The 287,641-nt window shown below is 48.1% G+C and overlaps 11 protein-coding genes across 20 annotated transcripts in view; 4 read left to right on the forward strand and 7 right to left on the reverse strand.

Moving 5' to 3' along the window:
• LOC129700594 (uncharacterized) overlaps positions 1 to 3,912 on the reverse strand; it is a 107,831-nt gene extending 103,919 nt beyond the window's left edge. The window contains exons 1-2 of the mRNA XM_055641212.1: positions 3,526 to 3,912; positions 747 to 842 (exon numbers count right to left, since the gene is read on the reverse strand). Coding sequence (XP_055497187.1) covers positions 747 to 842; positions 3,526 to 3,912 — 483 coding nt within the window. The remainder of the gene's footprint in view (positions 1 to 746; positions 843 to 3,525) is intronic.
• A 21,662-nt stretch (positions 3,913 to 25,574) lies between these two features.
• glrx5 (glutaredoxin 5 homolog (S. cerevisiae)) lies at positions 25,575 to 34,158 on the reverse strand. Its single transcript, XM_055640281.1, has 2 exons — positions 33,800 to 34,158; positions 25,575 to 26,940 (listed from the first exon to the last, which is right to left on the reverse strand). Exons 1-2 carry the CDS (start codon positions 34,152 to 34,154, stop codon positions 26,765 to 26,767), a joined length of 531 nt encoding a protein of 176 aa, XP_055496256.1. The 5' UTR covers positions 34,155 to 34,158; the 3' UTR covers positions 25,575 to 26,764.
• Positions 34,159 to 34,289: 131 nt separating this feature from the next.
• gstz1 (glutathione S-transferase zeta 1) lies at positions 34,290 to 44,486 on the forward strand. 3 transcript variants are annotated; one of them, XM_055640278.1, is made up of 10 exons: positions 34,290 to 34,441; positions 36,842 to 36,955; positions 37,343 to 37,394; positions 37,720 to 37,787; positions 38,653 to 38,733; positions 41,151 to 41,276; positions 41,994 to 42,072; positions 42,530 to 42,582; positions 43,610 to 43,659; positions 44,275 to 44,486. In XM_055640278.1, exons 2-10 carry the CDS (start codon positions 36,929 to 36,931, stop codon positions 44,393 to 44,395), a joined length of 657 nt encoding a protein of 218 aa, XP_055496253.1. In that variant the 5' UTR covers positions 34,290 to 34,441; positions 36,842 to 36,928; the 3' UTR covers positions 44,396 to 44,486. The 3 variants fall into 3 exon arrangements, with proteins under 3 accessions (XP_055496253.1, XP_055496254.1, XP_055496255.1); XM_055640279.1 differs by lacking the exon at positions 34,290 to 34,441 and adding an exon at positions 34,538 to 34,619; XM_055640280.1 differs by lacking the exons at positions 34,290 to 34,441; positions 36,842 to 36,955 and adding an exon at positions 37,161 to 37,225.
• A 5,045-nt stretch (positions 44,487 to 49,531) lies between these two features.
• Positions 49,532 to 75,752, reverse strand: zgc:163014 (uncharacterized protein LOC100038766 homolog). 6 transcript variants are annotated; one of them, XM_055640269.1, is made up of 13 exons: positions 75,641 to 75,752; positions 73,867 to 74,043; positions 73,101 to 73,194; positions 70,826 to 70,951; positions 67,751 to 67,904; positions 66,680 to 66,709; positions 63,534 to 63,656; positions 62,209 to 62,408; positions 60,079 to 60,275; positions 58,884 to 58,975; positions 58,240 to 58,291; positions 57,691 to 57,788; positions 49,532 to 49,830 (listed from the first exon to the last, which is right to left on the reverse strand). In XM_055640269.1, exons 1-13 carry the CDS (start codon positions 75,643 to 75,645, stop codon positions 49,613 to 49,615), a joined length of 1,566 nt encoding a protein of 521 aa, XP_055496244.1. In that variant the 5' UTR covers positions 75,646 to 75,752; the 3' UTR covers positions 49,532 to 49,612. The 6 variants fall into 6 exon arrangements, with proteins under 6 accessions (XP_055496244.1, XP_055496247.1, XP_055496248.1 ...); XM_055640272.1 differs by lacking the exon at positions 63,534 to 63,656; XM_055640273.1 differs by lacking the exons at positions 63,534 to 63,656; positions 66,680 to 66,709.
• Positions 75,753 to 79,552: 3,800 nt separating this feature from the next.
• tmed8 (transmembrane p24 trafficking protein 8) lies at positions 79,553 to 105,984 on the reverse strand. The gene is made up of 7 exons (XM_055641213.1): positions 105,912 to 105,984; positions 105,442 to 105,777; positions 97,345 to 97,444; positions 91,177 to 91,285; positions 86,736 to 86,886; positions 84,834 to 85,121; positions 79,553 to 80,387 (listed from the first exon to the last, which is right to left on the reverse strand). The coding sequence occupies exons 1-7, from the start codon at positions 105,982 to 105,984 to the stop codon at positions 80,170 to 80,172; spliced, it is 1,275 nt and encodes a 424-aa protein (XP_055497188.1). The 3' UTR covers positions 79,553 to 80,169.
• Positions 105,985 to 105,996: 12 nt separating this feature from the next.
• LOC129700088 (sterile alpha motif domain-containing protein 15-like) lies at positions 105,997 to 121,079 on the forward strand. 2 transcript variants are annotated; one of them, XM_055640283.1, is made up of 4 exons: positions 105,997 to 106,277; positions 108,630 to 108,728; positions 110,182 to 110,406; positions 119,067 to 121,079. In XM_055640283.1, exons 1-3 carry the CDS (start codon positions 106,143 to 106,145, stop codon positions 110,386 to 110,388), a joined length of 441 nt encoding a protein of 146 aa, XP_055496258.1. In that variant the 5' UTR covers positions 105,997 to 106,142; the 3' UTR covers positions 110,389 to 110,406; positions 119,067 to 121,079. The 2 variants fall into 2 exon arrangements, with proteins under 2 accessions (XP_055496258.1, XP_055496257.1); XM_055640282.1 differs by lacking the exon at positions 119,067 to 121,079 and having other exon boundaries at positions 110,182 to 111,545.
• Positions 113,311 to 145,803, reverse strand: noxred1 (NADP-dependent oxidoreductase domain containing 1). Its single transcript, XM_055640276.1, has 6 exons — positions 145,373 to 145,803; positions 140,293 to 140,492; positions 137,143 to 137,323; positions 121,102 to 121,256; positions 115,842 to 116,058; positions 113,311 to 113,589 (listed from the first exon to the last, which is right to left on the reverse strand). Exons 1-6 carry the CDS (start codon positions 145,546 to 145,548, stop codon positions 113,424 to 113,426), a joined length of 1,095 nt encoding a protein of 364 aa, XP_055496251.1. The 5' UTR covers positions 145,549 to 145,803; the 3' UTR covers positions 113,311 to 113,423.
• A 4,834-nt stretch (positions 145,804 to 150,637) lies between these two features.
• Positions 150,638 to 233,342, reverse strand: LOC129700083 (autophagy-related protein 2 homolog B-like). 2 transcript variants are annotated; one of them, XM_055640268.1, is made up of 42 exons: positions 232,361 to 233,342; positions 229,959 to 230,121; positions 226,544 to 226,696; positions 225,370 to 225,472; positions 223,381 to 223,540; positions 222,084 to 222,263; positions 219,906 to 220,002; positions 217,575 to 217,757; positions 216,131 to 216,282; positions 213,892 to 214,009; positions 212,478 to 212,739; positions 209,810 to 209,960; positions 209,308 to 209,400; positions 207,919 to 208,107; positions 205,408 to 205,681; positions 204,015 to 204,123; positions 203,692 to 203,884; positions 200,488 to 200,630; positions 195,222 to 195,382; positions 193,472 to 193,644; positions 191,381 to 191,531; positions 189,770 to 189,975; positions 187,296 to 187,376; positions 181,692 to 181,798; positions 179,629 to 179,721; positions 179,467 to 179,537; positions 178,288 to 178,364; positions 178,034 to 178,204; positions 176,045 to 176,195; positions 174,844 to 175,052; positions 172,791 to 173,020; positions 171,739 to 171,871; positions 169,647 to 169,841; positions 167,908 to 168,009; positions 165,446 to 165,530; positions 164,205 to 164,403; positions 162,128 to 162,197; positions 159,509 to 159,591; positions 158,451 to 158,572; positions 156,592 to 156,746; positions 155,856 to 156,005; positions 150,638 to 153,855 (listed from the first exon to the last, which is right to left on the reverse strand). In XM_055640268.1, the coding sequence occupies exons 1-42, from the start codon at positions 232,520 to 232,522 to the stop codon at positions 153,625 to 153,627; spliced, it is 6,291 nt and encodes a 2,096-aa protein (XP_055496243.1). In that variant the 5' UTR covers positions 232,523 to 233,342; the 3' UTR covers positions 150,638 to 153,624. The 2 variants fall into 2 exon arrangements, with proteins under 2 accessions (XP_055496243.1, XP_055496242.1); XM_055640267.1 differs by having other exon boundaries at positions 216,131 to 216,285.
• gskip (gsk3b interacting protein) lies at positions 233,185 to 238,098 on the forward strand. Its single transcript, XM_055641214.1, has 4 exons — positions 233,185 to 233,335; positions 233,463 to 233,598; positions 236,132 to 236,423; positions 237,371 to 238,098. The coding sequence occupies exons 1-4, from the start codon at positions 233,185 to 233,187 to the stop codon at positions 237,527 to 237,529; spliced, it is 738 nt and encodes a 245-aa protein (XP_055497189.1). The 3' UTR covers positions 237,530 to 238,098.
• A 16,623-nt stretch (positions 238,099 to 254,721) lies between these two features.
• Positions 254,722 to 278,284, reverse strand: vash1 (vasohibin 1). The gene is made up of 7 exons (XM_055640285.1): positions 277,704 to 278,284; positions 272,486 to 272,574; positions 269,869 to 269,925; positions 262,622 to 262,696; positions 260,683 to 261,064; positions 259,632 to 259,747; positions 254,722 to 255,319 (listed from the first exon to the last, which is right to left on the reverse strand). Exons 1-7 carry the CDS (start codon positions 278,016 to 278,018, stop codon positions 255,250 to 255,252), a joined length of 1,104 nt encoding a protein of 367 aa, XP_055496260.1. The 5' UTR covers positions 278,019 to 278,284; the 3' UTR covers positions 254,722 to 255,249.
• Positions 278,285 to 281,991: 3,707 nt separating this feature from the next.
• ttll5 (tubulin tyrosine ligase-like family, member 5) overlaps positions 281,992 to 287,641 on the forward strand; it is a 156,790-nt gene continuing 151,140 nt past the window's right edge. Inside the window, 2 exon segments of the mRNA XM_055640286.1 lie at positions 281,992 to 282,909; positions 287,393 to 287,597. Coding sequence (XP_055496261.1) covers positions 287,536 to 287,597 — 62 coding nt within the window. The 5' untranslated portion in view covers positions 281,992 to 282,909; positions 287,393 to 287,535.

Raw genomic sequence — 287,641 nt, forward strand, 5'->3', positions numbered from 1 at the left:
GGTCACCACACAACACCCTGGGGTCACCACACACAGCACCCTGGGGTCACCACACACAGCACCCTGGGGTCACCACACACACACCCTGGGGTCACCACACACAGCACCCTGGGGTCACCACACACATAGCACCCTGGGGTCACCACACACACAGCACCCTGGGGTCACCACACACAGCACCCTGGGGTCACCACACAACACCCTGGGGTCACACACACAGCACCCTGGGGTCACCACACACAACACCCTGGGGTCATCACACACAGCACCCTGGGGTCACCACACACACCCTGGGGTCACCCTGGGGTCACCATACACAACACCCTGGGGTCACCACACACAACACCCTGGGGTCACCATACAACACCCTGGGGTCACCATACAGCACCCTGGGGTCACCACACACAACACCCTCGGGTCACCATACAGCACCCTGGGGTCACCATACAGCACCCTGGGGTCACCACACAGCACCCTGGGGTCACCACACAGCACCCTGGGGTCACCAAACGCACACTACAGCTCACCCCCACATCCTTTCTATCCCTTCCCCTCACCCCTACATCCATTACCAGATAACACCCTGTCCCCCACCCCCACCCCACAGCCCACCACACGAGAGCAACACATTATATTCAATGTGGACACAAGGAACTGCAGATGCCGGTTTACACAAAGGTAACTCGGGGTCAGGCAGCATCTGTGGAGGACACAGTTTGGTGATGACTAGCTCAGTGTTTGCTCACCAGCTGGTGTCCGGAGAGCACCTCCAGTAAATCCAGGAGCTGGTGTCCATCGCAGAGATCCTGGAACAGGTCGTGGACCACGGACGGAGTGGGGTGCTGGAGTGGACAAAGGCAACACTGTTACTCACAGCCCTGTGGCCAAAGTCGGCCCTCACTCGTCGACAGGTTGTATAGGGCTCTGATGAGCACATCTGGAGTATTGTGTACAGTTTTGGTCTAATTTGAGGAAGGACATCCTTGTGATTGAGGCAGTGCAGCATAGGTTCACAAGATTGATCCCTGGGATGGCGGGACTGTCATATGAGGAAAGATTGAAAAGACTAGGCTTGTATTCACTGGAGTTTAGAAGGATGAGGGGGTATCTTATAGAAACATAAAATTATAAAAGGACTGGACAAGCTAGATGCAGGAAAAATGTTCCCAATGTTGGGCGAGTTCAGAACCAGGGGCCACAGTCTTAGAATAAAGGGGAGGTCATTTAAGACAGGTGAAAAAAAAATGTTTTCACCCAGAGAGTTGTGAATTTATGGAATTCCCTGCCACAGAGGGCAGTGGAGGCCAAGTCACTGAATGGGTTTAAGAGTTAGATAGAGCTCTAGGGGCTAGTGGAGTCAAGGGATATGGGGAGAAGGCAGGCACGGGTTATTGATAGGGGGCGATCAGCCATGATCACAATGAATGACGGTGCTGGCTCAAATGGCCTCCTCCTGCACCTAATTTCTATATTTCTATGACAGCACCGTATCACGGACATTGATGAGACATCGGATAGGCTGGGAATGAATAGGGTGGTGAATCTGTGGAATTCATTGCCACAGACGGCTGTGGAGGCCAAGTCAATGGATATATTTAAGGCAGAGACAGATAGGTTCTTGATTAATGCGGGTGTCAGGGGTTATGGGGAGAAGACAGGAGAATGGGGATAGGAGGGAGAGATAGATCAACCATAATTGAATGGCGGAGTAGACTTGATGGGCCGAATGGCCTAATTCTGCTCCTGTCACTAATGAACTTGTTTCTTTGGAGCGAAAGAGGCTGCACAACGACCTTATTATAGGGACACCCAGCACGCAAACAAACCCTTCAGCCCAACTCGTCCGTGCTGCCCCATCTACACTAGCCCCACCTGCCCGAGTTTGGCCCACACCCCTCTAAACCTTTCCTGTCCATGTACCTGTGGAGGAACGGCTTCCTCTGGCTGCTTGCTCCATGTGCCCACCACCTGACTGAGATGAACAAGACCACGAGGGGTACAAGTCGTTGGTGAGACCACGCTTGGAGCACTGTGTGCAGTTCTGGTCACCCAGCCACAGGAAGGATGTCAGTAAGTTGGAAAAGGGTGCAGAGGAGATTCACCAGGATGTCACCTGGGCTTGCAGGCTTCAGTTATCGGCAGAGGTTGGACAGGCCTGGGACTTTCTGCCCTGGATCGCAGGCGTCTGAGGGGGTGACCTTACAGAGATTTATAAGTTCACTAGACTGTCACACGGGAAGCCTCGTCCCCCAACACAATATTCCACCACTCACCACTCACCCATAGCCCCCACGGGAGGCATGGTTCCCCAACTGAACCCGTTCCTGAATATAAGATTCCAGCACTCCCCTGCCTGCCGCAGCAGTTCCAATTGCAATACCAATTGGCCCTCCCCCTCCTGTTGAAGCACGTGCTGCGATATCCCATTGAGGTGAAAAGTTCAGAGTGTTCCTGTCTTGCAACTTTGTATTGAAGTGTGTTGGAAGCTGGCAGGGAGGATTTTAACAGTAAAAATTGTTAAATTTGGCTTTTTTTAAAGCTTTAATCATCAATAACGTGAAACATAGCATGAAATCAGAAGGGAACCTGGTTACGGCGTGGAGGGGAAAATGTGAGTTAGAATATGTTAAAAAATTAAGCGCCAACGCGTAGCGTTTTGAGGAAGATACAAAACATACATACACGTACACACACACATACAAGATGAGACTTTTAGTAGACACATAGATAGACCGACAGACAGATAGATATATAGATAGATAGATAAGTGACAGGAGCAGAGTTAGGCCATTTAGCCAATCAAGTCTACTCTGCCATTCAATCATTCAAAAACTGTTTATGAAACAATGAGCAGCATAGGTTAGGTGTATGCTTACAATCTTTATCCCAAGGTAGAGGAGTTTAGATCTAGAGGGTATAGGTGCGTGGGGAAGATTTAAAATAGAGCGCTGGGGACATTTTCTTCACTCGGGGAGGTGGGTATGTGTAAGGAGCGGCCAGAGGAAGCTGTACAGCTGGGTACAACAGTGACATTAAAAAGACACAGACGGGAACGTGGATAGGAAAGGTTTACACGGATATGGGCCAAACGCGGGCAGGGGCGGCTAGCTCAGTTATAGTACTTGGTTAGTGAGCATGAGTTGGGCCGAAGGGCCTGGTTCTGTGCTGTGTGGCCGTGTCTCATTGTCAAGGGTGTGAGATCTGAGATGTATGGTCTGCTACTTTATAAGTCACAAGTACCGAGGTACAGATAAATTAATTGTTATATACAGTTCAGTACGTATCACTCTACAGAAGCACTGATACATCTCAGATGAGCATCTCAGAAACAGTACAAGTGTAGAGCACTAGTACACACAGTACACAGAGCCGCCAGTCTGGCACCGTAAAGGGTGTGACGTGGTTTTAAACCTGGTGCAGCCACAAAGAGGCTTGTGCCAGTAATGCCAGGCTTTGCCCGTACATTGGCTCTGGCGTTTGGGCAGATGGCGGGTTCCTGAAGCAGTGCCAGGACTCGCCATGTACCTGGGTGCCGTGTGCCAAAGTGGCTGTGTACCAGAGGGCCGTGTACCAGAGTGCCGTGTACCAGAGTGCCGTGTACCAGAGTGCCGTGTACCAGAGTGCCGTGTACCAGAGTGCCGTGTACCAGAGTGCCGTGTACCAGAGTGCCGTGTACCAGAGTGCCGTGTACCAGAGTGCCGTGTACCAGAGTGCCGTGTACCAGAGTGCCGTGTACCAGAGTGCCGTGTACCAGAGTGCCATGTACCTGAGTGCCGTGTACCAGAATGCCGTGTACCAGAGTGCCATGTACCAGAGTGCCGTGTGCCAGAGTGCCGTGTGCCCGAGTGCCGTGTGCCAGAGTGCCGTGTACCAGAGTGCCGTGTACCAGAGTGCCGTGTGCCAGAGTGTCATGTACCAGAGTGCAGTGTACCAGAGTGCCGTGTACAGAGTGCCGTGTACCAGAGTGCCGTGTAGAGTGCCACCAGAGTGCCGTGTACCAGAGTGCCATGCCAGTGTGCCAGAGTGCCATGTACCAGAGTGCCGTGTACCAGAGTGCCGTGTGCCAGAGTGCCGTGTACTCAGATGTCTCAGCCCTACCTTTGCCAGCTGGGCGTTGATCCAGTTCGTGAAAATCCGTTTCTGCACCTGATCCTGATCAACTGCAACACAAGATCAGCACAGTCAGAAGGGAGTGAGGGGAGGGGGAGTGAAGGGAGGGGAGGGGGAGGGGGGGAGGGGAGGGGGAGTGAGAGTGAGGGGGAGGGGGAGTGGGGAGGGGAGGAGGGAGTGAAGTGCGGAGGGGGGAGTGAGGGGAGGGGAGGAGGGGGAAGGGGAGGAGGTGAGGGGGAGAGAGAGGGGGAGGGGAGTGAGGTGAGGGGGGAGAGAGGGGAAGGGGAGTGGGATGAGGGGAGGTGATGGGGGAGGGAGGTGAGGGGAGGGGGAGCAGAACTGCTGGCCATGCTCCATTACAACCGCCTCCATAGAAGTTGTAATTGTATCCGCATCTAAAGCTTCCTCTGGCAGCTCGTTCCAGATACGGGCTGCTCTCTGAGTGAAAAGATTGCTGCTGAGGTCCCTCTTAAATCTCTCCCCTCTCACATTAAGCACACCCCTTTAAAACCCCCCGACTGTAAGACTGAGCGCTGAGTACAAGAGTCGGGAAGTCACGATGCAACTCTATAGGATGTTGGTGAGGCCACACGTGGGGTGTTGCGTGCAGTTCTGGTCATGCTCATTCCAGGAAGGATGTGTAGGCTTTGGAGAGGGTGTGGAGGAGGTTCATGATGCCTGGATTAGATGGAATTACCTAGAGGCTGGACAGACTGGGATTGGTTTGGATTGATGCTCTTGGCATCATGTTCGGCATGGACATTGTGGGCCGAAGGGCCTGTTCTTGTGCTGTCCATGCCCCTCATGGTCTTGTACACCTTGGGCAGCACGGCAGCGCAGCAGTAGAGTTGCTGCCTCAGCGCCAGAGACCCGGGATCGACCCTGACTACTGTCTGTACGGAGTTTGTATGTTCTTCCTGTGACCTGCGTGGGTTTTCTTCAGGTGCTCCGGTTTCCTCCCACACACCAAAGACGTACAGGTTTGTAGGTTAATTCAATTGGTGTAAATGTCAAAGCTGTTCCTAGTGTGGGATAGTGTTAGTGGACGGGGCGATTGCTGGTCGGCGCGGACTCGGCGGGCCTGTTTCTGCACTGTATCTCTAATCCAATCTAAACTAAATGTCGATAGGGTCTGGTCTCAGCCTTCCCTTTCAAGACAGAGCTAGATAGGGCTCTTAAAAATAGCGGAGTCAGGGGATATGGCGAGAAGGCAGGAACGGGGTACTGATTGGGGAAGATCAGCCATGATCACATTGAATGGCAATGCTGGCTCGAAGGGCCGAATGGCCTACTCCTGCACCTATTGTCTATTATCTATTCCCACGCTGCTGAGGAAGGTCCCAGCCTATCCCTGGGTGTGAGGAATGGGCTTCACCAGGACGGGGGGGGGGGGGGGGGGCGGGGGGTTGTAGTAACCACGGTGAGTCCCTGCGTCTAATACCAGGCTGTAAACAAGGCGTGTAATCATCAACAAGACAAGGATGGGGAACTAGGTCAGAGCACAAAGCCTCCACTGTTTATCAGTTCACAACAAGCCCTGTCACAACTCCCCTGGCCACGCACTCCACTACAGTGGGGCTGCCCCAGCACTGAGCAGTCTCCGCACACCAGGGAGACCTGCCTCAGCTTCCACTCGCTGGGGTTTAGAAGGGGCAGCCCTCATTGAAACGTGCCGAATACTCAAAGGCCTGGATAGAGTGGATGTGGAGAGGATGTTTCCACTAGTGGGGGAGTCTAGGACCAGAGGTCATAGCCTCAGAATAAAAGGACATTCCTTTAGAAAGATGAGGAGGAATTTCTTTAGTCAGAGGGTGGTGAATCTGAGGAATTCATTGCCACAGAAGGCTGTGGAGGCCAAGTCAATGGTGGAGATTGACAGATTCTTGATTAGTACAAGTGTCAGAGGTTATGGGGAAAAGGGATTAGGAGAATGGGGTTAGGAGGGAGAGATAGATCAGTCATGATTGAATGGTGGAATAGAATTGATGGGCCGAGTGGCATAAATTCTGCTTCTAGAACTTATGAACTCAGCACTGGGCAGCCTCCGTACACCATGGAGACCTCCTGCCTCGCCTACACTCCAGCTCCCACTCCCTCCGCTTATAGCATGGAACCAACTTGCCCACTCTGGACAAGATGTCCCATCCACACTAGTCCAACCTGCCTGTGTTTGGTCCATATCCATCTAAACCTGCCCTATTCATTAACCTGTGTAAATGTTATTCCTTCTTCTCCCCACTCCCGTCCGGCAGAAGGTGCAGAAGCTTGAAAGCGCGCACCACCAGACTCAGGAACAGCTTCTTCCCCTCTGTTATCAGGCTTCTGAACGGTCCTTCTATAAGCTATGGTACTGTCCGATTCACCTCTACCCCATTGCGGACATTTTATATTCTGCACTCTGTATCTTCCCCTTTGCTCTACCTGTTGAACTGGAGTTTAACTTGATTGTATTTATGTGTAGTATTGTCTGATTTGTTTCAAAGTATAATATTGTCTGATTTGTTACAAAGCTTTTCACTGCACCTCGGTACAGGTGGTAGTAATAAACCTTTGACGGCCAGCATGGATGTGATGGGCCAAAGGGCCTGGTTGTGTGCATTGATTGTACCGAGGGGGGCCGTGGTTGGGCTGGAACTGCCCCAGAGAGCTGCGAGCTCTTAAAGTTTGCGGAGTCAGGGGATATATGGGGAGAAGGCAGAAACGGGGTACTGATTGTGAAAGATCAGCCATGATCACATTGAATGGCGGTGCTGGCTCAAAGGGCCGAATGGCCTACTCCTGCACCTATAGTCTATTGTCTATTGAGCTGCTCCCAACCCAGTGACTAACACGATCGGCATCTTCTCAGACTCAAACGTGAGACGCGCCCACACACACAGAACCTCAAACCACTCTCTGTCCAAGGCACCGTGAGCAGGGAGGGAAGGCTTTCCACTGCAGCTTTCATCCAGGTTGTATGGCAGACTGCAGAGAAACAGGATTTACCTGTATCGTTGCCTGCTCTGCACTGAACCACCCATCATTATTGCAGAGGCTGGGACTGGGGCTCACTGAAGATCACAATATTTAACTCCTTTATCCCAAGGCTCTTGGAATAGAAGACTCGCCAATTCGCTGGGTGAATTTAAAAGAGAGTTAAGGGCCTGTCCCACTTGGGTGTCATTTACGTGACAGGCCGGTAATGACTGATGCACGACTGTCGTGCACAAATTGTCCAGCAGTACGACAGTCGCGCGCCAAGTGGTCTTGAGGGCCCTGATTCTTTTGGGAGCCATTTGCGATGTCGCTCGTACTTAGTCCGATCTCCGTGACAAGGATTTACCCAGTGAAAAATTTTCAAAACTACGGGTGCTTTATACCCGGGTGGTCACGTGGTGCGGCACTAGAATGGCCGCCGACGGCGTACGGGCGGCGCTTGGTTACGCACGGTGACGCATAATAAATTAGCATTGGCAATGGTCGTGCGTCACCGTGCGTAACCATACGTCACCACGAGCTACACGTACACTGTCAGTATGTCAGCGTGCGCCATCAGTACGTCAGCGTGCGCAAGGGATACGTCACGCAGGTGGCACGCGAGGATTTTGAGCCTCACACAATCCTGGGGCGCTGCGTGTTACCGCATGTCACTATATACGCCACCACATCTCACCACGCGCCGTGCGTGCATCACGACGCGCCAATTTTTAGGATGTCACGTAAATGATGCGCAAAGGACAGGCCCTTTAGATAGAGCTTAGCGGCTAGCGGAATCAAGGGATATGGAGAGAAAGGCACGGTCTCCTGATTGTGGATGATTAGCCATGATCACAATGAATGGTGGTGCTGGCTCGAAGGGCCTCCTCCTGCACCTATTGTCTATGTTTCTATTCTATATTCCAAAACACTTTTCCCTTTGACCCCCATTAAAACTCCCTCCTCTCACCTTGAACCTGTGCCCTTGTTCCACGATTCCCCCCTCTCCAAGGACAAAAGGTCTTGACTATCTGCCCTCCGAATTCCTTCTTTATATTCTTTCCTTCTCCCATCATATTCCATTTGATTTTAGTTTCCTAAAAAAGTTTCAATATGTTTGCTTCTCTTTGACTGAAGTTACAACATTGTTTCCCATCCAAGGTCCCCTAACCTTGTTGTTCTTATCTTTCAACTTCACAAGAACATGCTGGTCCTGAACTCCAATCACTGCCTTTAAACAACCTCAACACAACAAGTGTGGATTTACAGCTAGGCTGACTCTGCCAAGCCTCCAGCGTCACTCTGTGTCTGACCCCAGGAGTGTGTGTTGGGACTGTGCGGAGGGAGGGGGTTTCCCTGTGTCTGAGCCTGGTGGTGTAGTGGACACCTGCCCCAAGCACACACAAAGGAGAGAAATGCGGAGAGCTACAGAGCAGCTAATAAACTGGGAAGCTGTGAGTCATTGCAGAGCTAGGGGCTAAGTAATCAGCGTTGCCTGCCTGAGATATTTTGTCCTAACTAGCCAAGTCTGTGTGGCTGCTGCCTGTTTACTTACGTTGCCAATGGCAACAAAACGTTCAGAGGGGTGCACTGTGTTTTACTTCCTTGTCTCTGCAGGGTACTCGGGGGGAACTATGTGTTATCGCACGAAATCTGTCACTTTCATACTCGGACTTTACTCCTTTGAGCGCAGGAGGCTGAGGGGTGATCTTATAAAGGTGTATAACATCATGAGGGGGATGGGATAGGGTGAATGAACAGAATCTTTTACCTAGAGTAGGAGAATTCAGAGCCAGGTTTCAGGTGAGAGGGAGAGAGAATCAATAGGAACCTGAGGGGTAGCTTTTCAATGCAGAGATTGTTATGTATATGGAACAAGCTGCTGGAGGAGGTAGTTGAGGCAGGTACGATCGGATCATGACATTTACAAAACACTTGGACAGGTACGTGAATAGGACAGGTTTAGATGGGCCAAATGCAGGTATCTACAAGTGTAGGAAGAAACTGCGGATGCTGGTTTAAACCAAAGATGTCTATAGACATTTACATGGAGTTTTACTCCAGCTTTTTCTGTCCATCTACAAGTGTAGAAGGGGCATGTTGGCCGGCGTGGGCAAGTCGGGCAGGTGGGCCTGTTTCCACACTGTATGACTCTGGGACTATATTTGAATCCTGAATCCCATGCACATCTTTCAAAATCAAAATATAACGAAGGAACTGTAGATGTTGGTTTACAAAAAAAGACACAAAGAGCTGGAGTAACACGGTGGGTCAGGCAGCATCTGCGGAGAACGTGGATGGATGATATTCCTGTTCTTTCAGGTGATATTCCCGACTTCAGTCTGAGTTACCCCAGCACTTTGTGCCTTTGTTTTTTAAATGTTTCCCAAATTCAGAACCTGTTGCCACAACTGCATTCACAACCCTCTGCACTCGCCTGTATGTTTTGTTACTTTAGTTTAGTTTAGAGATAAAGCTCTTTGGTCCACTGAGTCCACGCTGGCCAGCGATCACCCGTTCACACTAGTTCTATGTTATTCCACTTTTTCATCCACTCCCTGCACCAGGGACAATTTACAGAAGCCAATTAACCTACAAACCCGCATGTCTCTGGGATGTGAGAGGAATCCGGAACACCCGGAGACAACCCACGCGGTCACACGGTGAACTTGCAAACCCAACACACAGACAGCAGTCAGGATCATACCTGGGTCTCTGGCGTAGTGTGGCAGCAGCTCTACCAGCTGAGCCTCTGTGCCACCCTCTGTGAGTTTAGTCCTGCGCTTTAGAGTTATAGAGTGACACAGTGTGAAAACAGGCCCTTCAGCCCAACTGGTCCACACCGGCCAACATCTCCCATCTACACTAGTCCCACCTGCCTGCATTTGGACCATATATCTGTCCTATCCATATACCAGTCTAACTGTTTCTTAAACATTGGGATCGTCCCAGCCTCAAATACCTCCACTGCAGCTCGTTCCATACACCCACCACCCTATGTGTGAAAAGGTTACCCCTCAGATTCCTATTAAATATTTTTCCCTTCACCTTAAATTCTGGAGCTAACTGCATCTGGAACAAGCTACCAGAGAAAGCTGAAGTAAGCGGAAAAAATTGCAACTTTCAAAGGTCATGTTGACATATATATATGTGGGACAGGTTTAGAGGGCCAACGGCAAAATGCAGGCAAATGTGACTAGCTCAGAATGTCACCGCCTTAGAAGGGCCACGTGGGCAGCATGGCCAAGATGGACTGAAGGGCCTGTTTCTGTGCTGTTCACCTCTATAGTCATAGTCACACAGCATGGAAACAGGCCTATCGGCCCATGCTCTTGGTTCTTGGTCCTACAAAATATTCCAAATGGAATTTAAACTGGAACTGGCGGAGGGTGGACTTAAGCAAAAAAGGATTCTTGGAGAAGAATAGCTACCTTAAATTTATTTGTGTCTGGTTGGGTAACTATGGTAGGGTGAAGACTATTCCATGCTTTAATTGTGGGGGGGGAGAATTAATTGCTGTACACATCTGTCTTGGTAGGTGATATCCCAAATTGACCAAGATGCCCCATCTACACTCGTTCCACCTGCCCACATTTGGCCCATGGGACAACGGTGACCCTCGGACTATCTTTGATCAGACTTTGCTGGCTTTATCGAGCACTAAATGTCATTTCCTTATCATGTATCTGTCCACTGTGAATGGCTCGATTGTAATCATGTATTGTCTTTCCACTGACTGGTTAGCACGCAACAGAAGCTTTTCACTGTACCTCGGTACACATGACAATAAACTACACTAAGCCAAGGTAAATATCTCTCTAAACCTTTCCTACTCATGTGCCTGTCACAATGTCTTGTGAGTGTTGTTGTCGTACTTGCCTCTAGGATTCTTTTTCAGTTTTGCTTTGTAAACTACAACATGCACAAACCAGTTCAATGAAAGTGCTCAGCAAATGGCCAGATGAAGCAGGTAATTTGAAGCCTTGTCCCTCCCTCCCTCCCGCTTACCCACACATAACCTCTAACACACCTTGAGCCAGAGCTCTCCCCCACCCCCTGCTAAGTCTCCCCACAGCCTGTCACTGAGAAATGAAAGGTGCGGCCCGCCGCTGTGCTATTTGGGAACTTCCCAAGGAGGGGTGAGGTTTATCCAGCCTTTATCAGAGTGAGCGAGGCACGCCTAACTAACACAACAAACTGTGTGTGTGTTAACTCCCTCCCCTACCCTCCCCTCCCCTCCCCTCCCTCGCCGTGAATCAGTCTGCTACAATTAACTAGAAAACACCAAGTGCTGGAGTGCCTCAGCAAGTCGAGCAGCATCTGTGGCCAAACTGTTCCATGGAAGCATAGAAAAATAGGTGAAGGAGTAGGCCATTCCGCCCTTCGAGGCAGCACCGCAATTGAATGAATATGTTTATTGGCCAAGTATTCACATACAAGGAATTTGCCTTGGTGCTCCGCCCGCAAGTGACAACATGACGTACAGTGACAGGAATGACACATAAAACATTATCCATTAATAATAAAACATTCTTGATTAAACATGTGGATTCAATAAAATACCAGAGCAAAAGGAGGCTACAGATTTTTGGTTATTGAGTAGAGCTACCACTCGTGGAAAAAAGCTGTATTAAATATGATAGATTCATGGCTGATCATCTAAAATCTGTACCCCGTTCCAGCTTTTTCCCCATATCCCTTTTCCTTTAGCCCTAAGAGCTAAATCTAACTCTCTTGAAAACATCCAGTGAATTGGCCTCCGCTGCCTTCTGTGGCAGAGAATTCCACAGATTCACAACTCTCTGGGTGGAAAAGCGATTCACACACCACCCTCTTTGTGAAAACGTTGCCTTTCAGGTTCTTGATTCCTCTTTACCTGGGTAAAATATTCATTCACCCTATCTATTCCCCTCATGGTTTTATAACTCCATAATCAATAAATTAATGAGAAATAAAAAACAGTCGCGATGGAGGAACTGCAGATGCTGGAATGCTGAGCAAAGTACAAAGTGCTGGGGGAACTCAGCGGGTCGTGGAGGGAATGGACAGGGAACGTTTCGGGTCGAGACCCTTCTTCAAATCCTCCACAAATGCTGCCCGGTCCGTTAAGGTTATGAGTCCGCGCTGACCATCTATCGCCCATTCACACCGGTTCCATGCTATCCCACTTTCCCATGCACCTCCCACACCTTTTACAGAGGGCCAATTAACCGACACACCCTCGCGTCTTTGGGGTGTGGGAGGAAACCGGGGCACCCGGAGGAAGCCCACGCGGTCACAAGGAGAAGGTGCAAACTCCACACAGGCAGCAGCCGAAGTCAGGCTCGAACCCGCGTCTCTGCCGCTCTTGTTTCGCTGCTGCACAGCCCCATGGCTGTATAAAGAGCTCCAACCCCAACCCTAAATCATCTCCACCCCCCTCCTCATCCTGGCGACATTGTTTGTTAGCGCTAAGTTACTCCAGCATGGTGTGTCCACTCTCGGTGCAAACCAGCGTCTGCAGTTGCTTCATACACCTACTCGTTAGAGTTGGATCTAGAGGTCTAAGACTCTTAAACAATAGACACAGAGTGCTGGAGTAACCCAGCGGGTCGGGCAGCATCACCTATCCATGTTCTCCACAGATGCTGCCCGACCCGCTGATTTACTCCAGCACTCTGTGTGTGTCTGGCTATGAGTGAGTGCGTTGACGGAATGAGGGGCAGGGAGCGGCGGGGTGGGCCGATCGGCCTCGGGGACAGCCCCCTGTCCTACCTTGGTGTCCGGCGGTCGCGGCCATTCCGGGTCCGGGGTCTGTGGACACCTGTACAGGGCGAGCAGAGACAGATCAGTCCCTCCCTCCCTCCCTGTGTCCGTCTACTCGCTATAGGATCTTTGGTCTACACTGCGCCTGGTCCCAGCCTACAACACGTATTTACATAAACCTCAGTTAAACAAACTCTCTCAGCGTCCGCGCTCTCATTCCCATCTCAGGACCAACACAAACATCCCACAGAGAGAACCGCTCCTCCCCCTCTCTCCTCTCCCGCCCCCAGCCATCTCCCGCACCCTTCCGACTCTTTGTTCAAAGCCCATTTCACAAACTACCTTTATTTGTTATTTAAAATAGATTCAAAACCGATATATAGATTACAGAACGCAGAAAGAATGAGCAACACGGAACAGCAAGAAGAATAGTTTTGGCCCGAAACGTTACCTATTTCCTTCGCTCCAATAGATGCTGCTACACCCGCTGAGTTTCTCCAGCATTTTTGTGTACCTACGGAACTGCAAGTGTTGGTTTACAGAAGAAGATACAAAGTGCTGGAGTAACTCAGTGATTCAGGTCAGGCAGCATCTCTGGAGAATATGGGATAGGCTGCGTTTCTGGTCAAGACCCTTCAATGCAGGAACAGGCTCTTCAGCCCACAGTGGAGTCATGTTAATACCTGTCACAAAGGTGCCAGACTGTGAAAAGAACATAGAACAGTACAGCAGAGGAACAGGCCCTTCGGTCCACAACGTCCATGCTGAACTGTGGATTTAGCTCGCAGGGCTAAAAGAATCAATGGATATGGGGAAAAAGCAGGAACGGGGTACTGATTTTAGATGATCAGCCATGATCATATTGAATGGTGGTGCTGGCTCGAGGGGCCGAATGGCCAACTCCTGCACCTATTTTTCTATGTTTCCAAGTTAAACTAATCCCTGCCTGCACGTGATCCATATCCCTCCATATCCATGTGCCTATTTAAAAACCTCTTAAACATCACTATCGTATCTACCTCCACCACCACCACTGGCAGCACGTTCCAAGAACCCTCCACCCTCTGTGTAAAAAAACTTTACCACACATCTCCTTTAAACTTTGCCCCCTTAAAGTTGTGCCCTCTAGTTTTTGACATTCGTGAAACGTGCAAGGCTCTTCATCCATCCCCAGTGTCGGTACATTCCACGTCACTAGACTTATACCCAGTAGTGTTGGCACCAACCTTTTCCTTACAACACCATTGACCCCAAGGTGACATCCCTTCCCTTGTCAAGATTCAAGAGTCTTTTATTGTTATACTAGACCAAGTGGGACCTGTTGGGTCCCGTCCCTTCAACGCGTGGCTGCGAAGGGGGGGGGGGGGGGGGGGGGGGGGCGGTGGCGTCACACACACAAGCTTATTTAAGGATGTAGTGATTAATGGCTGTAGGGAAGAAGCGGTTCCTGAACCTGAACGTTACAGTTTTCAGAATCCTGTACCTTCTTCTCGATGGCAGAGGTGAAATGAGAGTGTGGCCAGGATGGTGTGGGTCTCTGATGATGTGTTTGAGGCAGTGACTCTGGTTAATCCCTTCAATGGTGGGGAGGTCAGAACCCTTGATGGATTGGGCAGTGTTCACAACTTTTTGTAGTCTTCTTTGCTCCTGGGCGCAGGAGTTGCTGAACCAGGCCATGATGCAACCAGTCAATTTGCTCTCTACTGTACACCTGTAGACGGTCAAGCAAATCCTCTCTGACATACTGAATCTCTGCAATCTTTTCAGGAAGTAGAGGCACTGATGTGCTTTCTTTATAGATCAGTGTGTTGGGTCCAGGAAAGATCTTCAGAAATAGCACGCCCAGGAATTTGAAGCTTCTGACTCTCTCCCCTATTGTGCCGTCGATAGAGACAGATTTATTGGTCCTCATCCATTGTTTGAGGGGCGTCTCCACTGGACTCTGCCTCCCCATGTCCAGCAGCAGAAGGACCCTAGACTGTGGTCCTCCCCCACCAAGCCTTGGCGTTGGCTGCACCGAGCTTCAGTGCGTCTCTCAGCTCGTACTCCTGCAGTCTGCAGCGGGCCAGGCGGCAACATTCCCCGACGGACATCTCGCTCTGTTGGGAGGTCAACAGGTTTCAGTGAGAAACTTGAACTGATGCTCTCCTTCCATCAAAACTCATTCCTCTGGTTTCACAATTCAAGCCTCTTCTCTCCTTATCTCATTAAAAAAAAATCTTTTCATCTCTGGCCTTTGTCCAATCATCTGCCTATCAAAAAACCCTGATCTACAGTATATCCACCTGTCATTTGTCACCATTTGTTTCACTCCACCTCTCTTCCAGCTTGCACCCCCCCCCCACGTCAGGCTGAAGAAGGGCCCATCTCAAAACATCATCTATCCATATTATCCACAGTGGCTGGGTGCTTGCGATGAGCCGCCCTATCTATTTATCCCATCATTTGATAAACTTCTCTCGGGTCCCCTGACTGACTCAGAAAAGCAGCCGACATAATCAAACACACCCTACCCTGGTTATTCCTTCTTCTCCCTGCTCCCGTCCGGCAGAAGGTACAGAAGCTTGAAAGCGCGCACTACCAGACTCAGGAACAGCTTCTTCCCCTCTGCTGAGAACTATATTCTGCTCTATTGCACTTGAGTTTGAACTGATTGTATCTATGTATAGTGTTATCTGATCTGTTTCAAGTCATCACTTTTATTTCTATAGCACATTTAAAAAACAACTCTCGTTGACCAAAGTGCTTTACATTGGTGGAGGTACTAACATTATACAACATATAAATTAAGTACATACATAAATACATACATATAGCCTTCCCTCAGAGGACGTCAAGAAAGGATTGAGAGTAAAGATGAGTTTTAAGTCTCGACTTAAAAGAGTCGATGGGGGGAACTTAAGAAAGAACTGCAGATGCTGGAAAAATCGAAGGTAGACAAAAATGCTGGAGAAACTCAGCGGGTGAGGCCGCATCTATGGAACGAAGGAATAGGTGACGTATAGGGTTGAGACCATTCTTGGACAGCTTGCAAAGCAAAGCATTTCACTCTACCTCGGTACATGTGACAATAATAAACCTAACCCCTCAGCCTCTGGTGTTCCAGAAAAAAAACATTCCAACCTTTGTCCAACCTCGCCTTGTGGTTAATACCCTCTAATCCAGGCATCATTCTGGCAAACCTTCTCTGAAAAATCTCAACCTGGTCCTTTGACGCATCTACTTACTAAGTTTGTTGTCAGTCGTTGGCCTTCAGGAGTAATCTGCTGCTTTTGCAACATACTCTCAATATTTCCTGACACAGGCTGGCTGTTGGTGGATTATTGAGAGAGTGCTGCTCCAACAAAGGTCAGTGACTCACCGCTGCATTGTAGACGGGTTGGTTAGTAAGTTTGCAGATGACACCAAGATTGTTGGGGTCGCAGACTGCAAGGAAGGCTGTCAAACTATATATCAGGATATAGATAGATCAGCTGCAGAAATGGGTGGAGATATGGCAGATGGAGTTGAAACCAAGCAGGTGTAAGATGTTGTCCTTTGGGCAGGTTGAATGCAAGGATAAGGTCCACAGTTAATGGAAAGATTCTCAACAGCATTGTTTGAGGTACAGAAATCGTGGGGTCCAAGTCCATAACTCTCTGAAATAACTCAGCGAGTTAGTATCTGTGCAGAGAATCGACAGACAATTGACAGACAACGTTTTGGATCCCAACCATTCTCCACAGATGCTGCCTGACCCGCTGAGTTCTTCCGGCAGTTTGGTCTTTGTTCAAGATTCCATCATCTGCAGTTCCATGTGTCACCGCCTTATCCTTATAACACCAGTCCTGGCCACATCCTCATGAACCTTACAGCAACCAAAGAATAGTGCCTTTCAGATGAAAGAATGAATGAATGAATGAATAAGTTTATTCGCCAATTATGTTCACATACAAGGAATTTGCCTTGGTGCTCCGCCCGCAAGTAACAACACGACATACAGTAAACTATTATACAATTATACAATTTATTTATTATCATTTGAACCTCAAATGACGTTCAAACGAAATTTGGTTTCTGCAGTCATACAATCAGAAAAGAACCAAGACACACAATTAACACAGACATCCATCACAGTAAATCTCCTCCTCACTGTGATTGAAGGCAACTTGTCTCTCCCCTGTGTTCCATTCTTCTCCTGATGTTAAAGCCCCCGGCGGGCGATGGCAAGTCCCGCGGCCGTTAAAGCCGCTTCGGGCAATGTAAAGCCCTGCTCCGGGTCTTAATGTTGGAGCCCCAGGCGGGCGATAGCAAGTCCCACGGCCGTTAAAGCCATGCCGGTGAATGTAAGGCCCCGCTCCGGGTCGTTTTCAACCCCACAACTCGGGCGGGAGAAGTTGCCGTTGCGGGAGCTCCGAAAAGCGGTCTCCCACCAGGGACCTGCGAGCTCTCGATGTCACCGTCCACTGGACCTGCGGTTGGAGCCTCCAAAGCTCCGGAGTCGGGCTGCAGCAGCACGCCACCACAGCTCCCCACGCTCCACGCTACGAGGCCGGCCAGCCCCACGATGGTGAGTCCGCATGCTCCGCGACTGGAGCCCCCAGGTCGTTCCGGTTGGAGGCCACTCCACGGTGCTAGGCCCCAACGACAATGGAGACCCGACAAAGAAAAGGTCGGGTGCCCCCGTACAGGGAAGATATTTTAAAAGTTTGCCCCACCCCCTGCATATACACAGCTAAAAACAATATAAAAACCACAACAAATTATACATTCAACGGGACAAAAATAAAAAAAAGTCAGACGGACTGCAGGGGCCGCTGCAATGTCGGTCCCACCGCCCAGATATTATGAATGACACATAAAACATAAAAACATTAAGAATAAAACATTATAGTTTAAACATGTGAATGAAATAAAATACCAGAACGAAAGGAGGCTACAGACTTTTAGTTATTGAGTAGAGCTACTATTTGTGGGAAAAAACGTTTTTTATGTCTGGCTGTGGTAGCTTTGACAGTCCGGAGTCGCTTTCCAGAGGGAAGTGATTCAAAGAGTTTGTGGCCAGGGTGAGAGGGGTCAGAGATGATCTTGCCCGCTCGCTTCCTGGCCCTTGCCGTGTACAGTTCATCAATGGAGGGAAGGTTGCAGCCAATAACCTTCTCTGCTGATCGCATGATTCGCTGCAGCCTCCAGGTGTCGTGCTTGGTGGCTGAGCCAAACCAGACCATGATGGAGAAGGTGAGGACGGACTTTACGATGACTGTATAGAATTGGACCGTCATTGCCCGTGGCAGATTATGCTTCCTCAGCTGCCGCAGGAAGTACATCCTCTGTTGGACCTTTTTGACTGTGGAGTTGATGGTAGCCCCCCACTTAAGGTCCTTGGAGATGATGGTTCCAAGGAACATAAAGGACTCCACAGATGTGACTGTGGTGTTGTTGATGGTGAGTGGGGTGAGGGGAGGGGGAGCTCTCCTAAAGTCTACAATCAATTCCACCGCCTTAACATCATTGAGCTCCAGGTTGTTGCGATGGCACCAGGACACCAGCTGTGACACTTCCTGTCTGTAGGCAGATTCCTCCCCATCCTGGATCAGTCCAATCAGGGTTGTGTTGTCTGCAAACTTGAGAAGCTTGACAGAGGAGTCAGTGGAAATGCAGTTTTTGGTGTAGAGAGAGTAAAGGAGAGGAGAGAGTACACAGCCTTGCGGTGCTCCTATGCTGAGGGTCTGCGGGTCCGAGATGTGCTTTCCTAGACTCACATGCCAACCCCTATCAGTGAGGGGCTCAGTACTTCCCAATGCCCTGGCCTCAAACACTCTACAATGACACTACTGACCTTCCTGCCCTGGGCCTCCTCCATTGCTAGAGTGAGGCCACACACAAACTGGAGGAACAGCACTACATATTCCGTTTGGGTAGTTTACAACCCAACTGTATGAACATTGACTTCTCCAATTTTAGGTAACTACCAAAACAAATGCCCATTACCGTGCTGTATCACTCCATACAATAAATAGAACAATCAATAATTCAATACATTAATTAATAACCATAAAACCAGGTAACCATAAGTCAAAAAGCAAATTCCTTAATTCAATCAAAAACACAGTCCATAGAAGAGGTTACATAGAAACATAGAAAATAAGTGCAGGAGTAGGCCATTCGGCCCTTCGAGCCTGCACCACCATTCAATATGATCATGGCTGATCATCCAACTCAGTATCCTGTACCTGCCTTCTCTCCATACCCCCTGATCCCTCTTAAATATAGCCAAACTGGCCTCAACTAGTTTGTGTTGTTAGTTGGTGTAGTTAGTGTTGTGCAGTGTTCAAGAACCTGGTTGCTGGGAAGAAGCTGTTCTTGATCCTGGAGGTTAGTTTTTAAATCAAGTCAAGAGAGTTTATTGTCATGTGTCCCAGATAGGACAATGAAATTCTTGCTTGCTGCAGCACAGAGTATTGTAAGCATAAATACACAGATCAGTGTGTCCATATACCATAGAATATATATATATATACGCATAAATAAACAGATAAAGTGCAATAGGCTGTTATAGTTCAGAGTTTGTTTGATGTTGTGTTTAATAAGCCTGATGGCTGTGGGGAAGTAGCTGTTCCTGAACCTGGATGTTCCAGATTTCAAGCTCCTGTACCTTCTTCCCAATGGCAACGGAGAGATGATTGTGTGGCCAGGATGGTGTGGGTCTTTGATGATGTTGGCAGCCTTTTTGAGACAGCGACTGCGATAGATCCCTTCGATGGTGGGGAGGTTGGAGCCGGTGATGGACTGGGCAGTGGTCACAACTTTCTGCAGTCTTTTCCACTCCTGGACATTCAAGTTGCCAAACCAAGCCATGATGCAACCGGTCAGCATGCTCTCTACTGTGCACATGTAGATGTTCGAGAGAGTCCTCTTTGACATGCCAACTCTCCATAATCTTCTCAGGAAGTAGAGGCGCTGATGTGCCTTCTTTATAATTGCATCGATGTGCTGGGACCAGGAAAGATCTTCGGAAATATCCATGCCCAGGAATTTGAAGTTCTTGACCCTTTCCACCATCGTCCCGTTGATATAAACGGGATTGTGGGTCCCAATCCTACCCCATCCAGTCCACAATCAGTTCCTTGGTTTTGCTAGTGTTGAGAGTCAATCGGTCGATCTCACTTCCATACTCTGACTCGTCACCATCAGTGACTCATCCCACAACAGTGGTGTCGCCGGCGAACTTGATGTTGGAGTTCGCACCATGTCCGGCTACGCAGTCATGAGTATAGAGTGAGTACAGCAGGGGGCTGAGCGGGAGCCTTGAGGTGCTCCCGTGCTGATTGTTATTGAGGATGACACATTTCCACCAATACGGACTGTGGTCTGTGGATGAGGAAGTCAAGAATCCAATTGCAGAGGGATGCGCAGTGACCCAGATCTGAGAGCGTGGCCATTTTCCAGGCCATTGTGGGCTGAAGGGTCTGTACTGTTCATGTTCTATGTAAGTAGATGCACTAAAGGCAACAAAGAGTCTATCAAGAACACAGACTTTGTGTAGTGTAAATGTACAGAACAGCAGTTCATCCCAGTTTACCAGAATCAATTCAATGCTTAAGCTTTGCTTAAATTCAAGGTTTAAATGTATAGGAAAGAACTGCAGATGCTGGTCATCAAAGGTGGACACAAAATGCTGGAGTAACTCAGCAGGACAGGCAGCAGCTACGGAGAGAAGGAATGGGTAACGTTTTGGGTCGAGATTCTTCTTCAGACTGATCAGTCCCAGAAATGCTGCCTGTTCCGTTTGTTCAGGTTTAAACTGGTCTTGGGCTTGCCCGTAATAGCTGGGCTCCTCACAACAGATCAAGTGAAAACTTGCACCGGTGCTCAACGATGCTGGAGGCAGGAGACAAACTGAGAATAAAGCAGTGATCCTGAGCATAGCATCACCACAGCCAACTACAGATCATGGTCACAGATAGGGCTGTCTTTGTGACGGTATTTACCAACACCTCCAAAACATTAAATACTAGGTTTTTAAATTGTTTAGAATTTCTAATACACAATTCTCACCTCTTATATCCTTATCCAGATCCAGGGACATTTCTTCCCAGTTGTTATCAGGCAACTAAACCACCCTTTCACCAGCTAGAGAGCGGTCCTGAGCTACCATCAACCTCATTGGAGACCCTCAGACTTGACTTTATCTTGTACTAAACGTTAATCCCTTTATCCTGTATCTGTACACTGTGGACGGCTCAATTGTTACAAAAGCTTTTCACTGTACCTCGGCACACGTAACAATAAACCAAACTAAACCATCCCACACCTTTTGTTTGTTCATCTCTGGCCTTTGTCCAAGTAACTGTTTAGTTTATGGTCATGTGGTACAATTAAAAGGTTTTGTTCCAGTCAAAGACAATATTTCCATCAAGACTTCCAGATAAAGGTTAACAGCGACAACATTTGGTGCAAGATAAAGTCTGAATAAAGGCAGCTCAAAGGGCTCCAATGAGGTAGATGGGAGGCCAGGATCACACTCTAACTGGTGAGGGGACCATTCAGTTGCCTGACAACAGTTGGAAATAAACTGTCCCTAAATCTGGAGTTGTATGTTTTCAAACTTCTGTACGCTTGCCTGAGGTGAGGGGAGAAGAGGGATAATGCTGATGACTTGCCAAGGCAGCATGGTGTCGATGGAGTCATTGGAAGAGAGGTTGGTTTTCACGTAGGGCTGGGCAACATCCACAACTCTGCAAATTCTTGCAGTCTTCGATGGAACCGTCCACAAACCATGCTGTGATGCAATCTGATAAAACGCTTTACGGCACATCTGTATAAGTTGGCAAGGGCTGTTAGGAACATCCTAAGCCATATAACCATATAACAATTACAGCACGGAAACAAGCCATCTCGGCCCTACAAGTTCGTGCCGAACAACTGTTTTTCCCCTTAGTCCCACCTGCCTGCACTCATACCATAACCCTCCATTCCCTTCTCATCCATATGCCTATCCAATTTATTTTTAAATGATACCAATGAACCTGCCTCCACCACTTCCACTGGAAGCTCATTCCACACCGCTACCACTCTCTGAGTAAAGAAGTTCCCCCTCATATTACCCCTAAACTTCTGTCCCTTAATTCTGAAGTCATGTCCTCTTGTTTGAACTTTGAAAGAAGTAGAGGCGTTGGTGTGCGTTTTTGACAATCTCTACTTATGTGCCATCAATGTATATCGGGGGTGTATGTACTGCTTTGCTTCTTGAAATCAATCACAATCACTTTTGTTTTACTAACATCATAGAAACATAGACAATAGGTGCAGGAGGCCATTCGGCCCTTCGAGCCTGCACCGCCATTCATTGTGATCATGGCTGATCATCCACAATCAGTAACCCGTGCCTGCCTTCTCCCCCTATCCCTTGACTCCACTAGCCCCTAGAGCTCTACCTAACTATCTTTTAAATTAATCCAGTGAATTGGCCTCCACTGCCTTCTGTGGCAGAGAATTCCACAAATTCACAACTCTTAGTGTGAAAAGGTTTTTTCTCATCTCAGTTTTAAATGGCCTCCACTTTATTCTTAGTCCGTGACCCCTGGTTCTGGACTCCCCCAACATTGGGACCATTTTTTCTGCACCTAACATGTCCAGTTCGTTTATAATTTTATATGTTTCGCTTGGATCTCCTCTCATCCTTCAAGATTCAAGATTCAAGAGAGTTTATTGTCATGTGTCCCAGATAGGACAATGAAATTCTTGCTTTTCTTCAGCACAACAGAATATAGAAGGCATGAATACAGAACAGATCAGTGTGTCCATATACCATTATATAAATATATACACACATTAATAAATAAAACAGATAAAGTGCAAATAAACAGATAATGGGCTATTAATGTTCAGAGTTTTGTTTGAGTTGAGTTTAATAGCCTGATAGCTGTGGGGAAGTAGCTGTTTCTGAGCCTGGACGTTGCAGTCTTCAGGCTCCTGTACCTCCTGCCATCCTGGCAAATAGATTATATATTGAACTTATAGTAAAAGGATTTGAGACAAGAGCAATGACTTCGAGGAAGAGGTTGTCATGGAACCAGGTTCACAATCTCCCTCTACTCCGTCAAACCCTCGCCTGTATCCACCTATCACTCGTTATGCTCTGTCCCTCCCTCGCCTATTGTCTATTGCCTCTCTTGCACGTTCTACAACCTCCTCACCCCCCCACCCCCCCTCCCCACATACATATAACCCAATGGTTTGAACATTGAATTTTACAATTTTAGATAATTATCAGAACCATCCCCTTCCCCTTCTGGACTTGCACCTATTCCTCCCCTCCCCCTCCTTACCATCTACATTCCTTCCTCTAGCTTCACAATTTACAACTGTTCAATCCTTTTAATAATAATAATAATAATAATCTTTTATTGTCATTGCACATAAGCGCAACGAGATTTGGTATGCAGCTTCCAAACGATGTCATAACATAAATAACTAATAATATTTGGATTTAGATATCCCGAGAACATGGATTGTAAAAAGAACAGTAAAACAATGTCTCACACCTTGTCTTTTCATCTGTCCTCAGATTTATTTTTCCTTCTCCAGCCCTCTCATCCGTAACCTTTGACACCCTTACTAATCAAGAACCTATCAATTGCCACTTTAAAAATACCCAATGACTTGGCCTCCACTGGTATCTGTGGCAATGAATTCCACAGATTCACTGGCCTCTGGCTAAAGAAATTCCTCATTATCTCCATCCTAAACTTAGAAATATATAACAGCTGTCTCGCCGGCATTGGGACAGGGTTCAACTCTCTCGGAAACAGCATTGTGGCTTTACCCACACCACAAGGTTCAAGAAGGCAGCTTACCACCACCTTCTGAAGGGATGGCCCGCTGACTTACTCCAGTATGTGTCTTGTTCAAGATGCCAGCATCTGTGGTTCCTTGGGTCACCTTAGGCAATTAACTGCTGGCTCATCCTTTGAATAAAATGAAACAAAAGGGAGGAGATGCAGTGTTTGATAAAGCCATTCTAAAATATACAAAAACTAGTTTGTCCAGACAAGCAAAATTAGGAAAGAAAATATTTGAGAATAAACTTCACCACATGAATACACCCAGCTGTAGAGAAGGGCCAGCACAGCGGCACATCTGCTGCCTCAGTGCTCGAGGCCCGGGTTCGCTCCTGAACCTGGATTACCACCAGGGGCGCCGCATGATTGGCAGCCCCGCCAACAGTCTGTTTTTTCGTCTTTTTTTCTTTTTCTTTTGTGTGAATGTTCTCTGGTTTGTTTTATGTGGGGGTCAGCGGAAACTTTTTTTCAGTTTCTTACCCCGCTGGAGATGCAATTATTTTCCAGATCCCATCTCCGGTCACTCTACGGCCTACCGTCGATGGAGCTGGAGGCCTCCTCGGACTGAACTTGAGCCCCATTGCGGGGCGTGGACTTAACATCGGAGTCAATCCCTTGCCTGGGATCGCTCCAACCGCGGCCTTTACCATCGAGAGCTCGCAGTCTCGGGAGATGCCGAGTCGGGATGGTCCAATGACACAGAGGCTCGACCAGCCCCGACGCAGGGTCCAATCGCCCCGATGCAGAGGGCCCAAATGCCGCCGTCTACGGGAGTCAAAATCGTCACGTCAACGGAGGGCTCGAGCCCCCCGACCACGGGTGAGCAAAGAAGGGAAGAGATTTTAACTTTTTTTCGCCTTCCATCAGTGAGGAATGTGGAGGAGTCACTGTGGTGGATGTTCATGTTAAAATGTGTTTTGTGTGTTCCGTTGCTTTTTATTTGTATGACTGACTCAACAAATTAAATTCCTTGTATTTTGTAAAACGTACTTGGCTAATAAAGTAATATTGTGATTATGATGCTACCCGGGAGGAATTTGCACGTTCCCTGTGACTGCGTCGGTTTCCTCCTACTTTCCTAAAGATGTGCAGGTTTGTAGGTTAATTGGCCCTCTGTAAATTGCCCCTTACATGTAGACCAAAACCTGGCATTTCCCCCATTGCAGGCACAGTGGACTATTTCTGTACACTTTGCTAATCGGAGATTGTGCTTAGGTGTGGCAAAACTGCACCATTGTAGCATCAGTGCATATGACCAATGAACACCCTTGGCAGTGAGTTTTCAGATTGACTTCAGGCGAGGATGATTAGCTCCAGCAACTCAACGCCCAGGAACGTAAGAGATTAGAGAGTGGTGGACACTGCCTGGCCCATCACCGGTACTGGCCTCCCCAACCACCAGAGGAATCACGAGGTGCTGCTCAAATAGGTGGCCAATATCAAAGACCTACACCACCTTGGCCACGCTCTCATCTCACTGCTACCATCGGTTAGATGGTACAAGAGACTGAAAATCATGACCTCCACGTTCAAGAACAGCTTCTTCCCAACAACCACCAAGCTCCTGAACAAAACTGCACAACACTAACCACCACCTCAGGAGCTATCATCCATAGACTGCTTTGGGTTGCACCACAGACTGCAGTTTTTGCATGATTATGGTCATCTAGTATTACTCATTATTCATTTCTTCAGCATTATTTATTGATTATTGCATATTTGCCTAGATTTTATTACGTCAATGGGCCTGTTAATCTGCAGTAAGAGAATGTAACTGTTGTTGCTGTTATATATGATAATTAAATACTCTTGACTTGTGGTTAACTGTATGAATAAGAGCATAGCTGATGGAATGTAGAAAAATGATGTTAAATAATATAATACATAATGCAGAAAATAAAAGATTAGCCACTTTGGCAGAAAATAAACAGAAAAGCAGAGTATTGTTTAAATGGTAAGTGTTTATAGTGGAACAAACATCGAAAAACTCCCATCCCAGTGATTCCTCCATCTCTCCACTCCAATCGGGTAGAAGCTTGAAAGCGCGCACCACCATATTCAGGAACAGCATCTTCCCCTCCGTTATCAGGCTTCTGAACGGTCCTTCCATAAGCTAGGGTACTGTCCGATTCACCTCTACCCCATTGCAGACATTGGACTTTGTCTGTGGAACTGATGCGCTACAATGCTGAGAACTATATTCTGCACTCTGTATCTTCCCCTTTGCTCCACCTGTTGTACTGGAGTTTGACCTGATGGTATTTATGTTTAGTATTATCTGATTTGATTGGATAGCATACAAAACAAAGCTCTACACTCTGGCAATTAGGAAATTATATATTAAACTTATAGTTAAAGGATTTGAGACAAGAGCAATGACATGTGGCTGAGGTTAAATGAGGAACTGCAAGATATACTGCTAAAATAACTCAGCGTGTCAGGTAGCACCTTCTGAAACACATTGAACAAATCCCACCTCATCCAAGCCCTTAGCTGGATGGCCAGTCCTTTTCCCAGTGCAGGGTAGTCTAAAACTAGAAGGCTACGGTTTATGGTGAGAGGGGAAAGATTTCATAGGACAACGTACCTAAAGTCCAACTTTTTCCACACAGAGAGTGGTGTGTTTATGGAAAAAGCTGCCAGAGAAGGTAGTTGAGGAAGGTACAATAACATTTAAAAGACAATGTGCAGGTACATGGATAGGAAAGGTTGAGAGGAATATGGGCCAAGTGCAAGCAAAAGGAACTATTTCAGGAAGGCATTTGGGTTAGCATGAAGGACTTGGGACAAAGGGCCTGTTTCTATGCAAGTCTGTGATGTCTACAGTAGCCACACTATCTGCTTGCTTGAAGCACCCGAGAAATACATTTTTATTAGCAAAAGCACAGAATATTTTATTGATTCCTGTCAACCCAGGGTAATAAAAACCACAATTGTGCATCTGTTGTTGAACCCGTTTCATATTGTCCAACAGGTTGAAGCTGCCATCATCAGATCAACATCAGGCTGTCCATGGAGTTCCCACCTTCACCAAGGTCCAATAACATAAAAATACCTAAAATAAAACCAACATGCCAGCCCCACGACTTGAGTGAGGGCAGGGGTCCTGGTGACGGGAGACGCTGGCAGCTCTACTTGGCGTCCTCCTTCTCTGTGTCCAGGAGCGCGGAGCGAATGCCCATTTTCTTCAGCTCCTCCACTAGGTCCCCGTTCTGGTGCATCTGTAGCAGGATATCACATCCACCCACAAACTCACCGTCAAAGTAGATCTGAGGGATGGTGGGCCAATTGGAGTAATTTTTAATACCTGTTTCAAAGAAAAGTGCCAGACTGAATGAAGAATGTAGAACAGTGGAGCACCAGAACAGGCCCTTCGGCCCACAATGTCTGTCCTAATAAGTTGCTGAGACTAAACGATCTCTGCCAGCACATGATCCATAACCCTCCATCCCTTGCATATCCATGTATCTATCTAAAAGCCTCTTAAACGCTACAATGATATCTGCCTCCACCACTCCTGGCAGAATGTTTATGACACCCACCATTCTCTGTGGAAAATAAATTGCCCAGCACATCACCTTTAAACTTTGTCTCCTAATCCTTGATATTTCCACCCTTGGAAAAAGCTTCTATCTTCCTTATCGAATTCACACTATTTTAGATATTTCCATCAGGTCTTCCCTAAACTTCCAACCAAATATCCTGTAGCGGAGCAAGATAGACCATTCCTTCTAAATGCAATGGGCTGATGTGTAGTACGCAATGGAATGTTTTGTGGGCCTTTTTTTTCGCATCCATTTCCGTAACCCGACCTGACTCGCAGTGTAATCAACATTGTGTTAATAAGTTTTAATTCTGAAAATGAGAAGATTTTTACCGAATAACTTTTATTTTTACGAGGATGTTTCCGTAACTGGCTTCCGTCTCCGCACTAGTATCCTATGGGATCTTTGGTGCGGAGACGTAAGCCGGTTACGGAAATGGGGCCGAAAATTACCCATGAATCTGCCCGTGACCGTACTACGTCTTTTTCGTCGAGTGATCTATCTTGCTCGCTATAGGATTTTTGCTTCCAACAATTCAGAGAAAACAACTTGTTTGTCCAATGTCTCCTTTTGTCTGATACCCTGTAATCCAGGAAGTATCTGGTAAACCTCTTCTGCACCCACTCCAAAGCCTCGACAATTCTTCCCATAATAGGGTGTCTGGGCTGCACACAATACACCAAATGCAGCCTAATCAGTTTTAGAAAGCTGCAACATGAGTTCCTGACACTTACACTCAATGGTCCGACCGATGAAGGCAAGCACACTGCACACATCCTTTACAACTCAACCTACTTCTGTAGCGACTTCCAGTGAGCTTTACCCCAAGATCCCACTGAACATCAATGCTGTTAAAGCTTTGCTGTTAACTGTATACAATCCCATTGTATTCAAACTGTGGAAGTGCTAAACTTGCTCTGCTATTTCACCCCCCATTTCTGTAGCTGATCATAAGGTCACGAGTTAAGAGTAAATTGGGCCATTCGGCCCATCAAGTCTACTCCGCCATTCAATCATGGCTGATCTATCTCTCCCTCCTAACCCCATTCTCCTGCCTTCTCCCCATAACCTCAGACACCCGTACTAATCAAGAATCTATCTATCTCGGCTTTAAAAATATCCACTGACTTGGCCTCCATAGCCTTCTGTGGGAATGAATTCCATAGATTCATCACCCTCTGACTAAAGCAATTTCTCCTCATCTCCTTCCTAAAAGAACATCCTTTAAATCTGAGACTATGACCTCCAGTCCTACTCTCCCACTAGTGGAAACATCCTCTCACACCCACTCTATCCAAGCCTTTCACTATTCTGTATGTTCAATTAGGTCCCCCCTCATTCTTCTAAACTCCAGTGAGTACAGGCCCAGTGCCGACAAACGCTCATCATAGGTTAACCTACTCATTGCCTGGATCATTCTTGTAAACCTATCTCATGGTATACTTTCACATTCTTCCTCAGTGTCCACAACCACACTAATTTTATTGTCTCAAGCAAACTTACTAACCAACCCATCTACATTTACATCCATGTCTTGTACGCCAGAGGTCCCATCACAGATCCCAGTGGAACTCCACTGGTCACAGAACTCCAGCCAGAGTAACACCCTCTTCCACTACAACCCTGTCTACTGCGTAATCTCATTCTGAATCCAAATGACCAGTTCATTGTGGATTGCAAGGGTGTTAATCTTCTGTTTAAGAAGGAACTGCAGATGCGGGAAAATGGAAGGTAGACAAAAGTGCTGGAGAAACTCAGTGGGTGCAACAGCATCTATGGAGCGAAGGAAATAGGCAACGTTTCGGGCCGAAACCCTTCTTCAGACTGATTCTTTTGTTAATCTTCTGGGTCAGCCTACTTCGAGGGACTGTATCAAACGCCTTACTTGATTTTCTATCCTGTTTCCCCACTAGAGAAAACTTCTGCTCATGAGTATCTTCTGCTCATCAATCCCAGCTCTTTGCTCAGATACACCCAGCCCTTTACTTTATTCCAAAATCCACCCCCATTCATCCTTCCGTCCCTAGGAATCGTTTTTAAATGCGTTGCTATTCATTTGTATACACCGCATAAGGCTACTACCAGCTGTAATTTCAGACAAAAGGATTGATGAGTGGACTGGAGAAACTCAGGTCAGGCAGCACGAGCAGTGAGAAGCAGCAGTCTCTCACCTGAGACAGGACAGAGAGGAACAAGTACTGAGGGCAAATACCGGGGTGTGATCGTGAGCCAGGGTCTGAGGGAAGGAGGGATGTGTTGGCGACAGGATTTCACTTCACTGATTTGACAGAGTAACTCCCTCTCTGGATAGAGCCCAAACACATTGTCACCAACGTTAACGGGTTCTTATTTCAGCTTTCCTGCATTGACCTTTGTGGCAAGAGCAGCCCGTTTCAAAGTACAGGCTCATGAAATTTCAAACTTACAAAGTAACAAATCTAAAAATGAACAGAACAATTGTCTGGCTCACAACAGTCATCAACCGATACTTCCCACAACCAAACTGAAAGGAAGCCCAGTCAGTGGCTCAGTTGGTAGAGCCTCTGCCCCAAAGCACCAGAGACCCGGGTTCAATTTTGATCTTGGGTGCTGATTGTTTCCTCTGGGTGCTCCGGTTTTCTCCCACACCCCAAAGACGGACAAGTTTGTAGGTTAATTGACCCCTGTATATTGCCCCTTGTGTGTAGGGAGTGAGAAAGTGGGATAACATAGAACTAGTGTGAACGGGTGATCGATGGTTGGCGTGGACTCGGTGGGCTGAAGGGCCTGTTTCCATGCTGCATCTCTAAGCTAAACTACATCTAGGCTAGGTGCTAGGAATGCCAGGCTCAGTCCAGTGGCAAGAGAATAGCTTCATTAAACCATAGGCAAAGTGACACTGTCTTGGTTGCATTAGGCACTTTGGGCTTTTGTTTTGTACTAAGATTGGGTATTTTACTTATTGAAACATAGAAAATAGGTACAGGAGGGGGCCATTCGGCCCTTCGAGCCAGCACCGCCATTCATTGTGATCATGGCTGATCGTCCCCAATCAATAACCCGTGCCTACCTTCTCCCATATCCCTTGATTACACTAGCTCCGAAAACTCTATCTAACTCTTAAATCCATCCAGTGATTTGGCCTCCACTGCCCTCTGTGGCAGGGAATTCCACAAATTCACAACTCTCTGGGTGAAAAAGTGTTTTCTCACTTCAGTCTTAAATGGCCTCCCCTTTATTCTAAGACTGTGGCCCCTGGTTCTGGACTCGTCCAACATTGGGAACATTTTTCCTGCATCTAGCTTGTCCAGTCCTTTTATAATTTTATGTTTCTATAAGTTCACCCCTCATCCTTCTAAAGAACTTTTTTGTTTGTTTATAATATTATCTATTGAGTGGGGTCTTTACAGACCTATTATGCTACTTCAAGTAAGAATTTCAATGTTCCGTTTCAGTACAAAAGCAACTAAATACTCTTGACTCTTGAAATAGGAGCCTACAAAACTATCGCCAGTCAGCAGACATTTTGTGACTCAGCAGTTTACTACCCAATAATGTAAACTCCAGCTCTTTGGATTTTATTCCATCACTGTGTTATTTGTTAAACACACAAAGAAATATGTTCAACGGCATGGTTAGTTATTCATTAAATGACCACTGCCAACAATAATCCTATTCTTTCACTGGGTATTTTGTTCCTTTTAGAAAACTTCACTGGCTTCTGAAACAGGCAGAAAATATAGCTGGCTCGCCCTCAAGTGGGGCTCTGATGTCAGGGCGCTAAGTGGTGCAAGTAGGCTTCAGTAACTGCTCACTCTCACGGCAGAGATGATGTCTACTCATTGAATAAGATAATAAACGGCTCACCCATTAACCCAACTCTGCCAATCAACAACACAACCTCTGACCTGCACACCGTTCCTGCTGTTTCTCACAGATTATTAGTCCATAGTCCAAGGCTGACCAGACATTCAGCAGTTAGGTGAAGGGACCCAGGTCCGTCTTACCCCAGACTACAACAACAATTTTGGGGTACCTGATCAGGGTGCCAGGCTGTCAGACGTTAAACAGGTCTTTAAAATCTTGGAAAGAAAAGTGGGGGAGTTAATGCTGACATCTTGGGACCAATATTTAAACTTCATTCAGCAATAACAGCAGAGAATGTTTGGTCATTATCAGTGGACGTTTGATATTCACCAGTTAGCAGCGGTGATTCTGATGGACAAGGTGGGGATCAGTGCCTGGGCATCTAGCTGGGCTTGTACACATCAGCAATTGTACTTGTCTATTTGGGAGAGGTTTCTGTACTGCCATCTTTACCCCTGTCCTCTCCCCACCTCCACCCGCCCGATCTTCTCCTCACCCCTGGCCCCTCTCATAAGTTCACGAGTCACAGGAACAAAATTAGGTCATTCAACCTTTCATCTACTCTACTATTCAATCATGGCTGATCCATCTTTCCCCCTCAATCCAATTTTCCTGCCTTCTCCCCATAACCTGTGACACACGTACTAATCAAGTACCCAGCCATCTGTGACAATTAATTCCATCCGATCACCACCCTCTGGCTAAAGAAATTCCTCCTAAACTTTCTAAAGGTACGTCCTTTTATTCTGAGGCTGCGCCTTTGTTCCTAGACTCTCCCATTAGAAGTAACATGCTCTCCACATCCACTCTATCCAGACATTTCATTATAAGTTTCTATGAGATCCCTTCTCTCATCATCTCCCCCACCCTTTCCCTCACCATGCCTGAACACTCACCCCCCCCCCCCCCATCTAATCCTATCCACACTCACTTCTCCCTATAATTCTCCAATTGGTTACACACACCATCTCCTTGCCCCACACCCCTCCACACTCACCACCTGAAAACACATAGCTACAGATGCAGGAAGTGTCTTCATAGCTGTTATCAGACAGCTGAACGACCCTCTCATCAGCTAGTGTGCGACGCGGATGGGGAAGATGCTGGAGTCGATTATTAATGATGTAATAGCCGCGCACTTGGATAGCCTCATCAGGATCGGTCCGAATCAGCATGGATTTACGAAGGGAAAATCATGCCTGACAAATCTTCTGGAATTTTTTGAGGCTGTAACTAGGAAAAGGGAAAAAAGCCAGTGGATGTAGTGTATCTGGACTTTCAGAAAGCCTTTGATAATGTCCCACATAGGAGATTAGTGGGCAAAATTAGAGCACATGGTATTGGGGGTAGGGTGCTGACGGATAGAAAATTAGTTGGCAGACAGGAAGCAAAGAGTAGGGATTAACGGGTCCCTTTCAGAATGGCAGGCAGTGACTAGTGTGGTACCACAAGGCTCGGTGCTGGAACCGCAGCTATTTATAATAATCCTATGATTTAGATGAAGGGATTCAAAGTAACATTAGCAAATTTGCTGATGACACAAAACTGGGTGGCAGTGTGAACTGTGAGGAGGATGCTATGAGAATGCAGGGCGACTTGGACAGGTTGGGGGAGTGGGCAGATGCATGGCAGATGAAGTTTAATGCGGATAAATGTGAGGTTATGCACTTTGGTAGCAAAAACAGGAAGGCAGATTACTATCTAAATGGCGTGAAATTGGAAAAAGGGGGAAGTACAACAGGATCTGGGGGTCCTTGTTCACCAGTCTATGAAAGTAAGCATGCAGGTACAGCAGGCAGTGAAGAAAGCGAATGGCATGTTGGCCTTTATAACAAGAAGAATCGAATATAGGAGCAAAGAGGTCCTTCTGCAGTTGTACAGAGCCCTAGTGAGACCACACCTGGAGTATTGTGTGCAGTTTTGGTCCCCTAATTTGAGGAAGGACATTCTTGCTATTGAGGGAGTGCAGTGTAGGTTTACAAGGTTAATTCCCGGGATGGCGGGACTGTCATGTGCTGAGAGAATGGAGCAGCTGGGCTTGTACACTCTGGAAATTGAAACATATGATTGTTACGGGTTTGGACACGCAAGAGGCAGGAAACATGTTCTCGATGTTGGGGGAGTCCAGAACCAGGGGCCACAGTTTAAGAATAAGGGGTAGGCCATTTAGAACTGAGATGAGGAAAAACTTTTTCACAGAGAGCTGTGAATTTGTGCAATTCTCTGCCTCAGGTGGCAGTAGAGGTCGATTCACTGGATGCAATCAGAAGAGAGTTAGATATAGCTCTTAGGACTAGCGGAAAAAAGGGATATGGGGAGAAGGCAGGAACGTGGTAGTGATTGTGGATGATCAGCCATGATCACATTGAATGACGGTGCTGGCTCAAAGGGCCGAATGGCCTACTCCTGCACCTATTGTCTATTGTCCTTCACCCCTCACCATCATCTCCCCACTCCCTCACTACCTCCTCCTTCATCTTCTTCCCTCCTACTGCCTCCTCCACGACCACCATCCCTTCTCCCCAGCACTTCCTTCCCCCACCTTCAACCCTCCTCCCCCCCATCCTCAACCCTCATCTCCCATCCCCAACCCTCCTCCCCCATCTTCAACCATCCTCTCCCATCCTCAACCCTCCCCCCCCCCTCAACCCTTCCCCCCCATCCTCCCCTCCCCTATCCTCAACCTTCGTCCCCCATCCCCAACCCTCCTCATCATCAACACCCCACCCTCACGCTGAACTCTCCACCACCCCCCCGCCCACCAACCTCCCCCACCTTGTCGGATCTCCTGGTCCTCCAGCACGTTGTAGGCTCCGTACGGCTGGACGCCGTGCATCCGCAGGATCTGCACCACGGCGTTGCTGAAGCCGCACATGGGCTGGGCCGGGGTGCCCTTGATGAACACCACCACCTTGTGCTTCCTCACCAGCCCGTCCAGCCGGCGGCGCAGCTCCTCGTCCCCGGGACCCCCGGGACCGCCGTGGCCGCCGCCTCCCCCCGCCGCCACGGGGCCAGGGCCCTGGGCCAGCCAGCGGCACGATGCCGGTTGTGGGTTGGAGCTGGAGCCTGATCCGGGGCCGAGCGGCCGCCGCGCCGCCGAGCGCAACGCGGCGCGGAGCAGCGAGTACATGTCTGCCCGCCCCGCCCCCCGCCCACGCCCATTGGCCGCCGGTCACACGGCCCCCGCCCCCTCCGCCGCACCCCACTGGTCAATGCCCACGTCAATCTCCCAATCCGCGCTGCTATTGGACAGCACCCCTGTCTGTCACACGCAGGCGCTGACTCACTAAACGCAGTCCTCGCCCTTTTCCAGGCGGGTTTTACCTCAGGTTGTGACTGAAACTGTCAGCGTAGACTCGAGGCCGTCAGCGCAGAAACTACTCACGGTCAAAACACCAGCTTTTGTGCGGCTACACGGTAAATTGTCAACTTGAAGGGAAGTTCCGCCCACCGAGGATGACTGTGATTGGCGGACGGAGCTGTCAATCAGTCGAGGGGCGGGAGACCTTGGCTGGGGTTTGTATTTCCGGCGTCACTGGGGGCGTGGTCACGCTGATCGCCGGCGCCGAGTGCGGGGCCGGGCCGGAGGCTGCAGGTGCGGGGCGGACACGCCCCCCTCCATCCCTACCTGCCTCCCTGCCTCCCCCTCCCTCCCTCCCTTCCCTCCCTCCCTCCCTCCCTCCCTCCCTCCCTCCCTCCCTCCCTCCCTCCCTCCCTCCCTCCCTCCCTCCCTCCCTCCCTCCCTCCCTCCCCTCCCCTCCCTCCCTCCCCCTCCCTCCCTCCCTCCCTCCCTCCCTCCCTCTCCCCTCCCTCCCTCCCTCCCTCCCTCCCTCGCCAGGCCTTGCCGTTTCCATGGAGACGGGGCGGCCTATCCGCCCTTCGCGTCCCTGCTAACTCGCCGCCTGGAATGCTCACATGCAGTCACACAGCAGGGAATCAGGCCCTTCGGCCCGCCTTGACCATGCTGACCGAATTGGCATTCTGGGCTAGTTCCATGTGCCCCGGGTTTGGCCCGCAGCCCCCCCCCCCAACCCTTATATCTGTGCAAATGTCATACAGGCCCTTCGGCCCAACTCGTCCCTACTGTCCCCATCTACACCTATCCCACTTGCCTGCGTTGTGCCCACATCCCTTTAAACCTATCCTAAAGTTAGTTTTGCTGAAGGTCATTTATCTGATCTGCCAGTACATTTTTTTGGGGGACCTCTGATTAGATCATGATCATCTCTGTGGATAGACCTTGAGATGAGGATGATGCTGAATTATGTTAGGTGCAGGGAATTTATTCATTGAGGTGGGAGGCTGAAGAAGGGTTCCAACCTGAAATGTCACCTATCCATGTTCTCCAGAGATGTTACCTGACCCGCGGAGTGGCTCCAGCACTTTGTCTTTTTTTTTTAAACCAACATCTGCTGTTCCTTGGGAGGTCATTTTCCTATTAGGTACTGTAGGTTCTTGGGCTGTGTGTGTCTGAGAACACACTGGTATCTAGACAAGCCAGAAACTGATCGAGTATGACTGTGTATTTATTTAGGGGACTGATTGCAAGTGTACTGTGACCCCACCCATTTCATGTGTAAAAATGTGAAGAATTCGCAGAATTGACGTAGGTGACCTTTTCAGTTTTGAAAAATAATGTGGAGCCTAAAAGAATTCCTTGCATTATTGGTAATAAGCAGGTTCGCATAATTGTGTAGAGACCCCTTTTGTGCTGAGAGGTAGTAATGCAAATGGCTAAATGAGCAACAGAACAGTTCCATGGGACATGATTAGTACATTTGTGAAGGTAGACAAAAATGCTGGAGAAACTCAGAGGATGAGGAAGCATCTATGGAGCGAAGGAAATAGGCAACGGTTCGGGTCGAGACCCTTCTTCAAACTATATTTGTGTTGTGCCTATGTTGCAGTTGTTTTCCTATTGTCACAGTGAGAAACCTTGTGTGTTATCCAGATACATAACATGTGTAGATAGATGGGATTAATTAAATTGGCATCATGCTCGGTGCTAACATAGTGGGCTGAAGGGCCTGTTACTGTGTGGCTCTGCACTGTAGATGCTGCTGCCTTCTCTGAGACTGAGTGAGTTCCTGACTCTTGTCGCCTTAAATCAGGGTTTTCGAAAGGGAAGTAAGCAATCAAAAATAACGTAATTTTCAGGGAAGAGTATATGGAGCGGAGGAACAGGGCCAACTGTTATCCTACAGATCCTGCAAGCCCTAGTCTGAAGAAGCCCTAGTCGACAATGGAATACTACTAATCAACTTGTCTTGCTATTGAGGGAGTGCAGCGTAGGTTTACAAGGTTAATTCCCGGGATGGCGGGACTGTCATAAACTGAGAGAATGGAGCAGCTGGGCTTGTAAACTCTGGAGTTTAGAAGGATGAGAGGATATCTCATTAAAACATATAAGATTGTTAAGGGCTTGGACACGCTAGAGGCAGGAAACATGTTCCTGATGTTAGGGGAGTCCAGAACCAGGGGCCACCGTTTAAAGAATAAGGAGTAAGCCATTTAGAACGGAGACGAGGGAACACTTTTTCTCACAGAGAGTGTGAGTCTGTGGAATTCTCTGCCTCAGAGGGCGGTGGAGACAGGTTCTCTGGACGCTTTCAAGACAGAGCTAGATAGAGCTCTTAAAAATAGCGGAGTCAGGGGATATGGGGAGAAGGCAGGAATGGGGTACTGATTGGGGATGATCAGCCATGATCACATTGAATGGCGATGCTGGCTCGATGGGCCAAATGGCCTACTCCTGTACTTATTGTCTATTGTCTAATGATACGATCTTGGTTAGCTTATCTTTGGTTTATTTCCAAGGGACGCGTGTGGCAGTGGGTTAAAGGAATCCAGATCCTTCGCCTTCTCCCGAGGGACACTGTGCAAGATGTGAAGATTTGTGGATGTATGCAGACACAACGAGCAAAGATGCAGGTTTGTACGCAGCCTGGTCCATCCAGAGAATGCAGACCTGGGAGCAAGTGGGGCCCAGTATAACGTCATAGTCGTACAGCACAGAAACAACTCCAATCCTTCCCATTTAATATTCTGGTATAAGGTTCATCTGCCCGATAGTAGAGTGAACTTTAACCGCTGGAGTGTGTTGTGACTGGTTGATTGGTCCATCTGTCGGCCACCCACAGTTTTATTTTATTTGCACGTCTCTCAGAGTGCGCACAGCAGGAGATGGCATCAACACGTAAAGTTAGTATAGACAGAGCAGCGGTTATCTTCATCAGGGCCTAGCAGCCGTGGAGTGTGCCCAACTCTCTGTGTGAATGCATTTGAATTTCATGGTTATTCTCTGCTGTTTTTTTCCAGCCTGCGTTGTACTCGTACTTCAGGAGCTCCTGCTCATGGAGAGTGCGCATTGGTGAGTGTCCAACAACTGCCTGCGCGTCTTTGTCCGTCTGCCCGCGTGTCTGTCTCGGGCCGTCTGTCTCCGTCCGTCTGACGTCGTGTCTCCGTCCGTCTGGCCGCGTGTCTGTCTGTGAGAGGGGGAGAGGAAGGGGGGGACGGGGAGGGAGTGACGCCCAGCAGATGATCCAGATTTCAACTGCAGCAATTTATTAACTTTTGAAAAACATTTAAAAACAACACTTCAAGTGGTGTTGAGGTTGCCCTGGATTGTAACTGGCACAGAGGGTGGAAGTGAAACTTTAGCGAGTTTCTGATGTGTTTTGTCTCTGTGCCCTCAGCTCTCGCTTTCAAAGGAATTGAATACGAACAGGTTGCCGTCAATCTGATCAAAGACGGAGGGCAGCAGGTAACCTCCAGTCCCAGCGGCCTGTCACCCAGTCCGGTTACTTCCCTGCCCCCTCACTATTCGTGTACACCATTAAAAAAACAAGAGGCAAGGTTGAGATTAAACTAAACAACATTGTCAAGCGAATATTTGGCCATTTTAGAATACCTCACGTTGTAAGGGCCGAGCAGGTTGAAGGAGTTCCTGTGTACAGTCACTTCTGCATTTTAGCACAACAGGTTTCATCACCCCCCGACTTCACTTTGACAACTTTCTCCCCTACTCCATCAATCTGAAGTCCTGACCCAAAACGTTGTCTATCCATTCGCTCCACAGATGCTGCCTGGCCCACTGAGTTCCTCCAGCACTGTGTTTTACACCCCGCCAGCTTGGCTAATAGTTGTGTAGTAGTACACAGACCATTTAAACAACATTGAGGAATAGATATCACCCAGGTGTGGGCTGAGTTCTCCTGCTATTTGAACACTGCTGTGAGGTTGTTTCTGTACACTCAAGGCAGCTGGCACTGTTAAGGTGTTAGCTAATTTAGTTTCGAGATACAGCATGGAAACAGGCCCTTCAGCCCACCAATTCCATGTTGACCATTATCACCTGTTCACACTAGTTCTGTGTTATCCCACTTTCTCATCCACTCCCTACACACTGAGGGCAATTAACCTATACACCCATTAGTCTTTGGGATGTGGGAGGCAACTGGAGCACCTGAAGAAATTCAAGCAGTCACTGGGAGAACGTGCAAACTCCATCCAAACAGACCGGGATTGAACCCAGGTATCTGGTGCTGTGAGACAGTAGCTCTAGCTGCTGTGCTGCCCAGCTAATGGTGAAGCACCATTTAAATCTGTCTCTTCCCATCTGGCTGCAGCATGCCGACTCCTTCAAGAACCTGAATCCCATGAAGCAGGTGCCAGCGCTCTTCATCGATGGGATCACTCTCTCCCAGTCGGTAAGGATAGCTTGTTACTGCCTATTTGTCGGTTACGTCGAGCAATCCTTGTTCAATACATACCAGGGCCCCATCCCCGACCTCTACCTCCGCTACATCGATGACTGCTTTGGTGCCACCTCCTGCACCCGCACACAACTGACTGACTTCATCCACTTCACCACTAACTTCCATCCGGCACTCAAATACACCTGGACCATTTCCGACACTTCCTTACCATTCCTTGACCTCACTATCTCCATTGCAGGTGATAGACTTCTGACCGACATCCACTATAAACCCACTGACTCCCATGGCTACACTTCTTCCCACCCTGCTTCCTGTAAGGACTCCATCCCCTACTCCCAATTCCTCCGTCTACGCCGCATCTGCTCCACGGATGAGGCGTTCCACACCAGGACATCTGAAATGTCCTCATTATTCAGGGAACGGGGGTTCCCCTCCTCCACCATAAATGAGGCTCGCACCAGGGTCTCTTCCATACCCCGCAACACTGCTCTCTCTCCCCATCCCCCCCACTCGCAACAAGGGCAGAGTCCCCCTAGTCCTCACCTTTCACCCCACCAGCCGTCACATACAAAAGGTAATCCTCCATCAGTTTCGCCACCTCCAACGTGACCCCACCACTCGCCACATCTTCCCATCTCCCCCCATATCTGCCTTCCGCAAAGACCGCTCCCTCCATAACTCCCTTGTCAATTCTTCCCTTCCCTCTCATACCACCCCCTCCCCGGGCACTTTCCCTTGCAACCGCAAGAGATGCAACACTTGTCCCTTTACCTCCCCCCTCGACTCCGTTCAAGGACCCAAGCAATCGTTCCAGGTGCGACAGAGGTTTACCTGCATCTCCTCCAACCTCATCTATTGCATCCGCTGCTCTAGATGTCAGCAGATCTATATCGGTGAGACCAAGCGAAGGTTGGGCGATCGTTTCGCCGAACACCTCCGCTCGGTCCGCAATAACCCAGCTGACCTCCCGGTGGCTCAGCACTTCAACTCCCCCTCCCACTCCGCCTCCGACCTCTCTGTCCTGAGTCTCCTCCATGGCCACAGCGAGCAGCACCGGAAATTGGAGGAACAGCACCTCATATTCCGTTTGGGGAGTCTGCATCCTGGGGGCATGAACATCGAATTCTCCCAATTTTGTTAGTCCTTGCTGTCTCCTCCCCTTCCTCAGTCGCCCTGCTGTCTCCTCCCATCCCCCAGCCTTCGGGCTCCTCCTCCTTTTTCCTTTCTTGTTCCCGCTCCCGATCAGTCTGAAGAAGGGTTTCGGCCCGAAACGTTGCCTATTTCCTTCGCTCCATAGATGCTGCTGCACCCGCTGAGTTTCTCCAGCTTTTTTGTGTACCTTCGATTCTCCAGCATCTGCAGTTCCTTCTTAAACACTGTTATTCTGCACTTTGCCCAAGCGAGGAGCTCAAGGCCTGTCACCTGCAGTGTTAATATTTACCTTGTTACTCCATGACAAGACCTGATCAAGCGGTTAATCTGAGCTAGTCACCAGCAGCAGCGTTAGTTCGACCGACCTCCCTCGAACAGTCCCACCGTTACACAGACAAATGTTAATAGCACAAGTATAGTGAGGTACAGGTATCATTAAAATCCCGCTTGCAGCATCAACACACTCACACACATACAAAAATAGATAAATTGCTCAAATTCTGCAAGATACAAAGGAAACATGAGTGCAAGACACAATTAGAAGACAATCGACAATAGGTGCAGGAGTAGGCCATTCGGCCCTTCAAGCCAGCACCACCATTCAATGTGATCATGGCTGATCATCCCCAATCAGTACCCCGTTTCTGCCTTCTCATATCCCCTGACTCCGCTATTTTTAAGAACCCTATCTAGCTCTCTTGAAAGCATCCAGAGAACCTGCCTCCACCGCCCTCTGAGGCAGAGAATTCCAGACTCACCACTCTCTGTGAGAAAAAGTGTTTCCTCGTCTCCGTTCTAAATGGCTTACTCCTTATTCTTGAACTGTGGCCCCTGGTTCTAGACTCCCCCAACATCGGGAACATGTTTCCTGCCACTAGCGTGTCCAAACCCTTAACAATCTTATTTGTTTCAATGAGATATCCTCTCATCCTTTTAAACTCCAGATGTACAAGCCCAGCTGCTCCATTCTCTCAGCATATGACAGTCCCGCCATCCTGGGAATTAACCTTGTAAACCTACGCTGCACTCCCTCAAGACGAGTTGATTAGTAGTATTCCATTGTCGAGGTGGGTTCAAGAAGATGATGGGTGCAGGAAAGTAGCTGTTTCTGCGCCTGGTGGTGTGGGAGTCGAGGCCTCATTTACCAGCGTGTGATTCTGAGGCAGGTCTGCCTCTCCCTCACACCATCTCAGGGCGGTTGTTATCCCTGTGGGCCGCTGCTGTTAGTTTGAAGATTGTTTTCTCTGCTGCTGTAGCTGGCTATCATCCATTACCTGGAAGAGACCAGGCCCAACCCACGGCTGCTGCCCAAGGATGCCAAGAAACGTGCCCAGGTCCGGATGATCTCTGATCACATCACCTCTGGCATCCAGCCCCTGCAGGTACGGCTTTGGTTTGCACTTGCCCCTCGCCCTTACAATACAATACAATCAGTTTTATTTGTCACTTGCACATAAAGTGCAAGTGAAATGAATTTGCCAGCAGCGGTGCAATGAAAAAGAACACACAATCAAAATTTAACACAAACATCCACCACAGCATTCATCGCTGTGGTGGAAGGCACAAAATCTGGCTAGTCCTCCTCCATTTTCCCCTGTGGTCGGGACCTCAACCCTCCGCAGCTACTGCTGCGGGCATCCAGATGAATGAAAGTCAAGGTAAGTCCTGAAACGGTGCCTCCCCCACCGGAGACCGCGGCTTCAGGTTGGTGTAGGCCGTAGGCTGGTGGTCAAAGATTTAAAGTTCCCACCGCTCCGCAGCCAGAAGCACCGCAGACCACAGGGCCGGCGGTCGATGCTGCCCTCCAGGGATCCCCGGCAAGGGACCCCGCTCCTGATGGTAAGTCCCCACCGTGCCCGCAGTAGAAGTTGGCCGCGGACCGGCGGTGGGAACTTCTTCTCCGGGGGTCCCCGACGAGGGATCCCAGGCTGCGGACGCTTCCTGCCGTTCAGTGTCCGTGTGCCAAGCACAGAGAGTGGCCATGTTTGTCATGTTGTGGGTGATGCCCAGAGCAGGCTGGTCGAGTCGGGCAGAAGCATTCAGCTTGATGTTTTGCCATCTGTATCGATGAACAGTCATGGTATGGTCTGATGTTTCAGAATCTCTGTGTGCTGCAGAAGGTTGGGGAAGAGAAGAAACTGGAATGGGCCCAACACTTCATCGCCAAAGGGCTGCACGGTGAGATGAGGCGATCGTGCTGTTTAACATTCTAGCTCCCCTTGCTCAAAACCTCACCACCTCCCCATCTCTTCTGCTGCTCACACCCTTTACAGTGAAATCCTCCACAACCTTCGAAACTCTTCCAAAGTCCAGCTTCCCATGCGTTAGTTCAGTTGTACTCCAGCCCAACGTGCCCATGCCGACCGAGATGATTATCAAAGTGAATCCCATTTCCTTGCACTTGCCCTTCCCTATCCATGTACCTGTCCAAATGTCTTTTAAATATTATTGTACCTGCCTCAACTAGATCCTCTGGTAGCTCGTTCCGTATACCCGCCTATTTGCCCTCCTTGACCAGGTTCTCAGCCAGAGGGCCTTGAACCATATGTTTTGAACGAGGTGTTTTACTGTACTAAAGATCCTATGTAACTACGTTATTAAGCAAGGTTGTAACTGCCTACCTTCCTTTGTTCAGCTCTGGAGAGTCTGCTGCAGCAAATATCTGGACAGTTCTGTGTTGGTGACGAGGTACGTATAGACGTACTGACTGGACATAGAGTCTGGGGTCTAGGGTCAGTCTGCTTGTGGCCACTGAGTTCAGGCCAAGCCCAGTGTTCCTCACAGACCCAGCCTACACTCAGGACAGGGAACATCACTGGTCAACATCCTCACTCTGGTAGCTTCCTCACTAACACCAGGCCTTTGGGTTTTATGGTAGTTAGTTTCCTGACGAGTCCTTTCCACCAGCACTGAGCTAATAATGCACTCTTTCTCAGCATTGGTGTTTCTTAGAAGCTTCCCCACGATGCATTCCACACTGCTCCTACAAAACTAAAATGGTGAGGTACTCAACAGGTCCGGCAGCCTCTAGAGAGACATTTTCTGGTTGAATATCCCTCAATCTTTCCTATCATTGTATGTGTCCAAGTGCGTCTTAACCGTTGTAATAGTACCTGCCTCAACCACTTCCCCTGGCCGATCCTTCTATATACTCACCACCACCCTGTGTGAAAAGGTTGTCCCTCCCTCAGTCTCCTATTAAATCTTTCCCCTCTCACCTTAAATCTATGTCCTCTGGTTCTTGATTCCCCAGCCCTGGGTCAAAGACTGTGCATTCACCCAATCTTTTCCCCTCATGATTTCATACACCTCTATAAGATCGCCCCTCAGCCTGTGCTCCAAACAATAACGTTCTAGCCTGCCAATTGGTCCCTATAGCTCAGGCCCTCGAGTGCTGACAACATCCACAAATGTTCCCTGCATTGTTTCCATCTTAATGACATCCATCCTCTGGCAGGGTGAACACAATACTCCAAGTACACTCACCAACATCTTGTACAACTCGAGGGCCCTCCTCCCTTGGTGATACACTGAAGCAACAGGGGTGTATTTTGAACTTGCAACATTCTACTGAGTCATCTAAGACCAACTGGGGTAGCTGAATTTGGTCAGCATGGATGCTGTTGCTGGCTCAGGATCGGGTTGTCGGGGTTTGCACGGGTTGTTAAGCCAGGGCCGCGCAGTCTGATCCAGTAACGCAGTTTGTGTGTTCTAGGTGACGATGGCAGACCTGTGCCTGGTCCCTCAGGTGTACAATGCGATTAGGTAAGGCTTCAACCTGTTATTGATTGACCCTGTGCCTAGAAATATTCAGGCTAACCCAGTCCACAGCTTGGCTCTGCAATGAGCTCCTCAACACACACCCTGTAAGTCAGCAGAAACTGTCACTGAAGGCTCTCATGGTGATGTAATGGGTATTACGACTGCATTCATTCATTCTCTCTCCTCACCCATTTATGTTGCTATGGAGGCAGCTTCTTCCTCTGTGCATCATGCCCATTCTCTCCTCACCTAAAGGCAAGTAGGGAGCACATACTGTATACGCGAGCCTCTGCCTCCCGGTTTCAGTGACCTGGGTTTGATCCTGATCTTGGGTATTGTCTGTGTGGAGTTGACATTCTCCCTGTGCCCTGGGTGCTCCGCTTTCTCTCCCAGGTCAGTGGGTTAATTTGACACATGGAGGTGAGTGCAGGGCAGTGGGAGTGGAGGGGCACGACCATGCCATCTACTTGAATTGATCACCAGAGAGCAATTCATTCCCGTGTAGCTGTGATTTTACAACCACATGTCCAAGGCACAATCCATCAAAGCCCGAGCTGTCACCTCATTCCCTCACCTACAAACCAAGTTAGATTTGATGCCTAGCTTTCTCACCTACAGGTTTAAGGTGGATATGTCTCCGTTTCCCACCATCACCAAGATCAACGCCTCCCTCCTGGAACTGGAGCCCTTCAAAGTGAGTCACCCATCCTGCCAACCCGACTCCCCTCTGACTGCCTGAGCCCAGCGGCAGGGTCACGGGCATTGCCTTAAATACCAGCACACTTCTGGTCTTTGAAAAATAAAACCATTTTATTAAAAAAACATACACCTTTCATGTTATATTGTCATTAACAATAAAAACTCTTGCCTCTTTCTTCAGGTTTTTGGTCACACTTTGAACTATATTTAGTGACACAAGGCACTGCAACTTTGAGCAAAGTGCTGGAGGAACTCAGGCAGCATCTGTGGAGGAAATGGACAGGTGCGTTTCCAGTCAGGATCCTTCTCCAGACTGATGGGTCCATTCCCTCCACAGATGCTGCCTGACCTGCAGACTTCCTCCAACACTGAGTTTTGACACTGACAGTTGAAAACTTAATAATGGCAAGTTATACCAATAGGTGGAGTGAATTTCTCTCATCATTTTCATCATCAATAATAGGTAAAGATTGAAATGACCTTTATTTGATTCAAAGAAGAAAGTGACGCTGCAACAGCCCCCAGTTGCTGGCCAGGTTGTCCATCTGGTCAGGCAGGGGGAGAGAATAATGTGCAGTCACGCTGCTGAATCTGAAAATGACAGGATGTAAAGTGTAAAGAGGCTGGGGGCAGGAGGGCTGGTTGAAGAAGGGTCTCAACCCAAAACCTCACCCATTCCTTCTGTCCAGAGATGCTACCTGTCCTGCAGTTACTCCAGCATTTAGGTCTATCTTTGGTGTAAACCAGCATCTGCAGTTCCTTCCTACGCAGGGCTGGTCACCATGCAGGGGGTTGGGTCTGGCTCACTAGAACCAAACAGGCCCTTCGTCCCACAATGTCTGCCTAACATGATACCGTTTAACTACACTTTGGCCTTTATGTGATCCATATCCCACATTCCCTACCTGTTTTTGTACCATCTAAAAACCCCTTAAACACCATCACCCCAACAAAAACTGGCCCTGCACATCTCTATATAACTAAAAGTCTTCGTCTTGTTTGTGTGTGTGTGCGCGTGTCAATCTGGTTCATCCCTATATTCTTCCAAACGCTAGGCCACAGCCTTCCCATATTCACACATCCTACTCACAATTCCCCACGGGTGGCGATAAACATCTTCCAGTCGCATTTCCACCTATATTTCCAAAGATATTAATCGTTGAAATTTTTAAAAACAGCCAAAACCACCTTCTCACAGACAGCTTCCAGCCCTCACAGTGATGATTGTCACAATGCCTCTCACAGTGCACCAATCACAATGGGCGCTCAAGCTGGCTGTCAACTGCCACGATGACATCACAATAGGACGTTGCCAACGGTAACGAGGTTGCTGCCCCTCAACCAATATCAGAAGGGGCTGCTCATCAAGTTCTGGTTGCATTTTGGTCCCACGATCCTGGTGTTTGGGCACAAGGCAGGGAGTGGGGAGGGCCGATCGGGGAGGGGAGGTTGGACCTCTCCCCCCCCCCACCACGTTGGAAGACGGGGTCAACGGGTCCCACCTAGTCTAGTCTCTTTAAAACTTTGGCCCTCTGACTTTAAACTCTTTAGTCTGACATTTCTCCCTCTGTCTACCCTATCTATGCTTCTCAACATTATATACTTCTTAGGTTTTCCCTCAACCTCAAATGCTCCAAAGAAAACAATCCAAGTTTGTCCTATCTCTCCGTATAGCTCATACTTTCTAATGAAGGTATTTTTTACCCCAGGGTGTAAATGTCAAATACTAGGCAGCATATCTAAGATCAGAAGGGGGGGGGGGGGGGGTAAAGGTGCAAAGTGTTTATTTTAGAGAGTGAGTGGTGCGTACCTGATTCAGGGTGACGGTGGAAGCAGATAAAATAGTGTTGAGGCTTATTTGGTCTGCACATGAATATACAAGAAGTATGTTGAAACAGATTGGCATTATGTGTGGCACAGATTGTGGGCTACATGGCCTGTTCCTGTGCTGTGGTGTTCTGTGTTCCAGGCAATATTCCAGAAAGCCTCTTCTGCATCCTCTCCAAAGCTTTCTCATCCTTCCTGTAATGGGGCGACCAGAACTGCATACAATATTTCAAATGCAATCTAACCAAAGGGCTAAAGCAACAACATGACTTTTCCATCTCTTATACACATTATCCTGACCCATGAAGGCAAGCATGCTCTATGCTGCCTTTACCACTCAATCTACTTGTGTTGTCTGTATAACATTGCTCCAGACCTCCTCCAGTGCAGATGAGCTGTTTCCTGCCCAATGTTGCAGCTGTTGAAACATAGCACTCCTGTAGACTTCATCAGCTTGCCATACACTACTGTCAGAGCTCGATGAGAAGCACTCCAACATGCCTGCTCCTTTCTTTACGTCTCTTACTTGGCATCAGTCTATTGGTGCCCTCATGGGTTGGCTGGGCAGTACTGAGGGAGCAGTGCAATGTCAAGGGTCGACTGGGTTATATTCACTGGAATTTAGAAGGGGAAATGAGAGGCGATCTTATAGAAACATATAACGTTCTTAAGGAATAGGACAGGCTAGATGAAGGAAAAATGTTCCCGATGTTGGGGGAGTTCAGAACCAGGGGCACAGTTTAAGAATAAGGGGTAGGTCAGTTAGGGCTGAGATGAGGAAAAACTTTTTCACTCAGAGAATCTGGAATTCTCAGCCACAGAAGGCAGTGGAGGGCAATTCACTGGATGTTTTCAAGAGAGAGTTAGATATAGCTCTTAATGCTAAAGGAAACAAGGGTTATGGGGGGAAAGCAGGAATGGGGTACTGATTTTGGAAGATCAGCCATGATCACATTGAATGGCAGTGCTGGCTCGAAGGGCCGAATGGCCTACTTCTGCAGCCACTAGGGGCGCCGCATTGATGGCAGCCTCTGCCTACAGACTGTTTTTCTATCTTTTAAAAATTTTTACTCCGTTTTAAAAGTATGTTTTGGAAGTTTCTTGAGTTTTTCTATGTGGGGGAGGGGGTAGGGTAAGTTTCCCAGTCACTTCCTGGCGAGGATGTGACTATTCTTTGAGTCGCATCCTTGCCCCCTGTCTACAAACTGGATTGGCGCGGCCTTTCCTGCCGGGGACCGGCCAAAGCTTCAGCGGAGGCGCAGTGCTGGATTCAGCAGCGGCGCAGCCTACCTGGATTGCTGTTTGAAGCTCCGGAGAGTTGGGCCAGCTGCTTCAACATCGCGGAGCGGTGGGTTGTAGAACCTCCAGCGCATGCGGCGCTGACTTTAACATGGCAGAGTCCTGGGACCTTTTGCCGAGGGCCGTCAGCGTGAATCTCCACCCATTTCCGCCTGTGGACTTCGGGAGCCGCGGACTCCGGTAATGGTTCTCCCGTTCTGACGTAGGACTTCCATCATCCCGGCGAGAGGGCCTGAACATCGGGCCGCCCGTAGCGGCGACAGCGAGGGGTTCAGGAGCCCCCCAACCACGGGTGAACAACAGAGGAGGATGATTGAATTTTGGAGCCTTCCCTCACAGTGGGAAACTTTGATTCCGCTGTGTGGGGATGTCTATGTTAAAGACTATTGTGTTCTGTGCTTTTTTTTTATTCGTATGGCTGTATGGTGACCACACATTTCACTGTACAAATTGGTACATGTGACAAATCAATGTATCTTGTATCTTTCTATGTTTTTCTAAGGATGGTAGTTGATGCAACACTCACCAGACGATGCAGAAGCACCCTGGCTCTGTAATATTCCTTTCATACAGATGCTGGTGGTTACGTTCAGGTAACTCTTCGTAACGTACTGACGCGAGGAAATGAGTGGCCAAAAGGCATCTGCAAATAATATCCCTCAAGTACTCCATCCATCAGAATGATACATCTGTCGCTCGGTACTGCCCCTCACAATAACCAATGCTGCAGGGCTCATTTACAACATGTTCTGCAGTTAAACACATGGGCTCTTCAGTCAGCAACTCCTGGACACAGCCTTCACCAGCAAGGAGAAGGGCAGCAGGTACATGGGAACACCAGCCACTGCAGGTTCTCTCCATATTACACACCACACTCTGTGGAAACATCAATGTCATTGATTCACCCCCATCGAGTCCAAATCCTGCAGCCTCCTGCCCAACATCCCCTAACGACAACGTGAGTTTGCTGTGGTACCAATTCAGAAAGAAAACTTGCAGAAAATTATGTGATTGCGCAGGTGAGGGTCCAGAGAAGATTCAGAAGGTCAGTGCCAGATTATTAAACTGGCAATGAGGAAATATTGGGTCAGCAGAGAATGAGTAATTAAGGTTCATCAAAATGAGAAAAAGTAGCATTGATCCAAGAAAAATGGCAGTGGCTTCCGACATCCCTATTTGTTCCAGGCTACCTACCCAGCTATGTGCTTGCCTTAGGTGCCATGTTGTTTACCTTGCCACAGAGGGTCAAAAAGCAGGGTTGGATGAACAAAAGATTTGAAGTGTGTAAGAAGGAACTGCAGATGCTGGTTTAAACCGAAGCTAGACATAAAATGCTGGAGTAACTCAACAGGACAAGCAGTATCTCTGGAGAGAAGGAATGGGTGACGTTTCAGGTCGAGACCCTTCTTCAGACTGTTTAGGGATAAGGGAAGCAAGAGATAAAGAACAATGAATGAAAGATATGTAAAAAAGTGACAATGATAAAGGAAACAGGCCATTGTTAGCTGTTTGTTGGTTGAAAATGAGAAGCTGGTGCGACTTGGGTGGGGGAGGGATAGAGAGAGAGAGGGAATGCCGGGGTTACCTGAAGTGAGGGAAATCAATATTCATACCACTGGACTGTAAGCTGCCCAAGCGAAATATGACATCCTCCAATTTGCGTTTAGCCTCACTCTGACAATGGAGGAGACCTAAGACAGAAAGGTCTGTGTGGGAGTGGGAAGGAGAATTAAATTGTTTCAAGTAATTTGTACAGGATTAGAGGAGACGTAAGGAAGCTTTCAAGAGTATAGGAGGAGTCTGGAACTCAGTGCCAGACATCGTGGCAGTGGAAGCCCTCACCATGAGCTGTGATCTGCAGGATTACAGACAGGATATAGAACATGCTACTCACAGCTTTACACTTGCTTCAAATGACTACAACAACCCATAAACTCATTTCATAAAGCACAAAGAGATCAACTCCCGCACTCGAGCCCAGTCGAACCCCGCAGTCCCTATTAGTTGCTTGGATCTGCAACTCCAGTCACTAACACAAGGAGACAAGATTCCAGGAGTACATTTAATGATTCACTGGTCAGGCCACCAGCCAGCTGACAGACACAATGTTCCCGTCTCACGCACAGCAAACTCATGGATGGGCATTTTCTGGACATTCCTCACTCAGCTCCAGAGTGACATGAAGAGTGTCATTGTAGAATTGCCCCGTGCTGTTTGATCCCCCAAAGACCAGGAGTTTGAGGCAGGTCCCTGTGCTGCTCTGGCTCGAGCTCAGATACACCAGGCTGTGACCTGCTCTTGGTACAGAGCAGAGAGTGTGGTGGTACAGACTGCTCCAGCTGTAGGTGTCTGGGGTGGAGAGAGCACAGAGAGGAAAGAGTTAGTGCTAGGCTTGACGTTCTTGGTAACTTGGTATGTTAAGCACACCAAGTGCTTCAGTACTTCTATTCTGTGGCTGTAGAAAGCATCTTGTCGATCTGGTTTGGGAACTGCTCTGCCCAGGACAGGAAGGCTCTGCAGAGAGTAGTGCGTTCGGCCAAACGCATTATGGGAACTACATTCACCCCCCTGCAGGAGCCATACACCAGGAGGTGCAGATCCAGAGCCAGCAAGATCATGAAGGACCCCTACCGCCCCAGCAACGGATTGTTCCAGCTGCTACGGTCAGGCAAGCGCTTCCGCTGTCATGCTGCGAAAACAGAGAGGATGAGACGGAGTTTCTTCCCACAGGCCGTCAGGACTGTAAACTCTGATCTCACCAAGGACTAATTTACTGTTGTGTCTTTTTTTTCTAAAATGTAAATACTGGTTCTGTTCCGTTTTGTTCTGTTGTTTTGCACAATCCGCAGGCATTGCCACTTTCATTTCACTGCACACCTTGTATGTGTATGTGACAAATAAAGTTGACTTGACTTGACCTGTTCCTTTGCCATACTCTTCCATGCCCTCAGTATGAATAGATGCCCAGCATTAATAGTTACTGCCTTATTATCACATATCTGTCAATTTTGCAAACATAAACGTCCATCCGCATCCTGGATCAAGTGGGAGGTTACAGAGAGTGGTGGACACGGCCGAGTCCATCCTCACCACAGGAACTGACCTCCCCACCATCAAAGGAATCTACAGGAGGCGCTGCCTCAGAAAGGCAGCCAGCATCCTCACGGACCCACACCACCCTGGCCACACTCTCATTTCACGCTTCATGAAGAAGAAGCGTTAAGTCTGAAAACCGTGACATCCGGGTTGAGGGGCAGCTTCTTCACAACCATCAGGCTCTTAAACACTACTAACACTAACTAAACTATGAACTATCTTGGTTGCTCTAGGGACTTGGTGCTTCTGTTTGCACTAATATCATTTATTTATTTATTGAACGTTCTTTAGTGTATTGTTGAATCTATGTGTACTGGACCTGTTATGCTGCTACAAATAAAAATTGTCAATGCTCCCTATTTGATACAATTGACAACTAAACACACTTGACTCTGGACTCTTGAAATCTGCATTCATCAGATGATGCCTCTGCTCCATCCCAGGCTGCTTGTAATATTGTGTTAATAATGGTGGCCTTACTACTCACAAGTCTACCCCTGGCCATTGGTCATGGTCTACCTGCACAGCTGATCCTGTGTCTATAGATGAACAGAAGTCAAGTTTGTGGGCAGTCAGAAAATACACAACAATCAACAACAAGATCAGCAAACTAATCTTCTACTAAACCATTCCCAATCCGACCTCACTGTCCTGGGTCTCCTCCATTGCCAGAGTGAGCAACACCGGAAATTGGAGGAACAGCACCTCATATTCCGCCTGGGTAGCCTGCGGCCGGCGGGCATGAACATTGAATTCTCCCAATTTTTCTAGCCCTTGCTGTCTCCTCCCCTTCCTTAACCCTCGAGCTGTCTCCTCCCATCCGCCCGCCCTCGGGCTCCTCCTCCTCCTCTTTTCCCTTCCTTCCCCCCCCCCCCCCCCACCCCCTATCAGTCTGAAGAAGGGTTTCGGCCCGAAACGTCACCTATTTCCTTCGCTCCATAGATGCTGCTGCACCCGCTGAGTTTCTCCAGCATTTTTGTGTACCTTCAGCAAACTAATCGTTGGCCAGAAAGGGGAAGCCAGGTGAGCAGGGGCCAGTTTTCATTGGTAGGTTGGTGGTGGAGAGAGTCAAGGGCCTGTCCCACTGACGCGACTTTTCAGCGACTGTCTTCGACCTTCAAGCTCGAGGGCACTCGCCTGAAAAACCTCGAGCTGGATCGACCGTCAGCGATGAAACCGCGAGCCGGATCGACCGACTGCGCACACACACACACACACATCGCAAAGGCAGGATCAGGGAAAACAGGGGAGCGCTGTCTGAAATTCACACCCACGATGAACAGGAAGGTAAAAGACGGCTGGCACAGTACGGTAAGTCCTTTAGAGAGCGCGGAGAAGGGGGGGAGAGAGGAGGAGAGAAGAGGGGTAGACACTTTTAAGAAACAGCACGCCCAGTTACATTATTCCAGCAGGTTAAACTTGGATGCTAATTAGAAATAAATCTTCTGTATGTACTGAAATATGGTGTTTTAAAAGGATCATATCAATGAACAAGGAAGTACTTTTGATATAACTTTACTCGGACAATTTCATCCATACTTTAAAAAGGTCCCTTCTCTCTCTAGGTAGTCGCTATTCTGGTAAACATATTTGGTGGCATCATGCGCTGTGATATAATTGCTAAAGGTATTATTCTAGCTGTGGAAGACTTGGATTTGAAGATCCCTATAGTTGTGAGATTACAAGGTGAGCTTGATAGTTTCCACTAGCTGAGAGAGGCACTTAACTTAAGGATAGCTGCTTCCCACTTTAATTATTCTCAAAAACATTACTACAAAGGTTAAATATTTAATCAAATAAATCAATGATTGGATCCAGAGCCGTAAGTGTTATTCTGCAGAAACTAGCCCTTCAGACCACCACATCCATGCTGACCTTGCCCATCTGCACTAATCCCATTAGGCAGCATTAGGTATATTTCGTTCCATGTCATGCCTAATTAAGTACATTTATATATATATATATTTAAGTACATATATATTTATATATATATATATGTACTTAATTAGGCATGACATGGAACGAAATATACCTAATGCCGCCTAATGGGATTAGTGCAGATGGGCAAGGTCATAGAAACATAGAAACATAGAAATTAGTGCAGGAGTAGGCCATTCGGCCCTTCGAGCCTGCACCGCCATTCAATATGATCATGGCTGATCATCCAACTCAGTTCCCGTACCTGCCTTCTCTCCATACCCCCTGATCCCCTTAGCCACAAGGGCCAATCCAACTCCCTCTTAAATATAGCCAATGAACTGGCCTCAACTACCCTCTGTGGCAGAGAGTTCCAGAGATTCACCACTCTCTGCGTGAAAAAAGTTCTTCTCATCTCGGTTTTAAAGGATTTCCCCTTTATCCTTAAGCTGTGACCCCTTGTCCTGGACTTCCCTAACATCGGGAACAATCTTCCTGCATCTAGCCTGTCCAACCCCTTAAGAATGTTGTAAGTTTCTATAAGATCCCCTCTCAATCTTCTAAATTCTAGAGAGTATAAACCAAGTCTATCCAGTCTTTCTTCATAAGACAGTCCTGACATCCCAGGAATCAGTCTGGTGAACCGTCTCTGCACTCCCTCTATGGCAATAATGTCCTTCCTCAGATTTGGAGACCAAAACTGTACGCAATACTCCAGGTGTGGTCTCACCAAGACCCTGTACAACTGCAGTAGAACCTCTCTGCTCCTATACTCAAATCCTTTTGCAATGCAAGCTAACATACCATTCGCTTTCTTTACTGCCTGCTGCACCAGCATGCCTACCTTCAATGACTGGTGTACCATGACACCCAGGTCTCGCTGCATCTCCCCCTTTCCCAATCGGCCACCATTTAGATAATAGTCTGCTTTCCTGTTTTTGCCACCAAAATGGATAACCTCACATATATCCACATTATACTGCATCTGCCAAACATTTGCCCACTCACCCAGCCTATCCAAGTCACCCAGCAGTCTCCTAGCATCCTCCTCACAGCTAACACTGCCCCCCAGCTTAGTGTCATCCGCAAACTTGGAGATATTGCCTTCAGTTCCCTCATCCAGATCATTAATATATATTGTAAATAGCAGGTCAGCATGGATGTGGTGGTCTGAAGGACTAGTTTCTGCAGAATAACACTTATGGCTCTGGATCCAATCATTGATTTATTTGATTAAATATTTACCTTTGTAGTAATGTTTTTGAGAATAATTAAAGTGGGAAGTGGATATATATTTCTCCTGAACATAGTGATGTCACTGAGTTTCAGATATCAATCACTCACTCTGTAACAAAAACTTTTCCCCGAATTGTTCGGCACGGACTTGTAGGGCCGAGATGGCTTGTTTCCGTGCTGTAATTGTTATATGGTTATATGGTTAAACCAGACAACGTTTAATAAAGTTTAGCGGGCATTTAACATTATCGGTCGGTTTACTTACCTTTTGTTTCTCAACGAGCTTTACCTTCGACTACCTTCGATTAACTTTGACTACCTACAAATAACATTATGACCTACTACAACCTACCTCGACTAAACCCACGAGTAAAATAATATAGATTTTTTCCATGGTGACCTTTTTTTTACTCGTGGGTATTTTTCAGCATGTTAAAAAAAAACACCACAACCTAGCTGAGGCCTCGAATACGCGGGGACTACTCTTGAGCATGAAGGAGTTACAAAGACCTCCTAGGACCTCGTGTCGACCATGCTGCGAGTATGAGTCGTGGGCAAACTCTTCTAAAGTCACGAATTAGGTCGCCGCAGTGGGACAGGCCCGTCAGCAGCTTCACATTCCTGGGTTAACATCTTGTCAGACCTGCTCTAGACGCAGCACATGGATGTGATTGGGTAGAGGGCACACACCAGGTAGAGGGACACACCAGGTATAACCATATAACAATTACAGCACGGAAACAGGCCATCTCAACCCTTCTAGTCCGTGCCGAACACGTATTCTCCCCTAGTCCCATACACCTGCGTTCAGACCATAACCCTCCATTCCTTTCCCATCCATATAACTATCCAATTTATTTTTAAATGATAAAAACAAACCTGCCTCCACCACCTTCACTGGAAGCTCATTCCACACAGCCACCAATCTCTGAGTAAAGAAGTTCCCCCTCATGTTACCCCTAAACTTCTGACCCTTAATTCTCAAGTCATGTCCCCTTGTTTGAATCTTCCCTACTCTCAGTGGGAAAAGCTTATCCACGTCAACTCTGTCTATCCCTCTCATCATTTTAAAGACCTCTATCAAGTCCCCCCTTAACCTTCTGCGCTCCAAAGAATAAAGCCCTAACTTGTTCAACCTTTCTCTGTAACCTTGTTGCTGAAACCCAGGCAACATTCCAGTAAATCTCCTCTGTACTCTCTCTATTTTGTTGACATCCTTCCTATAATTAGGCGACCAAAATTGTACACCATACTCCAAAATTGGCCTCACCAATGCCTTGTACAATTTTAACATTACATCCCAACTTCTATACTCAATGCTCTGATTTATAAAGGCCAGCACACCAAAAGCTTTCTTTACCACCCTATCTACATGAGATTCCACTTTCAGGGAACTGTGCAGTTATTCCCAGATCCCTCTGTTCACCTGCATTCTTCAATTCCCTACCATTTACCATGTACGTCCTATTTTGATTTGTCCTGCCAAGATGTAGCACCTCACACTTATCAGCATTAAACTCCATCTGCCATCTTTCAGCCCACTCTTCCAACTGGCATAAATCTCTCTGTAGACTTTGAAAATCTACTTCACTATCCACAACACCACCTATCTTAGTATCATCTGCATACTTACTAATCCAATTTACCACACCATCATCCAGATCATTGATGTGCATGACAAACAACAGTGGACCCAACACAGATCCCTGTGGCACCCCACTAGTCACTGGCCTCCAACCTGACAAACAACCATCCACCATTACTCTCTGGCATCTCCCATTCAGCCACTGTTGAATCCATCTTGCTACTCCACCATTAATACCCAACCATTGAACCTTCTTAACCAACCTTCCGTGAGGAACCTTGTCAAAGGCCTTACTGAAGTCCATATATACAACATCCACTGCTTTACCCTCATCAATTTCCCGAGTAACCTCTTCAAAAAATTCAAAATTAGTCAAACATGACCTTCCAGGCACAAATCCATGTTGACTGTTCCTAATCAGATCCTGTTTATCCAGATGCTTATATATATTATCTCTAAGTATCCTTTCCATTAATTTGCCCACCACTGACGTCAAACTAACAGGTCTATAATTGCTAGGTTTACTCTTAGACCCCTTTTTAAACAATGGAACAACATGCGCAGTACGCCAATCCTCCGGCACTATTCCCATTTCTAATGACATTTGAAATATTTCTGTCATAGCCCCTGCTATTTCTACACTAACTTCCCTCAATGTCCTAGGGAATATCCTGTCCGGACCTGGAGACTTAGCCACTTTTATATTTCTCAAAAGTGTCAGTACTTCCTCTTCTTTGATCCTCATAGTTTCGATAGCTACTCTACTTGTTTCCCTTACCTCACATAATTCAATATCCTCCTCCTTGGTGAATACCAAAGAAAATAAATTGTTCAATATCTCCCCCATCTCTTTTGGCTCTGCAGTTAGCTGTCCACTCTGACTCTCTAATGGACCAACTTTATCCCTCATTATCCTTTTGCTATTAATATAGCTGTAGAAACCGTTTGGATTTACAGGTAGAGGGACACACTAGCCCCTTTACTTCCTGACAAGTTAAAAGAGATTTGGAATGCCACTGCATACTGCAACAAACTACTACGGATGTACTGCAAAGTGTCCTGACTGTCTGCATCATGGCCTGGTCTGACAATTCCAACACACAGGGATGCAAGAAGCTGCAGAGAGAGGCGGACTCAGCCCAATAGTGACATTTTGAGACTCTCTTAGATCGGATATGCAGGAGTTGGAAGGATATGGATCATGTGCGGACAGAGGAGATCAGTTTAACTTTGCATCATCTTCGACATGGACACTGTGGACCGAAGCTCCTGTGCTATACCGTTCTGTGTACGTTGCATGCTGAACGTGATCTGCCATGACAACAGACAAGAGGAGATTAATGCTCCTCTAATGGGGCACAGATGGACCTGCCCTCTCCCAGTGTTAGATGAAGGGATTCAAAGTAACATTAGCAAATTTGCAGATGACACAAAGCTGGGCGGCAGTGTGAACAGTGAGGAAGATGCTAAGAGAATGCAGGGTAACTTGAACAGGTTGGGGGGGTGGGCAGATGCATGTCAGATGCAGTTTAATGTGGATAAATGTGAGGTTATCCACTTTGGTAGCAAAAACAGGAAGGCATATTATTATCTAAATGGTGTAAAGTTGGGGAAAAAGGGGAAGTACAACATGATCTGGGGGTCCTTGTTCATCAGTCAATGAAAGTAAGCATGCAGGTACAGCAGGCAGTGAAGCAACTAAATGGCATGTTGGCCTACATAACACGAGGAGTTGAGTATAGGAGCAAAGAGGTCCTTCTGCAATTGTACAGGGCCCTGGTGAGACCACACCTGGAGTATCGTGTGTAGTTTTGGTCCCCTAATTTGAAGGACATTATTGCTATTGAGGGAGTGCAGCGTAGGTTTTGTAGGTTAATTCCCGGGATGGCGGGACTGTCACATGCTGAGGGAATGGAGCGGATGGGCTTGTATACTCTGGAGTTTAGATGGATGAGAGGGAGTCTTATTGAAACATGTAAGATTATTAAAGGTTTGGACACACTAGAGGCAGGAAACATGTTCCCGATGTTGGGGGAGTCCAGAACCAGGGGCCACACTTTAAGAATAAGGGGTAAGCCATTTAGAACAGAGACAAGGAAACACTTCTTCACACAGAGAGTTGTGAGTCCGTGGAATTCTCTGCCTCAGAGGGCGGTGGAGGCCGGTTCTCTGGATACTTTCAAGAGAGAGCTAAATAGGGCTCTTAAAGGTAGCAGAGTCAGGGGATATGGGGAGAAGGCAGGAACGAGGTACTGATTGGGGATGATCAGGCATGATCACATTGAATGGCGGTGCTTGCTCGAAGGACCAAATGGCCTACTCCTGCACCTATTGTCTATTGTCAGGATAGCCAGGCAGATGAGATGCTGTCTTACCAGCGTTGAAGATGAACACATCCTGCAGGGCGCCGGCCAGGTTGTATCCTCCGCTTATCAGGACTTTATTATCGCCCACAGGCAAAGCAGCGTGGCGACTGAAACAAAAACATCTGCATTTATATAGCACCTAATGTAGTTCCCTCTACACCGTCCCATCACACTCCAGGGGTCAGACGGAGTGAAGCTCCCTCTCTACATTGTCCTATCACACACTCCAGGGGTCAGACGGAGTGAAGCTCCCTCTCTACATTGTCCTATCACACACTCCAGGGGTCAGACGGAGTGAAGCTCCCTCTCTACATTGTCCTATCACACACTTCAGGGGTCAGACACAGAGTGACGCTCCCTCTACACCATCCCATCACACACTCCCAGTTCCTTCTCAATATTATACGTCACGTCACGTCCCTTATGATGAGTCGATCCTGATCCCTGATAACTAACTAGCCGTTGCTTCGACATGAGATCACACACTTCCTCAGGTACACCGTCTCCTCACTGCTTGCCAGTTTCCACAACTCCGTGTTTACCCACGACAGGACCTACCATCGTGGTGCTGGAGGTCCTGGTATCTGTACATGAACGTACTCCATGAAACCTAGGAGAAATAGACATGGGTTTGGGTTAGAGACAGCAGACAGGTGACACCAGCTTCCATTCATCCAGTATTTCAATCCCTAATAATGAATGCACGGTCTTTCACCCAGGGTAGGGCAATCAAGAACCAGAGGACATGAGATTAAAATAAATTGGAGGATTCGGGGATGGGAGATTACCCTACGGAGGGAGAAGGGTCTAGATCTAGATGTAGTACGCTGAAGAGCATCTAGGTACAGCATCACTCAGCACCGGACAAATTTTATTTTTTTTAATTAATTTTTTATTACATTTTGTTATCAAGCCAATTAACCTGTACATCTTTGGAGTGTGGGAGGAAACCGAAGATCTTGGAGAAAACCCACGCAGGTCACGGGGAGAACGTACAAACTCCGTACAGACAGCACCCGTAGTCGGGATCGAACCCGTAAACTGACGCTGCATTTTACTGTAAGGCAGCAACTCTACCGCTGTGCCACCGTGACTGCCAGGGGTCAGGATGATTAGGACAGTGGGAAATGTGCGCAGTGGGGTGGAGTTGCTGCAGGAAGCAGATCTCGCCAACTCCCACATTCCCAATGGCTTCTACTCACCCAGGTCCAGGATGTGAAGATCGTTGAGGAACACACGGCTCCGACTGCCTCCGAACAGGATCAGCTTGTCATTGAGGAGAGTGGCAGAGTGTCTGGGAAAAGAGGGAGAGGGGGCGTGGGAAACGGAGGCACACTTCAGTGAGGCATGGACAACCCCCCTGCTGCCTCTCCCCACTCTGACTGGACAAATGGAACAGGTCAGCTTCCCACCAGAGCAGGGGCCAGCCGTGTTCACTGGGCAACAGACTCACATCCCAGAGCATCGCTGACCCCATTCCCTCTGCGCTCCAGTAATTAGTAACCCAGCAGGCACAGATAGAGTTGACAATCACAACATTTTTCCCCACGCTGGAAATGTCAAAGGCTAGAGGGCAAAGGGGGGGGGGGGGGGGGGGGGGGGGACGTCTAAAGGAGGTTGTTTCATTTGTAAAGTTTGTGGAGCAGACAGATGTGGGAGTGCAGGTGATTAATTCCTTGAGGTGGCATCACAGGTAGATAATAGTGTAAGAGGCTTTAATTGGTCAGGGTATCAAGTATAGATGCTGGGTTGCTTTGTTGTACAAGTCAGTTGTGAGGCCACACGGAGTATTGTATTCAGTGTTGCTTACCTTGCTGTATGAATGATGTTATTAAGCTGGGAAGAGTGCAAAGATTTATGAGGATGTTTCCAGGACTTGAGGGCCTGAGTTATAGGGAGAGGTTGGGCTGGCTAGGTCTTTATTCCTTGGAGCGCTGGAAACCGAGGGGTGATCTTATAAGGTGTGTAAAATAATGAGGAGGATTGGGTCATTAAGGTCAACTTGGTTGAAATGGACGAGTTGCGCTGAAGTACGTGCTTCCGTGTGGCATGACTCTATGACTTTGAGATACAAACAGCATTTGTTTTATACATGGAGGGTGGTGGGTACCTGGAATGCACTGCCAGGGTTGGTGGTGAAGGCAGGCATGATGAGTGTGGTGACGTTCAGGAGGAAGGCACATGGATACGCAGGAAATGGAGACTAGTTTAACTTGGCATCATGTTCAGCATGAACATTGTAGGCCGAAGGGCCTGTGCCGTACAGTTTTCAGGCCGGCAGCTCAGGGCTGAGTGGCCTCCTCTTGTGTCACCACACGCCCGGCTGGAATGAGCAGCTCCAGGCTGCCCCCCCCCCCCCCCGCTGGCCATCCTCGACCGCTGCGGCGAGCTACTTACCCGCAGCGAGGCAGCGGCCTGTCGCCCATCACGATGGGCTGGTACCAGATCTCATGCTCGCGGTTGAAGATGTAGAGGGAGTTGCTGTAGATCTGCCCGCCCTGGTGGGGCGTGAAGAGGCAGCCGCCAAATATAAATAGCTCCTGCTGGAAGACGGCCGCACTGTGGTAGGACAGCGAGGGAACCTTGCCCTTCCCCTGTGGGAGGAAGGCAGAGGCAGGCCATTAACCGCCCCACCCCATACCTCAGCTACAGCTAAATGCCCCAGCTCCTTGCAGCACAGAGTGGCCCAAACCCAGCAGCACCAGACATAGCAGGGAAGGTGGTGTGTGACTCACTGGTCTCCATCACACAGAGCGGGGAAGACAATAGGCAACAGACGCAGGAGTAGGCCATTCGCCCCTTCGGGCCAGCACCGTCATTCAATGTGATCATGGCTGATCATCCACAATCAGTACCCCGTTTCTGCCTTCTTCCCATATCCCCTGACTTTGCTATTTTTAAGAGCCCCATCTAGCTCTCTCTTGAAAGCATCCAGAGAACCTGCCTCCACCACCCTCTGAGGCAGAGAATTCCAGACTCACCACTCTCTGTGAGAAAAAGTGTTTCCTCGTCTCCGTTCTAAATAGCTTACTCCTTATTCTTAAACTGTGGCCCCTGGTTCTGGACTCCCCCAACATCGGGAACATGTTTCCTGCCTGTAGCATGTCCAAGCCCTTAACAATCTTATATGTTTCGATGAGATATCCTCTAATCCTTCTAAACTCCAGAGTGTACAAGCCCAGCTGCTCCATTCTCTCAGCATATGACAGTCCCGCCATCCCGGAGAAACCTACGCTGCACTCCCTCAATAGCAAGACGTACAAGTCACTGACCTCCATCAGACAGTGGGCAGAGTACAGGACATCATGATGCAGTGGTACAAGTGATTAGTGAGACCACACTGGGACCACTCTGTGCAGTTCTGGTCGCCCAGCTACAGGAAGGATGTCATTATGTTGGAAAAGGCACGGAAAAGATTCACCAGGATGTGACCGGGACTGGAAGATTGAAATACAAGGAGAGGCTGAATAGGCTGGGACTTTTTACATTGGATCGTAGGAGGCTGAGGGATAACCTTATGGAGATTTATAAAGTCATGAAAGACATAGATAAGGTAAATAATTATAGTCTTTTGTCCAGGATAGGAGAGTCTAAAACCAGAGGAAAGGTTTAAAGTGAAAGAGGATTTAACTGGAACCCGAGGGGTGAATTTTTCCACACAGAGGGTGGTGAGTGTATGGAACAAGTTGCCAGAGGAGGTAATTGAGGCAGGGAGACATCTGGAGATATAGATAGGAAAGATTTAGAGTAATATGGGCCAAATACAGGCAAATGGGACTAGTTCTGATAGGCAACTTGCTCAGCATGGACGAGTTGGGCCAAAGGGCCTGTTTCCATGCTGTGTGACTAAAGGGCCTGACCCACTAGGCGAACAGCAAACAATGCTCCGTCCCACCCTGCTCTACCCCCTCCACAGACACAGCCTGGCCTTGGAGTATCACCGGTAGCTTGTTTTTATTCTAGTTTTTGTTTTTATTTTGGCACCCGTGGGTTTTTTTCCCCCAATATTGCCATTGGCTTATTATTGTCGCGTGTACCGAGATTCAGTGACAAGATTTTTTACTTGCTCTCCAATCCAATCAAATCAAACTACACATGAATACAACCAAGCCGTACACTTCGAGCAGAGTGAAAAACACCAGAGTGCACAAAATGGGACAGTTTGAAATACTGATAGATTTACTGGTGGAAGAGGGATTTAAAATGGAGTGATTGTATCAGCTGATAGGAGATCCTCTTCAGGGACCAGCACGTAAAGAGTTAATTGACTCGATGAGCCGAATGGCCTACTTCTGATCCGATGACTTATGAACACTCTGGTGCCATCTTGCCAATGGATTTCTCTTGGTTATAGGGATTGATGGTAACAGACGCAGGCAGACAGAGCTAGGATACAGAGCAACAAAGCCTCACTGAACAGGTATGCAGCATAGAGGGGGTGTGCCCTCATCTTCCTGGGGCAACAGGCTCCAGGGATCAACAGCCTCCCGTTCCCGTGATCCAGAGTCAACGACAGTCCCTACTTACAATCACCACGGACCACTTCCAGGTCAAGGTGTCCAGGATGTAGACGTTATTGAAACATTCTCCATCTTTCTTTCCCCCAAATATGTAAATTATTTTGGCGTCGGGGTCATAGGTGGCAGAGTGACCGCGAACACATTGTGGGATGGGGATGCTCAGCGTGGAAGTCGTCTCCAAGGGAAACCAGAAAATGTCACCATCGTCTGCAGAGAAGACCAGAAGGCAGAGGTGATTCATGCTGATTAAACCCATGAAAACATCAAACCGGTTTTGTAGTGAGGGAGGAGTGGGACATGAAGGGAGCACTAGTCCGCATCAACTCGTGGTGCAGCCTCTCCATCATCTCACATTTTCCTGCCACCGTACATTCCTCCAGCACCATGCAGTCTTCCAATGCCAGTGTGAAATGGTTTTATCAATGGTGTTCAGAGGGAGGGGTGCCATGGTTTATTTAGTCAGGGTTGTGTGAGGCCAGCACCCAGGTGGTCAGGCAAGCAGTGGATACAACTCTCCCCAGTGTGTCCGCATCATGGATAACCTCACCCAGGCACCCGTGCATTAGCACCACCAGAGGGACCATTCAGCCCACTCACTGCCTGCTGTACCCAGGCCCTGCCAGCTACTCAGACTGCCATGAGGTCCTTGGGAACAAAGGAGACTGAGGAACGGTTTCACAAGTGTAAAAACTGCTCTTCTGTTCATTCTAGGAAGTGCAGAAGGCCGAGGGATGATCTTATGGAGGTGTATAAAATCACAAAGGGAATAGACAGGGTGAAAGCACAGTCTTTTACCCAGAGTAGGGGAACCAAGAACCATAGGACATATACTGTATATTTAAGGTGAGAGGGGAAAGATTTAAAAGCAAGTAGAGGGGTAACCTTTCACACAGCTGAAACGAGCTGCCAGAGGGAGTAGTTGAGGCAGGGACTATAACAGTATTTAAAAAGACATTTGGACAGGTACATGGATAGGAAAGGTTTAGAGGGATATGGGGCAAACGCAGGCAAATGGGATTGACTTAGTTGAGCATCTTGGTTGGCGCGGATGAGTTGGGTTGGAGCACCTGTTTCCAAGCTGTATGAACTTGTTACTCCTGACTCAAGAAAAGGTCGGGGTCTGGAACTCATTGCCTGAGAGAGAAGCAAAGCTAGAAATCGTGCCTGCGCTTAAACTGCACCTGGATGAGGCCTTGAAGAGCAGCGACCCAGAGTGACCGATCAGGAGGTAGAAACAACCTGCTCCATTTTGGATTGGCACACGCCTGCTGAGCTGAATGGTCCTCTTCCCGACATAAACCCGACACTCGTCAGCAGGGTGATGGCACTCACCAATCTCCAGCCTCCACAGCCCATCCTTACTGTAGCCGCTCCCTGCTCCTTCTCCTCCAATGAGAATGGCCGTGTCAGAGTCACTGAGGCACAGGGTGTGATCCCAGCGCGGGCTGGGACAAGCTGTGGACACCGACACAGAGGCATCAGCCCCCAGCTCAGGTAGACACACCTGCTTCATCACCCTCCCTCTCCCTCAGCTCAGGTAGACACACCTGCAATGAGATCACCCCCCCCCCCCCCCCCCCCCCCTGCTCAGGTAGTCACTGAGGCACAGGGCTCAGTAGACACACCAGCATCATCACCCTCCCTCCCCCCCAGGGTAGACACACCTGCATCATCACACCCCCTCCCCCCCCGCTCAGGTAGACACACCTGCTTCAGCCCCCCCTCCCCCCCAGCTCAGGTAGACACACCTTCTTCAGGTCACCCATCCCTCTCCCTCCCCAGCTCAGGTAGACCTGCTTCACACCCCCCTGCATCAGGTCACCCCCCCCCCCCCCCCCCCCCCCTCCGCTCAGGTAGACACACCTGCTTCATCACCCTCCCTCTCCCCCCAGCTCAGGTAGACACACCTGCTTCATCACCCTCCCCCCCCCCCCCCCAGCTCAGCACACCTCAGGTAGACACACCTGCATCATCACCCTCCCCCCCCCCCCCCAGCTCAGGTAGACACACCTGCACATCACCCCCCTGCACACACATCATCATCACCCCCCCCCCCCCCCTCCGCTCAGGTAGACACACACCTGCATCATCAGCCAACCCCCCCAGTGGTAGACCTCACTTTTTAAACCACTTTTAAGTGGCACAGTAGCAGTGTTGCTGCCTCACAGCACTGGAGACCTGGGTTCGATCCTGATTATGGGCGCTGTCAATACAGAGTTTGTACGTTTTCCCGGGGACTGTTTGGATTTTCTCCGGGTGCTCCGGTTTCCACCCACATCCCAAAGACGTACAGGTGTGTAGGTTAACGGCTTGCTTATAAATGTAAATTGTCCCTATTGTGTGTAGGATAGTGTCAGTGTGCAGGGACGGCTGATCAGTGTGGATTTAGTGGGCCGAAGGGCCTGTTGCCATGCTGTATATCTAATGCCCCTGTCCCACTTAGGAAACCTGAACGGAAACTTCTGGTGACCTTGCCCGCGACCCAAGGTTTCCATGAGGTCGCTGGAGGTTTTGGTCACTCGCCTAGAAAGCCTCGAGCTGGATAATAATAATAATAATAATAATAATAATAATATCTTTTATTGTCATTGCACGTCAGTGCAACAAGATTTAGTATGCAGCTCCAACCGATGAAAAAGAAAAGTAAAATAAATAAATAAGCTGTGTGTCGTGACCATCCGAGGGAGACAGTCCAGGGGGGGTGGGGGCACTCAGCAGGGCCGGTTCAGAGCCGCTATAGCTCTTGGAATAAAGCTGTTTCTGAGTCTGGAGGTTCGGGCGTAGAAGGCCTTGTAACGTCTGCCGGAGGGAAGTAGTTCAAACAGTCCGTTACAGGGGTGTGATGAGTCTTTATGGATGCGTGGATCAACTGAAGCGTGAGCTGCATCTACCGACCAAAGATCCTATAGGATCTTTGCTACCGACCACACACACGCATCGCGAAGGTGGGGGCTATGGAGAGCAGAGGAGCGCTGTCTGTGCGATGAAGAGGAAGGTAAACGGCTGCCACAGAGCACAGTAAGTTCTTTAGAGAGCGCGGGAGGAGAGAGTTAAGTGGAGAGAAGGGGGGGGAGAAGGAGTGGAGACAGTTTTAAGAAGTTTAATAAAGTTAGCGGGCATTTTACCTACCGGTGGGTCTTCTAGGTCCTGAAACTCCAATGAGCCAATCAAAATGGCCGGTCAGAGAAGGAGATTGCCTTCGACTGCCTGTAAGTAAATAGCGACCCCACTCCACTGGCTTCAACCAAACGGCAACCTATTTTTAGTCGAGGCCGATTTTTGATTATGTTGAATTAATCAAAGCAACCTAGAAGAAGCCTCGACCACGCCGAAACCACTTTCGACCATAATGAGAGTGACCAAAACCTCCGGCAACCTCGTGGAAACCTTGGGTCATGGGAAAGGTCACCAGGGGTTTCCGTTCAGGTTTCCTAAATGGGACAGGGGCATAAACGTAACTAAACAACGGACCGGCACGAGCTAGGGTCAGCTGTGCTGCTGCACAGGGCTTGTTTCCCCTCAGAGTGAAATGTGAGTCTGCTGCAGAGGCCCAGCACCATCCGGCCACTGGCAAGGTCCAGTAGATGGGGAGATGGCCTCATCACAGCGGGACAGATGATCCAGTAGCTCACAGGGAGCCCAGAGAACATGTGAAGTGTGGAAGGGCTACCCATGCAGTCCTTGCCTGAGGCTTGTGTGATGGACCCTCACATGCCTGAAGCTGGACTATTTAATTCCTTAATGCCCTTCTCCACCTATCCAAAGGTTCCAGCAATGACAGGAGTTTCCCCCGAGTGTTTCCTCTCCTTCCTGAGATGAGGATTGTCCCGGGAACTCCTCCTCACCACCCAATGATAATCATGGACAACAAGAAAGAGAAGCAGACATGCGTCGGGGCTCCGCTCAGTGACTCTCTGTGACAGCCATGCCCGGGAGCTCAGGCACCAGTTTCCAGCACCGTGCTGACTGAGGTGAGGCCAACTGCTCACCTCCCTCCCCCCCTCCCTCAATCCCATCAATAGACAATAGACAATAGGTGCAGGAGTAGGCCATTCGGCCGTTCGAGTCAGCACCGCCATTCAATGTGATCATGGGTGATCATCCCCAATCAGTACCCCATTCCTGCCTTCTCCCCATATCCCCTGACTCCGCTATTTTTAAGAGCCCTACCTAGCTCTCTCTTGAAAGCATCCAGAGAACCGGCCTCCACCACCCTCTGAGGCAGAGAATTCCACACTCACAACTCTCTGTGAGGAAAAAGTGTTTTCTCGTCTCCGTTCTAAATGGCTTACTCCTTATTCTTAAACTGTGGCCCCTGGTTCTAGACTCCCCCAACATCGGGAACATGTTTCCTGCCTCTAGCGTGTCCAAACCCTTAATAATCTTACATGTTTTAATAAGAATCCCTCTCATCCTTCTAAAGTCCAGAGTGTTTAGCTTCAGGACCACGGAACGTTCCCAGCTCAAGGTTTACTCACTGTGTCGCCTCCTCTCATCCGACTCGATCTCTGGAATACAAAAGCAATCCTCAGTCACCAGCGCTGTCACACCAAACACCTCATAAGCTCATAAGTGATAGGAGCAAAATTAGATCATTCGGCCCCTCAAGTCCACACTGCCATTCAATCCTGGCTGATCTATCACTCCCTCCTAACTCCATTCTCCTGCCTTTTCCCCAAAACCCCTGACACCCGTACTAATCAAGAATCTATCTACCTCTGCCTTAAAAATGTCCACTGACCAGGCCTCCACAGCCATCTGTGGCAATGAATTCCACAGAATTCACCACCCTCTGACTAAAGAAATTCCTCCTCATCTCCTTCCTAAAGGAACATCCTTTAATTCTGAGGCTGTGGCCTCTAATCCGAGACTCTCCCACTAGTGGAAACATCCTCTCCACATGCAAGGATCTCAGCTCACAGCAGCAGTGATGATCCTGGATGGCTTCAACCTCCCGTCCCCCCCCTCCCACCACCAAATGGTGGTAAGATCCTCACCCATCCCTCTCCTCCTGTGCTGAAACTACTATTGTTTAGGGGAGAGTTGAAGGTTCCCATCTTGCTGTGTGTGAAATCGCCACCACCAATTGAAAGCTCTGCCTCCTTGTTCCAGACCTTCACTTCTCCTCCCCAGTGGTATGGGACCTTTCTGTTCCCACCGCTGAAACATCCAGTCCCCTCAAGCCTCCATGTTTTCCCCAGCTACTAATATCCTGCCTCGTGTCTAGATTGTCCTCTGCAGCTTTCATTGTGGCAGGCCGGAGTGATGTGGCAGCATTTGTACTGAGCCACGGGTTGTGAGCTAGGAAAGAAAGAAACAGAGTACAGAGTAGTACAGGCCCTTCGGCCCACAATGCGTGCTGAACACGATGCCAAGACCAACACTGATCAGTCTGCACATAACCCATATCCCTGCTTATCTAAAAGTTTCAAACACCACTATTGTATCTGCTTCCACCAGCACACATGCCAACATGCTCCAGGCACCCACCACTCTCTGTGTAACAAACCTGCCCCACATATATCCTTTAAGCAGGCTGTGAGCTTCACCTGTCTCCTCCTCCCCCTCGTCATGCTGCTGCTGTGTGGGTCCAGTGGCCTTTGACGGAGTGAAGAAAGGTTCTGCAGGACACCATGGTTCCTTCTCGGCCTTTGGTATGTCCAAACGCAGGCTTCTCCCATGCTGGGCAGCAGTCAGACCAGGCTGTGGAGGGAAGAGTAGCATCAACCCAGGACCAACCAACCACCAACACACCCTCCCCAGGCACAGAGCAGGTTGACCCGTGGGTTTACAGGTAACCCACCTTCCCACAGAGAGAGACAGAGCAGGCAGCAACCCATGTACACCTCCCAACCTACCTCTTTGTGGACCTTACACATTTTGTTTTCAACTGGGACTTTCTCTGTAACTAACAGTGTATAACACAGTAACACAATATTCTGCATTCTGCTCTTATTCTCTTTGCACTACTTGTTGTATTTCTGTATGGTCTGATTTAGTTTATTGTCACATGTACCATGCAGGCATCACTTGTACCAATTACTCAGGATAGGCAGTCAGTCAGCTTTTAAAATATCTTAAACTGCGCATGCGCAGATTGTTCTCCTCTCCGTACGCTGTCAGTTGACTTTTACAAAGAAATTTGTCTTCAAAAACCATATCTCTTAATAAAGTACTGGATTTCACGGCAATGAGGACGCACCCCCATTTTGAGTTGCTAAATTTTGAAAAAAGGCTGGCGTAACAGAATTTCTCACGCTCAAAAAAATAAAAATAAAGAAAGTAACAATTCAATTTGCCCGGGGCTTCCAAATCTTCTTCATTCTGAATGCCTGAATGGGTGGGAGGGGGGTGGAGGGTGACAGCAGGTGGAGAGATGGTGGGGAAAAACGTGAGCACACCGGGACAACTTGAATCAGTTGTGATCTGATTGAATGACAATACTAGTTCAAGGAACCATTTTAGGGGAGAGTTCCTTTCACAGTGTGTGGGGAGTCTGGCCAGGGGTAAAGTTGCGGGGGGGGCAGGAAGTTTGAGAAGGTGGGGGTCGGGGATCATGTCAGTAAGCCACTCACTTACCGCTGCCACGGCACTCCGGAGCCACTACATTGTGACCGGGGAGGGAAGTAGCTCAGGTGGCTGCAAGCAGCCACCGGGACCTTAATGCCTTCTGCCGCCCTGCTCACCTCTGCCAGTGCTCTCCGTCTGAACACCTCTCTCCTGCCGCTCGCCGGCCTTGCTCATGTCAGCCGCTTCCCGCAAATCCTTAAATTCCAAATGCCACCGGGAGCTGCGCCTGGTGAAACTGCATGGCATTCACTGCCCGGTCCATGTCTTTCAATGTAGACCGGACAGTGAGGGGACCAGCTCAAGAGTGGGTCAGTGGGCGATGGATAACAGGACAGTGGGCGGTGGAGCTTACTCCTGTGTCAGTGCGATCAAGGGACCAATTCCGCTGTCCGGTCCCGGCGGCCACTCGCTGCCACCCGAGCCACTTCCCTCCCCGGCCACAATGTGGTGGTTCTGCGCCCGGAGCGAGTGAGTGAGTTGCTGGCATGATCCCCGACCCCCTCCTTCTCAACGCTCCTGCCCTCCCCGCAACTTTACCCCAGGCCAGACTCCCCACACGCTGTGAAAGGAACTACTTCCCTCCCCCCCCCGGGGCACAGTCCTTTCAGCTGCCAGCAATGAGGGATAAACTTGGCTATCCCTCAGTACAGCAACATTGTTCTTGATGTTGCCGTACTGATGGATAACAAAGTCTATCTTTCTTGGCTAACAACCTAACCTTTGGCCTCCAAGACGCCTTATTTTGGGGTAAAAAATAGCGTCTTCGTTGCCGGGAAATACGGTATTTAAAACATATTACTCAAAGAAATTTACTTACCACATCATTTGTACACGAACTCCATTCTTCTCTTTGTTTCTTATGATACTCTTAAGATAATGACAATCCATGTTTGAAAAACCCGCCATGAAACTTGCGCTGCGCATGCACAGTAGGATGTTGCGCATGTGCAGTATGCAGTTCACAGTGCAAAGGCAGAATTTCAGCTGCCTTCAGCTCCCCTTGTCATTGAAGGCTTGAAGCAGCATCGAAGGCACGTGAGCTGCATGTACTTCCGCGTATTACATGTAATGTGTTGATGCAAGGCACGGAGAATTATGGCTTCCCGAGAGATCGATCTCTTAGGTAGGCAGAATTCTCCCGTGCTTTTACTATTTATACTTAATAATTACCACTTTATAATTTTTGTCAGGGTAGGCAGTGCCTGGTACCAAGGTACATTGAAAAGCTTTTTTGTTGCAAGCTATCCAATAAGCAAAAGACTGTGACTACAATCAAGCCATCCGCAATACTAATGTACATAAGGTCATAAGGGATAGAAAGGGAATTAGGCCATTCGGTCCATCAAGCCTACTGCGCCATTCAATCATGGCTGATCTATCTCTCCCTCCCAACCCCATTCTCCTGCCTTCTCCCCATAATCCCCAACACCCATACTAATCAAAAATAGGAAAGATATTGTCAAGCTTGAAAGGGTTCAGAAAAGATTTACGAGGATGTTGCCAGGACTAAAGGGTGTGAGCTATAGGGAGAAGTTGAGTCGGCTGGGTCTCTATTACATGGAGCGTAGAAGGATGAGGGGTGATCTTATAGAGATATACAAAATCATGAGAGGAATAGATCGAGTAGATACGCAGATTCTTTTAACCAGAGTAGGGGAATCGAGGACCAGAGGACAGAGGTTCAAGGTGAAGGGGAAAAGATTTAATAGGAATCCGAAGGGTAACTTTTTCACGCAGGTGGGTGTATGGAACAAGCCGCCGAAGGAGGTAGTTGAGGCTGGGACTATCCCATCATTTAAGAAACAGTTGGACAGGTACATGGATAGGACAGCTTTGGAGGGATATGGACCAAGCACAGGCAAGTGGGATTTGGGTAGCTGGGACATTGTTGGCTGGTGCGGGTGAGTTGGGCCGAAGGGCTTGTTTCTACACTGTGCGACTCTATGAATCTGAATCTAAAGTATGATTTGAGTGGAGAGCATGCAAACAAAGTTGGTAGTTTGGTACTAGTGAAATTGATAGATCAATACCAATTGCAAGCCCCTGTAACTTACCAGCGGGAGGAAGCTGGGGGACAGCGGGGAGATGTCGTCCATCAGATCAGCCAGGACAGCATCCAGTGCCCGGTGAGGTTGGGCAGGGAACACCGGAGTGCTGCTCATGAAGCCACTTCCCACCTCCTGCCAGGAACAAGACACCCGGTCACAAGTCCGGCAACCATTCCCTGCCCTGTCCCACCACTAGGAAAGGATGCCGCTCGACACACAAACTCCCATTCCCAAGGTGCAGCCAAACAAGGAGAGCCATGCAGAGTGGGCGCACCCGCAAGCTGTGTTACATTCTCATTTGCAAAAGACACACTGAACTAGAATTGAAGGAGAAGAGATGGCATAGATCCAGAGCAAGAGTGCAACATGAGATTAATTTGAACACCCCGTCCCAAACACCAGAAGTATAAATTGCCTCAGGCCATGCTGCATGCTGCTATGAGGAGGAGTCATCCTGGGGAACGGCTGCTAACCAGCAGCTGTCCGTTCAATTCACTTTTTAAATTCGTTTTTAGTGAATTTTGTCCTATGTTTGTTAGGGAATTTGACTTTTTTTATGTGGGGGGGAAGGGGGAAACTATTTTCTAGGTCCCTACCTGGTCGGTGAGGCAGCTTTTTCCCCGGGCTGCACCATCGACCCGTCCCTGCGGCCTACCAGCGGGAGTTGAGCGGCGCTTTCCTGGCGGGGACCACCCAGCACCTTCAGCTTCGGTGGCGGCACAGCGCTGGAGCGCTATCGCGGAGCAGACTGTCGAGCTGCGGGACTGTGGAGCGGCCAGCCGCGCCAACTTTAACATCGGGAGCCTCGGAGCACCAACCGACGCGGCCCTGTCAGCTTCGGAATGCCACGGACTCCAGTAGGGAATCGGCCGTTCCAGCCGCTGTGAGGACTCTCCCGACGCTGGAGCAACACCACCCGGCGAGAACGGCCAGGAACATCAGGCCTCCGTAAAGGCAACTGTGGAGGCCTCAATAGGCCTGACTACGGGGGAACTGGGGATGGCGACTGCACATTGTGCCTTCCCCCACAGTGGTAACCATTGTGGGGGGATGTTTTTTTTGTGTGTCAATGATTATTTTATTCTGTGTCCAAGATGGCTGCCGGAAGGGAAAGTGTACGCTGGCGCGCTTTAGCTGCTGCTACTCTCTCTTCATATTGTGTTTTTGATTTTTGTCTTTGGATTGAATTCTGTCTTTAATTTGTGTACTGGTGATGTCTTTACTATTTATTTCATTCCGCTTACATATTTTTACTCTATTTGCTAAATTTTGTAAGGTGTCCTTGAGGCTCTTGAAAGGCGCCCATAAATAAAATTTATTGTTAAAATTTATTATTATTATGAATTTACCGTAATCACGGAAGATGGACACAGAATGCTGGAGTAACTCAGCGGGACAGGCAGCATCTTAATCACACCTCAAAACCAATTAAGTACTTTGGAAGAATTTTCAATGTCTTTTAATCAAAGCTGAGCGGTGACCTGATTGAGGTATATAAAATTACATGAGGCATGTATAGGGCAGATAGAACCTTTTTCCCCCATGGTAGGGGTATACGAGACAAGATGGGATTGGTTTAAAGCGAAAGGAATGTGTTTTAATGGAGATCTGAGGGGCAAGTTGTTGCCAGAGGTGGTGGAATTAGGCACAACTACATTTAAGAGACATTTAGAGATACCTGAATAGGCAAAGTATAGAAGAAAACAAATCTAATGTGGAGAAATGGGTTTAGCATAGATGGGCAAAGAAGTCAGCTTGGGTGTGGTGGGCCGAAGGGCCTGGTTCTGTGCAGTACGTCCATACAATGTTAAGATTTTATGAGAACATTTACATGGAGGCAAGATTGAGCATTCAGGACATGGGAAAACGAGATGGAGGGGATAGAATCACTGATTGCAAATATTCAACCCCGTTGCAATAAATCCCACAAGTCTGCACCGTTTCATGCAGCGAGGAAAGCTGAACGAGCTTTGCCAATGGGCAAGCAGAAAGCAAGTCTGCCCTTCACAGGTCCATCGACAACACCTTTTCTTCAAGAATCAAAGGGCAGCAACAAATCCCAATCCAGCCTCTCGAGCACAAATCCAGGCTGACCTTCCGCTGCAGTTATGTGTGACGCCCCTTTAACATGGGACTGTGCCCAAGGATCTCCCTCTCCCCTACAGTCAGGGGTAGGGGAATTGCCAGAGCAGTCCCTGTGACAGCCAAGCCACCTCCTCTCCAAAGGAGTGCCGGTGCCTCGCGAGTAACACACGAGGCGAGTGTCCGGGACGGCCCCTACCTGTCCGCTGAGGACCAGAGCCAGTGTGGCCCCAGCCTGGGCCCTGGCAGCAGCAGTCAGCTCACTCCTCCATTCCCCCTGCCACACCAGGCACCTGCAGAGGGACAGACCAAGGCGACGCCAGTCACGGCAAAGGCCCGTGCACATCTCCACACATACACACATGCGCGCGCGCACACACCCACGCTCCACACACACACCCACGCGCGCACACACGCAGCACCCACACACACACATCTCCACACACACAGTCAGCCCTGCACCAACCCCGTTCCAAACCCTCTGCCCTTTGCACATACATTCAGCAAACGCTCTGCTGTCCATGTGGTGACCTGCACCACATCCCATTCATTCATCCCAGCCTCTGTGGAGCAGCAAAATAGAGACACAAAACAAACTGCAGGTTTGGAAGCTCAGTGGGTCAAGCAGTGTCTGTGGAGGAAATGGACAGACAACATTTCAGGTCAGGACCCTTCTTCAGACTGATTCTAGTTGGGGAAAGAAAGCTGGAAAAGAGGAGGAGGGGGAGTGGGGCAAAGCCAGGCAAGAAGACTTGACTTGACATTGAGTAAATGAGTCTGGAGAGGAACCAATGTGGAGCAGAAGCACTGACCCAGGAGAGTTGGGCAGCGTGGTTTGGTATTGTGTTTTAAGCCAATTTACTTCCCAATGACAGCAGATATGGTACTTTGAACACAATTTCTCAGTGTGCAGTAATATTGGGGTGATTGACTGTTGGTATTATAGGTTCCCGAGACGCACTGACCTGCTGGCCGGGGACAGGGTTCCCAGGCGCTGCGGCCTCACCGCGGGGCCCGCCGACACCTCGGCCGAGAAGCGGCTCTCCTCATTGTACTCATCCCAGTCGCCCAGGCCGAAGATCACCAGGAACCTGGGCAGAGGGAGCGGCAGCCGGCAGCGGAAGAGGCAGCCGCCCGGGTCACTACAGGGGGAAAGTGAGTGAGTACGGACCAGAGGAGGCAGACAGTGGGATGGGGGGGGGGGGGGGAAGTGGGGGGGGAAAAAGTGACGGGGGGGGACAGTGAGGGAGTGACGGTTGGGGGGTGGGGACAGTGAGGGGGGGGGGGAGGGATTGGGGGCAGTGAGGGGGGGGGGGGCAGTGATGGGGGTGGCGTGAGGGGGGGGGGGGAGCAGTGAGGGGGGGGGAGGGGGGCAGGGGAGGGGGGGGGGCGCAGCAGAGAGATGGGGGGGGGAACAGACAGTGAGGGGGGGGGAGACGCAAACACAGTGAGGGGGGGGGACGCACACAGCGAAGGGGAGGGGACGCAAACACAGTGAGGGGGGGGGGCACACACAGTGAGGGGGGGGACGCACACAGTGAGGGGGGGGGGACACAGTGAGGGGGGGGCACAGTGAGGGGAGTGGGGGGGGGACGCACACACAGTGAGGGGGGGGGACACAGTGGGGGGGACACACACAGGGAGGGGGGGCACACACAGTGAGGGGAGGGGACAGTGAGGGGGGGCACACACAGTGAGGGGGGGGCACAGGGGGGGGGGGGCACAGCACACACAGTGAGGGGGGACACACAGTGGGGGGGACACAGTGAGGGGGGGGACGCACACACAGTGAGGGGAGGGGACGCACACACAGTGAGGGGGGGCAGTGAGGGGGACACACAGGGAGGGGGGGACAATGAAGGGGGGGACAATGAAGGGGGGGGGACACGGTGAGGGGGGGGGACACGGAGGGGGGGGGACACGGAAGGGGGGGGGACACGGTGAGGGGGGGGGGAACACGGTGAGGGGGGGACACGGGGAGGGGGGGGGGGGGGGGGGGGGGGGTGGGGGGGGACACACGGTGAGGGGGGGGGGACACGGTGAGGGGGGGACACACGTGAGGGGGGGCAGTGAGGGGGGGGGGACACACAGTGAGGGGAAGACCAGTGAGGGGGACACACAGTGAGGGGGGGGGACAGTGAGGGGGGGGGGTGAGGGGGGGGACAGGGGGGGGGGGGGACAGTGAGGGGGGGGGACAGTGAGGGGGGGGGGACAGTGAGGGGGGGGGGGACAGTGAGGGGGGGGGAGGGGGGGGGGGCAGTGAGGGGGGGGGGACAGTGAGGGGGGGGGGGGGGGGGGGGGGGGGGACAGTGAGGGGGGGGGGACAGTGAGGGGGGGGGACAGTGAGGGGGGGGGGACAGTGAGGGGGGGGGACAGTGACAGGGGGGGGACAGTGAGGGGGGGGACAGTGAGGGGGGGGGGACAGTGAGGGGGGGGGGGTGGGGACAGTGAGGGGGGGGGGGGGGACCAGTGGGGGGGACAGTGAGGGGGGGGGGACAGTGACAGGGGGGGGGGGGGGGGGGGGGGTGAGGGGGGGGGTGGGGTGGGGGGGTGAGGGGGGGGGGGACAGTGGGGGGGGGGGGGGGGGGGGCAGTGAGGGGGGGGGGGGACAGTGAGGGGGGGGGGACAGTGAGGGGGGGGGGGGGGGGGGGGGGGGGCAGTGAGGGGGGGGGGACAGTGAGGGGGGGGGGGGGGGGGGGGGGGGGGCAGTGAGGGGGAGGACGGTGAGGGGGGGGGTACCACATGAGGCGGCGAGGCGGGCTCCGTAAGGGAGCGCAGCGCGAACAACTCCATCCGCGGACAAAACTCCCGCGCTAATTGACCCCGCCTCTGCGCGTCACCATCAAGCCCCGTCCCCCTGAGACCCCGCCTCTTGCGCGTCTCTACCAAGCTGGTATCTTTGCCAAAGATCCTATAGCTAGCTTTGATCTTTGCTACCAGGCCCCGCCCCCGCCCTGCGTGTCACCATCAAGCCCCGCCTTCCAGGGACCCCGCCCGTGCGTGTCACCATCGGACCCCGCCCCTACGTGTCACCATCAAGCCCCGCCCATGCGTGTCACCATCAAGCCCGCCCATGCGTGTCACCATCAAGCCCCGCCCATGCGTGTCACCATCAAGCCCCGCCCCGCCCCCCACCACCCGTCCCTACGTGTCACTATGAGGCCCCGCCCCGATCCCTACGAATCACCAGCAAGCCCCGCCCCAGACCCCGCCCTGCGTGTCACCATCAAGCCCCGCCCTCCAGACCCCGCCCTGCGTGTCACCATCGGACCCCCTCCCCTACGTGTCACCATCAAGCCCCGCCCTCCAGACCCCGCCCGTGCGTGTCACCATCAAGCCCCGCCCATGCGTGTCCCCATCAAGCCCCGCCCCGCCCCCCCACACCCCGTCCCTACGTGTCACCATGAGGCCGCGCCCCGATCCCTACGAATCACCAGCAAGCCACGCCCCGGCGTGTCACCATCAATCCCCGCCCCAGACCCCGCCCGTGCGTGTCACCATCAAGCCCCGCACCGCAGAGTAAGGGCCTGTCCCACTGTACGAGGTAATTCAAGAGTTCTCCCGAGTTTCCCCTGATTCGAACTCGGAGATTTACGGTAATAGCCGGTCGTCGGTACTCGGGGCTCTCGTGGACATTTTTCAACACGTTGAAAAATCTTCACGAGCTTTCTGCGTTTCCCAAGTACCTGCCGTTAGCGTTACGAGCAGCTAAGAGACGTCCTGAGCTCCAACGTACCCGCTCCGTACATTCTACGTGCTTACGAGTTTGATTTTTTTTTAAACTCAGGAGAACTCTTGAATTACCTCGTACAGTGGGACAGGCCCTTGAGGCCATTCATCCCACCATCTACTCCACCATTCAATCATGGCTGATCTATCTCTCCCTCCAGACCCCATTCTACTGCCTTCACCCCATAACTCCCGACACCCATACTAATCAAGAATCTATCTATCTCTGCCTTAAAAATATCCATTGACTTGGAAATATAGAAAATCGGTGCAGGAGTAGGCCATTCGGTCCTTTGAGCCAGCAACACCATTTAATATTATCATGGCTGATCATCGAAAATTAGTGCCCCGTTCCTGCTTTCTCCCTATATCCCTTCGTTCCTTTTGCCCTAAGAGCTAAATTTAACTCTCTCTTGAAAACATCTAGTGAATTGGCCTCCACTGCCTTCTGTGGCAGAGAATTATTCAGATTCATCACCCTCTGACTGAAGAAATTCCTCATCTTCCTAATGGAATGTCCTTTAATTCTGAGGCCGTGACCTCTATTCCGAGACTCTCCCACTAGTGAAAACATCCTCTCCACATCCAAGGTAGACACGGAATGCTGGAGTAACTCAGTGGGACAGACAGCATCTCTGGAGAGAAGGAATGGGTGACGTTTCGGGTCGAGACTCTTCTTCAGACTGATTCTCGACCTGAAACGTCACCCATTCCTTCTCTCCAGAAATACTGCCTGTCCCGCTGAGTTACTCCTGCATTTTGTGTCTACCTTTGATTTAAACCGGCATCTGCCGTTCTTTCCTACACACTCCCCACATCCACTCTATCCAAGCCTTTCACTATTCTGTAAGTTTCAATGAGGTACCCCCTCATCCTTCTAAACTCCAGCGAGTACAGGTCCAGTGTCGTCAAACGCTCGTCACAGGTTAACCCACTCATTCATGGGATCATTCTTGTAAACCTCCTCTGGACCCTCTCCAGAGCCAGCACATCCTTACTCAGATATGGTGCCCAAAATTGCTCACAATATTCCAAATGCTGCCTTGTAGAGCCTCAGCATTACATCCCTGTTTTTGTATTCTAGCCCTCTTGAAATAAATGCTAGCATTGTGTTTTCCTTCCTTGCTACCTATTCGACTTGCAAATTAACTTTTTGGGAATCCTGCACCAGCACTCCCAAGTCCCTTTGCACCTCCGATTTCTGGATTCTCTCCCCATTTAAAAAAATGTCTACGCCTTTATTCTTGTTTGAAATTTATCGTTCCAATTAACCTTATTACCCTTACATTTGATTAAAGCAGTCCAGTCTTCTCATACTTTCCTCTCAATAATAGTTCAATTAAATTTCCCCAAAATGTGCTTTAGGGACTTTGGCTCCATCTCTCCTTGGAACAGCCTGGTTAATCATTTACACCAGCAATGGTAAATTAGATGCGAATGAGCAGTAGGATTGCACAATGGCTGGAGATATTCAGCATGCCAGCTGCGATCAGGGCAATTACTGTAATTGTAGATTATAGGAGAATGTTGGAGATTATATGATAAAGGATGACTGCCTCTTATTATCATTGGCCATTGTGGACAGAATGGATAAGATAGCGTCATACACAAATGCAGAGTAAACTTGCTCACAGAGACCGACCGACCGAGGCTCTGAGCTCAGTGTTCATGCAAAGACAACAGAAGGCAGTGGAGGCCTAGTCAATAGACATTTCTAAAGCAGAGATAGATTCTTGATTAGTATGGGTGTCAGGGGTTATGGGGAGAAGGCAGGAGAATGGGGTGAGGAGGGTGAGATAGATCAGCCATGATTGAATGGCAGAGTAGACTTGATGGGCCGAATGGCCTAATTCTTCTCCTATTCCTTATGACATTAAGGAACAGACAATAAATGTTGGCCTTGCCCTGAGGACACATACTGTAAGGTTTTATTTTTTTAATCATTAACACACACTTGTATTAAGTAAATATGCTCTGAGCGGTATGTTTTGTCTTACACCCACAAAGAAGGCGGTATATATTTGGAACAAGCTCCCAGGAGAGGTGATGGAGACAGATTTTATTGCAATGCTTAAAAGGCATTTGGACAGGATGGGAGTTGAGTGAAATGAGCTAAATGCAGACTACATTAATTTATGAGAATAGGCATCAGATTCAGCCTGAACTATAAGATTCCATCAACCATGGTGGGTCCTTTCTGCGGGCTGGCTGTCCTCCAGTTTATTGTCACTCTTTGGCCATGGAGGGATAACCTCCGGCACATACAAACCCCAGCAACAGCCCACTGCAAGTCAGCAAACAACTGCACAAGGCACAACGCACCTTCCAGCACACTGTGGAACTGCTCTCTGAATAAGAAAGGAACCCACTCTTGCCAATACTTGGGAAATGATCACACTTCCCCTCCTCTGAGTGTCAGTGCTCTCACTTCCCAGTTGTGGGGAACGGTTCCAAGAGTCAACACAACACAGTGTTGGAGGCGCCCCAGCCACTCGGCCAACATCTGTGGAGGGAAACGGACGGATGACATTTCTGCTTCGGACCCTTCTTCAGATTCAATTTGTATCTAACCTGAATAGATCTGTATGTCGTGTTGTTACTTGCGGGCGGAGCACCAAGGTAAATTCCTTGTATGTGTACATACTTGGCCAATAAACTTATTCATTCATTCATATCCAGACTCGGGAAGCAAAGTTCTGGAGGAACTCCGCGGGTCAGGCAGCATCTGCAGACAATGAACCGGCACATCAGTTTCCATCAGTCTGAAGAAGGGTCAGGAACCAAAACATTGTCCATTTCCCTTACAGATGCTGCTTGACCTGCTGAGTTCCTCCAGCACTTGGTGTCTTTTTTCCTTATTTTCTACATTTGTTCCCACTGGACAATCAGTCTGTGCACACTTGGCCCTTTCGAAAACACATCTTTCAAGATTAGATTTCATCTTTATTTATCTTTTTACAGACAATACATAGAAATACAAAATATACGGTGTCTTTTGAAGGATGCAGATGACGTACATTCCCTACCCCTCCCAGGTTAAGATTTATTTTCCAAGGCTCCTGTGCTCAGAATCTGATGCAATTTTTATAATTAAAATAAAATCTCACCACTGCTGGCATTCCCAGGGGAGGGGGTGGGTTGCAACAGGGGACTTGGAAATACTCGGAATGCAATTGTAACGCACGCTAACAGCAAACTGGAATCATGTATTACACCAGTTTAGGTGCTTGAGATATAAAGTGGCGGAAGACACAATGTAAAGCCTCAGTATGTATATATTACATATATATGGAACATCTGTGCTGCCGGAAGCACAACACACAGCATGGTGACAACACAGGAAAAACTAAATCAAACCAGGCGAGGTCAGTGCGGGAAGTGAGTGCATGCCAGTGGGTGCATGGCTTCCTGGGCTCAGCACAGTTGCTCCAGTCAGTCTGGCAAAGAAAAACAAATCACAGGGAACTAACAAGCAGCAAACTCCGAGCGAGGGCATCCCTGGAGAGGGAGGGAGGGAGGGAGCGAGGCGGCCTAGCTCTTCACGAGCTGTAGTTGACCTGGTAGTACAAGGTTTTGTGCCGCCAGATGGAGTACGAGTTGTCAAACTTGAGGAGGTAGACCCCTTGTCCCGGGTACTTGTGGCTGCCCGATTGTACCTCCAAGTGACTGTCCTTTCTGTAAACGGGCAGGATTTCTTCCAGGTCGGAGCGGCTGAAGTCCTTCGTTCCCCTTTCAATGTCTCCGTGGACAGGGGGAGCTGAGAAGCAATGACAGAGGATATTAATAGCGGGCCGGGGGAGGGGGGGGGGGGGGGGGGGGGGGGGGGAAGAGGCGAGAAGCAATCGGGCAGGAGGGAGATGGTTTAGCATGGCTGGGTGCACAGGCAGCTACACAAGGAGATGAGCTATTCTTAGCTGGTCTGCGCCAGTTTACCAGCTGATGCCACTCGTTCAAGCTTCAGGTAAACTAACCAGCAGCGACTGGGGAACTCTCGCCTGCACAATCAAAGACTTGTCCCACTCCGGACATTCCACCTTCTCCCCATCGCCATCCGGCAGAAGCTTGAACGCGCACATCACCGCACTCAGGAAAATGCCTCCATGAAGATGGCGCCCAGGCCAGGTGTCCAAGCTCAAACAATAGCCTGGATATAGGGTGCAAGTTGAATCAGGAGTTAAAATTGGCATGTCGTAAAAGTAATGCAGTGGTTGTTATTGGGAGATTTCAACATGCAGGTAGACTGGGAAAATCAGGTTGGTACTGGACCCCAAGAAAAGGAGTTTGTTGACTGCCTCCGTGATGGATTCTTAGAGCAGCTTGTACTGGAGCCTACCAGGGAGAAGGCAATTCTGGATTTAGTGTTATGTAATGAACCGGATTTGATAAAGGAACTTGAGGTTCAGGAGCCATTAGGAGATGGTGACCATAATATGGTCAGGTTTAATCTACAATTGGAGAGGGAGAAGGATAAATCAGAGGTGTCGGTGTTGCAGTTGAATAACGGGGACTATGGAGCCATGAGGGAGGAGCTGGCCAAAGTTGACTGGAAAGATACTCTAGCAGGGATGACAGTGGAACAACAATGGCAGGTATTTCTTGGAATAATACAGAAGGTGCAGGATCAGTTCTTTCCAAAGATGAAGAAAGATTCCAAGGGGAGTAAGGGGCGACCGTGGCCGGCAAGGGAAGTCAGGGACAGTATAAAAATAAAAGAGAAGTAGTACAACATATGCAAAGATGACGGGAAACAAAAGGATTGGATAACTTCTAAAGAGCAACAGAATATAACTAGAAAGGCAATACGGGGAGAAAAGATGAGGTACGAAGGTAAGCTAGCCAAGAATATAAAGGATGATTGTAAAAGCTTCTTTAGGTATGTGAAGAGGAAAAAATTAGTTAAGCCCAAAGTTGGACCCTTGAAGACTGAAAAAGGTGAATTTATTATGGGGAACAAGGAAATGGCAGACGAGTTGAACAGGTACTTTGGATCCGTCTTCACTAAGGAGGACACAAACAATCTTCCTGATATAGTAGTGGCCAGAGGATCTGGGGTGACGGAGGAACTGAAGGAAATCCACATTAGGCAGGAAATGGTGTTGGGTAGACTGATGGGACTGAAGGCTGATAAATCCTCAGGGCCTGATGGTCTGCATCCCAGGGTACTTAAGACGTGGCTCTAGAAATCATGGACGCATTGGTGATCATTTTCCAGTGTTCTATAGATACAGGATCAGTTCCTGTGGATTGGAGGGTAGCTAATGTTATCCCACTTTTTAAGAAAGGTGGGAGAGAGAAAACAGGGAATTATAGACCAGTTAGCCTGACATCGGTGGTGGGGAAGATGCTGGAGTCAATTATAAAAGATGAAATAGCCGCACATTTGGATACCAGTAACAGGATCGGTCCGAGTCAGCATGGATTTACAAAGGGGAAATCATGCTTGACTAATCTTCTGGAATGTTTTGAGGATGTAACTAGGAAAATCGACAAGGGAGAGCCAGTGGATGTAGTGTACCTGGACTTTCAGAAAGCATTTGATAAGGTCCCACATAGGAGATTAGTGGGCAAAATTAGGGCACATGGTATTGGGGTAGAGTGCTGACAAGGATAGAAAATTGGTTGGCAGACAGGAAACAAAGAGTAGGGATTAACGGGTCCATTTCAGAATGGCAGGCAGTGACTAGTGGGGTACCGCAAGGCTCGATGCTGGGACCGCAGCTATTTACAATATACATCAGTGATTTGGATGAAGGGATTCAAAGTAACATTAACAAATTTGCAGATGACACAAAGCTGGGTGGCAGTGTGAACTGTGAGGAGGATGCTATGAGGATGCAGGGTGACTTGGACAGGTTGGGTGAGTGGGCAGATGCAGTTTAATGTGGATAAATGTGAGGTTATCCACTTTGGTGACAAAAACAGGAAGGCAGATTATTATCTAAATGGTGTCAAGTTGGGAAAAGGGGAAGTACAACGCGATCTGGGAGTCCTTGTTCATCAGTCACTGAAAGTAAGCATGCAGGTACAGCAGGCAGTGAAGAAAGGAAATGGCTTGTTAGCATTCAATAACAACAGGAGTTGAGTATAGAAGCAAATATGTCCTTCTGCAGTTGTACAGGGCCCTAGTGAGACCACATCTGGAGTATTGTGTGCAGTTTTGGTCTCCAAATATGAGGAAGGACATTCTTGCTATTGAGGGAGTGCAGCGTAGGTTCACCAGGTTAATTCCCGGGATGGCGGGACTGTCATATGTTGATAGAATGGAGTGGATGGGCTTGTATACTCTGGAATTTAGAAGGATAAGAGCGGATCTTAATGAAACATATAAGATTAAGAATTTGGACACGCTAGAGGCAGGAAACATGTTCCCGATATTGGGGGAGCCCAGAACCAGGGGCCACAGTTTAAGAATAAGGGGTAAGCCAATTAGAACGGAGATGAGGAAAAACTTTTTCACACAGAGAGTTGTGAGTCCAGTTCTCTGGATGCTTTCAAGAGAGCTAGATAGGGCTCATAAAGATAGCGGAGTCAGGAGATATGGGGAGAAGGCAGGAACGGGGTACTGATTGTAGATGATGATGCATGATCACATTGAATGGCGGTGCTGGCTCGAGGGGCCGAATGGCCAACTCCTGCACCTATTGACTATTATCTATGTGCTGCTCCTAGAAGCGGATCTGCAATCACTCATTACAATTGCTGCACTCTTTTAAACCTCTACTCCAACAGCAGCATTCCTTACTCTAACTATGCTATACCCTTTACCCTGCATATTGACACTGTGGACAGCTTGGTTGTAATCATGTATAATCTTTCCGGCTGATTAGATAACACGCAACAAAAAAGCTTTTCACTGTACCACGGTACACTGACAATAAACCAAATGAAACAGCTTCTTCCCCTCTGTTATCAGGCTTCTGAACAGTCCTTCCATAAGCTAGGGTAGTGTCCGATTCACCTCTACCCCATTGTGGACATTGGACTTTGTCTGTGGAACTGATGCGCTACAATGCTGAGAACTATATTCTGCACTCTGTATCTTCCCCTTTGCTCAACCTAATGTACTGTAGTTGGACTTGATTGTATTGATGTGTGGTATTATTTGATCTGACTGGATAGCATGCAAAGTAAAGCTCTTCACGGTACCTTGGTGCACGTGACAATAACCAACCTAAAGCTAGACAAACTCTTTTGTAACTGGCACAAACACAATGGGCCAAATGGCCTGCTTTTTAGCTTTGATTAGCCGTTGTGTTGAAGATGCCCATTGAAGTGCTGGAATCAAGGGATATGGGGAGAAGGCAGGAACAGGGTACTGATTTTGGATGATCAGCCATGATAACATTGAATGGTGGTGCTGGTTCAAAGGGACGAATGGCCTACACCTGCACTTATTTTCTATGTTTCTAGCAGGCAGTCCTCAGGGAGCACTACGCTGTTTTAGTAGCAAAGCAATGAGGGGAATAGACTGGGTGGATGCACAGAGTCTGTTACCCATGGTTGGGGAACCAAACAACCAGAGGACATAGGTTCAAAGTGAAAGGGGAAAGATTTAATAGCAGCCTGAAGGGCCACCTTTACACAGAGGGTGGTGGGGGTATGGAACAAGCTGCCAGAGGAGGTAGTTTAGGCAGGTACTACAACACTTTAAAAACACTTGTCAGCTACATTAATCGGAAAGGTTTAGAGGGACATGGGCCGAATGCTTTTCACTTTAACCTCAGTACACGTGACATTGATAAACTAAAAAAACAAAATTAAAAATGGGGGCATGGGATTAGTGTAGATGGGCATGGACAAGATGGGCTAAAGAGCCCGTTTCCCTATAGGAAGGAACTGCTGATGCTGGTTTATACCAAAGAGACACAAAAAAGCTGGAGTAATTCAGTGGGGCAGGCAGCATCTCTGGAGAGGAGGAATGGGTGACGTTTGGGGTCGAGACCCTTCTTCAGACTAAGATGCTGCCTGTCCCATTGAGTTACTCCAGCATTTTGTGCCTATCTTCGGGCCTGTTTTGGTGCTGTGTGACTCTATGGCAGGTTCCCAGGTAGGAAATATGAGGTGCAGTTCCTCCAATTTGCGTTTGGCCTCACTGTGACAATGGAGGAGGCCCAGGACAGGTGGGAATGGGAAGGGGAGTTAGCGTTTTGGCAAGCGGTTCTGCTGGGCCTGGCTTCACCGCCGGCACGAGAGGCGGCGTTACCTTCGGCGTCTTCATCCTCCTCGTCTTCGCTGGACTCGCTGACCAGCACGGTGATCTCCGTGTCCGTCACCGGCGCCCACTCGAAGTAGACCCCAAAGCCAAGGTCGTAGGTGTCGGTGGCAAAGTCCCAGGTGACGCAGGTGCCCTGGGGATGGGTGGGCACCCGGACTGTCACCACGTTGCCACGCCGCACCATCATCACGCCCGCCTTCTCCCGCCGCACCTTCTCCTTGAACTCCGTCAGCTCCGTGGATATCCAGGTGGCAGCAGCGTCGATGACGGGTACAACTGCAGCACAGAGTGGTGGAGGTTACAGCTGCCACATCTACCTCCCGCCCTCTTACTGCCCTCCTGATTGCCTTAAGTATGTCCCTCCACTCCCCAAACTCCCCCAGGGATAATACTGACCCCAGCTGCCTAGACATGACAATAGACAACAGACAATAGGTGCAGGCGTAGGCCATTCAGCCCTTCGAGGGCGGTGGAGGCAGGTTCCCTGGATGCTTTTAAGAGAGAGCTAGATAGGGCTCTTAAAAATAGCGGAGTCAGGGGATATGGGGAGAAGGCAGGAACAGGGTACTGATTGGGGATGATCAGCCATGATCACATTGAATGGCGGTGCTGGCTAGAAAGGCCGAATGGCCTACTCCTGCACCTATTGTCTATCCCCAATCAGTACCCCGTTCCTGCCTTCTCCCCATATCCACTGACTCCGCTATCTTTAAGAGCCCTATCTAGCTCTCTCTTGAAAGTATCCAGAGAACCGGCCTCCACCGCCCTGAGGCAGAGAATTCCACAGACTCACAACTCTCTGTGTGAAACAGTGTTTCCTCATCTCCGTTCTAAATGGCTTACCCCTTATTCTTCAACTGTGGCCCCCTGGTTCTGGACTCCCCCAAACCACTGTCCCAGACCACCTCCTTTTTCCTGACCAAAGCCTCAAACCAAGCTTCCTTACTCCCAAAGACAGACACAAAGTGCTGGAGTAACTCAGCGGGACAGGCAGCATGTCTGGAGAGAAGGAATGGGTGAGGTTTCAGGTCGAGACCCTTCTTCCCTTGCCCTTTACTCTAACATGAACATGTACGCCGTCAACTATTGTCGTCACGGCTTCTCAAAGCATCCCACTTTCCAGACATTCCTTTACCCTACAAGGATGATCAGCCATGACCACATTGAATGGCACTGCTGGCTCGAAGGGCCGAATGGCCTACTCCTGCACCTATTGATGCTGCACATCCACCGCTGATTTTCCGGAAACTGATGGTCTGGCCCCCCTCTTTAATCCGGACAAAATCCACTCAACCCCCCCCCCCTCCGACAATGTGGCGCCTAGGCCGGGTGAGGGGGTCGATCTCCACCTCGTCGGGACTTTAGCACCGATCGGCGGCTTGAATTCCTGTTAGGAATTTGTCCAAACATCGCGATGCACCAAAGCAAACTGCCCCATGTAAAGCAGACTGTCGGGCTGCATCACAGCTTGGTTTGGGAACAGCTCTGCCCAAGACCCCAAGATACTGCCGAGAGTTGTAGATGTAGCCCAGTCCGTCACGCAGACCACACTCCCTACCATCGACTCCATCTACACTTCCCGCTGCCTCGGGAAAGTAGCCAACATCATCAAGCACCACTCAGTTTCTGGTCAATATGATTATGCGCAGACAGGGAAGAGATGGTCTGGGCGTCATGTTCGGCACAGACATGGAGGGCCGAAGGGCCTGTTCCTGTGCTATATATCCTGTCCCATGATCTTCCCTCTTCTCCATCCCTCAGAAAATACAAAGTATGAAAGCACACACTGGATGGGCCGAAGGGCCTGCGTCCGTGCTGTATCTGTAAAACTACATTGAGATGAGGATGTGCGTCTGTAATGATGGTTGCTGTAAGTGTAAGCGCACCCACCTCGACCAGGGCCCTCCAGGGGGTCGGGTGGCAGCTTCTCGGGGCCGCTGTGGTCCGACTGAATGATCACAGAGTCGCTGCTGACCTTGCGCACCCGGTACGCGCCCACCGCCGTCGCTGGCCCCTCACACACCTTGCCATCCGCCGCCGGCTGGGGGCACAGAGGCCGCGGGTTAGAGTCGTAGAGAGAGAGAGGGGGTCGCAGAGAGAGAGACCGCGGGTCGCAGAGAGAGAGAGAGAGAGAGAGCAGGGGTTGCAGAGAGAGGGCACAGGTTAGGGTCGCGGGTTAGGGTTGCAGAGAGGGCGGGGGTCACAGATTGGGCGGGGGGGGTCGCAGAGTGGGCCGGGGGGGGGGTCGCAGAATGGGCCGATGGGGTCGCAGAGTGAGAGAGCGGAGTTCACAGAGAGGGCACAGGTCGCAGAGGTCATAAGGAACAGGAGCAGAATTAGGCCATTCGGCCCATCGTCTACTCCGCCATTCAATCATGGCTGATCTATCTCTCCCTCCTAACCCCATTCTCCTGCCTTCTCCCCATAACCCCTGACACCCGTACTAGTCAAGAATCTATGTCTGCCTTATCCACTGCCAAAAATATCCACTGACTTGGCCTCCACAGCCTTCTGTGGCAAAGAATTCCACAGATTCACCACCGTCTGTGTAAAGAAATTCCTCATCTCATTCCTAAAAGAACGTCCTTTAGGAGCGGCACGGTGGCGCAGCGGTAGAGTTGCTGCCTTACAGCGCTTCTCCAAGATCTTTGGTTACCTCCCAAAGACCCATCATTTACTTATTTGCCTCTGTACTCCACAACTTGAGATTTGTAATAGAAAAAAAATCACATGTGGTTAAAGTGCACATTGTCAGATTTTATTAAAGGGTATTTTTATACATTTTTGATTCACCATGTAGAAACTACAGCCCCCCCCCCCCCCCCCCCCTCTCAGCACCTAGACTTTCCTCCAGTCTTTCCATCACCTTTGGAAACTTTTATTGCTGTTTATCAACATGAGGACCAAAGTTGTGCCAATGAAAGGAGCCTGAAGACTGCAACAACCAGGTTCAGGAATAGCTACTTCCCCACAGCCATCAGGCTAAACCTGGCTCGGACATAACTCTGATTATTAATAACCACTTTCTGTTATTGCACTTTATCAGTTTATTTATTCATGTGTGTATATATTTATATCATGGTATATGGACACACTTATCTGTTTTGTAGTAAATGCCTACTATGTTCTGTGTGCTTAATCAAAGCTAGAATTGCATTGTCCTATACAGGGACACATGACAATAAACTCACCTGACTTGAACTTGAGAGTCAAAGAAGCCATTATGTGACTGAGAAACAAGAGTAAAACTGTTAGAGACATCAACCAAATCTTAGGCTTACCAAAATCAACTGTTTGGAACATCATTAAGAAGAAAGAGAGCACTAATCGCAAAGGGATTGGCAGGCCAAGGAAGACTTCTACAGCTGATGACAGAAAAATTCTCTCTATAGTAAAGAAAAATCCCCAAACACTTGTCATTTGTCAATGACCACAGTCCACAGATGACTTCATGAACAGAAATAGAGACTGCACTGGAAGATGCAAACCACTGGTTAGCTGCAAAACTAGGATGGCCAGGTTACAGTTTGCCAAGAAGTACTTAAAAGAGCAACCACAGTTCTGGAAAAAGGTCTTGTGGACAGATGAGATGAAGATTAACTTATATCAGAGTGATGGCAAGAGCAAAGTATGGAGGAGAGAAGGAACTGCCCAAGATCCAAAGCATACCATCTCATCTGTGAAGCTTGGTGGTGGGGGTGTTATGGCCTGGGCATGTATGGCTGTTGAATGTACTGGCTCACTTATCTTCATTGATGATACAACTGCTGATGGTAGTAGCATAATGAATTCTGAAGTGTATAGACACATCCTATCTGCTCAAGTTCAAACAAATGCCTCAAAACTCATTGGCCGGCGGTTCATTCTACAGCAAGACAATGATCCCAAACATACTGCTAAAGCAACAAAGGAGTTTTTCAAAGCTAAAAAATGGTCAATTCTTGAATGACCAAGTCAATCACTCGATCTGATCCCAATTGAGCATGCCTTTTAAACGCCGAAGAGAAAACTGAACGGGACTAGCCCCCAAAACAAGCATAAGCTAAAGATGACTGCAATACAGGCCTGGCACAGCACCACCAGAGAAGACACCCGGCAACTGGTGATGTACATGAATCGCAGACTTCAAGCAGTCATTGCATGCAACGGATATGTAACAAAATACTAAACATGACTACTTTCATTTACATGACATTGCGGTGTCCCAAACATTATGGTGCCCTGAAATGGGGGGGGGGGGGGGGGACTATGTATAAACACTGCTGTAATTTCTACATGGTGAAACCAAAATGTATAAAAATGGCCTTTATTAAAATCTGACAATGTGCACTTTAACCACATGTGATTTTTTCTATTACAAATCTCAAATTGTGGAGTACAGAGGCAAATAAATAAATGACGGGTCTTTGTCGTAAACATTATGGAGGGCACTGTAGGTTAATTGGCTTGTTGTATGTGTAAATAGTCCCTGGTATGTAGGATAGTTGAAATACGGGGATTGCTGGTCGGTGCGGAATCAGTGGGCAGAAGGGCTTGTTTCCGCACTGTATCTCTATAACTAAAACATCCTTTAATTCTGAGGCTGTGACCTCTGGTCCTAGACTCTCCTACCGGTGGAAACATCCTCTCCACATCCACTCTATCCGAGCCTTTCACTATTCTGTACGTTTCAATGAGGTCCCCCCTCATTCTAAACTCCAGCGAGTGCTGACAAATGCTCATCATAGGTTAACCTACTCATTTCTGGAATCATTCTGGTAAACATTCTGGAATCATTCTGGACCCTCTCCAGAGCCAGCGCATCCTTCCTCAGATGTGGGGCCCAAAACCTGCACACAATACTCCAAGTGCGGCCTGACCAGTGTCTTGTAGAGAGGGAAAAAAGGTTCTGATCGATCAGGGAGTGAGGGATAGGGAAATGGGGGAAAATTAGAGGTTTTAGGGATACGAGAGAGATATAACCAGAGATAGGGGAAATAGGAAAGAGAGATAGTAGAAAGAGAGAGAGAGAGAGAGAGGCAGGGAAGAGAAAGAACAAAAGCTGTGAAAAGAGGCACATTAGTGTGATTACAAACATAGGTATGTAAAAAATGTGGAAATTCAGGCCAGTCCAGGTCAGGCTGTGCATCATAATGAAAAGATAAACAGAAAGCTTGGAGGAAAGTTACTCATGAGGCAAGAGATCTTGAAGAAGGAACTGCAGATGCTGGAAAATCGAAGGTAGACAAAAATGCTTCAGAAACTCAACAGGTGAGGCAGCATCTATGGAGCGAAGGAATAGGTGACGTTTCGGGTCGAGACCCTTCTTCAGATTGATGTGGGGGTGGGGGGAGGGGGGGCGGGAAGAAGAAAGGAAGAGGCGGAGGGAGAGCTGGGAAGGGGAGGGGAAGGAGGGAGAAAGCAGGGACTACCTGAAATTGGAGAAGTTAATGTTCATATAGATAAGGTAGACAGTCAGAACCTTTTGTCCAGGGTAGAAATGTCAAATACTAGAGGGCGTAGCTTTAAGGTGAGAGGGGCAAAGTTTAAAGTCGATGTACGGGGCACGTTTTTTTTAAACTCAGTGGTGGGTCCCTAGAACGCGCTGTCAGTAACGACAATGGTGTTTAAGAGGCTTTTGGATAGGCACATGGATATGCAGAGAATGGAGGAATATGGATCAGGTGCGGGTGAAGGAGATGATTTAGCATCATGTTCGGCATGGACACTGTGTTCCTGTGCTGTATGGAGTAATTGCAACCACACTGTATGTCTGAGGGGGGGGGGGGGGGGAAAGAGAGCAGCGACGACGAAAGTCTATGAAGAAAGACCGGATAGACTCGGCTTGTACTCGCTAGAATTTAGGAGATTGAGAGGGGATCTTATAGAAACTTACAACATTCTTAAGGGTTTGGACAGGCTAGATGCAGGAAGATTGTTCCCGATGTTGGGGAAGTCCAGAACAAGGGGTCACAGTTTAAGGATAAGGGGGAAGTCTTTTAGGACCGAGATGAGAATTTTTTTTTCCACACAGAGAGTGGTGAATCTGTGGAATTCTCTGCCACAGAAAGTAGTTGAGGCCAGTTCATTGGCTATATTTAAGAGGGAGTTAGATGTGGCCCTTGTGGCTAAAGGGATCAGGGGGTATGGAGAGAAGGCAGGTACAGGATACCGAGTTGGATGATGAGCCATGATCATATTGAATGGCGGTGCAGGCTCGAAGGGCCGAATGGCCTACTCCTGCACCTATTTTCTATGTTTCTAGGACACGTGGCCATAGAGCTTATGGTGGGATGAACAGTGTTGGGAGTGAGAGGGCAGTAGAGATGGACTGTGTGGAAGCAGCGCCCACCTGCAGAGGCTGCCCATCCCCCTGAGCCACCGGCTGGTCCAGGCGATTTTCCAAACCTTCCCTGCCACTCTCTCCTGTTTCCGCCGTATCCGGTTTTGCACTCTGTGGTCTCTCGAGAAAAAAAAGAGACCCTCAGTCAAACATAAACGCACGTGTAACAGCTGCTGGGCTGGCTGCAATCTGTCCAGCCCCTCCCTCCCCGCCCCCCCCCCCCCCCACCCCCGCCAATGGCCCCCAGAATCAGCGTCACCAGGGAGCAGAGGCAGAGGCGCACACACACACACACACACACACACACACACACACACACACACACACACACACACACACACACACACACACACACACACACACACACACACACACACACACACATAACACACACCATCATAAACACAGTGCTGGAGGAACTCAGCGCTCAGACAGAATCCATGGAGGGAGACCTCTTCAGTGTGAAGAAGGGTCCTGACCCAAATCATCACCTGTCCATTCTCTCCACAGATGCTGCCTGACCCGCTGAGTTGCTCCAGCACTCTGGGTTTTGCCAGATTAAGTCATCGTGGCAGGCACAATAACAACATTTAGAAGACATTTAGGTACGTGGATAGGGAAGGCTTACAGGGCCATGGGCCAAATGAAGGATGTTTAAGAAGGAACTGCAGATGCTGGAAAATCGAAGGTAGACAAAAGTGCTGGAGAAACTCAATGGGTGCAGCAGCATCTATGGAACGAAGGAAATAGGCAATGCCCTTCGGATTTTGGTCCGAAATGTTGCCTATTTCCTTCGCTTCATAGATGCTGCCTCACCCGCTGAGCTTCTCCAGCACTTTTGTCTAACTGGGCCAAATGAAGGATTGGCTTAGATGGGGCACTCTGGTCGGCATGGGAGAGTTGGGCCGAAGGGCCTGTTTTTGTGCTGTATTCCTGTCATATTATATTGGCCCGACTCATTCAACAACTGAACAGCCACAGACTCCAAGGACTTTGAATGATTTAAACTCTCCCTAGAATTTTATTGTCATGGGTACCGAGACGGAACAATTATATTCTCTCTCGTAGCAGCATAACAGGTTTGTAAAAATCCGTAGATAATATGATCAACAAACAGGAAGCAAAGTTCAAAAAACAAAAAGCCCAAAATAGTGCAAAAAAACAAAAAACAAAATCCCTGGGGGGGGCCCAGCATTTTGTAGCTGGGAGATTGGTCAGAGTTATCCCGTGTACGCAGACAGTCGAGTTCCCCCGCTACAGCCCCACACTCTCCATGAAGCACGTAACCCACAACCTACATACATGTGGCCAGCACTGGATCAGACGTGGGAAGCATCCTCTCATCAGTCAGAGTGTGGTCCTCACCTCCCATCTACATCATTGGACCTCTTTCAAAAATCCTTAATCAGATTTTAGCTCATAAGGTCATAAGTGATAGGAATGGAATTAGACCATTCGGCCCATCAAGTCTACTCCGCCATTCAATCATGGCTGATCTATCTCTCCCTCGTAACCCCATTCTCCTGCCTTCTCCCCATAACCTCTGACACCCTTTGGAGTGTGGGAGGAAACCGAAGATCGTATAGACAGCACCCGTAGTCAGGATGGAACCCGGGTCTCCGGTGCTACCGCTGTGCCACCGCGACTTATTGCACTGAATGTTGTCTCCTCCTTCTGCAGTTGTACAGAGCCCTAGTGAGACCACACCTGGACTATTGTGTGCAGTTTTGGTCCCCCAATTCGAGGAAGGACATTCTTGCTATTGAGGGAGTGCAGCGTAGGTTTGCAAGGTTAATTCCCAGGAAGGCTGGACTGTCATATGCTAAGAGAAAGGAGCGGCTGGGCTTGTACACTCTGGAGTTTAGAAGGATGAGAGGGTATCTCATTGAAACATATAAGATTGTTAAGGGTGTGGACACACTAGAGGCAGGAAACATGTTCCCAATGTTGGGGGAGACCAGAGCCAGGGGCCAGTTTAAGAATAAGGAGCAAGTCATTTCGAACGGAGATGAGGAAACACTTTTTCTCACAGAGAGTGGTGAGTCTGTGGAATTCTCTGCCTCAGAGAGGGCGGTGGAGGCAGGTTCTTTGGATGCTTTCAAGAGAGAGCTAGATAGGGCTCTTAAAGATAACGGAGTCAGGGGATATGGGGAGAAGGCAGGAACGGGGTACTGATTGGGGATGATCAGCCATGATCACATTAAATGGCGGTGCTGGCTCGAAGGGCAGAATGGCCTACTCCTGCACCTATTGTCTATCGTCTATATCAATACTATGTGGACGGCTTGATTGTAACCATGTGCAGTCTTTCCTTTGACTGGATAGCATTGAAACAAAAAGCTTTTCACTGTACCTTGGTACATGTGACAGTACTAAACTAAACTTGTAGTAGCAACATTCTTGAATAAACACAGAAGGTGGTGGTGATGCAAGACATCGATCCAGGCAGCACAGTGGCGCAGCGGGTAGAGCTGCTGTCTCACATCACCACAGACCCGGCTTCCATCCTGCCCTCGGCTGCTGTCTGTGTGGAGTTTGCACAATTTCCATGTGACCACGTGGCTTTCCTCCAGTTGCTCTGGTTTCCATTCACATCCCAAACAAAGGTTTGTAGGTTAATTGTCCGTCTGTAAATTGCATCTAGTGTGTAGGGAGTGGATGAGAAAGTGGGATAACATAGAACTAGTGTGAACGGGTGATGTATGGTCGTTGTGGACTTGGTGGGCCGAAGGGGCTGTTTTCATGCTGTATATCTCAATTCAATTGTAAACAAATCATCGGCAGGAGGTTTTAGAGCCATACAGTACAGAAACAGGCCCTTTGACCCAACTCATTCATTCTGACCAAGATGCCCCATCTAAGCTCGTCCCATTTGTCTGCGTTCGGCCCAGATCCCTCTACATTTCCTATCCATATGAATGATTCTGAAGATCCAGGTAAAGGAGGAAGCAGAGGCAATGCTTGAACCTGACCCCTGGGCATTGATGGAAAGGCCACTGGTGAAGACAGGATTGTGGGTGGGCAGGGATGGGAGAGTGGGTCCATAGAGGAACGTGTTTGAGGAGGAGAATGATGGGGAGCCGTGCAGGGCGGTGCTCTCTGCAGTGGGGACATGATACAAATGAGACGCTGATTCAGGGGAAGTTATTGTGGAAGGGAAACTGGAGGATGTACAGGAGCAGCCCTGCCCCGGGGTGTCGAAGGCAGAGACCTGTGTGGTCGCTGGGTCAGTGATGGGCTGATGTGGGGCTTGACTTGGAAGCTACGGTTGTCAAATAGTCTGGACCATCCCTTCCTTTGACTTCACATTTCTCTCCGCTCCTTAACTCACAGCCTTTTGTCTCCTTTTCATGACTAGCCTTTGTCCACCCATCTGCCAATCAATCCCCACCCCGCCCCCGTATCCACCTTTCACTTGTCAGAAAAAGACGCAACATGGTCAGGCAGCATCTGTGGAGAACATGGATAGGTGACGTTTCACAGAGTGCTGGAGTAACTCAGCGGGTCAGGCAGCATCTGTGGAGAACATGGATAGGTGATGTTTTGGGTCGGGACCCTTTCTCAGACTGTGTCTATCTATCACTTTACAGACTTTGTCCCACTACCACCTCTCCTTTCCAACCTTCTCCGCCTTAATACAATGTCTGAAGAAGAGCCTCAACTCAAGACGTCACCTGTCCACCGCCTCCAGAGTTACTCCGGCACTTTGGATATTTTTTGTAACCCGGCACCTGCAGTTCCCTGTGTCCCTACAGAATGATTTATGTGGATAGCATGCAAAACAAAGTTTTTCCACTGTATGGCTTACTCCTTAAGAATAAGGAGAAAGTCATTTAGAACGGAGACGAGGAAACACTTTTTCTCACAGAGAGTTGTGAGTCTGTGGAATTCTTGCCTCAGAGGGCAGTGGAGGCCGGTTCTCTGGATTCTTTCAAGAGAGAGTTAGATAGGGCTCTTAAAGATAGCGGAGTCAGGGGAAATGGGGAGAAGGCAGGCACGGGGTACTGATTGGGGATGATCAGCCACGATCACAGTAAATGGCGGTGCTGGCTCGAAGGGCCGAATGGCCTACTCCTGCACCTATTGTCTATTATCCATCACAGTGCCAGTGGGTTCAGTCCAACAACAGAGGCACCACCCACAGAGTCAAAAGGACGTGATTTTGGGGATAAACATATTTTGTAAAGCAGGAGTGTTGGTGGCTGCTGGGAGTTGCTTAATGCTGGGAATGACAGCCTCCATGTCCCCTGCTGCAGCCTGACCTCCCAGGCTAACTACCCTTCATGGAACATTGCAGTAATTAGAGTAAACTGCACATTACATTCCACAAACTCCAAGCAGCGAGTTGAACTAACAACACAGCTGCTGCCACAGCCCTGCTTCTGCCTCACTAGTGGTTAACCCCATGACAGCAGCCACCTTCACTCACAGCTGGGCTTCCTCTGGTGTGAAACTAAACTCTTGTTCGCCAACTCCCACGAGGACACCAGCCAGCTCCCCACCTCCCTCCCACCACCTTCCACCCCACGCCCGACAGCAGCAGCACGTCCCTGGGCTCACCGCCACTTACATGGGGTGGGGTGAAAATGCAGATGTCATTACGACTAATGGGTCCCCGAGGTGCCGTCGACAAGATGGGGAAAATCTCAGTCCCACAGAGCACCGTGTGTAGAGTCAGTCGCTCAGCAGAGAAACAGAAGTAAGGGCCCGACCCAAAAACCTCACCTATCCATGTTCTCCAGAAATGCTGCCTGACCTGCTGAGTTACTCCAGCACTCTGTGAAACGTCACCTATCCATGTTCTCCAGAAATGCTGCCTAACCCGCTGAGTTACTCCAGCATTCTGTGAAACGTCACCTTTCCATGTTCTCCACAGATGCTGCCTGACTCGCTGAGCTACTCCAGCACTGCAAGTCCAGCACAGGAACAGGCCCTTCAGCCCAACCTGCCCATGCCGACCAAGATGCCCCATCTAAGCTAGTCCCACCTGTCTGATTTTCGCCCATATCCTTCTAAACCTTTCCCATCCATGTATCTGTCCAAGTGTCTTTTAAACGCTGTTGTAGTCCCAGCCTCTTGCATCTTGTTCCATAAACCCACCACCCTCTGTGTGAGAAAGTTGCCCCTCGGGTTCCTCACTTACCAATGGTGCGTTGTCATAGAGTCACAGAACACACAAACAAGCCCTTCAGCCCATCCATTTGCCCACATTTGGCCCCATATCCTTCAATAGACATAAAAAGCTGGAGTAACTCAGGGGACAGGCAGCAACTCTGGAGAGAAGGAATGGGTGACGTTTCGGATTGAGACCCTTCTTCAAACCCTGGATAGTATGCAAATAGGAAAGATTTGGAGGGGATACTGGCCAAACGTGGGCAGATGGGACTAGGGTAGATGGTGCATGTAGTCGGCATGGATGAGTTGGGCCGAAGGGCTGTGTGACTCAGACTGAAATTACAAGAACCCGTGAATTATTTTAATTTGCATTGAGCTGGAATAGAGGCGAGGGGCCAGGTGCAAAGTGCATCCAACCTCTCCATCCAGCCTACGTGGCCCAACACACAGTGCAGAGGTCACCAGGGGGTCTCAGTGGAATTCCAGCTACAGGGAAGTACCCAAGAAAGTCGACCCCCCACCCCCTACCCAACAAGGTCAAACCCCCCTCCTAACCAAGGCACCTACCTGCAATACCCATTCACCCCCTGGCCCTGACTCCCTGTTGTGCAAAGTGGCTAAACAGACCAGGGAGAAAGATTTTAAAAAATGACAGAGTGCTGGAGTAACTCAGCAGGTCAGGCAGCATCTCTGGAGAATGTGGATAGGTGATATTTCGGGTCGGTACCATTTTTTCAGACCAGGCCCGAAACGATACCCATGCATGTTCTCCACAGATGCTGCCTGTCCCGCTGAGTTACTCCAGCACTCTGTGAAACGTCACCTATCCATGTTCTTCACAGATGCTGCCTGACCCGCTGAGTTACTCCAGCACTCTGTGAAACGCTAATTGGCAATTGTTTTTTGTTTATCAACCAGCATCTGCAGTTTCTTATTACTACAGGAGGGAAGGTTATACTGAAGGGTGTATGGAGCAGCTGCATGGAATGGTTGGGCTGAATGGCCTCTGTTGAGAGTCATCTCCCGCCCACCCGCACCAGAAGCCCCAGGCCACGCGATTACCTGCTTCCTGCTTCTCTCTGGCTCTTGTCATCATGGCTGTCAGACACTTGCAGGCGGGACATCTGCGAGCTCACGCCAACATTCGAGTCCTGCTCCGATTCTGCAGTCAAAATAAATCACCAGTTATCACCCAGACATACGCGCAGCCACTCAGCGGCTCCACTTAGAACCCACACCCGCCATTTCATCAACGCTGCACTCTCTGATCCGGAAAATGAGAAAACAAACACAGGTTCAACAGGAGGGGAAAAAACACAAAATGGGAGAGAGATTGAAGGTAGATACAAAAAGCTGGAGTAACTCAGCGGGACAGGCAGCATCTCTGGATAGAAGGAATGGGTGACGTTTCGGGTCGAGACCTTTCTTCAGCTAGCTGGATTCAGAGCAGCGGAATGACAAGGTTGAAGATCACATGATCTTGCCATGATCACATTGAATGGCGGTGCTGGCTCGATGGGCCAAATGGCCTACTCCTGCACCTATTGTCTATTGTCTAAGAAGCCCAGTCCATCACACAGACCACACTCCCCACCATCGACTCCATCTACACTTCACGCTGCCTCGGGAATGCAGCTAACATCATCAAACATTTGTCCCACCCCTTCTCCCTGCTCCCGTCCAGCAGAAGGTACAAAAGCCGAAACCCTTCTTCAGGCTTCTGAACGGTCCTTCCATAAGTACTGTCCGATTCACCTCTACCCCCATTGAACTTTGTCTGTGGAACTGATGCTCTACAATGCTAAGAACACCGACCCAGTACCGTCGCCAGGACAACGGGCCTTTAAAGCCAAGATAAGACTCGACATCTTTAAGAACTGAGACTTGACGGGCATAAGATGGGAACGGGGGGGGGGGGGGGGGGGGTCTACCGTTCCCACACCACAAGCAGTGTGCTTCTGGACTTGGTTATGATTGTGTAGGTTCATTGCCCCCTCTGTAAATAAGCCCCAGTGTGCAGGGAGTGGATGTGAAAGTGGGAGAACACAGAATAAGTGTGGTCAATAGTCAGAGGACTTGGTTTCAAGTCAAGTCAAGTCTCTTTTATTTCTATAGCACATTTAAAAAACAACTGTCATTGACCAAAGTGCATTACATTGGTGGAGGTACTAACGTTATACAAAAGTGGTTCATAGATTAAATACGTACATAAATACATACGTCTCGACTTAAAAGAGTCAATGGAGGGGGCAGTTCTGATGGGAAGAGGGATGTTGTTCCACAGTCTAGGAGCTGCAACCGCAAAGGCGCGGTCACCCCTGAGCTTATGCCTAGACCGCGGCATGTTCAGTCACCCCATGTCGGCCGATCTGAGGGACCTGGAGGTGGTGTGGTGGGTAAACAGACTTTTGATGTAGGCGGGGGCAAGCCCATTAAGTGCGTTGTAGACATAAAGGAGGATCTTGAAATTGATTCGGAACCGCACAGGGAGCCAGTGGAGAGAGGCCAGAATCGGGGTGATGTGGTCCCTTTTTCGGGTGCCGTCAGGAGTCTAGCTGCGGCGTTTTGGACCAGTTGCAGGCGGGACAGGGAAGATTGGCTGATGCCAGTGTAAAGGGAGTTGCAGTAATCGAGGCGGGAGGAGATAAATGTGTGGATGATCTTTTCGAGGTCATCAAAGTGGAGGAATTGTTTTATTTTAGCTATCATCAGAAGCTGGAAGAAGCTAGGTTTTACCACGGCATTGACTTGTTTGTCAAATTTCAATGCCGAGTCAAATATCACGCCAAGGTTTTTGACGCGAGGTTTGAGTAATGGTGGGGCCAAGGTTCTGCTTCTATGCCACGTCTTTAATCTAAACTAACCTGCCGCTGCTGCTGCTGTGAGTCAGAATGTCATTGTTCCTTTGTCTGTAAACATGACAATGAAACATTCTTGCCTCTCCATATGCCCAGTTTAACCATTACATTGGCAACTATCAACCAGTGCCTGGACCCCAGCATTGGAAGCACTCAGTGTGACTGCGAGCTGACTTCCATTAGGCAGCAGGCCTGAGAGTGGGGTGCCTTGGGACATTTTACCATGTTAAAAGCTCTTCTATAAAAACAAGTTGTTATTTGTGGATGGCAAACTCCCAAGGCGTGGATGGGAGCACAAAGAGAAAGCTGGGGGCAGGTTAATTATTTTGATTGCTGTCATTAGAATTTCCCTTCACAATTACAAGATACAAGTGCAATAAAATAATTCCAGTTAACAGATCAGCCATTGCACGAAAGAACCACCACTCAGATAAGGATCATTAAACCAACCATGTTGCTGTAATGGAGACACAAGAGACAGCTGATTAGTTTAGTGATAGAGCAGAGGGAACAGGCCCTTCGGCCCAACAGGTCCGTGACTACCAGCAATCACCCACACACTATTTCTATCCCACACACCCAGAGGAAACCCACACGGTCACAGGGAGAAGGTACAATCTCCGTACCGGCAGTACCGTAGTCAGGATGGAACCAGGGTCTGTGGTGCTGCAAGGCAGCAATTCCACCGCTGTGCCCATGTTAGAATCTGGGGCAACAAACAATGCTGGAGGAACTTAGCGGGTTGAGCAGCATCCATGGAGGGAGCATCTGTGCCGATGTTTTGGGTCGGGGACTCTTCTTCAGGGCTGTGGGGGAGGGGGAGGTAGTTGCTATAAAGAGGGGTGGGGTGGGGGGGGGGGTAGGATGAGAGAGGGGTTAGGAGGTGATAGATGAACAGAGGTGTGATCCCTCATTCAATACTCTTTATCCACTCTGAGTCATGATGCAGGGTTTAAACCTGAAACCTCGGCAATACTTTCTCTTCCACAGACGCAGCTCGACCCGCCGAGTATTTGCAGCTCACTCCTCCAACACCGCTAAGGGCGGCACAGTGGCCAGGCTAGGCAGAGCCACTGCCTTGCAGCACCAGACACTGGAGTCCAATCCTGACCTCGAATACCGTCGTGCGGAGTTTGGACATTCTCCCTGTGACCGCGTGGGTTTCCTTCGAGTGCTCCGGTTTCTTCCCACATCCCAAAGACGTGTGGGTTTGTAGGTTAATTGGCCCACCCTCCCCCTTCCCAGTTTAAAAAACTTGCTTTCCCTCTCTCTCCATCCCTCCCCTTCCCAGTTCTCCCTCTAGTCTTACTGTCGGGCTACATTGTGTCTGTTTGCTTTCTTGTTACCTTCTCCCAGTTAACAACGATCTATTCTACATTTTCTTTGACCTCCATTCCCTTGCCCCGTTTTCCACACATTCACGCTTTCTTATCCACGTATCTACTTCCCCCCTGGATTCAGTCTGAAGAAGGGTCTCGACCCGAAACGTCACCCATGCTGTCCAACCCGTTGAGTTACTCCAGCATTGTGTGTCTATCATCAGGCTCATAAAATTCCTTGTACGTTGCAAAACATACTTGGCTAATAAAGTGTTATTGTATTGTATTGTATTGGATTGAGCTCCACACAGCACTAAACTGTGGACTATCTTCAGCTTTTTTTTACACTAGTATTGGGGGTTATTAATTTATTGAAGATGTTTCTTATGTTATCTATGAAAACTGTGTTGACAAGCCTGCGATGGTGCTGCTGCGTAAGAACTTCACTGTTGCATTGTCAGTACAATTAAACAGTCTTGCCTGAGCACCGTCAGCCTCTCTAAGAAAGGCCCTCACACTTGTACCAGTGTAGATCCCACATGGTGTGGCTTCAGTCACTTGCCTGGCAAGATGATGGTTTATTATTGGAGCCGGCACGTAAGCAGGTGCACATTCATCTTTAGCACACTGCCCAAACTCAGTGATCACCGCCGCATACTGCCGCAAACCTCGTTATATTGCATGAACACAGATAAAAAACAATCTGTGTGATTGGGGCAGCACAATGGCGCAACGGTAGAGTTGCTGCCTTGCAGCGCCAGAGACCCGGGTTCAATACTGACTATGGATGCTGTTTGTATGGAGCTTGTACGTTCTATCTGTGACCGCGTAGGTTCTGACAGGGATATACAGTTTCCTCCCACAGTAGGTTAATTATCTTAGTGTAATTGTAAATTGTCACCAGTGTGTAGGAGGATAGTACAGGGGATCGCTGGTCGGCGCGGACTCGGTGGGCCAAAGGGCTTGTTTCCGCATTGTATCTCTGAACTAAGCTAAGGAGCTGCAGGTGCTGGTTTACAATAAAAAGACAAAGTGCTGGAGTAACTCGGCAGGTCAGGCAGCATCTCTGGAGAAACAGAAAGGTGACGTTTTGGGTCAGGTCCCATCTTCAGACTGATGCAGCGGGGTTGGGAGAGAGAGAGAGAGAGAGATAGAAAGCTGGAAGAGAGGAAGGACAGGACAAAGCCTGGTGAATGATAGGTGGCTACAGGTGAGGGGGGTTTTGATAGGCAGATGATTGGACAAAGGACAGAAATGGAAAGACAAAATCTGTGGAATAAGGACTGACATTTCCAGGGATGTTGAAGCATCCTCTAAACTTCCCCCAGTTCTAGAAACCACCAAATTCTAGAGTGCCTAAAGTTGTACAGAGCCCTAGTGAGACCACACATGGAGTATTGTGTGCAGTTTTGATCCCCTAATTTGAGGAAGGACATTCTTGCTATTGAGGGAGTGCAGCGTATGTTTAAAAGGTTAATTCGCGGGATGGCGGGACTGTCATATGCTGAGATTGTAAGCTCATATCCTAAGATTGTTAAAGGCTTGGACACACTAGAGGCACAAAACATGTTCCCGATGTTGGGGGAGTGCAGAACCAGGGGCCACAGTTTAAGAAAAAGGAGTAAGCCATTTAGAACGGAGACGAGGCAACACTTTTTCTCACAGAGAGTGGTGAGTGTGGAATTCTCCGCCTCAGAGGGCGGTGGAGGCAGGTTCTCTGGATGCTTTCATGAGAGAGCTAGATAGGGCTCTTAAAAATAGCAGAGTCAGGGGATATGGGGAGAAGGCAGGAACAGGGTACCGATGGGGGATGATCAGCCATGATCACATTGAATGACGGTGCTGGCCCGAAGGGCCGATTGGCCCACTCCTGCACCTATTGTCTATTGAACCCATTTGTAAAGAGTATGACACTGTATCTATGAACTGCAAACAGTGATGATTTACGACATGGCCCAACAACATTTTTATTCCATGTTCTTATGCATTTGAGCTAACTCGCTTCATGATCAAACACAAGCAGATACAAACCAAGTCAGCTGGGAAACTCGACTGCAGAATCTCAAGCTACCCTCATGTTTCTTTGACATTTTAAAACTGAAACTGTAAAAACAGTTTTCAAGTTCTTCCACAATCTGTGAAACACTCTCTACAAGTACATTTTTACATAGTCACACAGAACAGAAACAGGCCCTTTGGCCCAACTTACCATGCTGACCAAGATACCCCATCTAAGCCAGTCCCATTTTCCAGCGTTTGGCCAATATACCTCTAAACATTCCCATTCCTGTCCAAATATCTTTCAAATGGTGTTATAGCACCTTCCTCAACTCCCCCCTCTGGCAGCTTGTTCCATACACCCATCACCCTCTACGTGAAAAGGTTGCTCCGCAGCTTCCTATTAAATCTTTCCCCTCTCACCATTTACCCTATCTATTTCCTCCTCGTGATTTCATACACCTCTAAGATCACACATCAGCCTCCTGTGTTCCAAGGAATAAAGTTTTAATTTGCCCAAAATCTCCCTGTAGCTCAGCCCCTCGAGTCCGGACAACGTCCTCAGAAATCTTCTCTGCACTCAAGCTTAACGGAACCCTCCCCATAGCAGGGTGGCCAAAACTGAACACAAAACTCCAAATGCAGCCCCACCAATGTCTTGTACAACTGTGACGTAATGTGCCAACTTCCATACTCAACACCGTGACTGATGCAGGCCAATGTAAACAAAGCCTTCTTCACCACCCTGTCTACATGCGACGCCATTTTCAAACAACCATGCACCTACACTCCTCGACCCCTCTACTCTACAACGCTCCCCAGGGTCCTGCCATTTACTTGAAGGTCCTGCCCGGTTTTGACACCCCACAACGCCACACCCTGCTGCTTATCTGCATTCAGCTCCATTTGCCATTTCTCAGCCGATCAAGACCCTGCTGTAAATTCTGATGATCCTTTTCACTATCTGTGACACCACCCACTTCAGTTCACAGTATACGGATGCCACTTTGTACAGTCCACCCCTCATTGTCTGGAACGGAGGAGGCAGTTAAGGGCCAGGAAGCGAGCGGGCAAGATCATCTCTGACCCCTCTCACCCTGGCCACAAACTCTTTGAATCACTTCCCTCTGGAGGGTGACTCCGGACTGTCAAAGCTGCCACAGCCAGACATAAAAACAGCTTTTATCCACGAGTAGTTGCTCTACTCAACAGCCAAAAATCTGTAGCCTCCCTTTGATCTGGTATTTTGTTGGTTCACATGCTTGATCAATGGTGTTTTATCATTAATGTTTTGTGTTTTCTGAGTCATTCGTAACTGTCACTGTATGTCATGTTGTTACTTGTGGGTGGAGCACTAAGGCAAATTCCTTGTATGTGAATACTTGGCCAATAAACTTAATTACTTACTTAAATCAAGCACATTGCTGGGTCAGGCAAGGACGGCAGATATTCTCTCCCTTCCCTCCCCCCCTCCCGTCAGAGTAGTTGCAACAACAACCTTAAAAGGCCTCCTGTCACCCGGGCTACTGCCTATCACTTGTCTGATACCCCATCCATCACCAGCACACTGTAACAACACCATCCACACACACCCTGCAGTTACTTAGAGGCCACAGCAACGGCACCTCCCAGACGCTCCACCATAGCTCCAGCTTGCACTACCTGACGCACTGCCTCACAGAGGGCGGCATCTATCATCAAGGAACCCCACCATCCTGGCCGTGCCCTCTTCTCACTGCTACCGTCAGGCAGCAGGTACAGAAGCCCCACACCACCAGGTTCAGGGACAGCTACTTTCCTACGACCATCATGTTCTTGAACTGTCCTGATCCAACAACAGCAGACACAAAGAGCTGGAGTAACTCAGCAGGACAGGCAGCGTCTCTGGAGAGAAGGAATGGGGGACGTTTCGGGTCGAGACCTTTCCTCAGACTGTTATTCACAACAGAACATCTCAAACCACCTCCTGCACTACCACCTTGGTTTGTTTGCCAAAGTGGTTTGTACTAATGCCTTGTTCTATGCAGAGTTTTATTCCATCTACTTTTGCTCTATCTATGGTACTTTGACCCGATTGCATTGATGTATGGTATATCTGACCTGATTGGAAAGCATACAAAAAACAACCCTTTCACTGTATCTTGATGCATGCGACAATGATCATCATAAACATTTTCCAACCGTTTGTAAAATTATAGTAACATAAATATGACAATGCGATTCTGCTGCAAGCAAGATGTTTCATTTTACATTTACCTCACCTCCAACTCTTCTTGAAGACACCACCTCTCTCTCTCTGCTCCTACATCAGAAGGGTTGGGCAGGTGGAGAGTGGGCAGCAACGCCCGGGCACGGCCGCACCACCCACCCACCCACTGTCCTGTTTCTCCAGCGTTACTGGGTGCTTACTGATCATATCATGTACTGACAGCAGGACAATGGAATCCTTACCTGCATCAGCTTTGCTTATCATCCTGGACACGCAACGGATAACACGCGGATAAATAGAAAATAGGCGCAGGAGTAGGCCATTTGGCCCGTCGATCCTGCACAGCCATTCAATATGATCATGGCTGATCATCCAACTCAGTATCTTGTACCTGCCTTCTCTCCATACCCCCTGATCCCTTTAACCACAAGGGCCACATCTAACTCCCTCTTAAATATAGCCAATGAACTGTGGCCTCAACTACCTTCTGTGGCAGAGAATTCCACAGATTCACCACTCTCTGTGTGGGGGGAAAAAATTCTCATCTCGGTCCTAAAAGACTTCCCCCCATATCCTTAAATAGATCATGAACAAGAAGGCAATGAGTGACACAATACAAGGGACGCTGTAAATCACTGCACACATTCATTGCACGGCCAGGGGTGACGGTGAGCGGGAGAGGCCGGGCCCGGGCCCGGGCATGGGCACGGGGGGAGGGGGTGGTAAGTGGGGGCCCGAGTCGTGGGTACCGGGTACCGGGCACCGGTCACCTCACCTTGCTGCTGCGGCGGCTGCTTGTCGGCCGCGGGCAGGCCCAGGCTCATCCCCATCTTCATACCGATGTGTCCGGACGGGCTCCTCGCCTGTGTCTGTGGCTGTGCCTGACGCTGCGCTCGTCCCACGCCCCCGCCCCGCCGCTCCCCGGGGACGGAGCGTTGCCGCTCGGCAGCCCGGCCGCTCGCCATCGTCATGGCCCTGACAGCGCCGAGCCGAGGCACCGCACGACGCGCCCTCCGGAAACAGCCGAGCCCCGCTTCCGATTCCGAGTCCCGGAATTGTGCGGAGCCGAGGCGCCGACACGACGGTTGGCGGAAACTCCCGAACAATAAACCTCAAGATGCCAAGTGCGAAATTATGCGAAAACAACCGCAAAAAAAGAAAGCAGATGATAGTATGAAAATTGCCATTCACGTGTGCAACTGACGGGCTATTGTCATTGCAGCTGTGACCGGGTGAGACGGTTGCCTGGCAACCGTTGTCGCGGCGACGGTGGGCATTTCCTGGTTACGGTTGCTAGGGCGTCGGCGACGGTGGGCATTTCCTGGTTACGGTTTCTAGGGCGGCGACGGTGGGCATTTCCTGGTTACGGTTGCTAGGGCGCCGGCGGCGGCGGGCATTTCCTGGTTACGGTTGTCGGGGCGGCGGCGGACATTTCCTAGTTACGGTTGCTAGGGCGGCGTCGCGGAGCAGACCGGGATGCCGGAGTACGAGTACCCGTGCGGCGGGGAATGTCGCTGCGGCTGCCACCCGCTCGAGGTGCCCAGCAGCCAGAGCTGGGAAGAGCGCCATGTGGCCAGGTGGATAACGAAGCTGGGCTTCCCGCAGTACCAGGTGGGCACCGGCGGACACGCGCAACCGGGTCAATGCACCCACGGACACGCGCAACAGGGTCAATGCACCCGCGGACACGCGCAACCGGGTCAATGCACCCACGGTCACGCGCAACCGGATCAATGCACCCGGGTACAGGCGCAACCGGGTCAATGCACACGTGGACGCGCGCAACCGGGTCAATGCACACGTGGACACACGCGCAACCGGGTCAATGCAACCACGGACACACGCAAACCGGTCCATATACCCGGGTAGGCGCGCTCATGGACCATCTATTTATCTAGTCATATACACAGCCGGGTAAATGTGCCATATTTCAGATATACTAGGTGATTTCACGAAAAGGTCACTGGAGCGTAGATCCTGACCCACGTGACCGCAAATTTTAACTGGAGGACACTCGTCACTTCCGGTACATGTTAGTGAATGGGAAAACACGCACTTTCACACCCGTTAAAAACATCGAAAACGGGCAGTTGATGAGCAGCAATTTACTGTGCCAGTCGGGGTGACCGTGAGGCACAGCTACCTAAATTTACAGTCCAAAAGAAAGATAGAAACTAAGGTAAATTCAAGAGGGAGCTGAAGGTGCAAAACCAGCGGAAGTGCTTCGCGGACATTTGGCGTGGAGATTTAAAGATCCAAAATATCGGGAATTATCGCGTTTACTCGCTGCATTTCATCGAAAGTAAGGCATTATTGACTTTTTTATCTTTATTCATTTGTTATATGAAAAGTTTTAAAAGTGAAAAATCCGTCAGTAAAATTGCAAAATCGCCCTTGTTTCTCAGGTGGGTTCTAACATGCAAAATGAAAACGCTTCTGAAGCTACATTTATCATTTAAATAATCGTAAACTATCAATGCGTTTTGAAATAAATTTTACTCAGATGCAAGCTAAGGAATGGGATAATTGTCAGCTGTTAGTTGGACAAAATCAGGACATTTTATTATTTGCCAAATTATATTTCTCAATGTTTCTTGTTTAAAGCCTGCACAATCACCCAAACTACTTATTTATTTATCATCTAATAACAGACAAGCCTGCAGCATGGAATGATGTCAACAATCCTGATTGGGCAAGACTGTGAGCAGGATGAAATGTGCAAAGAACGCCATGCACGTGCAACAAGAAGAGGGTTTAAAGCAGATTTGGTTTGCAGCGTGATGAGAGATTTTAAGATCCAAAATATCGGTTTACGATTATTAAATGGTAAATGTAGCTTCAGAAGCGTTTTCATTTCATGTTAAAACCCACCTGAGAATTATTTTGCACTTTTTTGACGGATTTTTCACTTTTAAAACTTTTTATAACAAATGAATTTAAAAAGTCAATAATGCCGTACTTTCGAAAATGCAAGCAAATGCGATAATTCCCGATATTTGGATCTTTAAATCTCCACGACAAATGGCCGCTAAGCACTTCCGCTGTTTTTGCACCTTCAGCTCACTCTTGAATTTACCTTAGTTTCTTTCTTTCTTTTGGACTGTAAATTTAGGTAGCTGTGCCTCACAGTCACCCCGACTGGCACAGTAAATTGCAGCTTAAAAAATTGGCCGTTTTCAATGTTTTTAACGGGTGTGAAAGTGCGTGTTTTCCCATTCACTAACATGTACCGGAAGTGACGAGTGTCCTCCAGTTAAAATTTGCGGTCACGTGGGTCAGGATCTACGCTCCAGTGACCTTTCGTGAAATCACCCTATACAGTCAGATAAATCTTTCCTGGGCTGTGTATTCACCATTGTAAATATAGTCTGGAAAATCTCAGCAGATCGGGCTGCGGCGGCTGTGCAAAGAGAAGGTCGTATACTTTCTTTTGAAAGCTCCATTGCAAGGCTGAAAGTTGCTAAGTATTAATTGGGACGGTGTCAATAGACAATGGGTGCAGGAGTAGGCCATTTGGCCCTTCGAGCCAGCACCGCCATTCAATGTGATCATGGCTGATCATCCACAATCAGTACCCCGTTCCTGCCTTCCCATATCCCCTGACTCCCCTATTTTTAAAAGCCCTATCCAGCTCTCTCTTGAAAGCATCCAGAGAACCTGCCTCCACCGCCCTCTGAGGCAGAGAATTACACAGACTCACCACTCTCTGTGAGAAAAAGTGTTTCCTCGTCTCCGTTCTAAATGGATTACTCCTTATTCTTAAACTGTGGCCCCTGGTTCTGGACTCCCCCAGAACCCCGCCAGTGTCGCAGTTCCATGTGTGGGAGATCGAAAAATCTGTCTCGGCATCAATCCAAAATTGATTTCCATGGCTGCCAATGTCTCCATCTTCCCAGCCTCATCCCTGACCTTTCCCCTCCCACACCAACACTTGTGTAACATTTTCATGTCCTTTTTCCCCAGGATTGCTTCGCTTCAAACGGAATCACAGGCAGGAAACTAATTTTCGTCAACGGCTCCACTCTACCCAGTATAGGGATCACAGACTTTGAGCACATCAAGGTCAGTGAGTGGGGCTCGTAAAATACTGTTTTGTTACGAAACCATTTTAATGTCGCCCCTTCTTTAGTTTATAACAATGAAATTCCAACTGGCAGAGACAGGCATGGTACACCTGGCTTATATGCCTGTACCATCCTAAACCCTCCACAGATGCTGCCTGGCGATGAGTTTCTCCAATACTTTGTGTTTTATTTTTGAATCCAATCTGATAAATCTACGTTTTGCCACCTTAATAAACAGAAGGATGTGGGTGAAGTGCGGACAGTTGTTTAGTTTATCTTGGCATCTTGTTTGGCAAGGACATTTATAGTTCTATGTTCTACATAAGTAAGTAAACAAGTAAGTAAGCTTATTGGCCAAGTATTCACATACAAGGAATTTGCCTTGGTGCTCTGCCCACGTAACTACATGACATACAGTGACAGTTACGAATGACAGTCACATCCTTAATTAAGATGAAAATTACACACAGTACTCCTGGTGCGATCACCCCAAAATCTTTAAGAAAGAACTACAGATGCTGGAAAATCGAAGGTAGACAAAAATGCTGGAGAAACTCAGCGGGTGAGGCAGCATCTATAGAGTGAAGGAAATAGGCAACGTTTCGGGTCGAAACCCCAAGATCTGTACGCTTTCAGTGATTAATTCCTTCCCAACTGTTATCGGGCATGGTGGCATGGCGGGTAGAGCTGCTGCCTCACAGTATCAGAGAGCCGGGTTCCATCCTGATCTTGGGTCTCTGTGGAGTTTGCACATTCTCACTGTGATTCTGTGGGTGCTCCGGTTTCCCCCACATCCCAAGGACCTGCAGGTTTGCAGCATAATTGGTCTCTGTAATCTGCCCCTAGTGTGGACGGAAATGTAGGATAACAGGGACCAGGTGTGAATTGGTGGTTGATGGTCGGCATGGACTCGGTGGGCCGAAGGGCGTGTTTCCATGCTGTATCTCTAAACTAAACAATCAAATCAGAGAAGGATACGGTCTCGTTGCAGGCAAATGAGAGTATGTAGATAGTGAAGATAGAATCTTCCCCTTTGGTACCAGGCTTTCCTATGGAGCGGTCTTTCCATATGCCAGGGTACTGACCAATTCACCTCTACCCCATTGCGGACAGTGGACTGTGTCTCTGGAACTGGTGCGCTACAATGCTGAGAACTGGATCCTGCACTTCCCCTATTGTAATGGAGTTTGAGTTTGATTGTATTTGTGTATGGTATTATCTGATCTGATTGGATAGCATGCAGAACAAAGCTTTTTGCTGTACCTCGGTACAGATGACAATAATAAAGGTGAAGCTGGTGTTGACCCTGGTGGGACGGACCCGATCTACAGGTAGTGGAACGCTCCAGGCCGCTGCCCAGTGTCCTGTCAGATCCCACGCTGCAGCTTCCAATCAGACCATTGTGTATTTGCCACAGTTGGGGTGTATCTAAATGGCAGCTGTTGTTGCAGGTGATTTCACAAGCGGTGCAGAAGCTGCTGGACATCAGAGATCCTCACTCAGGGCGCAGCATTTCCTACCCGCGCAGGGACCCCATGGGCCTGTTCCTCGAACGCAAGGCCCCGTCGGGGCCCAACGCCGATGCTCTCACCCTGGAAGAGTTCATGAAAGAAATGGATGCCAGCCTCGCCCACGCAGCCCCGCAGGGAAGTGGCTGACCAGCTGCTGGGGACCAGGTGGAGTCCCACACCCCGGGGGGAGCGCTGGCTTTGATGTGATGTATTGTGCTTCTGGCAACTAGCTCCATGATTTTTGTTCAAAGCAGCAACACCAAGTTTGTCATTAGTTGCAAATATCTATAAATATCCAGAAAGGGGGAACCATGCCAAATGCTCATTTCATATTCGACCTTTCCACAAAACACGCGCTCGGTCAGCCTTGGCCTACTCTAGATCTCTCGGTTGTTCACCATTTTAACTCCCCTTCGCATTTCCACACTGACCACACGCAAACTGGAGAAACAGCGCCACATATTCCGCTTGGGCAGCTCACAACACAGCGGTAGGAACGTTGAATTCTCCAATTTTAAGTAATACTCCCCTCCCTTATCAACTCTCTCTTTGCTGTGGCCCCCTTCTCTCCCCCCCCCCCCCCCCCCCCCCCCCCCCCCCCCCCCCCCCCCTCATGCACACCCATTTCTCCCTCTATCTTGAATCCACCAGAGCCACCCTGCTCCTTTTCAAACATCTCACTGCAATAAACTAAAGCTAAAACCTTAAAGCTGTGCCCACTAGTCTTTGACATCTCCACCCTGGGGATATAGGTTCTGACTGTCCACCCTGTTAATGCCTCACATCATTTTCAGGTCTGCCTTCATCTCCAATGCTCCAGATAAAACAATCCAAGCTACTATGCTGAAATCCCCTCCAGATTAATGCGAAAAATGTCTTAATAATATCTGATATACTCCAGTCTAACCCAGTCACAAATAGCGGCAATGTTGTTATGCTGATGGGATTTCTAGGAAAAGATGAGGGAGTGGGGGGCTGGAAAACGTAAGATTGAACAGATGAAGGGCATGTGAGGTGACTTAGACATGTTGGGAGGGATTGAACCAGTGGGGGGCATAGGATAGAGTCGAGGTAGGTGGAAATGAATTAATTCAGTGGGACAGGAGCAGGCAGAAACAATGGTTCTGCCAGAGCAGTTCTGTTTATGGATGTCTGGTGGAATGCTCTCTCTCGCTCTCTTTCTTTCTCTGTCCCCTCTCCCTCTCCCTCTCCCTCTCCCTTCCCTTTCCCTTTCCCTGTCCCTGTCCCTGTCCCTGTCCCTGTCCCTGTCCCTGTCCCTGTCCCTGTCCCCCTCCCCCTCCCCCTCTCCCTCCCCCCCCTCCCCCCTCATCCTCTCTCTCCCCTGAGGCTCCTCCTCCCTCTCTCTCTGTGAGGCATTCCTCAAGAACGGTCCTTATTGCTAGGTCCACAGGAGAGCAGTTCTCCAGGGCCCCGGGTCTGGGGAAAGGAATGAGAGTTTGAACAGGAGTATAGTTGGGTAACCTGTTGGGTGGGATTGCAGAGGAGAATTTCCTCTTTCCTTAATACCCAAAGCCCTCTGTACAAGGAGCAATAGCAGTTGTTTAGAACACAGAGTGCTGGAGTAACTCGGTGGATTTGGAATTATCTCTGAGGAACATGGATAGGTGATGTTTGTGGTCGGGTCTGATTGTGAAGGGGAAGAAAACTGGAAGAGAGGAGGGGCAGTATAAAATGTGTACTGGTACTTCTCCAGAGATACTTCCTGAACTGCTCAGTTACTCCAACACTTTGTGTTTTTCTTTGTAAAAGCAGAATCTGCAGTTCCTTGTTTCTACATGATGGAAATGTACCCCGAAACAAACGTTGCACCCCACTAAATTTCTCTGTATCCCAGGCACTAACATCCTGACATATCCTGTTTAAGAAGGAACTGCAGATGCTGAAAAAAATCGATGGTAGACAAAAATGCTGGAGTAACTCCGCGGGTGAGGCAGCATCTATGGAGCGAAGGAATAGGTGACATTTCATGTTGAGACCCTTATTCAGTCTGATATGAGGGTGGGGGAGGGGGGGGGGTGCGGGAAGAAGAAAGGAAGAGGCTGTAACAGTGGAGCTGAGGGAGAGCTGGGAAGGGGAGGAGAAAGCAGGGACTACCTGAAATTGGAGAACTCAATGTTCACCCGCTGAGTTTCTCCAGCATTTTTGTTTACCTTCCTTACATATCCTGGTGAATTTCAGCCGACACTGATTTTGCAAAACACTTAAACCACTGTGGAATCAAGGCTAATTTAGACAATGATTTTAACAATGTGATCGTATCAATTGCACTATCAAAAATAATTTAAAATAAAATATTTTTTTGATACAGTCCTGTCTTATCCTGATTTGATTCAGGTGAGGTTATCAAGAGTTACAGAATGGAGAGAGGGTGGGTGGGGAGTGGGGGGAGCGTAGGAATCTAGAAATGTTCAAAAGGATCTGGTACGAGCAAAAACTGGGTACCAACAGGTTCAGGCAGATTGCTCTAGTTCTGAGCAAAGGAATCAACAATTGACAGGATGAAAGAGCAGTGGGCCAGGCAGCATCTGTGGTGACAATTGACAGACGACTTTTCAGTCTGAAGAGGGGTCCCAGCCCAAAACGTGAGCTGTCCACTCCTCCCACAGAAGCTGCCTGGCCCACTGAGTTGCTCCAGCACTCTGTGCTTTACCCAAGAAGTTGTCCCCACCCAGACCATTCCATGAAGTGGTAGAACATAGAACAATACAGCCCAGGATCAGGCCCTTCGGCCCACAATATCTGTGTCCAACATGATGCCAAGTGAAACTAATCTCCTCTGCCTGCACGTGATCCATATCCCTCCATTCCCTGCATATCCATGTGCCTGTCTAAAGTCTCTTAAACACCACTACTGTATCTGCCTCCTCCTTGGCTATATGTCTCTGGCCCTCTCACCTTAAAGCTACCCCCTCCAGTATTTGTGCTTCCTGGCCTGCTGAGTTAATCCAGCAATACTGTATGTGTTTTGTTACAAGGAGAAGCTGGGCGGAATACCGAAGAATAAAAACAAATTGCACAGAAGCATAAAATAACTTTTTTGCACTTTGGACCAGTTGTTCTATAATATCTTTATAGTTGTACAGTTACCGTTTTGATGTAAGTATACAGCAACAGTAGCATCAAGCTGCCAGTGCACCTGTCGTGCTTCTTTCCTGGCGAGGTCAGTCTCCACAGCATTCTCTGTCATCAGGTGGATTTTGTGTCCTTAACATGGTCATGCGGTACACAAAGCTGAGATGCTGCCGTAATCGTGGGTGCATTTTGAAGAATTTAGTGAGGGGTGTATCCTGCATAGATACGGTCGACAACTCGAACCAGGGGAAAGAGCTGCAAATAGATGATTATACACTTTAGGACCAGATGTCATAAATCATTGCAAATACCAACAGGCAATGAATGACTTGTCCTCGTACCACTACTTTTAGTTTTCAATTAGAGATATTGTGTGAATTCAGACCCTTCGGCCCAGTGAGTCCATGGGCCCCCCTTGTCCTCACCTTCCACCCTACCAGCCGTCACATACAACAAATAATCCTCCGACATTTTTGCCACCTCCGACGGGATCCCACCACTGGCCACATCTTCCCATCTCCTCCCCTGTCGGCATTCCGCAGAGACCGCTCCCTCCATAACTCCCTGGTCAATTCGTCCCTTCTCACCCAAACCATCCCCTCCTGGCACTTTCCCTTGCAACCGCAGAGAATACTACACTTGTCGCCTTAGCAATCACTTCGCCCAACACTTCCGCTCGGTTCACAATAACCAACCTGATCTCCTGGTGACTCAGCACTTCAAATCCCCCTCCCATTCCGAATCTGACCTTTCTGGCCTGGGCCTCCTCCATGGCCAGAGTGAGATTACCCACCGTAAATTAGAGTAGCAGCACCTCATATTCCGCTTGGGCAGTTTACACCCCAACGGTATGAACATTGACTTCTCCAATTTCAGGTAGTCCCTGCTTTCTTCTCCTCTTCCCAGCTCTCCCTCAGCCCACTGTCTCTGCCTCTTCCTTTCCTCTTCCCGCCCCCCCCCCCCCCCCCACCCTCACAGTCTGAAGAAGGGTCTCAACCCGAAACGTTGCCTATTTCCTTTGCTCCATAGATGCTGCCTCATCCGCTGAGTTTCTCCAGCATTTTTGCCTACCGAAAAATATAAAATGATGAGAGACATGGACAGGCAGCAACCTGGTCAGCACAGCCGACTTGGGAAAGTCTCCATGCTCTACAACTGTGACATACCATGTGGGCGATTGATTAATTAATGCAGCACCGAAACAGGCCCTTCAGCCCAACTTGCCCATACCGGCCAACATGTCCCAACTACACTAATCCCACCTGCCTGCGTTTAGCCCATATCCCCCAAACCTGTCCTATCCATGTACTGGGCAAAATGTGTTGGGAAGAACGGCAGATACTGGAAATGTCACCCATTCCTTCTGTCCAGAGATGCTGCCTGTCCCAGCATTTACTGCAGCATTTTGTGTCTATCTATCCACGTACCTGTCTAACTGTTTCTTTAATGTTGAGATAGTCCCAGCCTGAACTACCTCCTCGTTCCATACTCCCCCATCACACTTTGTGTGAAAAAGTTACCCCTCATGATTTCTATTAAATCTTTTCCCTTTCGCCTTAAACCTATGTCCTCTGGTCTTCAATTCCCCAACTCGAGGCAAGAGACTTTCTGTAACTACTTGATCTATAGCTCTCATGATTTTATACACCTCTATAAGGTCACCTATTTAGATAGATCATCATATATCTGAAGATGCAGATGCAGGACAGAATGCCACAGGAGATCCTTCTTCCCCGTGGCTATCAAACTGTATAACTCCTCCCCCTTCTGTCGTGGGGTAGACTGAGATTGACTCCCAACAGAGAGGCCAGGTGTTGCATTTGCAACCGCAAGAAATGCAACACCTGTCCCTTCACCTCCCCCCTCGACTCCATTCAAGGACCCAAGCAATCGTTCCAGGTGCGACAAAGGTTCACATGCATCACCTCCAACCTCATCTACTGCATCCGCTGCTCTAGGTGTCAGCTGATTTACATCGGGGAGACCAAACGCAGGTTGGGCGATCGTTTCGCCGAACACCTCCGCTCAGTCCGCAATAACCAACCTGACCTCCCGGTGGCTCAGCACTTCAACTCCCCCTCCCATTCCCAATCCGACCTCTCTGTCCTGGGTCTCCTCCATTGCCAGCGTGAGCAACAGCGGAAACTGGAGGAACAGCACCTCATATTCCGCCTGGGGACCTTGCGTCCGGATGGCATTAACATTGACTTCTCCCAATTTTGCTAGCCCTTGCTGTCTCCTCCCCTTCCTTAACCCTCTGTCTCCTCCCGCCCTCCTATCCGCCCGCCCTCGGGCTCCTCCTCCTCCCCTTTTCCTTCCTTCTCCCCCCCCCCCACCCCTCATCAGTCTGAAGAAGGGTTTCGGCCCGAAACGTCGCCTATTTCCTTCGCTCCATAGATGCTGCTGCACCCGCTGAGTTTCTCCAGCAATTTTGTGTACCTTCGATCTTCCAGCATCTGCAGTTCCCTCTTGAACACTTCTACATAGCGTACATATATATAGCATACCTTTCACGTGACAGTGAATCTGCACACGATTCATTCACAAAGCTTTCACACACAAACATCTCTGGATAGTCAAAAGCTTCCATGCCGTGAGTGGCACCAAATAGCAGATAATTGATAATCTCCACTGAGCTCAGGTGGGGCACTTGCAGAAAGTGGCACTGATTCAGGACAGAATACAGAACCTCCTCAAACCACTTTGGATTCACACAAACCAGATCTACAAGAGAGATAGAGAGAGTGTTTAATTGACATATATCCCATTAGGTAAACACAGTGCTCAATAGATTATAGAATAAACAAAGTTCCATAAAATTAAAAAATTATATATAGTGCAGAAACAAAAAGTCCAAAGTTCCTAGTGCAACCAGGCAGTTCATAGTTTAGTTGGGGTTCATAGTGTTCAATAGCCTGATGGTTGTTGGGAAGTAGCAAATTCAGTAGACAATTGACAATGGGTGCAGGAGTAGGCCATTCAGCCCTTCGGGCCAGCACTGCCATTCACTGTGATCATGGCTGATCAACCACAATCAGTACCCCGTACCTGCCTTGTCCCCATATCCCCTGACTTATTTTTAAGAGCCCTATCTAGCTCTCTCTGGAAAGTATCCAGAGAACCTGCCTCCACTGCCCTCTGAGGCAGACAATTCCACAGACTCGCCACTCTCTGTGAGAAAAAGTGTTTCCTCGTCTCCGTTCTAAGTGGCTTACCCCTTAATCTTAAACTGTGGCCCTTGGTTCTGGACTCCCCCAACATCATGTCCAAACCCTTAATAATCTTATATGTTTCAATGATTCCCTCTCATCCTTCTAATCTCCAGAGTGTACAAGCCCAGCCGCTCCATTCTCTCAGCATATGACAGTCCTGCCATCCCGGGAATTATCCTTGTGAACCTACGCTGCACTCCCTCAATAGCAAGAATGTCCTTCCTCAAATTTGGAGACCAAAACTGCACAATACTCCAGGTGTGGTCTCACTAGGGCCCTGTACAATTGCAGGAGGACCTCTTTGCTCCAATACTCAACTCCTCTTGTTATGATGGCCAACATGATTCGCTTTCTTCACTGCCTGCTGCACCTACATGCTTACTCTCATTGACTGATGAACAAGGACCCCCAGATCACATTGTACTTCCCCTTTTTCCCAACATGACACCATTTAGATAATAATCTGCCTTATTATTTTTGCTACCAAAGTGGATAACCTCACATTTATCCGCATTAAACTTCATCTGCCATGCATCTGCCCACTCACCCAACCTGTCCAAGTCACCCTGCATTCTCATAGCATCCTCCTCACAGTTCACACTGCCACCCAGCTTTGTGTCATCTGCAAATTTGCTAATGTTACTTTTAATCCCTTCATCCAAATCATTGATGTATATTGTAAATAGCTGCAGTCCCAGCACCGAGCCTTGCGGTACCCCACTAGTCACTGCCTACCATTCTGAAAGGGACCCGTTAATCCCTTCTCTTTGTTTCCTGTCTGCCAACCAATTTTCTATCCATGTCAGCAATCTACCCCCAATACCATGTACCCTAATTATGCCCACTAATCTCCTATGTGGGACCTTATCAAATGCTTTCTGAAAGTCCAGGTACACTACATCCACTGAGTCTCCCTTGTCCATTTTCCTAGTTACATCCTCAAAAAATTCCAGAAGATTGGTCGAGCAAGATTTCCCCTTCATAAATCCATGCTGACTAGGACCGAACCTGTTAGTGCTATCCAAATGTGCGGCTATTTCATTTTATATGATTGATTCCAGCATCTTCCCCACCACAGACTACAGGCTAACTGGTCAATAATTCCGTTTTCTCTCTCCCACCTTTCTTAAAAAGTGGGATAACATTAGCTACCCTCCAATCCACAGGAACTGTTCCTGAATCTATGGAACATTGGCAAATGATCACCAATGCATCCATGATTTCTAGAGTCACTTCCTTAAGTACCCTGGGATGGTTCCATCAGGCCCTGGGGATTTACTATCCTCCTTTATATTCTTGGCTATAACTCATCATTTCTCCCCATATTGCCTTTTTAGCTATCTTTTATTGCTCTTTAAACGTTACCCAATCCTCTGGCTTCCTGCTCATCTTTGCTATGTTATACTTCTTCTCTTTTATTTTTATACTGTCCCTGACTTCCTTTGTCAGCCACGGTCGCCCATTTCTCCTGTTGGAATCTTTCTTCCTCTTTGGAATGAGAATTTCAACGTTTGAGGGTGGAATATGTCAAGTGGGACTGTAAGGAAAGATACCTGCAATGCATTTGACAAATCTCCATGTGCAAATCATTTCAAGTTGATCATCCTCTGAGTTTGAACTAGAGCTCTACTACTATCTAAGGCAGACACAATGTTTAAGAAAGAACTGCAGATGCTAGTCCTCAGATCCTGAGAGCGATGCCGTCTGGAGCTATGCTCCTGGTAGGGACACCCATGGCGGTAGGTTTGAGGGGGAGGTCTCTGACAAAGAGCAATCCAGCCAAGACCTCAACGGTGGAACAGGCGGAGATTGATGGCTGACCTTAGTGGAGCATCACAACGGCTGGGAAGGAGGATGAAGGGTGCAGCAGAAAAGGGTCTCCGGTCGTCTTGGACTCCATGCCATTGGATCCTGGCCCATATCTGTCAAGGACCGTGGGGTGGCTGTCTGTGCACCAGTCTCCCCACGTTAAACAAAGTCACGCACGGGTGCCCTCCATATAAGGAATAGCACCCTGGAGACACCCATGGTCAGCCACCACCGAAGGGGGCCTAAGAAAGCAGATGCTGGAAAAATTGAAGGTGGACAAAAATGCTAGGGAAACTCAGCGGTGAGGCAGCATCTATGGAGCGAAGGAATAGGTGACATTTCGGGTCGAAACCCTTCTTTAGACTGATGTGGGGGTGTGGGGGTGGGATAAAGAAAGGAAGAGGCGATGACAGTGGGCTGTGGGAGAGCTGGGAAGGGGAGCAGAAGGAGGGACAAAGCAAGGACTACCTGGAATTGGAGAAGTCAATACTCGTATCGCTGGGGTGTAAACTGCCCAAGCGAAATATGAGGTGCTGCTCCTCCAATTTGCGGTGGGACTCACTCTGGCCATGGAGGAGGCCCAGGACAGAAAGGTCAGATTCTGAGATTCGGAATGGGAGGGGGGAGTTGAAGTGCTGAGCCACCGGGAGATCAGGTTGGTTAATTTGTCTACCTTCGGTTATTCCAACATCTGCAGTTCTTTCTTAACAGTAACCAACCAACCCGTCTCCGTCTCCGTCTGCGCTGAGGACTAATGGCAGAGCTGGCAGCCTCCAACTGGGACCGACCTCGAGGCTCCGGAGGCAGAGCCAGGACTTTCCAATGCAAGGCTGGCCGACTCCAGGGCTGTGGTAGCGTTGCGGCTGCGGCGACCCGACTTCCGACCCGACTTCGGAGCCTCGGAGACTCGGCCGCGGGCCCAGTGGACTCGGCCGCGGGCCCAGGGGACGACAGCGTCGGGAGCTCGCAGGTCCCAGGTTGGTGACCTGTTTCCCGGAGCTCCCGCAACGACAGCTTCGTTCACTGGACTGGAGGGTGGCAGCTTTGGCATCTTCGACCGCCCCGGGCCGCGGTGTTTGAACCGGCCCGTTCGTGGAGCTCCATCGGAAGCTTGGATCGCCTCAACGCAGAGGGAGAACAAGGAGGGAAGAGACAAGGACTTAAGACTTTTGCCTTCCATCACAGTGAGGAGGACGTGGTGGACTCACTGTGGTGGATGTTAAATCTGTGTTTATTGTGTGTTTTGTTATTTTATTCTATGTTATGACTGCATGGCACGAAATGTCGTTCAGACTGAAAAGACTGAATGACAATAAAGGATACTTTACTTTACCATGAATATTTTTAAGGAGAAATAGATAGATTCTTGATCAATATGGGTGTCAGGGGTTATGGGGAGAAGGCAGGAGAATGGGGTAAGGAGGGAGAGATAGATCAGCCATGATCGAAAGGCGAAGTCGACTTGATGGGCCAAATGGCCCAATTCTGCTCCTATTACTTATGACCTTTACCTTGTACTAAATTCATGATTCCTTTATCATGAATCTATACACTATGGATGCCCAATGTTTTTTCATTTAAATCCTTGTAGGCAAGCACAATGCTGGTCACACGAATGGGATGGGTCACATGAATGGGATGACTGGAAAGCAATGAGAAGCACTGCTTGTTGCTGGCCTGCATCCACTTGAACACAGCCTGTTGGATTCATTTTAATGCTCAACGCAAACCTCTCCTGCTAAAACAACTTCAAAGCTAAGCTACTAATGTCACCTCTGAATGCTGATAGTAAAGTAAAACAAATATTGATAATTTGTAAAAAAAAAAAATGCTAGAAACAAGGAACTGCAGATGCGGGTTTAGAAAAGACACAGAGTGCTGGAGTAACTCAGCGACTCAGGCAGCATCCCTGGTGAACAGATAGTTGACATTTCGGGCCAGGACCCATCTTCAGACTGATTATAGTGGGGGTAGACAAAGCCTGGCAGGTAATAACTGAACAAGGGGGGCTGTTTAAAAGGCAGATGATTGGAAATCATAATTAGTGAACTATCATCTACAATTCCTCGTGACTCCATTGATAATTTATTGTTGCACATGGAGGATGTACAGTTGTTACCTGACTGGTTCTGAACTCCAGCAGTGGCAGGGCTTGCAACATTCCGGTTGCAACATTCTGTTGTAAGATTCCAACACCTCCTCCAACATTTAAATTACATTTGTATATGCATATGAATAAAATACAGGTAAATGGCACTGATGTAGATGGACAAACATGGATGAGTTGGACCGAAGGGCCTGTAACTGTGCTACATGACTCTATGACCTTTCATCACAGATTCTTTGAACCTATTGGGTTCATTAATCTCAAATGAATGTCCCTCCGCATCTGACCATCCTTTGAGACTGTAGGAAGGAACTGCAGATGCTGGTTTACACCAAAGATAGACACAAAATGCTGGAGTAACTCAACGGGACAGGCAGCATCTCTGGAGAGAAGGAATGGATGGCATTGTGGGTCGAGACTGTCAGAGAAGGGGCTCGACCCGAAGCGTCATCCATTCCTTCTATCCAGAGATGCTGCTTGTCCCGCTGAATTACTCCAACATGATGTGCCTATCATCCTTTGAAGCTACTCAATTGAAGAGCAATTAAGGGCAGGCAATAAATTCAGGCCCAGCCAATGACAACCACATTTCCCTTGAATGAAGCAGAATAAAAATCAGCAGGTTTACAGATTGCTTACATGACTGTTTAAATGGACAGCTGTGTTCGATCACATCCTGAGGAAGCAGACCATCAACAATATTTTTACTCCTTTCCCACAATTTAGTCCAGGTGATTCCTGGGACGTTATAATGCGGCTTCAGTATATTGCTGTGCCCCAGGAGATTCTGGAGCCTGAGAAAAGACAGAGAACAATGCCAATGTCCACATGGTAAGCACCAAACCCTAGTTAGATACAGCACATAGACAATAGGTGCAGGAGGAGGCCATTTTCCCTTAGAGCCAGCACCCCCATTCAATGTAATCATGGCTGATCATCCACAATCAGTACCCCGTTCCTGCCTTCTCCCCATATCCTTTGATTCCGTTAGCCCTAAGAGCTCCGTCTAACTCTCTTTTGAATGCATCCAGTGAATTGGCCTCCACTGCCTTCTGAGGCAGAGAATTACACAAATTCACAACTCTGGGTGAAAAGGTTTTTCATCTCAGTTCTAAATGGACTACCCCTTATTCTTAAACTGTGGCCCCTGGTTCTGGACTCCAACATCGGGAACATGTTTCCTGCATCTAGTGTGTCCAATCCCTTAATAATTTTAAATGTCTCTGTAAGATTACCTCTCATCCTTCGAAATTCCAATGAATACAAGCCCATTCAACCCATTCTTTCATCGTATGTCAGACCCGCCATCCCTAGGCATTAACCTCGTGAACCTACACTGCACTCCTTCAATAGCCAGAATGTCCTTCCTCAAATTTGGAGACTAAAACTGCACACAATACTCCAGGTGTGGTCTCACTAGGGCCCTGTACAACTGCAGAAGGACCTCTGCTCCTATACTCAACTCCTCTCATTATGAAGGCCAACATGCCATTAGCTTTCTTCACTGCCTGCATGATAACTTTCAGTGACTGATGTACAAGGACACCCAGGTCTTGTTGTACTTCCCCTTTTCCTAACCTGACACCATTCAGATAATAATCTACCTTCCTTTTCTTGCCACCAAAGTGGATAACCTCACATTTATCCACACGTTGTCAGGGTTGATGGAAAGGATTGAGTTGGCTGGCCCTTCAGTCCATATAGACAGCCACAGCTGCGCTGCCATCAACCCATTCCCCTCTCTTCCCTTTACTGCATTCTCTCTCACAACATGCACATCAACTACTCTTTCATTCTTCTTTGCCGACACTATCCCACTTATTGCCCCTGCCCCACTTAGGAAACCTGAACGGAAACCTCTGGTGACCTTGCGCCCCACCCAAGGTTTCCATGAGGCTTCCGGAGATTTTGGTCACTCTCCCTAATTGTCGAAAGTGGTTTCCGCGTGGTCGAGGCTTCTTCTATGTTCCTTCGATTATTTCAACAAAATCAAAACCGGCCTTGACTAAAAATAGGTTGGCGTTTGGTCGAAGCCAGTGGAGTGGGGTCGCTATTTACTTACAGGCAGTCGAAGGCCTGTAAGTAAATAGCTGACCGGTCATTTTGATTGGCTCATTGGAGTTTCACGACCTAGAAGACCCAATGGAAGGTAAAATGCCCGCTAACTTTATTAAACTTCTTAAAACTGTCTCCACTCCTTCTCCCCCCGCCTTCTCTCCCCTTCTCCCCACTTCTCCCCTTCTCCCCACTTCTCTCCCCCTTCTCTCCCCTTCTCTCCTCCCCTCCCGCGCTCTCTAAAGAACTTACCGTGGCTGCCGATTACCTTCCTCTTCATCGTGCAGACAGTGCTCCTCCGCTGTCCCTGGCCCCCACCTTCGCGATGTATTTGTGTGTGTGTGTGTGTGTGTGTGCGGTCGGTAGCAAAGATTGTTTAGGATCTTTGGTCGGCAGATGCAGCTCACGAAATCGGTCGAGGCTTTCCAGGCGAGTGACCAAAAGCTCTGGCGACTCATGGAAACCTTGGGTGGAGCGCAAAGTCACCAAAGGTTTCTGTTCAGGTTTCCTAAGTGGAACAGGGACATTATGGTACCTCACTGTTGCCAATTCACTACCAACACAGCACTCACCAGTGTGTACAAAACCTGCTCCATACACCTTGAAACTTTACTTCTTGTACCTTCCGAAGAGTCCACCAGGGACTATACTGGAAGTTGGACAATCTTATACTGGACAATTTTTACATTTATCAAGCCAATTAATCAAGTCAATTAACCTACAAACCTGCACGTCTTTGGAATGTGGGAGGAAACCGAAGATCTCGGAGAAAACCCACGTAGGTCATGGGGAGAACGTACAACCTCCGTACAGACAGCACCCGTAGTCGGGATCAATTCCGGGTCTCCGGCTCTGCATTTTGCTGAAAGCTTAAAGCTGTGCCATATCGTATTTGATATTTACAGCCTGGGAAAAAGGTTCTGAGTGTCTACCCTATCTATACTTCCCATAATTTTATTTCGGAGTCACATGAGTGACTACGTGAATAAGAACCCAGTTCGTGCGCAGGCGCGTCATATCGTCGTACGCATGGTGGAAGCACCGGACTGGCAAGCATGTTAAACCAAGTTAAACTAAGAAGGTAAGGTTTCTATTTCTTACCTTTCTTAGATTTCGTGCAGGAACCTCTTTTACAGAGGTTTCCTGCCGGTACTTCGCGAGACCAACGAGGAAACCAGTATAGCTGGTAAGTCGGGTCTGCGATTTCTAATGTTAAAATAAAAATGCTGGGGAATATCCCAGTTGGAGTTGCACTGCAACAGCGTTAGAGTTGCTGCATTGCAGTGCCAGAGACCCGGATAGTTACGGGTACTTTGAAATTAAATGGTATTCTCAGAGGAGTGGGTTCCTCTGGAGGCTCCATTTAAAGAACGGTTAGCCCTATTAACGTGAGGGTTCCCCTCTGGTAATAGATATAGATGGTGGGGTTCCCCGATATAGTGGGGTAAAACCGTTTAGACGGTCAACCCTAATACCGGCAGGGTTCCCCTCCAGTAAAATATACAGATGCTGGGGTTCCCAGGGTAGGGAAATCCAGCAGCAATGCGGTTTCCAGACCGCAGTGGTCCCCAGGATATGGGATCAAAACTAACTTCAAAGGTCAGCATTAGTGCTGGGAGGGTTCCCTCCTGTAAGGTATTAAAAAGTTTTTGAGGTTGATTAGGATGGAAATAATAATGGAGAAGCTCCATCTAGACACACTAGGGAGTTGTGTCAGCGTGGGCCTATGGAGGAGCCTACGCCAGCAGTACCTTGGAACAGGCTGCTTATTTTTAATGCCTAGTCTATGGCAGCGTGGGACTATGGGAGAGCCCGCGCCAGCAGCACCTTGAGATAGGGCTGCTTAAAATGCATACATAGTCTATGGCAGCGCAGGCCTATGGGAGAGCCAGCGCCAGCCAGCAGTACCTTTTTTGACAGGGCTGCTTCATGTTGATGCCTAGACTAATGACAGCATTGGCCTATGGAAGAGCCAGCACCAGCAGCACCTTGTAACAGGGCTGCTTTAAATGCATGCCTAGTCTATGGTGGTGTAGGCTTATGTTAGAACCAGCACCAGCAGTACCTTGTAACATGACTGCTTTATGTTTCCCTCTAGGGAAAGGAACGCGGGTCTATGGAAGAGCCCGTGCCACCTACACACTTATTGAAGTTCCCCTTTAAAATCGCCACAGAAAAATTTAAATATTTGGGTATTCAGATTACTAGAAAATATAAAGCATTATTCAATGCTAATTTCATGCCTTTATTAAATAAACTTAATACACGGATTAAATTTTGGAAAACACTTCCCTTATCATTATTAGGTAGAATAAATGCAATAAAAATGATCTTCCTACCACAATTACTATACCTATTTCAGTCTATACCGGTATATATACCAAAATATTTAAAAAAAAAAATTAGACTCTAACATTACAAATTATATTTGGGACTATAAATCACATAGAATCACAAAAAAACACTTATGTAAACCAAAAGAGGTCGGGGGACTGTCACTTCCGAATTTTATGTATTATTACTGGGCAGTGCATATTAAGAATATGATTTATTGGTTGGATAGTAATAGGGCTGCTTAATGCGTCTCTTTTATAGAGCAGGGAACATGCCGGACCAATACAAATCTGATGCCGAGTTTGAAGGTTGAGCTATTGAGTATATCCAAGGGACAGAGCATGTGTCTAAAGTACCATGCCTGGCAGAAAGGTTTGCTATCCCAACACAATGCAGTGAACACCACTCAGGCATTAAAGACAGCCGCTGAATCTACTATTCAGGTAAAACCCATTCAACTGGGAAAACCTGGAGGACGCAGCACAAGCTGTTGGACCAGTCAAGGCCAACAACGGGCAAAGCCTCATTTGCATCAGCAGTAAGCAGTTCACTGAAGCTGGTGGCAGCATTAAAGCAGCCAGAGGCTCCATATATCTTCTATATTACTAAAAGTCTGATCTTGATCGCGTTTGGCCCACTGTGCTGCAATTTCCGAGAGAACGGCACCACCTATAACCGTCATTTTTGGCCACCACGCTCAGAGCCTCCCTCCGCCTTCCTGGACCGGTGGATTTTTCCCATTGATGACAAATCAGAGAGATAATAATGTTTTAAATAATTCACCATTCTCTCAGCTGCCTGTGCTGGAGGGAGGGGGAGGGACTATAAAACCAGGAAGTGGTGTGCCTCACTCAGTCTCTGCAAGATGGATGAAGCCAAAGGGTCACGTCTCTCTGAGCTCTGAATAACACTGAACATATGTCTACTCAACTGTGAGTCCCCTTAATATGGTTTGAAAATGAAAATATAGTTTGAAGTAAAAAGGCACTGCTTGCAAATGGTTGTTTGGGTGCTTTGGCGAAGTTAAAAGGCACTACTTACTGCAAATGGTGGCTTGGGTGCTTTGGTTTGAAGTTGAAAGACACTACTTACTGCAAATAGTGGCTTGGGTGGTTTGGCTTGAAGTTGAAAGGCACTGCCTACTGCAAATGGTGGCTTGGGTGCTTTGGCCTGAAGTTAAAAGGCACTACTTACTGCAAATTGTGGCTTGGGTGCTTTGGCTTGAGGTTGAAAGGTACTATTTACTGCAAATGGTGGCTTGGGTGCTTTGGCTTGAAGTTGAAAGGCACTACTTGCTGCAAATGGTGGCTAGGGTGCTTTGGTTTGAAGTTGAAAGGCACTACTTACTGCAAATGGTGGCTAGGGTGCTTTGGTTTGAAGTTGAAAGGCACTACTTACTGCAAATGGAGGCTTGGGTGCTTTGGCTTGAAGTTAAAAGGCACCACTGCAAATGCACTACTGCAAATGCACTTACTTCCTGTTTGCACTGTATATTGATTTTAGATAAAACGCTACTACTTATGGCTGTGATTTTTGGCCATCTTACTCAGTCCCCCTCCGCTCAGCAGGTGCAGAGAATTCATCCCATCAATGAAAAATAAATGGGTTATTAGTGTTTAAAAAATGTTGAGAATCTCTCTCCTGTCAATCACGCCATGAAGGCCACACCTTTTCTGGTGGGAGGGGGAGGGGTTATAAAACCCAGAAGTGTGGGTGTGGCTCAGTCTCTGCATTATGAGGGAGGGAGAGGTCACGACTCTGTCTGAGCTGTGAATCAATTGAACACACTGAATTTCTACTGAACTGTGAGTTTGGTGTTTTGTGTGGTTTTATTGTGGTTTCACCCTGCATGAAATGGTATGAAGCTGCATTTGAATTTGGTGGCCTTGCACCCTGCTTGAAATGGAATGAAACTGCACTTGAATTTGGTGGCCTTGCACCCTGCTTGAAGTGGAATGAAACTGCACTTGAATTTGGTGGCCTTGCATCCTGCCTGAAGTGGTCTGAAACTGCACTGAATTTGGTGGCCTTGCACCCTGCTGAAAGTGGTATGAAACTGCACTTGAATTCGGTGTCCTTGCACCCTGCTTGAAATGGTAGGAAAATGGATTTGAATTTGGTGGCCTTGCATCCTGCTTGAAATGGAATTTCAAGGAATAGCCATGAGTCAACTGCCAGCCCACCAGCCGTGAGTGAGCTGCCAGCAGATCAGGTTTGAGGGACTGAGCTGCCACCCCAAGAACCCATACCAGCGCTCCAGAAAGCCCCCCCACTGGCCAACAATATTGGAATTGGTGGAGAGGTGGAATATTGCGTCGGGGGACCAGCGTGAACATGGGACCCACTTAGTCTAGTTCTACAACTAAAGACCACTTCCAAGTTGGTAAAATTTACACTTGATTGCACAATCCACAAATTATTAAACCATAAGCATCTCCTTAGAGGCATCTAACCATGTAAAGCTGGTTGAAATTGGGCCAGAATTGTGTTTTGAGGCAGGCTCATTATTATGGCCAGGATTGCCTTCAAAACAGGATTGGTAAAATGGTCAGAGTTGTTTGCAACGCAGGTCCAGAATTGGGGCCAGAATAGTATTATGGCCAGGACTGTATTGCAAGACAGGCTCGAAAATTGGGCCAGAGTTGTCCTTTAAGACAGGCAAAATATGATGTAAGGAGTGGCCTGGTCATTATGAAAAATGGCTAATTAACAACTGATTTTATAAGGTGTTCCCATTTACAGGGATCATTTGGAGTCTCAAACTATAATTAAGAGGTTGGGCTCTTCTATACAGCTAAATTCAGTTGTTACCAAATAGACTTGTTGGTCATTGGGATCTAGCTTTAACTATTAATTGACCTATGACGCAGCTCTGGGCAACAGATTACAGTTATAGAAATCTGTAATAGTCCTGTGGTTAGTATCAGCCGCTAGTCATTAAGACTAATTGGCAATATATAGCTGTGATTCAGCTGTGCAAGTAGGAGAATTGACATCATGCTAAATGGCAAATTCTAAAGTGCCATCTAAGTCATTGTTAATATACTGACACTATTACTACTGCTGCTGCTGATAAATTCATTTCACTTGCACTTATGTGCAATATGAATAAAACTGTTGTAGTGCGTGGGTCTCAAAATGAGGCAAGTAGTCCGCAGTTTGAGAAGCACTTTACTTTATTACCTCCCGGTTCAGGGGAAGACGAAACCAGGGAAAGATGGCACCCAAACCCTGCCTTTTATACCCTCCGGCTAAGGACCGCCTCCGGACTGCACCACTCCTGTGCCGAGGGGTTCGGCAGTATAATGGGACGACCCTTAGGAGCCGCCACAGGACCCCCCCCCCAGAACCAGAGGCACAAAACGCACCGGCGGGCGCACGACCCGGCCGGCCCGCGTGCGGAAGTCAGCAGATCCCGGGGCTTGCGGGGGCGTAGGTGGAGGGACAGGTCGAGGGGCCGGCGGGAGGACAGGTGGAGTGACAGGTGGAGGGAGTCGTGAGGGGGGACGCCCTCGGGGCCGAGGTTGAGCAACCAGCACCGGCTGGTCAATGTCCAGGTGCGCCGGCTTTAAACGGTCAATCGACACGGCCTCCGGCCGGCCCCCCATGTCCAGGACAAAAGTCGACTGCCCGTGTTCCAGCACCCGGAACGGGCCCTCGTACGGCCTCTGAAGTGGCGTCCGGTGGGCATCACGGCGCAGGAAGACGTATGGGCAGTCCGTGAGGGCCATTGGCACGTGTGGGCGAAATGTCCCATGGCGGGATGTCGGGACGGGTGCGAGCCTGCCAACTCGCTCGCGAAGGCGTTGAAGGGTGGAGGAGGGCGTTTCCTGCTGCTCCGGCGCCGACGGCACGAACTCCCCGGGCACTGTGAGTGTCGACCCGTACACCAGCTCCGCCGATGATGAGGCCAAGTCCTCTTTGGGAGCGGTCCGGATGCCCAGCATGACCCACGGCAACTCGTCCATCCAGTCCGGGCCGGTGAGCCGTGCCTTCAATGCCGCCTTCAGCTGCCGGTGGAACCTCTCCACCAGACCGTTAGCCTGCGGGTGGTAAGCCGTGGTGTGGTGCAGCTGCACCCCCAGCAAGCGAGCCATGGCTGACCACAGCTCGGAGGTGAACTGTGGCCCCCGGTCGGAGGAGATGTGCGCCGGCACCCCGAAGCGAGCAATCCAGTGCGCGGACAACGCACGAGCACACGTAGCCGATGAGGTGTCAGCCAACGGAATGGCCTCCGGCCACCGCGTGAAGCGGTCCACCATGGTCAAAAGGTGGGTGATGCCCCGGGACGGTGGAAGGGGCCCCACAATGTCCACGTGGAGATGGTCGAACCGCCGGTGAGGTAGACCGAACTCCTGGAGAGGTGCGCGGACATGGCGCTGGATCTTTGCTGTCTGGCACGGGATGCAGGTGCGAGCCCAATGGGCAACTTGCTTGCGCAGACCGTGCCACATGAAGCGAGCTGCCACCAGTGCCGTTGTCGCCCGGATTGATGGGTGAGCCAGTCCGTGGATGACCTCGAACACTCTCCGGCGCCAGGTGGCAGGGACGATGGGGCGCGGCTGACCGGACGACACATCGCACAGGATTGTCATACCCCCAGGACCGAGAGGGACATCCTCAAGACGGAGTCCGGAGATGGCAGTCCGGTAGGTGGGCACCTCGTCGTCCGTGAGCTGTGCCGCCGCCAGAGCAGAATAGTCCAATCCGGGCGCCACCTCGAACACGGCATTTATAGCAGGGCGGGACAATGCGTCGGCCACCCGGTTCTCTTTCCCCTTGACGTAGCGGATGGCTGTGGTGTACTCGGAGATGTAAGCCAACTGCCGCTGCTGACGTGCGGACCAGGGGTCGGAAACCTTCTGCAGGGCGAAAGTGAGCGGCTTATGGTCGGTGTAGGCGGTGAACGGGCGGCCCTCCAGGAAGTAACGAAAATGGCGCACAGCCAGGTACAGAGCCAGGAGCTCACGATCGAACGCACTGTACTTGGTCTGCGCGCGGTTGAGGTGCCGACTGAAGAAGGCCAGAGGCCGCCAAACTCCGCCCGTCAGCTGCTCCAGTACAGCACCAACTGCCGACTCCAAGGCATCCACAGTGAGAGCAGTCGGGGCATCTTCCCGCGGGTGCACCAGCAGCACGGCCCGAGCAAGGGCCTCCTTCGCGCCGTCGAAAGCTGCCTCCGCCTCGTGGGTCCACTCAACGCTCTTCTGCTGCCCACCCGCCAGAAGTTGATACAGGGGCCGCATGATGTGGGCCGCGGATGGCACGAAACGATGGTAGAATGCCACCATGCCGACAAATTCCTGCAGGCCACGCACCGTGCATGGGCGGGGAAACCGACGGACGGCGTCAACCCTGTCAGGTAGGGGAACCGCGCCTTGCGCAGTCACGCGGTGGCCGAGAAAGTCAATTTCGTTGACCCCAAAACGGCACTTGTCCAGGTTGATGGCCAAACCATGCTCGCTGAGCCGCTGACAGAGCTGTCGAAGGTGAGCGCAGTGTTCCTGCTGCGAGCGGCTGGCCACCAGGATGTCGTCCAGGTACACGAACACGAATTCGAGGTCACGACAAACCCCGTCCATGAGGCGCTGAAAGGCCTGTGCAGCGTTTTTGAGGCCGAACGGCATCCGAGTAAACTCGTAAAGCCCGAATGGCGTGATGATAGCCGTCTTGGGTACGTCATCCGGGTGAACCGGGATCTGGTTATAACCCCGTACCAGATCCACTTTTGAAAAAAATGTGGCCCCAGCCAAATGGGCCGTGAAGTCCTGGATGTGGGGTACGGGGTATCGATCCGCTGTTGTTGCAGCGTTCAGCCGTCGGTAATCCCCACAAGGTCGCCAGCCCCCGCTTGACTTAGGGACCATGTGGAGTGGGGACGCCCAAGGGCTGCTCGAAGGGCGGACGATCCCCAAGGCCTCCATCGTGCGGAATTCCCGCCGTGCCAGACGCAGTTTATCTGGTGGCAGTCGTCGTGCTCGTGCATGGAGGGGTGGGCCGGTAGTCGGGATATAATGTACAACTCCGTGGCTGGGGGTTGCTGAATGAAACTGCGGAGTGAGAATGTCCGGGAACGCAGCCAAGATTCGTGCGTATCGGGAGTCCACGGACGCCAGTGGCCGTCCCACCGGTTGACCCAAGCGCAACGTGATCGGCTCCATTGTAGTGGCGTTGACCAAACGCTGACGCCCGACGTCCACCATGAGGGAATGCGTCCGGAGAAAATCGGCCCCGAGCAATGGTTGGGAGACGTCGGCAACGGTAAAGTTCCATGAAAAATGGCAGGAGCCGAGCACGATGGGAACCATGCGCAGTCCATATGTGCGGATGGGGCTGCCGTTCGCCGCGGTGAGGACGGGCCCCCGCTTACCGGAACGAATGTCGGCCAGCGAAGGGGGCAGGACGCTGAGCTCCGCTCCTGTATCCACGAGGAAGCGGGTCCCGGAGCGCCGATCCCAAGCGAAAAGGCGGTGAATTTGGCCGGCCACCGCGGGGACTATTGGCAGCCGGCCCAGGCGTTTCCCGGAAACGTGCATGGCTGGCGGCATTGTCGTGCTGCAGCACCCCAGCGCTGATGGAAATAGCACCAGCTCCTTGTGTTCGTGCTATTTTGAGCTTGCCTGCCCCTGCTGGTGGTGCCTGCAGCTTGCTGGCGCTGGACTGCAGGTGCAGTACCCCTCACTGCCGCTGGGGGTAATCGTGCTGGCCGTCGGGCTGGAGCTGTCACTCCTTCCACAGCTCCCCCGCCCCACCGGAGGAAATCGGGAGCAGCTGGGGAGACGTCATCGGCGTGCCTGCCTGCCGACGGCCAGCGCGTTGACGTCATCCGGGCGCGTCGACCTCAGCGCGACCTCGTCTCTGCTGACGCCCAGCGCGCTGACGTCATCAGGGCGCGCCATCCACATGGCGTCGGCGCGCCTCCCGAGGGCCCGAAGGTCGTCAAACGAGGCGTCGGTGAGTTGCAATCGAATGTAGGCCGGCAGCAGATGCAGGTAAGTGTACTCGAACAACAGGCACGGCGTGTGCCCGTCTAATAACGCCACCATTTCCTTTAGGAGGGTAGATGGCCGCCGGTCGCCCAGGCCACCCATATGCAGGATCCTACCTGCCCGCTCCATCCTACTTAGTCCGTAAATTTGGAGCAGGAGCTGTTTCAGGCCGAGATATTTATCATTGTCCGGGGGGGCTGCGAGGAAGTCCGATACTTCTTCCACCGCATCCTGGTCGAGGGCTCCCACCAGGTAATAGAAGCGGGTGGCATCGACCGTGATGCCCCGCAGGTTGAACTGGGCCTCCGCCTGCTGGAACCAGATGAGCGGCCGTGTGGTCCAGAAGCTGGGCAGTTTCACGGAGACCGCGTCCAGAGACAGGGTCGGGCTGGCGTGTGAGGAGGTAGGGCTTTGTTCGGTCTCCATCATGATGCCAATGGAGCGTCGGGGGTCACCAATGTAGTGCGTGGGTCTCAAAATGAGGCAAGTAGTCCGCAGTTTGAGAAGCACTTTACTTTATTTCCTCCCGGTTCAGGGGAAGACGAAACCAGGGAAAGATGGCACCCAAACCCTGCCTTTTATACCCTCCGGCTAAGGACCGCCTCCGGACTGCACCACTCCTGTGCCGAGGGGTTCGGCAGTATAATGGGACGACCCTTAGGAGCCGCCACACTGTATTATATTACATTGTATTGTATTGTACTAGCTGAAGCTACCAAAGCCACTATGATGTACAAACACTATGCAGCATTGTGCCAGCAGTTGGTCAGAAAATATTACAATAATATGGCCTAACGTAGGATATTGCGAAGGTCATCTCCAGTTTGGATGTGGAGGAGATTTTCATGATTATCAATTCTTCAGTTATTGGTATAACTATTTATAGACCTTACATGCATTCGATGGGTTAACGAGTAACTGAGCAAATATGCTTATTCTGCTTGCTCAATTTCAGGTTGATACATTATGATGGTGGCATATGTTGGTTACATGGGTGCAATCAAGTAAAAATAAAATAACCTGTAGTGGTTTAACTAATTTTGTTTGCCACAGGTGTATTATCAAGTACAGATCATGACAACACAGAATGGGTGTTGGACCACATAGTATTTATAATTTGGGTTCAATGGAACACCGTATACCAATATGTTGCTGTCATGCTTATTTACAGGTTGCAAAAAATATGTGGCATAAGACTGGCGAAAGATACATTCTCGCTACAAGGAGGGGGAATGGTTTATATTTTCCTCCATTTTACCTTGTCATTCGGGTCTTCAAGTAAAGTCATCAAGATCCCGCTTTAGATTTCCTACTGCCTGATTGGCCTATGCAGCTTAAATTCCCGATTTGTCAGGAATAATAAGACAACCTTTTAAGAGGCTATGGCTAGGGAAATCAGCCGTTGCATGTTAAAATCAATTTATTCTCTGCAGTATCTGAATTAGACTGCCCTACGGCTCGAGTTGGCACACTCACCCAAGAGAGTGCTGATATAGCACCAAAAATCAGTACATTTCTTTGCAGGAAATGGGAAGTGTTGTTTAATGCTAATGTTCCATTTAAAATGGCACAGACTACGGACATCTTGGAGTTCATTGTTAATTGGTCTTTTGACAATAATTTAAGTGATAAGGCCATTAATTGTGTCAACGTGTTTTCCCATCATATTTACTACAGCAAATGGGACTCACTCTGTTGGTTCAACTCGGATATCAAATTTGTAAGGATATCTTTAACAAAAGTTCCCAGGCCAACTACAAGACAGTAAGGGATGCTGACACTGTGTTAACACTGTTTCATAGAGGGCTCCAGTTACATCCTTAAGTCTGGCCAGCTCTCATAAGGTAGTTATCCTACTGGCACAGGGTTAGCGCAACAGGTGCCGTCGCTACATATTGCGAAGGGACAGGATGATTACATCTGTAAATAAAATATAATATTTTATGTTTATAATTACTTAAGCACAACAGAAGGGGTGTCAGGTCTGAAAATAGTTCAAGGCATACCCAGGGACCTTTGGCTATGTGAGGACACACATATACAACTATACGTTAAGGTCACCAAGAGTTTTTTCAAGGTTCTGAACTTGCTATGCTTGTTATTTATTCAAAAAAAAAACAAAAAAAAAACGTATCCGGTCAGACGATGTCCAGGGATAAAACGGGGTTTATCTATGCAGGAGTAGATACTGATTTCAGATCTCACTGCACCAGGGCTGCTGCAACATCGGCAGCAAGGGTTGTTTACGTTCCGTTGGATCACATCCTAACGGCTGCAGCATGGTAAAAAAACAAACTTTTTTCCAAACATTTTATAATAACCCAATGCCAGACCAAAGGTATTTGGCAACTCTATTTTACTTACTTTATTTATAGTACCACCCGGGAGGTGTTACTATGATTATTACTTCATTAACAGCATCAGCATGTTTTAAATCAATGTCATGACTGTATGCATTATGAAGGTTTTCCCTCATTTGTCATAGAAGCAGTTGTGGTTGTGTAGACTCGTTTCTCACGGCATGAAATCACAGAGCTTTGAAATCTTCACGTAGTCACTCACGTGACTCTGAAGTAAAATAGTAAGATTAAACGAGAACTTACCAGTTTGAAGTTTGATCTTTATTTTATGAGGAGTTACGATGAGGGACTACTTGCCCTCCGCACCCACCCTCATAAAGGTCATCTGGTAGTTCTAGTCTTCTCTGATCTTACTATGTTTACTTCAATTGTTGTTATCTGTGATTTTCACACCGCTGCTTTGAAGATTGACGCGCGTGCGCACGAACGGGGTTCTTATTCACGTAGTCCCTCATCGTAACTCCTCATAAAATAAAGATCAAACTTCAAACTGGTAAGTTCTCGTTTAATCTTACTATTTTATACACTTCTAGTCAGTGGATATATTTAAGACAGAGATAGATAGATTCTTGATTAGTACGGGTGTCAGAGGTTATAGGGAGATGGCAGGAGAATGGGGTTAGGATGGATAGATAGACCAGCCATGATTGAATGGTGTAGACAAGATGGGCCGAATGGCCTAATACTAGTACTATTACTTATGTTCTAAATCTAATCGACCATTCATGCATGGCTGATCTAGCTTCCCCTCTCAACCGCAATATCCTGCCTTCTCCCCTGACACCCGTACCAATCAATAATCTATCTATATCTCCACCCTAAAAATATCCATTGATTTGGCCTCCACAGCCTTCTGTGCATTCCTTCATATCCGTTAATTCTGAGGCTATGACTGGTGCTAGACTCTCACACTGGTGGAAATATCCTCTCCACATCCACTTTATCCAGGCCTTTAATTATTCGGTAAGTTTCGATGAGATACCCCCTCATCCTTCTAAACTCCAGCGAGTACAGGCCCAGTGACATATCCTGACCGATGAAGGCAAGCATACTATATGCCTTCTTTACCACTACTGAAGCATACTCCAAACATGACAAACTCGCACTGATAACAACCCTATTAGTTGCTCTCAGACATCAACAGGCCACAACCAGGTTACCAGTGAAGTCTACGGCTTTAACCCTCCAAGGAAAACTGGGAAGTGCCTCAACTGCTTGTAGATGAGTCTGAGAAAATATGGTCAACTGCCCTACAATTGGAATGTGAGGAACAGAGCAAACAGACGAGGACCCTCAGACTATCTTTGATTGGGCTTTACCTTGCACTAAACGTTATTCCCTAATCATGTATCTATACACTGTAAATGGCTCGATTGCAATCATGTATTGTCTTTCTGGCTGGATAGCACGCAACAAAAGCTGAACTGAAATTGTGACTATGGTCACTCACCCGTGCTCCATTTTTGAGGACAACACAAGCAAATACATTCCCCCATTGAATAACAACATAGGCAAATACCTAATGTTTAAGAAAGAACTGCAGATGCTGGAAAAATTGAAGGTAGACAATAAAGCTGGAGAAACTCAGCGGGTGAGGCAGCATCTATGGAGCGAAGGAATACGTCGCTCGCCTGTTCCTTCGCTCCATAGATGCTGCTTCACCCGCTGAGTTTCTTCAGCTTTTTTGTCTACCTTCAATTCTTTCGACCTACAAGCAAATACCTGTTCACTCCCCCATTGATTAACCTGCGATTGAACCAGGAGGGAATCCCCAGCCATACACACATATCTATATATTAGGGGGCTCCAGAACTGTGTGCACATGGCTTTGATCATTGATGGAACACAGCAGGGAATGCAATGGTGTGGCTTTGGAACTAGGAAAGACACAGAGTGCTGGAGTAACTCAGCAGGTCAGGCAGCATCTGTGGAGAACATGGATAGGTGACGTTTCACATAGTGCTGGAGTAACTCAGCGGGTCAGACAGCATCTGAGGAGAAAATGGATAGGTGACGTTTCACAGAGTGCTGGAGAAACTCAGTGGGTCAGGCAGCATCTGAGGAGAACATGGATATGCAACGTTTTGGCTCAGGACCCTTCTTCAGACTGATTATAGGAGGGAAAGAAAGCTGGACGAGGAGGGGCAGGACTAATGACAAAGCCTGGCAGGTGATTACTGAATAAAGGCCAGAGTTGAAAAGACAGAAGGTGTGAGACAAAATGATTGAAGAGTTGTGAATTGTGAAACTAGAGGGAGGAATATCAAGTCGTCAAGTCAAGTTTATTCGTCACATACACATACGAGATGTGCAGTGAAATGAAAAGTGGCAATGCTCACGGACTTTGTGCAAAAAGACAAACAAACAAACAACCAAACAAACTATAAACACAATCATGAACACACATATTCTTTTACATATTAAATATTGGAAAGAAAAACGTTCAGTAATGTTAGTCCCTGGTGAGATAGGAGTTTACAGTCCGAATGGCCTCTGGGAAGAAACTCCTTCTCAACCTCTCCGTTCTCACAGCATAGCAACGGAGGTGTTTGCCTGACCGTAGCCGCTGAAACAGTCCGTTGCATGGGTGGAAGGGGTCTTCCATGATTTAGATAGATAGAAGGGGGGAGGGGAGATAAGGATGGATTTCTTTAGGTGTTAAATCTATGGAATTCATTGCCACAGATGGCTGTGGAGGCCGAGCAAGTGGGTATTTTCAAAGCTGAGATTGACAAGTTCTTGATTAGTAAGGGTGTTAAAGCTAATGGGGAGAAGGCCGGTGAATGGGCTTGAGAGGGGAAGATAGATCAGCCATGATTGAATGGCAGAGTAGACTGATGGGCTGAGTGGCCTAATGCTGCTTCTATGAGGAATGATCAGGGTGTGACTACGAGCTGGTGTGGGAGGGTCTGTGTAAGGAATGAGCTGGGCTTGTGACGAACCTCCGTGAAGGGACTGCCGTGACCAGACTGTATACGACGCAGGTCTTTGCGAGGTGGCCCCGGATCTGTGAGGAAATCAACGTTAGTTGAAACGGCGGACAGCAGAGAAATAACACGTCAACGGATGCGGCCAGTTTCTGGTTGTCATCGGTATACTGGAGTCCCAGATACATCAGCTCATCTGAAACAGAGAGGACAACGTAGTCACTCACACCTTGGACTACAGATGAAGAATGCTTTTAGCCCTGGTTCATTTTACCAAGACAATTATAGACAATAGATAATAGGTGCAGGAGTAGGCCATTTGGCCCTTCGAGCCAACACCGCCATTCAATGTGATCATTTCTGATCATCCACAATCAGAACCCAGTTCCTGCCTTCTCCCCATATCCCCTGACTCGGCTATTTTTAAGAGCCCTATCTAGCTCTCTCTTGAAAGCATCCAGAGAACCTGCCTCCACCGCCCTCTGAGGCAGAGAATTCCACAGACTCACCACTCTCTGTGAGAAAAAGTGTTTCCTCGTCTCCGTTCTAAATGGCTTACTCCTTATTCTTAAACTGTGGCCCCTGGTTCTGGACTCCAACATTGGGAACATGTTTCCTGCCTCTAGCGTGTCCAAACCCTTAACAATCTTATATGTTTCATTGAGATACCCTCTCATCCTTCTAAACTCCAGAGTGTACAAGCCCAGCTGCTCCATTCTCTCAGCATATGACAGTCCCGCCATCCCGGGAATTAACCTTGAAAACCTATGCTACACTCCCTCAATAGCAAGAATTAACCTACAAACCTTAGGTTGCCGAATCCTGCTGTATGTCTTTGGAGTGTGGGAGGCATCCGGACAAAACCCACGCAGCCACAGGGAGACTGTACAAACTCCATAAGGACAAGCACCTGTGGTCAGGATCGAACCCGAGTCTCTGGCGCTGTAGCACAGCAGCTCTACCGCTGTGCCACCATGTAATGCATTGACTTAAAAAGAACAGATTAGTCATAGGTGTTATGGGTCTAATTTTTCTCATGAACACTTACTGGAGATGTTTGTTCAGAATCAACCAGAGTTGATTCTGAAAGAGATTCAGTGTGTTGACAAGTACCCTTAACAATCTTATATGTTTCTTATATGTTTATAGGGGGTGGGGGGGGGGAGAGAAGGAGAGGGCAGAGACCCGGTCAAAGGGTCCAGGTCGGTGTGGCGCCTCGGAGTGGGAGCTGTTCACAGGTCACCCTCACAGGGAGACCGCTACACACCGACCCTGCCGCCGACTACCTCATCCCTTCCCGCTTCCCAGGAGCAGTAGCATGGCGGTGCAGCGGGAGTTGCTGCCTCACAGTGCCAGAGACCCGGTTTCCACCCTGACTACGGGTGCTGTCTGTACGGAGTTTGTACCTGCGAGGGTTTTCTCCGAGTGCTCTGGTTTCCTCCCACACTCGACATTTGCAGGTTAATTGAATTTGTCCGGAGTGTGTGTAGGATAGTACTAGTGCGTACGGACATCTCTTTGATGGGCCGAAGGGCCTGTTTCTGCACAGTATCTCTATAGTTGCGCTACCACAGAACACGCTAAACAGCCCACCACACGGAATGTGTTGAGAGCTTGCTGCAAGCCGGATAAAATCTTGTGGCGGGCCAGATGTGGCCCGCGGGCCATAGTTTGGAGACCCCTGATTTAGATGAAAGGATTAGAAGGAACATTAGCAAATTTGCAGATGACACAAAGCTGGGTGGCAGTGTGAACTGTGAGGAGGATACTATGAGGTGCAGGGTGACTTGGACAGGTTGGGTGAGTGGGCAGATGCATGGCAGATGCAATTTAATGTGGATAAATGTGAGGTTATCTACATTGGTGGCAAGAACACGAAGGCAGAATATGATTTGAATGGTGTGAAGTTAGGAAAAGGGGAAGTACAACGAGATCTGGGTGTCCTTGTACATCAGTCACTGAAAGAAAACAAGGTACAGCAAGCAGTGAAGAAAGCTAATGGCATGTTGGTCTGCATATCAAGAAGAGTTGAATATAAGAGCAAAGAGGTCCTTCTGCAGTTGTACAGGGCCCTGGTGAGACCACACCTTGAGTATTGTGTGCAGTTTTGGTCTCCAAATTTGAGGAAGGACATTCTTGCTATTGAGGGAGTGCAGCGTAGGTTCACAAGGTTAATTCCCGGGATGGCGGGACTGTCATATGTTGAAAGAATGGAGCGACTGGGTTTGTAATTTAGAAGGATGAGAGGGCATCTTATTGATACATATAAAATGATTAAGGTATTAGAGACGCTAGAGGCAGGAAACATGTTCCCGATGTTGGGGGAGTCCAGAACTAGGGGCCACAGTTTAAGAATAAGGAGTAAGCCATTTAGAACAGAGATGAAGAAACACTTTTTCACACAGAGAGTTGTGAATCTGTGGAATTCTCTACCTCAGAAGGCAGTGGAGGCCGATTCTCTGGATACTTTCTGGAGAGAGTTAGATAGATAGCAGTCAAGGGATATGGGGAGAAGGCAGGAATGGGGTTCTGAGTGTGAATGATCACCCATGATCACAGTGAGTGGCGGTGCTGGCTCGAAGTGCCGAATGGCCTACTCCTGCACCTATTGTCTATTATCTATAGGAGGCTTGACTTCAAGAGAGCAACCAATATCATGTAAGGCTCACATCACCGCCCTCCTCCTCCAGCTTTCTTTCCCCCACAGTCTGTCTAAAGAAAGATTCCAATGTGAAACGTCGTCTGTCTATTCACCCCACAAATACTAGAGACAAGGAAGTGCAGATGCTGGTTTATAAAAGATGGCACTGAGCGCTGGAGTAACTCAGTGGGTTAAGTAGCATCTCTGGAGAACATGGATAGGCGACGTTTCACAGAGTGCTGAAGTAACTTAGCGGGTCAGGCAGCATCTCTGGAGAACATGGATAGGTGACGTTTCACAATGCTGGAGTAACTCAGCCAGTCAGGCAACATCTCTGGAGAACATGAATAGGTGATGACCCAAATCGCCCTTTATCCAAGTTTTCTCCAAGGATGCAGCCTGATCGGCTGAGTTACTCTGGAGCTTAGTGTCTTCCCTCCACAGATGACACCGGACCCGCTGAGTTGCTCCAGCGTTGTGTTTTGCTCATGATGACAATTTTACTTGGGACCAAAGAAGCCTACCGTAGGTGTCCTGTCGCCTGCTGGAGATGGTGATGTCCTTTGGGGCCACTTGTGCATGCTGCATCAGCACCTGCACCAACTGCTTGCCCATGTGGCCGCTTCCCAGGACACCAATACGCAGACAACCACTGTTGGATCTAAGTATGTTGAATTTGGCCAACCAGGAATGGTGGAAGCAGGAGTCACCCAGCACCTTGCATCTGTAGGGGTGGCACACAGCACAGTTAGTTACGGGAAGCAGTGAATCACATAGCTCTACTCTCACTCTGCCATCTAGCTGCTCGCAACAGCGCTTGTAGGTAGCTGACAATGTGGAAAATTGCTACAGTGGAATCTGCCCTCTGAAGGCAAGGCAAGGCAAATGCAATGGAGCAAATCCATAGATACACACAAAATGCTGGAGTAACTCAGCGGGACAGGTGACGTTTCGGGTCGAGACCCTTCTTCAGCCTGGGGGTCTCAGTCAGAAGAAGGATATCACCCTGAAACGTCACCCATTCCTTCTCTCCAGAGATGCTGCCTGTCCCGCTGAGTTACTCCAGCATTTTGTGTGTATCTTCGTTGTAAACCAGCATCTGCGGTTCCTTCCTACACATTTTGTCTGATGATCCAGACTGTCAGCGGAGTCGTTCATGTAAGAGTGGGAGCCGGGGTTGGAGGGTGGCAGAGAGTAAACGACGTGTGTGGTCGGAAGCAGAGTATGGTGGGCTGTGTGGATGGAGCCAGGGTTGATATCATCAAAACCAGGGCTCAAGAACCTGGTGTGCTGTCAGAGACAGAGTGCAGAGTGCTTGTGTATTCTACACTCCAGTTATACTCAGGGTGTTCACTGGAAAATTCATTATACTACTGTGTAACATGTAAGAAATCTTAAATAAATAGCTTAATTTATTTGCGTGCGACAGCCTATTTCCTTCGCTCCATAGATGCTGCCGCACCCGCTGAGTTTCTCCAGCACTTTTGTTTACCTTCGATTTTGTTTTCCAGCATCTGCAGTTCCCTCTTAAAACCTTAATTTATATACGGCTTTACAAGATTTGCATGTTATTCGGCCTCTGAAAATTGCCCCTGGTGTGTAAGGAGTGGATGAGAAAGTGGGATAAGAGTGAACAAGTGTCAACTGATGATCGATTTGCAGCTTTTTTGCAGAATTTATGTGTAGACAATAGACAATAGGTGCAGGAGTAGGCTATTCGGCCCTTCGAGCCAGCACCGCCATTCAATGTGATCATGGCTGATCATCCCCAATCAGTACCCCATTCCTGCCTTCTCCCCATATCCCCTGACTTTGCTATTTTTAAGAGCCCTATCTAGTTCTCTCTTGAAAGCATCCAGAGAACCTGCCTCCACCGCCCTCTGAGGCAGAGAATTCCACAGACTCTCCACTCTCTGTGAGAAAAAGTGTTTCCTCGTCTCCGTTCTAAATGGCTTACTCCTTATTCTTAAACTGTGGCCCCTGGTTCTGGACTCCAACATCGGGAACATGTTTCCTGCCTCTAGCGTGTCCAAACCCAATCTTATATGTTTCAATGAGATGAAAAAAAAAAAAAATTAACAATCTTATATGTTTCAATGAGATATCCTCTCATCCTTCTAAACTCCAGAGTGTACAAGCCCAGCTGCTCCATTCTCTCAGCATATGACAGTCCTGCCATCCCGGGAATTAACCTTGAAAACCTATGCTACACTCCCTCAATAGCAAGAATGTCCTTCCTCAAATTAGGGGACCAAAACTGCACAAAATACTCCAGGTGTGGTCTCACTAGGGCTCTGTACAACTGCAGAGGGACCTCTTTGCTCCTATATTTGATTCCTCTTGTTATAAAGGCCAACATGCCATTTGCTTTCTTCACTGCCTGCTGTACCTTGTATGTAATGTATGTTTTGTGTGTGTGTCTGTGTCTGTGTGCCTTTAATGCTGCTGCAAGCAAGATTTGCATTGTTTATGGTTCGACCGGATGAACAAAGGAGGAGGACTGGCTGAACTTTGTTGCCTTCCACCACAGTGAAGAATGCTGTGGTGGATGTTTGTGTTAAATGTTATTGTGTATTGTGTGTTCTTTTTAAGTGTATCGCTGCTGGCAAATTCATTTCACTGCACCTTCGGGTGCATGTGATGAATAAAATTGACTTTTGACTTTGACTTTATACCTGTGCCTCACTGTACTCGTGCACGTGACTGTAAACAGCAAGAGGAGGAGCCATCTTGGGGAACGGCTGCTAACCAGCAGCCATTCGTTTAATTCACTTTTTTTTTGCAGTTTTAGTTAGCCTGTGCCCTGTTTGTGGGAGAGATAGTGTTTTTAATGTGGGGGGTAGGTGGTAATAATATTTCTAGGTCCCTACCTGGTCGGTGAGGCAGCTTTTTCTCCGGGCTGCCCCGTTGACCTGTCCTCGTGGCCTACTAACGGGCGTGGAGCGCCGTTTCCTGGCGGGGACCGCCCAGCGTCTCGGCTTCGGTGGCGGCACAGAGCTGGAGCGCTATCATGGAGTGGAGCGGGCGATGCCTTGCCTGGGTCGCCGTGCTGGATCGACGCGCTGGAGCTCCGATGAGCTGTGACCGCTGAGATCAACACCTCCGGGCTGCGGGTGAGCGGAGCGGAGCGGGCGGCGCCGACTTCAACATCGGGAGCCTGGGAGCTCCAAACCGGCGCGGCCTTGTCGGCTTCGGCAACCGCTGTCCCCAGTTAGGAAGCGGCCGTTCCAGGTGGCCCAGCCGCTGAAAGGACTCGCTCGACGCCAGGGCAACAGCACCCGGCCAGAACGGCCAGGAACATCGGGCCTCCGTAGAGGCAATAGCAGAGGCCTCAATAGGCCTGACTTTGGGAGAACTGGGGATGGGGACTGAACATTGTGCCCATTGGGATGTTTTTTTTTGTGTGTAAGTGAATATGTTAGTTTGTGTCCAAGATGGCTGTCGGAAGAGAGAGTGGACGCTGGCGTGCTTTAGCTGCCGCTGCTCTCTCTTCACATTTTGTTTTTGATTTTTTGTCTTTGGAACGAGTTCTGTCTTTAATTTGGGTATTGGTGATGTCCTTATTATTTATTTTACTCCGACTATATGTTTTTTCTCTCTTGTTAATTTTCTGTAAGGTGTCCTTGAGACTTTGAAAGGCGCCCGCAATTAAAATTTATTATTATTATTATTAAACTTGACCGGTGTGGACTCGGTGGGTCGAGGGGCCTATTTCCATGCTCTATTTCTAAAATAAACTAAACTATCCATAATATAGTCACTAGGGGCGCTGCACTGTCAGCAGCCTCTACCTACAGCCTGCCTGTTATTTCTATCTTTTTAAAATATTTTTAGTTAGTCTAAAGTCTTGTGTTGGGGGAAACTTTAACTTTTCTATGTGGGGGAGGGTGGCAGGGTAAGGGGGAAACCGTTTCCCAGTCTCTTCCTGGCGGGGACGCGACTATTTCTCTGAGTCGCGTCCTCGCCCCCCCACCTCGCGGCCTACCAGCTGGATTGGAGCGGCCTTTCCTGCCAGGGACCGGGAACCGGACCAGGGCTGCTACAGCGGCAGCGCAGCGCTGGAGTCATCGCGGAGCGGGCGATGCCTACCTGGGTCGCCGTTTGGGGCTCCCATGCGTTGAGCCGCTGCTCCAACATCGTGGAGCTCTGGTGCGGAGAGCTTCCAATGCGGGCGGCGCTGAACAACGTCGTGGAGTCCTGGGGCGCCTTGCAGAGGGCCGCCAGCAGCAGTCTCCACCCGGCGCGGCCTGCGGACTTTGGAAGCCGCCGACTCCGGTAGGAGGGGGCCGACTCCGTTGTCCACGCCACTGAGGACGTCCCGCAGCCCCGACGTCGGACTTACAACACCCCAGCGAGCGGTCCTGGACATCGGGCCGCCCGTAGCGGCAACTGCGGAGGGCACGGGGAGGCCCTGACCATGGGGAACAATGGAGGAAGAGACTGACTTTGGTGCCTTCCCACACAGTGGGAAACTTTGATTCTGCTGTGTGGGGATGTTTTATGTCAAACCCTATAGTGTGTTGTGTCCCCTTTTTTATTGTATGGCTGTATGGGAATTTCATTTCATGTAATAAACCTATCCCACACATCTCCTTTACACTTTACCCCTCTCACCTTAAAGGTATGCCCTCTTACCTTGGACATTGCTACCCTGGGGAAAAGGTTCTGCCTGTCTCCTCTATCTATGCCTCTCATAATTTTACATTGTTTTATCAGGTCTTCCCACAGCCTCCGTTGCTCCAGACAAAACAATCCAAGTTTGTTCAATCCCTCATTATTATTAAAACCCTATAGTCCAGGCAAGCATCCCAGTAAAACTAATCTGCGCCCTATCCAAAGCCTCTACATCTTTCCTGTAATGGGATGAACAGAACTTGATCAGGTCCAGAGGATTTATCCACCTCTGTGCATTTTGAGACCTTGTTCAACTATATTTCCCCTGGAAAGCATTTTATTGGGATACATCACAGCATGGATTGGGAACAGCTCCATCAAAGACCACAATACATTGCAGAAAGTAGTAGACGCAGGCTTGATTGTAACCATGTATTGTCTTTCGGCTGACTCGATAGAACATAACAAAAGTATTTCACTGTACCTCAGTTCATGTGACAAGAAACTAAACTGTTTAAGAAGGAACTGCAGATGCTGGAAAATCGAAGGTACACAAAAAAGCTGGAGAAACTAAGCGGGTGCAGCAGCAGCTATGGAGCTAAGGAAAAAGGCAACGTTTCGTGCCGAAACCCTTCTTCAGACGGTCCAGAAACTAAACTGAACTAGTTCCGTGACATCCACGACTCTCTCTACAAACCAGTACATGAGCATTGATTGTCGTTCGTGGATGATCAACATTACTGAAAAATGGCAAATGTGATCTTTAGAATGAATGCTTATTGGTTTTATTGATTAGTGATCTTATTGATTAGTGGTTTATTGATTAGTGATGGTTTACTGAAGTATGATGGTTTATTGATTAACGATGGTTTATTGAGCGAAACTGAGCGCTGGGGAAACACAGCGGGTCAGGCAGCATCCATGGAGGGGGTGGACAGGCGTTGTTATTCATTACTTATACGAATTACTGGTTGACTATTGAGTGGTTACCTGACGGCCGTGAGCAGGCGGCAGAAGAAGGCGGCGTGCGCGCACCCGCAGATGATCCGTGCCCAGGCGCGCACCCTCGCCCTTTTGCAAAAAGATTTTTCTTCCTGGCTCAGCGACGCCTCGAAGTCGAGGGACGGGAGGCCGCGCATCAGATCCAAATATTTGGAGCCCGCCATCGCCGGGACGACTAGGCCGTGAGGGCGGCAACGGGCCAGGCCGCGGCCTTTGGCACCACGGTAACGGCCGGGCCGCGGGCTCACGGTCAGTGTCACCACGGCAACGGGCCGCGCCGCAGCTCCCCGTCACCACGGCAACGGCCGGGCCGCACCGTCACCACGGCAACGGCCGGGCCGCAGGCTCGCCGTTACTGTTATGGGAATAGCGCCACCTGCGGTGCAGTACCCATCAGGCAGTAGCCAAGATGGATTCTGAATAAAGATGGTTGAACCCAAGACACGAGTGTAAAGCCTCTGTTAATTAGTTGTGAAGCTGTAATGGAGCAGTTAGCAGTAAAGAAACACAATATTAAAACAGCCACTACGGCAACGGCCGAGCCGCACCGTCACCACGGCAACAGCTAGGCCGCAGGTCCACCGTCACCATGGCAACGTCTGGGCCGTAGGTCCGACACCAGAACCACGCGAAACCGAATAAAACCGCAGATGCTGCAATCTGAAGCAAAGCAGCTTCCGTGGAAGGTGAAACCAGTCAATGTTTCATAGAACATACAACAATACAGACGATAAGACACAAAATGCTGGAGTAACTCAGCAGGGCAGGCAGCATCTTTGGAGAGAAGGAATGGTACTCGACCCGAAACATCACCCATTCCTTCGCTCCAGATACTGCCTGTCCTACTGAGTTACTCCAGCATTTTGTGCCAATCTTCGGTGTAAACTAGCATCTGCAGTTCCGTCCCACATACAACAGCACAACACAGGAACTGGCCCTTCATGTCCATACGCATAATCGATATCCCTCCAGCATCTGCAGTTCCCTCTTAAACATCGATATCCCTCTGCCCATCTAAAAGTCTTCTAAATGTCACTATTATATCTGCCTCCTCCACCAGTTTTGGGCCACAGAATCTCCTTGGGAACTGGGAAGGGAGTGCAGATTAAACCAGAACAGGTCTTGCGGAAAGGTGCAAGAGAAATGTGGTGGGCTGGACTGGTGTGCAATTATTCACTGAAATTTAGAAGGATGAGAGGGTATCTTATAGTAGAAACATATACAATTCTTAAGGGATTGGACAGGCTAGATGCAGTAAAAATGTTCCTGATGTTGGGGGAGTCCGGAACCAGGGGTCACAGTTTAAGAATAAGGGGTAGGCCATTTAGGACTGGGATGAGGAAAAACATTTTCAGCCAGAGTTGTAAATCTGGAATTCTCTGCCACAGAAGGCAGTGGAGACCCATTCACTGGATGTATTCAAGAGAGAGTTAATTTAGCTCTTAGATGGAATCAAGGGATATGGGGAGAAAGCAGGAACGGGGAAACGGGGTACTGATTTTGGATGATCAGCCATGATCATATTGAATGGTGGTGCTGGCTCAAAGGGCCGAATGGCCTACTCCTGCACCTATTTTCTATGTTATCAGTGCTGCCTTGCAGCTTCGGGGGCTGGGATGCAATGCTCTTGAGCCTGTGTGCTGCATTAATTGTCTGCTGTCAATTACCCCTTAATGTAGGTACGCACTTCAAATAGAATCAAAGGAGAGGTTGCTGAGAATGTTGCAGGATACAGGAGAGGGGGAACAGGATTGATCTGCACAAACTGACATGGAGATAGTCATAGAAGCATACAGCATGGAAATTGGTCCTTCAGCGAACTTGTTCATGCTGACCAAGATGGCCCATCTAAGCTAGACCCAGTTGCCTGCATTTGGCCCTTATCCTTCTAAACCATTCCTATCCATGTACCTGTCCAAATGACATTTAAGATGATAGGTAGAATAGCTAAAATAGCTTCCTTCCATGTCATTAACACAAAGTGCTGGTGGAACTAGTTAATGCTAGTAAGGCTGCTGGCCCGGATGAGATCCCAGGCAGGGTGCTCCGGGACTGTGCTCACCAGCTCGCTGGGGTATTCACAGACATTTTTAACCTTTCCCTAGCACACTCCTCCGTGCCAGCGTGCCTGAAAACCACCACTATCATCCCGGTGCCCAAGCAATCATCAACTCCCTCAATGACTACAGGCCCGTTGCTCTTACATCTGTAGTCTCCAAGTGCTTTGAAAGGCTGGTCCTAGGTCACCTTAAATTATCTCTCCCCCCTCACTCGACCCACACCAGTATGCATATAGGGCTAATAGATCTACAGAGGATGCCATAAACACTGTCCTCCATGCTGCACTACAACACCTAGAGGAGAAGGGGTCATATGTCAGGATGCTTTTTGTTGATTACAGCTCGGCTTTTAATATAATCATACCCAGCAAGCTGATCACAAAAATGCTAGACCTTGGCCTCAGCAGTCAACTGTGTCGGTGGATATTGGACTTTCTCAGTGAACGCCCACAGACGGTGAGACTTGGACCCTGCACCTCGACATCCCTGACCCTCAGCACAGGAGCACCGCAGGGCTGTGTGCTCAGTCCGCTCCTCTACGCCATATACACACATGACTGCTTGCCCCATCACCACGCAAATAGGATCATAAAATCTGCAGACGATAAAACCGTGGTGGGGCTCATCCCAAATGGGAGCGAGGTCGCCTATAGAGAGGAGGTTCACAGACTTTCTGAGTGGTGCGCTCACAACAATCTCTCTCTGAACACTAAAAAGGCAAAGGAGATCATCACTGATTTCAGGCGACATTTAATGCTAGTAAGGCTAGTAATGCTCAGAAGTTTAGGGGTAATATGAGGGGGAACTTCTTTACTCAGAGAGTGGTAGCGGTGTGGAATGAGCTTCGTGGAAGTGGTGGAGGCAGGTTCATTGGTATCATTTAAAAATAAATTGGATAGGCATATGGATGAGAAGGGAATGGAGGGTTATGGTATGAGTGCAGGCAGGTGGGACTAAGGGGAAAAAACATTTATTCGGCACGGACTTGTAGGGCCGAGATGGCCTGTTTCCGTGCTGTAATTGTTATATGGTTATATGACATAGAGCGGAGCTCAGGCCACTGGAGAGGGGGCGAGGAGGTGGAGAGGGTGCCTAGTTTTTAATTTCTGGGGATCAACATCAGTGAAGATCTTAAATGGTCTGTGAACTCTGCTATAGTTGTACAAAAGGCGCAACAGAGACCTTACTTCATCAGAACACTGAGGAAGGCCCATCTGTCTGCTAAACTGCTTTCTACCGCTGTTCGATAGAAAGCATACTGACTTACTGCATAACTGCCTGGTTTGGGAACTGTTCAGCAGCTGACAGAGCAGCTCTCCAGAGGGTGATAAAAACTGCCCAGGGTATCATTGGACTCCCCCTGCCCCCTCTGGAGGACATTTACCACTCCAGATGCCGCAGCAGGACCTGTAATATCATGAAAGACATTACACATCCTTGTCACCACCTTTTCACACTGCTGCCCTCAGGAAAAAGGTACAGGTCGCTAAAGTCACGTACTGCCAGACTCGAGAACAGCTTTTACCCATCAGCAATCTTGGAACTGAACTCTGTCTCGGGAGCGGGTTATGGGGAAGGAGGGGGGGTGGGAAACTGTGTTAATTTATGTAAATGTGAATCCATGGGTGGGTTTGGGGAGGGAGGGAGTGTAAAAAGTATGAGTATGTGAATGTTTGAAGTTCGTTTAAATGGAAAGACACAGTAATCTCATTGTATGTGACACATGCAATGACAATAAAGCATTCTGATTCTGAACTCAGCGGGCCAGGCAGCATCTGAAGAGGGTATTATATATTGTCTAAGAAGGAACTGCAGATGCTGGAAAATCAAAGTTAGACAAAAGTGCTGGAGAATCTCATCGGGTGCACTATTGTATATATTGTAATTATATATTGTCTGTCCATTTCCTCCACTGATGCCATGGAGTTATAGGTTTAAGGTGAGAGGGGCAAGATTTAAATGGGAACCTGACGGGCTATTATTTTACTCAGAGGGTGTATGGCACGAACTGCCAGAGGTGGTAGCTGAGGCAAGTACCAAAACAACATTTAAAAGACATTTGGACAGGTACATTGATTGGTTTAGAGGGATATGGGCCAAACACAGGCAGATGGGACTAGTGTAGATGGGGCAGGTTGGTTGATACATAGGCAATAGGTGCAGGAGTAGACCATTGGGCCCTTCGAGCTAACACCGCCATTCAATGTGATCATTGCTGATCATCCACAACCAGCACCCCGTTCCTGCCTTCTCCCCAAATCCCTTGATTTGGTTAGCCCTAAGATCTCTCTTTTGAAAGCATCCAGTGATTTGGCCTCCACTGCCTTCTGAGGCAGAGAATTCCACAAATTCACAAGTCTCTGTGTGAAAAAGTATTTCCTTGTCTCAATTCTAAATGGCCTACCCCTTATTCTTAAACTGTGGCCCCTGGTTCTGGACTCTCACAACATCGGGAACATGTTTCCTGCATCTAGCATGTCCAATCCCTTAATAATTTTATGTTTCTATAAGATCCCCTCCCATCCTTCTAAATTCCAGTGAATAAAAGCTCAGTCGCTCCATTCTTTAATCATATGAGAGTCCCGCCATCCTGGGAATTAACTTTGTGAACCTACGCTGCACTCCCTCAATAGCAAGAATGTCGTTCCTCATATTACGAGACCAAAACTGCACACAATACTCGAGGTGTGGTCTCACCGGGGCTCTGTACAACTGCAGAAGAGCCTCTTTGCTCCTATACTCAACACCTCTCATTATGAGGGTCAACATGCCATTCACTTTCTTCACTGCCTGCTGTACCTGCATGCTTACTTTCAGTGACTGATGTACAAGGACACCCATGTCTCGTTGTACTTCCCCTTTTAATAATCTGCCTTCATGTTCTTGCCACCAAAGTGAATAACAAATTTATCCACATTATACTAGACCTGTCCTGCATCTACCCACTCACCCTGCATCCTCATAGCATCATCTTTACAGTTCACACTGCCATCCAGCTTGGTGGCATCTGCAAATTTGCTAATGTTATCTTTAATTCCTTGATATGGGCAAGTTGGCTGAATGGCCTGTTTCTGTGCTGTGTGACTCTGACTATATGCCTCTGGTAATTGAAACCCATGGCTTTAAGTACAATCAGGTCTCACACTATAAGTCCAGTCTATCAGCAAGTAAGTCTACATTCAGCAAAGCAGGATAATGTGTAACAAGATGTGTATTATTTATTTCTTCCATTTCTGAAGTTCATTGTCCACGGTACATTCATTCACAACCATCACTGTGATACACTCACAGCAACAATATTATTAAGAAATATGTACACTTAAAGCAACAACTATGTAAATAAATCCACAAAAAAAATCATTGTTTTTAATCTGCTGTACAAATGAAATTAAAAGTTTATACAAGGCAATATTTCAACAGAATTGTAACAATCTGACTCGGGATCCACAGACAAGATTGACACGGAGCAGATTTAATTTTGTGGGGAACTTTGCAAAGCCAAATCCAGGGTTGTTGAGTCCAGTTCCCACTTCATGGGTTTAATGTGTGTTGTCTGCACTGGGGGAAATTGCAAAATTAGGGGAACTCATCGTGCCATGCCCCCCAACAGTGTTATCAAAGCTCAGATACCAGATACAAGGCTGCTGTCCTTCAGTAAGGATACCCCTGGAAGACAAGTTTATGGATACGAGGAGGCAGGGGGCATGCAAGAGTATAAGGGAGAGAGGGAGATAGAGAAACAGAAAGGAAATGGGGGGAAACAGGAAGGAACTGAAGGATATTTCATATTTTCTTAGGAAATTGGAAGCCATTCGGCCCATCAAGTCTATGACAGCTCCCGGATCAATCCCACCCTCCCCCCACTTCTCTCGTTGTAATTTATTCTCTCTCAATAATCCAGGAGGCTCCTCACATTATCCTACATGGAGCAATTTACATTGGCCTAATTAACCCACCAGCATATCTGTGATGTGGGAGGAATCCAGAGCATCTGGGGGAAACCCACGTGGCTGTAGGGAGAAGGTGCAAACCCCATGGACACTACCAGAGATCAACAACGAGATGCTATTACACCGTGCCCCCACGAAAGGCAGGGAGAACAAGTTGAACCCAGCCAGTGCCCTATTGGGAGGGTGTGAGAGAAAGGACCATTGACCTGAAGTGTCAACTCTATTTCTCTCTCTAGAGATGCTGTCAGACCTGCTGGGTGTCTCCAGAACTGACAGAGAGAATTAACCAGATGTTGACCCCTTAAATGAACCCCCAGCACCCACCTCTCCCAAACTATATCCCAAGCACTTCATGTATTCTTACTCTCCCGATTGTGGGAAAGAATACAATTATTTCTCTCTTGCCCTGAGACACAGGAAGCAATCTTCCCGAGCACTGTGTGATGTGAGCAGACTGTCCTGATGGAGGCCATGATAGACCAGGTTATTTGTCCATTCACTGGGTGACATTAGAACGCAGAGGGGTAATGGGAGGAACTATGTAAGTATGCTGCTATCACCGGTTTACTTGTGCAACCATGGAGCTGAAGACTTCCATCACCTGATGAAGGCATCAGATAGAGCAGCTGTCATTAGTTTATATTCTAAAAGGAGCAATGAGTTTTTAAACTAGACAGCAAAGCACGGCTGGTGGAGCTGCAGCCTCACAGCACCAGTGATACGGTTTCAAAACATGACCGCGGGTGTTGTGTGCGCGCGGAGTTTACACGTTCACCCTGTGACGGCGTGGGTTTCCTCCGGGTACTCCGGTTTCCTCCCACATCCCAAAGAGGCCCAGATTGGTAGGTCAATGAGCCACTGTACATTGGTCTGAGTGAGTAGGTGGGAATGTGGGGACAATAAATAAGGTTGATGTAGAGGTTAGTGTACATGGGTGCCTGGCATTGATTGAGTGGGCTGAACGGCCTCTTTCTGTACTGTGTGATCCTATAACTTTGGGAAAGGCTACAACATGTAAATATCTGGAAGCACTAAGCATTAGACCTGAAACAAACAAGACAGAAAGTGATAGACCAGAGCAGATATGAATGAAATTTGGGATCAGAGCACTGCCATAGCGTGGAGAAGGGCAGGCTGTGTTTGAGAATGGGGTAGTTAAAGGCTACACACCTTATTGAATCACAAACATGGTATCACAAAGAGAACTAGAGTGTTTTGGCATCAGCAGCTACTGGACAGTTATCTGACCCGTCATTATTGCCCTGAAAATAAACACTTGGAGCTTTAGTTTCCTTATGCTCCTCAAATCGTCCCCTTCAGAGTCTTAAGTAAAACACTAAGTGCTGGAGGAACTCAGTGGCTCAGACAGCATCTGGGGAGGGAATGGACAGGCAACGTTTTGGCTTGGGACCATACTTCAGACCGAAACATTGCCTATCCATTCCCTTCCAAAATGCTGCCTGATCTGCCAAGTTCTTCCGGCACTTTGTGCTTGGCTCAGGATTCCAGCATCTACAATTCCTTGTGTCTTCCCTTCAGAGTTACTTTCAAGCAACCTGTCCTCAATACCATGGCTGCCCCGCCATGTTCCCAATGTAGTGCACGTCTGGAATACCCGATGCCACTGACCCAATCTCAGTGTGAGACCCAAGAGAAGTAAACGTAACCAGGAACTTTGGAGGCACCTTCAAATTAATCCACACCTATTGTCACAAGGTTCTGGCCATGAATTGCTCAGGTGGGAAGGTCTGCAGGCGAGAGTCGTTAATGGCGTTAGCTTTAACTGTTGATAAAGGTAGCGTGTCCATGAGGAACATCTGGACTAAGACAAGGGGAACAACAATAGACCCTTCACTTCCAGGCAACACCAGATATCCCTTGCAGATCGTAGGGGTACAATCCATCGTCCACCAAACTACAAACCATCCCGACCCGCAGAGTTGCTCAGACAGCAAGGAGATGGATTCGAGTCAATAAAACGATAATTTCTTCAAGCCTCTTGAAAATAAACCAGAGAGTTTCTTCTATGCAGCCACCAGTTCAGTTATTTAAGTGCTATCAAACTGCCCTTTTTGACAAAAAGCTTTAGTTTTCCATGGATCTGAATGAAACCAAAATATACAAACAGCAAAGTGTGACACCAGTGGGTTCCCAACAATGGGAACTCCAGGATCACCAACTTACTTCCCTTTCCCATTTGGTTCAAGTTTCAGGGAACGATGCAGCGCTGCTAATGGTCACCGAGCCGCCATTTCTGGGACTCCTCCTGCCGTGCGTCGGGCTGGATCTGGTTCCTCATCCCGCCCAGGACGTTGGACGTGGCCTCTGTTGCCACAATGAGGGGCTTGACAACGGAGGGGGGGATCTGCCGCAGCACTCCCCCCACCGCCCCCGTCATCCCCCGCTGCTCGTGCTCCCGCGTCGCCGTCTCGTAAATCATGTGCGCCGTGTCCGTGAACCCCTGCACAACACGCACACCGGCAAAGGGAAGAACACAAGTCAACAGGTGATAGGAGCAGAATTAGGCCACTCGGCCCCTCAAGTCTACTCCACCATTCAATCATGGCTGATCTATCTCTCCCTCTCAACCCCATTCTCCTACCTTCTCCCATAACCCCTGACACCCGCACTAATCAAGAATATATCTATCTCTGCCTTAAATATATCCACTGATGGCCTTCACTGACGCCTGTGGCAAAGAAATCCACCGATTCACCACCCTCTGACTAAAGAAATTCCTCCTCATCTCCTTCCTAAAGCAAGGTCCTTTAATTTTGAGGCTGTGACCTCTGGTCCTACTACCACTAGTGGAAACATCCTCTCCACATCCACTCTATCTAAGCATTTCACTATTCGGTAAGTTTCAATGAGGTCCCCCTCATCCTTCTAAACTCCAGCGAGTTGAGGATCATAAAGTTTGTGGCAGCCTCACTCTGTGCTACTCCAGCAACCAGCTCAGAGTTCAGCAATATGGAGCTGGAGCTCAGGGCAAGGATGGATGAGTGGGAAGGGCTAGTAAACCATTGGCTGATCTCCAACACTTGACCGAATGAATGAAGGATCCAGCATGAAAACAGGCCCTTCGGCCCACTGAGTCCATGCTGACCATCGATCTCCCCTTCAAACTAGTTCTATGTTATCCCACTTTCTCATCCACGTCTCTACAAACTAGGAACAATTTACAGAGGGCCAATTAATCCACAAACCCACACGTCTTTGGGATGTGGGAGGAAACTAGAGCACCCAGAGAAAGCCCACGCGGTCACAGGAAGAAGGTGCAAACTCCACACAGACAGGTATCACCCGAGGGCAGTATCGAACCTGGGTCTCTGGCACAATGAGGCAACAGCACCACCCGTTGTGCCATTGATACTGATGCAACATATTTGTTTACTACCTCTCCTTTATCCTCTGAGTCCTAGAACAAGTCTATCCTTGCAGTGAGACAGTAGCTCTAATGCGCTCACATTCAAGATTTACATTGCAAGAGGAATGAGGAGGGCAGATCAGGAGACATTCACAAGGCCTTTGACAAAGTTCCACATTGTTGTGGTCCAGGAACAAATTCTGCCCCGTCTAAGTCCCGGTCAACACAAGTTACCCACCTATAGCAACCTAGCTTTTCTACCACAGTGAATGCCCTCACATTTTTCAACACGGTGGTGCAGCGGTAGAGAGGCTGCCTTACAGCTCTTGCAGCGCCAGAGACCCAGGTTCGATCCTGACTACGGGTGCTGTCTGTACGGAGCTTGTACGTTCTCCCTGAGACCTGCGTGGGTTTTCTCCGAGATCTTCAGTTTCCTCCCACACTCCAAAGACTTACAGATTTGTAGGTTAATTGGCTTGGTGTAAGTGCAAATTGTCCTTAGTGTGTGTAGGATAGTGTTAATTTGCATGGATCGCTGGTCAGTGCTGACTCGGTGGGCCGAAGGGCCTGTTTCCGTGCTGTATCTCTAAACTAAACTAAAATTATACTCTGTCAAATTTCTGCCCACTGATTCTGCATGTTACATTTATTTATATATCTATATCTGCCCCATCCTCACAACTTGCTTTTTTACCCATCTTTGTACGCACAACAAATGTGTCTACTCTTCACTTGATCTCTTCACATGCAGATATTACACAGTGGAAAAGTTAGTTTAAATAAATTATAAAATATTTAAACATATATAACTGTTTTAATGTGATTCTGACATGTCTTTGTATATTAATATTGTAGCTGCAATGCATTAATATTGTAAAAATCGTTAAAGCAAATACTTGTTGTGAAATGGTGCACATAAAGACAGAAATAATGCTAACTGCTGTTATTAATAAAGCATTAATTTTAGTGCGGAACTGGAAAAGCAGCCAATATAATCAAAGCCGCGTCGCACTCTGGTCATTCCTTCTTTTCCCTGCTGTCGTTGGGCAGAAGGTGCCGACACACCCCCACACCACTGTGCCATAAGCTCTTACCTCTTTCACTAGGTCATATGCTTTTGCTACACCTTCCCGTAGATCGACGGGCTGATGAGCCAGTCGATGCTGAGAGATGCGCTTGGTTCTCATCAAACCGTGTGCATTGCTCCCTGGAGACACCATGTCATAGGCTGTCTCAGCTGCTGCCTGTAAACAATACAAGGTGGGGTCAAACACCTCACAGTTACAGTGTCATTACAGTAAAGCCGCTCTCCTTGGGTTCCCCACTGTATTCATGAGAGATAAAGTCCTCTATTGGGCTAGGACATATTGCTTGGAGCGAAGAAGGCCGAGGTATGATTTTATAGCAGTAATAGATAGGTGAATACACAGTCTTTTTCCCAAGTGTATGGGAATCAAGAACCAGAGGACATAGGCTTATGGTTGGGGGTTAATAGGAACCTGAGGGTTCCTTTTTTAAACCCAGAGGGTGGTGGGTATATGGAACAAGCTGCCAGAGGAGGTAGTTGTGGGAAGGTACTATAACGAGATTTGAAAGATATTTGCACAGGTACATGGGTAGGAATGGTTTAGAGGGTTATGGGTCAAATGTGGGCAAGTGGAACTAGCGTAGATGGGACATCTTGGTCGGTACAGGCAGGTGGGACTAGCGTAGATGGGGCATCTTGGTCGGTACGGGCAGGTTGGGTTGACAGGGTTGTTTCCGTGCTGTATGACTCTATAGTCGGCATCACCTGTATAGTTTGCTATATGACTCTATAGACTACATCACCTGTATAGTTTGCACCAGTCGGTTTGTCAGCTCCAGTGCAGCCATGGCGGTGGAGGTGCCAAAAGAGGCAGCTCCTCTCTGGAGACCCCTCACAATGCGTCCGTCCCTGCGATATTGCTCGATGGGCAGCCATACCAGATCCTTCAGTCCTTGAACTAATCAAAGACAGGGGACAAAGACCAGTCGAAAACGCAGGGAATATTTCTCTGACTCCGTCATTACATGGTATGATTAAGCAATTACTTATACAGAGCATAGCACAGCACAGGTACAGGCCCTTCGGCCCACAATGTCCGTGCTGAACATGATGCCAAGTTAAACATATAATAATAATAATATAATAATATATTTTATTGTCATTGCACATAAGCGCAACGAGATTTGGTATGCAGCTTCCAACCGATGTCATAACATAAAAAGCTAATAAAATTTAGATTTAGATATCCCGAGAACATGGATTGTAACATCTCCTCTGTTCCACATCCATGTGCCTATCTAATAGTCTCCTAAACACCACTATCACGTCTGCCTCCACCACCACCCCTGGCAGCATGTTCCTGGCACCCACCACCCTCTGTGTAAAAAAACCTTCCCCGAATATCTCCTTTAAACTTTGCCCCTCTCACCTGAAAGCTATATCCTTTAGTCTTTGTCATTTACACCCTGGAACAAAAGGTCCTGACTGTCTACTCATGCCCTTCATAATTTTATATACTTCTATCAGGTCTCCCCTCAACCTACGATGTTCCACAGAAAACAACCACACCCGAGTTTGTCCAACCAGACCCTATAGGTCGTGCCTGCAAAACCAGCCAGCATTCTGGTCAACCTCTTGTGCACTCTTGTCTAAAGGATCCATATCCTTTCTGTTCAAGAAGGAACTGCAGATGCTGGAAAATCGAAGGTAGACAAAAGTGCTGGAGAAACTCAGCGGGTGCAGCAGCATCTATGGAGCGAAGGAAACAGGCAACGTTTTGGGCCGAAACGTTACCCATTTCCTTTGCTCCATAGATGCTGCTGCACCCGCTGAGTTTCTCCAGCACTTTTGTCATATCCTTTCTGTAATGGGGTAACCAGAACCACACACAATATTGAAGTAGTTCAATGCTTTACACAAACAAAAACCACTAACGGTCATAAGGAATAGGAGCAGAATTAGGCCACTCGGCCCATCAGATCTACTCTGCCTTTCAATCATGGCTGATCTATCTCTCCATCCTAACCCCATTCTCCCCCCCACTCCCCATAACCTCTGACACCCGTATTAATCAAGAATCTATTTCTGCCTTAAAAATATTCACTGACTTGGCCTCCCCAGCCACAGGTGGCATCTCTGGAGAAAAGGAATAGGTGATGTTTCGAGTCAAAGAAGTCTGAAGAAGGGTCTCGACCTGAAACATCACCTTGTGGCGGCTCCCAAGGGTCGGGCCATTTCCACTATCGAACCCCTCGGCACAGGAATGGATGAGTCCGGGAGCGGCCTTTAGCTACAAGGATAAAGGCCAGGGGTTTAGGCGCAATCTCTCTCTTGAGGACCCGTCTGAACAGGAGATCAACATCTAATTAAAGTCCTCCCGAAATACCTGGCTCCTTGTCTTCATTTCGGGCCTATCACCGCGCCACAACCTATTCCTTTTCTCCAGAGATGCTGCCTGACCCGCTGAGTTACTCCAGACTACTCCAGATTCTGCAGAGATGTTCTGCTCCAGCACTCTGTGTCCATGTTCTGCAGAGATGCTGCCTGACCCGCTGAGTTACTCCAGATCTCTGTGTCCATGTTCTGCAGAGATGCTGCCTGATCCGCTGAGTTACTCCAGCATTTTTGACGTGTTAACGTTCTTCACATCGTGAACACTTACCCAACTGGACCAATGAGTGCATGGGTCCAATGCCTCCAAAGATACCAGGCAGCTGATTTTTTCTGATGTCAGTCAGCCACTCATTAAGTGCGTAGGCGACCAGCTTGTCCACTCCCAACAGCCTGCGGAACAATCAGTGTAGTTTAATGTCAGATGGAACCAAGGTCACTGCAGAAAGGGAACTTGCCTCATGGTCATCTACCTAAGTGGTCAGAGGCCAGAAACGCACAGGTTTCTTCTGGAAATTGATGGGAACGACTCTACGGAACAGAATGAAAAGCTATCAGAACTATTCTCTGGCCAAAAAAATCAGAATTAACGTTCGGGTTTTCTTTCCATCATGGATGCCCAATCTCAATGCGCTTCCATTCCCCTTCAGGAAGGCATTGGGGCCCTCTGTTACTCTGTAGAACACAGATCCAATCAATTGCCCTCGACTAACACTCTCCTCTAACTGGCCAACCCTGTTCACACCCAGAACAACTTTTCTTTTGATTCCTCTCACTTTCTACAAGTCAGAGCTGGGGTCCTGAGCACCAACGTGTGTCCGTCACCGGCCTTATCGTTGGCTGCATGGAGTGGTCCTTGAACCAATTCCCCACTACATCAACCACTGCATTGCTGCTGCCTCCTGCATCTCAGCACAACCCGTCCATCTTATTAACTTTGCTACTGACTTCCACCCCCACCCTCCAATTCACTTGGACCATCTCTGCATCTCACTGTCTCCATCTCTGGAGAAAACTAACATTTACATTAAACTAACCGACTCCTCCCACCTTGATCTTCCTCGGTTTCTCCGTCTCTGTCGCATCTGATGTCGAGATGAAGCTCTCCACCCCAGGACATCAGACACATGGCTTTCCCTCTGCTGTGGTGGATGGAGCTCTCACCAGCAATCCTCCATCTCCTGCACCTCTGCTCCCACCCATCTCCCCCACAACGAGTTAGCGTTCCCTTTCACCCTGCTTCCCTGCCCAAGCAATGGCAGACTAACTCAGGCCAGCATGGCCAGTACTAGAACTGAAACGTGATATACAGACCGACTGTGCTCTTACCCGTGTCTGTAGCACAACCTTCTCAACTTCAACTCGGAGCAGTTGAGCTGAGCCAGTCCAATCAGGATTCCTGCCAAGGTGCCCTGAAATAGGAAATGTTTAGGAGACTTAGTGATCAGTGCATACTGCACCAAGATCAGTTTCAGTAACGGTGTGGGAGTTTGCAACCTTCACCCTGTTTCGAAGAATGCAATCAACCCGGCGTGCACAATCAAATAAGATCAAATAGAACAAGTTGTCCTACAACTTTAGGCTGTGCATGCCATACACAAGAAGAAGTTTCAGTAATTAGTAACCAGTATCAGTAACTAGTAACCAGTTTCAGTAACTAGTAACCAGTTTCAGTAACTAGTAACCAGTCTGAAGAAGGATCCTGGCCTGAAACGTTACCTGTCCATGTTCACCACAGATGCTGCCTGACCCGCTGAGTTACTCCAGCACTCTGTGAAATGTCACTTTTCCATGTTCTCCACAGATACTGCCTGACCCACTGAGATACTCCAGCATTGTCTTTTTTCTGCAGTTCCTTGTATCCTCAGTAATTATGACTGCTGTTCACACCTCTCAACCTCTCTTTCTATAAACTATGGATTTGGTTGCATTAAATAATTCTGTTTTTTGCACGTATGTTGGGGTTTTTAATTTGTTGATTTTTTGTTTATTCGAGCTGAACTGCTCTGAGTTGAAGTCAGAGACAGGTGAATTTCTAAAGGGAAACAAGGAAATGGCAGAACAGTTAAACGAGTACTTTGGTTCAGTCTTCACTAAAGAAGGCACATATAAAAGAGGATTGGACAGGGTAGATGCAGGTAAAATGTTCCCAATGTTGGGGGAGTCCAGAACAAGGGGTCACAGTTTAAGAATAAGGGGTGGGCCATTTAGGACTGAGATGAGGAAAAACATTTTCAGCCAGAGTTGTGAATCTGTGGAATTCTCTGCCACAGAAGGCAGTGGAGGACAATTCACTGGATGTTTTCAACAGAGTTTTAGCTCTTAGGGCTAAAGGAATCAAGAGATATGGGGAGAAAGCAGGAACGGGGTACTGATTTTGAATGATCAGCGGTGATCATATTGAATGGTGGTGCTGGCTCGAAGAGCCGAATGGCCTCCTCCTGCACCTATTTTTCTATGTTTCTATATTGTATTGTGTTACAGGTCCAATAAGCTGCTGCAAACAAGGATTTCATTGTCAGTTGTCGGTACATGTGACAATTAAACACTTTTGACATTTGACCCTCTTCTCTGCAAGAGGCTCTCTCCAGAACCCGCACTCTGGTCAGCAGGAAACCTAACTCAAGGATAACCTGTGGCTGCCACTCCTGATCCCATCCTCCAATTACCTCAAGTTTTCCCACCTGGGTGGATAGCATTCTCTCCTCCGAACCTTTCCCCCAGGGTGGAAATGTCAAAGACATGAGGGCATAGTCTAGTTTAGTTTAGAGATACAGCGCGGAAACAGGCCCTTCAGCCCACACCGACCAGCGATCCCTGCACATTAACACTATCCCACACACACTCGGGACAATTTACACATACACCAAGCCAATTAACCTACATACCTGCACGTCTTTGGAGTGTGGGAGGAAACCGAAGATCTTGGAGAAAACCCATGCAGTTACGGGGAGAACGTACAAACTCCGTACAGACAGCACCCGTAGTCAGGATGGAACCCGGGTCTCTGGCGCTCCAAGTGCTTAAGCCAGCAACTCTACCCTCTGCGCCACCGTGAGGCGGGCAGTTTAAAGGAGATGTGCAGGGCATGTTTGTACACAGAAGGTGGCGGGTGCCTAGCCCGCACTGCCAGGGGTAGTGATGGAGGTAGATATGATGGTGGTGTTCAAGAGGCTTGCGGATAGGCACATGGATATGTATGGAATGGAGGGATATGGATCACGTGCAGGCAGAGAAGATTAGTTTAACCTGGCATCATGTTTGGCACGGACATTGTGGGCTGAAGGGCCTGCTTCTGTGCTGTACACTTCTATGTTCTAATTCCTCCTCACCTGGATCCATCGCTTACCTGCCCGTTCTTGCCTCAGTCACCCCCCTCACCTCTTTATGCCAGATTTCCTCCCCCAACACAGGGTCTTGACTTGAAACATCGATTATCTCACTGCATCCAGAGATGCGACGTGAGCCGCTGTACTGTTGTATGTTGTGGGGCCTTCAGCACATGGTCTCAGCTGCACCACGGTGGGAGGCAGCAGTGGGGCAGCGCAACAATGCAGAGATTGTGAGGGGATTCGACTGAACTAAATCATGATGAAGGGCATTGGCTAAATGAATGGGGAGGAGCTGTCCCATTGGCAGAAGAGCCAACATTCAGGGGACACAGAATGCAAAAAAGAAAATGGTAAATGAAACCATAGCTCACGCAGAATTATTATTTTCACCCTATATTGGGGGGTACAGTGGAGGCAGACTCAATTGCAGTATTCAAATGGAGGAGCTGGAAAAGCACCTGACATGAACCTTCATGGACATTCCTCTCCGTTGTAATGGGCTATACTCTTGTACAATGGATGAGAGAACATTGCGTCTTCCAGATCTAATCACTGGCTGAATGCAATGACACAAACAGCACTCAGCAGATAGTATCTCACACCCTCCACAACTCACTTGATCCATGGACATGTGCTTGCCATGATAGTCCAATCGAATCGGCACCTCGGATGTGAAGCGAAACTCCCTGGAATGAGAAAAAAATGTTGGTGTAATATATTTCATCCATTGTGTTTTTAGACATATTTCAGAGCCAATCTGGTGAGTAAACATGACATATTTCAGAGCCAATCTGGTGAGTAAACCGTGCACTGGACGAGTGCATTGAGGCTGAGAGGGCAGGATTAAGAGTTGAAGGGCAGGAGAGACACAGGACATGTCTGTGGGGGTTGCACAGTGGTGCAGCAGCAGAGTTGCTGCCTCACAGCGCCGGAGACCTGGCTTCGATCCTGACTACAGGTGCTGTCTGTACGGAGTTTGTACGTTCCCTCTGACCATTCGGAATTTCTCTAGATGCTCCAGTTTTCTCCCACTCTCCAAAGACATCCATTCTCTTGAGGGAGTGCATAGAGTTGTGAGTCTGGGGAATTCTCTGCCTCAGAGGGCGGTGGAGGCCGGTTCTCTGGATTATTTCAAGAGAGAGCTAGATAGGGCTCTTAAAGATAGCGGAGTCAGGGGCTATGGGGAGAAGGCAGGAACGGGGTACTGATTGGGGATGATCAGCCATGATCACATTGAATGGCGGTGCTGGCTCGAAGGGCCGAATGGCCTACTCCTGCACCTATTGTCTATTGTCTCCTGCCATCTCCCCATAACCCCTGACACAAGTACTAATCAAGAATCTATCTAACTCTGACTTACAAAATGTCCATTGATGAGGCCTCCACAGCCATCCGTGTGAATTGATTCCACATTTAGTTTAGTTTAGTTTGGAGATACAGTGCAGAAACAGGCCCTTCAGCCCAACGAATCCGGGCTAACCAGCCATCCCCGCACATTAACTCGATCCTACACCCACAAGGGACAATTTTTACATTTACCAAGCCAATTAACCTACAAACCTGTATGTCTTTGGAGTGTGGGAGGAAACCGAAGATCTCAGAGAAAACCCATGCAGGTCACGGGGAGAACGTACAAACTCCGTACAGACAGCACCCGTAATCGGGATGGAACCCGGGTCTCCGACGCTGCATTTGCTGCAAGGCAGCAACTCTACCGCTGCACCACCGTGACCGCCCAATGTGTTTTGGCCACATCACATAGAAACATAGAAATTAGGTGCAGGAGTAGGCCATTCGGCCCTTCGAGCCTGCACCGCCATTCAATATGATCATGGCTGATCATCCAACTCAGTATCCCGTACCTGCCTTCTCTCCATACCCTCTGATCCCCTTAGCCACAAGGGCACACATCTAACTCCCTCTTAAATATAGCCAATGAACTGGCCTCGACTACCCTCTGCGGCAGAGAGTTCCAGAGACTCACCACTCTCTGTGTGAAAAAAAGTTCTTCTCATCTCGGTTTTAAAGGATTTCCCCCTTATCCTTAAGCTGTGACCCCTTGTCCTGGACTTCCCCAACATCGGGAGCAATCTTCCTGCCATCTAGCCTGACCAACCCCTTAAGAATTTTGTAAGTTTCTATAAGATCTCCTCTCAATCTCCTAAATTCTAGAGTGTATAAACCAAGTCTATCCAGTCTTTCTTCATAAGACAGTCCTGACATCCCAGGAATCAGTCTGGTGAACCTTCTCTGCACTCCGTCTATGGCAATAATGTCCTTCCTCAGATTTGGAGACCAAAACTGTACGCAATACTCCAGGTGTGGTCTCACCAAGACCCTGTACAACTGCAGTAGAACCTCCCTGCTCCTATACTCAAATCCTTTTGCTATGAAAGCTAACATACCATTCACTTTCTTCACTGCCTGCTGCACCTGCATGCCTACTTTCAATGACTGGTGTACTGGAGTACCATGACACCCAGGTCTCGCTGCATCTCCCCTTTTCCTAGTCGGCCACCATTGAGATAATAGTCTACTTTCCTGTTTTTGCCACCAAAATGGATAACCTCACATTTATCCATATTATACTGCATCTGCCAAACATTTGCCCACTCACCCAGCCTATCCAAGTCACCTTGCAGTCTCCTAGCATCCTCCTCACAGCTAACACTGCCCCCCATCACAATGCTCACCTGAAGAAGATAGGCTGATCTGCGAATGCTGCTGCTGACGTGCCCTGTGGCTCACAGATGGAGCCTCTGGCCCCCACAGTCGCTGGTTCAGCCCGGAGCTTACTCTGACCTGGAAGAGTGATAATGGGGCCATGATCCGTGACGCTCGTTCCATTTTTGGACAGGGTGCTGGTGGTCTCCGAGCCGGGAGATTTTCTCACTGAGGAAGGAAGAGGGAACTAAATGAGCATCTCGTCGATCTCCCTCGTTTCACTTTTGACTAACAACACGTAATTTTCACCAGTTAGCACAGTGAATAATCATCACCGTCAGCAAAGAGCAGCACCAGCTGCCATTAAACTCTCTTCGCTTTACGGATTCATCCTTTGATCAATTTTCTAATGAGGAGGAAAAGGTTCCAATGGATTTCCCCAGCACACGATTCCTCTGGCCAGAGGCTGTCTGTCCTTGCATCTTCGTGGTTGAGTGTCACTACCTCTGGTGCCATCTTCCCCTCAAGCCTAAACCTTTTTACACTGGTAGAACCCGTGACCCACCGAGGATCAGAGGACATAGGTTTAAGGTGAAGGGGAAAGGATTTCATAGGAATCTGAGGGGTAACTTTTTCACACATAGGTGAACGGAACGGGGTATTGATTGGGGATGATCAGCCATGATCACATTGAATGGTGGTGCTGGCTCGAAGGGCCGAATGGCCTACTCCTGCACCTATTGTCTATTGACGTGTTGGTCGGTGCGGGTAAGTGAACCAAGGGGCCTGATTCCACGCTGTATGATTGTATGACTCTAAGCTTAGTAGTAGTACATGTTGATAAAATAAATGTCATAATCACTTCAGACACAGCTTGTATCCATTTGAGAAATTTCTTTCATAAACGAGGGTGTAAATGCAATCTCCCAACCCACGTCGTTGCGGATCTTGCACGTTCTCTGTTACTGTAATACTGGTACTCAGATTCAGATTCAGATTCAGATTCAATTTTAATTGTCATTGTCAGTGTACAGTACAGAGACAACGAAATGCATTTAGCATCTCCTTTGAAGAGCGACATAGCAAACGATTTTGAATTAAAAAAAAAAAATAATAAGTGTCCGGGGGGGGGGGGGGGGGGGGGGGCACAGTGACTCTCACCCTGTAACACTAGGACACTATGACAATGTACTGCTATGACACTACAAGGCTACAAGCCACATTGGACAACCCTGCCCGTGTGGCATAACATCGTGCTGCCATTACTCACCCTCCTGCACAGGATCCGGCGGCATTAACAGCTCAACCTCCACCGCCAGGCTGCTGAAAAAGTCCTTCAAGAAGAACAGGGCATCCTGAACAGAGACAAAATGTAAGAGACATTGATCAGGAATAGTACAAGGAAAGGCTCCACAGGAAGGTAGCATGGTGAAAACAAAAGGCACCAACTTCACGCTAAATATATCGGGTTTTGATTCAGAATAGGAATCTTCCTCCCCTCTCCCATGGACACACGCTGAGTCAGGGTGAGCAGAGAGAGCACGGGAAGGTGGAGTTGAGGCCAAGTTTGGACCAGCCATCGTCTGTTAATAGGTGCAGTAGGAATGAGGAGCCAATTGGCCTGCTCCTGCCACTTAAATCTTCACGTAAAACAAAGACCAAAAGGTATAAAAATCTTTTAACACAAATATTTGAACGTTATCTCATTAATAGTGCCCATTACCTGGGACAGCCCTTCACACACTGACACTTCAAATAAGCAGGATGATCCAATGGTGTCAAGAGGGATTCATTGTCCTATGTACTGGCAACAGAGCAATTACATTCATATTTGCTGAGGCTTAACAGGCCCGTTAATACAATAACTGAGATAAATAACAATAATCAGTAATACAATCAATGAATAATACTACTAGATAACCATAATATCATAATAACGCTCCAAAGTGCAGCCCATAGAATATCATAGTTGAAAAGGTCATGATTAGCGTTGTGCAGTGTTCAATAGTCTGTTGATGGGAATCAGTGCTTGAACCTGGAGCTCACGGTTCTCAGGCTCCTGTACCTTCTTCCCAATGGTAGCATTGAGATGCGAGTGTGACCTGGGTAGTGTGGATCCTCTTAATATTCAAAACTTTGAAGACATTTGGACAGATGTATGGACAGGAAGGGTTCACAGTGATATGAGACAGATGCAGGCAGAGAAAAATATGGTGGGAAGCAAAAAGAGAAAATTCCCCTACATACAGAAAGAAAGTTTTAAGTTGCAAAAGTTGTTATTTTTCCCGGCCATCTCTTTTATCCCCATACCTAACCCTAACCTCCCAAAGTGCAACACCTCACACTCCATCTGCCATTTCCAGGTACGTGGGTCCCAGGTACGTGAGTCCCAGGTGTATGGGTCCCAGGTGTATAGATGGTCCCAGGTGTATAGATCCCAGGTATGCGAGTCCCAGGTTCGTGGGTCCCAGGTGTATGGGTCCCAGGTTTGTGGGTCCCAGTTTTTGGGTTTTCGTTTGTGTTTTGGGGGGGGGGGGGGGTGTGGGGTTTGCAGTCTCTCCCAGGTGGGGAATCCGACCTTTTTGTCGTATTCCCAGGTTGCCTGGGTCCCTGAGGCCTAATGGTGGGTCCTCGAGGTGTAGAGCACCGGGACTCGCTCTGGCTCGTATGAGGGTGATCCCTCAGGGCTGGAAGAGGCTGGGTCCCGTGAGGTTCGCCCGAGGGTGGGAGGCTCCCAGGTGTGTGGGTCCCAGGTGTATGGGTCCGCTGGCAGCCGAGGGAGCGGCCGGAGCTTTTGAAGGTTGCGGCGGCTGTGTGGGTCCCAGGTGTGGCGGGGTCCCAGGTACGACGCCCAAGTCCCAGGTACGCGGAGGTCCCAGGTGTATGGGGCCCAGGTACGCGGGGAGAGTCCCATGTGTATGGGTCCCAGGGGAGGTTCGGGTCCCAGGTGTATGCGGCCCGGTCCGGGTATGAAGCGACCCCATGTCGTATGGGTCCCAGGGAGAAGCGACGCCCATGTCGGGGCGGCCCGGTCCAGGGGAGGTGGCACCCAGGTACGCGGGCGGCCAGCCCGAGGCTGAAGGGCCAGTACTCACGTGCGGGTGGCTGGGATATGTGTCCCGGTACCTGAGTCCGGGGTTCGGTATGCGGGCCCAGCAGCTGCTTCTGCATGTACACGGGGCCCAGCTTACAACCCCGAGCCCAGGTGTATGGGTCCCGGGACTGTTTTAACATCGCCAGGTACGCGGGGGTCCCCCAGGTACGCGGGTCCCAGGTACGAGACTGGACCCAGGTAAGCGCCTCCATCACAGGTACGTGGGTCCCAGGTATGCGGGTCCCAGGTACGCGGGTCCCAGGTGTATGTGTCCCTGCAATTTTGTTCAGACTAAGTCTGAATGACAATAAAAAGGCTATCTATCTATCTATCTAGATCCCAGGTATGCGGGTCCCAGGTGTATGTGTCCCAGGTACGTGGATCCCAGGTGTATGTGTCCCAGGTACGCGGGTCCCAGGTACGCGGGTCCCAGGTACGCGGGTCCCAGGTACGCGGGTCCCAGGTGTATGTGTCCCAGGTACGCGGGTTCCAGGTACGCGGGTTCCAGCAGGAATAGAAGCCTTCCACTCAATCACTGTAAAATTGCAGGCAGTTCTCCACAAAGCCACCTGCAAACTGTAGGCAAGAGCAAGCTTCAAGCTTGGTTTGGGGTGGCTGTCAGTATCGGTTTTACCAACCTGATCAACGTTTAGTCGAAGAGGCATCAATGTAATGCGCAGGCAACACTCCTGAGGCATCCGAGCCGAGTCTGGACTCACGTGCAAAGCCTTAATAGTCAGCTGGAAAACAATGGCCAAAGGTGAACTGAAATAAACAATTATAAGGAGGTGAATAGGTGGTAAAACTCAGCAGGTGAGGCAACATCTATGGAGCGAAGGAATAGTTGACTTTTCGGGAAGAGACCCAAAACGTCACCTATTCCTTCGCTCCATAGACGCTGCCTCACCTGCTGAGTTTCTCCAGCATTTTTGTCTACCTTCGATTTTTCCAGCATCTGCAGTTCTTTCTTGAACATGTGGTAAAATTACTGGTGCTCCCTTGAGTTTAAACAATTGACTGATCTGAGCTTGGTAATTTAAAAATTGATAATACTTCAGTCGGGTTGATATTTTCTTTGATTATGGAGGGATCCAGAACAAAGGAGGGGAGTTAGAAAAGGAGGCAGGTGGCTCAGCTGTGCCGTCAGGAAGCTGGTACATAATGCCCCTGAATGCAGTTTCTCTACCCTGCTTCCAGCACCTAAACTTTGTGATTCCCAGTCTCAAAAGCTTCAATTAACACCAATCTTTGCTGTTTACTGAGGGAAGAGAACTCCAGATTTCTGAAGTCTGAAGAAGGGTCTTGACCCGAAAGGTCGCCTATTCCTTCGCTCCATAGATGCTGCCTCACCCGCTGAGTTTCTCCAGCATTTTTGTCTTTCAAGAATTCTATTATTCTTTCTCTGAAATAGTGCTTGCTGTTTGTATAGTCTGGCCTGCTGGACATATCCCTGCTGCAACATGCCCAGATAGAACACAGAACAGTACAGCACAGGAACAGGCCCTTCGGCCCACAAGGTCTGTGCTGACATTGTGACGCCAAGTTAAATTCATCTCCTCTGCACAGAATCCATATCCCTCCATTTCATACACATATGTGCCTGTCTAAAAGCCTCTTAAACGCCACTATCTTATCTGCCTCCACCACCACCCCTGGCAGCGCGTTCCAGGCACCCACCTGATCCACACATATCCTTCAAACTTTGCCCCTCTCACCTTGAAGACATGTCCACTACTCTACGACATGTCCACCCTGGGAACAGGTTTCTGACTGTCTACCCTATCTATGCTTCTGGTTTTATAAACTTCTAACAGGTTTCCCCTCAACCTCCGACACACCAGGGAAAACAGTTTGAGCTTTCTTTGTTGCTAATACCCTCTAACCCAGGCGGTATTCCGGTAAACCTCTTCTGCACCATCTCCAAAGCCAGCGCATCCTTCCTGTGGCAGGTCAATGTAGTCTCAGTCTGCAATCTCATCTTCAAGAGCAATAGTTCTTTCATTTAATATAGTGCTCAGAATGAAATGCAGTATATTCCACATACTGAATTTTATTGCTGCTTTTAGTACTATTGAGATAAACATATTGTTTCTCTCCACAATATTGCACAATTGACAATAGGTGCAGGAGTAGGCCATTCGGCCCTTCGAGCCAGCACCGCCATTCAATGCGATCATGGCTGATCATCCCCAATCAGTACCCCGTTCCTGCCTTCTCTCCATATCCCCTGACTCCGTTATCTTTAACAACCATATCTAGCTCTCTTGAAAGTATCCAGAGAACTGGCCTCCACCGCTCTCTGAGGCAGAGAATTCCACAGACTTTAGATCCCTCCCAATGTCCATTCAAATGAGCAGGTCCACAAGGCCAGCCTCACCATGTTGGAGTGCGCTTTCCTTGGTAACTCTTTGCTGGAGTACAGGTACAGGAACTTGTTCATCTGTGACGATGCAAGGCGGTCTCGGATCTCAAGGTCCTGGACTATGAAGACCTGCCGTGAGGTGGGACGCTCTGCCGAAACTGGATCCGCACTGTAGCCTGTCTGAGGATAAACCTCATGCTGAAATTTCACCTTTGGGGGAAAAGGAGACATACTATGAGATTTACTATGACATGTCAGCAGCTTGTGTTTTACTCAGGATTCCTGCATTCTTGTGTCTTGGACATACCATGAGATGCTTCCTTCAGGCTTATTCTTTCTTATTCTACGTCATTGCTTAGCGATGTGATAAATGACACGGCGCCATTTTTCCATATAGAGAAAACAATCCAGAAACCAAAGTACTATAACATAGCGTCATAGAGTGATACTGTGTGGAAACAGGCCCTTCCGCCCAACTGGCCAACATGTCCCAGCTACTCTAGTCCCACCTGCCTGCACTTGGTCCATATCCCTCCAAACCTGTCCTATCCATGTACCTGTCCAAACGTTGGGATAGTTCCAGCCTCAACTACCTCATCTGACAGGAACATGGATATGAGAGAGAGGGATATGGGCCAAACATGGGCAAATGGAACTAGCTTAGATGGGGCATCTTAGTTGGCATGGAGGAGTTAGGCCGACGACACTCTTCCTGTGTTGCATGACTCTATGACTCTAAAAAGGCAACATTTGAAGGATATGTGTGGATCAGACCTTCTAGCCAAAGAAGAGATGACTCTCTTTAGTTTTGATGTTAAATGTGCTGAACTAATATAAGACAGCAACTGACAAAGGTTGATTTTATCTTAAACAGCGTATGAGGATGGTGGGCAAATTAGGGTGGCATGTGGCAGAGTTGCTGCCTTACAGCGCCAGAGATCTGGGTTTGATTCCAACCTTGGATGCTGTCTGTACGGACTTTGTACGTTCTCTCTGTGACCACATGGGCTTCCTCAAGATGCTTCAATTTCCTCTCACATCCCAAGGACGTGTAGGTTTGTAGGTTAAATGTGTAGGATGTAGATCTGGTCTAACATAGAACTAGTGTATAGGTGATTGATGGTCGGCATGGACTCAGTGGGCTGAAGGGCCCGTTTCCACCCTGTATCTCTAAACTAAACTCAGATCAGACTCACCTCACACACTGTTTGGATCTGCTTTGAGCACTCTGTCTAAGTTCTGCTAACTGAGATACACAAGGAACCTTGAAAGGCCAGGACTAGTAGGAGAAAGGCCAGTCTCAGGCTGGAAAAGATGTCTGACACTCTCATGGAAATGTGGAATTCATTTTAAAATGTCATGATTATTGGCATTGGCATGTCGGAGAAATGTGTTAAAACATTACAAAAATATGTAAATATTACTCGATTTATAACCAGTAAGATTTTCCTCACATAAAGATTTAGCAATACATGGAACAGGTTCATAGATAATATATTATAGAGTCATAGAGTGATACAATGTGGAAACAGGCCCGTTGGTCAACTTGCCCACACCGGCCAACATGTTCCAGCTACACTAGTCCCACCTGCCCATGTTTGGTCCATATCCCTCCAAACCTGTCCTATCCATGTACCTGTCTAACTGTTTGTTAAACGTTGGGATAGTCCCAACCACAACTACCTCCTCTGGCAGCTTGTTCCATACACCCACCACCCTTTGTGTGAAAATGCTGGTTGTAAATTAACTGTATGCCTGTTTATAGGCCCGTTAAGGTGCAGCAAGTAGAGGCAAGGAACGTGCCATACCAGCACGTAACGTCACAGCAACAAACACTGGACTGGGTAAAACAGATAGAGACAAGTGGGATGTTGTAAAAGATGCCATGGAAAAAAAATACCATATCGAATTGTGAAATGATAATCGTTAATAAATAAATAAGGACTGTAAATATAAGGTAAATCGTATAATACAAGGGGGGCCTGCTGGAAGAGACTGTCCATATTTGAGTGTTTGACTCTGACAGGAGGGAATGCTGGGTGTGGGAGAGCTGTGCCAGCGTGCGCAAGGAGAAGGGAGAGCAGGTAAAGCAGGCGTTTATTCTCACCTTACTGAACTGAATCTCCATCAGGATGTCGTGGTTCCTCCCGGGACCACCCTGAGTGCGTCGGGCCGAACGGCCGTGTCGCGCAGAAGGCTGAGATGGAGAGCTTTGGGAAGAGCTCGAGGCAGGCCGAGTGCTACGACGAAAAACCCCAAAAAAATAAATTATTATGTGTAGGAAGGAACTGCAGATGCTGGTTTAAACTGAAGAACGACACAAAATGCTGGAGTAGCTCAGCGGGACAGGCAGCATCTCTAGAGAGAAGGAATGGGTGACGTTTCGGATCGAGACTCTACTTCAGACTGAAGTCAGGGGACAGGGAGATGCATAGATAAGGACGTGTAAGGTGTGAAAACGGGACAAAGGGGATGAGATCAATGCAAATGTAAAAAATAGATCATTGTTAGCTGGGAGAAGTTAACAAAGCAAATAGAGATAAAATATAGCCGCAGACAGTGAGACTGGTCAGCCAACTGAGAATGGGGAGGGATGGAGAGAGAGAGAGAGAGAGAGAGAGGGAAAGCAAGGGTTACTTGAAGTTAGGGTAATGACCCAAAATGAATTGTTACTCTACATCATGCATAAGAAGGAACTGCATGATGTAAACGGAAGAGACACACAAAGAGCTGGAGTAACTCAGTGGGACAGGCAGCATCTCTGGAGAGAAAGAATGGGTGACGTTTCGGGTCAGTAATTCTGTTACTGACAGATTTAGCTAAATACAAGCACTATATGGTTACCTTGTATTATGATTATAAATGTATTGTATTATTGATTATTATTACCCCCACTACAATAAGTCCCGACGTGAAACGTCACCTCTCCGTGTTCTCCGTGCTGTCTGACCCACTGAGTTACTCCAGCACTTTGTATCTCTGTTGCATGATTACAACTGCATTCTGGATTTGTCAGTGTGGTGAAGAATGAATAGATATGGGCATGCCACAAATGTTTAAGGATTCATTACATTCAAATACAGTGGCCTCAGTGGTCTCGGTGATAGTTACCAACAAGTTGAACAAGCTGACCGACAATGATGGTGGTGGGAAACTCACGGTATGCTTTTAACAGGGGAGCGTACAGTGACAGCTGATCCAAAGTCCCTTCCTCCATACAGATGCCACACAACAGAGATCTCCTTCACCACGTATCGGATCTCTGGGACCGGAAGGTGCAGCGGTGCCTTGCTTTTGTCCACCTTCTTGACTGGCGATGTGAAGTGTTCATCTTTGATGAGGATGGGCCCGGTGACCAGCATCTTCACCACGGGCTCCGTCTCTCTCTTCTGGGAAAGACAGGTGACAGGAACATCAGATATTACTACTGGTTGGACCCCGGGGCAACTCACGCAAGGGAACATCTGCGCCTGCCGTTCCTCTCCGCCACACGTTCACGGGAATATTACCAACTCTTTATCGAAGAAATCCCTTTGAAATGGCAGTGTGGGAGCGCGAGTGGGACGGACTTTGGAAATGGCACCAAAACATGGCGGAGCCCGCATGTGTAAATATGCAAAGATTACTTCACTCTGCAGATGACGATTACCGCACCATTGAACCGTTGACATATAGTGACCAGGTGGATGGAAGCGGTTGAAGAAGGCAGTTCACAATTACTTCTCCAGGGTCAAGAGAGAAGTTTGCCAGCCTTGTTAGGGACTTCAAGAATAAAATATTAAAAATAAATAATAAATTGAGAAAGAAATTGTGCAGCACGTCAACCAAACACCACCACTAAAACCGTTGACCTTTATAACAAGAGGAGTCGAGTATAGGACCAAAGAGGTCCTTCTGCAGCTGTACAGGGCCCTAGTAAGACCACAGCTGGATTATTGTGTGCAGTTTTGGTCCCCTAATTTGAGGAAGGACATTCTTGCTATTGAGGGAGTGCAGTGTAGGTTCACCAGGTTAATTCCAGGGATGGCGGGACTGTCATATGCTGAGATAATGGAGCGGCTGGGCTTGTACACTCTGGAGTTTTGAAGGATGAGAGGAGAATCTTATTGAAACATATAAGATTATTAAGGGTTTGGACTCGCTAGAGGCAGGGAACATGTTCCCGATGTTGGGGGAGTCCAGAACCAGGGGCCACAGTTTAAGGATAAGGGGTAAGTTATTTAGAACGGAGACGAAGAAACACTTTCTCACAGAGAGTTGTGAGTCTGTGGAATTCTCTGCCTCAGAGGGCGGTGGAGGCCGGGTTCTCTGGATACTTTCAAGAGAGAGCTAGATAGGGCTCTTAAAGATAGCGGAGTCAGGGAATATGGGGAGATGGCAGGAACGGGGTACTGATTGGGGATGATCAGCCATGATCACAGTGAATGGCAGTGCTGGCTCGAAGGGCCGAATGGCCTACTCCTGCACCTATTGTCTATTGTGATCCCTGAGCAAGGTCCTTATGCAAGTGACATTAAGGGGGAATTCTACTGTTCCTTGGATAATCTTCCAGTACTGCCTCTCTCCACTAATTCCCCTCACCTTCCATCCTTGCTAGAATGTGCTCCACAGATCCTGGGGGAACTATTCAGCTTCTTGCACAATTCGACGAGACCAAGGCAGGTGCCCCAACTCAGCAATCACGCCTGAGTGTTGTCTAGTTATGGTCAGTTTTATAGTTTTAGTGATACAGCACTGAAACTGGCCCTTCAGCTCGACGAGTCCATACAGACGATATCAATTATCCATTCACACTAGCTGTATGTCATCCCACTTTCTCATCCACTCCCTACACACCAGGGGGAATTTTACAAAGTCCAATTAACCTACAAACCTACATGTCTTTGGGACCTGGAGGGAAACCGGAGCACCTGGAGGAAAACCACCCGGTCACAGGGAGAACATGCAAACTCCACGAATACAGCGCCCGAGGTCAGGCTTTGAACCTGGGTCTCTGGCACTGTGAGGCAGCTGCTCTACCAGCTACACCACTGTGTTACAGTTTGCTCGAGTCTGTTACAAAATTTAAACCCATGATTTTTTGAGCCATTTAGCTCTGAGCAGTGATCAGAGATAGACATTGGGATTTGCTGAGTGGTTAGACGAGGATTTTGCCAACGTCCTCCAGTATCTGACCCGGGCCGTACGGTGGCTCCCTGACTTCACCACTCACCGTGACGGGCAGCTTTGGTGCCTCCAGGATGCAGAAGTCCTCACTCTCGGGCTGCTCGCTGGGTCGGGAGGTGTAGGCGGCACGCTGCTCAGAAAGGACCATGGTGGAACTTGGGCTCTGCTCCTGCGATGAGCCTCCACTCTCGTCGGGGAAGAGGAACAGATCAGACCGTGCGGGCTCTCCTTCCTGAACCAGCTCCCTGTAGATCCCTGAAGACAAAACGTCGATGAAAGGTGTAGGAAGGAACTGCGGGTGCTGGTTTACACCGAAAATAAGACACAAAAACCTGGAGTAACTCAAGGTGACAGACAGCATCTCTGGAGAAAAGGAAGACAGCATCTTCTACAGAGATGTTGTCCGACTGAGTTACTCCAGCTTTTTGTGTCTATCTTTGCAGATGAAAACCGACTGCTGTCACCTGCCATGGGTGCACAGCGACGAACAAGCCTGAGAAATCCTTGGTCAGATCAAGAGCAAATAACTGGGTGTTCCATGGTTTCAGAGAGTCCTGACCAAGAGGCACTAATGGCCTGCATGAGTCGGCACTACATCCATTGCTTGGGCAGCATCTAATTGGAGTTGTGAATGGAACAACTTGCACAGGTAACCAGTGGCATTGCCCATGAACAGACTCAATCCTGGCATGTGATGAAGCAAAGGGTTTTGATGACGCAACTGTATTCGTTGGTCTGGGGCCCGTTCTCAGAGGAATGACCTGGGGTTCTGCACGCCGCTCGCTCTCCCTCAGCCACCACCTGTTTCTATGTCAGTCGGGTACCACTCCTGTCAATTCATGCCCACTACCTTCATTTTGCACGGTCTTCTCCAGCCCGTTTGGGTAGTTCTTGGATGGCCTATAGATATCTGAACACCACTTGCCGGGCTTTTACCCATATTCCTTGATAATGTCTCCTCAAAATATCTTTGAAGATTAATCTTGAATATTAGTGTTCAACTTGCAAGTTTCCACTCCTGCAGGCGTGAGCAAGTGGGGAGGGCAAATGACCAAGGGGCATAAAGGTTAACGGCAAGAGCAGGCGTCATGAGGCAGGAGCTGGGAGAGTGAGTTGTGAGCAGCTGACAAGTGGGAGGTGAAGAGCAGCTGCTCCGAGTTCAGGAGTGGCATGTTCCAGGAAGAAAGGACAGGGAAAGCGAGGCCAGGAATGTCCTCCCGCCTGACGTCCCGGCTCCGTTCACTCACCGTTTGATTGGTGCGGAGCAGGTGGGGGAGGAGGGGACGAGGGCCGGATGTCCATCTCCTCCATGGCGTCGATCATCAGGTCCCGCAGGATCTTCTGCTCAGCCTCGGCGAGGCCCGAGGGTCTGCAGGGCGTGCTGTCACCCGATCCAGCCTGGGCAACAAGGAGACAGTTACACCCGGCTAACGCCCGCCAATGCTCTACAGACCGTCACCCGGTCCAGCCCGGGTGAACACAACACAGTTACACCAGGCTAACGCCCAGCAATGCTCTACGGCAGGGGTTGCCAACCTTTTTCGTCCCATTTACCCCAGGCAACTTTAATATAACAATATTTGATATAACAATATCTGAAGAAGGGTTTTGGTCCGAAACGTTGCCTATTTCCTTCGCTCCATAGATGCTGCTGCACCCGCTGAGTTTCCCCAGCTTTTGTGTGTACCTTTAATATAACAATGTTCTTTCACTTATTTATGAACAACTAATGATGAACAGATACCGGTATACCAGAACCAAACACAGTCAGTCAATGAGAAAAAATATGTACACATCCACAATCAACTAATTTACCCCCTGGGTAGGCGGAACTTGCCCCCTGAGGGTCAATTTACCCCAGGTTGGGAACCCTTGCTCTATGGACTGTCACCCTGTTGATCCAGCCTGGGTAACAAGGAGACAGTTACAACCAGACCTCCAGGCTAAAGTCTGACAATGCTCTAGGGACTGGCATTAGATGCGCTGAGTGCAGCAAAACTATCAACTAACCTTTGACTAAAGGTTTAAATGATGTGCACACTGAGGGCTCCCTCTCCTCATGACACCTGAAGATTGTCTCATGCAACGTTTTTTTACTTAACATCCGAGTACCTCTGGCAAGGCCTGGATTAGGGGGCTATTGGGTCTGAAGAAGCGTCTCGACCCGAAACGTCACCTATTCTTTTTCTCCAGAGATGCTGCCTGACCCGCTGCGTTACTCCAGCTTTTTGTGTCTGTCTGAAGTAGGGGGCGTTAGCTACAAGGGATTGTTTTCTCAGAGCATCGGAGGCTGAGAGGAGACCTGATGTGCGGGACAAGCCTTTTTTTTTTTTTACACAGAGACTGGTCAGTGTCTGGAGCACAGTTGCCGAATGGGAATAACTCCTATGCTTTCCAGTAGTTTCCCTATCACTGATGCGAGGATCACGGGTCTATAATTTCCTAATTATCTCTGCTATCTTCTGATACAAAACAACAGTAATGTCCACCCTCCATTCCTCCGGGACCTCCATTCATCAAGGTCCCTGCAATCTCCTATCTTGCCTCTCCCAATAACGTGCCTCTCACATCCAATCACTCCTTGGAGATTTATCCAACTTAATATATATTATCCCATTTTCTCATCCACTCTCTAAAAACTAGGGGTCATTTACAGAAGGCCGATCAAATCCACACCACTTTGAGATGTGGGAGGAAATCGGATCACCTGGAGGAAACCCACGTGGTCACAGGTGAACATGCAAACTCCACACAGACAGCATCCGAGGCCAGGATGGGAGCCAGGTGTGTGGCACGGTGAGGGAGCAGCACTACCCATTGCGCCACCGTACCATTGCTATAGATGCAGTGTATTCATTTACTACCCTCAGTCTGAAGAAAGGTTTTGGCCCGAAACGTTGCCTATTTCCTTAGCTCCATAGATACTGCTGCACCCTCTGAGTTCCTCCAGCATTTTTGTCTACCTTCGATTTTCCAGCATCTGCAGTTCCTTCTTGAACATTCATTTACTACCTCTCCTTTATCCTCTGACCCCTAACACAGCCCCTCATTTATTCTTCAGCAGTGTTATCTTCTCAATGGCCAAAAACTGGAAGAGGTGAGAACGGTCGGGATTATTTCCCATTTCACGAGGACTCAGACTGTGACTGGCATCAATACTGGGGTGTGTTGACCAAGCCTGCCCGATCCCAGCAATGCCCCACCGTAGACCCAGACCCAAACGTTTCTTTGGTTACCCGGCTACTTGGCGCTGGTGCTCCAGGGCTTGCTTGGAATTTGCAGGGTGGATGCAGGTCTCCGTAACTAGCCACGTACTGGATAAGGTTCATGAGGGCAGCACAAGAGTCAGAGCAGGTGCGGACATGGATGACGTCGCTGGAGCAGCGCAGCTCGAACCGAGGCTGCAACTGGACAGAGAAGCAAAGGTCAGTGGAGCCACCCGAGCTGCAGGTCACACGGGGCAAAGTTCACGGGGATAAACGTCGCTCACCCTCTCTCCCTCCGCTGTCGGCTTTGACGCAGTTATGCGGAACTCCAGCAACCCCATGTCCAGCACTCGCACGTAATCTGCAATAAACAGTCAATACAAGGGAAGTAGCGAGTGGCATCAACCGGAAACAGGCCCTTTAGCCCACTGAGTCCGCAACCCATGCTGGTCCTAGGAGAAGGTACAAACTCCGTACATACAAGCATCCGTAATCAGGATCGAACCAGGGTCTCTTGGACTGTACGCGCTGTCAGGCAGCGACTCTACCACTGCAACGAAATTTCGTTCAGACCGAAAGGTCTGAATGACAAATAAAGGAATCTAATCTAATCTAAATCTGCTCCACCGCCCCATGGACACCAATTTGTCAAAAAGCTTCCTTTTGTTCAGCAAAGTCCACTGATGCTAACAACTACATAGACTCTACCTATATAAGAAATTACAATAAACAATAGGTGCAGGAGTTAGCCATTCGGCCCATCAAGCCAGCACCGCCATTCAATGTGATCATGGCTGATCATCCCCAATCAGTACCCCGTTCCTGCCTTCTCCCCATATCCCGACTCCACTATCTTTAAGAGCCCTATCTAGCTCTCTCTTGAAAGTATCCAGCGAACCGGCCTCCGAGAATTCCACACTCACATCACTGTGTGAAAAAGTGTGTTTCCTCATCTTCGTTCTAAATGACTTACCCCTTATTCTTAATTACCTATTACCTAAAAAGCTTTTTACTGTAACCTCGTTACACGTGACAATAAACTAAATTGACTATACATCCACAAATCCCTGCTCAGAGGAATACTTGGATTGTTTTCTCTGGAATGTCGGGGGCTGAGGGGAGACCTGAAACAAGTATGTAAAATGATGATGGGCACAGACAGGGGAAACACAGTGGAAATGTCAAGAAATAGAGGGCATAATATTAAGGTCCGAGGGAAAGGTTTAAAGGAGATATGCAGAGCAAGATTTAAAAACAGAATGGTGGGTACCTGGAACGAGCTGCCAGGAATGGGGACCATAGACAATAGGTGCAGGAGTAGGCCATTCGGTCCTTTGAGCCAGCAAATGGTGGTGGAGGCAGCGATGATAATGGTGTTGCAGAGGTTTTAGATGCCAATCACAGGGGGAGCAGTTATCCAGGACACACACCCCGCTCTTTAAATGAATACTTAAAGATCTCACCTTTCTTTAAATTCACCACGGCATTATGACATTTCTCAGACAAGTACAACGCAGCATCGTCAATGATAATTCTGGAAGATGAAGGAGATTGATTATTGGAACAGTCAGTGGGTGTGAAACACAACGGATGGACGGTCTGATTGAGAGGAGCGGAGACGGTACCTGAGTGTGGAGCAGTACTTGTCCAGCACAATGTTACTGGATATCGTGAAGGTTTCCACAGTCACTACTGCACGAACTGGTAAATATAGCGGCCTGGAATACAGTGAAAGAAATTATCAGCATCCAACTCATCTTCTATATAAGAGGAATCGAATATACTGTAGGAGCAAAGAGGTCCTTCTGCAGTTGTACAGAGCCCTAGTGAGACCACACTTGGAGTATTGTGTACAGTTTTGGTCCCCTAATTTGAGGAAGGACATTCTTGCTATTGAAGCAGTGTTGCGTAGGCTTACAAGGTTAATTCCCGGGATGCCGCGACTGTCATATGCTGAGAGAATGGAGCGGCTGGGCTTGTACACTCCGGAGTTTAGAAGGATGAGAGGGGATCGCATTGAAACATATAAGATTGTTAAGGGTTTGGACACGCTAGAGATTTGATTTGAGAATTAAGGGACAGAAGTTTAGGGGTAACATGAGGGGGAACATCTTTACTCAGAGAGTGGTAGATGTGTGGAATGAGCTTCCAGTGAAGGTGGTGGAGGCAGGTTCGATTTTATCATTTAAAAATAAATTGGATAGGTAGATGGATGGGAAAGGAATGGAGGGTTATGGTCTGAGTGCAGGTAGATGGGACTAGGTGAGAGTAAGTGTTCGGCACGGACTAGAATGGCCGAGATGGCCTGTTTCCGTGCTGTAATTGTTATATGGTTATATAGAGGCAGGAAACATGCTCCCGTTCACAGACATACGTCCTGGCCCCTATGCAGAACAAGGTTGCCAACTCTTGAAATACAGGTTTGTAGGTTAATTCTTGCTATTGAGGGAGTGCAGCACAGATTTATAAGGTTAATTCCCAGGATGGCGGGACTGTCATATGCTGAGAGAATGGAGCAGCTGGGCTTGTACACTCTGGTGTTTAGAAGGATGAGAGGGTATCTCATTGAAACATATAAGATTGTTAAGGGCTTGGACACGCTAGAGGCAGGAAACATGTTCCCGATGTTGGGGGAGTCCAGAACCAAAGGCCACAGTTTAAGAATAAGGGGTAAGCCATTTAGAACGGAGACGAGGAAACACTTTTTTTCACAGTGAGTGGTAAGTCTGTGGAATACTCTGTGGAGGCCGGTTCTCTGGATGCTTTCAAGAGAGAGCTAGATAGGGCTCATAAAAATAGCGGAGTCAGGGGATATGGGGAGAAGGCAGGAAAGGGGTACTGATTGGGGTTGATCAGCATTGATTACATTGAATGGCAGTGCTGGCTTGAAGGGCCGAATGGCCTACTCCTGCACCTATTGTCTATAAGTGTGTGTGTACGTTTCTGCCTTCCACAGACGTTTAAAACCATGCCCAGCATCAATCTCTACCATTTCAACTAATGTCAGTAACATGGAACTGCAGATGCTGGATTCTGGAGCAAAACACAAAGTGCTGGAGGAACTAAGTGGGTCATTTTCTGGTGGGAATGTACAAATTACAAATTATGTTTGGAAATACACAATGCTCCAGGTGGGGTCTCACTAGGGCCCTGTACAACTGCAGGAGGACCTCTTTGCTCCTATACTCAAACCCTCTTGTTATGAAGGCCAACATGCCATTCGCTTTCTTCACTGCCTGCTGTACCTGATCTCATTGAAACATATAAGATTATTAAGTCAATATCGTCTATTGTCTATTGATTGTGCTTTTGATTTTTACTGAAGTGTATGTAAAAAGGGATTTCACTGTTGCTCGGTACAAGTAACAATAAAGTCCCATTGAGTGTCACAAGAGACCAATGTTGAGGTTTGCACTGCATTTTGAATGACAAAACTGTGAACTACAATCCAAACTCTGAGCTGCATTTTAATTGATTTTGCATTATATTGTTTTTTTTTAATTTATTGAGCCTCTTACGTTTGTTTGTTTATTATATAATCTACTATGTTTCCAACGTGTTGTCTTGCTGCTGCAGGTAAGTTTCATACTTCCATATTGGGACGCAAGACAATACAATACTTGGTTTTGCCATGTCATACATCAAGCAGATCATCACATCTAAAAACAATCAAGATGTTCCTACTCGCCTGTAGTCCAAGCCACAGCTCCAGAGGTGCAAGTGGAAGGTGGTTGCGTTTGCCGGGCGAGCGTAGCCCAACACAGGCTCCTCCGCAATGTTGAGGAAATCCAGGATCTGCAGGGATGTCAAGCAAGTAACGTCCAACAGCAGCAGCCAACAAGCTTTCAACACAATTCAAATGTAGAAAAAAACGACAAAGTGCTGGTGTGTTTACGTAACTATTTAGGTATGTGAAGAGGAAATTGTTAAGACCAAAGTTGGACCCTTGAAGACTGAAAAAGGTGAATTTATTATGGGGAACAAGGAAATGGCAGATGAATGGAACAGGTACTTTGGATCCGTCTTCACTAAGGAGGACACAAACAATCTTCCTGATGTACTAGTGGCCAGAGGATCTGGAGTGCGGGAGGAATTGAAGGAAATCCACATTAGGCAGGAAATGGTGTTGGGTAGAAATGGTGATGGGACTGAAGGCTGATAAATCCCCAGGGCCTGATGGTCTGCATCCCAGGGTACTTAAAGAAGTGGCTCTAGAAATCCTGGACACATTGGTGATCATTTTCCAATGTTCTATAGATTCGGGATCAGTTCCTGTGGATTGGAGGGTAGCTAATGTTATCCCACTTTTTAAGAAAGGCGGGAGAGAGAAAACAGGGAATTATAGACCAGTTAGCCTGACATCAGTGGTGGGGAAGATGCTGGAGTCAATTATAAAAATGAAATAGTGGCACATTTGAATAACCGGATCGGTCCGAGTCAGCATGGATTTATGAAGGGGAAATCATGCTTGACTAATCTTTTTTGAGGATGTAACTAGGAAAATGGACAAGGGAGAGCCAGTGGATGTAGTATACCTGGACTTTCAGAAAGCATTTTATAAGGTCCCACATAGGAGGTTAGTGGGCAAAATTAGAGCACATGGAATTGGGAGTAGAGTGCTGACATGGATAGAAAATTGTTTGGCAGACAGGAAACAAAGAGTAGGGATTAATGGGTCCCTTTCCGAATGGCAGGCAGTGACTAGTAGGGTACCGCAAGGCTCGGTGCTGGGACCGCAGCTATTTACAATATACATCAATGATTTAGATGAAGGGATTCAAAGTAACATTAGCAAATTTGCAGGTAGACAAAAATGCTGGAGAAACTTAGTGGGTGAGGCAGCATCTATGGAGCGAAGGAATGGGTGATGTTTCGGGTCGAAACTCTTCTTCTGACTCAATCTTCTGGAATCTTTAGCAAATTTGCAGATGACACAAAGCTGGGTGGCAGTGTAAACTGTGAGGAGGATGCTATGAGGATGCAGGATGACTTGGACAGGTTGGGTGAGTGGGAAGATGCATGGCAGATGCAGTTTAATGTGGATAAATGTGAGGTTATCGACTTTGGTCACAAAAACAGGAAGGCAGATTACTATCTAAATGGCGTCAAATTGGGAAAAGGGGAAGTACAACGGGATCTAGGGGTCCTTGTTCATCAGTCAATGAAAGTAAGCATGCAGGTACAGCAGGTAGTGAAGAAAGTGAATGGCATGTTGGCTTTCATAACAAGGGGAGCAAAGAGGCTCTTCTGCAGTTGTACAGGGCCCTAGTATTGTGTGCAGTTTTGGTCCCCTAATTTGAGGAACAACATTCTTGCTATTGAGGGAGTGCAGCGTAAGTTTTGCAAGGTTAATTCCTGGGATGTCGGGACTGTCATATGCTGAGAGAATGGAGCGGCTGGGCTTGTATTCTCTGGAATTTAGAAGGATCTTATTGAAACATATAAGATTATTAAGGGTATGGACATGCTAGAGGCAGGTAACATGTTTCCGATGTTGGGGGAGTCCAGAACCAGGGGCTATAGTTTAAGAATAAGGGGTAAGCCATGTAGAATGGAGATGAGGAAACACGTTTTCACAGACAGTTGTGAGTCTATAGAATACTCTGCCTCAGAGGGCGGTGGTGGCCGGTTCTCTGGATACTTTCAAGAGAGAGCTAGATAGGGCTCTTAAAGATAGCGGAGTCAGGGGATATGGGGAGAAGGCAGGAACGGGATACTGATTGGGGATGATCAGCCACGATCAGAACTCCACGACGACCATCAATCACCTGCACACTAGTTCTATGTTACTGCACTTTCACATATCACACACTAGGGGTAATTTACAGAGGGCCAATCAACCTACAAACATAGAAAATAGGTAGGTGCAGGAGTAGGCCATTCGGCCCTTCGAGCCTGCACCGCCATTCAATATGATCATGGCTGATCATCCAACTCAGTATCCTGTACCTGCCTTCTCTCTATACCCCCTGATCCTTTTAGCCACAAGGGCCACATCTAACTCCCTCTGAAATTTAGCCAATGAACTGGCCTCAACTACCTTCTGTGGCAGAGAATTCCAGAGATACACCACTCTCTGTGTGAAAAATGTTTTCCTCATCTCAGTCCTAAAAGATTTCCCCCTTTTCCTTAAAGTGTGACCCCTTGTTCTGGACTTCCCCAACATCGGGAACAATCTTCCTGCATCTAGCCTGTCCAACCCCTTAAGAATTTTGTAAGTTTCTATAAGATCCCCCCTCAATCTTCTAAATTCTAGCGAGTACAAGCCGAATCTATCCAGTCTTTCTTCATATGAAAGTCCTGACATCCAGGAATCAGTCTGGTGAACCTTCTCTGTACTCCCTCTATGGCAAGAATGTCTTTCCTCAGATTAGGAGACCAAAACTGTACGCAATACTCCAGGTGTGGTCTCAACTGCAGTAGAACCTCCCTGCTCCTATACTCAAATCCTTTTGCTATGAATGCTAACATACCATTCACTTTCTTCACTGTCTGCTGCACCTGCATGCCTACTTTCAATGACTGGTGTGCCATGACACCCAGGTCTTGTTGCATCTCCCCCTTTCCTAATCGGCCACCATTCAGATTTTAGTCTACTTTCCTGTTCTTGCCACCAAAGTGGATAACCTCACATTTATCCACATTATACTGCATCTGCCATAAATATGCCCACTCACCCAGCCTATCCAAGTCACCTTGCAGCCTCCTAGCATCCTCCTCACAGCTAACACTGCCCCACAGCTTCGTGTCATCCGCAAACGTGGAGATGTTGCATTCAATTCCCTCGTCCAAATCATTAATATATATTGTAAATAGCTGGGGCCCCAGCACTGAGCCTTGCGGTACCCCACTAGTCACTGCCTGCCATTGTGAAAAGGACCCATTTACTCCTACTCTTTGCTTCCTGTCTGCCAGCCAGTTCTCTATCCACATCAATACTGAACCCCAATACCGTGTGCTTTAAGTTTGTACACTAATCTCTTATGTGGGACCTTGTCGAAAGCCTTCTGAAAGTCCAGATATAACACATCCACTGGTTCTCCCTTATCCACTCTACTAGTTACATCCTCGAAAAATTCTATAAGATTCGTCAGACATGATTTACCTTACATAAATCCATGCTGACTTTGTCCAATGATTTCACCACTTTCCAAATGTGCTGCTATCCCATCTTTAATAACTGACTCTAGCAGTTTCCCCACTACCGACGTTAGACTAACTGGTCTGTAATTCCCCAATTTCTCTCTCCCTCCCTTTTTAAAAAGTGGGGTTACATTAGCTACCCTCCAATTCTCAGGAACTACTCCAGAATCTAAAGAGTTTTGAAAAATCACTAATGCATCCACTATTTCTGGGGCTGCTTCCTTAAGTACTCTGGGGTGCAGCCTATCTGGCCCTGGGGATTTATCGGCCTTTAATCCATTCAATTTACCTAACACCACTTCCCGGCTAACCTGGATTTCACTCAGTTCCTCCATCTCATTTGACCACCGGTCCCCTGCTATTTCCGGCAGATTATTTATGTCTTCCTTAGTGAAGACAGAACCAAAGTAGTTATTCAATTGGTCAGCCATGTCCTTGTTCCCCATGATCAATTCAAACCTGAATGTCTTTAGAATGTGGGAGGAAACCGGAGCACCTAGTGAAAACGCACGTGGTCACGGGGAGAACGTACAAACTTCGCATAGACAGCATCAGTATTCAGGATCGAACCTGTGTTTCTTGCGCTGTGAGGCAGCAACTCTTCCTTTGCACCACTGTGCCACCAGTGAGCAAACTACTCTTGTTTTCCCGTGAGCTTTGAATAGTTTGGGAACAGCTCCATCCAAGACCCGCAAACAATTGCAGCGAAATGTGGACGCAGCCCAGACCATCACACGATCCAACCTCCCTTCTATTGACTCCATTTATACCTCACGCTGACTCAGCAAGGCCAGCAGCATAATCAAGGACAAGTCACACCCTGGCCACTCCCTCTTTTCCCCTCTTCCATCAGGCAAAAAGTATAGAAGTATGAAAACGCACACCTCCAGATTCAGGGACAGTTTCTTCCCAGCTGTTATCAGGCAACTGAATCAACCTTCCACAACCAGAGAACAGTGCGGAACTACTATCTACCTCTTTGATGACCTTCAAACTATCCTTGATCGGACTTGTCTGGCTTTACCTTGCATTAAACATTATTCCCCGTATCATGTATCTATACACTGTCAATGGATTAATTGTATCATGTCTTGTCTTTCTGCTGACTGGTTAGCACACAACAAAAACAAAAGCTTTTCACTGTACCTCGGTACGCGTGACAATAAACTAAACTGAAAAAGAGGAAAATTTTAGGAAGATCATAATCTTTTTTCCGAAATAATGATAGAAGCCTTGCCATGCTACTGCTGTACAAAGCATTAGTAAGACCACATTTGGACTGCAGTTCTGGTCACTCTGTGATAGAATATATATCATTAAACTAGAAACGGTGCAAAAAGATTTATGAGGATGATACCAGGACAGGAGAGTTTGAGTTATAAGGAGGGACTAGAAAGGGAGGGTTTTAGAAAGTTGAGGTATGATCGTACACAAGTATACAAAATCACAAGGGGCATAGATAAGGCGAATTGCCTGTGTTTTCTCACTAAAATTAGTGAGGGCTTAAGTTTAAAGTGAGAAGAGAAAGATTTAAAAGGGACCCGAGGGTTATGTTTTTCCATATGGAGTGGTGCATAACTAGAACAGGCTGCCAAAGGAAGAGGTGGAAACGGGTCCAATTATGACATTTAAAACAAAGCTATGTGAATAGAAAATGTTTGGCGGGATTTGGGCCAAGCACAGGCAAGTATGGATGAGTTAGGCCGAAGGGCCTGTTTCTGTGCCGTATGTGGGTCAAATGCAGGCCAAGGGACAAGCTCAGGAAGGCAACTGGTTTGGCATCGACTCGGTGGGTCGAAAGGCTCGTTTCTGTGCTGCGCAGCCATACGTGTGTTAATCAGGCAAGTATACGTAGAGTCTAGCGATGGATACAGACACACTAAGTGAATGGGCAAGAAGTTGGCAGATGGAATACAATGTGGGAAAATATACAGTTATCCACTTGGGAAGAATGAATGAAGAAGCATTTAACAGATGTACAGATGTCTGAACTGCAAGGTAGACAAGGAGTCCCGGGAGTGGAGTTGATGCCAAGACTGGATCAGTGGTGATCTTACTGAACGGCAGAGCAGCTTGAGAGCCGACTAGTTTACTCTTACTTCATATATCCTTACACATTGGACCCACTGGTGATGGGCGAGCAGCTTACCTGCTCGTGCCAGCTTTGTCCCGGAGGCACGTTGCGGTGTTGAAGGGTGGCCCCACGCAGACCAATAGCCACGAGGATCTCCTGAAACACAGAGGGTCAGTGATCAACGTTTACATAGATACAAAGTTACTGAACCAATTTACTGTTGTGTGGTGTCTTTTTAAAATTGCTGTTTTTTTCTCCCACAAATATGTAATTTTGATTCTGTTCCATTCTGTTTTGTAGTGCACAATCCGCGAGCATTGCCACTTTTCATTTCACTGCACATCTCGTATGCGTTTGTGACAAATAAACTTGACTTGACTTGAGAACTGCAGATGCTGGAACCTTCAGCAAAACACAAGGTGCTGGAGGAACTCAGGCAGCATCTGTAGAGGGAATGAATAGGCAATGTTTTGGGGAATCACCATTCATCAGTCTGAAGAAGGGTTCCGACCCGAAAGGTCATCTATCCATTCCCTCAGATACTGCCTGACCCGTCGAGTTACTCCAGCACTTAGTGTTTTGATCAACATTTGTAGAGATTTACCCGTTGAAACAGCGACCTCATGCTTTGTCAATACATATGAGTAAACGTCCTATATGCTCAAATGTGCACGACCACTGAGCCACGTGGGTGTGTGAAGGAACAGGAGGTCCCATATGGTTTTTTAAGGAGAGGAGACAGCCGGTGTTGTGGAGAAAAGTCAGGAGGCAATTCCATTCTTTACGTTCCTGGGAGCTGAAGACAAGTTAACCAATGTCATGGCAAATGCATTGAGACACAAGGTGCAGAGTTACAGTTGTTCTGGCTTCTCAAAATACATTTATACTAAACTGTGACCGGTTCACAAATTTACAACATTGTAAGGACACTGTGTCAAATATATTTTTATCCAATTTTTTCAATGATAAAGCTGACAGCATTCCATTATCAATGATGAGTCAGCCTGGAGTAAATACTTCAGAAGGAGGGTCTGAAGGAGGGTCTCGACCCGAAACGTCATCCATTCCTTGTCTCCCGAGATGCTGCCTGTCCAGCATTTTGTGTCTACTTTGACGTAAGGAGGGTTGTTGTCTGTCCAACACTGGTAAAATGCACCTGGTTTAATTTAATAATTTAATACAGCATGGAAACAGGCCCTTCGGCCCACCATATCTATGCCGACCCATTCAGACCAGTTATAGAGTCAAAGAGTAATACTATGTGGAAACAGGCCCTTCGGACCAACTCGCCCACACCGGCCAACAATGTCCCAGCTATCCTAGTCCCACTTGCCTGCGCTTGGTCCATATCCCTCCAAACCTGTCCTATCCATGTACCTGTCCAACTGTTTCTTAAACGTTGGGATAGTCCCAACCTCAACTACCTTCTCTGGCAGCTTGTTCCATACACCCTCCACCCTCTGTGTGAAAATGCTGCCCCTCGGATTCCTATTAAATGTTATCCCACTTTCTAATCCACTCCCTACAAACAAGGGGAAATTTACAGAGGGCCAATTAACCTACAAGCCCACACGACTTTGGGATATGGGAGGAAACTGGAGCACCAGAAAGAAACCCACGTGATCACAGGGAGAACGTGCAAACACCACACACAAACAGCACACAAGGTCAAGATTGAACCTGGGTCTCTGGCGCTGTGAGGCAGCGGCTTTACCAGCTGTGCCACCTTTGTGAAGCAACAATCACAGTTTGATGAAGATGAAGGCAGCACACAAGGATAGGGAGCTCCAGCAGAGGAGCTACTGCGGAAATCCTGTGGTCAGTGACTACCTCACTTAGAACATTAAAGGATCAACAAGACTCTTCATTATGCGAATGGTATGTTAGCATTCATAGCAAAAGGATTTGAGTAAAGGAGCAGGGAGGTTCTACTGCAGTTGTACTGGGTCTTGGTGAGACCACACCTGGAGTATTGTGTACAGTTTTGGTCTCCTAATCTGAGGAAAGACATTCTTGCCATAGAGGGAGTACAGAGAAGGTTCACCAGACTGATTCCTGGAATAGCAGGACTTTCATATGAAGAAAGACTGGATAGACTCGGCTTGTACTCGCTAGAATTTAGAAGATTATGGGAGGATCTTATAGAAACTTACAAAATTCTTAAGGGGTTGGACAGGCTAGATGCAGGAAGATTGTTCCCGATGTTAGGGAACTCCAGAACAAGGGGTCACAGTTTAAGGATAAGGGGGAAATCTTTTAGGACCGAGATGAGGAAAACCTTTTTCACACAGAGAGTGGTGAATCTCTGGAATTCTCTGCCACAGAAGGAAGTTGAGGCCCGTTCATTGGCTATATTTAAGAGGGAGTTAGATGTGGCCCTTGTGGCTAAAGGGATCAGGGGGTACAGGATAATGAGTTGAATGATCAGCCATGAGCATATTGAATGGCGGTGCAGGCTCGAAGGGCCGAATGGCCTACTCCTGCACCTACTTTCTATGTTTTTATAAACAGGAACACGCACGACAGAGGATTCTGTGGAGGGGAGTTACCTTCATGTTGCTCTCGTTCATGTTGCGGTGAACCTTTACTGCGATGGACAGCATGTTGGGACTGTCTGTAGCACTTCCCACAGACGGGGCAGCCTGTTTGATCCACACCCCCTCCTCAGACTGGTAGATGGTGGGCTCCAGCCACAGGGGCCGTGCCTTGCTGGGGAGTTTCACGTCGCCTGGGGCACACACATCCTCCACCACTCCTGGAGGATCAGAGGGAAAGGACTGACATCATCTTTATAAAGTCAAGGGGAGCTTTTCCTTTTGACTACAAGATTCAATCAAAGGAATAAAGTTTTATCATGTTAGACGACAACAAAACATTTCTGAAGATAGCTGGAGTAACTCAGCGGGACAGGCAGCATTTCTGGAGGGAAGAAATGGGTGACGTTTTGGGTCGAGACTCTTCTTCAGACTGGTTAGGGATAAGGGAAAATAGAGATATAGACGATGATGTGGAGAGATACAGAACAATGAATGAAAGATATGCAAAAAAAGCAACGATGTAAAGGAAGCAGGCCTTTGTTAACTGTTTGTTGGGTGAAAATGAGAAGCTGGTGCAACATGGGTGGGGGAGGGATAGAGAGAGAGAGGGAATGCCAGGGCTACCTGAAGTGAACCCATCCCTTCTCTCCAGAGATGCTGCCTGTCTCGCTGAGTTACTCCAGCTTTTTGTGTCTACATTCGGTTTAAACCAGCATCTGCAGTTCCTTCCGACACATTTCTGATGTGGGGTGCTGCTTTGTTAGCCAGGTGGAGGGTTCTGATTATACAGCGAGGTGAACAGGTACTCCAGCCCACTGAGTGCATGGTGACAATCAAATGTCTACTAATCCCACACAAACACCAATTGCTTATTGTCCAGGCGTTTGCATCAACTCCCATTGGTGGAATGACAGATACAGGATAGAAATAATCCCCATGGCCACCGAGTCCATGCAAACTATCCATCACCCCTTCACACTAGTTCCACAGTGCCCTCCTTAATGTTTGGGACAAATACCCATCATTTATTTATTTGCCTCTGTACTCCACAATTTGAGATTTGTAATAGAAAAAAATCACATGTGGTTAAAGTACAAATTGTCAGATTTTGATAAAGGCCATATTTATACATTTTGGTTTCGCCATGTTGAAATTACAGCAGTGTTTATACATAGTCCTCCCATTTCAGGGCACCATCATGTTTGGGACACAGCAATGTCATGGAAATGAAAGCCGTCATGTTTAATATTTTGTTGCATATGATCACATGTGGATCATTTTGTTGCATGTGACCACATGTTATTTTTTTTTCTATTACAAATCTCAAATTGTGGAGTACAGAGGCAAATAAATAAATGATGGGTCTTTGTCCCGTACATTATGGAGGGCACTGTATGTTAGCCCACTTTCTCATCCACTCCCTACACACCAGAGGCAATTTACAGTGGGCCAATTATCCTACAAACCCGCATGGTTATGGGATGTGGGAGGAAACTGGAGAACCTGGAGGAATCCCACGCAGTTACAGAGAAAATGTGCAAACTCCACAGAACCCTTAACCCCAGCAAGAGTGTGTGAAAAGCGTAATTGCTCAGTAAGTTGACAGCTGGATCCCATCTGTACCTTGGTGACAGAGGGAGACTTTGTTGGTCTGGAGACAGAAGTAATGTTGGTCATCGCAGCCCTGATACTTCCCCACCGTGAACAAGCTCCCATTTTCAATCTCCAACCAAAATTCACCGTGCTTTCCAGCTAACACCCTGCTGTCTTCAGTCTGCAAGAGAACAACACATCTATTACACATGGTTCATCAGTTCAGTAGGAACAGAAATTGGCCATTCGGCCCATCAAGTCTACTCCACCATTCAATCATGGCTGATCTATCTCTCCCTCCTAACCCCATTCTCCTGCCTTCTTCTCCCCATAACCCCTAACACCCGTACTAATCAAGAATCTATCTATCTCTGCCTTAAATGGTGGCACGCCACCTACCTAAACTGTGAGAAGGGTTTCATGACACAACCTCCTTTTTAATTACATCTGTGTACTAAGTCTGGGACAGGGCGTCCGAGATGTTAATGGCCAGGATTATGAAGCTGCTAACTCTCTGCACCTCCGACCTCTCGTCACATCCCCTTTCTGCAGAAGAGGTTGACATCATGTGGCCTGGATTAGAGGCTATTAGTTATAAGGAGAGATTGGACAGGCTTGGCTTGTTTACTCTGGAACTTGAGGTTGAGGGGAGACCTGATGAAGTGACATAAAATTACGAGGGGCATCTTTATCCTTTGTCATAGGGTGGAAATGTTAAAGACTGGAGGGTATAGCTTTAAGGTAAGAGGGGCAAAGTTTAAAGATGATGTGCAGGGCAAGTTTTATATAAACACACATGGGTGGTGGGGGCAGATACGATAGTGGTGTTTAAGAGACTTTGAGATAGGCACATGGATGTGCAGGGAATGGAGGGATGTGGATCACGTGCAGGCAGAGGAGATTAGTTTATCTTGGCATCGTGTTCAGCACAGATATTGCCAAAGGGAACTAGTGTAGCTGGGACATTGTTGGCCAATGTGGGCAAGTTGGGCCGAAGGGCCTGTTTCCACACTGTACCACTCTATGACTCTATAAGGGCCTGTTGATATGCTGTAGTGTGCTGTTTGCTGTCAATGTTTAAGAAGGAACTGCAGGTGCTGGAAAATCGAAGGTAGACAAAAATACTGGAGAAACTCAGCGAGACCCGAAACGTTGCCTATTTCCTTCGCTCCATAGATGCTGCCTCACCCGCTGAGTTTCTCCAGCATTTTTGTCTACCTTTGTGTTCTGTCAATGATTAGTTCCCCGACTTTGTTGTGGTGGAGCTGGAGGTTGTTGTTACGGCACTACAAAACCAACCGTCTGAGCTCTCTCCTCCTGCACGCTGATTCATCACTACCCATGTGGGTTTAAAGACATCCAACAACTTTATGATCATTTGATTCACATGTTTATGATATTTCATTCACATTTATAAACTACAATGTTTTATTCTTAATAGTTTACTGTTCGTGGTGTTGTTACTTGCAAGCTGAGCACCAAGGCAAATTCCTTGTATGTGTACATATTTGGCCAATAAGCTTATTCGTTCATTCATTCATGAGACAGACTATTCATCTTTCAATTCCAATTACATCTGAAATTTAATTCTCAAATTACTAAAAGCCCTGTCCCACGGTACGAGTTCATTCCAAGAGCTCTCCCGAGTTTGCCCTGATTCGAACTCGGAGATTTATGGTAATGGCCGCTCGTCGGTACTCGGGGCTCTCGTGGACATTTTTCAACATGTTGAAAAATCTTCACGAGTCTCCCCATGCTTACCTGCCGTTAGCGAGTCTTCCCGAGTACCTGCCGTTAGCGTTACGAGCCGCTAAGTGATATCCCCGAGTTCCGACGTACCGGCTACGTTCATTCTCTGTGATTACCACGAGTTTATGATTTTTTTATAAACTCGGGAGAGCTCTTGGAATGAACTCGTACCGTGGGACAAGGCCATAATGGTGGAATTTGAACCCAGTCTTGAAACATTCCAGTCCAGTAACACATTAACATATAAATACCTATAGTGTATCATTTTGCTCATCTCACACCAACTCAGGGCGGACGTCCACCAGTCATGCAGCACGAGCAGACACCTATGGAGTTAGTGATGGTGTGTGTGTGTGTGTGTGTGCGGCTCACCTTTGTATCTGTGTGCACCGTCACCAAGCCATGAGACACGCTGAGCAGGATGGACAGGAGGCTTTGACAGTTCTTGTTCAGCTGTTCAACCTTCTTTTTGCGCCGTGACCTGTGGGCCGGATCAGCGGTGGACTGGAACTGCGGAGACTCTTCATCAGACCCGCTCTCATCATCTGCAGGAGCACAGCCAGGGAACCATCAGTCTGGTCGTGACACAAGTACCCAGCTAACCACAGGTTTATTTGTTCCTCTTAGTCATTATAACGTTGAAATTCGAGCCAGCTTGCTTTTGGCACACTGACTGATGTGCTTCTTAATCGCAATACCACTCAGAATATTTCACCGACCACAAAGTGCTTTGGGGATGTTGTGAAAGGGTGCGTAAAGTACCTGCTAAATTCAAGCTTCTTCTTCTCTCTTCTCTGAGGGGAACAATCCTAGACTATTTTCATGTTTTACATAACAATACATCATCTAATTCGATTCTATGTGTGGGCTTGGGAAACAGCACTCTCTCCCTCTCCGCTGCACTTGGTGGGGGAGAGGGTGGCAGTCTGATGATAGGAGATGTATCGCTACACCTGAGCTGCAGGTCAATTCCAGTATATTCTGTAACATCGTCTATTTCCTTCGCTCCATAGATGCATGTCTCACCCGCTGAGTTTCTCCAGCATTTTTGTCTACCTTCGATTTTCCAGCATCTGCAGTTCTTTCTTAAACATCCCCTTAATGTCTCTTGTCTCAGTGTGATACAAAAAGCTGGAGAAACTCAGCTGTACAGGCAGCATCTCTGGAGAGAAGGAATGGGTGATATTTTGGGTCTGTATCTTGGGTTTAAACCAGCATCACACTCAGTGTGAAGACTGCTCTCTACATGTTGGTTGGGTACACACCACAAGTGTTCTAACATGGTCGGTCCATCTGTGTTATTAATGGGCACATCCCAACTCAGGCAGCGTTGTGGCGCACAGCGGGTAGAGCTGCTGCCTTACAGCGCCACACAACCGGGTTCAACCCTGACCTCGGGCGCTGTCTGTGTAGCGTTTGCACGTTCTCAAACTGCTTGGACACGTTAGTTAGAGGCAGGAAACATGTTCCAGATGTTGGGAGAGTCCAGAACCAGGGGCCACGGTTTAAGAATAAGGAGTAAGCCATTTAGAACAGAGACAAGGAAACACTTTTTCCTCACAGAGAGTGGTGAGTCTGTGGAATTCCCTGCCTCAGGGGGCGGTGGAGGCAGGTTCTCTGGATGTTTTCAAGAGAGAGCTAGATAGGGCTCTTAAAAATAGCGGAGTCAGGGAATATGGGGAGAAGGCAGGAACGGGGTACTGATTGGGGATGATCAGCCATGATCACATTGAATGGCGGTGCTGGATTGAAGGGCCGAATGGCCTACCCCTGCACCTATTGTCTATTATTGTCTATTGTCTTCTTGTAACTGCACGGGTTTCCTCTGGGTACTCCGCTTTCCTCCCACGTGCCAAAGATGTGCAGGTTTGTAGGTTAATTGGGCTCCTGTAAAATTCTCCCTAATGTGTCGCAACGTAGATGAGAAAGTGGAATAACATAAAACCAGTGCGAACGGGTGATCAATGGTTAGCATGGACTCAGTGGGCCGAAGGGCCTGTTTCCGTGCTACAACGCTAAACTAAAACTATTTAACAAGCCCTCAGCTGTTACACACCCCCCACTTCAAGCCGAAAGCTAGTTGAGAGTTAAACAGGTTGACATAAATTCAATACAATTATACCATCCTGGAGGAGAGCAGACTTGAGCTGAGTGAGACTGTCTTTGCTGAAGGCATTGATCAGCTGGCTGGCCACAGATAATCCAACTCCATACGTGATGTTTTCAACCGTCTCCACTGGAGATGGTGCAGCAGGTTCCCACAGCAACAAATCATTGTTTATTCTGGAATGAACAGCACATAAACTATTATTTAATATAAGAAGAGTGAATTTGCAAAACCAAACCTAAGGTGTGGTACAGCGGTAGAGTTGCTGCCTCGCAGTGCCAGAGTCCTGGGTTCAATCAGATTCAAAGTTATTGTCATTGTGCAGTGTACGTACAGAGACAATGAAATGCAGTTAGCATCTCACCCAGAAGTGCGAACACAGAATAATGGAACAGTAAAATATATATATGTATATACAGTAGCAGTAGTGGAATTTTCTGGGGGAGCGGGAGATCAGTCACTGGGGGAAGGAGTGTCAGTGGGGGTGACTGGCAATCACCAAGGTGCAGAGTTAAGTAGGGTAACAGCCGCAGGGAAGAAGCTGTTCCTGAACCTGCTGGTCTGGCAACGTAGAAACGTAGCGTAGTTGACGTAGCGCCTCCCTGATGGTAGGAGGGTAAACAGTCTGTGGTTGGGGTGAGAGCAGTCCTTGACGATGCTGCGCGCCCTTCACAGACATCGCTTGCTCTGGACAGACTCAATGGAGGGGAGTGAGGAACCGGTGATGCGTTGGGCAGTTTTCACCACCCTCTGCTTTCCGATCGGTGAAAGAGCAGTTGCCAAACCATACTGTGATACAGTTAGTAAGGATGCTCTCGATGGCGCAGCGATAGAAGTTCACCAGAATCTGAGGAGACAGATGGACATTCTTTAGTCTCCTCAGGAAGAAGAGACGCTGGTGAGCCTTCTCGACTCCGGGTGCTATCTGTACGAATTATGTACGTTCTCCCTGTGACCGAGTGGGTTTTCTGCGGGTGCTCCGGTTTCCTCCCACATTGCAATGACTTACAGGTTTGTAGGTTTATAGTCTTTGATAAAGATTGTAAATTGCCCTTAGTATAGGATAGTGCTGGTGTACGGGAATCACTGGTCAGTCTGGACTCGATGGGTCGAAGGGCCTGTTTCCGTGCAGTATCTCTAAACTAAAACACAACTTTACTATTCTCTTCATTGCAACTGTATCTCAACGTTAATAAAAGATGGTACAGAAGCTAATTCACAAAACAAAAGCAAATTAAATGATTTTTGAGCAAAAGGGAAACTACTGGAGGAATTCCAGAGGTCAGGCTGCCTGCCCCACTGAGTTCCTCCAGCTCAGCTCCTCCACTTTTATGCTCAAGGTTCTAGCTTAATATTCATAGAAACATAGAAAATAGGTGCAGAAGTAGACCATTCAGCCCTTCGAGCTAGCACCGCCATTCAATATGATCCTGACTAATCATCCAAAATCAGTACCTTGTTCCCGCTTTCTCCCCATATCCCTTGATTCTGTTAGCCCTAAGAGCTATATCTAACTCTCTCTTGAAAACATCCAGTGAATTGGCCTCCACTGCCTTCTGTTGCAGAGAATTCTACAAATTCACAACCCTGGGTGATGGTCTTTCCTCATCTCAGTCCTAAATGACCTTATTCTTAAACTGTGATGCCTGGCTCTGGACTTCCCCAACATCGGGGCCATTTTTCTTGTATCTAGTCTGTCCAATCCCTTAAGAATGGTGTATGTTTCTATAAGATCCCCTCTCATCCATCTAAATTCCAGTGAACATAAGCCCAGTCGATCCATTCTTTCGTCATATGTCCGTCCTGTCATCCCAGGAATTAACCTGGTGCACTCCCTCAATAACAAGAATGTCCTTCCTCAAATTAGGAGACCAAAACTGCACACAATAGTCCAGGTGTGGTTTCACCAGGGCCCTGTACAACTGCAATAGAATTGCTTTGCTCCCATACTCAAATCCTCTCGCAATGAAGGCCAACATGCTATGAGCTTTCTTCACTGCCTGCTGTACCTGCATGCTTACTTTCAGTGACTGATGTACAAGGACACCCAGGTCTCATTGCATCTCCCCTTCTCTATATCTGACACCTGCAGTCTCTTGTGTCTCTGACTTTGTCGTGTTGGTCGATGAGGGGCGAATGTTGACTTGGACACCAGTAAAAAACTGTTTGTTCATAAGATCTTAAACATCCTCCTCAACAGGCATTTAGTACCAGTTTAATGTCTCATCCAAAAGCTAGGTGCTCAACTTGTGGATAGAAGGAACTGGTGATGCTGGTTTGCAATAAAAGCCACAAAGTACTGGAGTAACTCAGCAGGTCAGGCAGATTCTCTGGAGAACATTGTTAGGAGAAGTTTTGGGTCGGTCCAGTTTGAAGAAAGGTCACTTCCCGAAACGTCACCTATCCATGTTCTCCAGAGGTGCTACCTGACCCGCTGAGTTACTACAGCACTCAAATGTCATTAGAAACGGGAATAGTGCCGGAGGATTGGCGTACTGCGCATGTTGTTCCATTGTTTAAAAAGGGTTCTAAGAGTAAACCTAGCAATTATAGATCTGTTAGTTTGACGTCAGTGGTGGGCAAATTAATGGAAAGGATACTTAGAGATAATATATATAAGCATCTGGATAAACAGGGTCTGATTAGGAACAGTCAACATGGATTTGTGCCTGGAAGGTCATGTTTGACTAATCTTCTTGAATTTTTTGAAGAGGTTACTCGGGAAATTGATGAGGGTAAAGCAGTGGATGTTGTATATATGGACTTCAGTAAGGCCTTTGACAAGATTCCTCATGGAAGGTTGGTTAAGAAGGTTCAATTATTGGGTATTAATGGTGGAGTAGCAAGATGGATTCAACAGTGGCTGAATGGGAGATGCCAGAGAGTAATGGTGGATGGCTGTTTGTCAGGTTGGAGGCCAGTGACTAGTGGGGTGCCACAGGGATCTGTGTTGGGTCCACTGTTGTTTGTCAAGTACATCAATGATCTGGATGATGGTGTGGTAAATTGGATTAGTAAGTATGCAGATGATACTATGATAGGTGGTGTTGTCGATAATGAAGTAGATTTTCAAAGTCTACAGAGAGATTTAGGCCATTTGGAAGAGTGGGCTGAAAGATGGCAGATGGAGTTTAATGCTGATAAGTGTGAGGTGCTACATCTTGGCAGGACAAATCAAAATAGGATGTACATGGTAAATGGTAGCGAATTGAGGAATGCAGTTGAACAGAGGGATCTAGGAATAACTGTGCAGTTCCCTGAAGGTGGAATCTCATGTAGATAGGGTGGTAAAGAAATCTTTTGGTGTACTGGCCTTTATAAATCAGAGCATTGAGTATAGAAGTTGGGATGTAATGTTAAAATTGTACAAGGCATTGGTGAGGCCAATTCTGGAGTATGGTGTACAATTTTGGTTGCCTAATTATAGGAAGGATGTCAACAAAATAGAGAGAGTAACAGAGGAGATTTACTAGAATGTTGCCTGGGTTTCAGCAACTAAGTTACAGAGAAAGGTTGAACAAGTTAGGTCTTTATTCTTTGGAGCGCAGAAGGTTAAGGGGGGACTTGATAGAGGTCTTTAAAATGATGAGAGGGACAGACAGAGTTGACGTGGATAAGCTTTTCCCACTGATAGTAGGGAAGATTCAAACAAGGGGACATGACTTGAGAATTAAGGGACTGAAGTTTAGGGGTAACATGAGGGGGAACTTCTTTATTCAGAGAGTGGTGGCTGTGTGGAATGAGCTTCCAGTGAAGGTGGTGGAGACAGGTTCGATTTTATCATTTAAAAATAAATTGGATAGTTATATGGATGGGAAAGGAATGGAGGGTTATGGTCTGAGCGCAGGTAGATGGGACTAGGGGAGAATACGTGTTCGGCACGGACTAGAAGGGCCAAGATGGCCTGTTTCCGTGCTGTAATTGTTATATGGTATATATGGTTATATGAAACGTCACCTATCCATGTTCTCCAGAGATGCTGCCTGACCCGCTGAGTTATTCCAGCACTCTGTGAAACGTCACCTATCCATGTTCTCCACAAATGCTACCTGACCCGCTGATTTACTCCAGCACTCTGTGAAACGTCACCTATCCATGCTGCCTGACCCCTGAGTTACTCCAGATGCTATCCTGACCCACAGATGCTGAGAGTTACTCCAGCACTCTGTGAAACGTCACCTATCCATGTTCTCCACAGATGCTGCCTGACCCACTGAGTTACTCCAGCACTCTGTGATACGTCACCTATCCATTTCTCCAGAGATGCTGCCTGACTCCAGCACTCTGTGAAACGTCACCTATCCATGCTCTCCGGGGATGCTACCTGACCCACTGAGTTACTCCAGCAGCACTCTGTGAGACGTCACCTATCCATGTTCTCCATAGATGCTGCCTGGCCCACAGAGTTACTCCAGCACTCTGTGTCTTTTTTAGTTGTTCCTACATTGAGACTTAAAGCCAAGATATTTTAAGTATAATTGAAGATATAGAAAATGTGAGAAAAAACTGCATACAGCAATAATTAGTTATAAAACGTTCATACTTAACGGAAGTATCTAAATCTAATTTAAAATAAAACAAGCAAAGAATAGAATGGAAACTGTCTTTTAAAACCATTCTTTATCATTAGCAAGCTTTGAAAGTATAGCAGTGTACTAACCACATTATTGAACCAGTAACCTCAAGGTCTGTATCAATAAAAGAGTAGAATGTGAGAATAGAAAATTGGGAATTTAGTTTTCAAATGAGGAACTAAAAAGCTTAAGATAGACACAAAATGCTGGAATAACTCAGCGGGACAGGCGGCATCTCTGGAGAGAAGGAATGGGTGACGTCTGAGGTCGAGACCTTTCAATGAAGAAGGGTGTCGACCTGAAACGTCACCCATTCCCTCTCTTCAGAGATACTGCCTATCCCGCTGAGTTACTCCAGCATTTTGTGTCTATCTTCGATTTAAACCAGCGTCTGCAGTTCCTTCCTCCACAAACAAAAAAGCTGATATTAGTGGATAGTAAAGCCGATAGTAAAGTTAAACATGAAGCTATTGGATTATTGTAAATACCCAACCATTCACTAATAATCTCAGGAGAATCGTGTTTGTACGTGATTCCACCAAGGTTTGGTGCACTGTGGCTGTTTGGAATGGACAACGTGCTGGCCTCACTAATGAGCCACATTAAGATGAGTTGAAAATGTTACTAGAACGCAATAACTCAACACTAAAGGCAATGAATAGATAACAAGAGCTAAATCATAATCTAGTTTTGATGAGAAGACTCGCCTGTTGTACACCTTCTCATAGAAGGCTTTGCTTGGCAATGCAAGGTTCACATTTGGCAACGTAAGTTCCAGTACGTAATGGGAAGTGCTCATGGTTTTATCCTGGAACTGACCCATTTCGTGCTGGTCTCCTGGCATCACCATCTGCAGAGAGCATATCACATTCAGATTCAGATTCAGATTCAATTTTAATTGTCATTGTCAGTGTACAGTACAGAGACAACAAAATGCATTTAGCATCTCCCTGGAAGAGCGACATAGCAAACGATTTGAATAAATAATAATAAGTGTCCGGGGGGGGGGGGGTGATTGGGCAGTCACCGAGGTACGTTGTTGAGTAGAGTGACAGCCGCCGGAAAGAAGCTGTTCCTCGACCTGCTGGTTCGGCAACGGAGAGACCTGTAGCGCCTCCCGGATGGTAGGAGGGTAAACAGTCCATGGTTGGGGTGAGAGCAGTCCTTGGTGATGCTGAGCGCCCTCCGCAGACAACGCTTGCTTTGGACAGACTCAATGGAGGGGAGCGTGGAACCGGTGATGCGTTGGGCAATTTTCACCACCCTCTGCAATGCCTTCCGGTCGGAGACAGAGCAGTTGCCATACCATACTGTGATGCAGTTGGTAAGGATGCTCTCGATGGTGCAGCGGTAGAAGTTCACCAGGATCTGAGGAGACAGATGGACCTTCTTCAGTCTCCTCAGGAAGAAGAGACGCTGATGAGCCTTCTTGATCAGAGTAGAGGTATTGTGGGTCCAAGAGAGGTCATCGGAGATGTTGACTCCCAGGAACCTGAAGCTAGAAACACGTTCCACCTCCGTCCCGTTAATGTGGATGGGGGTGTGCGTGGGTATGTCATGTCAGTCACACAGCATCACCCCTCCAGTGAGCTATAGCAGCTTTCAAGGTACACATCACAGCTGCTTTAAGCAAGACGTTGGCAAGAGCTTCTTCACCTGTCTCCACACGTTGCAAGTTGCCTTGTATTTTGGGAATCAGTGTTGAGGCCATGCATAACAAATACATTTACCAGTACAACTGGACATTCCGCAGGCTACAGTGACCTCAAGCATAACCATAGCTCCAATGCAACTCTTCACAGGGATCAGGCTTTAGTGTTTCAATGATGGCCACACATTTAAAGTGAGAGGGGAAAGATTGAAAGGGGAGCCGAGTGGCAAATGTTTCACACAGAGGCTGATGGGATATGGAATGAGCTGCCAGAGGAAGTAGTTGAGGCAGCTACAATTACAATGTTATTGATTGATTGATTGATTGATACAGCATGGAAACAGGCTCTTTGGCTCACCGAGTCCATGGCGACCAGCTCTACCAGCTGTTCCACCGTGCCGCCTTTGGCCATAGTTTGGAGAGATGTGGGCTCAATGCAGGCAAGGTAGGCAACTTGATTGACATGGATGACTTCAGACAAAGGGCGCATTTCTGTACTGTAAAACTCTATGCCTTTTCAGGGATCAGCAACCTAACTGAAGAAGGGTCTCGACCCGAGACGTCACCCATTCATCCCTTCTCACCAGAGATGCTGCCTGTCCCGCTGAGTTACTCCAGCTTTTTGCGTCTATCTTCAACCTAACTGCCAACTTCATTTAGAAAGACCACGTGCAGGTAGATGTTGGAAATCACGGAACTACTCAACGTTTTCTTGCTTTCTTTGCATCAAACATGTCCTGCTAGACCCGTCCTGCAAAAATAATACACCATGGACTGCATTGAATGAATTTGATTCTTGTGTGAGTCAGGTGGAGGATGGTGGCTGGCCAGTGAGTGGAGCACCACAGCGGCTGAGAAGGTGGGAGAAGGCTGCAGCAGAGAGAGACTCCCAACCTTGGTGACGTCCATGCTGTTGGCCCTGGGTGTGCCTCTCACGGACCATGTGCGGCTGTCCACGCACTAGTCCCCCATGTTAAAAGATGCCACAGTGCATCTGGAGCTAGAATAAAATCTGTGCTTCCACGATCAGCCTCTTCAGCTGTCTCATGACCCTCAGAGAGGACCAACCAGGAGGACAAGCATACCCAGCATCCAAGTGGTCCCCGATAATGACCACTCTTTGCTTCATCCACCCTCCAAGCAATAAATTGGATACCTGAAATTAAAAAGCGCTAATCCTTGGTTTTGACGAATAAATAAATGAGCACTAAAGGGCCTGTCCCACTTACGCAATTTTTTCGACGACTCGTCGGCACCTGTCATAGTCGCAGCAGGTCGCCGAAAATGTTCAACATGTTGAAAATCCAGTGGCGACCAGAGTAAGGTACAGCTCTTTGGGAGACTACTCACCACCATACAGACGTGACAATAGACGATAGACAATAGGTGCAGGAGTAGGCCATTTGGCCGTTCGAGCCAGCACCGCCATTCAATGTGATCATGGCTGATCATCCCCAATCAGTACCCCGTTCCTGCCTTCTCCCCATATCCCCTGACTCCGCTATTTTTAAGAGCCCTATCTAGCTCTCTCTTGAAAGCATCCAGAGAACCTCCCTCCACCTCCCTCTGAGGCAGAGAATTCCACAGACTCACCACTCTCTGTGAGAAAAGGTGTTTCCTCGTCTCCGTTCTAAATGGCTTACTCCTTATTCTTAAACTGTGGCCCCTGATTCTGGACTCCCCCAAAATCGGGAACGTTTCCTGCCTCTAGCGTGTCCAAGCCCTTAACCATCTTACGTGACATGTCCTTAAAAGTGCCTCCCATTAGGCTTCATCTAACAACATAATAACACATCAATGATGATACCTTCACTCCATCTACACCTCACGCTGCCTAAGGCCAGCAGCATAATCAAGGACGAGTCGCACCCCGGCCACTCCCTCTTCTCCCCTCTCGCATCAGACACTGAGTATAGAAATGTGAAACACACACCTCCAGATTCAAGGACAGTTTCTTCCTTGCTTTTATCAGACAACTGAACCATCCTACTGCAACCAGTGAGCAGTCCTGAACTACTATCTACCTCATTGGTGACCCTTGGACTATGCTTGATCAGACTTTACTGGCTTTACCTTGCACTAAACGTTATTCCCTTATCATGTATGTACATAATGTAAATGGCTCGATTGTAATCATGTACCTCGGTTCACGTGACAATAAAATAAAATAAACTAAACAAAGTACGCTTGTCTGGCTCTCACAATTCATAGATAAGATTTTACTTCTCTTTGTTTTAGTGGGTACAACTGTTGATCTTACCTCTTCGTTTTCATACATGACTCTTCGAGACGAGAATGGCGAGGGTTCCTGCTTTCCCAAATCACAGACATCTTTCAATGAGTGCCCTCCACCTTCTTCATCCTCCAGTAAATGTCCCCCGACCTCCTCCTCTTCACTCACTATCCGCTCCAAGATGGAATGCACGGCTGTGGGATTCACCTTGAACACAACCCTGGGGACAAAACCTCCTTGTCATGAACACCGACAGTGCACAGCCACAAAGTCAACTGAGCTTTGCGGAAGTCGAGCAGCTTTGCAAATGTAGTCATTGTGGGAACGCGGAGAGAGGTAGCGACACCTACCTTGGCCAGTCGAACTTGCCACTGTCTGAGGTGGACATGTCTCCATCTGTGGCGTGTGACACTTTACAAAATGTGAACGACGGCGTTTCCGCATCTTCCTGGAACTTACCTAAGATAAAGCAAAGGCCAACCTGTGAAGTACTCCATGTGACTGTGACTCACCCTGCCCACAGAACTGTGGTGTCCTTACAACCAACAATGCCACATCACTGCCAAAGTCCTGCCATCTCCTCAATCCTGTTGGAAAACGATTCACATATTCCAGATGCCCTCCTATGCTGAACAGACTGATGAAGACTTTGAGGAGTCTTCACTGCTGTTTACTTTTAGACTTTAGAGATACAGTGCGGAAACAAGCCCATCGGCCCACCGTGTCCGCGCCGACCTGCAATCACCCCGTACACTAGCACTGTCCTACACACTAGGGTCAATTTTACAACTTTACCAAACCTGCAAACCTACATGTCTTTGGAGTGTGGGAGGAAACCCAGACGGTCTCATTGGAAAATGATCACCAATGCGTCCACGATTTCTAAGGCCACCTCCTTGAGTACTCTGGGATGCAGACCATCAGGCCCTGGCGATTTATCTGCCTTCAGTCCCAACAGTTTATCTAACACCATTTCCTGACTAATGTGGATTCCCTTCAGTTCCTCCTTCCCACTAGATCCTCGGTCCCCTAGTATTTCTGGGAGATTGTTTGCGTCTTCCTTAGTGAAGACAGAACCAAAGTACTTGTTTGTTTAAGAAAGAACTGCAGATGCTGGAAAAATCAAAGGTAGACAAAAAAATGTTGGAGAAACTCAGCGGGTGAGGCAGCATCTATGGAGAGAAGGAATTGGTCACGTTTCGGGACCTGAAACGTCGCCAATTCCTTCTCTCCATAGATGCTGCCTCACCCGCTGAGTTTCTCCAGCATCTTTTGTCTACCAAAGTACTTGTTTAACTGGCGTGCCATGTTTTTGTTTGGAGCAATGGACATGATTTAGTGCTCAGATATGGGCTGTGAGCAAGCTTTCACACTCAGCAAAGGAAGGATGCACACAAGATCCATAAAGGACCTGCCACCATCCCAGAAAAACAGTACACCTGCAAACAAGCTGTAAACTCCAGAGACTGTGACAAGCTACCAATTCACTATGGTAGGATTTGAACTCGTTAGATAGCAGTCATGGAACAGAAAAAAGGCCCTTCGTCCCAACCCGTCCATACTGACCCAGTTGCCCACTTGAGGTAATCCTATCTGCCTGCATTTGGCCCTCATCACTCTGTGCTTTTCCTATCTATTACTGGTCCAATAATGTCAGGAGATATGATATTGTGTATATTGAAAAGAAGTATTACTTTAAAACAATAAATATATACACAAAACAAGAAGAGCAATTCAGCTCACCAAGGAGCTCCTTAAAAGTCAGCTCAAGTTTGAGCTGTTCGTGAGCTAGACTCCCACAGTACTCCGTCTTAAACTCCAACTCGCTGAACTCCAGGTGTAAAACCTCCTTCTGAAGTGACTTCTTGAACCATGGTCCCCGTTCCTGGTCGGACCGGAGGTCTGGGATTGGGAAGCGGATGGCCATTTTGAAGCTGGGAGTGGTGAGCTGCACGGACGTGCGGTAGTTGGCGGGCGATCCAGAATCGTCCCGGAAGACCTCGGTAAAAGCTCTCTGCTGCAATGAGAAGCACGGACAACGTCATCGTATGGATTTAACAATCAATCGTGGCACAACAGCAAGGACACCAACTCCACTAGCAATAGTGCCAATGAATGATTCATCTCCTCCGCACCAAAAACTGCCCAATTCCAACCTGAATGGAATAACTTTACATCCAATTTGCCTACTTGCCTTGGATCCCATGGAGTCTAATCTGATAAATCATTTTTTCATTGTTCAGTTTAGTTTATTGTCACGTGTACCGAGGTGCAGTGAGAAGCTGTTTGTTTCATGCTAACCAGTCAGCAGAAAGACAACACATGATTGCAATAGAGCCATTTACAGTGTATATCCTTATCAAAGTCCTTCCTGAGATCCATGTAGACCACATCAATCCCACTACCTTCATCAAAACACTTTGGTTCCCCTTCAAAAGATGCAGTCCAATTAGTCAACAGGATCTGGCTTGAATAAACCCATTTTCCAAGTGTAGATTAAACCCTCCCTCAGAATTCTTCCATTAACTTCCTCACCACTAACATGAGATACGGATATAAAATGTCAGAATCCCAGAAATCTACACTTGCCTGCCGCCCGTTCCAACTTGGGATACATCTTATCAGACCCCAGGAACCTATTAATCTTTAAACATGTTACAACATCTGATACCTTCTCCTTTGCAACAGTAACCTGTATAATGTGTCCCCCTGACTGAATTCTCCAACTATAATGTCCTTCTCCTGAGCAAATTCCAATGAAAAGTATTAATTTAAGACTTCACCTATACTATGGTACCTGGCAGATATCTCCCATGATTCATGATTCCTAATTCACCCTTTTCTTCCCCTTTTCACCTTCTTCCCCATCATTTGAAATTGTCCTCAATCTTATCTACCAGCAGTGTTTCATATTTCATGCTCCAGTTTGCCTTCCTAATTCCTTGACTCTTGAAATCTTCACTTCCTCATTTCTTTTTTAAGAAAATGAAAAAATAATGGATTTCCCCAATATTTTCTAACAGATTATTTTAGAGCCACAGAGTGATAAAGTGTGGAAACAGGCCCTTTGGCCCAACTCACCCACACCAGCCAACATGTCCCAGCTACACAAGTCCCAACTGCCTGCGAATCGTCCATATCCCTCTACACCCGTCTAGTGGTTTCTTAAACGATGCGATAGTCCCTGCAACTACCTCCTCTGGCAGCTTGTTCCATACACGGTGTAAAAAAAATTACCCCTTGGATTCCTATTAAATGTTTTCCCTTTCATCTTGAACTTATGTCCTCTGGTCCTCGATTCCCCTACTCTGGGCAAGAGACTGTGCATCTACCCGATCTATTCCTCTCATGATTTTATACACCTCTATAAGATTACCCCTCATCCTCCTGCGCTCCAAGGAATAGAGACCCAGCCTACTCATCCTCTCCCTATAGCTCACACCCTCTAGTCCTGGCAACATCCTCGTAAATCTACTCTGAAGCCTTTCAAACTTGACGATATCTTCCCTATAACATGGTGCCCAGAACTAAACACAATATTCTAAATGCGGTCTCACCAATGTCTTATACAGCTGCAACATGACCTCCCAGCCTCTATACTCAATACTCTGACTGATGAAGGCCAAAGTGTCAAAAGCCTTTTTGACCACCTTATCTACCTGCGACTCGACCTTCAAGGAACCATGCACCTGTACTCCTAGATCCCTCTGCTCTACAACACTACGCAGAGGCCTACCATTTACTGTGTAGGTCCTGCCCTTATTAGACATCCCAAAATGCAACACCTCACACTTCTCTGTATTAAATTCCATCAACCATTCCTCCGCCCACCTGGCCAATCGATCCAGATCCTGCTGCAATCGTTCACAACCATCTTCACTATCTGCAAAACCACCCACTTTTGTATCATCAGCAAAGTTGCTAATCTTAACCTGTAAGTTCTCATCCAATTCATTGATATAGATGACAAACAGTAACGGGCCCAGCACCGAACCCTGAGGCACACCACTAGCCGCAGGACTCCAGTCCGAGAAGCAACCTTCCACCATCACACTCTGCTTCCTTCCATGGAGCCAATTTGCTATCTATTCAGCATTTTCACCTTGAGACAAGATTAAGCAGGTCCATATTTTCCTGGCATGGACACGGTGGGCCAAATGGTCCTTCTTCCCTGCCACAAGGTACTATGGGGATTCATGTCAGTACATTGATCCCGATGGGTGTATGCTGACACGTAAATGTTCCCACACTCACCAAACTAATGTGCTTGTTAAAAGAGGTGTACATGTGGGACGCCATCATTTCTGTTGTCGCAAGCTTCTGCGGCTGCAGCAGTGAGTTGAGTCTATCCACGATACTGATGTCCAACTCTGACTGGATCAGCCCCAGCTCGATCTGCAGCTCTGCCTTGTGTGGCACTGATGTCAACCTCCCTTGACTGCCCTGAAAACAGACAGCACAGTAACCCTCATGCCAATACAATGAAAAAGCCATTTCAGTAGTTTATGATGTTGCTATACTTATTGTGACCTTGAGAACTGCTCAATTTTCAAATCACCACACATATATTGGAGCTCATCTGCCACTTAAAACCTGGAACAGTCCAGCACACAATGTCTGTGCCGAACATGATGCCAAGTTAAACTAATCTCTGCCTGCATGTGTACCATGTCCCTCCATATCCATGCGCCTATCCAAAAGCCTCTTAAACACCACTATCGTATCTGCCTCCACCACCACCCCTGGCAGCGCCCACCACCCTCTCATGTGATAAAAAAAAGTGCCGCACATCTCCATTGAACTTTACCCCTCTCACCTGAAAGTTATGACCTATAGTCTTTGACCGCCACCCTGGGAAAAGGATTCTTATTATCTATCCTGTCAATGCATTAGCCATCTAACTCCATATCCATGTGGGTAACGCAAGGTTCTGGAGACCCGGCCTTCCACTTCCCCTTGAATCTGAAATACACTAAAGAGCAGAGAAACTCTCCCTCCCTTCACTGTCCAACACGAGCTGAGCTAAGAATGACACCCTCCCCGTCACAGTCCATCAGTTCAAACATTGCTTGCTTGCCTTTCTGTCGGCAAAACCTTTGCAAAAAACCCTAGAATGCTACCATAGAGTTTAGTCCTTAACTCTTGTGGCTGCCTTTGGCTTTCAATAAATCATCGAAAGCTCCCAGCACCGTACTGCAGCCCATAACAAGACATGCTCACACATCACATACATCTTGTTTAACCAGGAAACAAGGAACTGCAGATGCGGGTTACAAAAAAACCCACAAAGTGCTGAAGTAACACAGCAGGTCAGACAGCATCTCTGGAGAACATGGACAGGTGACGTTTTGAGTCGGGACACTTCTTCAGACCGATTATGGTGAGGGGCAAACAAAAATCTCCGCTGCCCGCATGTGATCTATACCCCATCATTCTCTGCATATCCACAAGAACTGGAGAACACTCCCCACTATCCAAGGTCCAGTTTTTAATCCATGAATAGACAGCTATGATTCATTGCCACGTTGCCATTTGCGAGAGCTTGTTGTAGGCAAATTGGTTGAAGCTACATTGCTGCATTCATTGTACAACACTTCAGGCATATTGAGGCTACAAAATGCAAATCATTCCTCCTGTCCATACCTGCACTCCTCTTCGGTCAAGGTGCTTGTAATGAATCTGGACGGAAGGTGTAGAATGAGCTTCCGTCTCGCCCACGGATTGAAATGTGATCAGCTGCCAAAACAAGTCAGAGAAGGAGAGAAAGATTCAGGTAAAATGTCTCAAAGAGATGTTCTCCTAAGATCAGTACAACCATAAACATGAACCAGAAAATCCTCTGCTGAAGGTAGACAAAAATGCTGGTGAAACTCAGCGGGTGAGGCAGCATCTATGGAGCGAAGGAAATAGGCAACATTTCGGGTCGAGACCCTTCTTCACACAACCTTCTACTGAAACCCTTCTTCTGAAGAAGGGTTTCGACCCGAAACGTTGCCTATTTCCTTCGCTTCGAAGTAACACAGTGAAAGCAGGAGGTTTTGAAGGGAATGCTTTTAGCGTTATGAACCAATTGCAGGGACAAAGCTGAAGACACAGTGGGAAGTCGTTAGTTGTGTGTGCATTGGGACTGTGGGACAGCTCTCACCTCTGTATACTGGGGCATGCCAGAGGGGCAATCCATAGGGAACAGACATTCCAACAGTTCCATCCACTGGATGCAGACGTCAGTGTTTACACTCCTGGAGCTGGTGCCCCGCCGCTGCTCATAGTTCAGCTTCACGCTGGTTGCAAACAGCCTATGAAAGAGATACGTGCTAGTTAATCTCTGCAGCTGTGAACGTAGCTCAGCTTGTGTTTAGGTTGCGCATCTACTGCTGCAAACAAAATGTTAGGAAGAAATAAAACTTAAAATCCCACGTAGACACAATCACAAAAAGAGTAATAGTAGTCCCAAATAATTGAGGTGTGTTTGTACGGTCTTGTGTACGGCAGGAAAGGCCAAAGGCATGCTATCCTACACCTGCCTCCCAGCTCCCACCTCAATTGAAATATACACTGTAAACCACAACTTACAGCTCAGCGATGGTTATTGATCCTGGCTCTTCCATGTTGCTCAACCCAAATCACACAGAATATATCCTTAGTTTGTACCCTTCGCTTAGAGTATTGTGTTCAGTACTGGGCACCATGTTATAGGAAAGATGTTGTCAAGCTGGAAAGGGTTCAGAGTAGATTTACCAGGTTGTTGCCAGGGCTAGAGGGTGTGAGCTATAGGGAGAGGTTGAGTAGGCTGGGTCTCTATTCCTTGGAGCGCAGGAGGATGAGGGGTGATCTCATGGTGGTGTACAAAATCATGAGAGGAATAGATCGGGTAGATGCACAGAGTTTCTTGCCCAGAGTAGGGGAATAGAGGACCAGAGGACATGGGTTCAAGGTGAAGGGGAAAAGATTTAATAGGAATATGAGGGGTAACTTTTTCACACAAAGGGTGGTGGGTGTATGGAACAAGATGCCAGAGGAGGTAGTTGAGGCTGGGACTATCCCAACGTTTAAGCAACAGTTAAACAGGTACATGGATAGGACAGGTTTGGAGGGATATGGGCCAAATGCAGGCAGGTGGGACTAGTGTAGCTGGGACATGTTGGCCGGTGTGGGCAGGTTATAAATCAAGACTATGCAGGTGATCTGGAGAACAGCCACAGTAAAAGTAACAACACACGAAGGCCATTGTTATTTGGAAATGTCTGAAAAATTAGGGCTCTATTTCACAGTATATAAAATTATTAGAGGCATAGAGAGGGTAGACAGGGTAGATCTTATAGAAACATATAACATTCTTAAGGGATTGGACAGGCTAGATGCAGGAAAAATGTTCCCGATGTTGGGGGAGTGCAGCACCATGAGCCACGAAGTTCAGAATAATAGACAATAGACAATAGGTGCAGGAGTAGGCCATTCGGCCCTTCAAGCCAGCACCGCCATTCGATGTGATCATGGCTGATCATCCCCAATCAGTACCCCGTTCCTGCCTTCTCCCCATAGGACTGAGATGAGGAAAAACTTTCTCAGCCAGAGTTATGAATCTGTGGAACTCTCTGCCACAGAAGGCAGTGGAGGCCAATTCACTGGGTGTATTCAAGAGAGTTAGATAGAGCTCTTGGGGCTAACTGAATCAAGGGATACGGGGAAAAAGCAGGAACAGGGTACTGATGCTAGATGATCAACCACGATCATATTGAATGACGGTGCTGGCTCGAAGGGCAGAATGGCCTACTACTGCACCTATTGTCTATGTTTCTGAGTACTAGAGGGCATAGATTTAAAATGAGAAGGGCACAGTTTAAAGGAGCTATAAGAGGCAAGTTTTACTTTTACACAGAGGGTGGTGCAGGTAGACACAATTGTGGCATTCAAGAGACTTAAGGGCCTGTCCCACTTAGGTGATTTTTTCAGCGACTGTCATAGTCGTAGTAGATCGCTGTAGAAAGTAGTAGAAAGCCGGTGACTGGACCCCCTACGACAATGTCTACGACAAGCTAGAACAACCTACCACGTAATCGACGTCAAGCTACGGCAAGCTACGGACAACCGGCGACCCTTTAGGATTGTCCGTCTACGACCACACCTACGACAACCTACGTCCACCCGCGACAAGCTACAACCCTGTCGGCGACAACTGAAAACAACTTAAGACAATTCAGTCGCCGGTACCTGTCACCGGTTAATGTAGGTTGATGTAGGTAGTCGCCAATGGAATTCGCCGAAGTCAGCACCAGCGACAACCTACGTCACCTGGCGACAACCTGCGTCACCCTAGTGACAACCTATATCATCCTGGCGACACCCAGAAGTCAAGCTACGCTCATTGGCGTCAAGCCCACTGTCGCCTAAATTTTTTGAACATGTTGAAAATCCAGCAGCGACCTGAAATCGCTACGACTCTTTGGGCGACTCACGACCATACAGGCGACACCCGGCAACCATGTGGCGACAGCCTTGTACCCTATAAAATCGCCTAAGTGGGACAGGCTCTTTAGGCACATGAATAATCTGAGAATGGAGGGATATGGATCACATGCAGGCAGATGGGAGTTGGTCTTGGCATCATGTTTGGCACTGGCATTTTAGGCCAAGGGCCTGTTCTTGTGCTGTATTGTTCTATGTTTAACTGTGAGAGGACCATTGAGTTGCTGCAAGAATGGAAACATTCACTTTTGGTGGTTAGAATATTTGAGTTATCAGACACATGGTAATTATTAAGCATGGCTCCAAGCAGACGTAGACGGAAGATTAATATGCAAGGCTGCACAAACCGTAGATGGTCGTGGGGACAGGCAGAGGCAAACTTGCTTCGGAACATGTGGAAATCTCGTGCTGGGAATTGAGAGAGGTTGAGGGTCTTCAACTGCTGGAAGAAATGGGAGGCCATCTTGGTGAGGGGTTGGAGGTGCAACGGGCTCTCGGGCGGAGGCAGCGGATCGATGTGCAGCACCGACACTGAAAGACTGCCAATGACCAGCCGGACCACAACCTCAGGCCGGGACTCATCAATGGGGTGAGCTTTGGATGACAGACCTGAAAAACAAGGAGGGAAAACCTGACGGTTCATATCTGAAGTTGATACTGGAGAATGTGTACAAGAAAGGTAGATGCCTGAAGACAATCACACTCTTCCATTTATCAAAACCATGGTCAATGTCATTTGCTTACTGTTATTCCCAGACTTTAATTTAACTCAACCGCAATAAATAAACTATGATCTAATGGCACTACAGGTTTGATGCAACAAATGGCCTACCTCGCCAATGTTTATATTCATCTATCCCTCTGTGGGACTGACTCAAGCACAGGACCATCATTGCAAACCAAGAGCCATTAACTCAAAGTGCTCATTTCACTGGCCACTTATGTCAGCTTTGCTGTTGACCACTTTTAAAAGTCTCCTAAAGTGTTCTCGATAGTTAAGTGCAACAAGACATGGGTGTCCTTGTTCATCAGTCACTAAAAGTAAACACGCAGGTACAGCAGGCAGTGAAGAAAACTAATGGCATGTTGGCCTTCATAACAAGAGGAGTTGAGTATAGGAGCCAATAGGTCCTTCTGCAGTTGTACAGAGCCCTGGTAAGATCACACCTGGAGATTTTGTGCAGTTTTGGTCTCCAAATTTGAGGAAGGTCATTCTTGCTATTGAGGGAGTGCAGCGTAGGTTCACAAGGTTAATTCCCGGGATGGTGGGACTGTCATATGTTGAAAGAATGGAGCAACTGGGCTTGTACACTCTGGAATTTAGAAGGATGAGAGGATATCTTATTGAAACATATAAGATTATTAAGGGATTGGACATGCGAGAAGCAGGAAACAAGTTCCCGATGTTGGGGGAGTCCGGAACCAGGGGCACAGTTTAAGAATAAGGGGTAGGCCATTTAGAATGGAGATGAGCAAAAAGCTTTCACCCAGAGGGTTGTGAATCTGTGGAATTCTCTGCCTCAGAAGGCAGTGGAGGCCAATTCTCTGGATGCTTTCAAGAGAGAGTTAGATAGAGCTCTTGAAGATAGGGATATGGGGAGAAGGCAGGAACGGGGTACTGATTGTGGATGATCAGCCATGATCACAGCTGGCTCGAAGGGTTGAATGACCTACTCCTGCACCTATTGTCTAAACATGTGTCGGCTTCCAATAAATGGAAGGCCGGCACAGCACACTTGGAAAGACCACTGAGTAACCTACTGCTCGGTCGGAGAGGCCTCTGTATTATTGGCAGCTCTTTGGAGTTAAATGGCGACTCCTGCAGTACTCGGCTCCCTGGTCCAGAACTATCCAGGTATTCATCCCACGATGTGGAAAACTGAAACGCAAAATAAAAGATTTCAGGTTTGTTTTTTGTGATCACGTTCAACATTTTTTTTTTTTTTTTTTTTTTTTAAAAGATCTCATGACGTGGATGACACTGGCAAGTTTGTATTCAAACAGTTTAGTTTAGAGGTACAGCATGGAAGCAGGCCCTTCGGCCCATTGATCACCATTCACACTAGTTCTACGTTATCCACTTTCTCATCCACTCCCTACATACAGAATGCAAGTCACAGAGGGCCAATTAACCTACAAACCTGTGTAGAATCTTGGTCAGAAGATTCTGTCAACGGTTTTGATTGCCAAACTATAAAAACATAAACACTGGAAAAACATCAAAGAAAGAGCTGTTGATGTTGGAATGAGATGACGTCCATACCCGCAGTCACCAGACAACCAAACAAACCTCATTAACCAAGGGTGAAGCCCCAATCTGCTCCCCCTCCCACCCAGCCGCTACCTACCCCGATTTCTCTTTTCACCCTCCCTCCTGTCGCTTCTACCCCCCATCCCTACCTCTGCTCTTTCCATATCAGAATCCACCACCTGCAGTCGTTCGTCCTCTTCACATCACCTCCGGCCTTGCTTACTATCTCCACCCTTCCCTCTCCCACTTGCCTCATCTGCAAATCAACCCCTCCTTATCACGGTCCACCCAGCACTCACCAGCTCTTGCCCCGCCCGCACCCTTCACTCTCTACGAGCTACCTCCCCCTCTACTCCAGTCATGAAGAAGGGTCCCAACCTGGAGTGTGCTCGGTCCATTTCCCTGCGTGGGTGCTGCCTGACCTGCTGAGTTCCTCTAGCAGTTTGTATTTTTGCTCATTTATCCATCCCACTGCGAGAGACTGCTCAGATCAGGACAAAGGATCTTCCCAGGAAGCAGATTCATCAACTTGCTATCAGCTGAGAAGTAAGTAAATTCACTATTGCCTTGCTATTGTGAAATTTGAACTTACAACATTAGAGTTTCCAGTTCTGAACCATCACACCACAACAAGTAACCACAACAGCGCTACCTGCATGCATGTGTAAAGTCATTGATATACACTGTATTGATTTTGGAGCAAGGTGGTCCTATTGCAGTTGTACAGGGCCTTAGTGACACCACACCTGGAGTAGTGTGTGCAATTTTGGTCTCCAAATTTGAAGAAGGACATTCTTGCTATTGAGGGAGTGCAACGTAGGTTCACCAGGTTAATTCCCGGGATGGCGGGACTAACATATGATGAAAGAATGGGTCGACTGGGCTTGTATTCACTGGAATTTAGAAAAATGCGAGGGGATCTTATAGAAACATATAAAATTCTTAAAGGATTGGACAGGCTAGATGCAGGGAAAATATCCCCGATGTTGGGTGAGTCCAGAACCAGGGGTCACAGTTTAAGAATAAGGGGGCGGCCATTTAGGACAGAGACGAGGAAAAACGTCTTCACCCAGAGAGACATGAATCTGTGGAATTCTCTGCCACAGAAGGCAGTGGAGGCCAATTCACTGGATGTTTTCAAGAGCTCTTAGGGCTAAAGGAATCAAGGGATATAGGGAAAAAGCAGGAATGGGGTATTGATTTTGGATGATCAGCCATGATCATAATGAATTGCGGTGCTGGCACAAAGGGCCGAATGGCCTACTCCTCCACCTATTTTTTCTATGTTTCTGTGTTCAGCACGATGAAGAATATGACCATGAGATATACTGTATTACCACATGGTAATTGATATCTTTCAATGCGCCTTTGGGTCAAATGCTGGTCAAAGCAGCAAGAAGTGTCCCAAGCCAAAACGTCACCTATCCATGTTCTCTGGGGATGTTCCATGACCTGCCGAGTTACTCCAGCACTCTGTGAAACGTCACCTATCCATGTTCTCCACAGATGCTGCCTGACCCGCTGAGTTACTCCAGCACTCTGTGAAACGTCACCTATCCATGTTCTCCACAGATGCTACCTGACCCGCTGAGTTACTCCAGCACTCTGTGAAATGTCACCCATCCATGTTCTCTTGGGATGTTGCCTGACCTGCTGAGTTACTCCAGCACTTTGTGTCCTTACTTTGTAAACTAGCATCTGCAGTTCCTTGTTTCTACAGCATGAACATGACTTGGATTCTTCACTTACCCTTGTGGCACTTTGCGGAGAGCTGTCTGTTGAATTGATGTGCGTACTGCTCAATGATAATTCCATATCTACTGTCGGTTCTCCAAGAGGTGGAAGGGACGTCACGCTGTTGGACATTTCCATGTCTGCCATTGAGAAGAAGACTTCATCTTCTGCTGTCAGAAGGAACATGATGAATGATGAACAACGCACAGCAACCAGCTCGCTGCCTGATCCGCAACCATCCCACCTCACGTGGAAACACGGCTGGACACGGGAATACTGAACGGTTGGGGAGGGGCAGTGGTGGTGGTGGTGGTGAGGCAAAAGGGATGGGAATAAACTATGACCAATTTACTAACTGTTTATCTCATTGGCCATTTAATGACGAAACATCTCAGTCTAGTCAAGAACAGAAACACATACATAAACCCTCCCTTTCCCTCTGTGAACACTAAAGCTGGTTCGATAGAACATATACATTTGGATGAGATGCTGTTGCCTTAAGCTCTTCCATTTCACATCAAGAGGATAACTGCTCAACTAGCCTATAGTGCTAACATGTTAGGTGTCAGCGTGAGGTGTGAGTGGAATCTATCAATCAACGATTCTCTGATGGCATCCTGAGGGTCTTGCCTCGTCATGAGAATGGAGTCACAACTGGTCAGCTTTTTCCAGTTGACTTGAGATGGCATAAATCTAGCACAGAAATGATAGCAAAGCCTGGCCTCATCACAAAGCCATGATGGGGCTGATAACGCAACTATTCACTGAGAGACCGTTACAGGCGACGATATATTAGAGCACATCATGCTTGCTTCAGTGTGTTTGAGTGTGCATGAGACTTGTACTATGTTTTTGGCGCTCTCCCTCTCCCTCTCCCTCCCCCTCTATATCTCTCTCTCTCTTTCTAACAAACAGGGGTCAGGGTGTTACATTCCATGTTTAATTCATTCATGTGTGAGTGGGATAACATAGAATTGGTAATCAATGGTCGGCATGGACTTGGTGGGCCGAAGGGCCTGTATCTCTCAATCAATATGATTTGCACGTTGCTGACCTGGCAGGCCCATTCTTATTTGCCCACAAACTGAGTGGCTCAACAAACCCTTTCAGAAGCCACTTCATACCCAATCAGATTCCAAAGTGCCTCCTGGAATGCAGGGACAGAATGAGTGAAGCAGGTGTGTTTTTGTGGTGGTATAATAGTCTCATGGCACCATTGCAGCAAGCAGCATTCCCCCCCAAAAAAAATTTGACTTTACTTAATTATTTGAATTGAAATTCCTCATATCGACTCATGCCACAGGTCAATATGGTACAAGATCTCACAGCAATGTTTGTAAAAGATGGCAGTGTGATGTGCGTGAGGTGCCAGTGTGTAAAGGTTGGGCTCAGTCGAGCTGTGCATGTGAAAGTGGATGAGGTTTTGCACTGACGTTGTGTGTGTGAATATGCTCCATACCACGGCTTGACGTTGTCCGAACTGTTTCGGTCTCGTAGAAGCTCTGCTCTGCGGAGATGCCGGGGGACACGGTCTCCTTCTGCAGGTAACGGTTGAGTTCCATCTGGATCAGATATTGATCTTCCTGCTGCATCGGCCGGTTCCTCCGGCTCCTCGACTGGAGAGCTGCTGGCTCTGTGCATCCTGAACAAGCCACACACAGACAAATCATTGGTCCATCCTCAACAAACAATTCATTTCAACCAGCTAAAGATTTAAAAAAACGCCCGCATTTTGACAGCACCTGATCCTGAATGACCAGCTTGTGTTGTGTTGACCACTCAAACTCGAGGTCTCTGCACTCCTCCAGTACTGGTCTACAGTGTTTCACTCATCCCTGCCATGCCATTCACTATCATCGTGGCTGATCTACCCCAAGTTTAAACTCCCCTTCTGTGCCAATTCTACTTAGCCCTCAAATCCCTGATCTTAAATGCCCTTGATCCTGACCATGGGTGCTGGCTGTGTGGAGTTTGCATATTCTCCCTACGACTATGTGGGTTTTCTCCAGGTGGTCTGCTCTCATTCACAAATTGTCCCAGAACTAATTTATGGGTGATCGCTGGTCGGTGCGGACTCGATGGGCCGAAGGGCCTGTTTCCAAACTGTATCTCTAACTAAAAATTAAACTAAGCTCCTCTGGGAGGAGAATTCCAGAGATCCATCAACCGCTGCAAGAAGCCATTTCTATGTCTGCCCTTTTCTCACGTAACCACGTGCCCTTGTTTGAGATTCTCTCATTTGGGAAACATCTCAGCATCTACTCATTCACACCCACTCAGGATATCATTTTTGGAAACTCAACAAACCAACCAACCATTTTTCACAGGGAAATCCTCTCTCAGGACTCTTCCTCCAGGAAGTAGCCTGGTGCTGGAGTGCCTCCATGGCGCATGCATCTTCTCTTAAATAAGGGGACTAAAACCGTGTACAGTATCACAAGTGTGGCCTCACCAAGGTTGTGACCATCATAACACCGTCAATTTTACATCAACCTATGACACATTTAACCAAGTGTTTGTAGACGGCACAGGAGAAGCCAGAGACTCAGAGATGAAGTGTGGGCATGGCAGCCTTGTGATAACCACAGTCTGATCACGGGGCAGGTGGTCACAGAGCAGTCACAATGTTTTGGTAGACACAAATGCTGGAGAAACTCAGCGGGTGAGGCAGCATCTATGGAGCGAAGTAAATAGGCAACGTTTCGGGTCGAAACCCTTCTTCATACTGATGTGAGGGGGGGGGGGGGGGGGGGGGGAGGAAGAAAGGAAGAAGTGGAACCAGAGGGCTGAGGGAGAGCTGAGAGGGGGAGGAGAAAGCAGGGACTACCTGAAATTGGAGAAGTCAATGGTCATACCGGTGGGGTGCAGACTGCCCAAGCGAATTATAAGGTGCTGCTCCTCCAATTTATGGTAGGCCTCACTCTGGCCATGGAGGAGGCCCAGGACAGAAAGGTTGGATTCAGAATGGGAGTGGGAGTTGAAGTGCTGAACCACCGGGAGATCAGGTTGGTTATTGCGAACCGAGTGGAGGTGTTGGGCGAAGCGATCGCCAAGCCTACGCTTGGTCTCACCGATGTAGAGCAGCAGACATCTAGAGCAGCGGATGCAACAGATGAGGTTGGAGGAGGTGCAGGTGAACCTCAGCCACACCTGGAAAGACTGCTTGGGTCCTTGGATGGGGTCAAGGGGGAGGTGAAGCGACAAGTGTAGCATTTCTTGTGATTGCAAGGGAGAAGGGGTGGTTCGGGTGGGAAGGGACGAATAGACCAGAGAGTTACGGAGGGAGCGGTCTCTGCGGAAAGCCGACAGAGGAGGAGTTGGGAAGATGTGGCAAGTGGTGGGATCTCGTTGGAGGTGGCGAAAAAGTCGGAGGATTATTTGTTATATATGACGGCTGGTAGGGTGGAAGGTGAGGACTAGGGGGACTGTTGTTGCGAGTGGGGGGGATGGGGAGTGAGAGTAGAGTCACAGGGTATAGAAGAGACTCTGGTGAGAGCCTCATCTATGGTTGAAGAGGGGAACCTCCGTTCCCTGAAGAATGAGGACATCTCCAATGCCCTGGTGTGGAACACCTCATCCTGGGCGCAGACGGAGGAATTGGGAGTAGGGAATAGAGTCTTTACAGGAAGCAGGGTGGGAAGAAGTGTAGTATAGATAGCCATGGGAGTCAGTGGGTTTATAGTGGATGTCGGTCAAAAGTCTATCTTTTGATGTTTAAAGATTTGATAAGGAAAGAAAATGAAGAACAGAATTTAAATTGCAACCAAAAAAAAATTGTGCAAGGACTGACCTGGCAGAAGGATGGTCCCCAGCATGTCCAGGAGCAGGTGGACCTGGCGCGGAGACAGGAAGAATTTGACAGATTCGATCTGCCCATCCACATCCAGCTGCACCAGACAGAAACAGTTACTGCACACGCTTCCCAACATCGGAATATATTCAGCCCCTTACACCTATTTCACTCACACCATGGCTGATCTTTCATCTAAACCTCACTTGCTTGCACTAACTTCATATCATTTAACTCGCCTCATAAAATATAATGAATAATCACAATATTAATGACACATTTTTGGTCTATGTCTTGAACATAGTCAGAAACTGAGCACCTACAGAATAGAGAATTCCAAGATTCACAACTTTTAAATACAGGATACAGATTTGCTCAAAGACTCTGTGTATTGACATTGACTCAGCGAATCAAGAACCAGAATACAGGTTTAAGGTGAACATTTTTAGGGGAACATTTTCATTAGGAACCCGAGGAGCAGCTTTTTCACACAGAGGATGATGGGTACAGTTCCTTCCATAATGGTTGGGACAAAGACCTATCATTTATTTATTTGCCTCTGTACTCCACAATTTGAGATTTGTAATAGAAAGAATCACATGTGGTTAAAGTGCACATTGTCAGATTTTAATAAAGGCCATTTTTATACATTTTGGTTTCACCATGTATAAATTACAGCTGTGTTTATACGTGGTCCCCTCATTTCAGGGCACCATCATGTTTGGGACACAGCAATGGCATGTAAATGAAACTAGTCAAGTTTAGTATTTTGTTGTATATCCTTTGCATGCACTGACTGCTTGAAGTCTGTGATTCATGGACATCACCAGTTGCTGGGTGTCCTCTCTGGTGATGCTCTGCCAGGCCTGTATTGCAGCCCTCTTTAGCTTATGCTTATTTTGGGGGCTAGTCCCCTTTAGTTTTCTCTTCAGCATATAAAAGGCATGCTCAATTGGGTTCAGATCGGGTGATTGACTTGGCCACTCAAGAATTGACAATTTTTTAGCTTTGAAAAGCTCCTTTGTTGCTTTAGCAGTATGTTTGGGATCATTGTCTTGTTGTAGAATGAACCACCGGCCAATGAGTTTTGAAGCATTTGTTTAAACTTGAGCAGATAGGATGTGTCTATACACTTCAGAATTCATTATGCTGCTACCATCAGCAGTTGTATCATCAATTAAGATAAGTGAGCCAGTACCTTCAGCAGACATACATGCCCAGGCCACAACACCACCGTGTTTCACAGATGAGGTGGTATGCTTTGGATATTTGGCAGTTCCTTCTCTCCTCCACACTTTGCTCTTGCCATCACTCTGATATAAGTTAATCTTCATCTCATCTGCCCACAAGACCTTTTTTCCAGAACTGTGGTTGCTCTTTTAAGTATTTCTTGGCAAACTGTAACCTCGCCATCCTAGTTTTGCAGCTAACCATCTTGCAGTGTAGCCTCTGTATTTCTGTTCATGAAGTCTTCTGCGGACTGTGGTCATTGAGAAAGCCACACCTGACTCCCGAAGCGTGTTTCTGATCTGTCGGACAGGTATTTGGGGATTTTTCTTTATTATAGAGAGAATTCTGTCATCAGCTGTGGAGGTCTTCCTTGGCCTGCCAGTCCCTTTGCGATTAGTAAGCTCACCAGTGCCCTCTTTCTTCTTAATGATGTTCCAAACAGTTAATTTTGGTAAGCCTAAGGTTTGGCTAATGTCTTTAACAGTTTTATTCTTGTTTCTCAGTCTCATAATGGCTTCTTTGAGTTTCATTGGCACAACTTTGGTCCTCATGTTGATAAACAGCAATAAAAGTTTCTAAAGGTGATGGAAAGACTGGAGGAAAGACTAGGTGCTGTGAGCTCTCTTACACCTGCATTAAGGAGGCATTTAAACATACCTGAGCAATTACAAATGCCTGTGAAGCCATGTGTCGCAAACATTATGCTGCCCTGAAATGGGGGGACTATGTATAAACACAGCTGTCATTTCTACATGATGAAATCAAAATGTATAAAAATACCCTTTAATAAAATCTGACAATGTGCACTTTAACCACATGTGATTTTTTTCTATTACAAATCTCAAATTGTAGAGTACAGAGGCAAATAAATAAATGATGGGTCTTTGTCCCAAACATTATGGAGGACACTGTATTTTGTATGTGCAGGGATATCAAGCAGCCACTGACCTTGGCTACTGGAAGCGCTTCGTTCTGCTTCAAGGTGAGTTCCAGTTCCATCTTTCCATCACAGCTCCCAATCTGGACCGGATCAAAGTGAACCACATCAGATGCTTTCCTTGTGAACTGGGGGTGAGGTTCTGAAACAATCTTTGGGTTCCAACTTGGAGAAAGCTTTGGTTCCATTTCCTGCAAAATAAATTGACACCATGAGCAGAATGACATTTTAACAGAAGCATGTTATTCAGCCTTAGCGTGGAGAATGATGGTCTCAAATGGGAGCCAGCCCAGGGGGTTTGTTGCTGCTATATTGTTTTTCTCAATTGATACCAATCAAAAGGATTGAGGTCCTACAGATTGTACGGAATTAGAAACATAGACATAGAAAATAGGTGCAGGAGGAGGCCATTCGGCCCTTCGAGCCAGCACCGCCATTCATTGTGATCATGGCTGATCGTCCCCAATCAATAACCCATGCCTGCCTTCTCCCCATATCCCTTGACTCTACTAGCCCTAGAGCTCGATCTAACTCTCTCTTAAACCCATCCAGTGACTTGGCCTCCACTGCCCCCTGTGGCAGGGAATTCCACAAAATCACACCCTCTTAAATGGCCTCCCCTTTATTCTAAGACTGTGGCCCCTGGTTCTGGACTCGCCCAACATTGGGAACATCTTTCCTGCATCTAGCTTGTCCAATCCTTTTATAATTAGCAAAGCAAATTAGCAAATAATTTAGAATTAGCAAAGAGATGATTGAATCAGGGCAGCAAAACAACATGCATGACATTACTCCACACAAGAAGTTCATTGGTCCTCTGGTTGGAGTTTAGATTAATTGTGCAGGGAGGTGGGCACGATAGGTTGGCAATGAAAAGGAAAGTGGTGAAAAAAGGAACGGGAGAAAGAAAGTTTACTTTAGTTTATTATTGTCAAAAAGCTTTTTATGTTGCATGCTATCTAGTCAGCGGCAAGACAATATGTGATTCCTATCAAGCACAGTGCACAGATACAGGAGAAAGAGATGAGGTCGAGTATACAATGAGCATTCTTGGTGTGAGTGTCCAATAATCTGCCCCAGACATCTCCTCTCCTGAACCCTTTCATCTCTGCCCAATGCAATCTGCTTTGAAGTGCACTCAGCTTTCAATAAAATTGTGTTCCCTGAAATATTTTCCTCTTTAGTTGCGGTGTGTAGCTTTTGAACATCTGCAAAGTGCGGTCTGTTGCATTTCTACAAGAAGGCAGTGAATGGATGCACGTTATTGACATCCAGAAGCCACGTTGAAAATCACTCCATCACTCTCACCTGCATTGGCGAGATCCTGGGGGAGGTTTTTGCACTTTCAGGAAACTCAAACCAGAAGAATGAGATTCCACTTAGCTGCAGGTTCTTGCGGGCAAAGGCTGTGGGCTGATGAATGCCCACGTCTGGACACTCCGTCGCAGATTCATCGCAATATTCAATCCTGTAAACGCAGAAGCACTGAGACATTACACGCTGTTCAGAGATAACAGGAGCAGCAGCGTCGCATTCAGAACAAAGCTCTTCACTCCGATCTACAGACATAAAATGATTGGGAAAGTACGGGATGGTGTCATCGAGCCATTGTCATAGAATCTTACAGCATGGACAGGCACATTTTGGGCTTTCCAGCCTGTGCTGTCACGATGATACCTCTCCACTCTGTCACAAGCCAGGTGCTGGCATTGTTGCAGTGTTCAGTGTAAACACAGGGTGACTTCCAGTTTCATCCAGGGGATAAGTTTGTTTCCATTAAAGGATCTAAGGTCTGGCCTTACTGAATGCAGTGCTTTAGGCCAATAAGAAGCATATACCATTGGGCAATAAACAATAGACAATAGGTGCAGGAGTAGGCCTTTCGGCCCTTCGAGCCAGCACCGCCATTCAATGGGATCATGGCTGATCATCCCCATTCCTGCCTTCTCCCCATATCCCCTGACTCCGCTATCTTTAAGAGCCATATCTAGCTCTCTCTTGAAAGCATCCAGAGAACCTGCCTCCACCGCCCTCTGAGGCAGAGAATTCCACAGACTCACAACTCTCTGTGAGAAAAATAATTTCCTCGTCTCCGTTCTAAATGGCTTACCCCTTATTCTTAAACTGTGGCCCCTGGTTCTGGACTCCCCCAACATCGGGAACATGTTTTCTGCCTCTAGCGTGTCCAAACCCTTAACAATCTTGTATGTTTCAATAAGATTCCCTCTTATCCTTCTAAACTCCAGAGTGTACAAGCCCAGCTTCTCCATTCTCTCAGCATATGACAGTCCTGCCATCCCGGGAATTAACCTTGTAAACCTACGCTGCACTCCCTCAATAGCAAGAATGTCCTTCCTCAAATTAGGGGACCAAAACTGCACTCAATACTCCAGGGGTGGTCTCACTAGGGCTCTGTACAACTGCAGAAGGACCTCTTTGCTCCTATACTCGACACCTCTTGTTATAAAGACCAACATGCCATTTGTTTTCTTCATTGCCCGCTGTACCTGCATGCTTACTTTCATAGACTGATGAACAAGGACCCCAGATCCCGTTGTACTTCCCCTTTTCCCAATTTGACGCCATTTAGATAGTAATCTGCCTTCCTGTTTTTGATACCAAAGTGGATAACCTCACATTTATCCACATTAAACTTCATCTGCCATGCATCTGCCCACTCCCCCAACCTGTCCAAGTCACCCTGCATTCTCATAGCATCCTCCTCACAGTTCACACTGCTACCCAGCTTTGTGTCATCTGCAAATTTGCTAATGTGCAGGAGGTACAGTGGGCAGGAGGTACAGTAGCCTGAAGTCCCACACCACCTGGTTCAGGAACAGCTACTTCCCTACAACCACCAAGTTCATGAACCGAACAACACAGCCCTAATCTATCTTGACAACGGAATACTAGAATACTTGGACCACCTCCAGCAATATTACTGACCCCCCCCCCCCCACCCGCCAATTCTGTTTTTGCACTGACTAACGTTTTAATTTTTGCAGTCTTTGCCTTTTTTGAATTTTACATGTAATTTATGCACAAAATATGTATAATGTGTTTTGTGTGTTTGTCCGAGTCTATGTGCCTGCAACGCTGCTGCAAGCAAGATGTTTACTGCAGCTGTACCTCACCATAACAGTGCACTGGACAATAAACTTGAAGGGGCTGAGATGGCTGAGATGGCAGCTGATGGATGGGAGATATACTGCTGTCACCGACAGCCAAAGACATCTGAGCCTGGGGGGGAGGGAAGGTGGCTGGAGGGACGGGAGTAAATGAAGCTGCTTCACTTACCGCTGGATACGGATCTCCAATGCCACCCCGGTTTTAGAATTCTCCGGAACGTGCTCGATCCTGAGAACACTGTCTAGAAACGTAAGCTTGACTCTTCTTAAAACTGGTCAATGAGAAAAGCAGTGTGGCACATTTGCTTCAGTATAAGATACAGACAACACCCGCAGTATAGAAAGGTTTGCATTCTTAGACAACTCTCCTTGTGGCGATGTTCTGTAACTCAAGCCCACTTCCCCCATTGTACCCCTGTTATAAGCAGAGTTGTGACCTAAGGCACTTTAAGCCACTTCATGGGCAATAATGAAATGACCCACCACTGTCGTTTAACAGCTGGGGCTAACGTTAGACACGGGGGTGGGTGGCAGATGGTTGGTGGGCAAGGCTTGTGCCAAAGAAAGACCAAATGTTGTCAATTTTTATTTTTTACTCGCACAGTACTGTGAGGAAATAAGAGTTGGATATGACGTCACCATAAAGTCATGTACTACGGAAACAGGCCCTTTGGCCCAACTTGCTCATGCCGACCTAACTTGCCCATGCCAATTGGGTCCAGACATGGCCATGCCCCTCCGCTGCTGTGCCCCTCCCCATTGCCGTGACCCTCCCCTGCCCCATCTCTGCTGTGTGCCCCCCCCCCCCCCAGGCCGTGCCCCCCCACTGCTGTGCCCCCATCTCTGCCGTGCCCCTGCCCCCCCCCCCCCGTGCTGTGCCCCCCCCACTGCCTTGCCCTTCCCCCCCTACCTGCCCCTCCCCTACTGCCGTGCCCCTCCCTGCCGTGCCCCCCCGCTGCTGTGCCCCCCCCCACTGCCATGCCCCCTTCTGACAAAGGACATGTGAACGACGCATTTCATCTGTGAGGCATGAGTTTACACATTGTCCCTGGGACCGCGTGGGTTTCCTCCGTGTGCTCTGGTTTCCTCTCGCATCCAAAGACATGCGGGTATGTAGGTTAAATGGTCTCTGTAAATTACCCCGAGTGTGTAGTGAGTGGGAACTAGGGTGATGGCCGGCATGGACTGGGTGGGTCAAAGGACCTGTTTCCGTGATGTATCTTCCAATCAATTAAATTCAGTCAGAAAAGGCAGGAAGCCAGCATCACCCACGTGACTGCAGGCTGGGGCTACTCCTGTCACTGGGCGTCACTCCCAGTTATACATGTCGTCCTGTTACTCACCTGTTTCAATGGTTTCTGCAAACTTCTCGAGCCCCTCGAATGGCTGTGGCCCTTCAGCTTGATCATCCGTCAGTCTCTGGCTCAGGCACTCCTTGGCCAGCTGCATACTGTCCGTCATAAAGCTGGACCAGTACATGGGCTCCGAGCCCGACACTGCCACACAACAGCACAACATCTTTACAAGGTTGAGGGGGGACCTCATTGGCACTTACACAATAATGAAAGGCATAGATATAGGTGTCCTTGAGACTCTTGAAAGGTGCCCGTAAATAAAATGTATTATTATTATTATTATTATTATTATAGATAGACTGGAAATTGGAGAGGAAGTTTCCACTGGTGGGAGAGTCTAGGACCAGAGGTCATAGCCTCAGAATTATAGGCCGCTCTTTTAGAAAGGAGGTGAGGAGGAACTTCTTTAGTCAGAGGGTAGTTAATCTGTTGAACTCATTGCCAGAGAGGGCTGTGGAGGCCAAATCAGTGGATATTTTTAAGGCAGAGATAGAGAAATTTTTGATTAAAACGGGAGTCAAGGGTAATGAGAAGGCAGGAAAATGGGATTAGGAGGTCAGGAATAGCTACTTCCTCACAGCCATCAGGCTATTAAACCTGGCTCGGACAAAACTCTGATTATTAATAACCCATTTTCTGTTATTGCACTTTATCAGTTTATTTATTCATGTGTGTATATATTTATATTATGGTATATGGACACACTTATCTGTTTTGTAGTAAATGCCTACTATGTTCTGTGTGCTGAAGCAAAGCAAGAATTTCATTGTCCTATACAGGGGCACATGACAATAAACTCACTTGAACTTGAACTTGAACCATGATTGAATGTCGCGGTAGACGCGAAGGGCCGAATGGTCTAATTCTACTCCTATAAGTTGTGAACATCAGATCACCAGCAGCGCCACAGGTCCTGTGGCCTCAAACTTCCACATCCCAACATCTCCAAGTAAAAAACACCTCCCTTCCTCTCCCCACAAGACCTTCACCGTATCATTATAGTTCCCTTGCCTTTGGTTGTTGACCCATTCACCACGGGGAATAATTCTCTCCATCTTTACTATTCACACCATCTTGATATCCTCTTTCAAGAAACAAAGGAGATTATCAAGAGTGGTGGACACTGCCCGGTCCATCGCAGGTACTGATCTCCCCACCGTTGAAGGGATTTATAGGAGGCACTGCCTCAAAAGGAAGCGGATATAATCAAAGACCCACACCACCCTGGCTACACACTCATTTCACTTCAACCTTCAGGAAGGAGTTTCTGGAGCCTAAAAACCAGGGTTGAAGAATAGCTTCTTCCCAACAACCATCAGGCTCCTGAACACTTCACAATGCTCAACTATGGACAATGGACTGTCTTTGGTTGCACTGTGGACTGCAGATTTGTGTTGCACTAGTATTGTGGTTATTATTTTTCTTTTTCTATATTATATTATCTGTGTGTACCGTATTTACAGTGCTGCTAAGCTGCTGTAAGTGCTGGAGTAATTCAAGCCTTTGGTAGGCAGATGGTTGGACAAAGGCCAGAGATATAAACCCAGAAGGTGTGAGACAAACGGATTGGAGAGTTGTGAATTGTGAAGTGGGTGTAATTGTAATTGTAATTGTAATTGTAAATCTTTATTGTCATTTCCTGAGTATTCGCATACTCAGAGGAAACAAAAAAAACGTTTCTCGACCAGTGTCCATTCAGTTTTCGTTACAAAATAAATAGCAATTAAAGTTAAAATACATGTCATGAACAATTTAACCCTCTAATAACATTCAATAACATTCAACAGCCGTTCCGACTGGCAGCGGGGTGTTTGTGCGCGATACTTGGCAGGGGGGAAAGTTCATTTAACAGTCTTATAGCCTGTGGGAAGAATGTATGGGAGACGGAGGGAAGAAATTAGTGCGATCTCAGTGGGGGCTAGAGAGGGGGGTGTGGGGGAGAAAGGGGAGGGGGGTTGTTAGAAGTAACCTGAAATTGGAGAATTCAATGTTCATACCATTGGGTTGTAAGTTACCCAAGCAGAATAAGAGGTGCAGTTTCTCCAGTTTGTGCATGGCCTCACTCCAGCAATGGAAGAGACCCAGGACTAAAAGGTCAGTATGGGAATGTGAAGTTAAAATGATTAGCAATCAGATTAGTAGGCCATGGCAGACCAACCACAGGTGTTTGTCGATACAGTCACCGAGTCTACATTTGGTCTCATTGATGTATCATTCCTGATTCCCTGGCATCCAGAAATGTCACCAGGACTCCAGCTGAAGCAGTGATGTGTAAACCTGCAGCCTGACCCATTAATACTGACTCACAAGTCCTCTATATTAATGACTGAGCTAAATGCGGCTCTGAGTATATGGATGGGAAAGGGATGGAGGGTTATGGTCTGAGTGCAGGTAGATGGGACTAGGGGAAAATAAGTGTTCGGCATGGACTTGTAGGGCCGAGATGGCCTGTTTCAGTGCTGAATTGTTATATGGTTATTTGGTTATATGGTTCTTCAAAACTACTCATTCTTTAAAGCAAAACCAGATCAATTCCGTTACATTATCACTTCCTAACTATTCCTGGGTAATTTGGGGGCTCAACAGTATGTCAAATTGAAGCAACAAGAGAATGCAGGTGCTGGAATCTTGAACAAAACACAAAGTGCTGGAGGAACAGCTGGCCAGGCAGGGATGGGATGGGCAATGTTTTGAGTCTGACGGGTATGTCTAACTGGGTCAGGATTGTTTGCTGTTAAGCCACATGGTTACGGATCAAGCTCTGACCTGAGGAGAGATAGGCATTGGCTAACCTCCACTCTTGCACTTTGAGCATCCAATCCAAGCCCACACTACAGCAATACTGAGGGAACAACACTATCAGAAGGATGCTTCCGATGGTGCTCTGCATTGTCAAAGCAGCAGCAAAACCAAGTCATTGCCTGCCGCCTCAGGTAGACCGTATGCAATGAATAGCAGTCGAGTTCCCTTTGGTAATCAGACCACAATGTCACTCCCAACCAACCCAAAGCTTCAACGTTCCTTGCCCAAACATTTCCACCTCAGTCTGCTGTTTTTAAAGATGCTTCTTGAAACCTAGTCTTCAACATGCCCCAATCAATACCTCCTCATGTGATTCCTGTTAGATTCTATCACCTTGGATTATTTTAACTATATCCGAAGTGCCATAGAAATACCAGTTGTGGCTGTTGCCTTGATGCAAAACTGCGGACATTCAACAACTGTGACTAGTAATTTTTAGTTGGTTAAAAAATCTTATAGGTTACAGACTTGCAACAGATAAATGGAGTTAAGGTACAGGTCAACCCAAAACGCCCAAATGCCAGAACACCTTTGTGGGGCTGAATGGCCTTCTCCTGGTTTTATGTGATGGACAAACATTGTGAAAAATGGGAAGACTCACCTACTCGAGGCCTTGGTCGAAAGACCATCTCCAGTCCCTGCATCTCCACCGCACAGTTCTCTTGCAGTAGGGAAGACCAGGGGATGGAAACCGAAATATTTTGAATAAATCCTTCGATTATTTCCAAAGGTGCATCGAGAGAATCTAGGATTTCATTGAGGGACTGGAAGCCCAGAATAATATTTTAGTACCAACACCACTTCTAAGAGCTCAGTTAAATTGTTTTTCTTTATGTTCAGGTACATTTTCTAAGCTTTACAGTGAAAAGCTTTGATTTGCATGGTATTCAATCAAATCTGAAAATACTATACATCAATACAATCAAGTCAAACTGGAGTACAATAGGTAGAGCAAAGGGGAAGATACAGAGTGCAGAATATAGTTCTCAGCATTGTAGGGCACTAGTTCCACAAAGTCCAATATCCGCAGAGGAGTGGGTGTGAATCAACCAGTACCAGAGCTTATGCAACATCCACTCAGAAGCCTAATAACAAAGGGAAATAATGTGAGCTATCCATGTACATGATAGCTGGATAGCAAAGGTTTCGAGGGATATGGGCTAAAGTCAGGCACCTGGGATTAGCTTAGACAGGGCATCTTGATCAGAAAGGCCTATTTTTAACATTCCATGAAAACAATATTGTAAATCAACTCATCTACAACACTGTTATGATGGAAACAAAGTTTTGTATCATCAAAGCTTAGGAAATATTATATCCATTTTATGAATGTTGTGTTCAGTTCTGAAGGTAATGTGACTCGGGGATGACACCAGGCAAGAATTGAGTGACAGTGGGCTGCAACTGAGATCATGCAAAGTGCTTCTTAATTATCCAGAATAAGTCATCCCAGAAAAATCATATAGACAAATAGATTCTCCAATTAATTAGAAAATATTCAGAGTCAAATTATACTACTCCTGATTAACAGGTGTTGTAATGCTGGGGATTGGTGCATCTTTGTAGACTGAACTGTGGGTGTCATAGGATTCGGCCCATCCATGCCGACCACCATGCCTGTCAATTCTGTTCCCATTAGGCTCTATCTCCTATGCCTTCCCTGCTGGTGTTAGAATTTTATGATATCATTTAATTTGCTAAGAACATAGTTTGAAAGATAATCAACCACACTTGGAGTATTGTGTGCAGTTTTGGTCCCCTAATTTGAGTAAGGACATTCTTGCTATTGAGGGAGTGCAGCGTAGGTTTACAAGGTTAATTCCCGGGATGGCGGGACTATCATATGCTGAGAGAATGGAGCGCAAATACTGATCAGAAAAGGAGCATCTTTATAAGACAGAAAAGGTGTTGAGAACACCAAATGTCACCCCATTTGCTGTTTAGTACTCCTGCTTCAACAAAATCTTCACCTTACACTGCAAAAAAAGTTATGGATTCAAAATTGAGTGGTCCATATGGGCTTATGTTGCTATTATAGTCTAGAGTCTAGAGAATGAGGCATAGGGCAGTGCAATAGAACTGGGCAAGTGCCATCTCTTTGGAGACAGCACCGACCGGTCAGAGATATACACAGTATGTAAGAGCGTGCCAACCAGGGAGGGGCAGAACTGCAAGCACCCCACACTGCAGGTGGGATAACATTGAGGGAGCCAATACATTTGGAGACTACCGAGGGAAAAGGATATTGTCAGAGTGATGTATTTTGAAAGACTGAATCGTAGAGAGATACAGTGTGACTTCGGCCTAACTTTCCCACACCAGCCAACATGTCCCAGCTACACTAGTCTCACCTGCCAGCATTTGGTCCATATCCCTCCAAACATGGAGGACCTGTCTGCTGTAAAGGATTAGTGAAAATAAAAACACTTGCTCTCGGGGTGTTCTAGCTGGCATTGCAATCTACACCATTTGATTAATATGATTGTTGTTTGTGAAACTTTGATGTGCGCAAACCGGCTGTGGTGGAGTCAGAGTTGTCGAGCAGTACAGTGTAAAAACAGGCCCTTCAGTCCATATGCCAGCCATCATGTCTATCTTTACTAATCCCAATTAACTGCATTCATTCTGCATCCCACTATGGATCATTCAACTTCATGTCCAAGTGTTTCTTAAAAGCCGCTGCTGCTCCACCCCACCTCTGGCAGCTCACAGATCTTACACAGTAACATTCACAAAATTGTTTAATGGGTTAAAAAGCAGGTCCTGATATATTGAAGCCACTAAATACGCTGCAGAATTGCAAACTCACACTGTGATCAATGCTGCATTTCATTAATACATGCAGCAATTTGTTGGAAGTTGCTTACTCATCTACAACATCTAGCCCCTCCAACGCTTTGCAGTCTGCCACAGAAACTTCCCACCCCTGTCCCCATCCAATGAGTGTGCACTGGACAAGGTCTGCTGCAGTTATTTGTGTTATAATGTAGAGAGTGACCCTACCGATTTGTCCAGCGGAACCTGTGCGAGGGAGCCTGTTCCCTGATAGAGATCCACACTCAGCTGCTCCAGGCTCAACTTCTCCTCCAGAAAGTGGTCCAGGTATCGGTGCAGCAGGTACCTGCATGCCCGCTTCTTAATCGACTCAGAGAACGGCCAAGGCATCTTGATTTCAACCCATAAACACTAGACGCCCTGTCAGAATCACCCCGGTCCCAGTAAATAAAACCCGCTGGCCCTAATAGAAGACTTGTACTCTTTCTCTCTTTCCTCTCCACATGCTTTTAAAAACAAATACATGCACTTTCATTCTTACTTTAAGGGTCACCAAATCCCCCTGCTTCACCACTGCTGCTTTTCCTACACCCACAGGACTGTTATCTCCTTTATTCTGGATCCCTCAACAGTTATCCTCTCACCCTCTGACATTAGCTCATCCTCATCTCACATATTAACTTTCTTTACTCTTTCATTCTAACAATATGCCTGGTGATTTATTCAAGAATATGCCAACTGCCTTTGCCCCTCAATATTTATCCCTTTCCCTTTATGTTAAGTTAGTTTAACCCCTGAATCATCACCCTTGTATCTCCATCTAGATGCACAATTTGTCCTCCGCCGCGGCTTCTCCTCGGAGTTTACTCGCTCTCCCTCCACATTTACCTCAGAGGATCTCCCCCCTCCCCTCAGGATCCAGCCCCTCTCAGCCTCAGCCGTCCACCCGCTGCGTTTACCGCGTCTTACAATGCCGGCTATAGACCTGCCGCCTCTGTCCAGCAACCCCGGGTCGCTGTCAGCGCTTGGGGGAGAGAGGGAGAGCGGCGATCATGGAGGCCGGGCCTCGGTCAGCGGCCTGTGTTTACACCGACCGGCCTGCCTGCCTCACGGCTCACGTCGCCCCAGCGCGTCATCATGTTGACAGCACGCCGCCATCTTTCATCTTCCGTCTGCCCATCACAAAGATGGCGGGCAAGCGCGGTCATCCCCCATGACGCGCTCTGCTTGCCCATCACAAAGATAGCGGGCGGGCAAGCGCGATAATTTCCCCATGACGCGCTCTGCCTTCCCCTCACAAAGATGGCTGGCGAGGTAGTCGCCCCATGATGACGCGCTCTGTCTGCCATTCACAAAGATGGCGCCGGTAGCTCGCGCAAGCCTTTGAACGGATTTGAACGTAAGTGCGCGGGCCGCGGGCTTCCCGCCTCAGTCGTGGCCGGTAACGGCGACCGCGCTGAGCTGAGGTAAATGACACACCCGCATGTCCTGGCTTCAATAGCAGGGCCTCAGGCCGGCTCACTGCCTTCCCCCAGCCGGGTAGAGCCGTGTCCGGCCCTCGGGCAGGCTGCGGCCGGTAGCCGGGAGGGAGCGGGTTGAGGGAGAATAACGGCCGGTCCACAGGGTGGAGGATTTTAGACAGCGGTCCCCTGGGCGAGGGTGTGGTGGGTGACAGCGGGTCCCCTGGGTGAGGGCCAGACCCGGGGTGTGGAGGGACAATGGCTGGACCCCCGCCAGGTCAAATTCCATTTGGAATATTTTGGAGGACCAGGAAACCAAGAAGAAGAAGACCCCAGGGTGGGGGTGTGGTGGGTGACAGCCGGTCCCCAGGGTGTGGGTGTGGTGGGTGACAGCCGGTCCCCAGGGTGTGGGGTGTGGGTGTGGTGGGTGACAGCCGGTCCCCAGGGTGGGGGTGTGGTGGGTGACAGCCGGTCCCCAGGGTGGGGGTGTGAGTGGGTGACAGCCGGTCCCCAGGGTGTGGGTGTGGTGGGTGACAGCCGGTCCCCGGGGTGGGGGGTGTCCACATATGACGGTACCTGCTTCCACCAGCCGCTCAGATACTGTGGTCCAAGTTTGTCATTTGGACAATTTATATTTTTAGTTTAGTTTAGCGAGACAGTACGGAAACAGGCCCTTCGGCCCACAGAGTCCACGCTGGCCATCGATCCCTGCACATTAACAAAACCTGCACACTTGGGACAATTTACAATTATGCCAACCTACAAACCTGTACGTCTTTGGAGTGTGCGAGGAAACCTGAGGTCTTGGTGAAAACCCACGCGGTCACAGGTAGAATGTGCAAATACCGTACAGACATCACCCCTAGTCAGGATCGAACCTGAAGCTATGGCGCTCTGAGGCAGCAACTCTACCGTTGTGCCAGTGTGGCGCTTTGGGATGCCAGCTATTCTCTGACTTCCTAATTCAATATGGGTGCTACACAGTTTTTCTTGCGTAATAGTGGAGTTCAGCACAACTGGCAAAAGAAAGGCACAAAAAGCTGGAGTAACTCAGCGGGTCAGGCAGCATTAGGTCATGAGTGATAGGAACATAGAAAATAGGTGCAGGAGGACGCCATTCGACCCTTCGAGCCAGCACCGCCATTCATTGTGATCATGGCTGATCATCCACAATCAGTAACCCGTGCCAACCTTTTCCCCATACCCCCTTCATTCCGCTAGTCCCAAGAGCTCTATCTAACTCTTAAATTCATCCTGTGAATTGGCCTCTACTGCCTTCTGTGGCAGAATTCCACAAATTCGCAACTCTCTGGGTGAATTTATTTTTTTTCATATCCCAGTTTTAAATATTCTCCCCTTTATTCTTAGACTGTACCCACTGGTTCTGGACTCCCCCAACATTGGGGGAAAAATTCCTGCATCTAGCTTGTCTAGTCCTTTTATAATTTTATATGTTTCTATAAGATAGCCTCTCATCCAGTAAATACAAGCCCAGTCTTTCCAATCTTTCCTCATATGACAGTCCCGCCGTGGGGGGATTAACCTTGTGAACCTATGCTGCACTCCCTCAATAGCAAGGATGTCCTTCCTCAAATTAGGCCATTCGGCCCATCAAGTCTACTCCGTTATTCAATCATGGCTGATCTATCTCTCCCTCCTAACCCCATTCTCTTGCCTTCTGCCCATAACCCATGACACCCGTACCAATCAAGAATGTATCTCTGCTTTAAAATGTTCAATTGACTTGGCCTCCACAGCCTTCTGTGGTAAAGAATTCCACAGATTCACCACCCTCTGACTAAAGAAATTCCTCTCCTAAAGCAACGTCCTTTCATTCTGAGGCTATGACCTCTAGTCTTAGACTCTCCCTCTAGTGGAAACATCCTCTCCACATCCACTCTATGCAAGCCTTTCACTATTCGGTATGTTTCAATTAAGTCCCCCGTCCCCGTCCCCCATCTCATTTTTCTAAACTCCAGCAAATACAGGCCCAGTATCATCAAACGCTCATCATAAGTTAACTCACTCGTTCCTGGGATCATTCTTGTAAACATCTTGTAAGCATCTCTTGTGAAAAGGAATGGGTGACGTTTTGGGTTGAGACCCTTCTTCAGACAGTCAGAGGAAAGGGAAATGAGAGACATACACTGTTATTTTGAGAGATATTGAATAAATTATTAAAGAAAGGACTGCTTCACAAAGCCGGGTTTAATGTAAAAGTTCAGCACTGAGACATTTTTATTTGAATCCACCAATTGAATTAATACTGACTCGAAGGGCTAAATGGCCTACTTCTGCACCTATTGTCTATTGAAGCAGTGTTTGATTCTTTTGGGGGAAAAAAGGTAGTCGATCAAATTGGTTTCTCCCCACATTTGCCCTTGATACATCAACCCTTCTGCATGATTTACCATACATGATCCACAGTGGATTATTACACATGAGAAGCTGTTTCCTGGGAATATGGATTGCATTCCAAGGGAAACTATTCATTGGTATGTTTAATTTTGAAATTATTGCACTTGCATTTGCTTTACAGTCTCATCACACGGATCACGAACCAGGATATGGACGGTGATGCCCATGTGCTGAACGAGTCAATGTTTCATAATTTCAGCAAGTTTGAAGATTGGGAAGAGAGTGACTTGGAAGGGGCAGACCTGAAGGATATGAAAGTGGAAGCTGAGGCAGTGGTTAATGATGTCAACTTTGCTGTTAACCACATGGCTGTCTCAAACATGCTTCCAATCAGAGAGGACGTTGCCTACATTAACGTGGAAACAAAAGAAAGAAACCGATACTGCCTTGAACTGACCGAAGCAGGACTCCGGGTGAGAGTAGCTACTGACCAACTCCAGGGCCCAATAAAACATCATCACCTGAGCAAAGATTTGTTGCTGTTATTAACCCCCACCCCATGCCATCCCTTGCGCCAGTGACACAATATTTTGCCTTGTAAATGTTCATAAAGGATCATTACGGTTGAGCTTGGTGTGGGAGATTTGTATTGTGAAATTATATCAGTTTTCCTCCATAGACTGTCAGAGTGTGCTGCGCAGTCATCAGTATCTCCAGACTCATGCAACTCCCTGGTTTGTCAAACCCTGACTGCTGTTGCCCTAAATCAAACCAAGTGCTATTCACCCTTCACCTACTGGGCTTACTCATGTTCGGCATGGACATGGTGGGCCAAAGTGCCTGCTCTATGTTCTTACTGCTATGACATTGGGAAGATCATCTTTATTTCCTTCCCTCTACCTCATCCCTGCCCCTATTGAACCGCTTAGCTCTAGAGCCCCTCTGAGATCAATGGACACTTCCAGTGCTGTTGTCTATCTCTATAATGTATTGCTTGGTCAATATTGCAAAGCCATCCCTTTTGCATCCCCTGCCCCTTAGATGAAATTTCAAATCAATGATTTTGTTGTAAATCATGTTATATTTCTTACTTGGCCATTGCCTCTCCATGTAATGCCTTTCAATGTAATTCTCAATTGATCCCAGCCACCCTGCCCCATATCTATTTTCCTTCATTTATAATTTTAAGTCCCTTGCTTCAGATTGTACAACACCATTTTCAAAGCAGGTGTAAGATTATAATAGGTGGTGATGCTTAGGGGCTTGCTGTTTTATCCTGAGAGTTTTTGTGGCATTGGTGTTTAGAAGATGTGTGTGACACATGTCCTACATTATCCAGCACCAACTGGGTGGGTGGGTGGCTTCGGGGGTGATGTTACTTTGGGACAGACTTGTCACTGACCTGCTTTTTGTTTTCCAGGTGGTAGCCTATGGCTTTGACCAGGTGGATGAGTCATTGTCGACGCAATACCACGAGACCATATACTCCCTATTAGACTCGCTCAGCCCTGCATATCGGGATGCCTTTGGGAACGCACTTCTCCAGAGACTGGAAGCATTAAAAAAGTTACAGCAGTAAAAAGCCCGGACAGTCTGACAACCCATCTCTCAATATGTTTTCTTCAAATGCACTAACTTTATGATCCAAGTTTAGGCTGCATGTACCTTACAGAGCATTAACAGACGGTTTGTTCTCCGTTTCATTCTCGTGCAGTGTTACGGTTAGTTTCTTCCAGTATTCCCCCTTTGGTTCTACTCCCCACAAACGGAGAAAGGGTTTTCAAGTTATCCTGTTGAGATAGAGCTAGAAATGGAACAGATCAGTTGTGATTCCTATGGGCTTATTCATGCACTGCAAGATAAAACGGGGCAGTGGGGATTCTTAAAGGTTCGGGATGGAAGTGAAGCCAGTGATCAGTATTCGGTTCATGCCCAAGCACATGGTAGACTTTCCCATCTCACAGCTTCTTGTTAATTTAGTTTCAATATACATGCTGTCTTGAGCTGTTCACTTGTTAATGTAACAAATATTTCTTTACTCTGTACGCCAAAAACGTAAGCAAATATAAAGCAGATTCCAAAGTGAGAAAATTCCACTGTTCAACTGTTAGTGTTTAAAAATGAACAAATAAAATATTTTGGCCACAGCCTTGCTGTTTTGTGCTGAATCTAGATTAACCAAAGATCAAAGCATGCTGTGTAGGAAAGAACTGCAGATGCTGGTTTAAATCCAAGGTAGACAAACTGCTGGAGTAACTCAGCAGGACAGGCAGCATCTCTGGAGAGAAGGAATGGGTGCTGTTTCAGGTCGAGACCCTTCTTCAGACTGATTGGTGTTGGTCCTCTTGCCTCATAGTTGTCCTCAAGAGTGAAGAAGGGTCCTGACCCGAAATGTCATCTATCCATTCCCTCCACAGATGCCCCCTGTCCTGCTGAGTTCCTCCTGCGCTTTGTGTTTTGCTCAAGATTCCAGCATCTGCAGTTTCTTATGTCTCTTGGCCTTGCAGTTTTTTCTCCGCACTTTCTCCGTAGCTGTGCTGCTATATCCTGTACTGGAGTGTTACAGTGTGCTCTCTGCAGACGGCAGTGAATATTGTGATCTGGTATAGTGCCCTCTGTGGCTGGGGGAAGGTTGCAATACGAGGCTGCAACCTGATTCTTTTACACTACCTGATATACTCGTGATTTGCTCGGATAGGTCTCAAAACAAGTTCTTTCACTGCAGATACTGGATAACACACACAACAAGTAACTCAGACAGCATCTCTGGATCCAGTCTGAAGACGGGTCTCGACCCGAAACGTCACCCACTCCTTCTCTCTAGAGATGCTGCCTGTCCCGCTGATTTACTCCAGCTTTTTGTGCCTATCTTTGGTTTAAACCAGCATCTGCAGTTCCTTCTTACACATGGATAAGTAATATTTGGGGTTGAAACCCTTCTTTGGACTGACTTTGGGGCGGGGGGGGCAAGACAATGTGATAATCAAAACAATGTCTTTGGGTCTCGTGCCCTTTCTGCACCAGACAAAAATATCTGCCTCGTGTCTTTTGCCAAGGATCGACTGAAAGGGACCAAGTGACCTTAACTCTGAGGAGCCAATACTCAGCTGGATATTCCCAACATTGTGCAGATTTGAAAACATCTCTCCATTCTGGGGGCCAAAGGATGGAGGCGCTATATGTAATCATAATTAATTAGCCAACTATGTTTTGCAACATACAAAGAATTTGATTTTGCCATACAGTCATACCAAAAAAAGCAACAAAACACACAACTACATAAACATTTACATAAACATCCACCACAGCATCTCCACCACATTCCCCATTGTGATGGGAGGCCATAAAGTCTTATCTCCTTTTCTCCCGTGGTCAGGGCTTTCGAACCATCTGCAGTTTGGGCGATTGAAGCTCCTGCGTAGGGGCGATTGAGGCTCCCCGCGATCGGGACGGTCTAAGCTCCTGTGGCTGGGAGCACCCGGGTCCCTAACCAGGGACCACCAGCTCCGCGATGTTAAATCCACAGGCTCCCGTGGTTGGAGCTCCCGAGGCCGATGCCCAGCAAGAGGCCGCCAGCTCCACGATGTTAGGCCGCAGTGCGCAGGGAGATACAATGCGGAAAAATGTTGCATCTCCATCGAGGAAAGAGATAAAAGTTTCCCCGACCTCCAACATAAAGGTACACTAAAACATAACTTTAACAACAGACTAAAAACAACAAAACTCCGTTGGCAGAGGCAGCCATTGTTCGGCGCCACCTGCTGGTATATCTCCTATGACATGTAACATTTAAATCAATATCTCTTCCCTTACCTCCATCTAGGGACCCCAGCAATCCCTCCAGGTGAGACAGAGGTTCACATATACCTCCTCTAACCTCTGCATCCGGTGTACCTCGCGAGACCAAGTGTACACTTGGTGATCATTTTGCCGAACACGTGCACTTCCTGGTTGCTAACAATTTTAACATCTCTGGCCATTCCCACACAGACCTTTCTGTCCTGAGCAACCTCCATTGAAAGAGTGAGCCTGCATGCAAACTAGAGGAACAGCACTTCATAGTCTACTTGGGTATGGCTGCCCTGCCTGCAGCTGCTTGACCTTTCAACCTTTTTTAATTTTAGTGTGTTAGTGTGTTTTGTTTTGGAGGGCTTCTAGTCTTTTTATGTGGGGTGGGGGAGGGGAAGGGGGAAACTTTTTCCTCTGTCCCTACCTGGTCAGAGATGCGGCTTTCCTCCGAGCCGCATCTTTGCCCCCTCTTCGCGGCCTACCAACTGGACTGGAGCGGCGTTTCCTTCCGGGACCGGCCAGAATCCCATCTTCGGCGGCGGCGCAGCGCTGAAGCACCATCGTGGAGTGGGCGATGCCTTACCGAGGGTCGCTGTGTGGTAAGCTCCGGAGTGCTGAGACCGCCGACTCCTACATCGTGGAGCTGTGGTCGCGGAGCTTCCAGGCCGCGCTGGTCGGAGCTCCAACACGGGCGATCTCGGCGAAAGATCCCAGGCTCCGCGGTGTTCAGAGTCAATGCCAGTGTTGGAGCTCTGACCAGCGCGGCCTGTGGACTTCGGGAGCCGCGGTCTCGGGTAGGAAGCGGCCGTTCAAGACACTCCAAGCCGCTGAGAGTGTTCTTCCGACGCCGGAGCTCCATCATCCGGCGAGAGGGCCTGAAACATCGGGCCCCGTCGCGGCGACTGCGGAGGCCTCAATAGGCCCGACCATGGATGGACACGAGGAAGAGGACTGAACTTTGTTGCCTTCCCTCACAGTGGGAACCATTGTGGGAGGATGCTTTTATGTTCAATGGTAAATTCTTTAATGTTGTATTTTATTTGTATTGGTGTGCTGCAAATGGCAACTCAAATTTGACTACACCAATTGGTGTACATGACAATAAATGTCCTTTGTCCTTTGGGTAGCTTACAACCCAATGGTATGAACATTGAAGTCTCCAATTTTAGGTAAACCTCTAATAACACCCCCCTCCCCTTTCTTTCCCCACACCCACTTCTCCCTCTTCTGTGCCCCATCTGCACTCGCACCTATTCTCCAAAAGACAGAGGAACAGAATTAGTCATTCAATCATGGCTAATCTATTTTTCACTCTTAACCCCATTCTCCTCCCCATCTTCTTCTTCTTGTGAATCAAACATAAACCAAAGGAATATTTAGATCTCAAGCCGGGTGTTGAGCAGCCCGGTTGTTGTCTCTGCGTCAATGTCTGCCAGGCCCTGAGCTCCATTTGGTGGGTGGTAGAGCGGGCACCCAGAGATGACATGGTTGGCTGGCTGTTGTTCTGCTCAGCATTCACAGGCTGGGCTCTGGCGGAGCCCCCATCTCCACATGCTGGCATTGAAACGCCCAACTCCAGTACCAAGTCTGTTAAGCTTCACCCATGCTCCTCTGTGGAGGTCAGACCCTGGACAGCTTTTATCTGGTGAAGAGATGTAGCTGTGTAATGGAGATGAGGTTGCCTTCCACTCCTGTGACCACTTGGTGGCTATCCAGTGTGCTTTTGTCTCAGTTGGCTGGATGGATGCTAGGGGTGGTTTACCATGTGGAGCAAAGGGGTGACAGGACTTCAGTCGGGGTGGCCTCTGCTCTCTGCTGATAGCCTGATGGAGGTAATCTGGGTCCATGGCACAACGAGATAGTGCCAGAGTTCCTTCGGATCCCTGCAGGCGGAATGCCCGCAAGTATATGGAGCTGCTCGACTGGAGTAGGCTGAAGGCACCCAGTGATGGTTCGCAAGGTGCTGTTCAGGCTCGTGTCTACCAGGCTAGTGTGTCTACTGCTACTCCATACGGGTGCGCAGTACTCAGCTGGGGCATACACAAGAGCTAAGGCAGAGGTGTGAAGAGTTGATGGGCTGGCTCCCCAACTTGTTCCTGCCAGGCGTCGAATGAGGCCGCTACGGGCCATGACCTCGTCGCGGAGACCAGCCAGGTGTTGACGAAATGTAAGTGACCTGTCCAGCTTTACGTCGAGGTAAGTGGGTGTTTGTTGGAAGTCCAAGCGCCTGTTGTTAACAAAGACAGCTGGCTCTCGCTTTGCTTCCTTGTTGTTTAGATGGAATGCTGTTGAAACTGTTTTGCCTTCGCTCAGCTTTAGACGCTGGTATACTGCCAAAGTCTCATCAGGATGGCTAGATCGTCAGCCTACCCATATTTTCCAGCGATGGTCACTAGGAGGTCATGGATGTACACGTTAAAAAGCAGCGGAGCCAAGACGGATCACTGTGGGATGCCATTCTTTAGTCTACATAGCCTACTCTGCTGTCCATCACTGGTCTTAAGCACAAAGCTGCAGTTTGATATCAGCTCCATGATGTAGTGTACCATGTGCCTGTCTGGCAGCACCCAAAGTAGCTTTGCAGTTAGTCCCCGGTGCCACACGGTGTCATAGGCAGCTGTCAGATTTATAAGAACAGCTCCTGCCTTCCCATTTGCCTCAAAGCAGTCCTCGATGTCTTGGGTGAGGAGGGTTACCTGGTCCGCGTGAGGACTACGGCACCAGACCAGGGCGCAGTACTCGGCGGCCGAGAACACCAGGGCCACTGTGGACATACGCAGTGTCTTCGTCGTGGCTCCCCATGTGGTGCCGGCTAGGCGGCGTATCAGTGCGGCACGGGCGCTTGTCTTTGCCTTGGCGTCACCTATCCATATTCTCCACAGATGCTGCGTGACCCGCTGAGTTGCTCCAGCACACTGTGAAACGGCACCTATCCATGTTCTCCAGAGATAGAAACATAGAAAATAGGTGCAGGAGTAGGCCGTTCGGCCCTTCGAGCCTGCACCGCCATTCAATATGATCATGGCTGATCATCCAACTCAGTATCCTGTACCTGCCTTCTCTCCATACCCCCTGATCCCTTTAGCCACAAGGGCCACATCTAACTCCCTCTTAAATTATAGCCAATGAACTGGCCTCAACTACCTTCTGTGGCAGAGAATTCCATAGATTGACTCTCTCTGTGTGAAAAATGTTTTCCTCATCTCGGTCCTAAAAGATTTCCCCCTTATCCTTAAACTGTGACCCCTTGTTCTGGACTTCCCCAACATCGGGAACAATCTTCCTGCATCTAGCCTGTCCAACCTCTTAAGAATTTTGTAAGTTTCTATAAGATTCCCCCTCAATCTTCTAAATTCTAGCGAGTACAAGCCGAGTCTATCCAGTCTTTCTTCATATGAAAGTCCTGACATCCCAGGAATCAGTCTGGTGAACCTTCTCTGTACTCCCTCTATGGCAAGAATGTCTTTCCTCAGATTAGGAGACCAAAAATTGTACGTAATACTCCAGGTGTGGTCTCACCAAGACCTTGTACAACTGTAGTAGAACCACCCTGCTGCTACACTCAAATCCTTTTGCAATGAATGTAGGAGTAGGCCATTCGGCCCCTCAAGCCAGCACCGCCATTGAATATGATCATGGCTGATCATCCAAAATCAGTACCCCGTTCCTGCTTTTTCCCAAATCCCATGATTCCATTAGCCCTAGGAGCTGAATCTAACTCTCTCTTGAAAACATCCAGTGAATTGGCCTCCACTGCCTTCTGTGGCAGAGAATTCCACAGATTCACAACGCTCTGGGTAAAAAGGTTTTTCCTCATCTCAGTCTTAAATGGCCGACCTCTTATTCTTAAACTGTGGCTCCTGGTTCTGGACTCCCCCAACATCAGGAACATTTTTCCTGTATCTAGCCTGTCCAATCCCTTAAGAATTTTAAATGTTTTCAGAAAATCTCCTCTCATCCTAAATTCCAGTGACTACAAGCCCAATCGACCCATTATTTCATCATGTGTCAAGAGTCAAGAGTTTTATTGTCATGTGTCTCAAATAGGACAATGAAATTCTTACTTGCTGCAGCAGAACAGAATATGTAAACATAGTATATAACGGGAGATAAAAGTTCAGTGTGTCTATAGACCATTATATACACAATACATAAACAGATATATAAAGGACAGTAAAAGCTTCTTTAGATATGTTAAGGAAAAAAGAAAAAGTAGCAAAGTCAAATGTGGGTCCCTTGAAGGCAGACACGGATGAAATTATTATGGGCAACAAGGAAATGGCAGAAGAGTTGAATAGGTACTTTGAATCTGTCTTCACTAAGGAAGCCACAAACAATCTCCCAGTGTACTGGAGGACAGAGGAGCTAAGGGGGTAGAAGAACTGAAATAAATTTTAATTCGGCGAGAAATAGTATTGGGTAGGCGAATGGGACTGAAGGATGATAAATCCCCTGGACCTGATGGTCTGCATCCCAGGGTCCTCAGGGAGGTGGCTCTAGAAATAGTGGATGCATTGGTGATCATTTTACAATGTTCAATAGATTCAGGATCAGTTCCTGTGGATTGGAGGATAGCTAATGTTATCCCACTTTTCAAGAAAGGAGCGAAAGAGAAAATGGGGAATTACAAACCAGTTAGCCTGACTTCGGTGATGGGAAAGATGCTGGAGTCAATTATTTGGATAGCAGTAAAAGGATTAGTCAAGTCAACATGGATTTATGAAAGGGAAATCATGCTTGACTAATCTTATGGAATATTTTGAGGATGTGATAAATAAAATGGATGAAGGGGTTCCAGTGGATGTAATGTATTTAGACTTTCAGAAAGCCTTTGATAAGGTCAAACAGGGGAGACTTGTGACTAAAATTAGAGCACATGGTATTGGGGGAAGGGTGTTGACATGGATAGAAAATTGGTTGGCAGACCTGAAGCAAAGAGTAGGAGTGAACGGGTTATTTTCAGAATGGCAGGCAGTGGCGAGAGGAATGCCGCAAGGCTCAGTGTTGGGGCCGCAACTGTTTACCATATATATTGATGATTTGGAAGAGGGAATTAGGAGCAACACTGGCAAGTTTGCGGATGACACAAAGCTGGGTGGCAGTGTGAACTGTGAAGAGGATGTTAGGAGGTTGCAGGGTGACCTGGACAGGTTGAGTGAGTGGGCAGATGCGTGGCAGATGCAGTATAATATAGATAAATGTGAGGTTATCCACTTTGGCGGCAAAAACAAGGGGGCAAATGATTATCTCAATTAAGTTAAGTTAGGTAAGGGGGAGGTACAGCGAGACCTGGGTGTCCTTGTACACCGGTCACTGAAAGTTGGCCTGCAGGTACAGCAGGCACGGAAGAAAGCTAATCAAATGTTGGCCTTCATAACAAGAGGATTTCAGTATAGGAGTAAATAGGTTCTTCAGCAGTTGCATAGGGCTATGGTGAGAAAACATCTGGAGTATTGTGTAGTTTTGGTCTCCTAATTTGAGGAAGGACATCCTTGTGATTGAGGTAGTGCAGAGGAGGTTCACGAGATTGATCCCTGGGATGTCAGGACTTTCATATGAGGAAAGACTAGATAGACTCGGCTTGTACTCGCTAGAATTTAGAAGATTGGGGGGGGGGGTCTTATAGAAACTTACAAAATTCTTAAGGGGTTGGACAGGCTAGATGCAGGAAGATTGTTCCCGATGTTGGGGAAGTCCAGGATAAGGGGTCACAGTTTAAGGTAAAGGGGAAATCCTTTAGGACCGAGATGGAAAAACATTTTTCACACAGAGTGGTGAATCTCTGCAACTCTCTGCCACAGAAGATAGTTGAGGCCAGCTCATTGGCTATATTTAAGAGGGAGTTAGATGTGGCCCTTGTGGCTAATGGGATCAGGGGGTATGGAGAGAAGGCAGGTACAGGATACTGATTTGGATGATCAGCCATGATCATATTGAATGGCGGCGCAGGCTCGAAGGGCCGAATGGCCTACTCCTGCACCTATTTTCTATGTTTCTATGACTGGACAAGCTAGATGCAGGAAAAATGTTCCCAATGTTGGGCGTGTCCAGAACCAGGGGCCAGTCTTAGAATAAAGGGGAGGTCATTTAAGACTGAGGTGAGAAAAAACGTTTTCACCCAGGGAGTTGTGCATTTATGGAATTCCCTGCCACAGAGGGCAGTGGAGGCCAAATCACTGGATGGATTTAAGAGTTAGATAGAGCTCTAGGGGCTAGTGGAATCGAGGGATACAGGGGGAAGGCAGGCACGGGTTACTGATAGGGGACGATCAGCCATGATCACAATGAATGGCGGTGCTGGCTCAAAGGGCCGAATGGCCTCCTCCTGCACTTATTTTTTATGTTTCTATACAGTGCAATAATAATACTGTTATTGTTCAGAGCTTATTTGATGTTGTGTTTAATGACCTGATGGCTGTGGGGAAGATGTTCCTGAACCTGGATGTTGTAGATTTCAGGCTCCTGTCCCTTCTTCCCAATGGCAATGGTGAAATGAGTGTGTGGCCAGGATGGTGTGGGTCTTTGATGATGTTGGCAGTGTTTTTGACGCAGCGACTGGGATAGATCCCTTCGATGGTGGGGAGGTCAGAGCCGATGATGGACTGGACAATGGTCACAACTTTCTGCATTCATTTCCGCTCCTGGACGTTCAAGTTACCGAACCAAGCCACGATGCAACCGGTCAGCATGCTCTCTATTGTGCACCTGTAGATGTTTGATAGAGTCCTCCTTGACATACCGACTCTCCGTAATCTTCTCGGGAAGAAGAGGCGCTGATGTCCCTTCTTTATAATTGCATCAGTGTGCTGGGACCAGGAAAAATCTTCGGAGATATGCATGCCCATTCCCGCCATCCCAGGAATGAATCTGGTGAACCTACGCTGCACTCCCTAAATAGCAAGAATGCCCCTCCTCAAATCAGATCAAAACTGCACACAATACTCTAGGTGCGGTCTTACCAGGACCTTGTACAACTGTAGAAGGACCTCTTTGCTCCTGTACTCAAATCCTCTCATTATGAAGGCTAACATGCCATTAGCTTTCTTCACTGCCTGCTGTACCTGAATGCTTACTTTCAGTGACTGATGTACAAGGACACCCATGTCCTGTTGCACCTCCCCTTTTCCTAATCTGACACCATTCAGATAATAATCTGCCTTCCTGTTCTTGCCACCAAAGTGGATAACCTCACATTTATCCACATTATACTGCATCTGCCCACTCACCCAACCTATTCATTAATCTTTTCCGTTTTATATATCTAAAGAAGCTTTTAGGGTGAGTTTTTATATTCCCCGCAAGCTTTCTTTCACACTCTTCTCCCCCCCCCCCCCCCCCCCCCCCCCCCCCCCCCCCCCCCTTAATTAACCCCTTTGTCCTCTTCTACTGAGTTCTAAATGTCTCCCAGTGCTCTGGTTTGCTGCTTCCTCTGTCCAATTGACATGCCGTTTTCCTTGGATTTGGATATCCAGTTCCTTGTGAATGAGACTGTGTGAGAGACTCATGTGAGGCTCGGATGAAGAGTCAGACCAGGGTGAACATCGCTCTATGTTTTTATTCAGTATACTTAAATCATACAAAATGGAAGTAGAAACCGTTCATCAAAACCCAGCCTGTACTGGACGGTCAAATAGAAATATCGGGGAGTGCACGGGACACGTTGGGGCAGTGGAGCCACGAGTGCTAGACAGCGATTTGCTTCAATATTCCTCACACAAAGAAACTCACCCTGGGAATGAGGTACAGAAACATTCAGTGTGCAGCGTTACTCCTGTGCTGTGAAGCTGGGATCACCCTCACACTCTCCCTCTCTCTTTCCTCCCTCTCTCTCTATGCAAGGATTCAGTCTATACATTAAATTCCCAGTTCCAGACTCTGTGGATAACCCTGGGCAATTCCTGCATCGGGCCCATACTGTCCCAAAACCAGCACCATCACCAGCTGGAGGCTTGCATGGTGCAGTTGGTGACACGCTTGCCAGTGACATGGTCTCGGCAACTCTTAGCCGGCAACAGTCCACGTTACAAACCTCAGCAAAGAAACACTGTTATATGTGCAGGAAGGAACTGCAGATCCTGGTTTACACCAAAGGTAAACAAAAATGCTGGCGTAACTCAGCGGGACAGACAGCATCTCTGGATATAAGGAATGCCTGATGTTTTGGATCGAGACCCTTCTTTAGACTGAGAGTCAGGGAAGAGGGAGACACAGAGATAAGGAAGGGTAAGATGTGAAAACGAGACATCAAAGGGGGTGGTGCTGAAGGAGAATGTAGAGTAGATCATTGTTAGCTGGGGGAAGGTGACCACAAAGCATATAAAGATAAAATATAATCAGGACAGTCAGACTGGGCGAAGAACTAGAATGAAGAGAGAGGGATCATCAACAACATCATCACAAAGAGGTTGAAAAGATGAAGCTGGAACATGGGAGCAGGGGCCATTTTACCAGTGCAGCCTCTCCCCACCACTGAGGGCAGTGCTTGCTGATCTGTAGCCAAGCCCATCACCCTCCTCGGCTCCACATCCCTCTGCTCCGTGGTAATCTCACTGCCAGTCACAGCTCTATTACTACAAGACTCCCACTCTTCTCTGTGGATACCTCTACCAGGGGCTGCATGCAGATCTCCACAAACTACAACTGAGCTACATAGGTATGTATTTTGTACAAGAATTTACATTCGACAATAGACAATAGGTGCAGGAGTAGGCCATTCGGCTCTTCATCATGGCTGATCAACCATAATCAGTATCCCGTTCCTGCCTTCTCCCCATATCCTTTGACTCCACTGTCTTTAAGAGCCCTATCTAGCTCTCTCTTGAAAGTATCCAGAAAACCGGCCTCCACCGCCCTGAGGCAGAGAATTCCACAGACTCACAACTCTCTGTGTGAAGAAGTGTTTCCTCATCTCCGTTCTAAATGGCTTACCCCTTATTCTTAAAAACTAAGCAAGGAGTGGCCTTTATAATCTACTAGGAGGAGAGGGGGAGGAGGAGGAGAGGGGGGGGGGGAGGGGGAGGGGGGGAGGGGGGGGGGAGGGGGGAGGGGGGGAGGGAGGGGGAGGAGAGGGGGGGGGGGGGGAGGGGGGGGGGGGAGGGAGGGGGGGGGGGGGGGGGGGGGGGGGGGGGGGAGGGGGGGGGGGGGAGGGAGGAGGGGGGGGGTGAGAGAGTGCCTTTTTACTTCAACCCAAACCCAAACAACCATTTGCAGGCAGTGCTTTTTTACCTCTAACCATATTTTCATTTTCAAACCAAATTAAGGGTACTCACAGTGCTGTAGACATTTGTCAGTGTCATTCAGACTCTGATTGAGGCACACCACTTGCAGAGACTGATTGAGGCACACACACTTCCTGGTTTTATATTCCCTCCCTCTCCCTCCAGCAGGGGCAGCAGAGAGAATGGGGAATATTGTAAAAACATTAATATCTCTGTCAATTTTCATCGACAGGAAAAATCCTCGGCACACATGCGGCGGAGGGGGGCTCTGAGCGAGGTGGCCAAAAATGACGGCCGTAGGTGGCGGCGTACTCTCGGAGACCGCAGCACAGAAAGCCAAAACCGGTCAAGAACAGAGTTTTAGTAATATAGATTGTTGGCATTTATAAAGGTGAGATATTTCGGCCTTGACCCCGAGGAGTCTCGTGGATCTGGTCGTGCTTCCATTGTTTCAGATAAGACGGCATCTCCCAGAAAACATTGGTTTCTATTTTAGTGGGTTTCAGCTTCCTTATTAGTTCACTGACTATAACTGCAAGCGATCACAGAGCTGATTACAATACCATGCATGTTAAAGAGAGTTGTGGATGTTAGTCCAGTCCATCACAGAAAACCAATCTCTCCCCTCATTGACTCAGGAAAGAAGCCAATTAAATGCAGGACCACTCACACCCTGGCCATTTCCTCTTCTCCACACTCTGGTCAGACATAAGATACCAAAGCTTGAAAACGTGTACCATCAAGTTCAAGATTCCGCTGTTATCACACTACTGAACAATCCTCATAAGCTAGGGTGTGGTCCCCATCTTCCAACCTACCTCATTGCAGACCTTGCAGTTTTTTCCTCTGCAACTGCAAAGCTACAATGTTGTATTCTGGTATTTTCTCTTTACTTGTGTCTGGGTTAAATGTGGTCATGTACGGCATGATTTGACTGGATAAGAGATTTTCACTTTAGCTCAGCACGCGTGTCAACAATAAACCAACATATTTCAATAACATCACACCCCCCCCCCAACTCCACTAAAAGACAGACCCAGTCTCAATCATTCCCTCCTTGCCATTTGGGCACATTTTTATTCCCATGGACTACAACACAAGATCTCTGGTGAGTTGGGCATCTAGCACCACAGCTGCAATGTGGTGATGAATCACCTTTGATATTTTAATCCAACGATCAGTACGGGACGGGGAGGGTCTTGTTGTTAGAAGTACGCAGCAGCTGCCCACATATCTGAGCCAGAGTAGATGCCTGGACCATCCTCTGGCGGTCAATGGATAACCAGAAGACCAGGCTTGGCCTGTCCACCTCCCGTGACCGAGGAAGTGTCCAGAATTATGTTCATGAGTCATAGGAGCAGAATTAGGCCAGTCGACCCATTGAGTCTGCTCCACCCTTCAAACATGGCTAATCTATCTTTACTCAGGAGAGACACATTAGCAGATCAATAACAATGCTGGTATTCACCAATCAGGATCAAACCCGGGTGTCTGGCGCTGTGCCGTCAGCGGTCTTCTGCAAATGCCTTTTAAACATCGTCTTCTCCAACACTTCCTCCGGTAGCTTGTTCCAAATATCCACCACTCTGTGTGAAAAACATATTCCTCAGATCTCCTTTAAATCTTCGCCTCTCACCGTGAACCTGTGCTGTTTAGTTCTAGACTCTCCTTGTCTGTGACTGGCTATCTATCCTATCTCTGCCCCTCATCATTTTATAAACCTCTATAAGGTCACCCCTCTGCCTTCCACATTCCACTGAGAATCCAATCTCTCGTCATAACTGCAGCTCTCCATGTCAGGCGTCATCTCGGTGATTCTCTTCTGCACTCACTCTGTTGCTCCCACATTTATACCCGAGGTATGTCGACCACAACTGTACACAACACTCCAAATGCGGTCTATCCCGTCTGGCAGAAGGGTGAAAGTGTCCACCACCAGCCTCAGCAACAGTTTCCCCTCTGTTATTTGGCTTCTGAACGGTCCTTCCATAAGCTAGGGTACTGTCCGATTCACCTCTACCCCATTGTGGACATTGGACTTTGTCTGTGGAACCGATGCGCTACAATGCTGAGAACTATATTTTGCACTCTGTATCTTCCCCTTTGTTCTACCTGTTGTACTGAGGTATTGACTTGATTATATTTATGAATTGTATTATCTGATTTAATTGGAAAGCACGCAGAACAAAGTTTTTCTCTGTACCTCGGTACACGTGACAATAATCTAAACCTGACCAATGTTCTGGATATCTGCAACATGTCCCAATTCTCAGTCAATGCCCAAGGCCTTCATCACCAGCCTGTCTATCTGCGTTACCACTTTCAAGGAGCTGTCAGTTGTATTATTGTTGTGTGTACCGAGGTACAGTGACATGCTTTGCTTTGTGTGTTGTCCGATCAGATGACATAATACTCTACATTTCTATTTGTCTCTGTTCAGCAACATTCCCCAGATTTCCGCCATTCACTTCACTAAAGGATCAGGATTTCATTGTCTTAAAAGAGGTGTTATAATTTCAGAAATGTGTTTCTGATAATACTAGGAACACAGTTACTCTCATTCAATGTGGACATGATAGCAATATTAATAATGCAGGAAGTAGGCAAAAATGCTGTAGAAACACAGCGGGTGAGGCAGCATCTATGTGGGCGAAGGAATAGGTGACGTTTTGGGTCGAGACCCGTCTTCGGAAGAAGAAGGGTCTCGACCTGAAACGTCGCCAATTCGAGACCCTTCTTCCGATGAACGAAGTAGTCAGTCTTCAGAGTCTGAAGAAGAAGGGTCTAGGCCCAAAACGTCACCTATTCCTTCGCTCCATAGATGCTGCCTCACCCGCTGAGTTCCTCCAGCATTTATGTCTACTTTCCATTTTTCCAGCATCTGCAGTTCTTTCTTAATAATGCAGAAAGTGATTTTACAATAATTATGCACAACTTTAAAAACATTTGGACAGATATATGGATAAGGGTTTAGACAAACGGGATTAGTACAGAATACCAATCTGCAGCATGACTGAGGATTCTAACATCTTGATAACCAACATCCCAGCCAGCAAATGTCACAATTGAATGCATAGACTGTGTTATATAGGTCAGTCCTCCCTACTGGGATGGCATTAGCACATCTGCATCAGTACATGCGGGCTACATTTAGAAGCACTTTACTCCCAAGGTCCAATGCGACATTTCCGTTGGTAGAAAGTGACGGGCAGAACAACTGTAGAGGTGGCTTCGGGCAGAGCAGATGCTTGTTCAAACCATTAGAATATTGAGGAAAAAAACAATTCAAACATACCGAGAGGGAATGTCACCAACCATGGCCAGATACACAGCTAGATTCCTGGACTTGGGACAATGTTGTATGGAGTTCAGTACTGATGGTTGGTTCAGGGGATAAGGTGACTGATGGGATGCAACAGTTTGATATTGCACGGCAGCTGGATCAACAACTAGAGGAGACAGGCTGAAAGTGAGAGGGACCCAAGGGGTAACCTTCTTTACTCAGAGGGTGATGGGGTATTCCCCCACCCAGGAGAGGGGGAGAAATTGGTGTGCATCCAGGTAGGCCAAGGGGTGGGGGGGGGGGGGGGGGGGGGGGGGGGGGTGGAGGAGGGGGTTGTAGGTCTACAACCTAAAACTGGAGAATTCAGTGTTCAACAGCTGGGTTGTAAGTTCCCAAGCAGAATATCAGGTGCTGTCCCTCCAGTCTGCATGTGGCCTCTGGTGATAGAGGAGCCTAGGGTATCAGGATGCTATTGTCTTACTCCTGCAGTGGTTTGGTGAAGCCATCCAATGGGCTATTCACACCCAATGCCCGGGCTCGGGGCTCGATTAGACTCAAACCGGTCTAACCCCCGACCACAGGAACGGGGCAGAAAGATTAGCCGTTCATTTTGTGGAGGCTAGGTCTACCATATTATTGTCATGTGTACCGAGGTACAGTGAAAAGCTTTCTTATGCTTGCTATCCTAACTGATAATACCATATCAAGTCAAACACAATCCAATGGGGTTGAAGGACTGAGGGGAGATGGTGAGAAGGAACCCAAGTGGGGTTTAGATATGGGTCTGCCGTATTAATAAGGTTGTAAATGACAGCATCTATTTACAGATAGCGTCAGTCTGTCAGCATTGAAGAGACACATGGACAGGTGAATGAACAGGAAATGTTTAGAGGGACAGGAGCAGGCAGATGGAACTAGCTTAGGTGGGGCATCTTGTTCAGCATGGGCGAGTTGGGCCGAAGGGCCTGTTTCCATTCTGTGTGACTGTGACAGAGGGTCAATCTCCAGGTGGGGAAAGGAAGTAACATTTTTTTAAATCCAGGAGCTGGGCATTTCTCATGTTTGTGTCACGGGTCGTGAATGATTGGACAGGAATTGTGGTGAAGGATGGCAGGAAGCAAGACTTCCTTCCCCGTGTCCACCTCGCACACGCACATACTGTGGTCCCAGCTATCCAATCCAGAGCACATCACAATGTGGGCTCATAGACAGCAAGAGAGTAATACGGAGAGAGGTACACCCCAAGTGGATCAACCAGCTCTCTCTCCACACTTCACATGCAGACGCACCAGTGATTTGTGGCGGGCGTTCCCACTGAATGGCAGAGTGGGCTTCACCAAAGCTTCACCGCAAACAGGCAGAGAAAAGCTGCCAATTTTCCCCTTCGTGGGGCCGGTGAAATCACAGTGTACTGATGACGCCCTGCTTGCAAGACACCAATTGCTGGAGGAACTCAGCAGGTCAGGCAGCACCTATGGAGGAAATGGACAGATGATGCTTCAGGTTGGGACCCTTCTTCAGACTGATGCACCAATCTGTGGAGGGAATGGACAGACTACATTCCTTATTGATGATGTTCACCAGTCTGAAGAAGGGTCCCAACGTCTGTCCATTCCCTCCACATCTCCAAGTTTGCGGATGACACAAAGCTGGGTGGCAGTGTGAGCTGCGAGGAGGATGCTATGAGGCTGCAGGGTGACTTGGATAAATTGGGTGAGTGGGCAGATGCATGACAGATCCAGTATAATGTGGATAAAGTTTATCCACTTTGGTGATAAAAACAAAAAGGTAGATTCTTATCTGAATGGTGTCAGATTAGGAAAAGGAGAGGTGCAACGAGACCTGTGTGTGCTTGTACATCAGTCACTGAAAGTAAGCATGTAGATACAGAAGATAGTGAAGAAAGCTAATGGCATGTTGGCCTTCATAATGAGAGGATTTGAGTACAGGAACAAAGAGGTCCTTCTACAGTTGTACAGGGTACAGGTGAGACCACACCTGGAGTATTGTGTACAACTTTGGTCTCCAAATTTGAGGAAGGACATTCTTGCTATTGAGGGAGTGCAACATAGGTTCATCAGGTTAATTCCCAGGATGGCGGGACTGACATATGATGAAAGAATGGGTTGACTGGGCTTGTATTTGCTGGAATTTAGAAGGATGAGAGGGAATCCTATAGAAACATATAAAATTCTTAAGGAATTGGACAGACTAGATGCAGGAAAAATGTTCCTGATGTTGAGAGAGTCCAGAACCAGTGGTCACAGTTTAAGAATAAGGGGTAGGCCATTTAGGACTGAAATGAGGAAAAACCTTTTTGCCCAGAGGGTTGTGTATCTGTGGAATCTTCTGCCACAGTGGGCAGTGGAGGCCAATTCACTGGATGTTTTCGAGAGAGTTAGATTTAGCTCTTAGGGCTAAAGGAATCAAGGGATATGGGGAGAAATCAGGAATGGGGTACTGATGGATGATCCGTATTGAATGGCTGGCTCGAAGGGCCAAATGGCCTGCTGCTGCACCTATTTTCTATGTTTCTAGGTAAATGCTGCCAGACCTGCTAAGTTGCTGAAGTGAGCGTTTTGTATTTTGTTGAGGACTCCAGTATCTGCCGTTCCTTGTGTTGCCCTGGTTGTCTTCAGCCAGCTGGTGATAAACATCCAGCCTGTGTAGGGCTCGGCATTCCCTGCACATCCACAGAGTCTCCAACATTGGCAGCACCTTAACGTCGAACTCCGGCACTCCCCGTAAATATTGTCACGCTCAGCTCATAACCAAAAAGTTGCTATCAAGCTGACTGTCCGTTGGCTGAAAAGTGTTCCTTTGAAGATTAGAAAACAATAAAATAAAAATGTAAAAAAAGGTCACAATTTAATACTGTTAACGGCTACTTGGAAATACGGGACGGCAACCTTTGTTGTCGTGGGTTTGAGTGCGGCGTGCACTGGGTGCTTGCTCTTCACCAGATCACAGCACAGCACGTTCACTCACTCAAGGCCCCAGACCTCACCCTCACACACGGATCTGGTAACCAACATCATTCACGCTCTTTTGTTCCGTGGCTTTCTTCTCTCCTGAAGATCTGCAAAGCAAACAAGGAACAAAAGAATGGGTGGAAGATAGACGCAAAAAGCCGGAGTTACTCAGTGGGACAGGCAGCAGCTCTGGAGAGAAGGAATGGATTTTGGGTCGAGAAGAAGGGTCTCGACCTGACACGTCACCCATTCCTTCTCTCCAGAGCTGCCGCATGTCCCGCTGACTTACTCCAGCTTTTTGTGTCTATCTTCGGTTTAAACCAGCATCTGCAGTTCCTTCTTACACAAAACAATGGATGGGCTGGGGTAAAGAATGGGTCGACTGAGCTTATGTTCACTGGAATTTAGAATGATGAGAGGGGATCTTATAGAAACGTATAAAATTCTTAAGGGATTGGACAGGCTCAATGCAGGAAAAAAGTTCCTGAATGTTGGGGGAGTCCAGAACCGGGGGGGGGGGGGGGGGGGGGGGGGGGGGGGGGGGGGGGGGGGGTGGGGGGGGGTGGGGGGGGGGGGGGGGGGGTTTAAGAATACGGGGAAGGCCATTTAGGACTGAGATGAGGAAAAACGTTTTTGCCTAGAGAGTTGTGAATCTGTGGAATTCTCTGCCACAGAAGAGTGGAGGCCAATTCACTGGAAGTATTCAAGAGAGATATAGCTCTTAGGGTTAACGGAGTCAAGGGATATGGGGGAAAAAGCTTGAATGGGGTGCTGATTTTGGATGATCAGCCAATGGTGAACGGTGGTGCTGGTTCGAAGGGCCGAATGGCCTACTCCTGCACCTATTTTCTAAGTTTCTATGCTTATCCACAATTGACAAACCGAGCGATAGTGTGAGCAGACTAAATACAACGCTGCCATTCATTGTCAGGTAGGATGGAACATGAACAGTGCTTTTAGATGAGTGAATAAGTGCCGTATCTTAAATACATCTATCAACTATATAGGCATGATGCTTTTAAGCTGGAAGAGTGTAGCAAAGATTTAGGATAAAAAAAAGACAGAAAGTGCTAGAATAACTCAGCAGGTCAGGTATCATCTGAGGAGACGTGGATAAGTGACGTTTTGGGTCGGGACACTTCTTGAGACTTCAGGTCCTGACAAGAAACATTACCTATCCATGTTTTCCACTAATGATGCCTGACCCGCTAAGTTACTCCAGCACTCTGTGAAACATCACCTATCCATGTTCTCCACAGATGCTGCCTGACCCGCTGAGTTACTCCAGCACTCTGTCTTTTATATCCTCCTACATCTCTGCACTGTTCCCGCTTCATGGCATCTTTCCTATATTGCTGATAGATTTATTTATGATACAACACTTACTCACGCATCTGCACTTCCTTGTTTCTAGATTCAGGAGGATGTTGCCAGAACACGAGGGTGTGAGCCATTGGGAGAGATTAGGCAAGCTAGGACTGTGATCCTCAGAGCACAGGAGACTGAGGAGCGATCTTATATAATTTCTACCGATGATAAACCTGGTTGTGTTCTTAAAACCTGTGCAGACCAACTGACTGGAGTATTTGCAGAAATCTTCAACCTCCCTTCACTGAGGTCTGAGGTTCCCACCTGCTTTAGGAGGGCATCAATAATAGAGGGCCCAAGAAGAGCATGGTGACTATCGACCGGTGGTACTAATGTCTGTGGTGATGAAGTGCTTTGGGAGAATAATTATGGCCCATATCAACTCATACCTTGACGGGAACCTCAACCCTTCACAATTTCCTACCAGCACCACAGGATTGAAAAGACTAGGCTTGTATTCATTGGAGTTTAGAAGGATGAGGGGATGGGGTGTCTTATAGAAACATATAAAATTATAAAAGGACTGGACAAGCTAGATGCTGGAAAAATGTCCCACTGTTGGAGGTGAGAAAAAACATTTTCACCCAGAGAGTTGTGAATTTGTGGAATTCCCGGCCACAGAGGGCAGTGGAGGCCAAATCACTGGATGGATTTAAGAGAGTTAGAGCTCTAGGGGCTAGTGGAATCAAGGGATATGGGGAGAAGGTAGGCACAGGTTATTGATTGGGGACGATCAGACATGATCACAATGAATAGATTTATTGTGGGCTCGAAAGGCCTACTCCAGCGCCTATTTTCTATGTTTCTATGTAACAAGTCATAAGTGATAGGAGAAGAATTAGGCCATACGGCCCATCGTCTACTCCTCCATTTAATCATGGCTGATCTATCTCTCCCTCCTAACCCCAATCTCCTGCCTTCTCCCCATAAACCCCGACACCCGTCGGTCAATCTCCGTCTTCAAAATATCCATTGACTTCGTCTCCACAACCGCCTGTGGCAATGAATTGCACACATTCACCACCAAATAAATTCCATCGCATCTCCTGTCTAAAGGTCCGTCCTTTTATTCTGAGACTCTGGCGAGTGCGGAGGGTTAAACAAGTGGGTTGTTTGAGCATGAAGCGATAGATTAGTTTGAGTGACTGGGGAATGATGTATCCACTCTCAGAGAGCAGTCAGCACATTTGTTAAAATCAATACAACGTCCGTCTGACAAACACAACACTGGAGAAAGTATTGAACGTGGAGAACGAGGCAACCAGAGTCTGGGAGAGGACGGGCATGTCGAGACTCACAATAGACAATAGGTGCAGGAGTTGGCCATTCGGCCCTTCAAGCCAGCACCATTCAATGTGATCATTGCTGATCATCCCCAATCAGTACCCCGTTCCTGCCTTCTCCCCATATCCCCTGACTCCGCTATCTTCAAGAGCCCTATTGAAAGGATCCAGAGAACCAGCCTCCACCGCCCTCTGAGGCAGAGAATTCCACAGACTCACAACTCTCTGTGAGAAAAAGTGTTTCCTCATCTCCGTTCTAAATAGCCTACCCCTTATTCTCGAGGGGGTGGGGGGCATGGCTTGCAACGGTTCATGTTGGTGGGTTATGGAGTTTCATCTGGGCAAGTGTGAGGGCTGCACTTTGGGAGGTGGAATGCAAGAAGGTATACAGTTAAGGCAGAACTCTTCGTAGCATGGATGGACAGAGGGATCTTGGGCTCCCAAGTCCACAGCTCTTGATTTGTTGGTAAATGTTGCCATCAATGCCAACATTGGAGAAGTTGCAGATTGTGAGGAAGGCTGTCACAGTGTACAGCAGGATATTGGTTAGATACAGAAATGGGTGGAGAAATAGCGGCTGGAGTTGAATCCGAGCATGTGTGAGGTGTTACACTTTAGGAGGTCAAACGGAAGGGAAGTTAATAGCATTCTATGGTCTGAATCTGAGGAATTCATTGCCACTGAAGGCTGTGGAGGCCATCAGTGGATATAATTAAGGCAGAGATAGATAGATTCTTGATCAGTACGGGTGTCTGAGGTTATGGGGAGAAGGCAGGAAAATGGGGTTGGGAGGGAGCGATAGATCAGCCATGATTGAATGGCAGAGTAGACTTGATGGGCCGAATGGCCTAATTCTGCTACTACCACTTAAGATTTTAGGTTGATTTAACTGCAAAGTGTTGGAAGGAACTGCAGATGCTGGTTTACACTGTCCCACTGAGTTACTCCAGCTTGTTGTCCCCATTTAAACGCATTGATGTACAGAGGGATCCAGGGGTCTACGCCCATAACTTGCTGAAAGTGGCAACACAAGTAGATGGATTGGTGAAGCAGGCGTACAGTGTGCCTGCTGTCACTGGATGGGGCATGGAGTATAAGAGGCAGCAAGTGATGATACAGCTTCAGAGGACTTTGGTCAGGCTGCATGTGGAGTATTGCATGCAGTTCTGGTCGCCCCCATTACAGGAAGCTTTGGAGAGGGTGCAGAGAAGGTTCACAATGCCTGGATTAGAGGGAATTACCTATGGGGGGGGGGGGGAGGCTGGAGGGACTTGGATTGTTTTTCTCTGGACACCAGAGGTTGCGGGAAGACCTGGCAGTAGTACATAATATGATGAGAGGTGTAGATAGGGTAGACAGTCAGAACCTTTTACCAGGATTGGAATGTCAAAGACCAGAGGGTGAGTGAGGCAAAGTGTATAGGAGTTGTGGTGGGCAAGTATATTTTCCACCAGTGGCGAGTGTCTGCGGATGGTGGTGGAGGCAGATACGATAAGCACATGGGCATGCAGGGGATGGAGGGATATGAATCACGTGCGGTATGGGCATTGTGGGCCGAAGGGCCTGTTCCCATGCTGCACTGTTCTGTGTAGCAAGGAACTGCAGATGCTGGTTTACACCAAAGATAAACGCAAAATGCTCAGCGTGACGGCAGCATCTGTGGAGAGGAAGAGTGGGTGACGTTTGGGGTCGAGACCCTCCCGTACTATTCTGTGTTCTATTTCAGCGCGCCGTGAATGCAGGAACATCCCGTGCAGTAGCCTCCTACCGTCTCTCACTGCGGCTGTTCCTGCGATGCGGGCTGGACTGGCTGCGCTGGGGCGACGACGTGTCCTTCCTCCTCTCGCGGGTGGGCGAAGAGGGCACGGCCGCTCCCTTCAAAACCTGCAGCGGGGCAGGGGCAGCAAACAGGCGTCACTTGTACAGGTGAACTAGTGCCTCGTCTCCCCACACTGGAGCACGAGCCCCGCCCCCTGTACCACTTTGTCACTCCTCCCCCTCCCCCTCCCCGCTCCCGATCAGCAGAAGGGACAGAAGCTTGAAAGTGCGCACCACCAGACTCAGGAACAGCTTCTTCCCCTCTGTTATCAGGCTTCTGAACGGTCCTTCCATAAGCTAGGGTACAGTCCGATTCACCTCTACCCCATTGATCTACCTATTGGACTGGAGTTTGACTAGATTGTATTTATGTAGGATATTATCTGATCTGATTGGATAGCATACAAAACAAAGCTATCCACTGTACCATGGTACAAGTGACAATAATGAACCTAACCCCACCAGCAGCCTCTCAGCTGCTCCTGTCACTGGTGGAGGAGACAGTCGCTGGGGTTAGCTGTCTCCTCAGCCCATCGAGTCCAGGCAACCCATCGATCACCCGTTCACACTAGTTCTAAGTTATCCCACTTTCTCAGTCTCTCCACTCGCGATGCACGAGGGGCAAATTACAGAGGCCCGTTAACCTACAAACCCGCACGTCTTTGTGATGCAGGGGGAGGAAACTGGAGCACCTGGAGGAATCCCACGCGGTCACGGGGAGAACATGCAAACTCCACACAGACAGCAACCAAGGTCAGGATGGAACCTGGGTCTCTGGCGCTGTGAGGCAGCGGCTCTACAACTGTGCTACCCATTGGGCTGAAACAATTCAGCAGGACGGGCACCATCTCTGGAAAATATAGATACTGAAGGGTTCTGACGTGAAACGCTGCTTAACCATGTTCTCCCTGAACAATACTCATACATTGGGCATCTATCTAGCTGCTGCAGCCAGGGGGGGGGGCAGCAGAGAGCGACTGGGATGGGGCTGTGGGCCTTGCCTTGAGCCGCATGTCACGGGCGTGCCTCTCCAGCTCTCTCCGCAGCTCATCGCGGCTCAGTCTGTCCAGGTCCAGCACCGAGTGCTTCCACTCGATCTGCTCCACGCTGTGCGGATCGTGCGACACATACTGCCCGATCTTCACCTTCTTCAGCGAGTGCCAGCACCTGCGGTATGAGCCCTCAAACTCCAGCACCAGGTCCAGCAGGGTCCTGCAGACAGGGGGCTTGAACATGAGGTCCTCCCGCCGGCTCATGCCCAAGCTGCCAAAGCGGCCCGCGTAGTGGATGCCCAGCACAATGTGGCGGAAGCTGCTCCCTGAGAATTGGGTCTTAAAACTGATGGGAAACCTCTCCACGCCGGACATTCCGTTGGTCAGGTATCTGATCACATGCATGAAGGAAACACACCACTCCTCACAGTGGACACGTGCTTACAATGGCCAGAGGATTGAGAATTACACAAGGGCTCTGGCATGTGTGTTGTAGAGCAGAGGCATCCAAGAGTACAAATACACAATTCCTTGTCAGTAGAAGCGGCTTTGGTACATTGGCCTTCATCTCCCAGGGTATTGTACAGAAGGGCCCCGGGAGAGAATTGTAGAGCAGAGGGATCTAGGAGTATAGGTACATAGTTCCCTGAAAGTCAGTTAGACAGGGTGGTGAAGGCAGCTTTTAGTACATTGCCCTTCCGCAGTCAGGAAAGAGTATAGAAGTTGGGAAGCTACAGCTGTACATGTCGGTGAGGCTGCAATTTGAATATTGTAAACACAAATGCTGGAGTAACCCAGCGTGACAGGCGGCATCTCTGGAGAGAAGGAATGGGTAATGTTTCGGGTCGAGACCCTTCTTCAGACTGATGTCAGGGGAGGGGGCGGGACAGAGATAGAGTGTAGCCTGAGACAGTAAGACTGGCGGGAGTACTGGGAAGGGGGAGGGGATGGAGAGAGAGGGAAAGCAAGGGCTATCTGAAGTTATAGAAGTCAATGTTCATACCGCTGGGGTGTAAGTTGTCCAAGTGAAATATGAGGGAAGGATTTACTATGAAACCGAGGGACAACTTTTTCAACTCAGAGGGTGGTGGGGGTATGGAACGAGCTGCTAGAGGAAATAATTCATGCAGGTACGAAAACAACATTAAAAAAAAACTGCTGCAGCAACCAGCAGGTCAGGCTGCATCCATTCCCTCCAGAAATGCTGCCTGACCCGCTGAGTTACTCTTTGTGATTGACTCTACTATATTGTAGCAGGATTGATTGAGGCAGTGCAGCGTAGGTTCACGAGATTGATCCCTGGGATGGCGGGGCTGTCATATGAGGAAAGATTGAAAAGACTAGGCTTGTATTCACTGGAGTTTAGAAGGATGAGGGGGGATTTTATAGAAACATATAAAATTATAAAAGGACTGGACAAGCCAGATGCAGGATAAATGTTCCCAATGTTGGGCGAATCCAGAACCAGGGGCCACAGTCTTAGAATAAAGGGGAGGCCATTTAAGACTGAGGTTGTGAATTTGTGGAATTCCCTGCCACAGAGGGCAGTGAAGGCCAAATCACTGGATGGATTTAAGAGAGAGTTAGATAGAGCTCTAGGGGCTAGTGGAGTCAAGGGATATGGGGAGAAGGCAGGCACGGGTTATTGATAGGGGATGATCAGCCATGATCACAATGAATGGCGGTGCTGGCTCGAAGGGCCGAATGGCCTCCTCCTGCACCTATTTTCTATGTTTCTATGAGTAGAGGAGACATGGCAAGCTGGTTGTGAAAGATTACTGGGGTAGAGGAGAATGTTGGACTGGGCTGAGGGCAGTGCGGAGTGGGCTGGCAGGCAGAGTGATCTATTCCTGGCTGATGTGTTCATGAGCATGAGATCATTCCTCCGGGGAGACGGCATGGACAGCCAGTTCCCGTACACACCGGCTCCATGACAGGGAAAGGATACATCCCCAGGATCACAGCCTCCAAGCACTTTATTGGCAGAGATTCTCGAATCATTTCTCGTGCAAGATCCATTAGGCTGTAAAACAGGAAACATCAGAATTTAATATTTTCATCAGTTTCAGGAGCCATTCGGTTCATCATATCTACTCCGTATCATATCAAATCAATTCAATCAAGGCTGATCTATCTCTCCCTCTCAACCCCTTTCTCCTGCCTTCTCCCCATAAACCCTGACACCCACACTAATCAACAATCTGTCAATCTGTGCCTTAACAATATCCATTGACCAGACGTCCACAGCCGAGTGTGGCAATGAATTGCACAGATTCAACACCCTCTGACAAAAGTAATTACTTTTCAACTCCGTTCTAAAGGTACAACCTTTTATTCTGTGGCTGCGACCTCTGGTCCTAAAGTCTCCCACTCATGAGAGTTGTTATTTAGATCTTCAATAATATAACCCTGTTTGACCTCTCTGTCCCGACTTGCTGGTCCACATGGCTCCGAGTTTCTGCCTCGAGAACTCAGGATAGCAATGGTTTAGAGGGATATGGGTTAAGCCCGGGTAAATGGGACTAGCCCAGAATGCCAACTTGGTCAGCATAGACAAAATGGGCTGAAGGGCCTATTTCCTTGCTGCATAACATTTATATTTGAAGAGAAAGATATTGCAGTTTGACCACAGTAGTCCAGCTTTCAGAAATATATTTATGGGCTAAACGCAAATAGTTTTTTAATGTATTAAAACATAACAAAAGTTGAGTAAGTTTCATTTACGGTTGAAGTCAGGAAGACACGGGTGGTAATTAGTGCAGCTGGTAGAGTCGCTGCCTCATAGCGCCAGAGATCGGGCCCGATCCTGACCTCGAGTGCGGTCTGTGTGGAGTTTGCACGTTCTCCCTGCGACCGCGCGGGCTTCCTCCGTGTGCTCTGGTTTCTTCCCACACGGGTCTGTAGGTTAATCGGCCCTCTCTAAATTGTCCTAATTTGCACAGAGTGAATGAAAATGTGGGACAACATAAAACTAGTGGGAACAAGTGGTCGGCATGCATTTGGTGGGCTGAAGGGCCTGTTTCCATGCCCTGTCTCTGGACTAAACTAAGTGTGTCGAGTCGAGTCAAGCACATCAAGATACAACACATGTTTATTAAATCTACTTACAGCATCGGTCTGCAGGACATTACAGTACCTAACAGCTACTCTGAATTAAGTAAGCAAGCTCTTGGTAATATGAATCGCATATTAGGCAGAGCAACTACTAACAAGCACTACAATTGGTTAGTTGGAAATAACCAATCTACATCTTTCCTTGTAGAAACAGAAAGCATCGATATGTGGGAATATGGTGGCTGAGCAATATAGGAAGCGGAATGTTAATATGGGGAAGTTTATATAGTTACACAACATCACCGTATCTAATGGGTGGCCTGCTGACCCGTCCGGCACGTGTGCGGTATGAATCCGCTTCACATCATTTCACTGGAGAAGATACCGGGGAGGGAACCGGGGATGTGACCGGGGATCGGTTGGGGTGGGGAGGTGGTGAGATAGGCGAGCTAGTCGCCGAACGCCACGGTGGAATCGGTCTCTGATAGTGGAGTCGCAGGACGCGGTTCCATCACTGGAAGGATATGTTGAAGGTTGCGTCTGTAAATGGCTCCGTCTGCTTCAATCAGATAGGAGCGCGGTTCTTTGGCAGGGCTGTAGATGTGACCCAGACAGCCACAGCCCTTGTTAGTCTGGAGGCAAACCACCTATCCACTGGTGAGAGGTTTAATTGGCTTACTGGATTTGTGGAAAAAAACGTTTCTGTGTATCGCGTTTGAATTGTAGTTGTTTCTGGACCACAGGCGGAGAACGAACCTGTGGCTGCAGAAGCTGCTGGGACACAGGCAGGGAGGGCAGCACAGGTTTGACGAGACATCAGTGGTTGGGCTGGGGAACCCAGTATGGGATCCCTGGTAATGTTCCTTAAGTTAAGCTGGTCCAGGTAGACATCAGATTTAGCAAGGTATGAACGGTCCATTAGTTGTTTTGCGCTTCGGACGGCTTGTTCAGAGAGTCCGTTGGACTGTGGAAACTCAGGGCTGCCGGTGATATGTCGAAAGTCCCATCGTTGTGCAAAGTTTTTGAAAAGCTGGCTGGTGAACTGTCTGCCGTTGTCGGATAGAAGGCGTGCAGGGGAACCGTGCATGGAGAAATGGTATTGCAACTTCTGGATCACTGCTTCAGATGTGATGGTTTGGAGTAGATCGATGTCAAACCAACCCTAATAAGAGTCGACAAGAACCAGATAGTGTTTCTGATGCAATTATAATATATCGGTGGCTACCGTGGACCATGGTAGAGGAGGAACCGGGTACGGCAGTAAGGGCTGCTTCTGCTGGTGTGGCGTCAGGCTTTTGTAGATGGCACAGACTTCACGTATGTACTTGGTCACACCAGGCCAGTAAAACGTGCTTTGTGCCCCACTCCGGGGTGACCCCTGTGGGCGGTGTCGAAGTACTTGTCCCGGAGAACAGCTGGGACAACTGCCTTGTGGCCCTTGACTATAATCCCGTCCTGTAACACCAGTTCGTCGCAAACCAGGAAGTATAGGCGGATCGCGAGTGGGGGGCTGTGTTGTTTATCCGGCCAGCCACGCTGGATGACTGCGGGCAGCAATTGTAAAGTCTTGTCAGCAGCCGTGTGCTCTGCCAGGCCACTTAGGCAATCAGTAGGAACATATGATACCTTCATTACTGAGAACTGGTCCTGTTTAGAGAGTTGCTGTTTGTTGGTTTTGCATGGGGTTCTTAGACAATAGACAAAGGAGTAGGCTATTCGGCCCTTCGAGCCAGTACCGCCATTTAATGTGATCATGGCTGATCATCCCCAATCAGTACCCCATTCCTGCCTTCTCCCCATATCGCCTGACTCTATCTTTACGAGCCCTATCCAGCTCTCTCTTGAAACTATCCAAAGAACCAACCTCCACTGCCCTCGGAGTCAGAGAATTCCACAGACTCACAACTGACTGTGGTATATCATTAGTTGTTCATTAATGACTCACAACTCTCTGTGAGAAAAAGTGCTTCCTCGTCTCCGTTCTAAATGGCTTACTCCTTATTCTTAAACTATGGCCCCTGGACTCCCCCAACATCGGGAAAATGTTTCTTGCCTCTAGCGTGTCCAAACCCTTAACAATCTTATATGTTTCAATGAGATACCCTCTCATCCTTCTAAACTCCAGAGTGTACAAGCCCAGCTGCTCCATTCTCTCAGCATACGACAGTTCTGCCATCCCGGGAATTAACCTTGAAAACTTATGCTGCACTCCCTCAATAGCAAGAATGTCCTTCCTCAAATTAGGGGACCAAAACTGCACACAATACTCCAGGTGTGGTCTCATTAGGCCTCTATACAACTTCAGAAGGACCTCTTTGCTCCTATATTCGACTCCTCTTGTTATAAAGGCCAACATGCCATTCGCTTTCTTCACTGCCAGCTGTACCTGCATGCTTACTTTCATAGACTGATGAACAAGGACCCCCATATCCCGTTGTACTTCCCCTTTTCCCAACTTGACGCCATTTAGATAGTAAGCTGCCTTCCTGTTTTTGCTACCAAAGTGGATAACCTCACATTTATCCACATTAAACTGCATCTGCCATGCATCTGCCCACCCACCATCCCCCAACCTGTCCAAGTCCACCCTGCATTCTCATAAATGCTTTCATCCTCCTCACAGTTCACACTTGCCACCCAGGCTTTGTGTCATCTGTCAAATTTGCTAAAATGTTACTTTGAATCCCATCTTCATCCAAATCATTGATGTATATTGTAAAACTAGCTGCATTGTCCCAGTTTCTACCGAGCCTTGCGGTACTCCACTAGTCACTGCCTGCCATTCTGAAAGGGACCCGTTAATCCCATCTCTTTGTTTCCTGTCTGCCAACCAATTTTCTTTCCATGTCAGCACTATACCCCCAAAACCATGTGCCTTAATTTTGCCCACTAATCTCCGATGTGGGACCTTATCAAATGCTTTGTATTATTCTGAAAGTCCAGGTACACTACCATTCACTGGCTCTCCCTTGTGTCATTTTCCTAATTATATATCTTCAAAGTAATTCCATGAAGATCAGTCAAGCATGATGTGTGAGAGGCCCTTCGCCAAAATCCATGCTGACTCGGTGACTGATCCTGGCACGAGTAGGTGCGCTTTCCAGCTTGCACTATCCAAAGCTGTGCGGATACCAGGACCATATTCCCACAGGGGGGCATCTTTTATGATTGACCATCCAGCAACCTTCTTCCCCACCACTGCCCGTTTTGATGTCTTCTGGCTAACTTGTCTATAATTCCCCGTTTTGAGCTGAATGTCTCTCCAGAACTTGTCTCAGTCAGCGCCTTCGCGCCGTAAACGAGAACTGTCAAAAGGCGGGATAAACAGTTAGCTGTCACCCTCCAATCCACAGGAATTCTGATCGGCTGAGGGGCTGAGCCCTATAGATGGGACATTGCCTGACCCATGAGGAGCTGGGGAGTATGGCCACCACACAGCATGGCATCCACAGCTAATTTCTGGAGATGTCTACTTCCGACGCCTTAAGTACCCTGGTCATTTGGACCCCTGGACCATCAAATAGCCCTGCAGCCATACATTACAACACAAATAGGACACAACATAATTACATCATAAAATCCATCTTAGCTGTGATGGAAGGCCAAAAAAATCCTCCACCATAGTCTACCACCCAGACACAATAACTGATGTAGGGGCCACGACTGTTTATCAATGGTAACTAAGTGAAAATGAAGATTTTGTTCTCAGGATGTGCATTGTGTTTATCTGCTGAGCCCTTCCTGTCACCCAGGGCAGGATTGAGTTTGATAGCGAATGCAGGGAATCTCCTGGAAGTTGGGTATTTTACCACACACTATATCAGGAAGATGGTTTGTGTCCTCCTTAGTGAAGACCATGGATCCAAAGTACCTGTTCAACTCATCTTCCCTCTCCCAGATGCCTTGTTCCCAATGGTAACTCCTTTTGCATATGAAGAGTTTGTTCTCAGGAGTGCAATATTCACCTTGTTCGTGTCTCTCCCTTCAATTGAACGGTGCCAGTAAATGACATAATCTCCTCTGCCTGCCTGCGCGTGATCCATATCCCTCTCCACTGCATATCCATGTAAAATACCCTCAAACCACCCGAATCTGTCTCCACATCACCCGTGTGCACCACCACCAGTGTGTTCCAGACAACCACCCTCTGTGTAAAAGGTCTTGCCCCACACATCTCCTTTACACTTTGCCCCTCTCAACTTAAAGCTATGCCGTCTAGTCTTTGACATTTCCACCCTGGGAAAAAAAGGTTCTGACAGTCTCCCCCATTACCCATGCCTCTCATAATCTTACAGACTTCTCTCATTCTCTTCACTGTTGCCGGGAACAACAAACAGGACAAGGAACCGAAAGATAATGGCAACAGGGTTGAACGATGGCAGTTTGGGTCACGGACACGTCTTGAATACTTTATTGTCAGATGGGACAAGTCACAGTCAAATTCTTTGTTTGCGTACCCAAGGTATGTAAACAGTCGCTACATAAAGGGTGCCGATAAAGTCACAAAGTATCCCACGCCAGGTCCACCCCTGTTCTTCCCTCCCCTCAAGGCGAGTCCCCACACCGGCCCCTCCCTTGCTGGGGTGGTGGTGGAGACAGATATGATAGTGATGTTCAAGAGATTTTTGAAAAGGCACATGGATACAGGATGTAGGGATCTGGCTCGCATGCAGATAGAGATTAGTTTATCCGGAAGTGGCGGTGCTGTTGAACGGCTGCGGCTCGCCTGCAGTTCGTCTGTTTTTACTTTTTTTGTTGTTTTTTTGTCGTTTAGTTACATTTTTGGTTATTAGGTTATGTTATGTGTGTGTGGGGGGGCGGGGGGGCTGAAACATCGTTTTCTGTCTCTCCCTTCAGGGGAATGCGACTCTTTCTGTCGTATCCCCCCTTCTCTGCCTTCGTCTGCGCTGAGGCCTAATGGCGGAGCTGGCGGCCTCCAACCTGCGACCGACCTCGAGGCTCCGGAGCCAGCCAGGACTCACCAACGCGAGGCTGGCCGAATTCGAGTTGTGGCGGCGTTCTGGCGCTCCAGTGGCAGCGGCTCGACTCGGGGCTGGGACGGCGCTCCGGTGAGGGCGGCCCGGCGCGGGTCTGAGACGACGCTCCGGTGGCAGCGGCACGACTCGGGGCTGGGACGGCGCTCCAGTGAGGGCGGCCCGGCGAGGGGCTGAGGCGGTGCTCCGGTGGCCGAGGTGGCCCCGGCGTGGGGCTGAGGCGGTGCTCCGGTAGCTGAGGTGGCCCTGGCGAGGGGCTGAGGCGGTGCTCCGGTAGCTGAGGCGGCGTTCTGGCGGCGGCAACCTGAAGCCGGGGCTCGGCCACAGGTCAGTGGACGACATTGTCGGGAGCTCGCAGGTCACAGGCTGGTGCCTGTTTTCCAGAGCTCCTACGGCAACAGCTGCGTCCGCTGGACTGGAGGGCGGCAGCTTCGACCACCCCGGGCCGCGGAGCTTGAACTGGCCCATTCGCGGAGCTCGGTGAGCCGCGGGATTGACTTACCATCGCCCGAGGGAGAAGAAGAGGAGGGAAGAGACAGTAACCCTAAGATTTTTGCCTCCATCACAGTGAGGAGGTGCCTGGTGAACTCATTGTGGTGGATGTTAATTTGTGTTTATTGTGTGTTTTGTTGTTTATTATTATATGTATGGCTGCAGGCAATGACATTTCGTTCAGACCAAAAGATCTGAATGACAAATAAAGGATCTAAGTCTAAGTCTAAGTTTAGCGTTGCATCATTTTCAGTGCCGGTGTTGCCGATGTGCACTTATCATCCCTAATGTCCCGTTACAGACGATGGTAATTATGATGCTCCCTCTTCACCCCCCACCTCCTGTCAAGATTCCCAGCTGTATCTTAACCTCCAGTACTGATGCATGTCCCAATCCCAGATATCGCTCAATCGTTACACCATCTGTTCCACCCCACATCAGCATGGCGCTTGTAAGACATCCATTGACCTTTTTACCGAGTTTTTGAACTGCTCGTTTTCTGCTTTGATCAAATTCACTTTTCAGTGGAGCGGACTCTTCCCTCGGCTGTCTGGGTTAATTATAAAGGTGGTGCAATCCCGGTTCTTTGTTTTAGCACCACGTATTATCCCAGAGATTGCACATTAATGAACACGAACACATCAGTGCTACTCACCCAGTTAAAGGTCGGTTCTTCTTAATCTCAAAGAACTGTGTCCCCGTGTGATTGTACCTGGATTGCAGTTAAGCAAAGTAACGAGACATGCCCGACCGATGCACAATGGTGTGGTACAAGAGCGCTGTGGACAAGAGTACTGACGTATAACTGACCTGTCAACCGTGGGAAACACGTACTGTACTCAATAATCCGTGCCGCCGGTGAAGGGTGCAACGAGACGCGGGGACTCGGGGAGAAGTGTGAAGCCTGCCCCCTCCTGACCCAAAGCCACAATGATGGCAACTTATTGGATCAACCTCTCTCCACGTGGGCCAATGCTGGCAAATGGGTCTGGTCGGCATTCACGAGTTGGGCTGAAGGACCAGTTTCTGTGCTGCAGGACACTTCATAATTCACCAGTGAATAATTGGGAGCAGAGCAGGGGGAGGGAGAGATGGAGACAAAGGCCGTCATTTCCCGTCCGTTTGACTGTTGGTTTAACGAGGCTCATCCAGTCTGCGGCAATCAGAGGAGACTTCAATAATAATTCAAGGGCCCGCTAACCTCCAGCTTAGTAACAATATCTGAACAGAATATCGATTATACCAACACACTCACTGAGTGCTCACGTATTTTGCCAAGAATTAAATAAAGCAGCTTACAAACCAAGCCAAATGATGCAATCACTCAATGGAGGACATTAATGGCCACCGTTAACATCTTGTTTGCTTTCTCGGTTAATAGGAAAGTCAACAGGACAGCATTGTACGTTGCTGGAGCTGTTTAAACAGGGAGGCTATGCTTGTTATACAGGCATTGATGAGATTACATCTGGAGCACTGAACGCACCATTAGTCTCATTATTAAAGAAAGGACATTTATGTGCTGGAAACAAATCACTGACGTTTATTGGGAAAGGGTGAATGCATGGGGTTTACCAGGGATGGGGAACAAATGGAGCGGCTGGGCTTGTAAACTCTGGAATTTACAAGGATGAGAGGGAATCTTATTGAAACATATAAGATTATTACAGGATTGGACATGCTAGAGGCAGGAAACATGTTCCCAATGTTGGGGGAGTCCAGAACCAGGGGCCACAGTTTAAGAATAAGGGGAAAGCCATTTAGAATGTAGATGAAGAAACACTTTTTCATCCAGAGAGTTGCGAATCTGTGGAATTCTCCGCCTCAGAAGGCCGTGGAGGCCAGTTCACTGGATGCTTTCAAGAGAGTTAGATAGAGCTCTTAAAGACAGCAGAGTCAAGGGATATGGGGGGGGGGGGGGGGGGGAGAGGCAGGAACGGGGTGTGCTGATTGTGGATGATCAGCCATGATCACATTGAATGGCGGTCTTGGCTGGAAGGGCCGAATGGCCTATTCCTGCACCTATTGTTGACTGAATCAAAAGCGCGAGGACATAGGTTTAAGGCATGAGGGGAAAGATTTAATAGGAAACTGAGGGGTGACATTTTCACAGAAGGGAGTGGGTATATGGAACGAGCTGCCCGAGGAGGTTGTGGAGGCAGGTACTAGAACATTTAGAAGACATTTGGACTGTGCTGTAGTAACTCAGGACAGGTGACCTTTTGGCTTGGGATCCTTCTTCAGACTGGTTGTGGTGGATTAGAAAGCTGGAAATGAAGTGGGGGTGGGAGAGAGCCAAGCGCGTGATAGGTGGAGGTAGACACAGAGATCTGGAGTAAGTCAGTGGGTCAGACAGCATCTCTGGAGAAAGGGAATAGGTGACATTTTGAGTTGAAACCCCTTCTTCAGATATGGGTGAGGGAGGTTTGATAGTGGATGGATGGACAAAGGCTATGGGTGAAAGGAAGACAAAGAGATCATAGGACAATTACATATAAGAGCAGAATTAGGCCATTCAGTCCATCGAGTCTGCCATTCGATCATGGCTAATCTATCTTTCCCTCCACCCCATTCTCCTGCCTTCTCCCTGTAACCTTACAAATCAAGAATTTATCAATCTCAGTTTTAAAAATACTCATTGACTTGGCCTCCACCGCCTTCTGTGACAATGAATTCCACAGATTGACCACCCTCTGGCTAAAGAGATTCCTGCGCATCTCAATACTAAAGGAACATCCTTTTATCCTGAGGCTGTGCCCTCTGGTCCTAGACTCTCCCACTAGTGGAAACCCTTTCATTATCCAGAGGACTAAAGGAGTTGATAAGGAGAGAGGGTTGAAAGAGCAATGAAATGTAAAGCCAAAGAGATATGTGTGGATGGAAGTGGACAGGATGGGAGAAGGGGCTGGGATAGTGGGAGAAAGGGGATTTGAGAGGAGAGAGAGAGAGAGAGAGAGAGAACGAGATTGCGGTGGGGTGTAGGCTAAAATTGGAGAATCCATTGGGCTACGTGACCCAGCAGAGACCTGCAACAGGTTGGGATTTGTACCTCTCGGGTTTCTGTTGAAAGGTTATCGATCTGAAACATAACTCCCTGCTTCTCTCCGAGTGCTCCAGATCTCTCTGCTCCTGTGGTTGTTCACCCTGCATAAGTAACTTTGAGTGCTCCAGATCTCTCTGCTCCTGTGGTTGTTCACCCCGTGTTAGACTGGGCTCCTGCTCTCCCCGTCACTGGCGGACTTGGCTGCGGGGCTCAGATCACCAAAGGATACTGCAACTCCCTGGTGTATCTCTGAATGGCTTCCAGGCGGTCAGGGACAAGCGTGGACAGCTGAAATGTAGGCACACACGGTGTTGGAATCTGAAAACAGCAAACACGTAGAATTAAGTTCATCCGTACAACAATATCCAAGGCATCTGTAGCAAGGAAGTGGATGGGCTTGGCAGGTTCATGAAGGCAAGAACAAAGCATTGCCAGCACAGAGCTCTGTGTAGAAGCCAATGTAGGCAACGTATCGCACACTGTAGAAGCAGGTTCGTCACACCCTGCTGCCAACACAACTCATCCCCACACAACCACGTGGTTTCCTTCCTACATGGTAAAACTAGGAAGCAATTCTTCCTTTACACATGTGGAGCACGGAACAGTACAGCAACACAAATGTTGGCAGAGCCGCTGCCTCACAGCGCCACAGATCCTGACACAAGATGCATCTGACTTCCTGGCTCTTGCACTCAATGTGCAACCAATGAAGGCAAGCATACCATACGCCTTCTTTACCACCCTACCTACTAACCACTCCAACGTCCCTCTACACCATTGCTGTAAAGCAGGGTTTGCCAACCTTTTTCATCCCGTTTATCCCCCGGCAACTTTAATAGCACATAGCAATGTTCTTTCACTTATTAATGAACAACTAATGATGAACAGATACCAGTATACCAGAACCAAACACAGTCAGTCAACGAGAAAAAATACGTACAAAACCAGAGTCAACTAATTTACCCCTGGGTAGACAAAATTTACCCCCTGGGGGTAGATTAACCCCAGGTTGGGAACCCTTGCTATAAAGGATTTAGATATTAACTGTATACTCCCATTATATTTATCCTCACACTTGCCTGGATTACACTGGGGGGGGAGGGGAAGTCCATTGATTTATGGTTCGCAAACTCCCCCCCCCCCCCCCCCAACCCTAGAAACAAAGAACTGCAGATGCTAGATTGCAAAAAAGAGACAAAGTGCTGGAAAATCTCACCAGATCAGGCTTTTGTGAATTGACTCTAGTGTGTGGGGAGTGGATGTGAAAGTGGGATAACATAGAATTAGTGAATGGGTGATTGATGGTCTCAGTGGGCCGAATAGCCTGTTGTCATGCTATATTTATAAACCTGTAGTGGGAACGGCATGCAATGTTTCAGGTCTGGACCACTCTTCTTCTTGCGTATGGTGTGCAGAGCCTAAAGTTGTAGGACAACTTGTTTTATTTGATCTTATTTGATTGTGCACACCAGCTGGATAGGGCTCTTAAAGATAGCGGAGTCAGGGGATATGGGAGAAGGCAGGAATGGGGTACTGATTGGGGATGATCAGCCATGATCACAACGAATGACAGAGCTGGCTCAAAGGGCCGAATGGCCTACTCCTGCACCTATTGTCTATTGCGAGTTGTGTGATGTTTGCAGAAGTGAACAGTAGGATTGTGCTGGTGGTGATAAAACACAAGTTCACCCTGCTGCCGACACCCCTCTGCCTGCACGCAATGGCAATGCCAGCCTTCACACAAGCTCACCCTGCTGCTAACACCCCTCTGCCCGCACACACTGTGGATGCCAGCCCTCCACTGGACCAGCATCAGTTTGAGATTAGCGAGGAGGAAGAGCATGTGTACGTATCGATCAACCGTGGCCCCTCTTCCCAATGCACCCAGGCCTCTTATAGGCATCTTTCATCTAAGCTTGTCCACCCCACAGCCTGCTCCACACAAGTTTTAGTTTAGTTTACCGAGGTACAGTGAAAAGCTTTTGTTGTGAGCTATCCAAAGCCCAGTCCTCTCCAGAGATGCTGCCTGTCCCGCTGAGTTACTCCCGTATTTTGTGTCTACCAGCGGAGAGTCATTACGTGATTATAATCAAGACATCCACAGTGGACAGATAAAGGGAATAACAGTGAAGAGTGACCATTCTTTGTGCAAGTGTCCAACAATCTGCTCCATACTTCACAATTTTCTGGTTAGGATATCTCTACTTAATCTAGCAATTCAACGTGATAATAAAGGTAAAGAAATTTGGGATAGTGCAGGAAAATCAAGTCATAGTCATGGAGTTATGCAGCACGGTACTGGATCTCTGCTAGTCACCACATCCCCATCTGTATTAAATGCAGGGCTCGATTGGAATCATGTATTGTCTTTCTGCTGATTGGCTAGCACGAAACACAAGCGTTTCACTGGTACACGTGACAATAAACTAAATGATAACTGTGAACCCAAGTGTAAACCAGACTCAGGAACATCCATCTGGAGAGGACTGGGTGACGTTTTGGGTCGAGACCCTTCTTCTCAGACTAGCTAGGGAAAAGAGAATCGAGAAACAAAAGATATAGACAATGATGTAGAGAGATAAAGAACAATGAAATAAAGATATGCTATAAAGTAACAATGATAAAAGAAACAGGCCATTGTTGGGTGAAAACGAGAAGCTGGTGTGACTTGGGTGGGGGAGGGATAGAGAGAGAGGGATTTCCGGGGTTACTTGAAGTGAGAGAAATCAATATTCATACCACTGGGCTGTAAGCTGCCCAAGCGAAATATGAGATGCTGTTCCTCCAATTTTTGTTTAGCCTCACTGACAATGGAGGAGACCGAGGAAAGAAAGGTCAGTGCGGGAATGGGAAGGGGAATTAAAGCGTCTAGCAACCGGGAGATCAGGTTAGTTCAGGTGGACTGAACAGAGTTGTTCAGCGACACGATTGCCCAGTCTACGTTTGGTCTCGCTGATGCACAAGAGTCCACATCTTCAACAACGGATACAGTAGATGAGGTTGGAGGAGGTGCAAGTGGACTAGGACTGTCGGGGTCCCCTCTCACCTCCAGGCTTCAAAACAAGAGGGTGAAGTATTCATTCCAACAATTACCATTTTCCACAAGAATCTCCTGGCCCACTGCCCTGTGATCCAACTGGTCTCACATTATACCAGGAGAGAGATTTGATTAAAATATTATTTCACATTACAACACAGGTAACTCTAAAAATGTTAAGTGATCACTTAGCAGATTGATTGCAAATAACTACATACCAAATACCTTCTATTAAAAAAAAAACCGAATTGAATTGCAGAATTAAAGACACATTCCAGCAGCTGCATTGTTCAATTCCATTGCTATCGACGCTAGGCGCACAGTGGAATAAAACCAGCTGTCTTTTGTTCCACAGCTAGTGTTTCACACTGGCTGCACTGATTATGATTACAAAAATGCATCTTTCTATTTCTGCTAGAGATTTTAGGGAAAATATATTCTGTTAGAATGAATTCCGGTCTCAATGCAGACAAAGGATCAGGCACTGATGTACTCTGCGTTTCTGCACACTGTTTGGCTCTGGTTGGCGAGGGGGGGGGAACTGTCAGAGATTTTTCACTTTGCAAAAGTCAAGGAGCAAAAACAAGGAGGGAGCAAGGCTAATTGGGATTCTCTCACTAGAAGCCAATTTCACATCAATGTGAAGATAACTGGGGCCAGTGTTCAGCCCACCATCCATTTACACAATGGAAATTCCACAAGAAAAACATTCGGAGCAAAACAACCACATTCCAGATAGACATACGACACATGATGCTGCGTCGAGATAATCTTCTAGTGTTTTTAAGGACATGCAACATTGAAACAATTTCAACAAGCAAAGTAAAGCAAACAGAACTGGAAATGTTTAAATAACACTTAAAACCAAATAGTTTCACCCCCACGTGGGGTAAATCTGGCCACAGGGAACACTGAACTTCCCTGTTTGACATTTAAAACAGCCCACAGATTAATCTGCAATGTTTCACCGAGTATGCAAATTGTTCCACCGGAGAAACGAGTCAAGAATGTTTTATTGTCATATGTCCCAGATCGAACAATTAAATTCTTACTTGAATTTACAAACTATAAAAAAGACACACAGTGCTGGAGTAGCTCAGCAGGTCAGGCAGCATCTCTGGAGAACATGAATGGCCGACATTTTGGCTCAAAACCCTTCCTCTGAGAGTTGAGTTACGCCAGCACTTTGAGTCTTTCATTTGTAAACCAGCATCTGCAGTTTTTTGTGTCTACGGATTTACAAGCCTACTGCAAAAAAAAGTCACTGTACCTCTGTACATGTAATGATAAAGAACCATTGGTATAACCTGACGAAGTGTATAGTACCAGTGCACAGTTGCAAAGATTCAATGGTTCAATGAGTCTGAAATAGGGTCACAACCCGAAACATCAAGCCATTCCCTCTCTAGAGATGCTGCCTGTTCCGCTGAGTTACTCCAGCATTTTGTGACTATCTTCAATGGTTTCTTTATTATCACGTGTAGCAAGGTTCAGTTAAAAAAAACAAAATTCTGAAGGGTCAAGACTCAAAACATCTCTCCAGAGTTCATCAGTTCATAAGTGACAGGAATAGAATTAGGCTATTCGGCCCATCAAGTCTACTTCACCATTCAATCTTGGCTGATCTATCCCTCAAAAGCCCATCCCCCTGACTATCCCCATAAGCCCTGACACTCCCCAATGCTGCCTGACCCGTTGAGTTTGTGTCTATGTGTAGGAAGGAACTGCAGATGCAAGTTTAAACCAAAGATTGAGGCAAAAAGCTGGAGCAACTCAGCAGGACAGGCAGCATCTCTGGAGAGAAGGAATGAGTGACGTTTTGGGTCGAGACCCTTCTTCAGTTTGTGTCTATCTTTGGTGTAAACGTGTAAAATGGCGGGACTGACATATGATGAAAAAATGGGTCGACTGGGCTTGTATTCGCTGAAATTTAGAAGGATGAGGGGATCTTATAGAAACATATAACATTCATAAAGTATTGGACAGGCTAGATGCAGGAAAAATGTTGGGGTAGTTGAGAACCGGGGCCACAGTTTAAGAATAAGGGGTAGGCCATTTAAGACCGAGATGAGGAAAAACGTCTTCACCCAGAGTCGTAAATCTGTGGAATTCTCTGCCACAGCAGCAGTGGAGGCCAATTCATTGGATGTTTTCAAGAGAGCGTTAGATCTAACTCTTGGGGCTAAAGGAATCAAGGGATATTGGGAGAAAGCAGGAATAGGGTACTGATTTTGGATGATCAGCCGTGATCACACTGAATGGTAGTGCTGGCTCGAAGGGCCGAATGGTATAAACCAGCATCTGCAGATCCTCCCTCCAGTGAAATGTTTTTGTTTGCATACAGATCAACAAGACTGCCACCCAGCTTAGTACATAACGGCCCGCAGGGGGAGAGGATGGAGTAAGTCACCTTGGGGAGATAAGGCATGCCTCGAATCCTTTGCACCATCTTCTCTCTTTCAGGGTGGATCTTAGCAACGTGCTTCCACATCCTGTCCCAGGTGGCCTCGTCCACCGGCAGCCCGCCACGGTTGACATAGAAAGGCACCCCGTCCTGGAACTCCTCGTCGCCGTCCTCGTCCTGCTCCACCTCCCTGAGCGGCGTGTGCCGCTCCACGCTGACGGGACCCACGCTGGCCGACCTCCGCCTCATGATGACGGCACCATCTCCCCTGCCGCCCGGCATGACTGAGCGCCGCAACTCCACACAGAAAGCCTCACTCATCGGACAATAGCCTCGCAGCGGAGATGATCACCGCCATCGTGCCGGCTCAGTGCACAATCTGAAGCAGTTATTAAAATGTAAAAAAAAAAAAAACATTGACTCCTCACAAAATAGTTAAAAAACAAACGGTGAGGGCGAGCGATTGTTTTATAAGAGGGCAGGGGAGTTGATCAGTTTAGGAGTGGCGAGCGGCGCGGCGAAACTCCCCCCTCACGTCCATGCCGGCCGCTGCCAGCCTTCACTCTGCGGTCCACTCGCCGGCGTGCCACGCCCCCCTTTGGTCAGCGCGGGGAGGAGCACGGCTACGCATGCGCGCTGGCCGGGAGAGACGCTCCCGCGCGTTACGTCACCACAGGCCTCACCAAAGATCCTAGACAGGAATTTTGGGCCTCACCAAAGATTATAGGGCGGAGCAAGATGCGCCACTCAGCGAAAAAAGCGTAGTATGACATGGGTGATTGTTGGCGCCATTTTACCGGGCTGCCTCGACTACAGTCGTGGCGTCTACATCTAAATCTTTATCTCACTGCTCTGCTATCAATCAGGGGCGGAAAATCCGGGGGGTCCAGAGGGGACACGTCCCCCCCCCATGTTTTGAGAGGTGGGGGACATCCCCCCCCAAGTTTTTGTGATCCCGATTTTAAAATCTCCGCTTTTAGCGCTGGATTGAGCCTCCGAAGCCTCGCGCGTGTGTGAATGTGCCCATGCACGCGTGGCCGCCAAAAATTGTGTCCCGTCCCCTCCATGTTTTGATAGCGAGTTCCGCTCTTGCTATCTATTGCTCTAATCGTCAATGTAGACGACCCGACCTGTCATTCTTTAGGTTCCCCAATAAATAAGAAAGGTGAGAAAATATTATTATTTTCTGTCGATATTATTCTGTCCTGAAAATGTTTTCTGTTCTCCCATCAACAGTCATTAGGAAACTAGATTTGTCGGTACATTAGAAAGTTATTAGAATTATTTTTAATAGATCCTTACTTACCACAATAATAAAGTCATCAATTTTAACACTTCTGTACATTTTTGGTTTTCTTCTTGTAAGGCAGGGTTCTCCAAAATATGGCCCGCGGGACACATTAGGCCCCCACCACGAGATTTTTCGAGCTCAGATTCGAGTCCGGGAACGCGGCGGCTGTTACCGGTTATGTCCCTCGAATTGTCCAGACATCACAAGTAAAGATCACAAGCCCACCGTGAATTCTCTCGATCTCTCCCTCTTCTCTCGATCTCCCTCCCTCCCTCCCTCCTTCTCTCCCCCTCTCCCTCCCTCCCTTCCCTCTCTCCCTCCCTTCCCTTTGCATGAGAGTTTGCAGCCCTGCTATGCCTTAGGTCCTAAAGAGGATAGAAAGAAAATACTTAATGGTCTTTGTAAGAAGATTTTAATAAGCTCTTCTACATTTAAGGTAAATTTACATATTAGAGACAAAATGCATCTTCAATATACAGGTCTCTCCACACAACTGAAAACAATTGCACTTAAGGGATACATCATCCATTCTGCAGGCATGTAGTTATAATCATTTTTTTTCTTATTTGTTAATCCTAAATTATATTTTCAGTAATTTCAGATGTCAACAGTGGGTCCAGAATACTCGTCAACAAGATCTCCTACACCGAACTCCGGTGTACTTGTCAGCCAACTGTTGTCTTTGTTCTGAACACTTTGAACTTGATTAGTTTTCCAACAAGAGCAGGCTAAATTGGAATGCAGTTCCAACGCTCTTTGACATTCCTAACCCGCCGAAACGTCTCTTCCCAACGCAGGTTACTCAAGAGGAAGAATGAGAACCTCCCATCCTCACCAACGCCTTTAAAACAGCAAAGAGGCAATCATTTTTTTCCTTTTTAAATTAAAATATATTTTCTCACTTTGGCTGAATATATTGTATCCAAACTGGTATAATTGCTAATGGTCAATATGTAACGGCATGTATGGTACTTTTATTTTCATTTGTGAAATGTTCACAAAACTATAATCACACATAAGACTACACAGTGTGGGCTGGTGGAATGCGTACTACTATTTAATTCAAGTAAGAACATCCATTTAAAACTTCCTCAAGCATAAGTCATACAACATTTAAACTGATTTAATTTTTTTTTAATCTTCAAAAAAAATCAAGATCATGATTTTCTTCTGGTAGATTGAAATTGGTGCACCACATCTATTTTTAATTATTATTACAGGTGCTCAACCTTTTATCCGACGATCCAAATAACGAAAACCTCCGAATAGCGACATTTTTTCAGTCCTTGAAGAAAGGTCCTTGAAAACGTTCACCGAGGGCGGCCCGCAGAGGTGACAGCGGAACCTCCGGTCGGTCCTCGAAGAAAGGGGAACTAAATCCCCATTCATAAAAGAGAAGGTGAGGGTATATTGCGCGGGAGGGTTAATAATTGACAATCTGCTGCTGCCTGCCCGCTGAGTTTAAAAGTTCCCACGGTAGACTCACAATACACAGTGTATCGTGAGTCTTGCATGAGAACTTTTTAACTCAGCGGGCAGGCAGCAGCAAATTGTCGCTCCCTTAAGTTTCACCCCACCTACACCCCTCTGCTTCCAGGCCATGTGTGTGACCCCTTCCCTCCCCTCTCCAGCTCCCCGCCCATTGCACCGGCGCGGGGGTTTTGCACTGTCTTCACGTCGGAGCCAGTGCCAATCACCGGAGACGTCAGGACCAACGGGACACCGGCCCCCAGGCCCACTGCAAGCACGGAGATCCCAGAGACCCACAGCCAGCAGCAGCCCAGCCCCGTTCCAATTCCAGAGGAACACGCTCCCCGTAGGGACAGGAGGTGATTGTGTGCAAGGTGCGTCTTGGTCTTGAGGTTGCGGATGAGGGGGCGCAGCTCGGGCTGTGACGTCTCCGGCCACCCCCCTGTACAGGAGCTGAGACTGGGAACTGTGGGGTTGTTTGCAGTTGCAGAGGGAGGGGGCAAGGGCGGTACAGTTCCCAGTCTCAGCTCCAGTCCAGAGGGGTGACCGGAGACGTCAGGACCAACGGGACACCGACTGCAAGCACGGAGATCCCAGAGACTCACAGCCAGCAGCAACTCTAGCCCAGCCCCGCTCCAGCTTCAGAGGAACCCGGGTTGCGGATGAAGGGGCGCAGCTCGGGCTGTGGGCGAACTGCCACTTGTCGCTGTAGCGGCGCATCGGGGAACGGGTTCTTGTTGGTCCTGACGTCTCCGGCCACCCCCCTGGACAGGAGCTGAGAGACGTCAGGACCACCAGAAGCCGCTCCCCGATGCGCCGCTACAGCGACAAGTGGCAGTTCGCCCACAGCCCGAGCTGCGCCCCCTCATCGGGACACCGACCCCCAGGCCCACTGCAAGCACGGAGATCCCAGAGACTCACAGCCAGCAACAACTCTAGCCCAGCCCCGCTCCAACTCCATAGGAACCCGGGGTGTGGATGAGGGGGCGCAGCTCGGGCTGTGGGCGAACTGCCACTTGTCGCCGTAGCGGCCCATCGGGGAGCGGATTCCTCTGGAGTTGGAGGGACAGGGAGACACAACGGCTTTTGAGAATGGTGGGCAATCACTTCCAAAGTTCTGCCCACACAGTCAGTACACCTCTCCTACACTTGTCTCCCGCACTAAGATTATCTCGCAGAGAATGATCCCAGCCTAACCCTCCCTATTCTCTCCTATTCTGCAAGAAAAAACTACATTGAAGACTCAAACTCGCGATCGAGTAACAGCCGGGATCGAGGCGCAAACTCGCGACCTTGCGGATATGAGCCGAGCACTCTACCACTGAGCCAGCTGTTAAAATCTACGCTAAAAATCTTCCATTCCGAAAGCCGAAAAATTCTGAATTACGAAAAGTGTCTGGTCCCAAGGCTTTCGGATAAAAGGTTGTGCACCTGTAGTAGTATATGCTGATTTATTTACATGTATATGCTTAATCTTTTTAATTAGTATGCTTCCCATTTCTTTTCCCTTCTCATTTTATTTTGTCTTGGCAGTGTCACACAACATACAGGCCGAACGTTCTGACTGGTCAGGTGCAGACCAAATTCATTAGAAAGAACCCAGCAGTGTCTCTACAACTCCTGAAACACCTGATCTTCAATTCACACCAAATGTAAATGACAGCTGAGCTCTGAAGAAGGAAAGACAGCGTACTTTCCGCCTCAAAAAAAAGAGTACAACAGGTTAAATTATCAATGGGAAAGAATACTACAGAAAGTAAGACAATTAGTGACTTGATCAGAGGGGCTGGTGAAAAAGAACTAGCACTGTCTTTCTTTGCGTCGAAGTTGCGTAATGCGTCCGTTCGTAGAAGTGCAAGAGGAAGACGCTGGAGTTATTCAAACAAGGCTCTGTAATCTTTGGGCCTCACCTCGGCGCCCGTCGTGCGGCGCCAAGACTGGGCTGGTGACCCTCGTCGGCCCATCCCGGCCGCCCCGCACACTGTGGCATCAAATGTACAATTGCTTCATTCTCATCCATTCTACTTTTGACAAACGAGTTTGATAACTAAACACACACACTTCATAACCCTCTCCTCCCCCCGAGCCTCGAACTGCGCAGGCGTTACCGCCTCCAATGCACGATGGGAAATGTAGTCCTAATCTGCTGACGTTTTTTCCAAAATGCATGCTTTGTATTTTGCAAATAAATACGTATCGTTTTATTTACTGCTGCCTCTGTCGATTTTGTGACCCAAGCAGCTTTGGACGGCCGCAGTAAAAATATTGAAGGGAGTTTAACGCATATGGCGCTTGTGCGCCATATAGTGCGCAGGCGCGGAGTTAAGAGCGCAGGCGCAGTGTGGCCCTGGAGCTGGCGGCGCAGGCGCGGTGGGGCGGGCGATCGGCGGGTTGCTCCAGTTACCAAGGGCGACGGGCGAAGCGGTGGATCTGGCAATGGCGCCGCGGCAGGTAAGAGAGAGAGAGTAGCCGCGGCCCCACATGCCCGCTGAAGCTCCGAGTCGGGCAGCTGTTAGTCTCTACCCTGAAGAGGCAGCGAGCGGTCCCGTCCTGCCTTAAGCCAGCCCTGGCGGCCCAGGGGACAGGGCCGGAGGGGAGAGAGAGTGGGTGGGTGGGGGTTGTCGGCTGCTGCTAGGGGACTATTCCGCATTGCAGAAACTCCCTCCACGGCAGGTCTAGTGACAGCAAGTGGGTCACACTCGGCAAAGCTCGCTTTGGAGACACAAGGAACTGCAGATGCTGGAATCCTGCAGCCCCTTATTGTTTCCACTTGTCACTACCTTCATCCCATCTGTCTCCATCTGCAAATGAATCCCTTCTCACCTGGACCCACTGCTTGCAAGCTCTTGCCCCGCCCTCCTCTCTTTACGTGTAGCAAGGAACAGCAGATGCTGGTTTAAACCGAACATAGACACAACATGCTGGAATAACTCTGCGGGACAGGCAGCATCTCTGGAGAGAAGGAGTGGGTGACGTTTCGGGTCGAGACCCTTCTTCCCTCCTTTTTATACTGGCTCCTCTCTGCTCATTTAGTCCAAGTGGTCTTGAACCAAAACATTGGATGTCAATTCCCCCCTCAGATAATAATAATAATAATAATATATTGTATTGTCATTGCACATAAGCGCAACGAGACTTGGTATGCAGCTTCCATCCGATGTCATAACTTAAATAACTAATAAAATTTAGATTTAGATACCCCGAGAACATGGTTTGTAAGAAGAACATTACAACAGTAAAATAGTTCAAACAGACTAAAGTACAGATGTGTCTGTGCAACGTGACCACCCGAGGGAGACGGTCCAGGGGGGGTGGGGGGGGGGGCACTCAGCAGGGACGGTTCAGAGCCGCTATAGCTCTGGGAATGAAGTTGTTCCTGAGTCTGGAGCTTCGGGCGTCAAAGGCCTTGTAACGTCTGCTGGAGTTTGAACAGTCCATTACAAGGGTGTGAGGAGTCTTTATGGATGCTGATGGCCTTCCTGAGGCACCGTGCGTGGTAGATGCCCTCCAAGGCTGGTAGCTGTGTCCCAATAATCTTCTGCGCTCTGTGGACGACGCGCTGAAGAGCTCTCCTTGTGCAGTTGTCCCCACGTGCCTTAAAACCACCTCCAGCGTGCCAGTGCCAAAACACTCCATTGCGGCAAGCCTCAACGACTTCCGCCCAGTTGCACTTACCCCCATCATCAGCAAGTGCTTCGAGAGGCTGGTCCTGGCACACCTCAAAAGCTGCCTACCCCCCACACTGGATCCCTATCAGTTTGCCTACCGCAAGAACAGGAGTACGGAGGATGCCATCTAAACGGTACTTCACTCCGCCCTCCGACCTCGACAACAGAGACACTTGTGTAAGAATGCTGTTCATCGATTACAGCTCAGCATTCAACACCATTATACCATCTAAACTGATCACCAAACTCGGTAACCTGGGCATCAATCCCCCCCCTCTGCAACTGGATACTGGACTATCTAACCAACAGACCACAGTCTGTTAGGTTAGACAAGCACACCTCTTCAACCCTCACCCTGAACACCGGCGTTCCACAGGGCTGTGTGCTGAGCCCCCTCCTCTACTCCCTCTTCACCTATGACTGCACACCTGTACATGATACTAACACCATCATCAAGTTTGTAGATGATACAACGGTGATTGGCCTCATCAGCAACAACGATGAGTTGGCCTACAGGGAGGAGGTCCAGCACTTAGCAGTATGGTGCGCTGACAACAACCTGGCCCTTAACTCCAAGAAGACCAAGGAACTCATTGTAGACTTCAGGAAGTCCAGGTGCGGCACGCACACCCCCATCCACATTAACGGGACGGAGGTGGAACGTGTTTCTAGCTTCAGGTTCCTGGGTGTTAACATCTCCGATGACCTCTCTTGGACCCACAATACCTCAACTCTGATAAAGGAGGCTCACCAGTGTCTCTTCTTCCTGAGGAGACTGAAGAAGGTCCATCTGTCTCCTCAGATCCTGGTGAACTTCTACCGCTGCACCATCGAGAGCATCCTTACCAACTGTATCACAGTTTGGTATGGCAACTGCTCTGTCTCCGACCGGAAGGCCTTGCAGAGGGTGGTGAAAATTGCCCAACGCATCACCGGTTCCTCGCTCCCCTCCATTGAGTCTGTCCAAAGCAAGCGTTGTCTGCGGAGGGCGCTCAGCATCGCCAAGGACTGCTCTCACCCCAACTATGGACTGTTTACCTTCCTACCATCCGGGAGGCGCTACAGGTCTCTCCGTTGCCGGACCAGCAGGTCCAGGAACAGCTTCTTCCCGGCGGCTGTCACTCTACTCAACAACGTACCTCGGTGACTGCCAATCACCCCCCCCCCCCCCGGACACTCCTCCCACAGGAAAAACACTATGTCTGTATATATGCTAATGTAAATATTTATTCAAATCATATGCAATGTCGCTCTTCCAGGGAGATGCTAAATGCATTTTGTTGTCTCTGTACTGTACACTGACAATGACAATTAAAGTTGAATCTGAATCCCCTCCGCCTCCGTGAAGCTGAGATACCACACAGAGATGCCATACGTTAGTATGCTCTCTGTGGTGCAGCGGTAGAAGGTTGTCAGCAGCTGTTGGGGCAGACCAGTCTTTTTTAATGTTCTCAGGAAGAACAGTCATTGCTGTGTCTTTTTAACCAGCACAGCGGTGTTGGTGGACCATGAAATGTGAGTGCCCAGAAACTTAAAGCTGAACACTCTCTCCACACTGTTCCCGTAGATGGAGATTGGGGCGTATTCTCCATTATGTGACCTCCTGAAGTCAATAATCAGCTCCTTGGTCTTGGAGGTGTTTAGTGACAAGTTGTTATGTGCGCACTAGGATTGAACCCAGGTCTCTGGTGCTGTAGGACAGCAATTCTAGCAGAGTACCATGATGCTGCCTCTCTTAAATGCCAATATCTTACCTGCCTCAAATACAACCCTCGACAACATGTTCTAGACACCCGCCACTTTTGTGTAAACTTAAAGCTATGCCCTCTCGTATATGGTCTCACTGTTTACCCTCTCTATGTCTCTCATCATTTTATGAGAGAATAGAGAGAATTCTGTCGGGAACCCACAACCTTCAGCATTCCAGAGAAAACAATCTAGGTCTGTCCAACCTCTCCGTGTAGTTAATACCCTGTCATGCTCCATCTACCACAGTCAAATTACTCCTCATTCCCAGACTCTTTCTTCTGTTTCATCTCTATCACTTTCAATCTTAATAAATAGAAACATAGAAGTATTTTTATCATGTTCATTATTTTGTATCTTAGTCACCTCTGACCTCATCATCTTTTGCAGTGTAAGCATGTTTGCACTTCTACGTTAAAACGGCTCTGATAATATAATCACTTATTATGTGTTGCATCGGAATTAACTGTGTCATGTCATTAAACTCTCACCAGTATGTAGGCTTTCAAATGCAATAGTAATTTTGGGCATGGGAAGCCTGTGCTTGAAGGTAGATAATGTTTCCTGCAGGAACAAGTTTCAATAAAGATCTCATAGAGGTGTATAAAATTCATGATTCATAGATCGGGTAGATGCAGAGTATCTTGCCCAGAGTAGGTAATTTGAGGACCAGAGGACATAGGTTCAAGGTGAAGGGGAAATGATTTCTTAGGAATTAGACTGGGAAACCTTTTCACACAGACGGTGGTGGGTGTATGGAACAAACTGCCAGAGGAGGTAGTTGAGGCTGGGACTATCCCAAAGTTTAAGAAACAGTTAGACAGGTACATGGATAGGACAGGTTTGGAGGGATATGGACCAAGCGCATGCAGGTGGGACTAGTGTAGCTGGGACATTGTTGGCCGTTGTGGGCAAGTTGGGCCTGTTTCCACATTGTATCACTCTACGACTCTAAAGATGCAGCTGTCTCAGGGACACGGCATGAATATGTGTTGGTGTGGCATGGAACAAGATGCTAAACGTAGCCTCAGCGATCTCAACCCCAGGCTGCCTCATGATGGCAGCTTCCAGCTGATGAACGATCCTCAGTGCTCGACCGACGATCAACCTCTTACTGCAATATCTAGAGACATTCTATTTCCCACTATTTCATCAGGCGTGCAGTTTAAAGAGTCTTAAGTGTTCCTGTATTGTTTACGGTTATAGATAGTTGGAAAACACAGCATTGATCTATCCATTGCAACACAGTCTAAAACAAAAAGATTAAAAATAAGACACACGGTGCTGGAGTAACTCAGCAGGTCAGGCAGCATCTGTGGAGAACATGGATAGGTGACGTCTCACAGAGTGCTGGAGTAACTTAGCGGGTCAGGCGGCATCTGTGGAGAACATGGATAGGTGACATTTTTGGTAGGGACCCATCTTTTGACTGACTGGTCTGCCTATCTAAAAGCATCTTAATTGTCATTGTTGATTGCCATTGTGTTAGTTCCTGATCTGAATTCCTTTTGTGTTTCCAGTGAAGATGGTCAAATGGCGTGCCTGGTGGACAGTGGTGTGACGAGGTGCAGGATGGGTGTGTTCAGCAACCGAAGAAGGTGACATCTCCACACACCTTGCGTGTACATCTGCTGTTGCCGATTGTTGAGCAGAGGAGAAGGCAATGCCAGCCGTAAGCCACGTGCCAGAGGATTCCTCCGCATCCTCCGATGGCGAGGAGCAGGAGTAAGTGACGTTAACGTTGCACCTCTTTAAATCCTCTCACAACT

The sequence above is a fragment of the Leucoraja erinacea genome, chromosome 9, assembly GCF_028641065.1.
Source record: "Leucoraja erinacea ecotype New England chromosome 9, Leri_hhj_1, whole genome shotgun sequence".
In the NCBI taxonomy this organism is placed as follows: Eukaryota; Metazoa; Chordata; class Chondrichthyes; order Rajiformes; family Rajidae; genus Leucoraja; species Leucoraja erinaceus.

Bases quoted from the DNA above. Each gene is read 5' to 3' on its own strand.
- glrx5 (XM_055640281.1), bottom strand. From the start codon at position 34,154: ATGTACTCGCTGCTCCGCGCCGCGTTGCGCTCGGCGGCGCGGCGGCCG. The intron at 26,941-33,799 runs GTGGGGGAGGTT...TCTTTGAAACAG, and splicing joins GGACCAGGAGATCCGACAAG to GTATTAAAAATTACTCCAAT.
- gstz1 (XM_055640278.1), top strand. From the start codon at position 36,929: ATGCAGACACAACGAGCAAAGATGCAG. The intron at 37,395-37,719 runs GTGAGTGTCCAA...CTGTGCCCTCAG, and splicing joins CTCATGGAGAGTGCGCATTG to CTCTCGCTTTCAAAGGAATT. The intron at 37,788-38,652 runs GTAACCTCCAGT...ATCTGGCTGCAG, and splicing joins TCAAAGACGGAGGGCAGCAG to CATGCCGACTCCTTCAAGAA.
- zgc:163014 (XM_055640269.1), bottom strand. The intron at 73,195-73,866 runs GTCAGTGCGTCT...GTCCCTCTGCAG, and splicing joins ACCCTGTCCCCGGCCAGCAG to GTGCCTGGTGTGGCAGGGGG. The intron at 60,276-62,208 runs GTAAGTAGGGAC...TTCCTCCCACAG, and splicing joins GGAAGTGGTCCGTGGTGATT to GGGAAGGGCAAGGTTCCCTC.
- tmed8 (XM_055641213.1), bottom strand. From the start codon at position 105,984: ATGCCCACCGTCGCCGACGCCCTAGCAACCGTAACCAGGAAATGCCCA. The intron at 86,887-91,176 runs GTGGGCGCTGCT...CTGTGCCCCCAG, and splicing joins GGGATGGGCAGCCTCTGCAG to CCGGCGGCGGATGGCAAGGT. The intron at 80,388-84,833 runs GTAACGCCGCCT...ATTGCTTCTCAG, and splicing joins GGAGGATGAAGACGCCGAAG to CTCCCCCTGTCCACGGAGAC.
- LOC129700088 (XM_055640283.1), top strand. From the start codon at position 106,143: ATGCCGGAGTACGAGTACCCGTGCGGCGGGGAATGTCGCTGCGGCTGC. The intron at 106,278-108,629 runs GTGGGCACCGGC...CTTTTTCCCCAG, and splicing joins TGGGCTTCCCGCAGTACCAG to GATTGCTTCGCTTCAAACGG. The intron at 108,729-110,181 runs GTCAGTGAGTGG...CTGTTGTTGCAG, and splicing joins CAGACTTTGAGCACATCAAG to GTGATTTCACAAGCGGTGCA.
- noxred1 (XM_055640276.1), bottom strand. From the start codon at position 145,548: ATGGCGGGCTCCAAATATTTGGATCTGATGCGCGGCCTCCCGTCCCTC. The intron at 140,493-145,372 runs GTAACCACTCAA...CCACCCCTACAG, and splicing joins CGCCTGCTCACGGCCGTCAG to ATGCAAGGTGCTGGGTGACT. The intron at 116,059-121,101 runs GTAAGCAATCTG...TCTCTCTTGTAG, and splicing joins CTGTCCATTTAAACAGTCAT to ATCTGGTTTGTGTGAATCCA.
- LOC129700083 (XM_055640267.1), bottom strand. From the start codon at position 232,522: ATGCCTTGGCCGTTCTCTGAGTCGATTAAGAAGCGGGCATGCAGGTAC. The intron at 189,976-191,380 runs GTACAGATGGGA...CTGATCCTCCAG, and splicing joins AGTCTCCCTCTGTCACCAAG to GAGTGGTGGAGGATGTGTGT. The intron at 168,010-169,646 runs GTGAGGCTGGCC...ATTGTTTTCCAG, and splicing joins GGAAAGCGCACTCCAACATG to CTGACTATTAAGGCTTTGCA.
- gskip (XM_055641214.1), top strand. From the start codon at position 233,185: ATGGAGGCCGGGCCTCGGTCAGCGGCCTGTGTTTACACCGACCGGCCT. The intron at 233,336-233,462 runs GTCATCCCCCAT...TCGCCCCATGAT, and splicing joins AAAGATGGCGGGCAAGCGCG to GACGCGCTCTGTCTGCCATT. The intron at 233,599-236,131 runs GTAAATGACACA...TTTGCTTTACAG, and splicing joins GGCGACCGCGCTGAGCTGAG to TCTCATCACACGGATCACGA.
- vash1 (XM_055640285.1), bottom strand. From the start codon at position 278,018: ATGAGTGAGGCTTTCTGTGTGGAGTTGCGGCGCTCAGTCATGCCGGGC. The intron at 262,697-269,868 runs GTGAGTAGCACT...CCTGTTTTACAG, and splicing joins AAGAACCGACCTTTAACTGG to CCTAATGGATCTTGCACGAG. The intron at 255,320-259,631 runs GTAGGAGGCTAC...TTTGCTTTGCAG, and splicing joins AACAGCCGCAGTGAGAGACG to ATCTTCAGGAGAGAAGAAAG.